The following is a 238,238-nucleotide window of genomic DNA, read 5'->3' as shown; positions in this document are numbered from 1 at the left end:
CAAACACTGGAACAGGTTGTCATGGGAGAACGTTAATGTCCGTCATTGCAGGTTGTTAAAGACAAATTAGATGGACTTTGGCCAACTAAGCTGATTCTTGCAGGGCTGAGAGTTGAGAGTGGCTTTTACTGGGCCTGCCCTGGCACCAACGGCTTTGCTAGATGTGTAACAGGGAACTTACTCCGAGCAGGCTGGGGGTGCTGCAGGGGCTGTATGACCCCTGACTGCTTCTCCTGCAGCCAGCCAGCTTCGCTAGGCTAGTTTTCTGGTTGTCACTGGTGGCCGTGATGGCACATTTGTCTATGTTTGCAGATACCTGCTGGTGAGCCAGGCCTGGGGAGGTTTTTAGGCATCACTTCTTTCCTGCTGTGATGCTTGTTTGACCAGACTGGAAACAGTGACTGTGTTGCAGCAAAACACTATCTGGTTGCCCCAGTCCTGCACATGGGGCATTTTAATCACAGTACTATTTCCCAGATAAATGTTACATATAAAACTGAGATGTAACAGCTATCAGATCACACACGAAGGACCTGATTTTGTGTTTACATTATTAATATTAATATTTCCTATTAATAATATACAAAGATTATATATAAACGTGTATATATATTTATACAACATTATTAATATTAATATTTAATATATTGTGGGATCAGGATCAAATTAATTTGCTCGCTTGTGTTCCCCCGCGCCTTCCCTCGGTTCCGCCGTTTATCTTGCGGTGAGCACCGCCCCCGCTGCCATCGCGCTCCACCCGCTGCCGCCTCCACTCGCGGGCCACGCCGAGAGCCTCCGGCCCCCGCCGGTGACCCCACGGCCACCCCGGTGACATCACCGGAAAGGCGGGTGCGGCCCTGTGCCGCCGCCCAATGGGGAGCCTGACGGCAGCTGACGGCAAGGGGCAGCGGGGAGAACCCGGAAGGTTTGGCAGAGGGAGCGTCGCTGCCCGGAGCAGAGCCCCCCCGCTGCTGTTGCTGCGCCGCCGCCCGCCATTGCATGCGCAGATGGACTCGGTCGGAGTCGCCGCCGCTCCCGACGCCGGGCCGGGCCCCGCCTGGCAGAGCAAGGTGAGCGCGGGCAGGGCGGAGGGCGCGGGCGCAGGCCCGCCGGGCCTTAACGGCGGCGGCCGGGCGCTGCTAGGCCCTGGCCCTGGCGCGGGCCGCGGTGTCCGGCACCCCGTGGCCTCCCGCGGCACCTCGACTTGCCGGGGCCGTCCAGTTACGGCCGCCGCGGGCCTGGCTCCCGGGAGGTGGGGGAGGACAAAGGCATGTCGGTGCACGGGCACCGTCTCTGGGCGCCCGTCGCTGACGGCAGGGGGCAGGCACGGCGGTAGCTCCGGCCCGTCTGCCCCTGAGCGGGCTGAGGCCGTCGAGAGCACGCTGTGAAGTGGTGTCAGCAAAACAAGGGTCAGTTATTCCGTGAGGAGTGAGCTGCGTTAAGGCAGGGTATGGCACGGTTTGCTGCTGCCGGCAGTTATCTTGGTGAAGGGAGCTGCTGTTGGACCCTGATAAATGAGTTCCTCCTCTCCAAGCACTGTTGCTGAGCAGGGAATTGGGTCTAAGTGAGTTTAGTTATCAAGGAGGTAGGCAGTGAGTCACAACTTGGTTGGATTTGTCATTTCCCAGCCCCCGCCTCCCCAGGCAAAGTTGTGTGCATGCCTCTGCGTTTTCCAGAGGCTGTTTGTGTTCGCTGCCCTTTTAGGGTTCTAGAAATGGGCGAGCAAGCTGTGCATAAACTATTACTGTTGTGTTATTCCAAGAGAAATTTTACATAGACTGTGTATGCTCGTAAGCAGACTCTCCTGGAAGGCCCTGCCCCTGTCTTCAGAGGGTACTGACAATAACAAGCCAATGCTTTTTTTTCCCCCATTAGTAAGTGAACATCAACATCCTTTCAATCACAGTTCTCCCGATTGAGTTTATGAAACTACTCTTTGAGATATTTTCTGTACTTTAGTTCATCATAATTCCCTAAGTATGGAAGACAAGCTCTTATAAGATTACATGAGCTTATTTTAGAGCCAGTGATAGCTAATTACCCTATTGTGTTGCCACTGAATAAAATGTTTATTTACAGTGTCCATGGGGAGCCCCTAACACAGCATCAATATCCTGTTCCCTTGCTGAGGTAATGAGTGAACAGCTGGCGAAAGAGCTGCAGCTGGAAGAAGAAAATGCTGCTTTTCCTGAAGTGGTTGCGTAAGTTTAAGTCCTGGATTAGTTCACAACTCTCCAGAGTTGTGAAGCCATCCTTCTGTCTCTTGTGTATTTCTTACAGTGTGCTTAATAAATCATGATACAGTAAACGCTTTGCCTAACTCTGCTTCTTCAGGCCTTTTTCAGTGACGATGGTTTCCCCAGTTAAAACTTTTCCTTAGTTTCTCTCCTCTGTCACCCTTCCTTCTTGATATTTTCTTTGCATTGTTTTGAGTGCTCTAAAACAGTCCGTAAGCTGTGTTTTGAGAAATATCAGAAACACTTTTTTTTCTTCCTTTTTCAAGACTTTTGTTAATAGTGTACAATGTTCTTTCAAGAACTGTCGGGTGTATCACCTGTATCTTCCTAATACTTGGAAGCTCTAAACATAGACCAAGAGCTTACTAGTTCTAAATTTATACAGATTTTGCCTACAGTCTTTTCTGTGAAGCAGAGCAAAGCAGCACTCTTTGGTTGTTGGGGATTTTCTAAGTTTTTATTAGTTTGTTTATAAACATATTTAAATATATATATATATATATAGCTACACACATACACTTGTATGCCGCCTTTCGCTTTCATAAAGGGCATCTTAAAAACAGGGCTTATTACAGAATGGAAGGTGAGTAAAAGTTTAGCATTTGCATGGTAAAGAAGTGGCAAAGAGAAATGAAGTCATGCTCTATTAATATTTAGTGTTGTCTGGGAGGGGGGCGAACAGTGTAGATCCACTAGTTTCCATGCAGCTCTGCATGAAATCTTTTCTATGAGTAATGAAATGTTACAAAGAAACATTTCTGTTTAGGTTACTGTATTTAATTTTTTAAGTTTCTGTTTTCATTTTGCATAGTGTTGCTGAAGGACCATTTATTACAGGAGAAAATATTGATACTTCTAGTGACCTAATGCTAGCTCAGATGCTGCAGATGGAATTTGACAGGGAATATGATGCACAGCTTCGGCGTGAAGAGAGGAAGATCAATGGAGATAGCAAAGGTACCCTTATCAGAAGAAGTATTTTTTTGCTTTGGAGATATTCCTGGCACTCTGAGTAGGGTGACAGAGCTGTGAGGAAGTAGCAAACTGCTGATAATCGCGGACATTCTTATTTGTTTTGTTTCTCCAGTCTCTATATCCTTTGAAAATTATCGGAAGGTGCATCCCTATGACAGTGACAGCTCTGAGGATGAGGTTGATTGGCAGGATACCCGTCATGATCCTTATAGAGCAGGTGTGTGGCAGTTCTAAACAATACAGTTTCTTCAGTTAATAGACCTAAGAATATGACATAGTTAAATTAATTGTATTTAACTTAAGGAGACATGCCAGTTGTATGTAAAGTCAGGTCACCCAGTTGGGAGGTGTTCTGCAGGAAGCTGGGCGGGTAACTTCAGGATAATGGTTTGGCGGCTGAATCTAGCAAAATAACTATTATAAGTGGAAAGTATTGTGGGATTTCTGTGTCTGTCATCTACATTTGGCTAGGGGCACCTGCACATGATAATTGAATTCCTGTCTTTAACACATCAAAAACATGTCAGACACCCCAGAGAAGATGTAGAAGTCAGTCATAACATAGCAAAAGCTAAGCTGTCACCTTTAGGGTAAGAGAAGACTGCATTAAGATCATAAAATTTGAAGCATTTTATTCTGTTTAATAAATAAAATTGTTACTTTTGTGGCATTATGGAACCTCCATGAGCATTAATTAATGCTTGTTTAGATATAAAGTGACTTATTTTTCTCACTGCTGGCAGATAAACCTACTACTACACCAAGAAAGGGCTTCATAGGAAAAGGAAAAGACATTACTACTAAACATGATGAAGTGGTATGTGGAAGAAAGAACACTGCTCGTATGGAAAATGTAAGTGAAGACTTAGGGAAACTTACTTTGTGTGTAAAACTTGAATGCTGTAATTCAACCAAGGAACTAATGCACGTCCATCTGTGCTACTGTATACAGTGCTGATTATTTTCTTTTTCCTTTTTTTCCATTGGATGAAAGCAATGCAGTGTTTGGATTAGTTATTCAAATTGGCAGTTTGAATTCTGCAGGTTTTTATTTAATAATAATTTGTTGATGACCATGATTCAAGAATCTGCACAGAACTGTTTTGGCAAAACATAACTATCAGCAAGTTTGGTACACAGGCAAATAAAATACCAAGACTGTTTTTGAAAAGCATAGCTATTGTGTAACCTAATTTTTTTTTTTTTTAGGTCATTTTGCCTGATGAGCCAAGTAACTTATTGTCAGTCAATTGTTTGACTTGCAGATTTTCAGTCTGTTTATACCTTCTGTTTTCTTTCATGTAAGTGGTGCAACTTCTGCTGATAAGGAAATGCTGCAAGTGCTATTTTTACAGGATGTTAGGTAATCTCATATCAGTTTGGGAAGAACTTCAAGTTCTGTGTTTAGAGCAATATGTTTTTTAACATAGTGACAACAATATACAAAGTAGCTTTCACATAGGTCCTAATTGATCCTAGGTTTTTCCAAATCAGAACGAGAAATTTCTGCTTGTGCCAACTTCTGGTGTCTGCTCGTAGCAATACTTAAAGTTCTGTTACTTCTACTTGTAGTTCGCACCTGAATTCCAAGTTGGGGATGGAATCGGGATGGACTTAAAGTTGTCAAATCAAGTCTTCAATGCCTTAAAGCAACATGCCTATTCTGAGGAGCGTCGTAGTGCAAGGCTCCATGAAAAGAAGGAGCACTCCACTGCTGTATGTTTTTAATAAAATCTCTCTGTATACTTTTCATCTTGTGTAACAACTAACACTGTTTTGGTAATTTTTTGAAAAGTTCCATTTTTAGTAAAACAGTTAAGCAATACCATGTTATCATTGCTGAAGGGGATGGTATCAGCCAGCTCCTACTAGAAAAAGGCTGTCTGTATTTGATCTGCATTACTGTGAGAGCTGTATCAAAATAAGAGCAAGCAGTTGTCATTTTTTTCTCTTTATCTTTCTAAATTTGGCTCTTAATCAGCTACAGTGAATTAACTGTCTAGAAATTATTTATAGAAACCATCCAGAGGACTAGTTCTCTGCAGCTGAACCATGTGGCTCCAAATATCTGTCTTCAAAGCAGGTTTCAGGAAGATGAAATGACCAAGTAAACTCTTAATTTAATAATGTAAGAAGTCAGTTGATAAGCTTTATGGGTGAGTTCAGAGCAGGGCCTCTGGTAATTCTTGCTATGGGCTTCTTTAAATTCGGGTATTTATTGTTACTGATATAAAAGGAGTATAATATTTGGGATATTGTGATTCATGATTTGTAAAGACTTCTTAAAAGCACTGTAGAAAGTGCTCTTGAGCCACAGTCTGTACTTTGTGGAACTGGTAAAATACTGTATGTTCTACACAGCTGATAAGGTACCTGAGAGTATTAAAAATCAAGATGATGGTGCTGGAGCACTTCGGCTTTGCTTTATCTGTTCTTTTGGTTTGTTTTGTTTTTTCCTTCTCTCTGTCAATTGAGAGAATGCTTTTAATACATTATTCTTTCCACCTAGTTGAACGCTTGGGAGATATAAATACTCTAAACTTACTGTAAAGCAAATAATTATTTTAACAAATTGAGTATTGATTTCTTGGCTGTAGGAGAAAGCAGTGGATCCTAAAACGCGTTTACTTCTGTACAAGATGGTCAATGCTGGGATGCTGGAGACCATCACAGGCTGCATCAGCACAGGAAAAGAATCTGTTGTTTTTCATGCATATGGAGGAAAGTAAGTATATTGTTTGTTACTGATGGTAGCTTTAAGTACCAGAGATGGTTTAAAAAAGCAGAAACTACAACTGTTTGCACTTTTTTCATTCTCGAGGCATACAAAAAAAGTTTGTATTTGTGTATATGCAGATAATAATAAAATTTGAAAACCAAATGGTACCAACCATAAACTGAAAAAAAAAAAAAAAAAAATCCACACTTTCCTCCTTGGAGACCATTTAATGAACACTAATATATCCACTATAGCTTTCTGTGGAAAAATATGTACTACTTTTTATAAAAGTCCTGAGATTTTGAGGAACTCTTTCCACTGACTTGCCCTAGGCTACAGAGCTATCATGATGATCATAGGCTACCTGAAGATGGTCTTTCCATACAGATAACTGTGTTATCAGCTCCGTGTGTACAGGTCAGCGGAGGTGCTGCTTGTTACTTTTGGGTTACCTTGAGATTAGTGTTGGGGTGCTGTTTGCTTTGCAAGTCATGCAGGAGTCCAGTTTTAAAGATCACCGTGCTGGAAGGGTTGTAGTACGTTAGTAGTGATTGTAGTGCATTTAATTCACTTTCCACTAGTGGTGTTTCAAAAGGAACAAATAAAACCCAAATACAGTTAGTCTATTTGGAGATGTTGAGAGAGATGTAAGCTGGGGCGGGAGGGGGGAAAAAAGATGCACTCTTTTTTTTGTTGTTTTTTTTAAATTGACCTTTGCTTGAGCGATATTCAGGAGTGTTCTTTTGCTCAGTATCATTCAATGGGCAACATCTTTGTGGTGCTTAACAAAACATCGATGCTACCATTATTGTTCTAATGTGAGACCTTTTCCACTTGTAATTTCTTGAAGCAGGTACATCTATTAACGGGCAGGGCTGTTATTAACTATGACATTTAAGTAAAATATTAACAAATTGGCAGATGGAACCTATTTGATAAGCAACATACAATGAAAATGCCAAAAGCCAATCATTCATATATAAGCTTAATCATATAATCTTATACTCAACTTTAATTGGTTTCCTAGTTTGATAAGAGAATCGGTTCTTTTATATTAAAAATTGCTGTATTTTGCAATAGTTAAGAACAAAACCACCATGCATTTGCTTGTAAAGATGAGAATAGTTAACTTTGTTATATATTTGACTTTTTCTATGAGAAGTGCATCTGAAGATAAAGTTATACCTCCAGAATGTGCCATCAAAGTGTTTAAAACAACTCTTAATGAATTCAAGAACCGTGACAAATACATTAAGGATGACTACAGATTTAAAGATCGCTTCAGTAAATTGAATCCACGGAAGATTATTCGTATGTGGGCTGAGAAAGAAATGCATAACTTAACAAGGTAAAATAATAAAAAAGTGTAGTTGCCAAATGCCTGTCAGTTTCTTATTCTCTGTTTAAGGAAGATACACTACATCTGGGTAAAAGTTTAAATTGATGTTTAGGCAAACTGGCACGGATTGAATAGCACTCTGGTTTCTTACCGTGTAATGAATGGTCAGCATCTTCAGTGATTCAGTGACAGAATTTACAAACCCATGAAGTTAACACGCTCTAGCTACAAAAGTGATCAGTTTTCAGTGAGTGTTTTTAGATCCACTTACAGCTTTGATCTGAATTTTCCTTTGCGAAATACATATATTTATTCGGTTTCCAGCTCTGACTCTTTGACTCTGGATCAGGTTTCTTACACACAGCTCTCTAAGATTGGAAATGAAAAAGCAGGAACTAGAACCATAGGTGTTTTGGCATTTTTGTTTTGGTTTTCTTAATCAGTATCTATTTTCTGATCCACAGAATGCAAAATGCAGGAATTCCTTGTCCTGAAGTGGTTATCCTTAAGAAACACGTCTTGGTTATGTCTTTTATTGGCCAGGATCAAATCCCAGCTCCTAAACTAAAGGATGTAACACTTAATAGTGAAGATATGAAAAAGGCCTACTATCAGGTTCTTAATGTAAGACAATGCTGATTTCTCCTCCAATTCTTGGTTATATTTTCTTTTAGGCAAAAAACTTGAAGGACAAATCACAATTTATTTACTTTTCAGGATGCTTGCATTGCTTTCAAGATACAGAGTCCAAAGGCTTATTGCTGCTGTTTAATGTGTGACTTAGAATATATAAAAATTATGCACTAAAAAAAATTTTAAAAATTTGAATCTTAATCTGAATGGAAAACATGCTGGAATTTGATAACATATTTAGCAGCAGAGGAATTATGAGCAAGTAGTCCTTTTATAGAAGCAGTATGTGGTTTGGAAAATTCTCTGAAGTCTTCAGGGTTTACTGACTACTTAATTTACAATGCTTAAGCACTCTCCAGTGGATAGCCCCCTCTACACCCTCCCTTATAGCAAATCTAGATATCAGAGAATAAATTATAATATAGCATAATGGATACTTTACTTTCCTGTTATCTGCTGTAATTGGTTCAGATGATACATACCTGCGAACTGTCCACTCACTATTACATTATAGATATTAAAAAAAACCCCAACCATCCAAAAATCCAGCTCGATAATATGAATGGTCTGTGTCTCAAATCTTGAGACCAGTAGACCAGTGCAACTGTGTTTCAAGTGTATGTGCATACTAGTTAGGATTAAGTATTTAAAACTGGGAGACTCATTTCCTGTGTGACGGGTGAGAATGACAGGTATATCTAGAGAACATGTTTATCTGTCTCATGCACTTGGACTGGTTGGCAGAGCTGACAGGAGTTTACCAAACTGATTCTTCTGACTTGCCAAAGCTAAGCTCAGTGATAAAAGCTTAGTTTCCTGGCAGTTTTCCAAAATTGTGATGCTCTGTATGGAACTTCATTGAAAAATTTGAAAGAAATGCTGTAAATGGGGTGGGTGACTAGGGAAGGGTGGGGGTTTTTTGGGTGTCGTTTGGTTTTGTGTGTTGCGTTTTTTTGTTACGGTTGTGCAAATGACAGTTACTTGGGGTGTAGCATACTTCATTAATTTGTTTCCTTGCAGATGATGCAACAGTTGTATAAGGAGTGCAACCTAGTCCATGCAGATCTGAGTGAATACAACATGCTTTGGCATGATGGGAAGGTGAGCTTACTCTTGGTGTGGGAAGGAAAGGTTTAATCTAATATGAAATGTTAATACCCAGTGAATTGCTATCTCTCTGTGACTACAGGTCTGGCTTATTGATGTTAGTCAGTCTGTGGAGCCAACCCATCCTCATGGACTTGAGTTTTTGTTCAGAGACTGTAGGAATGTTTCACAGGTAGGACCTCTGCATTTGACAGTCTTCTGTTACACTGAATATTTTCCAAGATAGTTAATTCAGAGCTAACTGAAAGTCAACCAATATGTCTGTAAAAAATGATCACCACCACATATATATGATTACTCTTGAGTATTGCCGATACTGATGGTGTTCTTCTTCGAAAGGGATAGTGTGGGAGAAGAAACCAGTACCACTAGAATTTAAAACTTTCAGTTACTTTTATCTGTAAGTCAACAAAAGCAAAAATGTCATTTTGACTAAATACTGTAATTGTAACTTGGGGAAGGAAAAGGAATATTTTGTTTCATGTAGTAGGTGTTTAATGTATGCTTTTTGTATTGACCAGTTCTTCCAGAAAGGAGGTGTGGCAGAAGCGCTTAATGAGCGTGAACTCTTCAATGCTGTCTCCAGTTTAAATATTACAGCTGATAATGAAGTAGACTTCCAAGCAGAGGTATAGCTTTTTCTGTTGTCTTAACATTTTAATTTGGTTAGCCATTGTAATACCTTAATTTTCAATGTTTAGTCTGTATGATTAGCATTTGTGAGTATAATTTCAGCAATCATTCTGCATCTCTTTTTCAGAACTTGATTATTTCAACCTAGTACAAGTATTTTTAGAAACTGAGGTTGACAGACTTCTCCACTCCCTTTCCTGATCCCCCTTCTCCCAAGTATAAAAGGCTTCATGTTGCACGTAATTGCTTTTTTCGCTGTTAAGGAAAATTTAGTGACCTGTTTTAGTTTAAAAGCTAGTTTTGTTGTCTTTCCTTACATAGGTTAAAGGTTGTGCAGAGAAACGAAAGCTGGGTTAAAAATAATAATTGTTCTACTGCTTATTTTTCATGTTTTAGATTTTAACTGACTTTGAATTTAAAGTTTAAGCTAACATTTTCAACTTTCAAGCCTAAAATCTTGCTAATATGGACTAGGAATCTTCAGTCACCTTTGGCTTTTAATTTTAAAATTTTGGCTGTAACTCTTCAAGGTGTGTGTCGTGATATCAGACACTTATAAAAATTGTGTTGTCAAACATGCCACATTTACTAACTAAAGTAAAGGCAACATGGCAGTTCTACTCTACTTGATTCCTAGTGACAATGTAGGTTTATGCTCATCCAGCACGTAGTAGGTGGGAGCTTTAAGCTAATTAACTCCTGGGGCAGGTCCTCAGAAAGAGATAAAGAGAATGCAGTGTCACTGTTCCGTAATCCTTATGTATCAATTAATCAAACAAAACCCAACTCCCTCACTGACTGTGGTGTGAGCATTGGGGTGGGGGTTTGTTGTTGTTTTATGTCATCTTTCGTGCTTATAAATTTTATGGGAAAGACTTACATGGCTGTTTACATAGAGGTGAATTTGAGCAGCCCATCCTTAAATTTCAAGACTTTAGTCACTAGTAGCTAAAATTAATCTCCCCTAGAATACAAGAGGAAGTAATCCAAACATCACAATCTGAAATCAAAATAAGCTACTATACTGTGTTACTTTGCGTAAAACATTGAGGTGTAACTGTCTTCAGCTTTCACTGTTAAAAAAGGTTGCAATGGATTTGTAATCTTAGTATTACCTGGAATTTCTCTAGTGCTGATGGATTGGCAGAGTTACAGCAGGGGTGTTTAGAGCTGGGGAGGGGGACGCTTCTATACTTTGAGGAATACAGCTGAAGTCTTAGAATCATCCAGGGAGTCCTCCCTGCAACTTGTGCGTTTCAGTTACACAGCATGAAACTACAGAGAGCTGCTCCTTTTACTTTTGAGAACAGATGTTTCAAGCTGTGCTTCCAAAGTATGTTGCTCCACACATGTGACTGAACCATTGAAATAGCATATTGTATATACCCGGTCAGTCATCTAAAGCTACCTTTTAACACTGTTCAGAAACATTCTGGTGCAGGTATGGTTTTATGATTCAGCATGGGTTTATTTTTGGCTCTCTAGATCGAAGCTTTGGAGAAGATGAATGAAGATCACGTGCAGAATCACGGAAAGAAACTCTCAATGTTTTCAAGCGATGGAGACCCACCTATATATGATGAATAGCACAGAGTGTATAGCTGCTAATGAAACTAAAAACAAATTTGCTGCTTCTAACTATGTTGGTGCAGTGGTAAATGACAACTACTGATGTCAAGAGAGAGTGGTTGACTCTGAATACCAAAATGGAAAACACCGTGAGCATACAGTGATGCCTCAGTGTTTGTTTTTTTTTTAACTTATCCCACCCATCAGGCTGGCACTGTGAGAATGGACTGTCACTATTGCTTTGGATGGTCTGACAACTTACCAGTTGCCCAGTTACATTAGACTAATGTAACTGAGGTGGTCATATTTTGCATGATTCAGAGCTTATATGTTTCAGTTAAAAAAAAAAGATAGATTCTAAAGTATTTAGTGGGAAAGCACAGTAGGAGAGTTCCTTTTTTTCTTCTTCCCCCTGATACTTGAAAAACTAATTAGAAATTGTGTGTGGACACAATGTCAGTGAACTTTCCATCCTTCACCACAGGCAAAATGAAAAGTCAAACTATGTGCTGCCATCACATGACAATTTAACAAACCAGTGTCTTTATATATGCAAAAGTCTGAACCTTTTCATTTGAAGTACATGGAAGGTGGCTCTTAACTATCTCTGTAAATACAATTGGGTGTTACATGAGAAACAGATCTGAATCTAGCCCGCAGAGGACTTCCTTGGTGATGTGCCAGGCAATCCTGTTGGCTGCATCCAAGCAGTGTAACAAAAGAGTAAGCTCAGTTAGCTTCACTTTGTATATACAAATGGCTCCAAGAACTCAGTGCAAGGAAAAAAAACCAAGCAAAAAATTCTGTCATAATCCTGTATCTAAATGAAATTCTGGGTAGAGCATCAAACACCTCAAAGTAATCATAGACTATGAAAACTAAATATTGATTGTCATTATTTTTAGATTAAGCTTTTTGCTTTAAGTGCAAAAAGAGTGCTCACATTTGTCTTTCTCATGCTTTTATTCTTAATGTCAGTTGTCTTTATTTTAGCAAGTTCTAAAAATCTAGCAATTTTTCTCTCCAAAACAAGACATTTAAAGGTGAACTGATGTAGTTTGGTTTAGAGTTAAGAAATTCTGATCAACTTTTTTAACTGATTGCTGTTTCTGATGCTGCTCTTTATCAAGCAGAATACAGTGTTGCTACATATGGCATTCTCACAGTGTGCTGTGAAAGTGATTTTTAAATATTTTTTTGGTTGGAAAACTGGTGGTGAAGTAAAAACTTAAGATCTTGTTGCGGTGTTCATGTATGGTTCTTTGCATTATACAGGCCTTCATTGATCCTCAGTGCTGCACTAAAGCAGTGTAGGGGTAGGACTCTGCTACTTCATTATAACAATAGAAAAATGACTGTTTTGGTGGGTACTGCATTGACAGTAGACAACGACCTTTTTGCCAGTTTCATCGCAGTACTTGAATTCTCTTCCCTTTTCTAAATTGGACAACTGTCTTGCATTTACCCCTTCTGAAATAAGTCTCCAAAAGATGCAAGTTCCTTTAAGTTTATTCCGAATTGCTCCGTGAAATAATCACCCAAAATGATGATGTCGGGAAAAGAACAGACTAGGTACTGAGATGGAGGTGCTACAGTTACCTAACCCCTTCAGGAAGACTAAAAGCTTTTGTTGTAAAATACAGCCAAATCTCCTTCAGAGGTGGTGGCTTTTAAAAAGGATAGTCCTATTCTAGGCTTATTACAAGTTTCAATACTCTAACATTTCTTAGAGGAAAAAAATGTCTCAAATGAGTTGCTTGTACCTTACACTGTGCTTGTCTAAGAAAGATGCAGATTGTTAAGGGTATTTGCATCAAGTGAGAGGAAGAGAGCAGAAATGAGGGGAAGTGAGGGGAGGAAGTTTTGTGAACTGTCATTTGAAACAGAGGCACTTGCTTGTATTGTTGTGCTTGGACTAAAGTCTCAGCTATAAATTTCTTCTAAAAACTGTCTAGCACAGATTTTTTTTTTTTTTTTTTTTAAAAAAGACACCTCACCCCCATCCCCCCACCCAATAAATGAAGCTGTGGTCGTCAAGTCTGTCATTTAAAGCTACTGGGCTCCATTATGTCATCTAAACATCTTTTTCACTTCCAGCAGAAAAACTGGCTCAGGAATTTGCTTTGAGATTTTAAGGCATCTGGGCATGTTGTGAAGTAATTGAAAATGAGGAAGAAGTTGCTTAAACAAGCATTTTCCTGGACTCCTTTGAAATAGGATGTTCTAGGATCATTATTAAGCAAATAGAATCTTACAAGTAAATGACAATTTTTCATTTTTAAGCCATTGGCATTATTAACTTTTCTGATGTTATGACTATTGTAATGACCAATTACTATCACAGTAGTTTCAAATTGTGTGTTTATGTATGTGTCTGCTGATTTTCCCCCCCCCCCCATGTACCTCAGTTTCTACTGTCTTAATATTCCTGTTGCAGTGGTAGAAAATGCTTGGTGTCACTTAGGGAAGTAGGAGAACATTGAATGTCAGTAACCTTTCTTAAATTTTGACCTTGGATTAACGGAACTTCTGAAACATGCAATGAATTTTGTATTTTGCAAAAAACGATAAACTTTTAACGTACTTTAAATACTCTGGGAGTCCTTGTCCTGTATAGTTAATATAGAATTGTTTGGTGACACAGGAGGGTTCCACAGAATGAATAGCTTGTTGTAATTCCTAGTTGTGACTTCAGTTTCTCTAGTCTGATGTGCAGCTAGACCAACTGGGTAACAAGTCAGCAAGCAGTCGTTTGCGTGATACTGGGTTAGTATTTGGTACTGAAACTCCTATTTCTCCTCTATTCAGTTGTGCCATTCCAGTCTAATCAGAAAACTTGTAAATGGGTGTGGTCTCAGTATACCCCCACCCCCTTTTTTAATATATATTTTATTTCCATTCCTAAACTAATAAGCAAATATATAAATGATGTTCTCACACAATTTCTAATTTATACTGTAGGCTTTACAACTAGCAAGCTAAGGCGTTAGCCAGTTCTTCAACCAAAAAAACCCTGTTGCAAATTTGTTTTCCGAGCAGATATGCATAAATGCTGAGGAAAAACCTGGACTTTAACTTCAATAATGCTTTATTGATATTGTTCCTGAAATCAGACTCTTTTCAGAGTATGGTTTCCCATTCTGATCTCTTGTACTACTAGCCACTAGAAAGCAGTTTCATGGCCCAAAGCAGGATCAGTAGTGAATGCTTTCAACGTTGCTGAAAGTGTGGACAGATTACGGCAGAGCTCTGAAGCAGTTGGTTCTTTTTCCCCCACCTAAAAGTCTTAGGTTTTGTTTATGTTTGAGCAAGCCCAGTAGAACATTGGGCCAAATGTATTTCTCTTCTGTGTGCCCGGGCTCGGCGTGCCGCCCCCCCAGGCTGGCGAAGCCACCGGTGTCGGAGAGGCCCGGGCCGCACCGCACCGCGGCTGAAGCGCGGCCCGTCCGCGGGTAGGGGCCGGCCGCAGGGCGAGCTCGGGGCTGTCGCCACCGCCTCTGGTGCGTTGCGGCGTCCCTCCGGGCAGGCTCCGGCTCCCGACACTCGCCCGCGGGCAGCCCCCCGGTGCCGCCGTCCCGCGGCCTGAGAGGCGGGGCGGGAGCGGCGAGGCGCGGGCAGGCCCCGCGGGGCGGGCGGCTGGGCGCCTGTGGCCGTGGCGGGCCCCGAGCTGGGCACCTCTTCCCAGGGGGGCCGCCCTGCCCGCGGGCGGTACGCGGAGGAGGCGGGAGGCCCGGCCGCGCCGAACGGGGGTACTGCGGGGGCGGGGGCTGCCCTGCCGCGGCCCGTGCCTCGCTCGGCGGCCGGCGCCTTTAAGGCAGCCGGTTCCCGCGTCACGTGTGAGGGGAGTGTAAACAGGAAGCGGCCGGCCGGGAGCGGGGGCGGGTTCGTTGGGGACCGTTTGAGCCGGGCGACCTGTGCCGTGAGCCGCCGCCATGAGCCGCGAGCCGCCGCCGGGGGAGGAAGAGGCGCCGGCAGGAGAAGGAGAAGAAGGAGAACGAGGGAGGGCGAGAGCCGGGGACGGCGGCTGCTACCTGGCGCTGTGCGCGCGGCCCGTGCACTTCGAGAAGGCCAACCCCGTCAACTGCGTCTTCTTCGATGAGGCCAACAAGCAGGTGGGGGCGGCGGCGGGCGCTGCCCTCCTGACAGGCCGCCGGGCGGTGCTTGGTGACCCGCGGATCGTCCCCTGGGAGCTGTGGCCCACCCCCCGCCCCGGGGCTGGGAGGGGACAGCCGCTGCCTTCTGTCAGCGCCGAGCACCCCCCCACCCCGATGCCGTCGTGGGTGCTGGGGGAGAGGCAGCGGCCGCTGGGCTCCTCAGCGCTCCCCCCTCAGCGTCCCCCCCCGCCCCCCTTCAGCGCCCCCTCAGCGCCGCGCCGCGGGCCGGGGTGGCGGCTCCGGGCCTGCTGCCGCCGCCCTTCCCGCCGCTGCTCGGCTGCCCTCCGAGGCGAGGGGTCTGGGGGCGCCCGTGCCTGGGCTTGGCTCCCCCTCGGTTGCTGAGCGCCAGCCTGGCCGTGCCCCTCCTGCGGGATCTCGGTGGGGCGGGGGCTGGCAGCGGGGCGCTGCCTCAGCACCGGCCCTGTGCTACAGACCGTGGAGAATTTTTTTCTCAAGTGCATCAGCATAAATTTATGAGGTTGAAACACCTGCCTTTACTCTCACTGCTGTAAGGTCTTCCTAGAGTTCTTCGGAGTCAGTACTCTTTCTTTCTGTTCCAAATGTCCCAGCATTAGTGGCAAACTTTGTCCCTTCACTGTTAGTTTCATTTCACCAATTATTTGTTCCCTTTTCAATTTATAAACTCAATATATTCATAAAAAATAATATTTGTATCTTTACTTGTGGCTTGGACCTGAGTGGATGCAAAGCCTTTCATTTCTTGGCCTTCGTTCTTTTAAGTGTTTCTCCTTAATATCCCTATGGGCCTCCGAGTATTCAACCTAATATAGCTAAAGGATCCAGAGTCTGTCATGAGGCTTATATAGATGTGGATACATTCCGCTCTCTAATTCTTGTAGCCATTCAGGGACCTCGGCATTCACGGAATTGAAACATTCAAGCTTTCTTGCCTGTGTATATGGCAGGTTTACCATGTGTGGTGTGGACATGATCAGTGGCATATTTGGAGAGGGGTCAGTATTACTGGGTTGTGTTTCTTACTGTTGCACTTTGTTCAGAATTATTGGTGTCCTTTCTTTTTATAAACCATAACCCTATACTTATTTAAGATTACTTAAACATGCCTGTCAGGGGACACTATATCATAATCTGGATTTGATATAACTTCCCAGAAACTGGTTGTTAAGAGCTCAGTTGAAAGAAACTTAATTTCAACTGTAAATTTAATTCTCCGTGTTTTCTTGCTACTCTAAAATTGTTTAGATTCTGATATGTCTCTAAATCATTTGTAACCAGCATTTCAATGACAGTTTGCCACGTGAATGGTCTTCCGAGAGATCTGTCCTTGCTATCTTCTCATCTTGCAAATATTAAGAGAGTGTTGCCTTAATTTTCTATCTACATCAACATTAAAAGTAGTTAAACTAAGTATTCACCATTCTAGTAAGCCTGTGGACTTGTTTGCAATTTATAGTCCTGACATGTATTCCTGCATAAGCACGCTGCGCCAGTAGCATGGCTAATACTACAAAACAGTATATCTGTTATTCTGAGACCCGATCTGTGTGCCTAGTGCTTCTACACATACAACTACAAATAAGGCATCTGCCTGACTTTATTTTTCTAAGCCAGTTAATTTGTAACAGTATGGCAGTATGCTTTTTTTTTTAATGTTGTCTTATTCCAGCTCAATAAATGGTATAGCTCTAGCGGGTTTTATACCTATCTATGTGCAGTTGTGCTAAAGGAGTTCTTTAAGTTGTTAGTGCAAGCTGGCTGAAACTTTTTAGGTACATGCAAAACTGCAGATTACTATTAAACTATTCCTATCTAATAACATGTTCTGACTTCAAGCTTCTGGATCACTGAGTTGCATCTCTTCCCAATCCCCAGACTTATTTCCTTTTTGTTTTAAACCATGCCCTGATGTCTCAGATACTTACAGTAGTACGTGACTTGGGAAAATATGAACGTATTTTTTAAAAAAAGAAAAGCGAGAGGGAAAAGCTTATACACACTTTGACTCTTTTGACTTGCCCAGTAGTTCAGAATATGCCTATGAGACTGTTACAGTACCATTGGAAACCTGTCGACTCTAAGTAAACTTGGAACTCCAGGGGAAGGAATTGATTATTTACTGAATCTCAGTATGAGCTAACTGGCAGACCTGTGTAAGAACAAAAACTGTGTTTAGCAAAAAAGTAAAAGGTATGGCTTATAGAAAAGACAGCACGTTAAGGTTATGATTTTGGAATAAGCGACAGGTATGTTAAAAACTTTCTTCATAGGTTTTTGCTGTTAGATCTGGTGGAGCTACAGGAGTTGTCGTTAAAGGCTTGGAGGATAGAAATCCCATTTCCTTCAGGTAAGACACCTGTGTTGTCTTGGGATAGAATTCTGCAATCTTAACATTATGTGGGACTTAGTCCTGATCTGCTGTAATTCAGGCATAAAACTTATAAGTAGTTGTGGTCATCTTCTGATTTTGTTCTTAGACATAATCTTGCAATTAAGATGGCATGCTTTGCCCTCATGAATTTATAGTACTCGGGGGGTGGGGAGTTGCTAGGCTGTGTGTTGGTTTTTTAACTGCAATGTTTTATTAAAACATGGTATATATATGAGAGAGTGTGGGGATTCAAATTTGTGATTACTACAGCAGCAGTGACTTCCAAGGATGGAATTTAGCAAGTTAAACAAAATGCAGTAAACTTAAATGTGTAGAGAACTGTAATTTCTGAATTTCATGCCTGTGATTCAAGCACAGCATTTTCTACAGGTTTTTGCGTTCTGTTTCTTGTTTAATCTAAATTGGCTTCTTTTATGCCTTCTGTTCCTTGAAGAAACATCTTTTTGCAGACTCTGATAACTGTACTTTGAATGAAACTACATTGTGTTTAGAATACCATGTTATATGTGCCTCTGTTAAAGAGTGATGGCTCTTTGAACTCTACTGTCCATATGTAAGGAAGTAGTCTTTTACTCAAAATCTTTTACTTCAATCCAGATATGGATGAAGCAGTTTGTAGTTGAGGGGTGTTTTCTGTGATCTGTCAGGTATTGCATAGGACTTGTCCTGAAAGTTGCTATTTTTATTTGACTTTCTTACTACCCTTGTCACAAATCCTGAGTGACCTGAAAATACCCAGTGAACTTCAGAGGTTCTGCAGTTTTCCTGCTTGAGTATCTGGCCCTTTCTTTGTCTGGACTGAACGATGCGTACTTGAAGTAGAGCTGCCTTATTCTTGCCAGTTGTACTGATGCTTGTTTGGCAAGAATACATGTATTGTGTTTTGTTTTGTTTTTTTTTAAGTGGAGTGAAAACAGCCTCACTCTCCCTTTGACATCAGAAATTCTTCCAGAGGATGCCTCCTAATGGGGAAGTGGGTTATGTTTGTGTCCATTAGCAGCAGTTCTGGAAGTAAAGGAGCTGACTGGAGGATGTTGGTGAACTCCAGACTCACTCGGACAGAACTGAGAACACAGGTTTGGATAGTCCCACAGTCTTCCAGTTTCACACCATAGGCCAACAGAGCTGAGCATTTGCAATAACTTCAGGTGCCAATTTGTGCGACCTTACCCATGTTTTGGTAATGGATGTGTTCAGGACTTCTGAAGAGTGAACTGCTAGTATCTTCCAGTATGAGTTTTGAATCCTGTGCGTGACAGACACAGTCATAAGTATAAAAGCATTTGCATTACTCTTTTTTTTTTTTTTTTTTTCTTTTTTCTTCTTTCATTGTCTTTTTGAGGGTATATTACAAAGTTCTGTAATAAATTATTTCAGACAATATTTTCATAGCTTTTTCTTTCTGTATAGGATGGAAGACAAAGGAGAAGTGAAGTGCATCAAATTTTCCTTGGGGAACAAGATACTGGCTGTGCAGAGAACTTTGAAGAGTGTGGTAAGAAACCTACACCCTGCAGACAGGGAATTGGAGCTGGAGATCTACTACAGTACCAGAGTAGAAGCCTCTGAGACAAATGTTCAAGAGGTCTGGTGGCTAACAAGAGCTGTAGTGAAAGTTCCTCTATCATCCAGAGAGGCTGAGCAGGCAACATTGTTGTCTTGCTAGTGTCATGGTTTTAGAAAAAGTAGAGGGGGGGGGAGCCAACTTCAATAAAGAATTCCCTGGCAGGGAATTCCAGGAAGTGGAATATAGTAAGTCAAGTTTTTCGTCTATAGATCTCATCCAAAATAATTTTATAAACTAATATCTATTCTTTTGTATTTATGTACATATCTCATCTGTGCTCTGTAATTGCTAATACCCTTCCTGGACATTTTTGCAGGATTTTTTGAATTTTATTCCAGATAGCCCTCAGCTAGAATATACACAGGAATGTAAGGTAAGTTAAATGTCCCAAGCTTATATGCTTAAGTGAAACTCTAATGTTAGTTACACTACTTACAAGAGAACTAATTGAGATGCCTTCCAAAAGTAAATGAGATACGTAGTCACTGTAACCTGTCTGAATCGAGGTGAACAAACAGGTATTAACGATACTATAAAAAAACCTTCCTGGTCCAGTCCTGTAATCCTTTCCTAGAAAGGACTGGAAATGCTGGGGAGTCAACAAATGTCCAGGTTTAGAAAGGAGAAGAGACAAAGTGCTGATGATGCAGAAACAGTGAACAGTAATTATAGTAATGCCAGATATGTTAATGTGGATGTTTTACCCTAATGTCACTGGTCAGTGATAGTAAGCTATTACTAGTTTGCAAACTATGTTTGGTATTTTTAAACAAACCTTCTAATTTTTTGATGATTATTTTACCAGAAAAAAAATACTGTTGTCATTGTTTGGTGCTTTCCAGCTTTTAACTAATATAAATTACATTTTGGAGTAGTAGCATGCTAAAGTAAATTTTAAGCATCTGATTCACAGATCCCTTTATTGCTGTAGACTTTAAAGCTGAAGTACTCTGCTTTATTATTTAGGATTATGTGTCTGAGTACACCGTTCTAGCAAAGCATTTATGGTAGTGTTCTGAGTGAAGTTGTGGCAAATATTTCCACTTAGCTCTTAATTTCTGTCAACAAAAGGAACCTGCTTTTCATGTCAGGAATTGGTTGAATTTGCAGTATGGTTTGAACCAGAAGAACTTGGTTGTATTTAGGGTGAAAAGAAAATTTGACTGTGTAATAAACTTGTATATCTTACATGCTGCCAAAAATTCAGGTCATACAGTAGTTGTATTCATACATAGTTTTGGAAATCTTTACAAAGTAGCTGATATGTGCTGGGTGTCTAGTTGACCAAAAGTATTAATTCCACGGGTTGGGTAACTAAATTGCCTTTGGTCTTGCGTTCTTTGTTTAGTAATTTTATCTTATCTGAATAGTTAATTTTTCCAAGTAAAAGAGTGTTTGTTTGCTTGTTTGTTAAAAGACAAAGAATGCCAATATTCTAGGATTCTGCTGGACAAGTTCTACAGAAATAGTCTTCATCACAGATCAAGGAATTGAATTCTACCAGGTAATATGAGTAACTCCTATAGGACATATTTAGAGATTTGAAAATGTTAATTTATGACAGTATTTTTAAATTTCTTTTTTCTAGCTCTCTAATTGAGAAAGTGCACTACTAAAAAATGAAGTTCTGCTGCTTTGTTTGCAGACTATGATTTTTATTTTTTGAGAGGAATACCTTTTTTAGGGCAGAGGGAATGTATCATTAACAGGTTATTTAGCACAGCTAACAAAGGGCCTATATAAATGAGTAATGAATTAAGCCTTGACAACTCTAGATTAATAGATGCTCCTGGCTTGTATGGAATGAGTATTTACATCTAATGTGAAACAGCACTTCGTGCAAAACAAATCAGCATTGGTGATGATGTGTGCGTGCTTAAAACATAGCAAAGAACAAAGAATTGACCAGATAGCTGCCAATTTGTAGAAGCGTATTGCTTTCTCCTGTGTTGATCTCGTTGTCTGAGTTCCTTTGTGTTATGTGTGATTACATTTGCATACAGTTTTTCAAGAAGTCTAATAGCCCTTTCTGACCTTTGTGATGAGAAATATAGACTTCCTCCAAAGTTGTGCACTTCCTAATAGTTCCAGTCCTGGAGCTAAGACCCACTGTTTCACATTATTATTATTACTAATAACTAATACTAAAGAAAGGAAATGAAAAAGCAGCATTACTTTCTGCTCATTGAAGGGGAAAAATATATTTGGCACATAATGGGATTATGAATGTCAACTCTGCAGGTAAAAGGATGAAATCAAATAAGTGTGGTTTTTGAAGAGAATTTATTTAAGCCCTTAAAATGGAGAGAATCACTTTCTATACTCTTAGTTCTTAAAGTAAAAGATGAAGGAAGCTGGGGAGTGAAGGCAGCAAAGATACTGTAATAACTTTTTATTAAAACATCACTAGTTTTGTCAGGCTGGGTGGTTTTTTCCATTATGGAAAGAACTTATACCCAGACCTGCACGAGCAGGAAGACACAGCACTTTTCAGTTCATTAGAATTAGAGGAGGATTTGATGTACATTTCCTTAGCTACGGTAAATTGGGGCCTAAGCTGTAGTTGCCAGGTTTCTGATTTTTAATTCTAGCACTGTAAATGCCCTTGTACTTAACTGTTTCTCACTTAACGTTTCTACCTACTGTGTAGTACCACTTATGCTGTTGGAATCCTGATGGTAATATAATGCTAATATTCTGTGTTTCCAGGTATTACCAGAGAAGCGAAGTTTAAAACTTCTGAAAAATCAGAGTATTAATGTCAACTGGTACATGTATTGTCCAGAGAGCTCTGTTATTCTTCTTTCGACCACTGTCCTTGGCAATGTCCTGCAGCCATTCTATTTCAAGGTAAAGGGATGCATTCCCAACTTTTTATTTTGTGTGTTTCCTCTTGTTAGGCTGCTGCTTTACTTAAATATTCTACAACTTTCTCTGGATTTCTTCCAAGAGGTGCATGTGTTCACATCCTTGTATGACAATAAGCAAAGCACAAAGTAGAAATCTGTAAGGCAATTCCTGGGTGATGGCTTAAAGTTATTTGCTCTTTCTTGTGTCCTCTTTGGAACGAGGTATGCTGGACACTTGACCTTGAGAAAGGAAAATAAATTAGCGACCCAGTATTTGACAACTTAAGTATGTATTATTTACTTTGAATATGGGCATTTGTACTCTGTAGTATGATAATAAAGCAAAAATAAGGGCCTTGTAATTATAATCACAACCTTCCAAATGTGAGTGGATGAATTTGAAAAAGAAAGAAAAAGGTAGTACTTAAGAAACAACTGTTACCCTAAGCATGAGAGGGCTTTGTTTACAGTATTTATTTTTCTTGGTGTTCTTCCCTGTGGACAACACTTCAGGTTACTGGGAAAAAAAAATTTCTTTTGTCTTGGAAAAAGCGTGTAGTGAGAACAGTTTCTAGTTTTAAGTTAATCATGCAGTAAGATGATATAGAAAATGAGGAAAAAAACCTGAAGCATTTATCTTGGTTCTATCAAAGGATTACAAAGATTTCTGTGGTAATCTAAGGGAAGAGATTAAAAAGAAGCTTATTCAAATGGGTTTCCTGGTTTGCATTGCTTGTGTGTAGGGTCTGTACTGGATCCTGAAATGATGTTCTTGGGTGTTCTTAGGTGGCTGGGTGGAACTTAGTAGCCTCTTGGAGTTTTATTTTTAAGGACTTAGGTCATCCTTCCCTCTCCTTAACATTTTGTGTCAAGTTGTAGCTTGAAGCTAAATAATTTTTATTTTGTGTTCAGAAGGGAATTTTAAGATTTCCTGAGAGCGGTACTGTTCTAAATAATCTTTGAAAACAGAGCTCTAGCAAAGGAGATATTTCTGTAGTGTTCACACTTCATACTCAAGAATGCATTAATGAGAATGGGAAGTGAAGTTCAGAAGCAGCTTTGGAAACTGAAAACTTGCTTAAACATAAATTCCATAGGATAAGAGGAAGAGGAGAGAGGAAACCTTGGGCAGGAGCAGGGATATGCTCTGAGCATCAGGCAGATTCTAGAGTTAGCAGGGACAAAAGGAAACCGACTGGTAGGTGGTACTGATATTTTCTGCTTCCCAATAAACAGTTATTTAAGAGTTGGAGCATATACTTTGCTGGAAGAGAGTAAGGAAGTTAAAGAGAACTGCTGTTTGAGATCTTCAGGCCAGTTGTAAATGGGACTTGCATACAAACTTCTCTAAACTTAATTAAAATTAAAATGTTTTTCTCGTTGAAGCTGATGTTATAAAATCAAGATGATAAAGCTGCTAAAATTATAACAGCAGAAGTATGTGTTTAGAATGAGACACTTCTTAGGGAAGTGTTGAAACCTTTCTTCTTTTCTGCTGTCACCATTCATGGCCTCATGAGGGTGCTGGTGATACAGCATTTGATTAAAGGTTACTCCAGCCCTTTCTGTTTTACGTTTTCACAATTACTATTTTTTTTTCTGCTGTTTAACAGAGTGGAACAATGTCAAAACTATCAAAATTTGAAATCGAGTTACCTGCAGCACCCAAGTCGTCCAAGCTCAGCCTTTCTGAAAGAGACATTGCTATGGCTACAATGTATGTAACTAACTAAGCCTTTCGTGGAAAAGTATGACAGTTAGGGGATGGTGAGCGAAGACAAGAACATTAACATGGTTACACTTGTTTCTTGTTTTAGCAGTACTACTGCTTTAAAATGTGTCAGTTTCTGCCTTGAACAAAGCATCTAAGCAAGTGTTGGGGCAAGGTGGGGAGGGGAAATAAACTGAGAAGTCTTACCTGAAGTTCTTCATTAGTACAGAAATGTTGACGATGTTTCATTTGTGAACTGATATGTTAGTAGACTTGTTCATAGATGCCTAACTTGCATGAGTATAGGCTGTGTGTTGTGATTTATCAAGTACTGTTTTAGCCTTTTGCTTTTAATTAATTGATTACCTGACTTAGGTAGTCTCCCATCTTCTTTTAGTATAAAGTGTATGGCTCTAACAGACTAGTAGAGGAGCTCTTATCTGAAAATAATGCTTTAATTCTGTTATCTTGTTAGATATGGGCAGCTTTATGTTCTCTATTTGAGGCATCACTCGAGGACTTCCAACAGTACAGGAGCAGAAGTAGTCCTCTATCACTTACCCAGGTAAGAGCAGAATGAAGAGCACTAGTGACAATTTACATGCATGTAAGAGACATGTTTCAACAAGACTTACTGACCAGTTCTCATCTCTTGTTTCCCTAGAGAGGGCTCCTGTAAGAAGACACATATTTTAAAGCTGAACAGAACTGGAAAGTTTGCACTAAATGTTGTGGATAACTTGGTGGTAGTACATCATCAGGATACTGAGGTCTGATTGAGTTATATTGTTATATATATATATATAACTGATTTAGTTATATATTTAGTGGTAAAACACACTTGTGAATACTGATTTCTTCTCATTGCAGACTTCAGTTATATTTGACATCAAGCTAAAAGGAGAATTTGATGGGTCCACTACCATCCATCAATTTGTACTTCCACCTCGATCAATACAACCCTATCAAATACCTGTAGCAGGTAGAACTACTACTAACAAATATCCTAACCCTGTTACCAAGATTATGTAAACGTAACAGCTGGCATACAAGAGTGATTCAGTTTTTAGGATGCTGGTTGCTAACATTTCTCTTACACGTATTTAGGAGAGGGTGAGGGAGGAAAGAAGGTAAGAAGGAATTTAAACAAACCTGTATTCCAAGCTTGTGCCTACCACAGAAATGTAAGAGTTGCTGACTAGAGTGCCAACTTCCCCTTGGTCTTTGCTTTTACACTTCAGAGTTGGTTATTTTCTGGTGTAGGTGGCCACAGCTGTAAAAGCTTGTATGTGCTAAAAAGCACTTCATGATTTTCTGGCTTAAAAGTCATGACTATTTAACTTCCCGAGTCACATAAACTTGATTCTAAGCTTGAATTGTCTTTAAGACCAGCTTTGAAGCAGTGCTAATTAGAAGCAGTGCTAAGCTCAACATTAAGACTTCAGTACTTTGATGCTTCTTGGATTATCTTTCTGTTCTCCCATCCTAGAAGAGTAGCAGATAATTACCCTCAGTCTGGAAGTAGCTAGAAATAGCCTGTGCATAGTTCCACTAGCATTTGGCAGAGCAGTGTTGTTATCTTCATAGAAAATAAAGATGCTTCTATAGAAATGATTGTACCTTAGAACCCTAACATCTGAATTTCAAACTCACTAACAGTAAGCATCAACCTGTAGGCAGAGGTTTATATTAAACCTAAAATTATATTAATCCTAAAAATTAGGATCAGAAAGTACAAACACATCTTCCCTTTTAAAGAAACTAAAGTAATTACATACACAGTAATGGAGTCTTATATGTACAGTGTGTAGAATTATAGTACTAGAGATGGAATACTTCTGCATGCATGATAGCACTTGGCTGAAAAAGAAGCCAATCATGTTTTGAAGAATGTTTGCTTTCTCAGTGTCAGACTTTCTTTGATGATGTGGCTACATAAATGAGTATATCCCTTCTGCCTGTGTGCTGTAGGACTGCTAGATGTGTTACAATCCATACTTGCCTTTTCAGTATAAGACTGTAGTTCATATCTTGTTTGGCAGCTTTGCTACACCGAGTAGTACTATTCTTCACCTCATGTTATTTTTTCTGCAGGGCCAGCCTCTGTGACAAGTCAGTCTCCTGTTCCATGCAAACTCTGTATCCTTTAAATACTCCACAAGCGTAAGAACCTTAGAATGAGGCTTCACCATGTACCAAGCATGGAAGAAGCTAGCATTTGTTCCCTTGACCCATTAAATCCAGCTTTAGCTGATCATGCATATTTAGACAAAATAGTATGCTTTGTAAGAGACTGTAAGGCTTTCATAGTTGTAAATATGGAAATCTACTACAAGACCACATTTCTCTGTCATTTGAGAGACATGTATGAAGTTACTGAATAGGTATACCACGAAATTGAAGACAATTTCAAAAATATAATTCAAGACCTTACAATAAAAGGTGAAAGTAAATGAAAGTATGGTAATGAGATCCACCTCCACACAGTACTATGAATTCAGTAGCAACAGTTTAGAATCAATGTTAATATGGATGTTTAACTTTAACATTTAGATTCTTCTTCTTGGATTGTCTTTCAACCTGATATTATCATCAGTGCAAGTGAAGGTAAGTGGTGAGCTGTTTGACTGCTGTAATTAGTGTCAAAGGGTGCTAGTTTATACCTTCGGTGCACGAAGCAGCTTAAAACAGAGTGACTAAGCAGATGTACCTAGTAAGATGACTATTCTCAGCAGTGATAACTGAGGATGACCATATCTTTACTACAACTTTTCAGCCATAATGCTGCTCTAAGATAAGTCATAATCTAGATGTGTTCGCATTGAAAGGTGGAAGGAAGAGTTGGATGTCTGGGCCATACCGTATCAGGCAATTCACTTTTTGTTTTACCCCAACTCAAGGTTACCTCTGGAGTCTTCAGGTGAAACTTGAACCTGTAGTTAACCTCTTGCTAGATAAAGGAAAACTAATGGATTTCCTTCTCCAAAGGAAAGAATGCAAAATGGTTATCCTATCTGTGTGCTCTCAAAGTAAGTCCAAATGCTTTGTCTGTATCTTGCTTATTTGTAAATACTCATAGAAGTTAGCTGGACTGTTCTTAGGTTTGAGATGACCTCTGAAGCTAGCCTGGTCCTCGAAGATGTCATTTGCCTAGACTACCCTCAGTCCCCATTCTAAAGGAATTATTTAACAGCATGAAAGAATTCAAGCTTCCCCTCATTTAGTTAAAACACATCTGACATGACTGAAAGTGTTTCTTAGAGTAGAAATCACCTGGGCAACATTAAAGCCCCTGGTTATTTCTCTTCATAGTTCTTTTTTTCTTCTTATCTTTTCAGTGCTCAGTGAGCCAGAAAGGGGATCACTGTCTGTGATTGCAACTGTTTTTGACAAACTGAATCATGAATATAAGAAGTACTTGGAAGCTGAGCAAAGCTATACTATGGTAAACCACATTAGCTACAGCAGCTTACAAAGATAGGATAATGCTATTTGCATTTCATGTTGCATCATGAAGGCATGCTCTTTTGACTTAGGAAATTCAGGCCTATCCCCAGGTCCTGGCTGCCTCAGGCTCACAGTAGGGAGTCTGCTGTGCAAGGTGCACAAAGACCTTAGCGCTCTGTTGTGACAGGTGCTGCACAGCTTATCTCCAGTGTGATAAGTAACATACCCCAGTGCTTGAAAGCAGAATGGGGGTAGAAAGTCAAAGCAACTCAGCATCCCTAACTATCAAAGTAGTTCCCAAACCACTGATTTCATGGCACACTATACCACTGTACAACATATGCAGCCCTGACGCACCTCAATTACTTCTGTTAATGTCTCAAGTTCAAGCACTAACTCCTAGTACAGCCACATACTAAAAATCCTTGTAAAGCTGAGGGCCTGTGTCGACATACTGAGTCAGCTCCTGGCTTTAATGTATTATAGCACCTATGTAAAATTTTAAAAGCAGTTTTAAATTTAACACAAAAGCCCAAGCTGAACAGCATGCATCCAGTGTAACACAGCCAGAGAGCTGACTTTGCTCAGTAAAACATGCTTATAGTGATATTGCCAGTGAAAAGTCTCTGTAGGTGAGACTTACTAAAACTGTTACAACGCTAGTTTTCTTTTAAAAAGGCTTTTCTCCTTGTAGGTGGTAGAAGCAGGCCTGAGTAGAAGTAATCCACTCCTGAAACGTCCAGTCCGCACTCAAGCGGTCATTGACCAGTCTGACATGTACACACACGTTTTATCTGTATTTACAGAGAAGAAGGTAAGTTAAAGTACTAGTTTGGCAGCAGTCTCAGAGTAGCAAACCTGACTGCTTGAAATACCCTAATCCTGACAAAGCCTTCTGCAGGCTATTTTGGTGCCCATTCTCACAGGTTTGCATTAACAGGAAAAGATACACAAGTTCTACCTAATGCTTTTTTCTTGTCCAGGAAGCACCTCACAAGTTCACTATAGCAGTCTTAATGGAATACATTCGCTCTCTTAACCAGTTCCAGATTGCAGTTCAGGTAAAGTACTTGCACACCAAGTATATTGCCTCACTCCGTGAGGTCTTGGTCATGCGTCTTAAGTCCTATACAATGTTACCTTCTAGATTATAAAGACTGGTATTGAGACATACCTTTGACGGTTGTCTTTCTGCATTCACAGCACTACTTGTATGAGCTGGTCATCAAAACCCTTGTTCAACACAACTTGTTCTACATGCTTCATCAGTTCCTGCAGTACCACGTACTCAGTGACTCAAAGCCTTTGGTATGTAAGACAAGTAAGTTCCTACAATAAGCTCGTGCTGGAGGTGGGAAACATCAGAATTTTAAGATTATTTCTACTTTTGCCCTAGGCTTGTCTGTTACTCTCCCTGGAAAGTATTTATCCTCCTGCACATCAGCTCTCTCTGGACATGTTAAAAGTAAGCATTTCAGACTATAGTAACTCCATGTTTACATGTCGGTTAGACTTGTCAAACAGCTTACCTGACCAGTCATTTGTTACAAGCACAGTCTTACAGCTGTGATTGACTTCACAGAGACTTTCCACAGCAAATGATGAAATAGTGGAAGTTCTGTTGTCCAAACACCAAGTTTTGGCTGCCTTGAGATTCATCAGGGGTATTGGAGGACACGACAGCATTTCAGCCCGAAAATTCCTTGATGCAGCAAAACAAGCAGAAGATGACATGCTTTTCTACACTATATTCCGATTCTTTGAACAAAGAAATCAGCGGTTGCGAGGAAACCCTAGTTTCACACCAGGTAAGCAATAAGGAGTTGGATTAAGATACCCGGTTGTACAAACACAACTAAGTCTTGTTTCACTTCCAGTCCAGTTGAGCCTATACAAGATAAAACTCCTCGTGTATTTTAGCCTCTCTCCAAAGTTAACTTGTCTTACCCCTTTGTATACCACGCCCAGGAGTAAAGAGACCAAGGCAAACAGGAACTTGCAGATTAAGCTAACCTGTTTGGCTTGCAGTTGCTTGCACTGCTTAGCTTAGTAGAGCCATTATCACCAATTAGTGCTTTCTCCTGAGGCCAGAAACTGGGTCAAGAAACCTTTGAGTTCAGTCGTTCATTTCCAGAGACTGAAAAAATTCAAGGCCTGTTTTATACTACACTTCCTCTTACTTTAAAAATGAAGCGGAACTGCTTGCACGGGCAACATGTTCATAATCACCGGACAGTCTGTAGGCACAGAATCCTACTCCAGGATCTTATGTCTTGACAGTACAAGAACTCTCACGGATACGAATCTGCTCGTTAGACACAGGAACTAGTTGAAGCATCTGCTTTACCACAAAAGAATACTTGTCACCAGACTGGAGATACCTCAATATTCCACTGCTTTAAAGTTATTAAAATCCTTTAATGCCTTTGAGTAAAGATCTAAGAATTAGTACTTACAGATTAAGTTAAGTGAAACTATACAATCTTGCTTCTCAGTTGGAGTTTTAAAGTTAACTTTTTATTTTGTTCCCCCTCCCCCGGCCCTTAGGTGAGCACTGTGAAGAACATGTCACCTTCTTCAGACAAGTTTTTGGAGAACAAGCTCTCATGAAGCCTACAACATTCTGAAAGACTCTTCCACTGAAATGTATAAACTTAATTTATTGCATTTAAGTAGATTTTTGAACTACAAAATTACTATTTTATAATAAAGTATATACAAGACAGTTTGGCAAATAGTACTAAAAATATTACAACTTGTGATGGCTTCCCCTAAAAAGACAAAAATTGCATTGACCTGCATTTAAAATTAGTGTCAGTGGTGTAGCAGTCCATTCTCATACATGTCACCTCTGTTTCATTGACCAAAAAAAGCTATTCAACTCACAATACAGCTGCTTTAGGTTTCTAGAAGAAAAAGATGCAACCTCTTGAAAACAGAAGTGTTTTAGTAATCTTGTTACCACATCTAGTTTTAGTAATACTGTTACATGAGCCACACTTAGCATTTCCTGAGTTTAAAGCTATGTCCAAAGCTGCAGCTGATATCTTCCAGTTGAATCTGTGCAGGAGTCAAGTCAGTGGTGGTTACAGTGTGACAGTCATAAAACATTGCTGCTCTTCAGTTCTTAGGAAGAGTCAAGCTAAGCCACAGTTCAGAGTCCACTGAACACTGTTAAAAACTAGAAGTAGAGGAGTCTCTCCCGTTCCGTACCTCTGGTCCTCTCCTGTGCAGCACGCGTTTTAGCTTTATTTACTGATGGGCCTGAGAGACAAGACAGTTATTCTAAGTATGAACATTACAGCAGATCAGTCAGACAAGAAGCACACGTAATCTTAATTGTCTAGGTCCAGCTTAACATTGACGAACTTCAGAGACATGCTTCTGCTCAGCTGCGAATAAGTGTCCGCAGCACAGCGGGCAGTAGATGGATCCCCATCAGTCTTAACCCCCCCGCCCTGCCCCATGAGGCTGCGTGAATCTCCAAACAAGAGGCAGCATTTGGACCATCCTTGCTGCAAAGGAAGATTGCTTCTGCAAGTGCAGAAACAGTGCCCCACAGCAGGTTTTTTGCTTCCACCCACCATCCTGTCCCTAGTTCTAGAGACAATCACGCTGCTGCCCGTTGGGCTGCACAGGTCTAGGCAGCCACCTCTGAAGGACAGCACAGTGCAACCACACTAGACAGGCTATGGTTGCTTCAGTTCAGTACACCTGTAACAGTGAGCTTGCACTGCCACCAGTTAACCCTTGCTTTCCCACAGACTGGCTACTGAATGAGGCACATGCAAGTACTGCTTATGTTTGCAATCCTTTCCATTTGATGGAGAGGAAGTGTCCACAGGTAGCTAGCTATTTTTCTCTGAGGTGTGTTTTAGAGCAGACTGTCAGGTCTTACCTATGTAACTTAGCAGAACTGGAAGAAATATTAGTCCATGTGCTGCTCCCAGCAGAACCATAGCTAGGTACATCCTGAAGTAGAATATCTTGAAGATCTGAGATTTGGAAAAAGCCAGTACTACAATTCCTCCAAATTTGGTCAGTGTGATACCACTGAAAACCTGTCAAGAAAAAGTGTTGAAGTGATAATTACATAAAGCCCTACTTATTTGCTTAAAGTTTTTAACATTTGCTAAAGTTCTTTTGCGATTTGAGGTTCCTATATGCAGTATACATCCTTCTCTCGTTAGTTCTTAGAACCAAATCTAAGACCCACTCAGGAGAAGAGTTCAACTTCTTGGTACCACTAGAAACTGACACCACAGGACAGCATCTAATCAGTATGACTAGAAGTTCATTTTAATACGTACAGCCACCTAGGTGTTTTTTTTTAACTTTATGAATTTTTACTTCAGGCAGACACAGATAACTCTTACCTGAAGTAACTTGTGTTCCAGTGAATTCCTTACCCGACTTCAGTACCTGCATCACCTGCACAGTCTATTCCAACCCCACCCTGGTCACTTATCTTAGGCTTACACAACAGTACTGCCTAAATACTGAGCCCTGCCTTATGTTCCCAAAGCTCCAGAACAGCCTTTCCTAGCCACTTCTGAGTAACTGGAAGAGAGAAGCACTTAACCTTGAATTGTCCCAGTAAAGTTTAATCCAAACTACCAGTTCAGCTAAAGCTTTTAGCTTTGTTCTCTATTAGGCAGTAGTAACATCAGACTAAAAATAGACATATTGATCACCCCTGTTATTAGTAGAAGCTTAATTTGACCTTTTAAGAGTTTTAAGTACTCCAAAAAAAAAAGGGAAGGCTATCCTTGTGACTTAAGGATATTGGTATAGTCTGTAAAGTTGTGACAGCCACTCACTTCCCTGCTGTACAGTAGATACTTACCGAACTGCCCATGTGAGACAGAGCTTCTTCTGCACGCTCTACTCTACTGCCCTTAGTACTAATGGTGAATGCCCTTGTCACATGACTGCAGAATTCCACAGCAATACCACAACTCTGGAGAATGAGGAGAAACACACATGAATCATTTAAATGAGCACTTTGATGGTTCTAGTAGCTGTGATCAGTCCCCAGGATTAAAATGTCATTCGCAGTTACAAGCTCAGCATTTACTTGCTTTCTAGAGGCCACCACAGGTACTGTACAGCATTTTACCATTAGTAACAGACAATGTGATTAAACAGGAATCACAGTGCAAGATTGTTTTGGAGGACAAGTTTCTTGATGTTTAAGCAAGCTGGCTTCCGTATATAGTGCATGCAGTAAACATCGAGATCAGTTTACAGGTATTAGCTGCAATAGCCCTGCTTTAGAACAACACTGAACACACATGCTGATTTGATACTATAGAAGTTCTGCTGATTAAACAGCTGGCAAACCTTAGATTTATCTAGCAGTTAGACTTGCATGAATGTACTCCTAGATTTAACATGAAGAAAGAATTTACTCTCGTAACTTCCTCAGATCTGCCACAAATCTCTGGAGAGCAAGGTAAACCAGAGCACCAGCACCCAGCTGTTACTTACCAAGTTTTGGAGCATTTCACCAAGGCACTCTGCACAGCTGGTTCCACCCTTTTGTGCAGGAACAATACTGGTGCTAGCACAACACAGATCTACTTTGCAGAAGCGCAGAAGCCATGACACTAACTTATGTCATTACCCTAGGCACAAACAACCCTCTGTTGATATGCAACAGCACCTGGCCTACACAGCAGCAATCTAACTGTTGCTGCAGAACAGGAGACCACCACCAGATGCAGTATCACTTACAGTTCTTGCTCTATCAGTATTAGGACTGATCGTCAAAGTAAACCTGTTTTCTACAACTATCTAGATGTATCAATATAGCTCCACTACTGTTGCAATGCCTGTCAAAGTTCAGTAGAAAATACTACTCTGTATCACTTATAAGACACACAGAACTGTTCAAAACTTGGAAACAGGTAGAAGGATGTCTTGTTAACTTACCATGACAAGATTTACTAATGAAACTGCATTCAAGCTGATGCCCCAGAGCCACATCACTCCAAACATGTTGATGATTATCATAGCAATAGTTATTGAAACTACAACAGCAGCCCATACTTCAAAACCAAGCAGCACAGTTGTCACCAGAAATATTGATCCCAAGGAGATGCAGAGGTTAAAGATAGCATCATGCACAATTGTCAGGTATTGTTCGTAGAAGACATAAAACACACTGTGGAAAGAAGAGACATTGTAGTTAACCACTTTCCTTGTTATATTAGCTTCTGTACCAAGAATAAAGCAGTTTCCTCCTTACAGAAGTCCCCAACAGGAACTGGCTTCCTAGCATCAGTGGAATGACTCCTATGGAACACTGGCTGTTACACAAGTCTTCGCTAAAACTTCAAATAAAGGTTGTATCTGGAAGTCAAGGCAACTCCCACACTTCAATATGGGCAGCTACAGTAGTTGCCAGAAGGCAAATAGGTGCTCAGATAGATTGTGGTATCTGCAGGAACTACCGCAGAGGGTCTGAACTGATCAATTGCACAGTGGCACCAGGACAGATAGGATCCTTTCAAGGAAAGGCATCAGTAGTTCAGCTGTACAGATACCAATTGCAACTCAATTTCATTGTGTTACTCTTACAGAGTCTCCAGTATGTTAATCATGCAAGCTTTAGATAATGAGTACTTCACATCACTGCTGCCTTGGTTTAAATAAGTTATGTTTGAAGTAAATACATTCACATTACTGCTTGCAACTATTCAGGTCAACATATCTGCTTAAGTCAGAACAACTAAACCCTACTATGAAAGCTAGGAAGTGCCCAAGCTGAAGCCAGAGCTAAATGGCTAGTTCACCAACTTTGTAGTGAAGGTCTGGTTTCTTGATTTAAGTTAGATGTCGACCACAGTAAAGAAAAGTTAGTCCTGTGGATGTAGGTTGTCTGTCTGTGGTTTTATAGACGTTCCAGAATCTCTGCATTACCTTCTGTTAGACAAAGCTCAAGACTCAAGTCTAAGATGTTACTAGCCAGTGCCTCTTCTCAGTTGCTTAAGTTGAGTATTTGTCACTAAGGCAAGAAAGATCTAGGCATACCTGTAAGGAAACACTCGGTAGCTCTTCTCTTTGATGCCCATGGTTTCAGTAATGTTATCTGCTATAAGCCGAGCTTTCTTCATAGCATCAATAAAATCAGATGATTTTTTCAGTACAGTATGGTAAGTCATAAAATAAGTAGCTCCAACATCAGATTTGTTGTTTATGAAGTTGACAGCAGAGCTGTATGCAGCATGCCCTCTATATAAACATAGTAGCATTTTAGACGTTAATGTCAGTGAGCACCATTCAAATTTATTAGCTTTTCAAACTTATAATCTTGTTTCTAATGACTTGCAAAACCAATAAAAGTTTCAGAGCACATTTCACAACTACACAGGATATACTAGAACAGACTGACTATAGAACTTTCTCTTTGTATAGGGGGAAGCTGCTGTTCCATTTAGTTGATTATGCATTTGTTTTACCAGTTTTGTTTCAGAAAATGCTATAGAACAGGCGAGATGTCAATGTTTGCATGCCTTTTAGAAGGACAACAGATACCCAACCTTGCAGGCATGAAAATCACACTTCCAGAGCAAGTATCTTTCACATACTGGTCTAAGCAAAATATATAGAATACGGTTCTTACCCTTTGCCACATTTAGGATTAGGGTTGTCCGATAGGAACATTGGCAAAAATGCCATGAAGTCTTTGCCCTGTGGTCTCTGCTTGCCTTCCTGAGTCAGTGGTCGACAATGAATACAGGATGGATCAGTGACTGAAGAAATACAGGAAAAAGGTCAGCTACAGGTTCAAGTATTCTTTATCACAACACTAGTAACTTCTGACCTGCAATACTACAAGATGCAATTCCTTAAAAAGCATTTTCACTGATGAAATAACTCATCAGCCCTGAAATTCCATGTAAAATTTGTAGTCCTTTGTTTATTACTACTACAACAAGTGTTACCAGAGAACTCCGTTACTTGTGCATTATCTACACTAGGTCTAATGAGAATTATACCAAACCGAAGGATCCAAACAAAAATAAAGCATTATGTTTGCGTGCTTTAATGAAACAAGCAGAAGGATAGAAGTTTTTGTAACAAGTTACCTTTTGAGTAGTCATGACATTGACTGCCTAGGTAGGCTGTCTTCAACCTGCAGCATTCTAATAGAATATTCAAGTTCATTCAAACAAATTAGAAGGCAACCAGGAGGTGCCTGCTCACAGTAGAAAAAGCTGTTCACCTGACTCATACCATGATAAAATATTTCAGCTGTGAAACTCATAAACCAAGCTAATCTTCTAGCAACAAAGTGGATGCCAATACCTGAAGCATTGCAGAACCGTCCAGTGGTATTGTAGACTCTGCAACAGGATGACTGCGGCTTCACCCAGTCAAAGTAGTCGTCAATCCAAGATGATGGGGCATAGCCTATCCTTGTGCTAATGAAATAATGTAACATACCCATCATCAGTACTTTTATGTTTCATCATGAAACAGATGGAACACATCCCTTGATCTCTCCAGTGCTAATTTACAACCATGTCATCTCATTCTGGTCCAAGCTACTTGCTCTCCACATAGTCCCCTGCTCCAGCACCCCATTCAAGGGCCAATCTTGCTCCTAACACTGCAGCTTGCAAACAGCAGGAGCTTCTTCCCTGCCTTCAAGTTCTACCACCAAGCTCAGCTTTCCATGCCCCTGTCCATTCTATGCCACATTCTATTCCAGATATTGCTGCCTCAATTTTCAGCCTTCAATTAGGCTGAAGTAAAGCCACTGAATTACAGTGGAAGGAATCAAGAAGAGACTTCCTTCATTTGTTAGCTACTGAACTCCAGGTGCAATTCCTGCTTAGCCTTGCTAGGCTAGTTTAGCCACCGAGTTTAGACGCTGAGCATGCAAGCTGTTTTCCAGGAGAGCCACACAGAGGTTTTCATGAGTTCTCCTTCCTACCATTCCCAGATTCCTGGAAGGATCAAGCCCCTGTTGCAAACACAAGTACGTCAATATATCCCACCACTCCAGACAGATTTTTTATCCTCATTCTAGGATATCACCACAGCTTCTTTCCTTCCCCTGGCTCCCAAACCCACAGTACAAAACAAGTACAACAGAGTTAGTTGTACAATCAACAGCTGAGTCTGAAATAAAAGGACACACTAGTGAGCTACATCTATTCCATGTGACTATGCAGAGAAAAGCATGAAAGACTTACTAGCTACCAATTTCAGCAGCGTTGAAGACTTGCTGGACAAGTGAATCGTTATTACATCCCATTCCACCACACACCATGTTCTGCCCTTCCAAAGAGGTGTAGTTGTGCCCTTCTTCTAGGACAAAGTAGACAGGAGGACCTGCATGCAGGTACTTGCCAAGCTGGCTGAAGTAATCTATTACATAGGAGTCCTTAAAGGGAAAGTTTTGAGTTGCTATTACATAATGTCGAGGTAGTACAAGATGATATCAAGATTTCAATTCAGCCACAAATTGCTGAAGAGCAACAGTATCTTAAGACTTACATCTGGCATTGAGAGAGACTGATCCAGTCCAATTTCTACATTGTGTATAACTGCTGTACTGAATGACAGAACACCCACAAACACTGCTATCTGCAAAAAGCAAATTCATGGAAGTGAGTACTGAACAGAAACAGCAAGCAATAGGAGTAATTTCTTAAGTTAACAGGAACCATGCAAAGAGGCTCTAGTTTAAGTACGCTACTCAGGTCTTAGTACAACAGAGTTCCCTTTGGAGCCATAAGGGAAAATTTATACTTAGAAGGTACCTGTGAAAGATATGCCAAACGCCTTCTGTAAATAAGTACAGTAACCTCTAATAGAATCACAGATTCAGCAACAACTCTAGATTAATGGAGTGTAGGAGCCAACGTGTGCCAATTTTTTTTTTTTACATACATCTAAAGTGATCTGATAGTCAGTAATGCAAGTCTGTGTCTGGGCTTTGGACAATCCAAGGTCAAGCCTCTATTTACCAGAGATACTCTTGCAGTTACAAAAGCTTATTCCAATACTCATGCTGAAAGCAAAAATATTAGAAGCTTCATTTGTTTCATTGTTGAAGATTTTTCTTCAGTATTTAGACCTCCAGGCTCACTACACTTTGGCTCAAGTTTAGATGCCTGCCTACTTTAAACAGAGCATACATACTACTATTGGTCTCATCCAATCCTTAAGCAGATATGGAGAATACAGGTTCTTGAAGAACAGAAATAAGATGCTCTCAGAACGCTGGACCCCACTCGTTTCTTCATTGCTTTTGATGCAACACAGAATATCCAGTCTATTCCTCTGAAAATGGACAAGATGCCAGATTTAGTATGGCTCTGCAGAAGATGCCACCCCTGTTACATGGCAGTTACAGATGCATTTATACCTACCTCTTGACGCTTAATATCCAAGCCCAGGAGACTTACAAAGCAAGTGACTTGAAGAATAAAGTCTATGAGCACAGCCATTCCAGCAAAAAGGGAGAATGTGCGAACTGCTGGCATCGTAGACAGTGTCCCTGAAGAAAGTGACCCAGTTTGTTAAGCAAGCTCCCTTCTCTTAAAAAGGCATGAGTATTTTCTAGACATACACAATTTAAGTGCTAGCCTTAAAGCAGGACAAAGAATCATTCTCCTCAGAGTAAAGCAAGCAGACGATGTAAGCCTGGCTATGGCCGCTGTCTTTGACCTCTTTGCACAGACAATGTTGGTCAAACAAGTGACTAGCTTTAAGACATTTCTCAGTTTCAAAGTCTTGTGCAGTCTAAGTAGGAGTAGTTAAGGACTGCTGTCAAGCAAGATCTTACTTCAACGTTAAGCCACTCAGTGCAAACTGAACCAATGGCAAATTGCATTCCAGGTAAACACTGCTATCTGCAAGAAAAGCAAATTCACAGAAGCAAGAACTGCGCAGAAACAAGTAATGGAAGTAATTTACTAAGTTCAAAGGAACCATGCAAAGAGGCTCTAGTTTAACTATGTTACCAAGGTTTAGTACACTAAAAAAATATTATGAAAGAATGCCAATTCATACTTGAAGGACAGCAGCATAAGATCCATCTCTAACACGCTGTTAGAGTGAACCTCAAACAGATCTGTTTTAGGGGCATTTTTCCAGGCAGTGGCAAGACGACTGAACGCAATATAGGAGTTGGTAATATACCAAATGTCAGGGTGCACCAAGGTCAAATTTAGACTGGTCGGTTACGACAAAAATCAGTAAAAAGCTCCAGCCGTTCAAGCTGAGAATCTTGACATATTCAGAACTAGATCTTTTTAACTGCCGGTTTTTTAAAGCACTACAGTGCCTATCCCTAGCAAAGGTCAAGTTAAACTTGATTATAGCAGTGAACAAGTAAACAAAGCTTCCTTGCTTTAATTTTACATTTTAGTCTTGCACTTGTTCTTGCAACATGCAGATATGATAAAGCCTTTATCTTCAAATATTGAAGAAGTCTTACCAAGAAAGAATGCCACAGTCTCCGAAAAAGATGAGAGAAACATACTGGGTGCCACATCTCCCAAGACTCTACCAATCTGTTTATCCAGAGTTTCACCCTGAAGGCGCTCATCTCTCTGTTTTAAGGCAATAATTTATTGGAATTAGGAATCACACAATTTAGGAAGTTATTTCATATGGCGTAAAACCCCCAAAACCTTTTAAACATCTTTGTTTTCACTGTATTAATGTGAGCTAGATAAAAAGCAGATTATCCAATACAAAAGCAGCATGAACATCCCCTGCTGCCTTGCTTCAAACTGGACTTGGAATACAGTATTAAGTGCAGTAATTCAGCCAAAACTACACACTTGCCAGAGGCAGAGCCAGTTTCAGTGGGTTATTGAGCCTGTCAAATTAGAAAGCTAATTATCCATCAAGGCTTATGACACCAAGTCCCTGGTCTGAAGCATGTAGTTTAGTCCATGATTACTGCTCACAATACACTAAAACTACAAGTGATCAGAGAAGGACATTAAAAATATTATTTGTTTGTACATCATCAGTATGTGGACCACAAACTATGTTAAATGAACTTGATTTCAACCAGCAGTAACAAACAGCAGAGACTGTCAATTTTTTTGTGGAGGTGGAATGTATATAATCTCTGTTCTAAGACCACTAGGTGCCCTGTGAGGGTCCAGAGCTGTTCAGACTGGGCTGAGCACTGGAATGCAGGAGACTGACATTTGAAGCCCGTTAACTTGGAGAAGACAGGCATGTTTAGAAGAATCCGTGTGAAAGAATAGATACCTGAAGTGTCTGGACTATAATGAAAATGTTGTCCACCCCAATAGCCAGCACCAAGAAGGGAATTACTTCTATCACAATCAGTGTCACCGGGATTCCAAAGTAGCTGAAAATGCCTATAGAACATGCCACTGAGCTCAGTACAATCAGGATGCCTGCCATGCCCAGGGAGATCTTTGAATCCACCTAAAAAAAAGTTGTAACGACTGTCAACCAAACCGGCATCATCACATAGAAGATAACAGCAAAGGTAACAAGCCATATTCTCACATTTACTGTAGTTACTAGAAAGTTTACTTTTTCTGGTTCTTTTGAAGATCCAGACTTTTAAAAAAACCCACCATGAAGCTACAAGCCTTAAAGCTGAAGTTAACTGCACATCAAGTGAAAACACTTATTTGAGGCTATGAAGCACACATGAATTGTCAAGTATGACAAGGCTAACACTCCCCCTCCAGCTCCTGCCCAACGAGGACTCAATGCTTTAAGATTGAATATCTTTCCAGAAGGCTGATATTCAAGTCACTTAAAGCTAAGAAAAACTAGTTAGCAAGCTGTAGCTTCAGCGTTTATAGATATGAGAACTACATACATACCAGCAGTCTTCGACAGCTCTGGATATGTCCCAAAGCTATGGAGATGTACATAAACATTACAATATAGCTTATCAACACAATGCCAATATCACTTTTGCTTTCGCGATTGATTTCATCTTCAATACTCCGTTCAGCAGAAAATGATATAGTTAAATTTGGATTATCATAGTTCTTCAAAAAGTTAATAAACCTAGGGGGGGGAAAAAAAAGTCAGTCACACTTTAAAGGATAAAGCATCTTGTATTAGAAATAACATAAAATTGCCTTAACCAACTTCCAGGTATCTGTGCGGTACAAAACTGCGCTGCAGCCAGACTACTATTGAGGGACCTTCCTTGTTTTTAAAAGGGGTGCTAGCTACATACCCCTAGAACTCTTAAGTACTAAAAATACACTATACTGAAGTAATTTCCATGTTCTGTCCAGAATTTGAGGACAACCAGGTATCTTGCATAAGCTATTTCAAAGCCTAAGTGCAATTTTCCTCAAAGCTAGACCTAGAAGTACATGCATGAAATACGACTGTGGTTTGCTTGCAGACCTGAAAAATTTATTAGCCCTTACTTCAGCTCTCCTAACTGAAGGGATGTATTTGTGACACAGGTAGACACTAGTTGTACTTAATCTCAGACTTCCCGGTACAGTAGTTTCTATCCAAACTGTTAACCAGAGTAGTTGGCCTGTGCAAGCCAACATCAGCTCTTCAAGACAAAGCGGATTAAAGATTTAGGTCCTCATCTGGAAGGAAGAGGTCTTTGAAGTTTAAAGTTTGAGAGTTACAGGATAATGTTAGATCTTTCCATTGGCGGTTATCAGTCCGGTAGATTGAAAAGTCTACCTTTGTAATTCTAACCAAAGTAAAATATTTCAGAGCTACTTATCAGCAAGTACTACCGGACTAGATGGCCACTAACAAGACTAGAACTTATGGCCTACAAAGCAGATGTAGTATGCCAGATAAAGTGAACGTCTTGGGACTGGCATAGTCCACCCTTAACCTGTTTTGCTGCCTCAAAACACATGTACTGAGAAACTAATAGTACAGGTGTTTCATGTATCCACATTCAAAGCTGCCCTAAGTAACGTATGCATCTCAGAATACAGGAAGCCTACTTACTCTTTTTCCCATGCCAAGGCTTTCATTAGCTTTCTTGAGTCATTATAGTAGTTGTTGACGGGAAAAGTAATAACAAGAGCTGTAGCATTATTATAGTTATCATCTGTATAACAGAAAAAAAGAATTGACAGGCATTATGAAATGATAGAGCTTATGTTCTAGTATAGGCTGATACAATTGAGTTTAAAATTAGTATTGTCCACAGCAATCCCATCCCTACAACTCCATTAAATGGAAGGTTTAACACCACCAAGTCCTGCAACACACTACTGAAATAATAGAAACCGATAAGCACTCCGAATTGTATTCACTGTTTACCATGCTCATGGTACTCCAACATTAAGTTGTTGCATGGTTAGACAAGGGGCTACTCTATGCTTATGGCTTTCTATCTAGTAAGAAACAGGATGTGGCTTCCCTAATCACTGTGCCTCTCTTACATACTTAGGTTTTGTTTTACTCAATGCAAGTAAAACCCTACAGTTTTATCAAGAAGGGCTTGCCTTCAAAGGCTGGTTTAGTACATTTATGTTTGATGTATCTGTCAAGTTATGTTTAATTGGATAAACTGCTTGAATAAAATTCTGGCTTTAGAGTAATTATGGAAGGATTTCCTCTTGAACACCTTACTCTTTACTGTTTTGTCAGATCAGTGACAAACCTTTATTCTAAATCAAAAGAGCAAAATACATGCACATCCTAGCAGGTCAATTTGAGATACTTCAGGTCTTTACCTAGTCCCCCAAAACTAGGGATCCTTTAGCTGGCCCAAAGCAGACTGAACATTTGCATACTTGTCAACAGGACAAGTATGTTCCAGTAATAGGCTGCTTGTATTTTGCACTGCCAGAGTAGTCTGCCTCCAGTCTCTGAAGAGTTATTTAAAATATCCTTACTTACTGAAATTTAAAAGAACTCCAGTTTCTCTGGAGTACCTTTAAACGCATGCGTTAAATGAGAATGCACCTTTAGGGCCAAAGATGGCACACAAGTATGTACTCTCAAGACTTGAACTGCAATACTGTGTTGCCACCTACCATCATATCCTCCCAACACCAGCCATGGGAATACAGGTCCACCAAATGTTCCTAAGCAGGGATCGTGAAGCAAACTTGTGTCGTTCAGTGATGCTGGAGCCCTAAAGAGATCAGCAGCCATAACCGTTAGCTTCTGCTTAAAACAGAGGCACAGCACCACAGGACATAAAAGTAAAAAGCTGTTGTAACTGACTATCAAGACAGAAATTAAGACTGCTAGTGATACATAGCACAAGGGCAATGTTTGCTCTGAATTTAGATACAGTCTTAAAGGTCTCTTCCTTATAGCTTTTAAGACAAGAAGTACCTTCTACCCAACTGAACTAGAAACTGAAGTGAAAGCTTCGCAACCACCTTCTGTTACAGAACTTACTCCTCAGAACAATCTGAAACATGTTTAAGGTAAACCAGAGCCAGTGTCTGCACCAAACCAAGTGTAACTGGAAGTCCAATTAAAACATAATTCCTGCTAAAGTACTAGAACACAGAAACACAGGCAATTGATACTAACCTGCAGTTCCATGTAGTATTGAGAGTTTAAGAAGGGGTAAGAAAAGGTTCAAGGGAGTAGTGAGAACTAGCTAGTTTTGTTTGCCAGCCAGATCTAGTTGGCCAACAGTTTGGAAAAGCATGTGATCATACTACGTACCGAACACAGTATAAGAAGTGAGTGTGGTAGTCTGCATAGACAAAGAACTCGTCTCCAATAACATGATCTAGAACAGAATGACTGTTCTGAAAGTAGTTGAGTACACTCAGTATAGTGCAGTTGTTGTTGTAGGGAGCAAGAGGAGCCAGGCAAATGTCTTTCAGCATTACAGTCTCATTGTCAAAAGAAGCAGTTATGTTGACAATAGCATCCTGCAAATCCAAAACCTTGGGGGGGGGAAAAAAAGTATAGTTTAAAAGCAGCACAAGAAAGTATTTATGTTGCAAGACAGGACTTAAGTGCATATACTATATTCCAGTTTCCAGAGACAGTGGCACATGTCAACAGAAGCACATTGCTAGACCTATTATTTCTACAGTCACACTAAGAATACTTACAGGGACTTAGCTTGCAAGTCTACTCTAACAAAGATTTTCAGCAAAAAGCTTTTATGGCAAGACTAGGATTTTGAATATGAATATCTAGTGATTGCTTTGATGGACACATGGCGTTACAGATGGAAGCCAACTCCATATGGTTATACCTGTTAGGTAGGTTTAGGTCTTTGCTCTTGAAAGTCCCAGTTACCTGATGGAGAATCTCTTTGGTGAGCGGGGGCCCAAAAGGTGTATCTGCTCCTGAAGGGTAAGGTGAATAGGTGTCTGGATGGCTCTTTGGTGCTTGAATAATAAGTTGCTCGGTACGAAAGAAAGGCCCAAAGTGTGTGTCAAAGTACTCCTTTTCCTTGCGAGCTTGGCTGCTTGGGGCTGACCAGAGGTCTACAGGGTTTGTAGTTGCTTTAATATATACAAAGCCTGAGCAGCACATTGCTATGAAGACCACAGAGAAGAGGATAACAGGACGTGGATTTCTGACACAGAAAGCCCCCCATGACGTGAATGTCATCCTTAGACCATTTTCAAACCTTTCACCAAGCCTTTCACCACAGGTAATTTTCCCTGTAAGAGAAAGAAGTCAATGTTTGAGAAGTCAGTTAAGCAGCTTTTGTGACACTAGGAAAGATAAAATTTTATTCTAGCTGTGTTTGTAGTAAGCACCAGAAGCTATGCCTACACTGATGGTCAGACCCAGAGACCAAGCCTTGACTGAGGTCAAGGGGGCAGAAACCAGCTTGTACCTAACACTGCCTCACCTAATGTAAGACCATCTTTTGACAGCAGTAGGCACCGCAAATAAAGGCAGGAAGCAGCTAAAAGATAGGTAAGATTAAGATGAACTGCCTCAGCTGCTACACAAAGTCAACTACAGTTCTTTCATGGCATGCTTTGAATGAATACATAGATGGTTAGAACACGATCAAATCATTTTGGATTCATGTTGTCCTCCCTCTGCCCCAGCTACAAAGCACTCCAGAACTTTCTCTAATAGAAAGTAGGTCCATAAACCATGCACCCAGGGCTTCCAGCAAAATAGGGTTAAGTATGATTCCATAAAGAGAGACAATTACTAGAAGAAATAGAGTCCTGTAAGAATGGATAAGGTCTAACAAAGCTAAAGCTTCAGAGTCCATCCACAGGAAGGCACCGAAGCCAGCTTTCTCTTATTCAAGACATACCATTGTCACGATGGGAATTCACAGAAAAGGCTATATTGCTGTCAATTGGTGTGTACTCTGAGACAAAGTGCCGCCTCCTGCAAGACAGAGAGAAAGCTATGTTACTGTAGAAAGGGGAGCAGGGTAAGAGTAGAGCCCACTGCTAGTAATAAATTTGATATTTTACTCCTCCAGAATCTAGAGGTGCTGTGTTCCCCTTGCATCTATTCACTCAAGAGCAGCAATCTCCAGCTTTATGATCCTTTGGAACAACTTGCAGCCATGTTAACAGTCTTAAACTTTTCCAGCTTGGATCAAGCATATGTTCTTTATGCATATTTAGAAGATCAGTAGCATTAACAGCTCAGAATTTTTAAATTGATCATAAGAATGATAATATTTGCAAGAGATTTCTAGATTAGAAATATTTTATTTCAGTCAAACTGCTTGAGCTACACCTACTTAGCCTGAAGAAGTGGCGAAGCAAAGGAAAAGGGCAGTAAGGTACATTTTCTGTCCTGAAAGACAGGCAAGTTATAGCACAGAACACTCATGATAGACCTATATTGCTTATACTCATTCCCAATACCCAGGGCAGGAGAAATTCAATAGCCTCCTCACAGTAATCTAATCGGATCACGGCAACTGTCAACCACATCGCAAACACCCCTACCATTTAATGTAGTTTACTATGCATGTTGCCCAGTACCATAAGGCTATAAGCATGTAGTAAGCATGTTGTACTCACTATCCCTTTCCATGCAGGTTTAATTCTTATTATACAGCAATTTCAGATTACTGGTCATAACTGACTAATATTGAAGTTACACCAAAAAATACTGCCATACTTAAGGCTATTAGGGAGTGGAAGCATCTGGAAAGTGTTATTAAGAAATAATATGTTGTCACTGCTCTGGATTGCTAGCACACCCACACCCAAGCATTTATAGCTACAGCTACTAGTGCACTTCACTAGCAAGTATCACATAGCACAGAAGCTGGCTTGCTGTCCCTTACTTTTCCTTAGCTTCCTATTCTGGAAAAAACTAAACAAAAGCTGACCTTCCAGTAACTATAGCATTTTGTAAATTATTCATGACTTAGTTTGCAATAGGGCAGTGATTGTTTTGTTCAATTATTAGTCCACAGAAACTGCTATGAATTGCATGTGGCTGCTAATACTAGACCTTGCTCTTGCAGCGGTCTTGAATTGACTTGTTACAATCCCATTACCTTCAAGTCAAACTTTTAGTGATTCTTTGCCCTCAGCCACATTTCCTGGCAAACTGAAGTGTTAAAACACTTTGCTGTACATGTAACAGCCAGAAGTAACAGAGATTTTACTGAAACACTGCATGGGGTAAACGGGCCTCTCCACTGTTGGCATTTTCCAGCTCATTCCAACTGCAACTTAAGGAACAAGCTATTTCAAGAAAATAACATGATTGCATTTTTAGTCATATGGGTTCTCCAAGACATTAGTTTATTACTGTACTGACCTAGTCTTAAGCATTGTAAAACCCCACAGCTTCCAAAGAAGTTTGACATTTGAGTATGAAGGCAGTTCACCGCTCCTAGAAAGCAGTACTTTGAGGTTACCTTAATGCACACCAGCCAAGAACAGACACAGCTGAACTGAGACTTTACTCTTTACCACAAAGGCTTAACATCTATCAGATGAAGCAGATACATTCCCCAGACTTCTACATACTCAAGTTCTTGCTTATGAAAGTTGTAGGTTTGTGTATTTGACCCTGTAACTGGGGATGTTATGAGTTACACATCAACTAAACTGTCTTCTTTACTCTCCACCACATTGTTTTAGGGCGTGTCCCAACACCTACAAGTATAAGCATCTGCTATAGAACACAATTTTCGGCTGGGTGAAGAAGTAGAGGAAAAGCAAGTGACTTTCAGAGCTGAGCATTTTGATTTTACCTGTAACACCAGACTCCAAAAACTAGTGCAAAAAATACAAGTAGAAATCCCATGTAGGAGATCCACATTATGACATATACAGCATCCAAACCAAACAGAAGCCAAGGAGCAGGCAATGGAGGGGGTTGAGGTTTTGGACCGCAAACAATTGAACAGTCCTGACAGCTGCATGGTCCTGTCAAATCATCCACAGACTCATTACAGCCTTTGGTAGCATTGTTCATAGGTTTCATTCCATGGACAGGAACATCTGTGACAAACCACAAGTTACAAAGCCAGTTTACTACCAAGTAAAAATTCAGATCTTCAACAAAACATTCTCAGTTAAATGAGTTAACCCTTTATATGAAAGCTCCTAGCCTCTATATAGGGCAGCTTTTCTTTGCCTTACAGCTGAAGCCACCGCTACCTTTTCCATAGCAGGTACCAACTACTTACGGTTGTCTACTGACTGGTCATGTTTTAGAACACTTCAGTCTGTAAAACCAACAAGCAAATACTTTTATCATCCCAGCAATGATTTGTTACCCCCCTCATCTGTTCAGATCATGATTATGTGCAAAAGTTTCCTTACAAAGAAATCCTAAAGAATCAGGGTACCACCCTAGTTTCCCCAAGGAATACAAGCTATCTAGTTGCCTAAACTCAGTCCATTGCTTAATGAGTTTTGAGATCTATACAGCAATAAGCTGTAGACAAAGTAAGCATGAAGTACAACTTCCATGCAGAAACAGATTTTTTTTTTTTTAAACTTACATTGCTTTGAAAGTCTCTGACTGCAGATATTTATAGCTGGGCAGCTGTTCAGCAGACCAGTACACTAGCTATAGTACGCAGCCTTTAACAGAAGCTTCAGAGGCAAGGAGTGTTCAGTTTCTTACCTGAAAAGACAGGAATAATGCTGAAAGGAGTTTGTCCATTGTCTTTGCTAAACATGTACTCAATCCAGTTGGTTGCATTGCAGTCCTTGACATCCTTCCCACAGAGCAGCCCCAGTGCTTTAACATTACTTGATGGAGCCTCCACATCTTTGCAGGCATTATACATTGCTAGGAAGAGTAAACAAAGACAAGAGTCATAAACCAATGTTACTGTTGAGTGAGCACTACAAGCACTTCCAACAATTACAGACACACCAAGTTCAAAGAACATGCTTATAGCTTTCAAGAGGAAACATCCTAACAATAGTGGAATAATGTTTTCAGTTGTATTTAGAGTATGTAAGGTTGCAGTGCTGTGTAACAGAGTAGGCCTTACTCTTAGTCCGAGTAAGTCACCTGAAGCTGCGTTACCCTAGAACCTACTTTACTGTTTGAGAGGGAACAGCACTTAATATAAGGTTCCATTCAGGGGAAGTCATGACAAATATTTAAGGTACTTTTGACCTCTAGGCCATATATGACTTTCAAGTGTCTCATAACTTGACTAAATATCACTGCACAAAGTAAACAAAGACCGAATTAATGCTTCAAGCTTGCTATAAAACAAAAACACAACCCAAATTTGTTCGTTTTTTTAAAAAAATCTTTGGGTTTGACATAGGACTACAACAGTCCATTCAAGAGCAATGAGTGCCTCTTAGAAAACCACTGTAGTGCACTGTGTACAAACTTTACTATCATATACTTGCCAGACAGTTTCAGTATCAGGTAGGCTTTGGACATTCAGTATTTGGCAACAACTTTGTTTTTCTGAAGTTAACGTCCAGTACGAGCTGTGTCTTCAAAAACACTGTTATTAACAGTGTCAGTGTAATGTCTCCTACCCAAGCAGACGTTAGTGTTGAAATTTCAAGGGGGACCTACTGGTACCTATTTGATGCCTCAAACTTTGAAAGACAGTCAAAGAGATGTTTCCCCCCCTCTCAGTTCTTCCTGAGAAAGCATTGGTCTTGTTACCTTGACAAAAGCCTAGGTAAGTTAACACACTTTACTCACCATTTGCAAAGCGTTCTCCAATAAAGTACTGCAGCTCTGTAATGCTACTTTTGTTCTCTTTTGAAATTGGATCATCATAAGGTATGGTGCTTGTAACATTCAAAAAGTCAGACTGATTTGGACTGCAAGTCAGTTCACAGAAGAGGTTTATCAAGTTGTAAAAACATGATGGACATCTGGGTGGGAAAGTCAACGAACAGCAATCAGATTAAGAGATAAAGATGGAAGGCATATTGATCTAATGTACAGAGCAAGCATAAACATTCTGTTCAGACTGACAGAACAAAGTATTTAAATTCTGCAAGTTTTTATCAGCAATACAACATTAGTTGGCACTTAAAATTCCTCAATACTCCATCAGTAGCATCAGCTTCATTCACTAGCAGAACTGCCTACCTCAAACAGCAGACACAAGTAGAATCTGAAGGAAAACACAACTGCTGCTAGCAAGAAGACTTCTGTTAGAACAAAAAACTGAACAGTACTTTATGTCACTCTGAAGGCTTCATTAAAAATACAGTAGCTTGAGACTAAGGTAATGTTGATTCTACCAGCAAACTGAACCCAGACTGCAAGTAGTTGTTTCATGAAATTAAAGGATAAGAAAGTCACTCCAAGAGCTTGCTCCAATAAGCCTTTAAATGAAGTTACCGTCTTTTCTACAGTCTGCTTAAACAGAGTCTTATGTTTTCTTATTGCATTACAAAGCTATAGTTGCTTTGCTATTCATTAGCATACCTGGAGAGAAACTGCAGAGGCAGCTGCAAGTTGTTTTTCAAAGTCTGAAGCTGATGAACATCACAGCAAGTGCTAACATTGCCAAAGAACAAACCTGGACAGAGTTCCTTAAATGAAAACAATAGTGAGATTGGGAGTGGAGGAAGGAAAAGCATGTTTAAGACTTCAGAACTTGTTATAGGTATGGGTTCTGCTTCATATTTCAAAGACAGTAGCTGTTGCTGTGGGAGATGCACAGAAAAAAAATAAATCAGTCTAGCCAATGAGATTTTTTAAAGAACAGGAAAAACCACCACATTTGGTTCAAGGCATCACTTCCTTTTAAAAAGCTCCTTCAGATGATCTTTAGTCACCAAGTTCTATATATAGAATGATAATGGAAGGTTATGTTTGTGAAAGCCTGTAATCACATGCTAGAGACCTCTCATTTCTGAACAGTAACTGAGGTGTACTACTCTCACACAGCTGGGGCTATGAGCTACACTTGAGAAAACAGATTATCTGTTCTTTCATCAAGTTAAGACAAAAAAGCTAAAGGTCATAGCACAGGTCCAACAGAACACAATAAAGAACTCCAAAGTGTAGAATTATTTTCAGCTCCCAAAGAAGCTCACCTGCATTAAGTCATAGCCATCCTCTGGTAGTGCTATTGGTGGTCCATCATAAGCACAGTTGTATCTCTTGTCTCCAGAAGCAAGTCCACATTCTCCATACCAGACACACGATTGTGGAAGTACCTAATCAACATGAGATAACCAATTAACTGCAAGAAATAGTTGCCATATTCCTCTGCTACTGTAGAGTTTATGTGCTACCATTCCAAAAGTAATTTGCAGTCCAGATTAGGTAACTTCCTGCTAATTTAAACATCAGCATGTACTACATAAAACACCCATTAACAAAAGCATGGATTTTTTGACAGGTTGCACATCACCACCGATCTCCGGCTCACCTCCCCACCTTTCCTTGCCCAGTCTACAAACATGCAGTACACTTTCTATAGTTAAGACCAAGTGTAAGAGTTAAGAAAAGCCTAAATCAATACTTGAAAAGCATCTCAAATATTCAAATATAAGGTGATGTAGAAAATGTGTTCATGCAAGACAATGCATATGATTAGCAGGTTAAATTGTCACTTTAGAGCACGAGTCTGTATGTGGAGAGAAGTATATTGTTTATATGCATTGTATCAGTTCTTCCTGCCACCTTTTAATCCTTCTTGCAAACTCAGTCACAGTGACAGACTGAGGAAGTAGCAGCATAAAGAGGATTTTGAAACATGACTTCACAGCTCTGCACTCACCATAGAATGCCATATATTGTCACAATCTTAAAGGATGCTCTCCACCACTTTCAAACTTAAGCATACAACATTTAAATGGGCTTACAGTGCCAAGTAAATAAAAGCTTCAAGACTGATTTTGAAGATATTTCAATTTAAGGGACTATGGAAAAAAATCAGAAATCTCTTCATATGTATAAAATAAACTGAAAAAGGCTAAGAGCCTCTTGCAAACCTTGTTTTTTGTCCAGTGATACCAACCCCAAGACATCTGAAATGCTAAACCAAAATATTTATTCTGAAAATTAAAACATTTAATACAATAACAAGTTATTTACAGCAAAATCTTTAAGACAGCTTCAAGGTTTTCCTGTGCACCTGGGCTACAAGTAGAAAGCAGACTGCACAAACATCTACTACACTTCTGCCAGCTCTGATCAGAAGTTTGCATGGTACAGGCAGAGAGATAACCCACCTGTTTTTATCTCCTGAACAACTTTGACCTAACATTTTCAGAGAAACACCATATGCTTACACTGCAGGGACAGACTGCCATGCTTTGTGCTTGACCATGAATAGCACTGTTTACTGACTGGTGAAGCCCCTGAAAAGCTGTATTCAAAATACTCAAGAGCTACCCAGAATTATGCCTCCACAACATCCATTTTGTTCTGAACACCACTAACAGTTCTTCAAAGTACATCAGTAATTTTTTATTTTTTTTTTTAAATCAGGGACAGTAACCATCAACAGTTTACCTGACCCTGTTTGAATTGTTTCCCCATTAACTTAACCTAGACAACATGGCCCAATTCAAAGTTACTCACTATAAGCCAGGTCCATAAGTCAGTTAAGTACCACCCATCCAGATCACAATCTCTTTTGTCTACTCTTGCATTTCTTTGAACTAAACCTATAACCATCTGCTAAGTATCACCATAATCTTACAAATTAGAAAGCACCCCTTAAGGTGCAAAACACTGAGTGTTTAACACCAGCACAAGCCAAAAAGTTAGTCTCCAGGTTATGGGAATTTATTTACAGAAACTACATTGTAAATTTGTTCATGTATCAAATTAATCTACAGACATTAACACTTTTTGATGCAAATTTAGAAGTCACTGTCTTCACCTCTGCTTCCTCATACCTGTATACCTCAGTGCTACTAGCAAACAATCTATAGTGGGAAAAGAAAATTGTCTGTATGCACAAGTGTCAGAAGAGACTTAGTCATCTCCTCAAGCAGAGCAGATTCACTGTTATTCCTGCAAAAAGGCAAAGAATTTTTAACTGCTTACTACTGCCTGTGAGAAGAGAATTAGGTATTTCTTCAATATCAGGCTGGCTTCCATGTTTAGTCTAGAATAGGTTATAATCATACTTTCCAGGAACACTTTCCAAACAAGACTTTCTGTGCTTCATGAAATCTTGTTATTGAACACTTCATTTTTAAGTCCCACAAAGTTATCAGCCTACTCCTTTCAGAAAGATTTAGCTTCCTCCAAAGTAGAAAGTGTGGGAAAATAATGCAGTTACCAGTTACAAAAACAAAAACAAACACAAACCAGAAACCTCACACTTATCAGGGTACTTCTAACACAGAAAAACTTCAAAAATGTTACTGCCTGATTGGGTAGCTGAACTTTACTTCAAAAAACCAGAACTATCTGTATTTCAAGGTAACACTTCCTTGGTTATAAATGTGCAGATACAAAATAAAATACAAGCTGTATTGGCAAAAAACCTTTGTAGGTAAACTTATAGACATCATTTTCAGGACAGAACATAAAGCAACTTACTTGTGTATGACACTTGGTCAGGCACCAAAAAGCATTCAGCTAAACACACAACAAAATAAAGCATGATGAGGCATTTTGGACCAGTGTTAGTTTACACCTGTAATGTGAATAAAGAACTTGGAACCATATTAGCGAGGTTCCACATCAATAAAACCTATAAAGGAAAAAGTAACATGTTTATCACTCAGGATTTCAGCTTGTTTAGAAAAGCTGAGCAAGCAAGTTACTTTTAACTGCTAGAACACTTACACCTAGAAGTGCAAGTCTGAAAGCTCCATTTCAGTATTAACACCAAGAATGCAGATTCAGAGACAATCTAAGATTGGGTATTTATGCCATGACCTAGCAGGATCTCACTAATAAAATTCTGAATTTGTTTTCTGAACTGGTAAGCTTTGCTGATCTTTGATTTATAGTGGTTGAATCAAGTCAATAAGCCTAAAGACACCAAATCAGTCAAAGACAGCAGCCTAAAGTCACCAACATAGCTCTCGGACATTAACAAGTCAATAGCATGTTCATCAGTGAGTCAGCCATAAAATATGGGAGAGGGCTGGTCTCCTAGGGTTCAGACGCTATTCAGGGATACTACAAGTAACTAAGTAACTACCCCATTACCCCTGATAAGATATAGCTAGAAGTTCTCCCCCCCAAAAAAAGTCTAGTAAAAGCTAGCTTTACAGAGTAAGACAAGTACTTTGCTCTTTCCATTCTTTCAGAAGAACATTCTTGCACTGGTAGGAAAAGAGGGGGGGATGAGGTAGGTGTAGTTTTAAATAAGTCCTAGTTAACAAAGCTACTGCTTGCAGAGTCAGATTTTTCAAGTCACTTAAGATTTGGGTGAACAATCATCTTTCTTAGACAGGCGAGAGCCCTTGTAGCCCCAAGATTAACAGAGAAATGCTGTGTTGAACTCAACTGCTGTCTGAATAAGACAAGATACTCCATAAGACTAACACAGGGTTGAGTTTGGGTTTGTGATTAAAAAAAAAAACATTAGTAAGTGTTCCACATTTTAAAATGGCTCTTTCCTAAGTACTTCACAGAGCAATAGCAATATAACTTTAGGCTAAGGCTGCCCCCAGCGCAATTTATGAACCATATGGCAGTACACTAACATTAGCCTTCAATACATCCCCAGAGTTCAGAAAAGTATATTTCTCCTTCTGGTAAACTCACTCTGAAGAGATATTTCACCTCAGGTCAGAGCTCCAGGAGCCCTAATAACAAATTTGCACACAAACAAGTATGGACATTTCACAACTACTAACATTCTACAAAGGTTCTGTTACAGCTTTCTGGTTCTCAGGCATTATAATTTGTTTGCAATAAAATTAGCATTCCAACAGATCATAAACACATTTACTTCAGTCGAAGTTTATTTCAACATGCAGTTGAAGAAATCAACCTTCCATGCTTCCACCAACATTAGCCATCACCAACAACGAATATGTAGCTGTCAAACAGACAAAGAACAATGATGATGTTGTATACAGAAACAGCAACTATTTGTAGTCTTGCAAATACCAGATGACAAGTGAACATTGTTCGGCTCTCCAAATTAAAATTAGTAATACATGGAAGAGGCAACAGCATCAGATACAGCTGTTTCTCCTTCCTTCATCTAGAATGGTACATCTGGAATCTTGCAGGGCAAGAAGACACCAGGAAACAGCATACTTGCCTGCTTGCCTCCCCACACCCACCCCCCCATGCCCCCACTATCTAGTCCACAACCCACTTAATAGCTGGTATTGCCCACTGGATTGAGAAACTGAGTTTGGGGAAACAACACCATGTTACCCTTAACAAAGGTAACACTAGTTTCTGGAAACAGGTGACCAGGTCAAGTTTGCAACCTGCCCCTGAAGTTACATGTTAACTCACAGTCCTCCCTATGACAGGAGGTCCATGGACTACAGGAAACTTCACAAGCTTAATTCTTATTCCATCTCTTTCAGTGATTTGTTCAGAGGCAGCCAATTCAGAGACAAGCTTTGCCTGCCAAACCCCTCCTGTTCCTTTGCTCATAGGTAAAAGGGACTGTTGCCTTTCAGACAAAAAACCATCAGTAGCTGCTTCTGGTCAGACAAAGCCAGCCCCAGTTTTGGAGCTACCCAAGCACACTCCACATATCACAGGAAGGCCAAGTAGGAAGGGAAAGTTTCAATAACAGCAATAGTTCAGTATCTGTGGGAGTAAGCTGGTGTTAGCTGACAATGACTTATTGGAAAAAATACAGACCTACTGCATGCATGATCAGAAAGCTCAGGGCTCCTAGCTAGCAGCTGTCTGCAGCTAAGGCCATCTGCACAAAAATCTCTGATGCCTTGCAGGGGAACAGTAATACTGCACAACACTTGTTTTGTCTACTGCCCAGCAAAATACTATGCAGTTCTACCAGTCATTCCCTTCAGTCACCTCTCCCCTTCTAAGACAGCTTCCTCACTTTCCATCCAGAGAGACTACAAACAAGTCACTCCTGATTTTCCAGGAAGTAACTTAGTGAAGTGGTTACTGTCTTGTTCTGAAGCTACATTGTCATCCCTGCCAAGCAAGCTGCTCCACACAGGCATTTCAAAACTCTGTGTCCAAGGTCATGAAACTGCACACTGCAGGCCACTTGGCAAGTCAGAGAGCAGCACCTGCCATTAACATCCTCCCGTAGGATTTCAGAAACTCAAATACATCGTACAGCTTGGGAACCCAGCTTTCTTGTAGATAAGAAATCTGTGTCCAGCCTTGCTTACCCACTAACTTGACAGCTTGTGGTTTATACAAGGATCAATGAAATAGCTGCCATTAAGCACAAGAGACCCCACAGTGGGACATTCACAGAACAAGAGAAGTTACAAGACTTCATCCTCCTGTAAGTTCATATTTAGAACAGGACTAAGGAAGCCAAGATTTTCAATGTAATTCTTGGATGGCATTAATGGGTAGTTAACCATCAATTAGTAATGGGTTAGCTGGCACAAACCTTGCATCATACACTGTTTGGTGTTAAAGGTACATGCTATACAGACTGAAGACTTCAAGTTCATTGTGAAAGTGTACCTAACAGAAGGATTGCAAACTGAAACGTGACTCTACTCCACTGACTTCAGGTTCACCTCCACAATGCTTCTCTTCTGCAAGCATCTAATACTATATAGGCTCAGCCCAACTGAAAGACCAGCATCTCTTTGAAAGATAAAGGTCCACTTTGTGTAGTGTTAGTCTGAACAAGAGTTAACACCAAAACCCCTCAAATTTTGCCTTTACTTTTGTAAAGCTGAAACCTGCATGGTTAAAGTAATTTTACAATATTTACTTCTTATGAACCACAAAGCCACATCCTCTGCAAGGATCCCCTAAATCTTAGGGGAACTTGTTTCAAGCTCCTCTAGCTCAGCATTCTTCTGTCATCTAAAGGAAAGCATTTTGTCATTTCCTTACCAGCCTAGGACACACCTCATTGCTACAAGATGGTATCTCCCTCCAAAAACCTTACAGAAAGGAGTGTTGTTAAGCTGTGAAGTCCAGTGCCTACCCACCTGAAGATCATGAGTCATTACTAAGCAATCAGCTTCTCCAGTGGTAACAGAGGAATGAATTCCTAGTTCAAGCTCTTCAGAGGTTGTTTGAGGAGGACAGGAGAACATCAGCACACACACAGGATGACAAACTTGTGAGTTTAAAAAGGGTTAAGCATAGAGCTTGACCTAGAAAGTATGTTTCCAAGTCTGTTAGAAGGAAGCGGGGAAAAAACAAACCACCAAGGCTTACAAGACACTCCTGGTTTCTCCAGAGGAGTGTGGAGGCATTTCACTCCTATTGGACTACAGCACAAACAGCACACGACTGACAAGAGTGAAGCTTTTACAGTACTTTTTTCCTGGAGTATCAAGAAGTCCAACTTACTCTAGTCATTAGTTTTAAAGGAAACATGTAGTCTTCATACTGACACATCGATAAACAGCAGATACTACTACACACAGATTATTACTTCCAAGAAGCTGTCACCCAGCATAATAAACACTCTAAGCAAACCGAACCAGACAGCGAGGACATATGGGAGCCTCTGCACGAACATGTGACTGTGCGGCCACTCACATGCCCAGGGCATTGCATAACCAGGGTACACCACAGGAACGCGGCATCCCGGGCAGCTGCTGCGTGCAATAGCGGGGCACTAGGGCCGGCCAGAAGTTGGAGCTCGCTAAGCCCGAGCACGCCCGCTTTGGCGCCCAGGTGCTCCCGGGCGGGCCTGCTGTGTCACCGGGCTGTCCCGCACCCCCGCCTCACCCCGGCCCTCGCCCCCAGCCCGCCCGGCGCCAGCGCGAGGAGCGAGGGAAGGGGAGGGAGCGCCCCACCGGGGACGACGGGGAGCGCCCCGGGACCACTCGCCCCCTCCGCGCCAGCCCCGCGGCCGGGCCCACACCTGGCGGCGGACGGGACAGCCCGCCCCTCAAGCCGGTTTCCCCGCCCGGGAGACACCCGGCTTCAGGCTGCGCGGAGAGCCGCCGCGGCTCCCCCCAGCCCTGAAGCACCACGCGGGGGGATGCCGCCCCCCACGGCGGGCACCCGCTGCTCCCTCTCCTGCCGACGGTGCCAGGAGGCCCGGCGCCCCCCACCGCAGGCACAGCCGCCCCGCGGGGGACTCACCCGCGCCGGCGACAGAAGCAGGAGGACGAGGACGAGCAGGCCGAGGCCGCCCCGCCCAGGGCTGCCTTGCGGGCTCCCCATGGCGGCGCGGGCAGGAGCGCGGGGGGCCGGCAGAGCTCTCGGCCACAGCACCGAGAGGAGGCGAAGAGACAGCTGAGGAGGCGGCGGCGGGCAGACGCGGCGGCGCAGGTCCGGAAGGGCCGCTCTCGCCAGGCCGGGCGGTGCTGCCAGCCCCGCCGCCGGCCCCTTCGAGGAGCGGCAGGGGGGACGCGCCCGCCCGCCGCCGCCAACCGCCGCCGCCGCCCCGCCCCCGGGCACCGCCTCCCCCCGGCGGCGGGGCGGGACCGCGCCTCACGCCACGGCCGGGCCGCGCCTCGCCTCAGGGGGCGGCGGGGGCGCTGCGGGCGCGGGGGGGGGGGCCCGGGCGGGTGTCGGTGCTGGAGCGGAGCTGCGCCTTTGCGGAAGGGAGGCTCCCGCCTGGGCTGCGCCGGCAGCCGAGCAGCGGCTTTGGACGGGCGCGGAAAAGTTCATCAGCGTGTTAATTTTGCTTCAGAGTTACTAATTGAAAAGTTCATCAGCGTGTTAATTTTGCTTCAGAGTTACTAATTGCTGATTTCCACGCGTTGGGCTCCGATCCCGCGCGCTGTGGCCGTGCAGCTGCCATGCACGCCGGCTCCCCAGCGCGGCACGTCGGGCTGCCCCCGGGCCCCGCCGGCGCGGCCGCTGCCTCGGGCGGGCGTCAGGTGGCCGGGCCGCTGTGGCGGCCAGCAGGTTCGGGAGCGCTGGTTGCAGTCCGCCGCTCTGTTTGGGGTCTGTTTGTGTGGAATCTGTTCGGGATCAGTTTGGGATCCGGTGGGGAGGAAGCGTAGCACAAGCTGGGTGCGCCGCAGCCTCCCTGTGGTTTCGCCGCCGCTTTATCGCCTTCACGGCCCGGTACCTGACAGCGCGCTGCTGGTATGAAGTATGTAATTTAGCTGATACTGCCGTCTGCTGAGAAAAATGCAGGCTAGTCTTGGTGTCACAGCTTCAGGGGCTAACACGTTGGCCCGGGATCTCTAGAGGGTCGCGTAGTCCGACTTTCTGCTGAAATCGGAATCCGGGTAGACCAGGTGGCTCAGGGTTCTTGCACTGAAGCTCTTCAGAGATGGAGTTTACACAGCCTCTTTGAACAAACCGTTCCACTCTTTGACCGCACTTACAGTAAAATTTTTTGCCTGTATCTAAAGAGATTTTCCCATGTTCCGGCTTGAGCCTGTCGCCTCCCCTGCTGCCGTGGTGGCCGCCTGAGAAGCGTGTGGCTCCCCCTTCTCTGCATCCTCCTGTGTGGTAGCTGCGGGGAGCGGGAAGATGCCCCAGGAGCCAGCTTTCAGCTTAGGGCTGAGCAAACACAGCTCATGTACTCCAGCAGCCCCAGCCATCGTGGTAACAGTAAACTGGACTTGCTCCTGTATGTCGGTGTCTTTTTCTTTTTTTCTTTTTTTTTTATTCTGGGGATCCCCCACCTGGGCACAGCACTCCAAGTCCCAAAGACAGGGGAATGACCCCCAGCCCTTGGCCTGCTGGGTTACCCCCTCGCTGATACAGCCCGTTGACTCATGTTCAGCATCTTGCCCTACCCAGCCACCCCGTTCTTTTCTGCCAAACTGCTTTCCATTCAGTCACTGCCTAGCTTGTACTTTTCATGGGATTATTCCATCCCAGGTGCAGGACTGTCATTTGGCAAGTGCTAAACAAAGGTAGAGTACCTGAAGTTATATTGTGTTTTAATGTTCATGTCATAAATAAATAACTTATGCGGCACTATGCAGCATGATCCTAAAAACAGGGAACCGAGTTGCCACATTTTCTAGACACTCCACGTAAGCAGAGAATGCATGCAGTGGGCATAGCTCGCATAGCTACATGTTAAAAAAATGCAAGAACCTTGTTTCAGTGCGTGCGAAAAAGGTGAAAGATAGCAAAACTGACTGAAGAGAAATGGCATTTTCTTCCTGAATGAAGTACATGAAGAAGGAGTGATTTAAGAATCAGGGCTGAAGAACCAATTTATAATCTTGCAGCGACAAATTCTGCCATAAACTAATTAAGTCCATAACCTCACACTTTACCACCTACAGTATGAACAGAGAGAAGAGGTGGTATTTTAGGATTTATCTGAATCTCTATTGAATATCTGTATTTAGATGGCTATCGAAAGTCACACTGTTATTCCAGTGCAGTCCCCCAGAGAGTGCTGCCTGTTTGCACTCACAAGCTAAAGTGGAGTGGTATAGGTGTGAAGACTAACAAACACTAATCAGACCAACCCTATCTTTGGTCATAGAGACTTCTGAAATCTCGTTAATGGCAGGTGTGGAAACTCAAAACACGTATCTGTTTTTATGTTGCCTCTGTACACTGGTAGCCAGCAGACCAGAGCAGGGTAATCCTTCAGTTCTGCTTCAGCCTTTGGTCTTCGTCGTGGCTGCATGCCTTATTGAGGGGGTGGGGATGCAGAGCCGTCTCTAGCAGCTCCTGGGAATTTAAGTGTAGTTGCATGAGCGTTATTGATGATAAAGTTGGCACCGTTGACTATGTCATCTTGAAGTTCTCTCTTTCCTTCTGGGTAGGGAAAAAGTAGCCCTGAAGAGTTAACCCAGATCGATGCTGCCAATAGCTCGTTGCCTTGTCTGTGTTACACATGGCCCAAAAGAGACCACCCCCACTCCCAACTGCTCTTATTGAAGGACATTTATCCAGTTATGTCTTATAAGGTTCTCTTTTAAACCCAGGATTATGCACAACTGTTAGGGACCACCTGCTTGGAAGGCTAATGGGGAATACTTATGGCAGTTCTCAGCAGCATATTCAAAACTGAATTTTGCTGCCCGAGAGACCAATATTAATTCATCATGTAGGGTGTTGCTTGGTGCCTCCATCACACCAAACAAGTCCTTTAATTGTCCATTAGGATCAAATCAGCTTGCTCCCTCACCGGCTACCCTGAATGGTGTAAAGGTGCCTATCAGGAAATGGGTGAAATAGCTGCCTGCTATGTTCTGTTCTATGTCTTTGATGGAAAGCTCTGAGCATTGTCTTCAGAGGTGTAGGCCTTACTGTGTATCCATCGCTTTACTCAATGCTGAAATGAAACCTGTGTTGCCACTTCTAGAAACTCAGGCACCTAGTGGTAATGACCTGGAAATTTTTAGGTGGCAATCTGTCTGAAGAATTACTTCTACATACAAATGGAAACACAGTATGCGATTGCTTTGCAGAAAAATCAGTTAAAATGTCCATTGCTCTTTATTCTCCATAATTTATTATGAGCCTGTATTATTTCTATTGCGATAGCGCTCAGAGGCACTTGCAAGAAGTGGGAGCTACGTTAAGCAATGCCCTGCACCAGCACATGGGAAAGCGGGACATTCTCTGTGGATGTCTTGCAATCTGTGAAGACAAGCTGCAACAGGTGGGTGAGAAGTTTCATCCAGTTTCTCACACTTTTTTTTTTTTTTTTTTCAGTAGAGCCTGTCCAAACCACTATAGCTTGCTCCAAGACTGTTTTTCCAGCTAAACCGGAATAATACTTGTACCAAACAAAGCTGGTGTTTCCTATTTGGTGTTGTAAGCAAAACATATTCTTTTCATCAGCTCATTTGTCAGCCTTCCTCACCTGTGGAGGCCTGCTTGCCTTTTAATTATACACGCTCCAATGTACCTGTTACTTTGGTCAGATGTTCTTGGCTTCAGACTTCCCATGTGGGGTCAAATCAGGCAGAGGGGGCTGACAGCAATCTGCCTAATGCTGCCAGTACTCAAATAAACATGTAGTATGTCAGGTGATGCTGAATCAGGTCTTTTTATCTTTTCATCTTTGTATCTGCCCTAGTGTATTTTGATGGCTGCTTTACCAACCTGTGTCCCTATCTAACCTTAAAAGTCGTATAGTCACTCTTTAAGATCACATCCTTTCTGCATTTATTTTTGAAGTCATTGAAACTTGTTCATTTTTATTACAATTCCGTGATGTTTTTTATTGCCTAGCAGCAAAAGCTTGGGACTTGAATTCAAACAATTGAAAGTTTGTTCCAGTTTAGCTACAAACTTGCTGGACGATCTGGGCAGGTCCCAGCCTCTCCAGTGCAATTTCTTCTTCTGTAAAGTGGTGCCAGTTGCATGGCAAGATGTGGCCCAAGAGCTCCACACCCAGGTGTCAACCAGTGAACTGTTGAAGGAAAACACTATAGAAATGCAGCTTACTGTAGCAGTCTGGAGACAGGCTGCACTTGTTGCTGTGAGCAAAGAGGTGCAGTGTGTACCTGTGCCAGATACTGTACGTAAGCACTGATATGCTAACACATTCAAGGTCTGACCTATTAATGGCTGTGTACGGCTCCTGGTTTGCATTAACGTTGGTTGACTGAATCCCTGTGAGCACCATGCTGCCACTTGGTGAGTAACTCTGGGTTTGCTGTCGAATTGGAGAATATGAGCAGAACTGTCATAGGGTCCCTGACAGTACTACCAAAACCTGACTTGGCAGGAGGAACAGGAGGTAGGTTTACCAGCTGCAATTCACCTGAGGAACAGCCTGTTCATGGCTGAACTTGAAGACTTTTTGTCAGTTTTATAACAGTTTTCCCAAGTGAGTAGGGTCTGATGCAGTAATATGGCCAAGGGAGCACCTGCAGAAGCTGTTCTTGGGGTCTCCAGAAAGCGGAATAGTTTTTCTTCCCCTTCATGCAGTCCAGATAAGAAGACCACGAGGTTATGGTATCACTTTTCCAAGGGGATTACATGAGCCCATCCTCATATGCTGGATACAAAGTACATATGCATACATATATACATATATCCCACACAAGAAAATATCTGTGCAGTACATATAAAATTGCAGTCTGTTCCATGCCTGTGTGGTAGGTTAGTGTCATATTCCATCTGTGCATCCAAGCCAGCGAAACATCTGCCATAGCAAAGAGTTGCGTCCCTTATTCCTTCCTGACTTAGTTGTGTTCACCACTGGCACATCCCTGACTGCTCTGCTAATCTCTGCTGCCTGGCAAGGTGCAGCACTATGTAGCCCTTGTGCCAGCTGTGAATGAACTGACTTGACATTAAAAGCTGGACATTAAAGCGTTAGTCCATTTTAAATGCCTTGTCAACATTGTGAGAGCAAAATGGATTATTCAGAGACGACTTAGGTATGTGCCTCAGATTTCGATTTGCTGTTCAGCTACAGCCACAGTTGCTAGGCATATGGTCTTGTTATTGATCCCATGAGAGCCAGCATCTCTTTAAATCACTGTGGAGATAAAGCAAAAGTTGCATTGATTCATATATTTTAAAATTAAGGAGGCTATTATGATCATATAATGTTGGTTCCTGCATATTGTAAAATTTCATCCAGTAATTCCTGCATCAAACACAAAATGTTTCAGGTGAAACACATCTTGCAGACTGAAAAGTAATTTATTTTTTTTCCAAAACTCAAATGATGAAGGAATCATCTCAGCAATTTGTTTCAGTAGATAATTATCCTTACTCTTGAAAATCCACAGCTTGAAGTTTGAATTTGTCTTGTTTCCAGCACCTTGACATTCTTTTGTTACGCTTTCATGTGCAAAATTAAGGAGCCTTCCACTACCAGAAATTATCCTTTGTAGTGATTTAGGCCATGAACAAGTCACAGCACTTTCTCTTGATATTCTCTGAATAGATGGAGATGTATTACTGAGTTGTGGCTGTAGGAATTTTTGACAATGACTGAAAATGTAGCTCATCACAATAGAAAATTGTAGGAATAAGGCAAAAAGTGTGGGACATCAAACACAAGATCAAAAATACAATTTTCAGTGTAGACTCTTTCCCCCATTATGACGCATAATCCACTGCATACCATAATAAGCATATCAGCAGGGTGTTGACTTTTTTTTAACTGAAGTAGGTCAGATCAGTGTAAAGATCAGTTTTACATTTAGGAATATAACAAACCAAGACATGTTTGACTAACTGAATAAAAGTATAGTCTTATTCCTTTGGTTCCTAAGTTGCTTTTTATAATCTTCCCTTCAGATCTGACCTAATGGATGTTAATGTCAAGGGGAATCTCTCAGTGATGTCTGTATCTTTGAAACAAACCTTGTTATGTCATGCTAAATTACATTTTCCTGTTCCTCAAGCCTGTGCATTGGCTTTATTTGTTTTGTGAATGTTACCTCATCTGTAAAGACCTGGAAAATAATAAAAGTATAACCAATCAAGCGGAATAGAGCAAAGTTATCTTTACATAAATAGGAAATTAATTATGGTATTCTACAAAGAGAAAGAGTAGACTGCACAAAAGGAAAGAAATATTGAAGTATGCAGAAAAGATAATCTGAGTAGTATATTAATTTTTATTGAAATGATAGTATGGGAAAAGGTGTTTTAGCAAAGCAACATTCCTGTTGCAGAATATTAGTCTTACACAGAGTTACATAAATTCATATAAGTGTTATCAAATGCATAAAAGGGCAGGTCAAAAGAAACTGTGGAATTCAGAAAATTATGAAACTATCATATTTCCAAGGACCAAATGCAGAGCCACTGTGAGAAGGCACAACTCCATTTAGTCCTGTGTGTGTAATACAATATTCTGTTGCTGGAAAAAAGAGCTTTGTGTATAATCTTTGGACTCATAGCAAACGTTAGCATTTTAACACTGCTGACTCAAGGGTTCCAGACAAAGGCAGTATTTTTATGTCTGTTCAGTGTTCATATTAAGTGAAGTACAAATGGGCCGGGATTTGTGCTACCTCATTCTCTGTACAATTCTGAAATTTCTGAGACAACATGAAATTTGGTTTACTTATGCATTTCCCAATAGTCACCATAACTGTCTGAAATAAAAGCATGAATTTTCTTGCAGTTAGGCTCTGACTCTGAGGCAAATCACCATCGTTGTTAAAGTGCATTAAATATGACTTGCAGCTGTTTTGATCTGGTGCTCTCGTCCTTTCAGCTGTTTCAAACTAAACAAACGTGCATGGGTCATTAGTGAGATGGTTTTGCTCCAAGTGAAGAACAGCATGTGCAAGTCAGGAGGTACAACATTGCCTTTTGTATCACTACTAAATAGATGTTCCTGCACGCTGCACTGCAGCGATCAGCTTAAATGAAGAGCTCTGTATATTTGGGACCTCTGAGGCTATGATGCTGCCATATCACTTATGGGATGCCACTTCTCTCTGCACCCCACAGGCCTCTCCTTGTGTTCATCCCCATCACACAATGGCTTGATACTAGTGAAAGAAAAATGCTGTATACTTTTCCTTGACTCATTAGTGTAGCCTGTTCTTGGTTGCACATCCTTTGTACTCACTTGCAGCTGAGGGGAAGTCACCAGGCTATAGCACCTGAATAAATCCCAGGTGGAGAGGACAGCAAGCTGGGCCCCTGGATTGGCATGTGCAGAGAGGCAAGCCTAAAAGCAGCGTGCTAGTGGAGCTGCTCTTTTGAGGGGTGCAAGATGGATATATACACATATATGGCACTTTTAGGGGAAAAGAAACCCCAAAACCCAGTTTGGCCTGTTATCTTGTCCCAGTTCTATTTCACATCATTATATGATACCTACCTTCATCTTGTAGTCTGCGAAATGGATTTGGTGCCCCTTAATTTCTAATCTAAATTTACTCTTGTCTATTGACATGAGCTGATGAACAGCTGCTTCATTTCACTGGTGTGTGAATGAAATAATCTATTTCTCTGCCTCCTCCAGCAATGTACCTTAGAACTTACAAAGGTAATGGTGTCTGCAGAGCACTTTGAAAGCCTTACACAAAAGGCACGACAACTATGCAAAGAACTACTGTCAATATTAGTGAATCACTTCAGCCAGGAAAGGAAAGCAAGTTTCCGTTTTAGAACAACAAACCATAGATTATTTACTGAGCACTTTAAAGATAACAGCAGCTACCTAAATATTGAGCGTTAATAAGGTTCCTTTGTGGAAAGTTAAATTCATGGTAGAGAAATGGTATTGCAATCTTCAAGTCCACCTACAGGCAGAATAAGCACCTTTTAGTTACAGGGAACCCAAAGCTAAGACCAAACCCAGCCCTCTCCCCAAAGGCTCTGAGGTGAAAGATGTGCTCCCAATGGGAAGGTTTCCATGCCTAGAAATCCTGTGTTGGCCTTTGCTGAAGCTAGATTCAACTTCAGTCTGAATGGGGCAGAGAAAGACTTTGCTGCCAGTTCTCCACCATGGAGCCCCCACCTCCAGCCTGTGTGCTGTATCAGCCTGTACTAATGAGAGCAAGGAGGGAGCTACAAGCCTCTCCCTTCGACCTGTGCTAGCCTCACATCTCAAATTTTGTTCAGAAATAAGAAAAGCCAGTTATAGCCCAATATGCTCTGTAAGGGACACAGCATCCCAGGTGTTCTTCGCTTGTTGCATGAGAGCCCCAGCTACGGTGGCCAGTCATGGAGGCAGCTGGACACAAGACTTGGAAATTCCTGCTCTAAATGGTGGGGAGCAGATATACATCTTGCCATGGACAGGCATAGTTTAAGCAGCAGCTCTTTGCTGAGTAGCTGCCCCTTTGGGGTGAGACCACTCACAAGAAAATACACCTGACAGAAAGGAAAGCCCACCTGCAGATACACAACACCTGCATGTTTTTGTCTCAGCTTGCTTTACTTCTGCTGTCACAGGACCACTGCTGGCTTGCTCTGCTATCAGGGAAATATAGGAGACCCTCATCAACAGTGGATGCTTCTGCATTTTTTAGGAAGATTGCTTGATGTTTACAGCCTGTCTGATATAAAGCGTATTTATGGCTCACCCAGCATGACTACTGAAGATCCTCTAGTGTTTATCCTCCTTCTTTACAACCGTGAAAGTTTTTTTCATCTTAAGAGTGTGGTGGTTCCCAGCTGTTGATCTGAAGAAACTTGAGGGAAAAACGATTAATATTGAGGCCAGGTTGCCTAGAGTCCCTCTAGCATTCTCCAAAACAGTATGTTCATCCTCAACCCACTGGGGACTCCAAACAAACCTATCCTCTCCAGAGTTGCTTGTTAAAGAAGTTACGAGTCCAGTCCCATGCAATGCTGTGAAACATAAGTTCCCAATAAAGCTCTTGAGATTTCTGCACGTTCAGTATTTTTCAGTCTTTTGCAGAACTTAACCCTGGATACAATCATCCACTAAGCATCTTGCATAATTATTTGGTTCTGTAGCAGTTTGTCTGCAAGTTTCTGTTAGGCACAATATTATTTTAATTTAAAAATATAGCAGCATGAATTACCTAAACAAATAGATTTTTCTGGTGCCTCCTTATATTGTTGGAAAACTTAAAGCTTTCCTTTCTAATGCTGACTAGAAATTGAATAGCAATGCCAGCTTGCAAGCAAAGGTACACTCACTTCTGTTCTCTTCATCAGAACCCTGACTTACTACCTAACTTACTCACAAAAAGAATAATTTTATGATTTGGTAATATATATGGCTAATTTGCACTAAGTAAACGACATTCATTTGTGCTAGCTCACTAAGAGATTTTTTTTAAACTCACCGAAGCAAAAGTGCAACATTTCAGTTGAATCCTAGACTGACATTTCTTAAGCAGGTAATATTTTATTTCCTTATGATCTTCTCTGTCTTCAACTTCTAAAGCAATTTTTCAGTAATTTGCCAAGGTTTGAAGACGGGTGAAGTGCCTGGATTCATGTACTGAACTAACTTTATATGTTAACTCACTGGAAAACATTGTTTGATGTTTTTTTGTCTAACAGGACATAGTATATAGTGTTTATACTGCAAAAATTGCTGTGTTTTAATGGGGTGCCTTACAGCAACATGGTTAAAACATAGCTCTTCACCAATCATCTACAATTTGTACTGCCTTCCCCAGACAGGCACTAGTAGCATGTCTAAGCATCTCAACCACAACAAAGGCCAAAATTGTTGTTGAGAGTTCATTTTCCATGCCTGCATTAATTGGTGGACCTGTTGGAGTATAGCTACGTGTAACCCTCTCACCAGCTGTTGAAACACCTGTACATTGAACACTTCTCCATTAACTCCTGTCACAGACCTGGAGAACAAGTGCATTGCATAGTAGCTGTGGGTACCTATCCACAGTGTCACACGTATGCGTATGCAGAACATACATATACCACTTGTACAGCATCCTTGCTGTTGTGCCTGACAGCTAACTTTCTATTGTACTTGTGCCAGTGAATGATATGCCCTGGTTGGTTTGCTCAGTAACCAGTCCTCCCCTATCCACAAAAATGCAGGTATGTAGACTGTAGGGTTGGGGATGGATTCCCATAGCACTGCATACACATTGCAAAATGTTATCAACTGTGTTTCTGTGGCTGAACGGATTGACAGATCAAGATGCTACAACTGACAAGGACATCTTGCTTATTGTTTGGTTGTAGCTTTTGGCATAATTTTTAACACTCCGGATCATTTTTATGGAGCTTCATGCAGTAGCCAAAACATTACCAAAGCCCTGGGCTGGCAGGAGGACTTTTCCTGTTGGATGTTGCAGGTGAGATCTCACTTCTAGCCCCACGTGGCACCTGGAGGTAGAGAGGAATGGTCTGAGCTAGCAGTGTCAGCAAAGGGAGGGCAGTGGCACCATGGGGCTGCTCCAGGACCAACTGCATCCAAACAGCTGTGAGATCTGGGCGTCCTTTTGGCACAAGGGCTGAGTGCTCCCAACCCACACATGCGCCCTGAGGTACCCGTCACAGGTGTGCAGCCACGCCAGTATGGGGACACGTGTCTGAAACGGCAGGACCACTTGCACATGTGGGGATGTGTACACTGCAGGCATGGAGGAGCAGACATCGGTGCTGGCCTGGAGCACAGGCAGAGCTGCAGCGCAAACGCAGCTCCCAGGCCAAACCCTGCTCTCAGTCCTGTGTTCAGTGATGCCAGGCAGAGGCCCCAGCCCATGGGAGGACCTTGTGCATTCAGGGAGCGTGTGCTGGAGAGGATAATCAGTTCTACAAACTGTTCCAACAAGACCTTCTTGGGCAACCTAGGTTAACTGTCATGCTACTGTGGTCAGGGTGCTTCTCTGTCAAATGGCATTTGCTACAGGGCTGCATTAGCTTTTTCTTTGCTTTTCCTTTGTGCGAAGCAGGCGGAGGATGCGTTCATTTTTTGTTAGTTCTGCTGGCAGTTCATTTGCCTGGAACAAAAAAACCTGAAGGTTAGCAGAAATGAATTATTATTTCCAAAATATGGTTTAAAAGCATTAAAATCTAAAGAAGATTGTACTGGGCATTATAATGATGTGTTTTTTCCAGTGTTGTCTCCACCACTGCTGGAGGTATCTTAGAAATCACCTTTCAGTGTGCAAGTCTCACTTAAGTCTTCAAAATAATCTCAGCCTGGGGTTTGAATGGACAGTTTATCCTGTGATGACTGTTCAGGCTAGATGGTATCTCTTGGGCTCCCTATACTTCTACCCCAGAAGTAATACAGAGCATAGCTGCTGATTTTTTGGGGGAGATGAGGCAGGTTTTTAAGTACTGAAGTCCATAAAAATCCAAGGAAAGACTTCAATTGCTGTGAAATAGTCAGCGCTGTTCTGTAGGATTCATAATAAAACATCAGAGTTTGGTCTTCTGTATGTTTTGAATATAATTTTGGTAACATGAATATATTTATAATGAAGCTCCTTCTGAAAATTGGTAATTCTGTCCTGCAAATGTACTCTGTTGTGCCAAATTGCATGTTATTAAAAAAAAAACAACACAGTAGAAGAGGTTACAGCCACAGGCTTTCTGATACTGCACACCCTTCTGCTGCAAATCACTATCAGTAGCAGAAAAATCTCGCACGTTGCCGTCGACAACAATCAAAACAAAATGCCTGTTAACACGAACCACTGTGTAAGAGGCTTTATCTCTGCTGCCATCAAGTGGAATGACACAGAAATAACAGGCACAGGTTTCACATTAAATGACGAAAACTTTTAGAAGGGATGTGCTGGATTACTTGTATTATAAACTTCCATTCACGCAGTCATAAACCAGAAGTAAATACCAGACCACCCATTCACCAGACCAAACCCAGCTAGACATCAAATACTAGTGGCAAGTAGTTTATAAACACAAGCCAGTGGAAGACATTTTCATGGAAATTATCGAACATGTAATGTTATAACACTTTATAGAGTAATACCACGACAAGTTTTCTGCAGAAAAGTTGCTGGTATAAAAGAGTATTCAACTATTTCAAGAAACTAACAGATTTACTGTAAGATAGGGAGAAGATGCATGTAACATGGGATATTTTTTTGCCTTACCAATGTGCTGAATTCTAACCAAGTTTTCTTATCAAAGGCACCCCCACACACATTTCTCTTGCTGCAAAAATATCCTCCTTACACATCTGTATGGAGATATGAATATAATTTATGGCTTATCAAAACAGCAACAAGATCACCCTTTCCCCAAAATGCAACCTAGCTAGCCCATTGCTAGGTACAGTTAACTGTGGTGCTCGGGTGTGAGTGCATGGTTTGGTTATCCTCAGACTGGTGTAACTTCACAGGAACCAGCATCACCAGTGGCACTGCCAAGCATCCTTATAGATGCTTGTATATGGAAATGAGTAGACCAAACAGTGGTGCTTCTGGAAAGGATCAAGAGACAACCATGGACCAGCACAGAAACGTGGGCTGCCACCACCTCTGTGGCACAAATGGTTCCACCGCTCGGTGCTCCCCACCTGCTCCTTGCCCGGGATTCCGTGCCAGGGCATACCTTGTTCCTCAGGCATGGGTCCGCTCCTGCTTCGAGGAGCAGTGCCACTGTCCTCGCATTGCCGCTCAGGACAGCCGCATGGAGAGCAGAGGTCCCATTCTAGAAAATACCAATGGAGATGTTTGTACTGTGCATGGGAAGAAGGCAAAAGGCAGTGAAACACAAATGTTTGCAAAGAACAAAACTATGAACAAGAAAGAAGTAACACAGAAGAGATTAGGTCATCAAAGGTATAGGGTCTGATTTAGACAGGGTGCTGGCAGGCTAGTGGGCTATGAAGGAGATGATTTTAAATGCTTTAATAAAAATTAGAGTCAAGTTCACTTTACCACAGCAATATTTCCTTTTAAAAAATACCCTTGTCAATAGATCAGAGGTAAAATGAACACAGCACTTGCTTCTGCCTGGCAAAACCAGCCATTAGGAAGTGAAACAGAAGTGCAAGCAGTAATGAACCATCTGTGCATTTTATCTTCTTTCTCTGATGATTAATGGTCTCAGTGTCAGACAGCTGAATAGTGATTTTTTATGGCTGGCCTTTTGCTTGTGGCTGCAAACTGACAGTTCAAATAAGTGTGGAAGCTATTTCATGGAATTAACAACGAAGTTAATGCCACCTGGATTTTCACGTACATCAAAATTGCCAAGTAGTTGCATGCACAGAGGCTATCAAAGAATGTGATTTATAGGCACATAAAATTAGATGAGCTATTAAAAAGCAGCTTCCAAATATCTATTATTTTTCAATTAACTTTTTGAATTCAGGGGAAAACAACATCAAGTAGATAATCTGCTCACAAAAGATCTCTTAGGATACTATTTTGCTGACTAAATGTAATAGAGGGCAGGTTATAATGCTAAAAACGGCACTGTCGAGGGCAATCCATTTACAGTAGAAATAAAATCAGATGACGAAAAGCAGGATGATTCCTTCTATGACACAATGGGCTTCCTCATTCCAAATATCAAATTCACAATTTTGTTTAGAAAGATTAATTTGTGTGTGGCATTAAAGGCTAAATAAGATAATTTCATATTTCTCTTGACTTTTTTGGGCTCAAGCTCCTTATTGTCTTGCACTAGCACAGTCATAAGTGTCAGGTCTTTCATCAGACCCTTTGCCTTCTTGTGTTTCTGCCTAAAAATCTGTGTTACACTACTAACCTTCAGCAGGCCAAGTGTGGGAGAGAATTTCAGCAACTCTTCTATCACATTGTTGTACCCTTTAATGGCAGCCTTCAGTAAAGCAGTGGTACCATCCTTTAAAAGAGAGAGGAAGGTCAGTTCAGTTGCTACCAACAGTTTATCTGCATTCCCCTTGGCTGGAGGGCAATGCCAGCTCTTCCCCACACCTCTGAGAGGAGAGTCCTCTCTGCTCATCATCTTTGAGGAAGCACCTCCAGAGCATATGCTGCCGGTTTTGGGGCACCTGGAGGATCGTTTCTCCAGCAGGTGAGAACGTCAGGGTAAAATGAACTAGTTACACCATATATCATCTTTGTCTCTCATTTATACAGACATTTCCATTCCCTTGTTCCAGAAGTTCCCTCCTGAAAACTGGCCCAGACACAATGGCAAAAAGGGACCCAGTGTGGGACTTCAGAGCCTGGCAAACAGGACAGACTCCAGGGACACCAGGCCTCCATTCAGGCAGACTTGCGGCCTCAGGGAAAGCTAGGCGGCATTCAGCTGCAGACAGAGAGCAGGAAGAAGCACTACTCACGTCCCGCGCGGCGTCTCGCTCAGCTCCCCGGAGCAGCATTACTCGCACCACTTCACTGTGACCCATCTGCGATGCAATCCACAAGGGAGCCGTCCCATCCTGCAAGCAAAATAAGACTGCTAATGGTTTCACTTGGAGACCCTGTGCTCCCTGGTATCTTACTGCCCAAGTCTGCCTACTGGAATGGACATACTTCAATTCCTTTTTAAATTTTTTTTTGTAATTGAATCCTGCATCACAGACATATGCAGAATTGCTTCCAAAAGCACATGGGAGCTCAGTGTATCAAGTCAGAACTGCTCCGGTTGTGGAGTAGAGGCACCCTTGGCTGCTTTGTTGGCCAAACCCAGCACATGTGCGTGGCTGTGTGGATAGTTGAAGCCCTTTGGCTTACCAGCTGTGCCTGAATTACATGGGGAACTTTGAAATATAAAGGCCAAAGTTATCCTGTGTGCTTTGAACTCTAGGTGACTAGATGTGACAGAAGATACAGGCAAATCTCAGCATGCATGGGGAGTTTCTGCAGCTGGGTCCCTGTACATATGGAGTGGAAGTTGTCTATGAAAGCTAAGTAGCAACGCAAGATGCTCATCAGCTTTCAATATTAAGTAACATTATCCGCCCTCAGGGAATCTGGTAAAAATGTCCTGCCTTCCAGTGATGGTGAGTATTTCACAAATTTTATCTCCAAGAACTCCAATAGAAAACAAGGTAATTAACAAGGACTCCAGCATGGAACAATCTGGTTTGGAAAAATTGTCCTATGCAATCATTATTTGAGCAGAAAACCTCAGAAAATAAAATGCATATTCAGAATAAAGTAAACTTTGTGATGGATTTCCATCTCAAAGGCAAAGGTGAGTTAAAGCACTAGAATAGTTTCTCCCCACGATTAGAATTTAGTTTTGTGTCTTTTCCTCCTTTTGCTTCTAAATGGCCTGATTCTCCAGACGACAGGAGGACTCCAGCGGTTTTGTGGTGCCAAACTGACTCTCGTGGGCCTTTAACAAAAGGCTCTGCCTGTACGGACTTTAACATAAAAGCGAGGCCTCACGTAGCAGGGTGCTGGCTTCTGCCTTCGGCGCTTGCCAGCTCCCCTCACCACCCTCAGCAGCCCGAAGACTTGGCAGGAAAAAGGAAGACAAAATATACTGGGGCTTTCAAAAGAGCCTTAATGAGAAGTTTCAGAAGAAAACAGCTTTTTACTTTAAATAAGACATTTACACTTTGATCAAAGAAGCAATCTCTCTCCTCAATGCCAGCTGAAGATTCATATGACTTGCTCATGCAAACCGAAAAACTGTTGTTGAACCAGTTCTCTGCTTTCTATGGGCTAGTGACTTAATCCTTTGGAAGAAACAGAAAAGTTATTTCCCCCTTTGATATAATATTCTGATCTTCCTTTTTTTTTCTGATACTGAGAAAGAGCAAATGCACATCCTGAGATCTTTAGTCTTCTCAAATGGTGAAGAACAGGATCTTTGCCCACTCTTGTATCATTTCTCTATAAATTAACCCATTGAAATTAGTGACTGACCTCATTCTAGTATATGTCCTGTTAAAACAATGAGTGTTCTTTGTGATTAAAAAATAACAAAGGCTTTCTTGTATATAGCATATGTGATGTTAGCGTCATGGCAAAAACTGTCCTGCTCCAATTTATAATGTTTTCCCTACCAGTAAGCTGACACTTCACATTTTTTCTAATCTCCCCCCACCAGAGGGCTCTAGAAAACAGCAATAGGGGCGCTGAAACAGCTGATAAAATTTGGAAAACATCTGAGAGCAGCCTACGCAATTTAATCTGCATGAAGAACCAATGCTGCACAAATCCACACTTCTATTTATGCAAGAAATGCAAGCGCAAGCACAGCCCACAGAATAGAACATCTTTCTTTCATGAAAAGGAGCAGAAGGAAATGCAAGTGTTAGGTAACATCACTGTTACCATTAACTCTTCTTAATAGTATTGCTGTTCGACATCATCCTCAGTATCTCAGTTACAGGCTAGATGCAAAAATACATTGTGGGAAAGAATGACTGCCTTGGAGGACTTAGCCTGAAGAGAAGAAAGATGATGAAGTGGATGGTGGGCTCACTTTGACTGTTGTCAGCTTCTCTCTCTGAAGCAAGCAGCATCCAACATGCAGCTTTATGCAAACGCAGGTAGTAGTTATGTGGAGTAGATGAGATTTCTGTCCATTTTCATGTTGGTATATAGTGCAAAAGAGGTATTACATTGTACTAAGAGGCCACATGAGAAGTCCTGTGTAAATAGATACTAGGGCTTGGAGATGAGTCAGGAAGAAAGTGAGAACAGAGAAAGACACAGTTCAAAAACTGCTTTCCTTTCCTTGTCCGTCTGCCCACTCAGCAGACTGCAGACCATTACATTCCTAGAACAATGTTAAATAGCCCATATGTTTTTAAGCTATGTTTATTTCCATATTCAATTACAAGATATTATATATGGACTACATCATCTTATATCCAGCAGCCAGCAGTTCCAAACATACTCTGACCAAAACTTCTGATGCTCTTTCTCTTACCCATTAACTAATGACTGCTTTGTAGCTTTGAATCTCAACATTTACTTGACTTGGAGTTTTAGAAAGGGCTAGACTAGGGTGAGAGGTGAAACACCCCTGGAATTCCCAGTAAGGGTTTCCAGGAACAGGAAGCCCCTACTCTCAGGCTACGCAGTCATCTCCTCCACTGTTCTGCCCATTAGTCTGCTCACCACCACTACACCAGCTGAATTCTAGCTAGGAGCAAATTGCTTGCTTGTCTGAAGTCTACACTCTTTATGGGTTTACGGGCTTATATATATACGTATAATTGCATATCATGTGTTAAGAAAAAAAGCATGAATTTTCAGAGTGTTTTGAATCTGCTTAGCCAGTCAGACTAAAGTCTGCTGGGACACAGGTTGCCAAAACAGTGTAAAAATAATCAGCAAGTAATCTTCTCGCTTAGCTTTTGAGTTGGAAAGGCAAAGAAACATCTCCCACACCAGGCTTCAGACACTGCCCCCAGCTCTGTCTAGACAAAAGGATGACAAAAGAATTCCTGCCTGGCTCCGCAATGTCAGAAAGAACAGCAGGTGGCTAAAATCCAAGAGAAATTACATTGCCAGGGAAGAAACTCTCCAGGAAGCTTCACTATTCAGTCTTGCAAGAACTGAGCTGAAGGGCCTTCACACGGACAGCTAGAACCATCTGAGATGCTCTACAGTGTCAGGAGCACTCCCGTGGAAATGGGAGATGGGACACAAGACAGAAGGTGAACTGGTACCCACTGCAGCAGCAGGAAGAGACATACAAGGCAGATGCACATGCCCAGACACATGAATTAAGCCCCCAAATTCACAAGATAGAAAGGAAAACATGGACACCATGAGGAAGGAGAAGCATGAACTCACACCTGGCACTCTGCAGCCCTGCAGTCAGTGTTATGTTACTTAGAAAAGTTTCCTACAGGAGTGAGAGCAGTGCAGTTTGTAACTGACAGCAAGAGTCATTTGGCATCGAAACTGCCCCATCTAGAGCTACATTCCTCATGACCAACATGCCACCTTCGAACAAAGTACAAATTTGTTTGTTAGTAGGAAAGAGACTGAAGTCCATCCAACCATTACTTTACTAATTAAACAGTAAAAATGTTCCATTTGTTAAGGAAATGTTTCAGATTACACTGCACCCAAATACAAATGCCACGGATTTATCCAGGCATAATCTTAGCAGGGATCGGAGGTACCCTGAAGCAAAGTAAGCCCATCCTGCCGGAGATGAAACAGAGCCAGAAGGAACATTCACAGTCAAGTCTTTGCCTCAACTAAGATTTTTAAATGCTTCATGAAACATTATGTTGTAGAAATTGGATTAGAGTGCTAAAAAAATATTGTCAGAAAGAATTAGCTGGTGCATTAGAATTGTGGTTAGCAGAATGCCGTTTTAATGGCAACATAAATCTAAATTTAGTTTAGATTAAAAAAGTTAAATCTAAGGCTCCCCAACTTTATTTTGACTGACTCAAAAGGCATTAAAACACACCTTGGTCTGTCCTACATTGATCTTCTAGCCTGCGTCAATTAACAGGTTGTAACATTTCTTAATTTTGATGTTGGGAGACAGTGTGGAGGCAGCCTAGGAGCAGCTAAAGCATCAGTCCAGTGAGCAGCTGTCAGCACAGCTCTGGTGATGGAGAGGTGGGGGGAAAGGCAGCAGGAAAATTACTTTAGTTTGGCCACATAAAATCCTAATACAGTTTCTTTACATTACAAGAGCAGCAAGGAGGCTACACAGACCTACAGATGCAGCAGAAGTCATATAGATCAATCTGTGCTGCCAGGCTATGATTTGTCAGGCTTTTAGTGTAGGTGAAAGGAAATACTGCAAATACGTGGCAAAGCTCATCACATGCCACGTTGTCCACTGTTATTAGAGCTTTCACATTAATTTGCTCTTGCCTGCTGATTTTTTACTCGGTGCAGTCGGTGATCACAGCCACCTGGCAGACATACATGACTGATTGCAAGGACAAGACCTTATCCCATCAATTTAAAATGTGCAGTGAAGACCCAGGACAGCTACCTTGCCTGCAGGGTTTCAGCAGGCCACAGAAGAGGCTCTCTTAAAGCAGGCAGATTCCTGGGAATCCCTGTCTCTAACCAGACATTTCTATGTGTTGGGAGTAAAGCTTGCTGTGCAACTCCCACATCTGGCCACTCAAAGCAGCTTCTAAACGTGCTGTTTAAGCACTGATTTTAGAGTCAAGAATCAGCTAAACAATTAAGGAATCCTTTCTTGGGAACCGAGAGAGCTTTTTTATACATCTCTGTGCACCGTGTATGCTTATGTACCCCATAGTTAGTTTAACACCTAGGAAGTCTCTTGCAGCCTTATCTAACACTATAAAGTGATGCAATGTGGATCTAGCCCTTAACCCCCTAGCAGGGACCTCTGAACCAGCCACAAATCTAGCTCACACATATCATTTAATGATCAAACAGCAGTCCCACTGCCTACAGAGGAGCTAATTTCATGCTTACAATTGCCGCTGGTAGTATGTGTTTGCAGGATCAGGCCCACTGAAGTGACTAGCTGTAAATGGGGACAGCAAGGCTTTCCACATCTATCAAGAACTTCCAGAGATGAAGGTAACAGCCAGGCTTGAGTTTCAGAGTGCACAGGGATAACACAAAGTAAAACTAAAAAAAGTAAAACTAAAAGTAAAAACTCTTGTCAAAGATCAGCTTTGACACCGAAGCCACAGTACTGAAGGCCTGGTGATTTCAATATACCAAACCTAGTACTGTCTCCCACTAGACTTCCCAGATTTTCTAAAGCTTTTCCCAGGATTTTCAGAAGAACGCAGGGATGTGGTAGGCTATGTAGACCCTCACAAGCAACTTGGTGCAACAGAAGCAGCCCAGTAGTTACAAGTGATAGTGCAACGCCCTTACATCAACATTATATACAGCTGGAGGGTTTTATTTTGATTTTGTTTGCTCCCTGGCCCAAACGTGCATGTAGTTAAAACTCATTCAGAGGACTGGTGAGTGGTTTGATCTGCCTTCATGTGTAAGCTCAACTGGTGCAGACCTAGAACAGAGCTTCCAGTTTCACTTCTTCAGAAACAATCTGGTCTGCACGCAAAAAGAAATGACTGGGGTACTCGCATCGAAACTGCATTTCCAATCTGAACTAAAACATGAATGCAGGCACAGGCACAACCTGCCTTCCAGTGAAACACCTCCATGGGAACCTGATGCCCGGAGAAAATTCCAGTGTTAAATTTTCTTAACTGCAAAAAATTAGACCCCAGCTCTGTTCTGAAGTGTTGAGCTCACCTGCCGTGGCTGGTTAACCTTTGCTCCTGAAGAAAGCAGCAATCGGATGACATCCAGATAGCCTCCTTGTGCTGCCAGGAAAATTGCAGAAGCTCCGTCCTAAGAACAGATACATCCAGCTTACGCTGTGTTGAAATGATGCCATTATTCCACACAAAACCAAACCAAACTGAATCAGGTTCTTATTTTTAAGCCATTATACCATGTAACAGCAGATATACAGTCACGTTCAAGAAATAATCACCAAAAGGCAAAGTCTGGTTCATAACAAACTATGGTAACATTTTCATTCAGATGCACAAGTGCTGTCTTCCATCATACATCAAAGCCAAGCATCAAGCCACCTGGGTCTGGAATACTAAGAGTCCAGTTCACTGAAGCACTGATCTACATAACTAGAAATTCATTCCTGTATAGCAATATAGGTTCAGTTAGCTTTTATATGTTCATGCAGAAGTGTTCTGCTACATACACACGGTGAAAACACATTCAAAGACTGAAGATTCCAGCACTGAAGTTTGCCCTTGAGGCTCAAGTAGTAAGTACTGTGCCATACTGCTGTGCCACCCCAGCAACTACCATGCCATTGCTCTGGCACATCTTGTAGAAAAGACTTTACCTGTAATACGATAATGTAAAAGTAGCACATGCTAGACAAAATATCTCATAGCCCTATCAGAAACCAGCATTTTCCTGCAAAAAGCTTGTTAAAGAACAAATTGTGAACAAACAAGGGATTTCGTTTTTCCTCAACATTTCTCGTGTAGACGGACTTCATAAAAACTTGTTCCTTTAAACAACAATGTAAAAAAGCATTTTTTCTATGCTTTCATGAAGGTTTTTTGATGAAAAATTTTCAAACAGCATTATAATCCATCCAGCCAACTGGAAGTGGAAATCTGCATTGATGGTGGGACAGGTGTTTACCCATCCTATACCCACAACACTCAGCACAGAGCGTGCTAGGGCAAGTTTTCCCGGGAGGTGAGACTTTTCCAGTGTAAATAGAGACGTGAATGAACCCCTTCATTGCATCTCAGATGAGCAAGTATGCATCTCATACCATCTCATGGATATATTTATCACAAAATACAGGGCATTTTAGTGGAAGCCTGTTGTTGACCCTGTTGGCACATCGCTATGTTGGGACCAAATGCTGCTGTCTGCTGAGAGATACTGCTTACCTGCTCCTCTTCCTGCAAAACTCAGCACAGACTTAGTGAAGCATGAGCTGAATATAGTGCCCCTGGGACTGAATTCAGAATGTTTGACCTTGATTTCAAGAAAAATGTCCTGGTAAACAAGAGAGGTGTCTGCTGGCACTACAAATGCACACCTCTGGGCCCTCTGAGGGGCTCTTTTCTCCAGTTGCTATGCAGGTATACAAAACAGGGTGATTGTATCACATCCTTTGCAGGCTTACTTCAGAGACAGGTATAGTGATAACACTTCCATTTAGAAAGTAGACAAGGTCGTGCAATATTAAAAGAGCTCTTTATTGTAGCATCAATCAAGATGGCAAACCTTGGGTTCCCAATCACCCACTTGATTTGAATTGATGCTGTAATGAGAAAGCTATTTTGAGGCTGTAACATATTTTCATAATATTTCACAATATGTAACATATTTCACAATAAATACCATTTAGTTAGGGTATTCTCTCGTCTTCCTTTCTACCCCTCATGTGACTCAATTTAACACATCTGTCTTGATGGTTTTGAGAGGACTACCCAAACACATGCTCAAAATCCCTCTCATTTAGCCACCTGCTAGTGAAACTGCCAGTCAGATACCACTTTGCAAATGCAGCTTGGCTATGTCCCACTAAAGGACCCACGCTAACACTCATTTTCAAGAGATTTTTTTTTTTGTTTTATTAAGCAGCTGTTTCTGACTGGTATTGCCCAGTCGCTGTGAGCAATAAAAATATGTCTCTAAATCCAATTGCAAATATTGCTCGTTTCCAGGAGTGAAAACAAGGAAGTTATTTTACTGCCTTCACTTCTAGGTAAATGTCTGTAGGTGTGGCAGGATGGCTATTTTTAAACCAAGTGGCAGGTAACCCCTGGGATTACGGTGCAGAGGTATGAATCACTGCCCTCAGATTAGAAAGGCAATTACTATTTGCAGAGCAGCAAGGGTGGAACACCCTGCTTCAGAAATACCGAGTGAGGGCAGCACAGAAGTGGGGATCCCCTGTGTGACCAGTGCACAGCCTCCAGTGCACTGGTGGCTTCTGCAGTCACCAGCCCTCAGCTGCCATGCACACTTGGAGGAGCTCTGAGTGCAACAGCATCCTGCAGATCCAAAGCCCATGGAAATGGCTGAAGAAGCTTGTCCCTGGGGAACAACTTTCCCTTTGTCAGTCTTGAGTGCCCTGGGGTAGGAAAGAGTGGTGGGAAGTGAAGGGAAAATCTGCCACTGGTTTCTGTTGAATGCTGAAAAGCTCAGCTTATTTGCGTCTCTGTTGGAGTAAATTAAACCCAGTGCTTCATTGGCTCAGTCCAGCTTTCTGAAAAGTCAACTAAACAACATCAGTTGAGCTATTTTAACCATTCCTTGCCCCAAACATTGGCAAGCTAGAGATACACAAATAACATAATTTTAACTGATTTTTTTTGTAAAAAAATAAATATATTTAAATATTTTAACTTTTACTACTCTTTCTGGCAGAAAACTGGTGAACTGATTCTCTAGTACCTCAGGGGCTTTATAGGTACGCACCCCTCTGTCCGCAATGCAAATCATGGTAGAACATGACATGGTCTTTTGTTCAAGGCTAATGGATAGCACTCACCTAACCCAGATTTGGTACATATTCTTCATACAGAAAACGAACCAAAAGGCAGAAAAAATTCTTTTCTGATTTTGTGCTGCTTCTCCCAGGATCACGAAAAACAGACAGTTAAAAAAATTCACATCTTAGGAGAGTAGAGTACTATAAAACCACAACGTTTGGCAAATGCTTCTTTGTGCTGGAGCCAGAGTATCTGCTGTTGTCCAAACAACAGCACATTTGTTCCACTACTAGTGTTGTCAATATTATCTGTGTCAAATAACTCACGTAAAGTTGATCGTGAATGTTGGCACCATGCTTCAACAGGGTTTCCACTACTTTTGCATGCCCATACTGACAAGCAGCTAGAAGAGCAGTACCTCCATCCTGTGAAAAAGCAAAGAATAGGTACACTCAGGCAAAAGGGCAGGTGCTGGACTGAGTATCACCATGAAAAAAATCAAATTTTAAGGCTTTTCAGAATTTGGCTCACAGCAGTTCTCTAGTGACCACCTACTGAATCTTTCATAATTTTAGTTCCAAGTCTTGCCACAGGAATCTTTAAACTTGGCTCTGTCACTATAAACATTTTTCTCCTGAGGTTTTTTTAGTGAGGGACAGGAATTAAGAAAATTCTGCCTTTTGTTTCTCGTCTTCTGCTTTCCCACTAGTAGCTTTGTCCCCTTCACAACTCCAAGCTTCTCCATGTTTCTTCCCTTTACAGCCAAATCCCCCACTCCTGCCAAGCTCTTCCTGCTGCTAAAGGACAGCACACCTTTCCCCTGCTCCAAAGCCTACTGATCATCTATTCTTCTTTGGTCAGAACCTCATGCCCTGTCATGTCCTGCCTCCCACCTGTTGACTGTTGGCCTGAAAAAGAGTAGGGAGGATGCATTTGAAAGCATGGTACCTAACTGTGGAAATGTGTATCAGACTAAACCCATGACCTTCAGTGAAAGCCCCATTACTTCTGCTGAAGAAGTGATCCCTGCAGGCAGGATCAACCCCAGGCAGTTATAGTTGCTGCACTCCACCACTAAAGGGAGACCTAGGCACATGCATCAAATCCTGCTTGTAGAGATGCTCCCTTCGGACACATCTGAGAAGAAAAATTGCTCAGTGTCACCGGCAATTGACTCCAAGCCAGCTGAAACCACTGAAATAGCAAATGTGGGTCTTGCCATCTTAAGTGCACTGTGCCCCACTTAAAAATTACCAGTATTTCTGACACTGACATGGAGAGGGAGTTCTTATCTATTCTCTGGGATGGCACCGTGCCATCATGCAAGGATGACAGAGACCCCAAGTCACCCACACCAGAGGTCTTCTTTCTCCTTCCCTGCCTTCTCCCAGTCTCAAGTCCTCCCACCACAAGATAAGGTACCTAAAGTATTTCAGATAAATGGTTTCTAGAGCTGTTATTAATGTGTGCAAAAGATTGTGTTTACCCTCACCTTTGTTCTCTGAAACAGCTCCAAAGTTTTGTCTGAAATTTTCCACACAGACAGATATCCATAAGAGAAGTTACAGCTTGAACGGTCAAATGGTTCTTTTATAATGGGAAGTGCCAATCAAATTTATTAATTCGTGGTGCTATTTCATGCCTATAACAACCTCATGAAAACTCAGGCTCTGACATGACTGAGCTAACCTGCAGGGACTGTCTATAGCTACTCTCAAAACATCATGTTCACCTTTCCTCCCCATGACATTGAAAAGCAAACAAGGCTTGAGTGCCAGCAAAGTCACAGATGTGAAGCTGTTATGTGACAGTCTAAGAATTGCATATTAATTCTGGATTGTTTGATTAAAAATAGTGTGTGAACAGGTCAGTGGAGTTGTTACTCTATAGCTACAATGAGTCATTAGAATTTCCTGTTAAATTAAACTACCCTAACTTAATAGGAACTGCCGGAACAAACCACAAAAGCAATCACAATGGTTCCTGGATTAAAAAACACCTTATACACACTTAAGACAATGGCAAAAGCTAATTGCTTGGTGAAACTTATTTCCTGTCTCCAACCAGCTGAAAGCCATTTTGCTCGAGTAGTGTAACCAGAGAGTACCAGACCAAAGGGCTACAAACAAAACCCAGATATTTTTAAAGACTCTTTCCCTGAAGGAAATGGAGAGAGAAAGGTTAATGAGGTAAAACCAGCAAGTGCGGTATCTGGATGGGAGGTCCTCTGTGGAGAGGCAGGGAAGAACAAGTTTTAGGAAGCTTAAAAATACTGAGATTCCCTGTATAGAGTGTAAATACACATGCTCAGTTAGCTGCATATGGGAATAGTTTGTTTAATGCTTTATGGCCTGGTTTTTGTTTTCTAAAATTCTTGTGTTCTCAACAAACTGCTGTTATTTTAAGAATATTGTTTGGTTATTAACATAATTTCTGGAGGGAACCAAATGACTCATCCCCATTAAAAGGCAGGCCTGCAAAGCTAACCACAGTTTGCACAGCAGAGCTGAAGCCCAATGCTTGGAGTCCAACCGTGTGATCCCACCTTGGGAGATGCCACAGCCTGAGGTTTAAGGAGGGAGACACTTTTCTCAGGATATGTCCAAGTGTCTCGAAATGGGGTTCCTGACCAAGTGTTTGGTTAATTCCAGTGAACAGTTTTAGACAGATACATTTCCAAAATATACCATTTAGATCTTTCAGACTAGAGTGACCAAGATTCCCAGACCACTCTGGTCAGAGTCCAGGGATCAGAAAAAAGCGTTGAGTCGTCCCCCATTCCAGCTGTCCATCCTGAATCAGGTATTTACTGGGTCAAAAAAAATTTGGGTAACAACTCCTTGTTGGACTCAAAGATCTGTCCCTGATCTGGAAGACAAATGGGCTCCAAGGCCTGCTCTACTGTGTGTCTCCAATGAAGCTGAATACATTTAACAGAAGAGTCTGGGATTCATTTGCACTCTCTGGGTAGGGGTACCACTGTGACAAACAGAGATAGGTCCTACTGCAAGAAAGGGAAGTTGGGGGCAGGAATCTTTTCCACTGACCATGTGGTAAGACAGCATTCAGTTAAATCAAGGAATTGTCAAACATTGTGAAAGTCCATGGTTTCTTGGGAGGAGAAAAACTCAGCACCCTCTCGCCCCTATTGAGCTTCCATCTTGCTTTTTCTTATACTTTGTTCCAGCAAGCTCTAGCTGGAGACCCTAATGTTTTACAGGCCGTAGGGAAGGCAGATGAATCATGGCAGGGGTGGGGGGAAATGTAGTAAATGGCAGAGTTTTAACATCCCTTTCAGCCATGTGATTCCCTCTTTCCTTTTTGGCTTCAGCTGAGATGAGTAAAAAGCTGAAGCAGCATCTTTGGTACTGGCAAGCCTCTTGGAAAGTCTGAGCAGGGCAGCAAGTGGGAGCAGGGACACATGAGCAACCACAGAGGCACTTCTGGGGCGATCGCCCTTCTGCAGTGGTCAGAGTGCTGGTGGTGCAGCTGAGAGGAGGCCACATCACCTTGGGTGTTTATTGCTCGGATGCTCTTTCCCTATCACAATGTAGCTTTGATTAACCCTTCACTGCAAACCCTTACAGCTCAGACAGGAGCCAGTTCTCTCAACTACCTCCACAAATCATCTCTGAAACCATTTTTCCCACCCCGCACAGCCTGCCCTCCCTACTGGCGGCACGCACAGCAGCTGCCAATCTCCCGTGTAAGCACTTGGAACAGCAGCACCCGGTAAGACCGCGCTGCCTGGCGCAGACTTCCCTGCTTCTTTGCCTACCTCCTCCTTCACCTCTGCCATCATCACCTGAAAGTAGTTTTGAATTATTTGGTGTTTTATCATCTCTGAAATATGCTACAAGGGAGGGGAACTGATCTTCTGCAATCACTGCCTGCTGAAAAATAGGCTCTGACATACTGTTCAGCCTGCAGTATTGCTCAGAAAGTGTGGCACCATGCAAACCCTTTTAAGAACCCACATGCTTGTAACATGTCTCATAGTAAGAAACAAGAACATGTTTCAACTTGTGATGCATACTTCTAGGACTGTCAGACTGGAACAATGGAGAAGAATATTATTGAATCCTATGCATTTTATAATAGATAGATAGATAGATAGATAAGATATAAAATAACCTTCAATGGTACTATTTATTCTCTTTACAATATCAGCTATTATTGCTAATTACTTTATTATGCTATGTCAGAACAGGTTTGCTTTGACTGCTATAGTGTATATCAACTCTAATAAGGGGTAACAACAATTGAGTGCCTATATTAAAATAGTTCTCCAGCATTTTCATATATAAGTAACAAATGTAGTAATTACAATTTACAGGAAAAAGAAGATGTTGTGCTTTTCATTTCCTTGTTTTAAAGTCTCTGTTTCCTAGGACACATTCTATTTGCCATGTCTTCATTTATAATAGAAAGTGTTTTGCCAATTGATTAATTTTGCAGTGCCCTTTAAAAACAGACAGGATCAGCCATATCTTTTCCAGCATTGCTCCCAGCTGAGTGCCTTAATTGGAAAGTGCCTTATTTCTGACCTGAAAATTGTGTCTGACCTGGCATATTGTGTCAACTATATTGTTTCTGGGGTTTGGGGGAGGTGGAGGAGCCTGCTATCTTAGTCCCCTGTTACCAGAATGGTGGTTTGATGGAATAATTCCGAGCTATGAAAGCCACATCATTAAATCAGAAAATTGAACTGATACAAAAACATACTAGAAGGCCAATGGAAGATGCATACTGTCAATGCAGTAAGTTCTCAGTGGTGCCTACTGCTCAGGCACACACTGCTGCACCAAGTACAAGTTAGTTTCCCACCTAGCCTGAGTCTAAGACTTCAGGAGGTTACCAAATCCCAGTCTGGAAGCTGTAAGCACTTGGACTCCTGTGTCTATATCCTTGTTTCAGAAGAAAAGCTGCAGTCCCCATGCAAGGAATGAAAGAATGAACGTGGCAAGTTCCAGGATAGGTCCCAACATTGATGATGAATCTAGAAAAGCCCTCATACTCCTGTTCGGAGAGAGCAGGCCTTTTCAGCAAAGAGGACATGGGCTTGAAAGCAAACTTCAACTTATTAAACCAGTGTCACTTGGATCTTGCACAGATTAATTTTAACGCAACAATCCTTCGTTCAGATTCCAGGAGCCTTTTCAGGCTCTATAGCTTGTGTCGTACTATGAGTGCTGAAGTGGCTGATGCACCTTCTGAAGATGTGATGAAAAGGAGGGAGTTCTTGGACAGGGATATTTGATGCTACTGGAAAATAGCCTCACATACACACTATGTATCAGTTTTTCATGCTATGTCCCTTGTGAGTTGGTGTTGTTGGATGGCCATCTCAACTGGAAGTGGCAGAAAACTGGCCTGGAGAGGAAGAGCAACCTGCAGCTTAAAATATACTTAGGACTAGCACATGGGCCAAGGCAGGTTTAAATTCAGAGGAAGAGGCAGACAGGAGCATGAGGACTGGGAGCAAAGTTTCAAGGTGAGCAATAGTAGTCCCCAAACCTCCATTTGTCCAAAGACGGGAGCCATCAGGAGTGGCTGAATAAAGAAGTATTTTCTTATCATTTAGATCTTTACGCCCTTTTATCTGCCCTAATGACTCACATCAAGATATTTTGCATGCTTGATAAAGGATCATATATTGTCATGAAGGATCAGACAATTTCAAGCCTTCTTGGATTGGTTCACCTTCTGGGCCAAGTCTTGGCCTCTTCACAAACTCCTAGTTCTCAGGCTGTGGAAAGGTTTGGTGAAAACATACTTGCTCCCCTAGACAGAATAAGGTACTCAGGCTCTGTCTTCCCTCCTCACCAAGTTTCCTCCCTTGACCGCTTTCCTTCCCTCTGCAAAAACACTTGCCCAATTGCCTGCTGAGCTGCAGTGAGTAGTCCGGGCTCTTCCTACGCCTGGGACACCTCTCCTCCTTCAGCATGGCTTTGGGGCCTTTTTATAGACCAGATGACTCAAAGGACAGTGTAAGTTCACTCGCTGAATGCAAGAGAAGATAATCCTTCTGAATCTTGCTCTCACCCATACCCTGAAACAAAAGGCTGAGAAGCAACCCTTATTTTAACGTGCAGCTTCTCCCAATAACTCTGTCCTACATGAGATTATTCAGCACTTTAAAATCCAGCTGTTGTATTTAACATTGCAACCTCCTGTGTTGCCAGGTTCCACGGCTGCACTTCATGTTGTGTTAAACAGCCACAATTTCATTCATATTTTTGAATTTACTGATTGCTGCTGTGGTCAGAATTGCTTACCACAAGCATAGCTCCGTGGGGTACCCGAATCCTACTGTATGGGCATGTGTTGACTCTGGCCACAAAACCTCAGGATTTTTAGTCCCAGGAGCATCATGAGTTGAGTCTCTGATGTTCTGTCAATTCTCTTAGTATTTAAAGCCTATATTTCCAGGAACTCTGGAAAGCAGGTAAGAGTTGAGGAAATCATTTGAATCACAGACTATATAACATCTTCAAAAACTGGTTACTGTGTGGTAAAGAACTATTCCTTCTTCTTCAAATACATCACTATCGCTCCCAGGGTAAGTGACTGGCAAGTGTCCTTCCCAGATTATGGGAATGCTCCAGAATATGGCCAGCACGTCAAGGACAAGAATATTTAATGGATATACACTGCTTTTGGTTCTGTTTGCTGAAGGTAGAGGTGCTAGTACTGCCTTGGGCAAAGAAATGGAGTCAATATACTGCTGTAAGTGATGCATTGCTGTTCTTGATGCTGTTTGCCCCATAAGGGGTGATGAACCAGACCAAGGCTCTGCTGTTTGTGCTTTTGGCTATTCTAAGAAGATTTTGAAAAAGGACCTGTCTGAACAAAGATACAGAAGCTCTGACATGCATTTCACCTTCTTGTCACAGATGGGTAAAGGGGAATTTGGGGAGGACTGAAGCCATTGTACTCTATGTATCTTATGGTGGTATGCAAAGACATCCTAATGTAGGCAAAAATTTCAGTCTATGCAAGTGAAGTACAAACACACCTAAAATGGGTTCCTACCTAACATATACAAAAAGACCCTTTGTTCTTATGTTGGAGGATGGTTTAAGAAGAAAGACTGGTATCACTGTCAAGGGAATGAACTTTGATCAAGTTATGCCATTAAGTTTAGTAGTAAAAGCTAGTCCCAAGTTAATATTTTTACAATATATAACATTACTGATATTACTCAGAAAACGTTCAAGTGAGGAAATTCTTTTATCATCTTCCTGCTGCCATGTCATGTTTCATGTGAATAGGAAGAGATAGCCTTGATTTTCAGAATGTATCAGCATGCAAAACCAGACCCATCATCTTACTTTATTCTTAAATTCAGTGGAGGCTCCAAATTCAAATAGAAACTTCACTACATCGTTGTGGCCTTGCTGTGCAGCAAAGAACAGAGAAGTTGCACCTGACTGTAATGAAAAAATGGATTAAAAAAAAACCCAAACACATAACACAGTTGACTGAAGTATACACATTTCAAATGAAAAAGTATTGAGCATAATCATTTGAATATCAGCTGAAAAGACATGACGGTTTTGAGGACCGCAGAGGACACCTGGTACCTCAGGTCAGTTTTCTTCCCATTATACCAAGAAATCTGTTCAGCATCATACATTTGAGTAAAATCCAAGTTTCACAAGGGGCTTCTGCACAGAGTTTCTAATACACATCTCTTAGGATTCACTCACTTCTAGCCAGTCACCAGATAGGGAAAGCAAGCCCAGAGCAAGAAAAGAACAGTCTTGCACAACAGAGGAACAGCCAATTTGAAACCAACCCCTACTCCATCTGCTACTACAACCTGAGAGAAATAGGAGCATGCGATCATTTTGGATCAAGGTGTGGAAAGACCAGGGAGGTGGTTATTTAGTACAGCAGAGTTCCAGCTGGCTTGGCTCTCCACTGACAAAATGTGACTGTTGTTGGTGTAGTCTCATCCTCATCTCTTGCAGCAGTATCTCCCCATCCAGCCAATCCCTGCAACCATGACCAGCCCTGCAACTCGGGCTTTTCTGTGACCTCACCGAAGAACTGAAATCTCACATTTTATACTAGTTGTATAAAATACTGTCATTAACATGTGAGTAAATCAGGACCCAAAAAATGAATGTCTAAGCTTCTAAAGGCTGGACAGAAGGAAAATGGGAAGGGAAGGGAAGGGAAGGGAAGGGAAGGGAAGGGAAGGGAAGGGAAGGGAAGGGAAGGGAAGGGAAGGGAAGGGAAGGGAAGGGAAGGGAAGGGAAGGGAAGGGAAGGGAAGGGAAGGGAAGGGAAGGGAAGGGAAGGGAAGGGGAAAAAGACAACAAGCAGGCTTTCTTGATCTCTCATCCCATATAAAAAGTGTAGGAAAGGGGGGCTACACATTAAATTCACTCCAGTGCCAAAAGCCTTTACAATATCATGCAGCACCATGAGGCCATTTCAAAACCCCCTCTCCCAGAAACATTTATGGGGCTCTCACTTCCCCAACCTTCACAACAACTTCAAAGAATGAAAGCAATGGTTTGAGTATGTGGATTTAGTTTCAGAACAATGCCATTGGTCTTTAGGGCTTAAACTTCATCTGCTTTGCTTCCCGTCTGCAACAGAGTGATTTTGGATGATTTCAGTCTTTCTTTTTTTGTTGGCTTGCTGAATCAGTATGTCCTGAGTGATACTCAAGAGCAGCTCCATAAAACTGTTCTCAACATTTCCTTTTGTTGCTGCTTTTCAAGCAATATTTACCTAAGGGAAGGGACATGTTTAAATGCATGTTTTGTTGGAACAGGACCCCATTGAAAGACACTGACAATCATGGTTAGAGCAAGTTTAGACCAGTAAGTGCAAAGACACTTATATCATCGAACATGGCATTCACTGACTCAGTAACTTGCAGATGTCAGCATGAGATTAATGCCTGAGTTCCAGGTAACCAAGGATGAGAAACATTGGCTTGTATTGTTAAAGCAACAAGCATACAGCTGTCCTGTACTGCCTGCTGCCATCCTGTGTTACTGCATAGCCTCCTTAAACTGCTCTGCTCTGAAGACCAGTACAACTGTCACTGTCCTGAAGCAATTCTGCCCTCTGTGTAGCCAGCGCACAGACCAGAGTGGCTGCAGGTACTCCTTACAACCATTTGGGTGGAGTATGAGGGGAAGGAACTTTCCCAAAACCTGCTGCTGATACTCCTTCCACAAGCAAGCATGTCATGGTGTGAGAGATGCCCTGAATGCAAAGCAGAGATGCAGGGAAGGGTACAGGTGGTTAAGGTGTGTGATTGTTGAGATGAACTGGCTCACACTAGGAGGCAGAAACTCCACGGCATAATAATCCCTGGTCTAGCAATGGCATCCACTCCATTTTAATGACCAGACCTTGCAAATCAAAAGGCAAAGGACTTCTCCTTATCATTTATCCCATCCAGAGAGCTGTAAATTACTGTGCTAATAAGTAAACTGCAGCTGCATAAATGGTGTAACCCTGGAGGGTTAAACCTTAGATATGACTGCCCCTCACCAACCAGGTGTACTGGAAATATTTGATGAATTACTTATAAGCATACCTCCGGCATCTCCTTTTCTATTATAATCTCCAGACATCCGGTTCCTTGATGTCCTCAGAACAGACCCTGTTTACACAAGTACTGCACAGCAAATGACAAAGAAGCAACTGGCAAAAAACAGCACACTCTTTTATTATTTGTAATAAACCACTTAATCCATCCCTGTTTGAATGCAGAACTTCTCCTACCTCTCTCTGCAGATTGATATCTGCTCCTTGCAACACCAGTTCCCGTACACAATCTATGTGGCCATAGTAAGATGCCACCATCAGAGCTGTTGTGCCAAGCTGGGAGTAAGGAAAAACAAGTCAGTACCTTCAACAGACACCTCTAGCAACAAATCAGGCTGTCTGGAAGAGAGCACCTATTTTGAAAAGCTGAAGGAAGCTTGTAATCACTGAAAAACTTGCTATAATTTAAAACTTACTATCAAGAATACTTTGAAAATGAGCAGTCATAAAGTAAAAAGTTACAGACTTGCCTGCATTGCTAAGGCCTGACCATTCAATAAATGGGTATGCAATGACTTCACCTTATTGTCCCAAAATAAGTACCGCAAGAATAACAAGATTAGTTTGCATTTATACACAGCATTTTTATCACAGAATCCCAAGGATCTTTGCATCATTTTCAGAAGAATAACTTTAAACACAGGAGCTGAGTGACTCAGCTGAGTCATTTAATTCTGAGTCATAGTCAGGAGTAAGGTCTGGGTGATTTGAATACTAATTCCCTATCCAAATAACAAGAGTAAACTCACTCTGTGACTCTTCACATTATATGAAAGAACTTTCCATACTAGAACCATGCATTCAAGTTTCCTCAGTACACCATAAGGTCACTGCTCCAGCAAACCAAGTAAGACAGGTGTACGGACAATACATGGAAACCACATGCATAAAGATGAAACCCATCCTTCTAAAACATTCACACACACACCAGTTCAAATTAAAGAAGGAATGTGTGACATTGCAAAAAAGAAGCATGCAGCCTTAATCGTATGAAAATATTGTAGTCTAGAAAATCTGTATGCTTGATATAATTAATAAGTCAGGATATTTTACAGTGCATTGCAGAAATTCTTGACCACAGTTAGCCTTCTTTTGAGAAAAAACAAGCAATAGTGGACCGTATTTCTTTACTCTGATCTCTGTCCTTCATGCCCCCACCTGAACATCCCTCCCTCCCTGTCAGAATGACAGTCATAGCAGCAGCTCCAGAAGTACTGCAGGACACATACTTGCCTACAGGGCAAAAATGAAATGAAAATTAAAAGATAGGTTAAAGTCAATGGGCTCTTGCACTTTGAAGGTATTCAAACTGAGAGAAACTGTGGCTGGTCCATGTTTCAGGCTGGCCTGTACAACTCCTAGTAAGTCAGTTCCAATGCCAAACAAAAACCTGGGAACTTCTTGACCTCAGTTTTCCCCTCCTATTTGCCACAGCTTAGTACTATCAAGTATCTCTCCATATGCTGTAGCAGAATAGGAAAACATCCCCATTATCTGTGTTTTCAACCCTTTTCTAATCTCAAAACTAATTTCAACCCGTGCCAATTACAGTAAGGAATCCCCATGGAATCTAACTGTCATGTGTCTGGGCTCCTCTTTGCTTGGCAAGCTTACTGTGCCTTCATGTTAGTGCCAAGTCCAGGAGACACTGGGGTGGGGGAAGAAGAAGTTAGGAGGCCAGCAGTTCTTGTAATTATGAGGAGCTCTGCTAGCTGACAGAATCATTGCTACCTGGGCTTGGTTGAGTCGACTCTTCACCGTGATCTATTACTACAATGACATTTCCTTGCAAAGAGAAGCCCGAGGTGCTAGGATCAGTGTTTTAAATGTCAGCACCACAACTAACTAGTACACATTTTTGAGTGCTGGCAAATTCCTAACCCCTTGCCACTGATGTAAATCATCACTCTATTTTACCTTGAGTTTCAAACTTGCTTTCTGACAAGAGAAAGTTTTAAATCATCCCTAAGTGCCATAAGACCCTCAAATGTCTCATGTTAGATCCCTGCCGCACCCTGTGCACAGTGGTCTATGGAAAGTGATGTAAAATCAGTGCCGTGGGTGTAGGTGCATTGTGTGCATACGCTGTCTTTGCAGTCCACATCTACTCGCCCACTGTTCAGCAGCAGCTGGAGGAGAGCCAGGTTTCCTTTTCTCGCAGCCCAGAATGCAGCATTGGCAAGTGGTGTTTCCTTCTGGTGGGGGGGAAAAAAAAAAAAAAAAAAAAAAAAAAAAGCAGAATTAAAATACTTTGGAAGATATCTTGCACAAACACATACATGCAAATTCTGCATTCAAGCCAGGCAAGTTTCAGCTTAGAGTGCTGTTCTTTCAAAACCAGAGCATGGAAGGGAAGCTAATTTAATTTCTTTGTGCAATTAAAGAGACCAGTCTTCCTGTGCCACCTCTTGTTGTTTCAGGTCTTGCCTGTGTCCATGGCAGCCTATGTCTCTTAGCTTGCTCTGCAACAAGAGACGACGATGCCAGTCCGGATCCACAGGGAAACATCACAAAAAACAACGTGCTGACTGGTACCTCTAACGTCTGATTCTGTAGTGGGGCTGGGCACAGTTAGAGAGGCTGAATCATCCTGCTGACATATCCTGCTGCAGGACATCCTCCTGGGTTTCAGGTTAGCTCTCTGCCATCTCCTTCTTTTCTGCATATGAAGTCCCAATACAGGAAAAGTATTCCTCACGCATCTCCCATACTGTTTGGTCTGCCTCCTCCATGAAATTAACACCCTGTAACTGTGGGCATATAAGATATCTCCTGGGTGATGCTAGGAAAAAAAGGTTAAAATCTTGCTGTCTATAGACTTACAGATTCATTTACTAGGTATGCAAGGCAATATGTAAGGCAAAATTAGGAAACTCTGAAATCTAGATAACACAGGCCACTGTTAAACAAATTGGTAGTAATATAATACTCTCTTGAGGCTTTCTTAGTCCTAGAAACAATGCCACCGTGTGACTTCTCCTAGGTAGGAGCAAATTATCCCTGCCCCAGCATAGGAGGAGGGCAGCAGAAAAAGATGCGGACTTTGCTACTGACTCCTTACGCAGTCCATGCAGGCAGCTGCCAGAATGCTGCCTTGCCAGGTAAGCACCGTGATGGGTAAGTGCAGAGGGGAAACAACACTGTGATGGCAACGGTACGTATCCTAGAGCAGGCTCATGCCACTGATTTTTTAATAAGGTCCAAACCCACCAACAGTTCAGCAAAGCCTTGTTTCACTTATAGTCATCTTGGACCAAAACAGTGTCAAAAACACCCGGGGGCCTTGCTCTCTGGTGAATCCTGCCTTCAGGATAACCCAAAGACTGCAGAGTGGACGTAAAAGTCAATCATTCCGCTTCAGAAAATGTAGTATACACTTCTCTGTCTTTAAATGTCAATGCACACTTGTGATAGAAAACCAGGACTGAATGTTTTTATGGTTGATACTTAAAATGCACACATAGAGCAGAATCTAAATTATTTCCTTGACAGACATGCAGGTAATAAACTTCGCAGAAACCAGCAGACACAAGATCAATCCTGTACGAATCTCTCGCAGATCTGTTGCACTGAGCACTTTCCATGGGTTGCATTTTTAGTATTCTTAGGTTGGAAAACTGGCAGCTGTTAGAGACGAGAGAAGTTTCAACCAGTCAATAAATTATAAGGCACCTCCTTATAATTATAATAAACTGGTAGTGGTATTTCTCGTACCAGCACACACAGGGGCAGGAGTCTGAAAATTTTAGCAAGCACAATAAGCTAAAATTTTGATCTTCCTTTTACAGCTAATACATTTCACCTGATGAATCTGCAGATAATGTTGATCAAAGTCAAGCTAGCAGTTTATACCCTTCTTGCTGGCAATGCAGTAGAGTTTTCCTATCTTTACCCTTACAACCACTAAAATTTTATGTAAAAGCAAACAATTGACCAAAACACACAGTGGCCCACGTTGCCCTTTTTGCTCTGATTTATTAGGCAGATATTTATTTTTAGAGCTGGTAGTTAGGAACATTGTCTTATTGTCTTTATTATTATGATATTCTGTGGCAAGCTATTGCCAAAGAATTATATTTAGATGTTACAGAATGGGAAATCAAATTCCTTACCTTTATTGTCTCACTCTCTGCCTTAAAGTTTTAGAAAGCTTTGGGGTATGGCAATATATTCATACAGGGAAAGATTTATTTCATTTAGCCCAGTTTTCACTACAAGGGTACAGTAGCAATGTGACTGCATTTTATTATGTCTATCAGGCAACAGCTTTATTGATCAGGTAGGCAGGAAGTAGAATCAATGTTCAGGAACTCTTTACAGGCTTTCATCAATTTACACGAGGAGAGAACTAAGTTGCTGGTGTTACTCTAGTCTGGAAGTAGAAGTCCAAAGTCTTTAGCTTTACCAGTCATAAATTCCTATCTCTTCCCTCCCCCGCACCCCCCCCCCCCCCCCCCCCCCCGTTAATTCCTACAGTAACCCTCCAGCAAATTTGTCCTCATACCTTGGATCAGACCCAAGGAATAGCAGAATGCTCCATTGCATCAAAGCCATGAAATCAGATTTTTCCCAGTGGTGCTTTTTACCCAATCTGGAATGACTACTGTCAGTGCTGGCACTTTCCCCTTGTGCCCCTGCATCGCTGGGCATTCCTTGTATGAAAGTACAGTATACAGCACACTCAGACCACCAACCACGTAGTGATTAGATTAAAAAAGCAAACACAGATCTGAGCTATTTTACTTGCTAAGATGAATGGAATGGGCAAAATCATTCAAATGACCTGGGCACCCTACAAGGACAGCCTCAAGGAGTACCACGTGGCAATTTCTCTTCTGCTTTCAAACCTAGAATTTACACATCTGTGCTCTTCATTTTCAGGTGATATCAGCAATGCTGACATCACTGGTAGGCAAAATGTAAGATGCTATTTTAGGAGTAATAATATGATTAACTGAACAATTTTTGAGCGATAAGTGAGTTTTAAACCACAGGATGTGACATAAGCCTTGACTGCTGTTGTTCAGTTATGAACTCAAACCTCTCTCATCAGATACTTCTTAGGGAGAGGTAACGTGCAATTTCAAGAGATTAACTGCATATAATTTTAATGTAATTCTTATTATAAAGCTAGCCTGCTCCTAAAGCCTCCTTAAAGTAAACAATTGATCCTCAGCATTGATAGTCTGGGAACACAACGTAATAAATGTTTGAAAAAGTGATTAGCTAATAGCTGTGGTGAAAATTACATGTTTCATTATGTCATTTGCTCCAGCATCAGTAGCTTTCAGGATACAATTTCCTCTACTTCATCAAGATCTCTAAAGCATTATTTCAAACTCTGGCTGTGCTATTAATTTCATTTGTTTATATACTTTTACAAGTGCCCAAAGATGGAAAGCTGGCATTATATTCATGCTATATTCACACCAAGCAAAAATACTTACTTAAAAAATGGCCTAAAGGAAAATCTATGTTACAAATCTGGCAAGACCATTTCTATGCAGGAATGCAGAAAAAATAAAATGTGATAACATATTTATGAGTGTCATCTTAGGAATATTGAGGGGGAAAGTATCAGTTAAATGCTGTGGTCAGTAGCTCCTGCTCCCTGCTTTACCTGTGACGAGCTGTTTGCAGAGAAGTGGGTCACTGGGGTAAAAGCTGAGGTGCAAGAGTGCAGTTCTTAAACAGCGATCTTGAAGATGAAAGGAAAGAGGCAATAGGCAAAGAGAAAGAGAGGAGAAAGGGAACACTACCCTAACAGCTTGTTCCTTTCACTGTCAAAATGCAAGAAAATTCCCTTTACTTTCTGTTTCTAAGTAAGTCTTAATGGAAAGGAGGAATTGGGTAAAAAGTTTAAGAAAAAGAACTGGAAATCAGGATCAAGCATGATATGATGGAAAATGTTAGTGGGACTTAGAAGGAAAGAGAGAGGACTTTATTAGATAGCAATATATCTCATATATAGGATCCTGGTAAAATAGAAAGGCTGTTCAAGATATAAATGTAAGTTGGACAGGCAAAAGCTGGTAGAATAAGAGAGGATATTTGTGTGTATAGACAGTGAGAAAGAAAGATAAATGCTACCTCATGGGTAAGTAGGATAATAAGATGGAAAACATGAATAGACAGTGGCAAACAGAGACTGTAGGAATCCAAGGTAAGTACACAGTCTTCTGAGTGAAAGAGAAAACGCCAAGCAAAAAGACACGGAAAAGAGAGAGAAAGCAGAGGGAGGTGGGGGCTGCAGTTCTCCAGAGCGAGCTGCCTTGAAGGGGGAGTACTTGAGGGAACAGAAAGTAAGAAATAGGGCACAAAAAAGGAGCTGAAAGTAATAGAACAGAAAAGAAGACCTGAAGGACAAGGTAAAAAATCAAGGAGGCCAAAAAAGGAGAAGGGGGCAAGAAGAAGGGGCTGGCATCACCAGGAACATGGGGTTAGCATCCATTAGGGTGGATCCTTGTAAGGGATGAAGGGGGGAAAAAACTCACTGAGGCAGAATGGAGGGACAGAAGACACTAAGAATGGGGGCGGGGATGGGTGAGTGGAAAAGAAAAAAAAAAAAAAAAAAGCAGGTATGAGACCAATGCAGGACCAAAAAGGGGATGTCCACAGAGATTTCACCACCCATTGTAAGGCTGAGCTGCACTGTGAGCAAAGGTACCCTGCTTCGGTGAAAATTACATGCTTCATTATGCCATTTGCTCCAGCAATGGCAACTTTCAAGATACAATTTCTTCTACTTCATCATGATCTCTAAAGCATCATTTCAAACTCTGGCTGTGCTATTTATTTCGATTGTTTATATACTTCTACAAGAGCCCAGAGATGAAAAGCTGGCATTAGGTACATCGGGGCTTTAAGTGCAGGTGGAAACCACCTGCTGTACCACCATTGAACTAACATGGTGCCACCCCAGCACCAGTACTCCTGGAGGGGAAGTTCCTTGACAGGATTGAGAGGCAAGTAAATGAAATAATCCATCAGAGAAAGCAATGCAATGCAAGCAACACAGCAAAGGGCTGGCACAGAGCTGGTGATCAATAAGAGAAGGGCAAGCACAGCATCCAGAAAGCGCATAACTGGGAAGATGTACATCTAGCATAAATATTAGCATCAGCAAATTGCTCACTGCTCTCCTTGCCAATTCATTTTACTAATCCTGTCCTTAGATCAAAAAAAAAAAAAAAATTCAGGCGATCTTTTAAAAATGACTGCTCTTGCATGGGTTTGGACGAAAAAAGTACAAAAAGTGACAGGAAGTGCAGGGAGAGAAGGGAACGAACCAGGCTGACTTCAGTTGCCACCACAGCCTGAAACGGAGAGCACGGACAAACGATACCTCCTAACTATTACACAACCAGCACCAGCAGAGATGATCAGAAAAGTGGAGAGAGGAGGCTCCCGACTGCACCAAAACCCACAGCACTGAGCCTGGCCACCCTAAAGCCGGCGTAAAGCTTCATGGAGGCTCCCGGTTTATGTAACACTATCCATCCATCCATCCATCCATCCATCCTTTGGGGGATGCCAGCTGGGGAAAGCACCCGCTCCATCAGCTGCCACCGCAGCGCACCCGGGGCACCCCACAGCCCGAGAGGGAGGCATGCTTCTCTTTGCTTTCCTCCTGCCCTAAACCGCCCTCGTTTTTCCTACAAAAAATAATACATCGATCCCCAACTCCAAGAACACGACGGAGCATTTCGCGGGCTGCCGGCACAGCGAGCACAAAGCGGGAGGCCAAACGCGCGTCCCCCCGCCCCTCTCCCCACGCCCGGCTCACCTTGAACGACATCCTGCACATCGCAGCGCCCCGCCCCGCCCCGCGCAGCCCCGCCCCGCGCAGCCCCGCCCCGCGCAGCCCCGCCCCGCGCAGCCCCGCGCCGGTCCCACCCGCGCCCACCGGCGCCCCGTGCAGCGCGGGGCCGGGGCGGGGCCGGCGCCTCCCACCCGCATGACTTTATGCTCATGGGTTTCTGGCTGCTATTCCCCTTAAAAGTTTTTTTGGAGGAGGGGAGTGTTCTTGTTGTTCTTGTTGTTCTTGTTGTTCTTGTTATTATTTTCACTATTATATTAATTATTATTATTAATTATTATTTATTATGTATTATTATTGTTGTTGTTGTTATTACTATTAATTATCAGTACTATTATTATTACAATTACTATTACCATTCCTATTACTATTATTAATGACATATAATATCTGTTATTATAATCATCATTGCTATTATTGTTATTAATGTTATTATCATTATTAAACATTGGCAGCCACGACTCCCCCGCAGCCACCCGTACCCCCTGCTCCAGCAGCAGCATCCTGAGAAGCAAAGACTCCCAGCAGGGACTCGCACCGCTCAGCCACTGGTTCAGACCTGTAGGTCAGGCCTCCGCCGCTCAGGAATAGCACCCAAATGGTCCAAACCCCAGGCACACCCACCGCAGCCCGAGCTAAGGCCACCTCCATGGCACCTCTTTTGTGTTTCACAGCCTTTGCCCTTCATATCTAGGAAAAAACTGCTAAAAGGCATCGCTGGGAGGATACCCAGGCTGTAGCTGCACAGGCACGTGGGGGCAAGTGTTCCTTTACCTCAGGTGTATCTAGCTATCACCAATGCTATCTCCCATGGGTGATGTGCTCTGATTAGGAAGACAGTAAAAGTTCTTAAGGGATTAATTTTGATCCTTTAGAAACGAACGACCATAAAGCTAATAATGCATGTCCTGTTTTGCCTGGCTGCCGCAGGTTTCATTCGAAGTCTGCGTGATTATCAAGCAGGCGAAACAGGGCATGCTCTGGTGGGAGATTCCTGAGTTTCTTTGCTCTTGTTGGTTTAGACTGAGCCCTTAGGGATTTTCTTCTTTTGATGTGCACGCATAAATCCTATTCACGAGAAAATTATGTGTGTGCATTGAAAGTACTTGCACTAAGATCCAAATAGTTTATTCTACAAATCTGTGAGTGGAGGATTTTCTGCAGATTTTTCCCCTGAGGCAATATTCATCTGTGCATGCAGTAAAACAAACTGTAGGCAAGCAGATGAAAGCTGCTAATGGCGTAAACTAATCTCAATATATGGCCTAGTGTGAACTTCATCTTAATTACTGAGAAGATCAAACAAATGTGGATGATCACTCTGATTTTTTCCTTAAATTTAAAAATACTGAATAAACTCAGTAGATTGCATAGTTACAAGTGATCCTTGCTCTGATCCAGTTGCACAGTGATGTTTGCTCACTGACAGGAAAATATTACTAATCTGCACACACTCCCTGCCTCACCCCTGGAAAATCCCTGTATTTATTCAATCTATTGGTAATAACATGCCAAACATTTCACATTCATCAGCCAAAACATTAAATTTTCTGACAAAGAGAAAACAAAGAATTCTCTGGATGAACAACAAAAAAGGAGACTAGCGCAGTACAGGTTTTTTTGGGTCTGTTTGTATTTTAGATTTCAAGGGACAAATTTGAAGTGCCTTTCTCAATTTGCCCACAAAATCTGAAAACCTATGTTCAACTGCACATAGTCTCCTGTGATTTTGCTGTTTTCATATTCAGGTCCAATAATCTGTCAGAACTGTTGAATACAGAAATACGTATATAAGGTATATTCTTTTTTGGTGACCATTTGGAAGTTCATGCCAAATGTTTTCATTTAGAAAGTATCTTTTTTGGTGTATATCTGTATCTATTGTCACACTCAAAATCTTGTTTAAATGCAAAGGGGAAACACACCTCATATATATATATATATATAAACAGAAGAATTTATAATTAGTATAACTGAACCTTAGCAGTCTATTATAATCACTATAATTATTACTAGAGCAGATACGCAGCAGAAAAAAAGTATGCAGAAAAAAATGCAGAATTAGTAATACTAGAGGTAAAACTTATACACACTTCCTAGTTTTTACTCCTTTTCCTGATGCTGTCCTCACCTTTCCCCTCCTCTGCCTGGTCCTAAAGTCGGTGGTTTCATTCTGGTGGTGGTGGTTTGGGATGTTATGGTGAGCTGTCAGCAGCTGGAGCTGGCTGCTGCAGGGAATACGACGTTCACGTTGAGAGCTTGTTCTTCCCCCCTCTAGGATCTGCATAGGGTCGTTTTATACATTTGCTAACATGTTTTTACCTCTTGCTCTTTCTTCACTGGTCTGCAGCTCCCCATTACAACCAAACTGACTACACATGGTGGCTTTTATGTTTGTTAGATACTATTTATTAGTTCATTTTGGTACCCCTAAATCCAGTTTTGTCCAGCTCTAGGTCTGCATTTGTGTACCTGACTATCGGTGAGTTGTTTATAGCTGTAGGGTCACCAGTGCCAAGCTCGTGTTCCGCCTCTTATCATCCCAGGCCACACTCAGGTTCCCTGCATCCTGCACCACCACTTCTCAGTCACACCAGGTCTGCATTTGTCTGCACTGAGGCAAACAGAAGTAAACCAAATTACTCATAGACAGAAGGGCAATTAGAAAAACTGCTCTTAGGGCTAAACCATGTAAAACAAAGTTGTGGGGAGGTCAAGAAAAGTTTGGAGAGAGCAAGCCTGACAAGCCTCACTCCTGAGGCCTTGCAAACTCAGTGCCTGTTACTGGAAGTGGTAATACTGTATTTCAGGGCCACACGGTTACGCTGCCCACATCTTCCCTATTCTTGATCCTTGGCAGGATATTTAAGATTGTGAGATATTTAAACTGGTTGGGATTTGTTACCTGTTTGACAGAACTCATCTGCAGGGCAGAAGGCTGTGTTCCTATCGCCTAGTATTTCATCACAGTGATTATTTCAAATACCCTGAGTCATGGTGTTTTGTACAAATCTGAAGGCTACCTAAAATAAATTGCTTTTAAAAGCTAATATGGCCATTCTGTGTAAGTCACAGAGAAATCTCATCTAAGCCAGAACATTTCAGGCACAGCTATATAGAGAGAATTAAAAGAAGTGGCACAAATTTTGTGTTAGTCAAAACGTTCATTTGGAGATCTCCATGCAAACATCTACAAGTTTTTATGCAAACACTACATTCATTTACATTTGCTTTAAAAAGTAGCAATCAACAAGCAAATACATGTTTAGAAATGTCAACGAAGAGCAATAGAAGTTTGCTTGCTGTGTATGTAAATAACATACACTGTAACTATATTTTAGCCAATTATGGTGGTCAGCATATGGTTGTAACTTCAGTGAGCTCTTCTGCCCCCATCTCAAGAACCTATTGCTAAATTTGACCCATCTTCTAGACTCCAGAGCTCTTTACTGCAGGGTGTATCACACACTGCATCAGCGTAACTGAGGAGATACTGCACTGACAAATATTTCTGCACTAACTTCTCATTCCCTGTATGGCTGCATGTCCGTAGTGTTGATGCATTTGCTTCTAGTATCACCTGTATAAAGACTACTGATGGGAGCCTGTGACATTTATTGTCTGATTATAACTTATTATTTACTAGTGTCTTACAGAAGGTGGAGATCTTACTATAATGTTATTGATTTCAGCTGTATCTGCATTGTTTTCTTTCCTGGGACATTTGCTTCCATCAATATTTAGTTCTTCAAATATTCAAAAAATGTAAATAGGTTTGTATGCTTTCCCAGAAATAAACTGTTTTATACAATGATTAAAAAGAAAACATAATTTAAAATGTAAATTGGAGCAATCTTCAGCAGTTTCAGTTACAAATTTTGAAGCCTGGTTTTCCCCAGACAACAACAGGAATATATGCCTGGCTACTGTGAAGAGCAAATTCTATTCCTATTTTACTAAAGGTATAAATCCTTTTTGCTTCTCCAGTTCCCTCTGCATAATTTAAAAATCCTGAATCACTGCCTCTTAGAGGACTGTTGTGTGTTTCTGCCTATGACCTCCTGTGCAGGGTTGGGCAAGACTTTGTGCCAAAATCTTAAAAAAAGGTTTCTCACTTTGCCTTCCTTACATTCTCTTGCCTTATAACTCAAAATGCAGACACCCAGGACAAAGGTTATTTTTGAAAGTATCAGCAAAGGCTTTTGCACATCAGTTTTTGTCAGCAAGATTCAGTATCAGCATGCAGTAAGAGAGGAGCTCTAAAACTTCTTTGTCTTTCCTTGTTCTCCAGACCCTTTACGTTGCTAAAATCACTCTTGATCTTGGCTGCACTGCACCGTGGCATCAACCAAGTTGGCCAGCTTGGACACCACCAGCAGTTCAGCTGTGCCAGCACGGACATCCGAGTAGACCAACAAATCCATCCACTTGGCTAGCTAAATCAGTTCATGCTGATCTCTCTGGAGATGTCTACATTAATGTTTTAGCCTGGATGAGGAGTACACTTCTGAACTGAATCTCCTGATTGTCTCCCCCTTACTGTGCTGTTGTTCTTATTGTGGAGGGATCTTGTACTATGCAAACTGGATCCATTTTGAACAGAACTCGAAGAATTTCTCCAGGAGCAGACTTGGTGGACTGCAGCTGCAAATGGGTATTCATGTCCTGGGATTGAATAACTGCTAATCTGAATTAAAGCAGACACACAAATCCAACCTGAAATGGGAACAATGTAGATTTCAGGTCCTCAGCACCAACTATTTGCTCTACAGATCCACTCCTGTTAGTCTGCACTACTTGCAAATGCAGACAGCCTGTGTTGTCCAAAGTAGATTGCTACTACTGCCATAGCTAGTTTAAATACCTCTACATTGCAATGCAGTCTTCGGTGTAGAAAAAAATGCCTTATAAACTGTCTGGTACAGCCATTTTGGCCCCCTCTCCTGCCTGAAAAGTAGCCAAAGTCTTGTGCCACTGCTCCTTCCCCTTCCCCTGTGTGTGTTCTCTCATCCAGTAAGAATCTGGGAACTTTCAATATTTGCCCAGTACTTATAGATGTCCTGCAGTACCTACAAATGAGCCACAAAACACCTGGAAATCCTAAGCCTGCCCACTGTGATTTACTGTAGACTTCATGTACGTGTGCTCTATCAACCCTCTATCAGGACACAATGAAACCAGCCTTTTCAGGGTGCATTATGCATAGGCAAATGCATGGTACAGAGCATGCACAATAAATGTGATACTTTCCAAGCATGCTGTATTTGCTGAGCACAGCTTGTGTCATCAGCTTGTACCTGTGCAACAAGAGCGATACACCCTGGAGTGCCTGGGCATGCCCATGCCCTGTATTAACCATTCCTAATCCAGCATGCTATACCACCTGGGAGTATTCCTATGCCCAAAGGGAATCCTCAGCTGCTTCTTGGTTGCAACTTTAAATGCCCTTTGGCTCCTTCACAGGCATTTAAGGTTGAATATATGGGGTTTCTTCTTTAAATGAGAATAGCACTGCTCATGTCATCTGAAACACTTGAACAAGCGGATAAAACCTGCCATGTGTCTCAGGTGGATTGTAATTTATGTAATTAGCTAACCCTGGTTTGCAAAATTCTAGGACATTATGAGGTGAATATTAATTTGAGTCCCATCTATTATTGTTATTCCAACTGTCTTTTAACATATTTTTAGATAATTACTTTCAAAAGGAGGAATGGTGACAGATCAGAGAGGTGTTTCTAAATTAGTTTGGCGAACTGATGTTTTACTTCCAGCATTCTCTTGTGTGTACAAGGACTCTTAAATCATGAAAATGCCAGTACACATCCATCAATGTGTCACTGTGAAAATGCATAGGCACTCACACACACTAGGTGCCATGCAGTCTTTGCTGCTGAGGTGGTATGTAGTCCCCTAACTTCATCTATTTATGAACAAAAAGGATGCTGTTCATTTTAAGCCAAAATGTTATTCTTTCTAGCACGCTACAGACAAAGATTTCAATAACATTACTCCAGGAAGATCTGACACTTGAGACGCTGAAATCAAAAAGTCCTACCATACAGTGACAACTCCTAGGATTAATTCATAGGTTTGCATCATGTTAATTTGTGCTGTGATGTCTTTCCAGTATATTTGCACCCTCTTTTATGAGACCTGTTTCAGGCTCTGGGGAGCACTTATGTGTGACTCTTTAAGGACTTCGACCTAGATGTGTTGATTTCTTTGTTGTAGAACCTATTTTAATTTGGCAATGGAATATTGCAAAATTCAGAGAAAATTAAGCTATTAATTGAGTGACCGTCAATTTTGCATTACCAGGAACACTACAGTCTTCAACTTGTATATTGCACTTTTTGTGTTAGGATCTTAATTATTTTATTTGATTTTTTAAGTCATACTGGTATCTCTGTTATACAGGTGGTAATGCCTAGGTAAAGGAAATTGAACAATTTTTTCCAAGATCACATAGCAAGCTCATAGAAGGATCGGGACTAGATTCTTTATTTGGTTGAAACATAAACCTCTGAAAAATATCATCTGCCTATATTCCATGTAATATGTTGGAATTTTACTACTAATTCAGTCCCAAAGCCAAAGCACTAGTTGTACAGTGCTCTCTACATGCTACTTCCACTAAGTATACTTCAGGCTTCTTAACTAGAGTGCTTTTTTTTGTGTCAGAGAAACAAATGACTATGCTGTGTACCCTTAAGAAAGTTGTATACTGTAAAGAAACCACAAATTCACATTACAGCTGCTCTGCTAACATCCATCATTATCTCCATAACCAGGCAGTGCAAGGTCTCTTGTGCACCTAGCACAAGACATACATTTCATTCCCAGTACTTCATGGGAAAGGTGAAACAGCTAGAAGTTCCTATCCCTTAAACAGCACTGCCCTTGGAAAAGAAGTGTGCTACTTCTACCTTGCTGCAAGAGTTGCAGCAGAGATCTGCTTTGCTTAATAATAATTTGAGTTCCAGCTGCTTCAAGCTGTGTAACACAAACCTCTGTGGGAAACAGCAATCCATTCTGACCACCTTTCATCAGATCCGTTCAAAGGCAGAGCTTCCCATGAGAGCTTTTCCTATGACACTTGACTGCTCTGCCTTCATTGCTGTCCTTAAACAACTTCCATATAATAGCTGAGAACAGATTTAGCAATCCAGAAAGTAAGTCTGTGAAGTGCTGGCAAAAAGAAGTTCCTCCCAATGGCTGGCCCACGCTATCCATTCCTTTCATGCAGGTGATGGAGCTTGGGGCTGAAGCTTCAAGGGTTCATACTGAGTTCAGGCTCTGACGAGTGCCTGTGCAGAGAACGATGTTTTAAAGAGTGGAAGAAATGAATGGTTGGTCTGTCTTTTCCAGAGTTATAGCAAGTCAGTATATCTTTAAACAGTTTGTTTTTATGCATTTATTTCATTATGAAAGAAGCAGAGCAGTCATTTAAGAAATGCCCGAGTTTAAATAATGTAAACAACAGGAATATTGTAGCAAGTACCCTTCCAGTTAATGCTGAAAAGATGGGGTATTTCCAGCATGTTATTAGCTTTCTAAAATACATTGTATTTTTTGCATTACCTGAAGTTGATCCTTTTACTAGACTGAGAAGTCTTGAAGTTTGCATTATGACTGTACTGGTGAAATTTGTGAAATACTGAAATTTTAGAACAATTTAACTAAAACTTAGCTTCTGACATATAAGATCATAATTAATCTAATTATTTCCAAAAAAAGAAAGAAATGATAAATGTCCTGCAAATAAATTGTTATGATCATGCACTGTTAGTTAATTTAATTTTTTCTTGTTCAAGAAAATGTATTTAAATCATCAGCAATAACTTCAATAAAGCAGTATATAAACTAAAAGATTTTCCATCTGGCCTATCATTTACATTTATCTTTCCCTTGCTAAACTGTAGCATAACCAGCTACATGGCCTGTTCCTTCTTTTTATAATATTTTTAAAAATACAAGCCTATGTTACTAAAACTACTAGATAATTTACCAAAACTACTAGATACTGTATAAAGAATGTACTTTGAGTTACCCTGTATTTTGTGAGGTATTCTTAGAAATATCTTAATATGATAATAAGGGGAACAGTAAAAATTACTTTAGAAACAAATCCTGCAGACTTCTTAGAAAAACTGTACCAAATATTTTTGTATCCCATAAACCTTTTAAAAACAGAACGGAGGATTTACAAAATTGGACCTCAAAAAGAAGAAGTTCATTTAATAATAGAAATAGTCTACACAGCGCGTTCATAACTGTATGGATTCATCCTTCTAGGGAGCTGTTACCTTGAATCTCTCTTTTCACTCCATGTTTCTTTTGCTGAGGCCTCCCACGATAGGAAATTTCACACCAGATTTGCTGGTATAAGCTGGTGTAAGGACACCTAGCTGCTAGGGACCCTGCAAGTGTTATTAACGTCCTTCACATGGACCTTTGAACTGACGCCTGGGCTAGTGACCCAGGAATCAGAGAGACATTAGCATTGTACTTGGATAAGTAATACAGTGTAATTTCTGCAAATTGTCATTTGAGTGTTTCAACGAATTTGCTCTCCTGTTTCCTCTTTCCCATTTGTTCCCAGCAAATTAACGCTTTTAGCCACAGAGACTAAGTGATGTGTCAAGGAAGTCAATGAAAGGACTACAGCTACCATCTAAGACTAATTTCCAGTCCAGTGTAAGCACCACCACGCCATCTTTACTTCAGTGTAAATGCCTTTTACTGCTGAACTTAAACATCTCTGTGTTAGCATCCGTACAGGTACATCAGCCTTTAAAATTTTTCATCCTTCCCCTCTCAGTCTTGGAATTTTGGTCTCCTGAAGTTTTATTACTTCAAGACAGCATGTGCAGATTGTGAATCTGTTTTCTTCATCTGTCATTTCCTTTCCCTGCTTATCATCTATATATATTGATTTTATGACTCAGCCTGAAGTTAACTGTTTACCCATTTTCCATCTACTCAGCCAGAGAGCAGCCAGTGAACCTGCATTCAGGTGCTTCAGGTTTGCATGTTTTCTGATTCTATGAATGGCAAGTAACTACTGGCTGATGCTGGTGCAGATAATGAAAACGGCTGTTTGAGTCCATGGAGAATCTAAAGTTGATGGGCAGTGAAGCTCTTGAAATATAAAGGCATATTGAAATGGAATCATATCGTGGCCATTTTTTCTGGGCACTGCTTGTAGATTATTGTATATAACTCTACTATGGGAGATGATGTGAGCCTAAGAACATGCATGATCTATCCCATATGCTACTACGGGTAGGAAAACCGACTTATTATCTAGGGCAGGGGTTCTCAAACTTTTTAACCAGGGGGCCGGCGCGCGGATGCAGTGGCAGGCAGCCATCTGCGGCTGCTTGGTTTCCCCCCCAACCCCCGGCGGGGTGTGTGTGTGTGTGTCTGTAAATACCGGGGGCCGGATTGAGGACCCTGGGGGGCCGTATCCGGCCCGTGGGCCGTAGTTTGAGGACCCCTGATCTAGGGTTTGCTATTTTTTTCCCACAGTATACAATTGACTCCTATTCTTGTAAGTGGAAGTTTTGCATATGTTCACTAACAAAGAGAAAAAAACCTCAATATAAGAAAACGGGCCAAATTCTAGTTATCTTCCTAAGCCTAAGTAAACAGATTCATTAAAGGGGACACACCTCATTAGTGCTGCACAAGAACCACAAAACTGTTCTGTCTTTAGCACATAAGCTTAAGATTCGCACCATCTCATTCCTGCAAGACATTCTGAACAGCAGAACCATATGGATTTGGTTATTTATTGTCTGTCCCAAAAGCCTTGCCAGAGGACAACAGAAGCCATTGAAGAGCATAACCTCCAGGGTCCAGACACTCTGAGATGTCTCCCGAGGAGCTTACCCTGCTCAGTAAAACTCATCTAGTAGACTGTTTTCATCCTCACTTGTAGAGAGTGGAGGTCCTCAAAAGAAAGGACCTCAGACCTTGGGCTTAGGGTAAGGATGATAGGACATAAGCAAGTTTGATAAGAGTCATCTCTGTACATGCAAGACGGAAACTACTTACGTTGCCAGGTACAAAATTTGAGTTACTGGCTACAGGTCAGTCAGTTCAATTTCTCTGTCTTATGCCTTGCTGGTCAGAAGATCAGTCCCCTCACTGAAAAGAACAAACTTGGCTAAAGAACATAGGGGTACAACTGTATGATAAAATACCCAAACGACAAAATAATATTATAGCAGCACTAAGAAGCTAGCACTATCACATCTCCGAACAAAGTGTCTGATAATTAACATGGCTGAAACCAATTGTTATTAACAACAACAACAAAGTCTTTGTAAGAGTTACAACTTAGAATTATAAATCTCTCTTCCATAGAGAATTTTGATAGTGTATTATACCTGTGTTAGGGAAATCTATAATTGTGCTTAAAATAGCATAGCAAAGGTATTCTCCAATAAATTTTGTGAACTTTCACGAGGGATTTGTTTAAGTTTACTATCTTTTCCAACTTCCAAAACCAAAACCAAGTAAATCTTAATGTTCTTGAACTGCAACTGCTTTAAATCTTAAGTCACATTTGTCACCTGATCCGAAGCTGGAATAAACCAATTTAACACTGGAGTCTCCTCAGTTTACACTGCTGAAGGTCTGGCTTCCTACCACATTTAAATGTAGCATTCTATTTAAAACTTAAGAACTTGATGAGACTATGGTCAGGCTAGAGCTGAGGTTGAAGTAAATCTGAGGCAGTGTCTAAATCTGTGACAGCAACACTGCCTAAAAATACAAAAACCTTGCTGAAAACAGATCCCAGAAAAAGTACTGCCTTATTAATACAGATCAGATCATAGAAAACGCTTACAGAGAAAACTATGAAATTCAGATGTCAATCTAATGTAACTAACAGTTTCAAAATCTGTTAAGAGCAGTTTACAAATAAGTGGTTTCCATGAGAAGCTGCTCGGTGTGCTGTGGCAGTGAGTCTGTTTATATCTGCTTTCCCCCGTTATGACGGACAAAGTAGCAGTAATAGCACTGATGTCACTGATGTCAGCAAATAAAAAAAACAGGATGTGAAAAAGAGTATAGTGAGTAGACATTTTATTTTTCCCCAGATGTTTGACCAACAAGTCATTGGGTACTGACCAAAGGGAGCACATGCCTCTTCACAAATAATCAGGCATTATATGACCAAGACTTGTTTTCTTCTTTTTGAACTTTAAGTCCATGAGTGACTCTATAAAAAAGTACAGAAAACCAAGAATAAAAAGGAAATCCATTAAGAAGCAAAACAATAAAGTGGGTGGATTTTAATGTTACCTATTAGGAAGTTTATTCAAGTAAAAAATCCCCAAACAAAAAGATACATCAGGCTCTATAGTCAATATAGTGGAGAAAAGTCAAGTGTAACTTGCCTAGGGAATCTTAAGTTAGCTGTAGCTTTAGCTGCATTCCCCAGAGTGTTCCTCTTGACTTATTCTTTGGAACTGGATGCCAAAGAAGTTGTGTCTCACTTCCAGGGTTTCCTTAGCCCCTAGGACACTCGTGAGTAAACATACAAAGATCAAGACTGAGAGGGACTGGCATGGCTTCTACACACTGATGAGGACTCATGTTTTTGCCTTGAAAATGCAATTTGCCTCCTCCCAAATGGGGAAAGTGTTGCAAACTACCAAATATTCACCTTTCCTCCTCTTTTGGATTCGTGCTTCTCAGCAATATAAAGCTAAGTCCTGCATCAGCCACCCAGGCATTTTTAATTTTTTTGTCCACAATCCCATCAAGTCACGAGTACTCACTAGTAAGATGTTTGTAGCTAGAACATTTCGAGAGAGACCTAAAAATCTAAAAAAATTGCATCTAACATGTCATGGACATGGAAAAGCCTCTAATGAAATTTGTTACTAGTTGTGCAGTCTGCCAAAGGTATGCATTCAGACATCAGGCACTAGAGGAGCACAGCAGTACTGTGAGGCAGTTCAGTGAGCAAGTCCCCTCTTACATCAAGGATCACAACTTAGCCTATCTCTAGTCAAAACATTTTTATTATTACTATTTATTTATTTACTTTTTTTTTTTTTTAAATGTAATGACTGGCCTGATGCAGCGGGTTAAGGAAAAGTCTTTCATTAACTTTTCTTATTATGTTACGCAGCAAAGACAAACATGAAGTATCTAGGACAATCAAGAGCTACTTTAGAAGATGGCCGTTTGAGTCAGCCAAAAACGAGATGCTTCACTCTCGTGAGTGAAATGATCTTGTGATGAGAAATACCGTGAGAAACCAGCCAAATTAGATGGCACTATTTTAAGCCTATACAAGAGTGTATTGGTTCAGGGTTGAGCTATGACGAGAATGTGGCTACAGATGTTGCATAAATATTTTGAGAGCCCTTGGAAGGTGAGAGAATTCATAGTGGTTTTTTATTATAAGAATAATTTTTATTAGAAGAATAAACTCAGGAAGCAGAATGTGCGGGAAAATCTTGGTATATGAGGTTCGTGGCTGACTGAAGAAAAGACAGACTTGATATTAGGCTGTAGAGGGATGCTAAGTAAAATGGTAACTACTAAACCACTATGCAACAAGCACAGTTGCATAGTACTGCAACATTATGGAGACAACCAATCATGAAAAAGCTGGAAGAGCATCAACTCAGATACCTGAATCCTGTGAGATGGTAGGACAGAGAATAAGAGAGGCTCCAATTGTATGGATAATAAGATCTAGCAGGCACAGTACAAGGACATTCAGAAATAGATGGCCTGTGAAGAAGGATGGCATCATCCTAGGGTGTACATCCAGAAAGAAACAAGAGAAAAGAAATCAACAAAAGGACAAGACAAAAGTGCAGTTCTGGATAATTGAGTTCTGGATTACACTAAGCGCTGTAGGCATCTAAACTGTTTCTGCTGGCAGAACTGCATTTTAGACCTTGGTCTTAGCTTCTGTGTGCCTCTATTTCAACTATAAAGAGGATAATTTCTCTTTTGCAAAAAGTGATGTGGTAGGGTCCTGAAATACTGTGGTACAAGAAACTCTGCAAGATGCAGAAGATATTGTCATCAGAAGAGCAGACCAAAATGATCTTAACAATGCATCCTTCTTGATGAAATACAGTGAAGACATAGGGCCTGCCAGCACATAAATGTACACTGCAGCATTTTGCCGTTAAACCAGAGCATGTGTGAGTAGCCTTATTTTAGTCTAGGTGTACTGCAAAGATCTGTTAGTAAAACTAATGAAAGTTTACTTATAGACACAAACTGAATAACAATCATGGATCAGCATTTATGACAGGAGATGATAAATGCCTTATTTCCTTGATAAAAACACGGAGCCTAAGCTGAGCTTGAAATGTTCTGGTTGAGTAGTAACGCTCTAAGCTACAGATGTGCCTAACTGATCACAGTTTTGAAGGTGAGTTCCAGTACTTTGCAGAAAGACTCTTCCACACACTAAATCTTTAGGATTGGCTCCAACATAAATGCCAGATATGGAACTTTTATGGGAGGGCAAGATGGTCAATTTAATCTTTAATGATCACCAAGTAGAGACTCAGATCTATCTAACCTGAGAGACTTTCTAGATACCTGCTAGCATACTGGTTTTCAAAGAAAGAGCAAACTCCCCCATCACCTGGTATGGCAATGTGGAAAGGTGAATGTGGTGCCTGCACAGGAATCATAGGTTTTGTTCCTACCTGCTGTGCAGCTCATGTGGTGCAGTTCACAAGTCCTCATACGTGCTAGTTTTGCTGCTCTTAAGTTCTGGGGTGCTTGGTGCCACTTTCCCCTTCCTTTGGTAAATTATATTAAGTAGGATCTAAATATTACCACTAGTATTACTGAGACTATTTTTTCATGTTCTCATTTTCACTGCAGGTTTCTGGTTGGTGAAGTGGATATACCAAGTCCTAAACATGTTATGAAATGGCAGGATGAGATGAGATGAGATGAGATGTGCAATACCGCACATATCAGTAAGATAACAAAACAGAGAAATGATATCAGCAAGGCTATTTTGAAGCAAACATTCTCGACCTGAAATTTTAAATCCATTCTTAAATTAACATCTTTCAAACCAGAAAGTGCAAACACAAGAATGATCTGTAACCACAGTAGTGTAAATGCCTACTAATGTAACATAATGTTTATGTTAAAATAATACATATCCAGAAACACTTTCAGTTACCTGCATTTATTCACTAAAGTGCTCAAGCAAGAAACATGGAAAGCAAACCTTATAAAGGCTGAAGGAAAAAAGGAGAGGATTTACTGGGTGGAAAAAAGGGTCGGTTACCTGGAGAAGAGTGTTTTCTGCAGAGGGTCACTGTCGTGCAAATGCTGATTGCTAAGAGCTGCCAGCTAATAAATTCTTATCTGTGTTTCCGGAACCTGTAATTACAACAAAAGATGACATGAGGGTAAGATGAAGTATTATCCCATGAATTATTGATACTGACCTTTTTACAGGATGGAGTTCTACATTAGATAGGGTGAGCTGAAGCTCAGTGAAGTAAGTACTTTTCTGTGGGTGTCTGCTGGCTTTGGATTTGGCCTAAAATAGATTAAAAAAAGGGTACAGTTTGGAGATTTGCATTCAAGAAAAAATTTCTCACACCTTTGAGGGGGGGGAACAGAAGAATTTCTTCCTCTCTTTTTTTTACCTGATAGGCTAATTTTCTTAATCTTTGCAAAGTTTCATCCCTGTTTTTAACTTTTAGGAAACCAGATCCAAGAACATGTCATTATTTTACTGAAGTGTTAGATTCTTGCTCATATAAGCCATATTTTCTCATGTGATACTTCCCAGCATATTCACTGATACTTTTGTTTGAGGAAGGACATGTGTTTGTGAGCAAGGGGTACACTTTTTGCTGTGCAACCTACCAAATAGCTCACAAGAATCTTTTCTTTAAAGTGAGATCGCAAAGGATCTACTGAGGCTGGATTCCTTACCTGAACTATCCATAAAAGTAAGCCAGAAAAAATTGTCAGCTATTACTCTACACAAGAGCAGTCAAAGAAAATTTGGAGCAGATTCTAGTAGACACAGGATTTAGCTCTCCATCTCAAATTCTTAGTTTAGGCACTTATTTTCTATACTTTCACAGTACATTCTGTGATTTTTTTAAAGCTTCATCAAATGTATTTGAATAACCTGGTTTATGTTCTGCTTATTCTCCTAGGCTCACGCTTCTCAGAAAACCCTTCCCAAGTGCTTATTGTGGAGACCAGGGACAGAGGTGCAGAAGAAGAGTTCAAAACTCAAAACACAGAAGTGCTGCTTACAATACCCACACATGCAGAGGCAAGGGAGCGCAAGATGTGTATCTAAACCAACTAAAGGTTATTTCTTTTGCATTTGAAGCACTCACAGCAAAAGATGTCTTGGCAGTAAAATTGACAATCCCACCATCCTGAGTCCAATTTGTAGGAATGTACAGGATAACTGGAGTAAACTAATTTCCCCAAACGTTGTGCAAGACAGTAAGTTTCTTTCTGGTTGAAGAGGAGAAAATCTTTCACGGCTTGTTGGATATGTACAGGAGAAACATCTTTCAGAGCTTGCTAAATGAATGTCCAGCCTGGAGATACTCTGACTACTCTGAAAGAGATTGTGCATGATTTTATAATCTTCATAATAGTAATCTTCATCAGTTCCTCTTAATATTGTGCTTTATAATGAATTTCCCTTACCCAAGCATTTCTTTTCTACCAGGAACATGCTCTGCTCAGCTTTTATTCAATATGATTTAATTCCTCTAACAATAAAGAGGACAAGGATGGCAATTTAATGGATGTCAGGCCTTTGTAAGAGCTTGCTTGACCTGGACTTAAAGGCCACTTATGTTAGATACTTCCAGATATCCATTGGTAAAAAGTTATATAATCCAGGATATACTTAGGATTTAACAGGTTTTCAAGAAATAGGTTGAAAAAGACCAGTGGATATCCTATCTGATAGTGTGGCATTTTGTTTAATGGAACATTTGAAGATGGTGTTGCTTGCTTTTATTCAAACCTCTCACAGTTTTTACGAAGTAGAAGCTATTGTAGGAAGGGACACGATGGACACATGCAATAAGATAATGTCCTTTCCACAATGTCACTGTTGGAAAAGGAGAGTATTTTTAAGTTGCTCTAGAAACTGAAAGCATTTATGGATATAAAAGCCAAATCTGATATATTTGAATTTGCAGCATGCTACATTTATGACAGCCAACTTTTATTATGGAGGACTCAAAAATTGTCTCCCACAGATATGTCTTGATGGTGTGCTAAATCCACAGTGGCACAAACCCAAGGATGCCAATATTTTCTTGTAGACAGAATCAATAGCTTGTGGCTGGCACTTCCTGAAACAGTACACCAGGGATCTCCCTTGCTAGTGCTGTGTAGCAAAGCCCTCATAAAGTTATGAAGTACTTTGCTGCTAACATGAATCACTCTTAAAATATTATAGGTCTGTGTATCTAACCACATTTTTGAGTCTGAATCCCGCAGATTTTATCAAGAGGACTGAACACGATGTGTGAGAGCGTGTGGTGGTAGAAATGTGAACGAGTATGAAACCTACGATAGCAATGCCCTTAAGCAGTGCAACTCCTGATACAGGTGACATGCTTCTGTGTTATCCAAAGCCCGTGCCAAATCCCTTCAAAAAGACAGGAGCTTCATTGTCTGCCCTGGATGAGCAGGAACACCCACCTCACCAGGAGCCAAGAACACTGGCTGTGCATTGCAGGGGGTGGCCTGGGCTGCCTGGTTTCCAGCAGCCCAGAGCACTGAAAATCGCAAGAGGAGCAGCGACCGCTGCAGCGCATTTGCGCGGGGTGTCATCCCAAAGACCTGCAGGCAGCAGCGGGGTTTACCTGGCGTGCAGATACCCCTGCTGGAGGAGAAAGCTGGGAAACCTTGACTTACCTGCCCGTGTGTGACGTGACAGGTCGCGGCTCACGATGCCCTGAGGCTTGTTCAAAGTACGAACCCGCGCACCTGCCGAGGAAGGGCAGCATCAGACATCAGTTACCTGGAAGGCGCGCACAAGGGGGGCGGCCCCCCCCTCCCGCGTCCCGTCCCGCTCCCCGCACCCCGCACGCCCGGGGGGCGCGGCCCGCTCCGCACGGCGCCCCGCTCCGGGTCTGCCCTGGCCCCGCCCCGCGGCAGCGCGCGGGCAGCCCCCCGCCTCCTCCCGCCGCCTGCCCGCCCGGGCCGCCCGCCCACCGCAGCTATAGGGCCGCCCCGGGGGCGGCGAGGGCAGAGCCCGGCGCAGGATGGCTGCGCCGCCGGGCTCCCCGCTCCTCTGGGTCCTCCTGGCCCTCTGCGCCGCGCAGCCGGAGACCCCCGGCTCCCGTGGGACGGGGCTCAGCCTGCACCCGCCGTACTTCAACCTGGCCGCAGCGGCCAGCATCTGGGCGACGGCCACCTGCGGGGAGGCGGCGGGCGGCGGCGGGCGGCCGGAGCTGTACTGCAAGCTGGTGGGGGGGCCGGCCGCCGCCCCCCTGGGGCGCGCCATCCAGGTAACCGGCCGGGGCCGGACAGGGGTCGCGGCGCCGGGGCGCCCTTCGCCTCGCACCCTGCTCCTGGCGCTGCGGCGCGGCGGGGGGCGTCGGCGTGTCCTCCGGGGGCGTCCCGGCCCCTCCGGGGGTGCTGGCGGCACCGCGGGGTGCGCCGTGGCGTTTTCTCCTGCTGGGCGTTGCCGCAGCCGCTGAGGGAGCCGGCGCGGGGCGGCGCTGGGCCGGGCCGGGCTGAGGCTGCCCGCGCTTCACCTGCCCGCAGGTGTCCGGCACCTTCTGGAGGCGCTCGCAGCGGCGGCCTCGCCTCGGCCCCCGCCGGTGCCCACGCTGCTCCCGGGGGTGCGGGGGCCGCTCGTCCCGGCGGCGGCTCGGGGAGCAGCCGGGCGGTGCTTCGTGGCCTCGGCGCTCGGCCCGCGGTGCGCTGCGCGGTGCTGCTGCCAAGTAAAGCCGTGAGCCGCGGGCGAGGGCGGGGGGCTGCGCCGGTAACCGCTCGCTGACAGCGGGCATCGCTCCGGGGCGGCGGGAGAAGCGGGGTCCGGCCGTAGTCGGGCGGCTTTGAGGTGTTTTACAGGCACTAAACGTGGGGCTCGGCGTCCGTGCTGTGCGTTGCTCGTGAGAGGGATGCAGAGGTGCCTTGGGGCTCTGACAGGGAGCCCGAGCACGCAGGGCAGCGAGGGTGATGTTCTTTCTTAGCGTGGTGTGAGATGATTTCACACGTTTTACTGTCGTCTTTCTCGTGACTGGCGCAAAAGATAAAACTCCTGGCAAAGGGTTAATGGAAATATATTATTTTTTTTTCCTTTGGTAGAAACTTGTATAAACATGCCCATTAGAGGGTATGGAAGGAGTAACAGATGCACCGAGCTCTGTGATGTACTGCAGTGGGTGTTCAGTATCTGTTTGATCAGAACTTCGTCAAAGGGGGGGACTTTCCTAAAGCCTCAGACCTTCCAAAGTTATTTCATTTGTATTCTCTCTTGGTGGGAGGAGAAGAGAGCCAGAATGAAGCTGCAATTTGAAAGGGATTTCAAAAGCTTGCAGTCTGCTTCCTGACTTCAGGCAGTACAGAAGGAAGGCAAGTAAGTTTTTAGCCTCTTGGAGGAAGGGTTAGAGTTTCAAAGTCTTATGAGATGTTTGTATGTTTTAATGGTGGCATAACTCTTAATATCTGGGTTCAGAAGAGATTGCAATGGATAAGAGAGGTTTTTCTTACCATTTTGTAATGGGGACAGATGTTCAAGAGAGGGAAAGAGGTCTGAGAAGGTACCGCATACTCCTTGTCATGAGCCAGAAGTGAGCCTGCAGCATCACGCAGCCTGCCCTCACAGTTCATTAGGCAGCCACAGCCAGCAGCGTGCTTTGCTCTGAACTTCTCTCTGCCATGCCTCCCCATGAAGTTTCAGTTTACCTTACATTTGTGCAGTGCCCTCTGTCATAAAAATCTCGAAGTGCTTTGGAGATGCTTACAGGCAGAGTAACGGACAGTTTTACTAATAGGAAGACTGAGTCACGCAGGGGGTATTCCTCTTGTTAAATATTTGCCTCACAGGTCCTAGGTCAGAGGGCAGTTGTGGTTCATGCCTGATTTGAGTTCCGAGAAGGACTACTGATAGCTCAGCCCTGGCACAAGGAAGCGTGTTGTGCCTTTTATAGCATTTGTGTAAGCACAGATACAGCAGCGTCTCTCTCCAGTTTTAACAAAGCCCCGTTGAGATACATAACATGAATACTTCTGTGGTTTACCAGTAGCTGTTGTGTTTCAAGAAGAGTTGAAAAGCCTTTCAAAAGTCCAGGGAAATCCCACCACAGAAAATGCGATAGCAGCACAATGTACATGTTATCAAGCTACTCCACCTCACAAATTCAAAGACACTATAAATAACAGAATCTCTCCTTTCGTGGAAGATTGGAGAGAAGTGCGTTAAATTCTTGCAGAAGCTGAACTTACATGGAATGATTTAAAATCAGCGTAAGTATTCACATGTTGTTTCTTAAGAGTGTGAGGGAAGGTTGTGCAGCTTTTATGTAAAGTGATAGGTGTAATAGCCACCTTGTCAGGCCAGTTCAAGTTAAAGAAATGCCATGCACTCAAGACTCTCACTTTTGGGGTCTCTACAAGGCTGGATTGCAGCTATTGCTCTATGAATTAGGGAAACTGGAAAGAAGGTGCGGAGGGTGATCGTCATTCTGTCTGACAAAAGGAACAGACAGCTCTGTTGCCAGTGCTACCCCAAGCACTGAAAATAAGGCAAAGAGAGGAAAGCAGCACCCGTTTCATTTCCACTGCTTTGTCATTGGCCTCTCTTTTTCAGCTTGTCATTTGGTGATGTGTCTTTCAATGAAGCTTGTAGTACCTGGCAAATCCAGAAGGAGCATTTGGAGGTTGTTTAAAGTTCTTCTGCAAGGTGATGGGTGGGGCAGTTCCTTCGTGGGTGGCTCAACTGCAGCTCTTAAGGCAATGCTGGACATACACTGTGGAAAGCTGTATGTTTCCCTTATTTAACACACTGGCAAGTGGGGCAATGACTTAGTAAGAACAGTATTGAGTGAAGAGATGCATGGCAGCATAAAATATTTCAGCGACTGGTAGATAAATGGTGTGCTTCATTTTGTCTGCCAATCTGCTCTTAGTGATGTGCAGGTGTGAACTAAATTTTAACAGTATACCTGCCCTGCTCTGCCAGTGGGCGCAGAACTGCTAGGTGTTAAAAAGCAAACAAATCCTTCATTGTTGTCATTCCTATAACTTACAGGTGAGACATTTTCATCCCTGAGTGTCTCCAGTCCACACTGGTGTATTTCAGCGAACTTATTCGCGTAGTTCAGTTTTCTCCTTCACTCAGGAGAACCAGAGGAAAGGAGGGTAACAAGGTCACCAGCAAATGCACACCTGCCTGCCTGATGAACTGCAGCCAAAATCAAGTCTCCGAGGCCAAGTCTGCTGGAATGGAGATGTATCCTGTAGCAGAAAGGCTGAGCGTGGTGTGCCTGAGATACTGCCAGTGGGAAACTGGGAAGGCTGCTCTGTCCAATAATTTATTTTCTTTCATTTTTTGTTTTGCTGCCTTGTTGGCAGGGTTGCTGGAATGTACTTTAACTGAAACTCCAGATGTTGCAATGAAATTCTTTGAATTACGTGCTCAAGAAGGAAAAATATGGTATCTTGAGTTCAGATCAAGTACTCTGTTACACTGAAATCGCATAGGTGTGTGTAAATGTAACACGTTTAATACTCAGTTCTGCTGCTGCAGCTTTTCTTTGAGGCTGTTTCCAGATCGGAGCTGGAAATGCTATAGCAGCAACTCTGTATTTCCAGTCTGATCATTGTTGACATGAATTTAGATCTAAAGACCATGTTTCATGCACATCATAAAACTATTTGGGGAATAGTTACACATATGTACTGTTGTAACATATTTATGTCAGAACTCCAAGTATGCATTTGTCAGGAAAGATGTTCTGATGCGGTGGTAACTGCAGTTGCTGGTGCATGGATTGAATTTTCAGTGTATTGATTTTGGAGATAGTGACACAATGTGCTTTGTTGTCACTGCAGAAACTGGCAATGTTGCCTGTAGCTAGCATAGGCTGATGTGGCTGCTGCAGAAAACCGTATCTGAACTTAGTTAGTGTCCTGGCATATTGTAGTTTGTACAAAAATCAGCCAAACCATCTTCTCTAAGAGAGCTGGAGGAGAATCATGTTATAACATGATCCCAGATGTAGTTAACCAGCCTATGTATGTGATGATTTAGTAAGTCTCTAAACAGTTCTTTGCATTCTTAAGAGTTAACCCTCAGCCAGATTGACACCTTCAGTGCTGAATCAGAACAGCTAATGGTAGCCATGTCTTCTGGAAAGAACATCATATTCTGGTCTTTCTAGAAAAGCAGGGTGAGGATGGAGCCATCGCTACATGCAGATACTGAAATAATTTCTACTGATGCAGAAATATTCAGTGAACATCTATGTTTTGTATTTGAAGGACACAAGATGGTGTATTTGTATCACATGAGAATGATGGAGTAGTTTCCAGTCCATTAGTAACTATAGCAGATGTTAAACAAATTCTGCTAGAGATAAACATCTTAAATTCACCAAGCTTGCAAGATTGCACCCAGCAAGAATGGGAGAGTCCTAATGTTATTCCTCTGTTAAAAGTGGACAAGTATGATTGCTCCAGTTACTTTACACTGGTTAGTCTGGCAGCAGTGACAAACAATATAACCATTAAGGGGGGTTATTCAATGAAAATGGCATGTTTCTGCTGGGGTTCTACAAAGATCTAAGCCTGGCACAGTTTAGCATTTTCGTTGATCATCACCACCCGGTGACTGGGTAAGAAGTGAAAGGGACACTATAAAGGTCCCTTAATAACTAATGACAATGCTTCAACACTAATATTAGTGGACTGTAAAAATGCAGTTTCTTGAAGATAGTAATGCTGCTTTTGGGGCAAGCCAAGATGCCAAGTTAAGACACAATTAAGTTTCCTAAAGTTTATGCATCATTATTGTACAGAAGAGTACAGAGAGCTTTAGAAACTATTAAAGAGAGATTATCGGGGCATCTCCAGAGTGTGGCTTTAGTTGTGGACTAGGAATTGGGTGGTAACTTCTGCAAATGAAAATACAATGGGATTCTTTAAAGGGAAACCTAGAGGGAACAGTCTGTAGAATCCACTGCATTTTCCATGAGTACATATTGTTCAGAAGTCTCCGATTCACCATGTATTGTAATAGCAGGAAAAAAATGAAAGCAGTATTTTAAAATTGTAACACCAAGCATAAAGGCAAGTAACAGAGTATTTTTAATGGTTTTATTAATACCAGGCTATGTGCATATGTGGATATTTCACAGTCTTTTAGGAGAATTGAGGATTATTTGTTTGTTGATCTTAATTCAGTTTTAAGAATCTTTGTTTCATTAATTTCCTGCAGACACAATATAGGTAATTTCACCAAAGTATCAATACATTCATTAATAAAGAAAGACTGACTTACTGCAGTTTCCTTAAGGAGGTTTCTGAAATTTTGATTTGTAACAAATTTAGTGTGTTTCAGGGTATAAGTGTGTAATTTAATCACCAGGGGAATAATATACATTAAAAATTACACTATATAAGGAGAGAAACAAAATTAAACCCAATTTTTGATCAGCACTCTAGTTCAGAATCTCAGGTAACATGCTGTTAAGATTTCAGCTGAGACTGCCTTTTTAATATATTGTGTTTCAGGGACAGTTTTGTGATTATTGCAATGCTGCTGATCCCAGTAAAGCTCACCCGGTAACCAATGCAATTGATGGCACAGAGCGCTGGTGGCAAAGTCCTCCTCTTTCTATGGGCTTGAAGTACAACGAGGTCAATGTTACTTTAGAGCTGGGACAGGTAAGTGCATGAGCTATTGAATGAGATTTGATAATTTCTTGCATTTATTTTTTGCAGGCTTTGCAGTTGAGAGAGGTGTTTGAACAGATGATTTTAACTTCCAGCGTCACAGCTTGTCTGGTTTATGTCCTGTACTTTTTACAAAGTTAACTTCATTAAAGTTGTTGTTTTCCTTCAGGAATTTTGATGATGTGGGTTCTTGCCATTGGCGTCACACAGATTTAATGCCTGTGCTTTCTTGTACAGACACTAACTCGTTAACGTGAGGTTACAGGGGGGACCGCTCAGTTGAAACTGGGGCTCTAGCTTCCATTTCATATTATCCTTTTCTGTGGCCACAGGGAGAGATAGAGATTTCATGATCTCTTACCACACACACGTTTTGAGAATAATGTTTGGAGTCTGCTTTTGCCTTAGGGGTCCTTCTGGTTTCTCTATCATCCAGCAAGATCTTAAAGATAGACAGAAAGATACTGATGACATGGTCTAAAAGGGAAGGGACAGCAAAACCAGCGTAATATGAATTAGTAATATGACAGTAACATGAACACCCATATTTCCTCTACAGGCGATGGGCAAATAGCTGACAGTACAGCCTCTGTATCTGTATTTAAGTCATAGGGATGGATTCTCAGCTGCTGTAATTGGGCACTGATCCAGTGAAATTAGTTACGCTCTGCAAGTTCACACCAGCTGTAAATATGTGACTATAAATATATGTTGGGGGCTGCAAAATATACATATGCATATATATTTTGGACAGTGGTAACTGTTTTTTGACTGATTTAAATAGCACAGGATTTTCTGAATAGGCATTCAATTTAGTGGACAGTAAGAGGAGGAATGACAAAGGAAAAATGTTTCTTTTGAGGCTTATCTGCCATTTTATTGGGGATTCAGGTGCAAATTATTTTACATCTTCTGTTATGTGCGCTTTTAATGCTCCTGTCCCTCACATGACTGGAATGGCGCTCATTTTGAGGATATCTTCTTTCAGTGTTTACTTTGGTACCAGTTGGAAAGCGACTCTGGACTCTCTCAGGGAATCCCAAGACAAAAGGTCAAAATGACTTCAGGTCTTGTGATCAGGAAGGAATCATTTTAGTTGGTGGATGGTTGAGGGTTTAGTGAGATTAATGTGATTATTTTTTTTATTATTATTTTTTACTTCATGAACATTATCTCAGATCTGCATTCAGCTAGTTAAACCTTAATCTCAGGATTTATTTGAGCTTGAGATTCACTTTTGACATTTTGCGTAGTACTCTCACACCCCAGATTCATGATACTAATAATGAAGAAGAAAATTAAATACTATGACAGTTACTGTGCCTGCTCAAGGAAACAGGTAAACACTGAGACCCCAATGCACCTTACCTTATTTCAGTGTCCTAAAAATTAAGAGCTTAGCGTGTGTTAGTTATGCAGACTTTCTCAGCAGTTGACAGAGACAGAAGTTTTCAGAGTGCAATTCTCCCTCCAGTGAGCTGAAATGAAGGTTTTGGTTTTTAAGGAAAAATAAATGTTCTTGAAGTTAGATGTGTACCTAAATACCTTGCAGAACTACAGGCTATAATACTGAAAACATAGTAGGGATGTAGTTTTTCTCACTGAGTAGTTGTCCTTTATTTTGACACAAGGCATCTTTTTCTGCAAACAAAATATAGAATGTTTTTGCATGTGCAAAACACGACAAAGAGTAAGGTACATAAGTGTGCAGGGAAGCAATGGATGAGTTGTAAGTTGGTCATCAAATATTCACAATTAGAGGAAGCAGAACTCAGTGCAATGTCAAAAGCTTTTAATTTACAGTGTTCCTGCGATTATATCTTTACGACTGAGGACGGAGTCCCAGTGGAGCCTTTTGCCATGGTCTGATGACAATACTTAATTGAATAGTTGCACCATGGTGGAAGTTTGAGTGCACACTGCCACAGAGTTGGAACAGAACACGCACCTGCTGCTGCTTCTCTTTCATAAGGCTAGGGGTGATTTTGATGTCAGAATCCTTTCAGGATGTTAAGTCTTTCTGCTAGAAAAAAAGCTCTTTTTGCTGTATTTGTAATATGAGAAAAAGCAAAAAACCTTAAAGCAAAAGCCCTGCTTTACTTCTCTTTCTGACTTTCTGTACTATAGTTACATTTCTAATCAATCACAGTCCTTCTGAATAATAATTATAATGTTGATCCCTGAGGCAGTCTCTCCATCCTGTTAACATACTGTGGCTATTCCTAACTTGTTTAAAATACTTGGATCAAATGAAGTCTCATTTATTCCTTTAATTGGTCCTGATTTTCCCAGCGTGGTTTTCAACATATTTTAAACTTCTGAATCCAGAATGTCTGTCTGAAGTTCATTGCCCTTCCCCTGACTCTTTAGATTGCCTAATTTTAGCAGGTGTGCCCTCATCTTTGGCTTGCTAAATGCTCAGCAGATATTACAGTAATACTCCCCCAGGTATTTTCCTGAACTCTGCCTTCAAAAGGAGATGAAGGTTAAGGATAGTGTGATATGAAAAAGAAATGTCTAACTGTTGTACGTAAAAAAGCATAGTCAACAAATTTTATTGTTGCTTTTAGTTACACATGATTTTTTTTTTAAACTGTGTTTTTATGGCAATAATATAGTGCTGAAACACTGAGGCTCAGTGAAGTCTTGTGCACTAAAATGTTGAGTAGTTTTTATGTAGTGATACTATTAGTCACTGTTGTAAACTAAAGGCACACAGTGGAATGTAATGTCCAAATTAGTAATTTTGTTAGGGAGGGAGGGAAACAACCATAAATTTAAGATAAGTGGTATGGCCTGTGGATGACTTTATGCTTTTATGTTATCTGCCAATTAAAGCATGTAAATATTCTGTAAAAAAGCCTCACAGTTTGGTAGGTCTTCTGAATTGCTTTTATATGGTAGGTATTGCTTATGGGATTAATTTTTTTTATTTGGTAGCAGTCCTCTATGTCCATAGCTTTACAAACAACATTGTTGTTGAGAACATTAACCAGTTTTGGCTAATTATTACGAAAAACATTTGTTCTTAACTTACAAAAGATTGACATAATTTCTTAAAATGTGTCTGAAGTTACAGTTACTTTATATTTTACAGAAAAAGTTAAATTATCCTGTAGGCCCTTCTCCCGTAGGGAGATACTATCAAGGTGATGGGAGATTTATCATAAGCTGCATTGAACTGGGCTTCCAAGACTAGTCATTGCATTCATTGTGCTTGACTACTGAAGACTTTATATTACCAATGACCTTGAAATTAGACCCAGCTCTGGGGTGGAATTGCATAATCTCAATAATAACACTGAGAAGCCCTACGAATTAGGGCACAAGAACCACGCGTAGAGCTTCTGCACTCCTGCAGAACTGCCTCCAGCAGTGAGACAGCCTTTCCCCTGGAACCCCTGCACAGCTCTGCCCCCGCAGCAGCCCCAACCCCTGCTTGGCTTCACACTGTGGAGAACAGGGTCTTTTAGGCCTGGGGAAGGTACAACATTGTCCCTGCAGTACCCAAAAAAGGGGATCCTAACAGCACAATCTTGCGTTACTTTGTATTAGAGAACTCTGGTTCTGAGTATTTCAGTTTTTGCAGGAAACTTGATTTGGGATCACACCACAAATCATGCCACCAAAAAAAAAAGAAGTCAGTTGATTTTTGGCTCATACCACAGTAAGGTGAATCTACTTGTGAACTCTAGATTAACACAACTTCAGCTGATCAAGTAGCAGCTGCCTTATAGGAGTTTCTAGAAGTTGTTACCAGGTAATCACACTCCATTTATTTCTCAGTCACACCACGAGCAGCTCTTTCTGAGCTGAGCTGCTAGCCTTTGTCAAGGAAATATTTTAAATACATCCTTTCATGCTCATACATTATTCTTTAAGATGTAGTCAATGTATTAAAGCTTTAATTAAAAGTAAAAGTTTTAATTAAAGACCTTTTGAATGGCTTAGCATTTTTTCTGATGTTTGCGTCATTTGCTTTAAAATGTGTTTTTGATGTTAATTTGGTATTTTCCTCAAAATATACAGAAAAAACCTTGCAAGTCTTACTCTCCTTTGCTTTGCTGGCTCTGTCTTTCTCTGGTTCTTCTTCTGCATCCTTTTAGGAAGGTCTTTGTGCCCACTCATCGATCTTGCTTCCTTCCAATGTCTGTGCTTATGCCTTTTCCACCTTCCTTCCCATGCTCGTTCCTGCACATTACTTTCATTTTTCGATATGTTCTCCTAAACACCTCACTTTGCACTCGGTATAGTAAAAGCAGAATCTCTGCTGATAGCCTCCAACCCTTTGCACTTCCTTGTGTTTCCTTCCAGCGCTGACAGTACTGCTGTGTTCTTTTTCCTTCGGGCTGCAACGCTCATAAGGGGACATCTCTCTCTTGGGCAGCTGAGGTCTGAATCGTACAAACTTTTTCCCATATGAATAGCTTCAGTGTTCTGTGAAGAAATAGGCCATATGTAAGAGATAATTATGAGCACTGAGCTGGTCTTTGTCCAAATCCCAGTGGAAAAGTGGCTGCATGAGAAATTTTAGGATAATAACTGACAATCATTGATGTATTTGCCTTCAGCTTTAAAAAAAAAAAAATAAAATCAAGGACTGATTGAATCTTGATAATGGACTACCTTCCTTCCAGAATACTGCCTGTGAAGTGTGGAGAGCATCTCCCTTCTGGTCCTGCCCATTGACTGATAGAGAAAAGACTGAACGCCTCCAGATGTGTCAATGAGGCATATTCACAGGCACTGACTTAACTAAATACAGTTTTTAGCATCAGTAGGTAGTTGTATTCATATCCTTTGTTCATTTAACTTGTATGGTACTAACTGAACGATGTTGGAAGTCCTGTGCTTATTCCTGGCTTCTGCACTGCAGTCTGTGAAGCTGGCATGCAAGGAATGACTCTGGCACGCTGTGCAGTGGGAGCCTCTCCCGTCACTGTTGATGCGTTGTTAGTGTTGCTGTGTATACCTGTACGCAGTTAAACTGGATGGAATACATGCAGTGTTCTCAGATACTACCCACATGGGATTTTCCCCTGTACCTCTGCTATAGCTACTTTTCCAGGTACCCAGAAGAGTAATTGGCAAATGCCAGAAAGGCTGGATCAGCTCTCTCTGGTTGGCATTTTTTAATATTACAGTTTCATCTGCAAAATACTGTTAGGAGTGTTTTAAGTCTTTGGATCTGCAAGGCTGCCTCAGGTCCTGCTGAGATGCTATTGAAGAAAGAGGGTGCTGACTTCTTTGCGACCTCAATAAATCAAAGCCTTTAATTTTAACCAAAGTACATGGGATTTTTATTTCATTGAAATAGATTGTTACTTTTATGGTTTAGTCTTTGATAAAAAACAATGCTCAAGACCTTAAGGCTTCATGACATTAAGAAGCTAATGGGCACGCACATGCCAACACTGTGCAATCCATTGCATTAAGGTGTGTTCTGGAGCTGGTGCCAAGCTCAGTTCACACTTCCTTCAATCCCTTTGCTTCAACCCACATCTGAGAATTTTAGTTTATGTACTGAATGGTCATCAGATTTCTGCCTCTTTCTCACTTTCTTTGCTAACATGTTAATCAAGTAGAGAAAGTTTGCATGTCTGCTAATGCTGGGCAACCTTTGCAGAGGTCCTTCAGTGCAGAGACTTCACTGTCTTCTGCGTAATGTACAGTGCCTTGCCACAGTGTCATTATTCAAGAAAATGTCAGAAGCCTAGAAGAACTGTCATATGTGGAGGGAATTTTTGATGGTGCAGATATATCTGCAAGTACAATGCTGGAAACAGCTGTTGTCTGTACTTCTGCAATTCAGATTACATGAAGGAGGATTCTTGTGGTACCTTTTTGAACACATCTATAGAGATCTATAGAATGCCTCGGATAGATAGTCTGCCTGACTTTAGTTGTGTTCTTGTTATTGCCACACTCCGGGACTTTTTATTCTTCAGGAGCAAAAAAGGGAGAACAATCCTTTCGTACCTACAAGGGTAGCACACAGCATGGTGGTTGTTTGCAACAGTGTGTGTTTTTCTGTTGTCCTGGTTTATGCGCAGCACTTAATTGTCATTTCAGTGTTTTAGTATTCAGTTTTGAATTTATGGTGGTAGGAATGCAGCAAAATATGTTATACTTCTGTATATGCATATCTAACTTTCTTCTTTTTGCTTATGTATTTTAGGATTCAAAGAAATCTTGTAAATTCCTCCATATAAAAATTGCTTAAACTTCTAAGGAGAAAATATAGAAAATATTTTAAAGTAGTCTTATTGCAATTTTTAGATTTCTCATGAGGATGCAATGGGTCATAGGAAGTTTTCTTTCTGTTGGGTTAAAATAAGTAGTGTGCGGGCCATTAGATATCATGAATATTGTATCATCATCAATAATGGTACAATGTGATTCTCAATCAATTTAAATGAATTCTGTTAATACAATCTTAAATTCGCCTGTAAGGGCTTCTATAGAAATGTTTCTGTCTTTGTAGTGTAATATTGGTAATTTCTAGCTCTGTATTACAGTTTCCATTTTTAGATGAGAAAGACAATTTGCTGATTCTGCTGGATGATTTTAAAAATCTTTATCTTATTTTTTGTGAATCTTCCAGGCCACTTCTTACAAGAATATTTCAAATCTGAACAAGCTTGAGTGAACAGGAAAAAGTCACGTCAATAAGAAACTGGTTAAATTCCAGCTGTTGACAATCCATCAGGTTTGATCCATGCTGCTAGATTGCAGCAGGGTATGGGGTGAGGACATTTACAGGAGTACATCCTCTTTCACGTCTGCATTTCCAGAGTGGATTGGTTTAATTGCTGGAAACAAAATGCTGTTTCTACTTGTAAACTTATTTCTTTATTCATGTAAGGGAATGGTCAGAATCTTGATTAAGCCATATTTAAGATTTTTTTATTGATTTTTTTTTTTACTATTATAGAATTGCACCAAAAGAACAGTTATTTTTAATGCTTACTTACATTTTTAACACTCCTTTTGAAATATTTTTTTTAATGAAAGGAACTTGACTTAAAAGCAGCCAAATAAATATTTTTTTCCAAAAATGAAGAAACTCCCTTTTTTTTCAAAACTGAAGAAGAAAAACACTGCTTTGAGTTTATTATGCCTTTTTTTCAGGCTAGGTCTTACTTCTGTCAATGCAATGGGATCAAGATTTAAATTAGTCAAATGCCAGCTTAGAAGATGTGATTAAAATTGCTTTTAATGATTGCTTTTCTAGGTCTTATGTCAGCAAGGTTACTCTTTTATCTTTAGTTCAGATTTATTTGCGAAGCCAAGGATTATTTTTCTTCTGTTGTTCCCTCATCAGATCTGGAGACAGATGGTTCATCAGCCTGGTCAGTATTCAGTCATAGTGGAAATCTGGATTTTCAGGTGGTATTCAGCATCCTTGATCCAGGTCAAAACCAAATAAATCATTGGCACCCAAATGAAGCCAGAAACAGAACAGATGAATAGATGATAGGATTAGTGACTAAGTTTTGGTGAGGTATTGTTATTAACTAACACTAATTTATTTTTATCAAGACCTATCCCTTTCCCCTTTCTGAATGTGACTGTACAAACCTGAGAAGTATTTCAAACTACGAGATGTAAGGAGAGCTGCATGTGAATTGAAGCTTTTCATATGCAGCAGTAGTTCAAAGTTGCCATGCATTTTTTTCTTCCATTTTGTGGTTTGAGTGGAAGCATGCAATGTGTGGTGCTGGGGAGACAGTTCTTTAAGCGTTGGCAGACTTGCAGAGTTCCTGATATAATACACATATTGGACAGTACTTCAGCTTCACGTGCATTGAGTAGTCATAGGCTTAAACAAATTCCACAGCTGCATAGCCAACGTGGCATACAGGTGTTTGATGGGTGCCACATGCTGATTCAGCTGTGTTACTATGGTGTGCTCTCATTTTGGCCACTTTTTTCTTTAGATGCTTATGAAAGGTTATAGTCCAGGGTGACACTGGTGTGTAAGTGAGCTTGTCTCATATTTCTTCAGCACTGTGGAAATGGAATTCACTGCTACTATTTTGCTCACACTTATGAGAAGGTATCACCTGTTGCGATAGATGAGACGAGACTGGCTGTGTCAGCACTTTGAGTAGCATCTGAGTAAAAGAATATAATAACTGTATGACAAGCTGAAGCAGGTGTCATCTGCTTTTTTGGGGAGTAGATATAAGTCATTGTAATGATTCCACAACGTGACTACAAGCAGTGGTGCCCTGGAGAAGGCAAGGCCTTTTCTATATGCTTCTTTTGTTTTCTCTTGAGCTTTCTAAACAGTTTGGCTTGATTAACTCTGTATCAGCCAACACACAGTGTTATCCACGCTTGTTAACATGCAAGTAAGGATGGGACTCCCAAAGGCCCTAAAACACAGGCTATTGCCTGCCCAGTGCAAACCTGAACAGGACAATACCCCTTGAGAGATTCAGCTGGCCAAAAGCAAGGACATGAAGCACTATTTTTTTAGGAATTTCAGAACTGTTGTGCTTTCCTGGGAGGATACCAGTCTTTGCACTGAATGGCCATACCGGATGACATGGAACACCTGTATGGCCAATATCCCTACTCTGAAACTTGCCAGTCAAGTAGCGGGAGTTACTTAGGCAAAGAGTATCAGAAACTCAGTAAGGGCAACTCTTGCCCCAGTCCCCAAAATATTCACCTATTTCTGACAATCAGTGTAAAGACTTTCCGTTAGTAATTTAAAGGCATTACTCCACCTGTGCAGTCATTGTGCATAGTTGTGGGTTCTGTCATGGTTCTGTCAACAGAATGGCTGCCACTACTTTGCTTGATACTGTTGTCTAGTTAGTCAGTTTCCACATGTAGATACTGTCTGGCTATTTAGATACCTAATTTAGTATCACAGGAGGTGAAGTTGGTGGTTGTTGTGCTGTGTTAAGCGAGCAGGATAAATTCCAACACTAACATGAAAGGAGTTTTTTTCCCCAATTTTTTCTCCGCTGACCTAGGTAACCAACATTCAGCAAATCAACAGTTTCTGAAATATGTTTTAAGGTACAACGACACTTGCTGCAGCGATGACTTGGTGTGTATAGAACAAGCAGTTGCCCTGGGTAGTTGTACATACTGCACTAAATGAATGCCCGATGAAAAAGCTTCATTTTTTTTCTTCTGGGATGTGAGGTATTATCATGAGAGCATGCTCCATGAAGTGCCTGAACTCCTCCAGTTTCTCTGTGAGAAGGGTTTACTTTCTTATGTGAATATTTTTGATATCTGAAATGGATGTGTGAAGATTGAGGCTGCTTGTAGGTGTATGATTGCAATGTGCATGTAGCCATGGGATAGGCATGTGCAGTACTGGTTAGGGACAAATATTTCTAGGTATCTGCTCCACTGTGTTGTTCACCATTTGAATCTGGCTCTTGGTGGCCCCAGCTGGCAGCTGAATGGGCCAGTCATGGCAACAGTTGCAGTTCCCAGTTTGTGGTTGGGAGCTTGTATGCACTTGTGGTTTGGAGTCTAATAACCTGTGCAAAGTATTAGCTTCAGTGTTACAGCATTTGTGATGTTTGGGCAAAGATAAACTACGTGGGTGTATTTGATGTGAGGGCTCTGGCAGCAGTTACTTGACAGAGCGGGGACTGTAACTCACTGCCATCCCCATCAAAGTGAGAATATCTTGCAAGCAGATGATTCTGGGTTGAAGTTGTTGAGTGGGAAATTCTAGTGCAGGTTCACTTGAATATTGACTGTACTTCAGTATTGGATCACTTTTATTGCCAGTTTATATCCATGTTGTGGTTGTTTAAACTCTAAATGACCCTTAGAATCAATCTGTGTTCAGTCTTTTGTGTGGAGGTAATTTTACTATCTGATTTTTATGACTATGGGCTATCCCAAGAGGCTTACAGTAAGATTTCCTTTCTTGTCAAATCCTTTTTTTGCTGTAGTGTTTGGGAGCTTTCTGTCTCTGTGGTCTATTGCTGTGACACATAATGAGCACCTAAAGAAGCCAGATGGGACTCTTGGCCTTGGGAACCTTGAGCTGATGAAGCTCTTTGAGCTGTTTCAGACGATGAATGAGCTACAGTCATAAGCATCTTTCCTGTGTTATTTGATATCCACAAAACTCTGGTGTGGCTTGCTTCTGCCACTTGAGAAGTCTGTTAAGTGGCAAAATTATCTAGAAATATTCTTAAAGTGAGGGAACAGATGGCTATAGAATACTGTCAAATGCAACCAGAGGATTCCCAGTGTAAATGGTGTGTGCGTTTTCTCTTACATCACTGTGATTTTCCTTGACTACAAGAACAATTATGTGATTGGAATGCAACACAAATGTATGAGGATGCTGCAAAAGTATCTTAGTTCAATGATGTGTTGAGATGCTGACTTTTCAAAGTTAATACCCGTAACCCACCCAAGCAATTAGTCATGTGCAAAACAGAGCTGTTCTGAAATGTAAGAGATGGCATTTAACACATCCCTCTTGCAGCTTCCTTAATATGTTGGAGCACGTTGCCAGGTAAGATAGCCAGCTGAGAATCTGGCCTATTATTTTAATGGGAATGAAACTGCAGAGGATAATCTTCTCACTTTACACCAAAGAAAAGGTGTTTATTGGCATTAGTTTTGGTATTGCAGTACTTTACTAGAGTTCAAAAAGTTCCTGATAAGATCTATGTATTTCTTTTACCAGCTCTTCCATGTTGCCTATATTCTTATCAAGTTTGCAAATTCTCCTCGTCCGGATCTCTGGATCTTAGAAAGATCAGTGGATTTTGGAAGAACTTACACTCCCTGGCAATATTTTGCTCGTGAGTATCAATTTTGTGTCACTTCTCTTTGGTGGACAGGTTTCTTTAACCTTTCACCTAGTAGCAGCAAAATCAGACTGTGGGGCTCACTGAAGATTTCAACTGCAGTGAAGACAGTGAATGTTGAATACATTTCTCTTGTCTTAGCTATCCACAATAAATTAGTTGCAAGAGTGTAACTAAAAATGAGTAAGATATTTTGAAAGTATAATTCAATACATAAATATTTTTGAGTCTGTTGGAAATTTTTGATTTGTTTGTCTTGGGTTTTGGGTATGTCAGAACTACAGTGTCCTTCATCCCATGGAACCCCCAAGTTCCTTGCAGAAATCAAAGTGAAATATAAATGCAAAACCTTGGGGTACGTCCATAGCGCTTTTTTGTGATGGTATGATAAATATTGTGCCATGTCTTGTCAGTCACAGGGGAGAATTGACCTGGAAGCACAGGGGATACTTCTTTGTTAGTTTAAATTTGAACAGTAATGTTTATTTTCGCATATAAAAATGATTTTGTTCTTACTTGACTAGACTCCAAAGCAGATTGCTTGGAACGCTTTGGAAAGGAAGCTAATCTTCCAGTGAGGAGGGATAGCGATGTCCTTTGCACCACAGAGTATTCTCGCATTCTGCCTCTTGAAAATGGAGAGGTAAGTGCTTTTAGAAGTAATGTGTAATGCTGGAAGCAAGCAGCATTGGTTTCAGAAATTTGCTGTTTCAATAAAAACCTAGAACTGGAAGTAATTTTTCAGCTATGACTGCTTGAACCTACATTAGTAAGTCCATAACCAAGCACTTAAGTTGCTTGTGAGATTTTTGGAGGGTGAGGCTCCTCCTAACTTTTACCCTTTGGGGGTGAGGGCTGCTCAGAGCCAACTGTGTTGATTTTTATCATAATTTAGGTACCTCACTTCAACCATATGCATTTGAAGCTGTTGACCGCATTTTCTGAACACTTCCAATGTATATAGCAGAGCTTACTGCATCAGAATTGCTCATGGGATTAAAGGCTGTAGAAACCACTCAAGAATAAGTAGCTATTTAAGAAAAGAATATATAAAATGCTACATGTTTGTAATATAATACATGTGTTTTGAAAATGTTGCTTTGATTTTAGCCATTATTACTTGCTAGGCAGAAGCGTGGCTTGTGTTATCTGTATGAATGTTAAACTCCTGGCTATGCTGGTGGTTCTGCTGACATTCTCCTTTTACACCTGATGTGGTTAGAATTGAGATCTGAACTCCTCAAGAGTTATCCAGAGTTTTGAGCATATGGATCTGGAGCTGTAGTTTCGTATTAAAGTAGAGTTTGGTTTATTAACATATCTGTAAAATTTTACTAATAAAATGTTGTAAAGAATAATTCCCATGAAAGAACACTGCTGGTGCCATCACCTATTATGTTCCTAAAGGAATTCTGCTGCTATCAGAGCTGTCACCATTCCCTTATGTGCTTTGGATTATAGCAGCCATTTGAAAATAGAAATCTATTATCTGGTCAGTTATAAATAAATGAAATTCTCATACTCAGTCCTGTATACACACGCTGGATTGTTAATAGAGATTCATGAATGCTAAGCTACTGGCATCTGTTTCTTTAAAAAAAATTAAAAAAAATTACTGGAGCCCCTGTTTTGAAAGCCAGATAAACCTGCTTTCATGTGAGGGGATTTTCTAAAGCAACACTGTGTACTTTCTTCCATTAATATGCTCCCAGGCACTGGACGTGGTAACAATAATATTTTCCAGGAATGTTTGTGCCTTAACCCAAAAATAAATGTGCTTTGGGAAAGAGCCAAGACCTGATGTTTTTACTCAGGCAAAGCTCCCATTGACACTATCAACTGTTAATATAACTACTTGCAACTATTCCTGTTATTTTTTTAATATTAAAAAATGTACATTTTGTGTGTTATACCTACTGTTTTCAAAACAGATAGAAGCACTTTTGTTTCCCAATGTGCCATATGAGTAATGAGAATTCAGGAGGGTCCAAGACTAACAACACTATTTTTCCTGATGTCCTGGCTTCAGTATGAAATGTGTAGTTGTTACTGCAAACATGCTTAGAAACAGTAGCAAGTTTTTGGTTTCTCTTATTAGTTTTGCTCTGTGTTGCTACTGACACTTGCAGTTGAAATATTTTAACAAAAATGTGCTTACTTCTTTGTTAGATTGTAGTATCTTTGGTAAATGGTCGCCCAGGAGCAAAAAACTTCACTTACTCCCCTAGTCTTCGAGAATTCACAAAAGCAACAAATATCCGCCTTCATTTTCTCAGAACTAATACGCTTCTTGGACACTTGATATCAAAAGCTCAACGAGACCCCACTGTAACCCGTAGAGTAAGTACTGTTTTTGCTGAGATATACTCAACAATCTTACTCAGCGTGTTAAGAGACCAAAAAAAGTGATCTAGATGTTTTCCCTTTGCAACGTACTAACAATTGAAACTTAGTGACCCACCTTTAAATTTGCATATTTTCTCCAGGTTTGTTTGAGACAAGAACTTAATTGGGTCAGCGTAGAGGGCAAGTAAAGATTAATAATTTTGTAATAGACAGTCTTCTTTCCCTGTTTTCAAATACGGAAGGAAGTTGGGTGCCTCATAGGGAGCTATAAGGAGCCAAAGCGGAAATCTTCTAAACTATCTTACACAGAACTGAGGAACTGAATATCCTCAGCTTTATTTGACACTACTTTCCCTTATTTACTCAAAGAAAGATTTTCAGGAAACAGCACCTGAATTTCTGAAGGAACAGAAATCAAAGGGCATACTTAAAAGTTACTGTCTTACCACAAATTGTTTGAGATGCCTAGGTGGTTTCAGTGGATTTTGGGCTATTCAGGAGCTTAGAAGCCAAAGTCCCACTCCCATTCAGTGGGGGAATGTAAGGAAATACAGCTCCCTCAAGGGAACACTGCATAGAAATTCATATACTTAGAGAGATTGCAGACTTCATATTGTATTGTTATTTTTAACCTTTTCAGTTAAAATGAAGATTCAGTAACAATTGGAGGAAACCCTGGGGTGAGGCACCACACAAATGTTTATGAGGGTTTCAGCATTGAAAAACATAAAATTATTCCAGTTACTTGATAGCACTCCTATTAAGTACCTTTATTGTCTTATGTAAATTTTAAGATGTTGCTCACAGGCAGATGTAAAAGCAGTATTTAGTTTTCTTGGCAAGCAGCACAGATTTAATGTAAGAATCTTCTGATGTTATCATAGCCATGGGATGTAGGCTAAATGAATGAAATGTCCAGTGTTTTATTAAACTGTTAAAAGATAGCGCAAGTTTTTATTGTGGAGACCTTCAAAGTCTAGGAAATAGTTAATATTCTTAAGGAAAATCTTTGTGTTAAACTTCCTACAGAAACAGATGAAAACCAGACCAGTTCTGTTCTACTGTCCAAGTAACTGCCTGGCTTCTCCTGTTAATGGTTTAAGTTCACAACACACTAAATCATATCAAGTATATTTTATGTCTACACTGTGGCAGTTTGGCCTGTTAATTGTTTTGGCCTATTAATTGTTTTGGCCTATTGCTAATTGCTGTTTTGACTTATTACTGAGCAGTGACAGTACAGCTGCTGTTGGTACTAAGCATGGCTCTGCAAAGCTCTATGAAACCATAGACCAGGTTGTGAAGACTCTTACACCTAAAACTACTGTTAAATATGTTGGCAAGAGTCACAGTGATAATTTCTAGCTGTGCCGACAACACTGGAAGCTTTTACTTTTAAGTTTTACTTACAGTATGAAAATGATATGCACAGTTGGAAATGAACGTGTATATCTGAATAGAGAAGGCAAAAAACATTTCCTCGTCTGTATATCCCACCTACTGTTCTTCACCTGCCTAGAGCAAAGAGAGCTAGTTGGAAAAGCTCTCTGCCTTGGGGAAGCATCTTGTCTGTGCCGGCCAGCTCCACCTACGTAAAAGGAGAGAGTGTATATGCAACTGAAATTAATCACAGAATGGTTGTTGAGGTTGGAAGGGACCTCTGGAGGTCCTTAGGTCCAACTCCCACTGCTCAGGCAGGGCTACCTAAAGCCAGTCGGCCAAGACAATGTCCAGGCAGCTTTTGAGTATCTCCGAGGAGGGCGACTCCATAACCTCCCTGGGCAATCTGTGTCAGTGCTCAGCCACCCTCCCAGTGAAAAAGTGTTTCCTAATGTTCAGAGGGAACCTCCTGCCTTTCAGTTGATGCCAGTTGTCTCTGGTCCTGTCACTGGGCACCACTGACAAGAGTGCAGCTCCGCCCTCTCAACACCCTCCCTTCAAGTGTTTATACACATTGATAAGTTCTCCCCTGAGCCTTCTTTTCTCCAGGCTGAACAGTCCCAGCTCTCTCAGCCTTTCCTCATAGGAGAGATGCTTCAGTCCATTCATCATCTTTGTGGGCCTTTGTTGAACTCTCCCCAGTATGTTCATGTTTCTCTTGTACTGGAGAGCCCAGAACTGAACACAGCACTCCAGGTGTGGCCTCACCAGTGCTGAGTAGAGGGGAAAGATTGCCATCGGATGAGTCCTACCACCTACATACCACCTAGAAGGGATGTATTGTGAATGGATTGAGCACAGGACATATATCTGCAGGATGTTCTGACCATTTTTCTCTTCATCCTCCAGTGGCATTAAATATCCCTCTTTAATTTTTCTGGGGCTGCGTAGAGACCAAAGTTTACAGCCATCCCTTTGTTCTGCCTGGTGCTCTAAGTGAGACGAGGAAACAACTGAACTACAAAAATATATGCAGAAGTTACTATTGCTATGTATACAGTAATTATATTTTCATTGAGTTGAACCAATTAAATTTTATCTTCTGTTGCCTGGGTGCCTGCAAGGCATGTGGATGAGATACAGAGTGGTTCAGTTTTGGGTCAGAATTTCAAATCCAGCTTCAGTCATGAGTGATTTTGACCAGGCTGGTGATTTCCATCTTTTTCTAGTGTTAGTGATCATGTCTGACTGAATGGGGAGACTGCACTGCCCAAACCAACATGTCCTGTTTGTTGACCAGACCACAGTCTCACAAATTGATGCTTTGACTGTACTTTACATCTCCATCCTCAACCTGGCTTTGAACAAGCTTTGGGCTTGGGTACTGGCAGCTGCGTAGCTGCTGGGGAATTGAGAACTAGAGCGATATGCCTTTGGTGCGAGCTGCACAACCCTGTTACTATCAGGCACCCCATGGGTATTGGCTGTGATTTGCTGGTACTCATACTGAGACACAGGCATCAACAGAGTTTTGACCATTGGCTGCCTGACTTTGACCCTTTGTAAAGTCATGTCTTTAAAATTCTGATAAGCAAGATTTAACAATCTGATGTTGATATTTCTGACATAATACAAGTAAGTAAAGACCTATACATACTTATTTTGCTTGTTCCGTAGTATTACTACAGTATAAAGGACATCAGTATTGGTGGTCGATGTGTTTGCCATGGTCATGCTGAAGTATGTAATGCAAAGAGAGGTGAAAACCAATACCAGTAAGTAAGCTGAATGTAACATTAATTTAATAAGAGGAAAACAATACATGCATGTTTTCAAAAGACCTTTTTTATTATAAAATTTTATAGTATTACAGGGATTTTTCATTATGTTTAAAAAAACATAGAATCTGCTAATGATTGACAAGAAAACATTTCAAGAGATATTGTATGTGAAATATAATAATAATAAAGTCTTTACTTAGATTTTTTAATTTTTAATTGAAATAAGAGTTTGGCAGATGGAATAATTTCTTAGAAACTCGAGTCTTTTTGGAAAACATGGGTTGATATCACCTTCCCACAGCAGGAATTAGAAGCCCATCTCAAGAACAAAGTGAACTTCCTGGAGATACTGGCCATTATAACTGAGCTCAGCCAAGATCCAATGACTTTTGATCATTACTAGAAAAAATAAAAACAAACCTGAACTAACTGTTTCTTTTCCCTGTTAAGTTTGTGATTTCCATATTGATTTCACAAGGAGTTAGATCAGGGTCCTTGGCTTATCTGCTATAAGGAAGTGACTGTGAGTAATTAGGCTGTCTAAAATGTATTTTAAAAGCCTGGTTTTAAACCAGCTGTTGCTCTTATCCACAGTGGCATTGAAGCAAACTTTTATCAGGACAATGCAATATTTTCAGTTGTGGTCTAATGAGAGTAAGTGGGGAGATGGGTGGTTCCTTTCCAGATGTCTATGCTAGAGAAAATTACAGAATGTGTGAAATCTACAGGAATAGGATGGTTATATTAAAAAAAAAAAAAAAAGTTATTGCCCCTTGGTTATTAGACTATACAAATAAGAGAGGAACATTGGAAAAGGCCTCTCCAGTCTCAAGGTCTTTTTCTTCCTGGGATTCAGTTACTATGCATGATAGTAAGACATAGCCCATAATGAAAGCTTGCCCTTCAGTAGGGTATTCAGCTAAATAAAAAAAATGAACTACATTTTCTTGATGAATAGTGTGCACTATTTTAAAAATAATAAGATAAAGTTATGATCTTGGTTTATTAAAAACACGAATAAAATTATTGTAAACAAAGCAAAATGAAAAAGTTATGAAGGCATGCATATAAAGGTGATAAATATTTTGATTTACTGTACATCAACAAGCTTGAGCCTTGGAATGAAACTAAATTAGGATACATCCTAAACTGTTATCTATCATCTTGATTTAATATTCTAGAATAAAGTTTCATAATCCAGTCTATTGAATCCAATTATAAATGTTCTCTATAAGTAATCTGTGCTAATAAACTCACAATCACATGATTAAAGTAATCAACCATGAAGAATTTTAGGAAAGTTCCAAAATGTTATAGTATTACTATTTGACCTCTTTACGTGTGAGCTTAGGTCCTGTCCTTTTCACGCTAGGTGTATGTCTTGGACTGTAATAAAATTAAGAAAAAAACCTTTAAATCCAGCTTCAGTAGAATAAGAGACTTTCATTTCCTTAGGTTTCAGTGCAAATGTCAGCATAACACTTGTGGGGAAACCTGTGATCACTGCTGCCCTGGATATAATCAGAAACAGTGGCAACCTGCAACAGCTGGGAGCACAAACATATGTGAACGTGAGTAGCCTAAAAGATGCTAGGTTAAAAGGGACATTGACAAGAGGGTGGGAGTTAGCCATAGCACACGTGTCCATGGAACGTAACTAGCACACTACATGTTTTAACACCTTTTTTCTGTACTGAGAAAATTCTTCCCATACAGAAATGAGGAATAGATGATGCAGTGAGTATTATTTATGTTCTTCTCTCATACTAAACAATGAAAATAGTCATTTGTGTGAGAATATTACATGAGGAAGCCTTCTTGTACTGCGTTGAGTCAACATCTGTCCCCAGTCATAGCTGTCTGCTGACAGATTGTGGATCCCCCCAGCAGAGCAGAGGCTATAGGCATCCTGTACAACTTCAGAATTTGCTTTCCCATCACCCAGCCTCTCGGTGCTCAGATTGCAAAGAGATTGCTCAAGGCTGCCACAGCTTACAGGCACTTGAGCTGCCCTCCATTCTGCTGACCATGTGTAAATGGGCACAAAGGTATACCTGATGGGAAGCCCTGGCAATTCCACACTTGCACCCCTTCCTGTGCTTGCAGTTGGAAATTTGGAGTGCTTTAGCCCCACAGACTGAGTAGTCAAGCTGGAGAAATCCACTGACCTTTCCCCCACTTCCACTGTTGTATTAGGTCTGGCTGAGCCCCACAGCAGCCCTCGCGGTGCTGCGCTTGTATGGGTAGCTGGACTGGCGGTGATAACACACCGGTGTTCTGACTAGTGCTGAGCAGTGCTCGCACAGCATCAAGGCTGTCTGTCCAGCCTTCCTCCATCTCCCCCCACCACTAGGCTGGGGGTGGGCAAGATCTTAGGAGGGGACGTCACCGGCACAGCTATCCCAAAGTGACCAACGGGATGTTCCATATCATATGGCATCTGCTCAGATAGAAAAGCTAAGAAAAAGGAGGAGGAAGGGGGGACGTTCATTATTTACAACATTTGTCTTCTGGAGCAATCACTACGTGAACTGAAGCCCTGCTTTCTGGGAAGTAGCCAAACATGGCCTGGTGATGGGAAGTAGAGAATAACATCTTTTGTTTCCTTTGCTTCCACAAATGTGATTTCTGCTATAGCTTCATCAAACTGCCTTTATCTTGACCCATGAGTGCTTTTTCCCCCTTATTTTCTTACCCCCTATTCCACCGAGGAGGGGAGTGATAGAGTGGCTGGGTGGGCACCTGGCATCCAGCCAAGGTCAACCCACCACACCTGTGTTTCATTTTTTTGTTATACAAAATAATGGCATGGACCCTCTTTTGGTGGAGGGGTACATACTGTCACACATGGATGTTTTGCATCCTTCTAGCAAGAAACCAAGAGTGTGGTACAGATATCTGTTGCCATCTCTGTACACATCCTGTTCTGAGCAAATGTGTTGCCAGCCTGCAGCTTTCTTTGTCTGGCCTTATTTATTTTCCTTGTCTGCCTTTCCTGAGAGCAGCATAGCCAGTGGGTACAAACCGTTAACAGGGAAACTTTATTTGAAAGCCAGAGTGATGCACCTATATAATCAGTTTGAGGAATAAAGAGGTGGCTTGTTTAACCAAAACTGCAGTACTAAGAGTGAGTATTGGGGGTGGGGGAGGAAGCTGATTAAAATGTTTGATAGAAGATAAGCATGTTGGGACACAAATTTTGGACAATATTTGAAACCTCATTTAAATTCCCCTCTTTGAAAGGAAAGCATTTTCTGCCAGGAAAGAGATAGACAAAGAGCATAAATAATGTCATGGTTTTAGAAGATCATCTACAAGATTCTGAGCCAAAACAACTTCGCTTCTAACTACCTCTGAAGAAATACCCTTTTTAGTATGGATTGCTCCTAGCAGTTTGAGGTGATTTGTTGAGAGCGTTTGCCAGGTGCAGACCTCTTTTCCTGGCAGCAGGTAGTGAAGGAATTAAAGCAACCTCGTTAAGCTTCCTGGAAGCTTTAACTGAGGTTCCTTGAGAGAAACTGATTGAAAGAGATTGGTGGAAGCTTGTAGGGATAAACCCAACCTTTTGCTTTGAGTTTCCCAGTACTGTATGCGTCAGCAGATGGCCCAGGGTGGTGAGAAGATGCTTGATGAGGTAGAAGGGGGTTCTGTTTCCCTGTGAGAGAAAATGCTATTACTGTAATCAGAGCAAATAATTTCCCACGGCTGTTAGAAGACATACTTGCAAGCTGTAGCTTACAGATGCTTTGGCCCTAGAGGAGAGGAGCTTTTATTTACATCATAAATACTTTCTTTTTCTTTTCTTTTTTTATTAATGTTCTCTTCTTTCCTTTTCTGACTTGGTATCTTGAACCAGCATCTTATATGTGCAATGTTTTATTTTCTTGGAGAGTTATATGCATAAAAAGAACAAAAGATCTTCACAGGCTATCAAACCTGGTCAGGGAACCTAGTCTCAACCTGTCTGGTTCCTGTCAGCAGACCGTAAGGGAACCTGATATCAGGCCAGCACCCCAGCTGTGTTGTTGGTAGTGTCTAGGAAAAGGTTTCCTTGCCCAAAGCTGTTGAGACACAAAGACATAGAGGAGACACAGCAAATGATCCAATTTCCCTTCTCTTGCCTGAATGATTGTGTAGCAAGGCATGGAGAATCAGTTGTCCCTGAGTTGTGCTCCCAGTTATGCCCCATACTTGGAAGAGAGTTTGGAAGGATTATCTCCCATACACTTCCCTTGTTGTAAAGAAAGGGTCAGGACCCTTAGCTTCTGTTTTGAAGTGCTTTCAGGAACCCGTTGATAAGGGTTCCTGATACTTCCAGAGTATCTTATCCCATGGTCAAGATGAAGGGAGGATTTCAGGATTTCCCTAAACATGAAGTCATATCTTTATAAAGTCAAAACTTCAGGAATTTCGTGGGAAGGTTTCCCTGGAGTGCTGGAATATCTATCATTAAAAGCTCACTTAGCACCCAGATGCTTGGGGAAGCCTTTTTTGCTTCCTGCATTCTTTAAAAAAATTTTCCCGTTGTTCCTTTCCAGCGAGGAAAGATGGATCAGATAAAAAAGGACAATAAGGTAACTTTATGGCAAACCCATGGCCCTGTCGTTTGATTTATTCTGTTTGCTTGCTGTTATGGTTGACTTCTACTCAGAATTATGTTATAGTTCTGGAAGATTTCAGTGAAGACAGGCAGAGCTTTGCATGACCAATGGAAGGAGATTAGTTTTAACTAAGATGAGATATACACCTCCATCACCCTTTACTCAAACTGTATTTGCAGGAACTAAAAAAGTGTGGAGCTATTTTTCAGATCCATCCTCTTCTGCAAGCAAAGCATTATTGGGCTGGCTCTAGGATTTATATTGCTAGACCTTTTTTGCCAAAGGTAAAACAGCAAAGGGTTTTGGGGATTTAGGTCTCCCACCTTGATGTAAGGAGGTTGATGAAGCCAGCTGGTGCCTGTATAAGGCCACAAGTGGATATATCAGTGGATGTATCTCAGATGTTTTTGAGAGATGAATTTCCTAAGCTGAGGCATCTGTGAGGCTGATGTGCCTGCAAGCAAAGCCTCATAGATACTTCTCAATCTCTTCTGAGCACTGCAATGTTAACAGCTGTTCGAAGGAGTTAAAAGTGTAGCAGAACGTGTGTGTAGAGATGGATTCAGAGCCACTGTGAGTTCAGCTGTTACTTTTATTTGGCTTAACAGAAGGCAAAAGTAAAGGAAAGGAGCTAACCACAAACTACCTAAAGTAAAATGTATCACAGCTGAGACTTTAAACAACCATATACTGGGGAAATGAGTTATCTCAGTCACCTAATTCTATCCTTTTCTAGGTAATAATAGTATATTATTATTGGTGGTGGTATTATTGTTACTCATACCATACTTTTTGAATTCACAATTCTCAAGAAGTAGGATGAACTCGTGCTTAAAACTTCTCCGTTCAGAAGACAGCAGCTGGGTAAATGTATAGCCAAGTTTGCTGGTATATCTGTATCTAAGCTGAGTATGAGTTCTTTGATGTAGGTCTTTTTATTCAAATGTGTATATCTTATCTATAATTGTTTATTTTAAATAAAGATTTAGTGCACATGCTTGAGCCAAGATGTATTTTGAGGCATGGAAAAACAGAATAAGCATTTGAACATGTTTTTAGTAATTCTAAAAAACTGCTGAGACCATTCTTCTGGAGCTTCCTTGTTCTGCATTTATGCATAAATATGTAGTTTTGAGATGGTACAACTGTTTCCTCCTCTGACAAGCCTAGCAACACGTTTTCTTCATGTCTACGTGATCTTACCATGTTTCTGGTATGGAAATCCAGTTATTGACAGGTAAATATGTGCGTTTGAGCATACTCCAACATACCTGAGTATATGTATACATTAAAAAAATCTAAGTTTCTTTTTCACCTCTGCTACATTACTAAAATTCTAGCATAATAAAGAAAGCTGACTTGGGATATTACTTTTTCAGCCTGCAATTGCCATGGACATGCCACTGATTGCTACTATGATGCTGATGTTGATCAGCACCGAGAAAGCTTAAACATCCATGGGTATTATGAAGGTGGAGGAGTCTGCATTAACTGCCAGGTAAAAAGGTCGTTTTGGTCAGTTTAAATAAATTACATTTGAAGAAGGGCTATTGAAGTGGGACTGTGTCTACACCAGCAGTTTAGAGGCTGACCAGTCTCAATAGCTCAATTTCTCTGGTGGTGTCACTGATGCTCAAAGCAGGGAAACAGGTGTCTGAAAATAATTTACATTATACAACATTGCTTATTACTATATAAATTACACATATAAATTGTATTTGTGCTTAGTCCTGAGTGATTCAAATAAAGCCACACAATGCAACAGTTAAATCAACTACAAAAGTTCCCCTTCCTGTTATTACAAAGCCTGCCATTTCCCTACTTAACCAAAGGAAAAAAAATTAACCAAATAAAATTCCAGCTCAGGCCAGCTGGTTCTTTACTGCAGCAAAAGACAGAGGGCTGTCCCTCATCAGCAGAAATAAAGGAGGCTATAGGCTATACCAAGAAGGAAGCTTATAGATATTGAAGAAGCACAGAGTCATAGAAGGGACCTCTGGAAGTCATCTAGACTAGTGCTCCCCTCAAACCAAGGCCACATGCAAAGTTCTATCAGGTTGCATTGAGAAACATCTGGTGGAGTTCTGAAAACTTCCAAGGATACAGATTACACAGACTCTGGGTAATCTTTTACAGCACTTAATTGCTCTCATGGTAAAGAGATTTTTGTTACTGTTCAGTAGGAATTTCTCCAGTTGCAACTTGTGACAGTTAGCTTTTGTCCTTTTGCTGTGCATCTCTGAGAAGAGTTGGCTCTGTCTTCTGTGTGACATCCTCTTAGGTAGAGAAAAACTACCATTAGACACCTCTAATTAGACATCTCCTTGAACATCTCTTCTCCAAGCCAACCAAAGCCATTCCCTCAGTTTCTCCTTACATGTCATGTGCTCCAGCCCCATAACTATCTTAGAGGCATGGTTGGATTGAATCAACAAATGTAAATTTGGAATCAGAGACTTTATACTGTATCTGTCATTAATGGATAACATATTCTCGGAAGGAGAAAGAATGTCTGTTATCCTGAGTAACTTTTGTTCTGATCTGGCTAATTACTATCAGGAAAGATCATACAAGGCTCTGATCAACTTCGTCTAATCTTGGACTTACCTCTGCTTTGAGTGGGATTGAACTACCTGACCTCCTGAGGTCCTTTACCATCTGAATTATTCATTGGCTTAGTGATCTCAGGGTTAAATACACCCAGACTTATTTGGAAATTTGTCTTCCTTTTGTTGTCAAGTCATCTGAAGTATGACAAACAACTGACCAGAATGTAATTCAAGGGGAAAATTATCACCAAGCCTATGTTCCTATGAAACCTATGCATCATGATTTATGTATTGCCATGTTGTGTATTTAAAAATACAGCTGCATTTAAGCAACAAAAGAAAGGAAATATCCAGTAAAATTTATAGGGTATGTTTTCCATTTTATAGCCACAATATAATCAGATATTGTCCAAAAGGCAGTCAGAAGACAGTAGAGTTATTTTTATTAGCATGAGAAGAAGAAATGTTCTTTGTCTTCTAATTGACTTTTCTGTGCAGAACTTTATTCATGCAGTCTGGTAAGACTTATCATGTTGGTCTTTCCTGTCAGCTCTTTGTTCATGTAAGAACATTTCTCTTATATTGCTTCCAGGATAGAAAAGAGCAAAATTAATCTAAATCTGTGAGTCTCGGTTAGATGACTGATACTAATTGTTTGTAACCTAATTTTGTGGAAGTTACACGCTGATTAAATAAGTTTACCATGAATCTAATTATAGCTCCCCACCCCGGATAAAGCACATGGATTTTAATTTACTTTTTCTGCCTGTGTCAGGGAAAAAAGTGTTGGGAATGGATGCTTAAATGAAGAAGAGATAGAATTGAAATGTTGCATACAAAGATACATTCAATTTTTTTAGCATCTGGTAAGAAGGGAGGTCTGAAAATCACAGTCAGACCCCCTACTCAGAGCAGGTCTAATTAGATCAGGTTGCTCAGGGACTTGTTCAGTCAAGCCTTGAACATCTCCAAGGATGGAGATGCCACAGTCACTCATGGCAACTTGTTCCAGTGTTTGACTGCCCTCATGATAAATTTTTTTCCCTAATACCTAATTGGAGTTTTTCATGTTCCAATCTGTGCCTGTTGCCTCTCATCCTATTGCTGTGTACCTCTGAGAAGAGTCTGGCTTCATCCCTTCTGTATCCTCCGATCAGATAGCTGTAGGTAGCAGTAAGTTCTCCCTTCTCTTCTTAATGCTGAAGAGACCCAGCTGTCTCAGCCTCTTCTTGGATGTCATGTGCTTTGGTCCCTCACCATCTTGGTGGCTCTGCCCACCCCTTGTCCACAGCACCAGGTCATCTTATCACAGAGATCAATGAAGTTGATTGGCATACTTTGCCCTAGGTAAATTTATGTTGAATACGTCCAATCACCGTCCTCTCCTTTATGTGGTCTAAGATCACTTGTTCACTGGATCTCCTTCTCCACCAAGCAATGGGCCTAGCTTTTCTTTTGCTGCTGCTGTACTCCTGGAAACCTTTCTTTTTGCACTTCACCTCCCTTGCTAGTTTTAACTCCAGCTAAGCTTTGGCTTTCCTAACTCCACTCCTGCATGTATGGGCAGACTTTGTATTGCCACCAAGTAGCCTGTGCCTGCTTCCACCTTCCATGTACTTCTTTTTTGAGTTTGAGATCAATCAGGAGCTCTGTATTTATCTGTGCTGGCCTTCTACCATACTTGCATGATTTTCTGCACATTGGAAAGAACTGTTGTTGTCCTAAGGAGGCTGTCCATGAGAATCAACTAGCTCTCCTGTTCTTTTTTCCTCTCTAGGCCAGTTTTAGGTAAGCAGATACCTGAACAAGCCAAAATCTACTTTTCTGAAGACCCAGGACTGTATTTCTGCTGTTGGTCTTGCTTACTTGTCTCAGGATCTTGAAATCCACAGTCTTGGGGTCACTGCAGCTGAGACTGCCCTCAACCGTCACATGTTCTTCCTTGTTAGTGGGTCTCAATTTGGATGGAACATCTCCCCTAACTGGTTCATGAACCTCTATATCCAGAAATTGTCTTTGATACTTTTGAAATAACTTCTGGATTGCTTGCACCCAGCTGCATTGCCCTTCTGGCAGATACTGAGGTTGTTAGTCATCCACGAGTACCGAAGCTTTCCCTAGTTCCCAAAAGAAGGCTTCATTTGCCGCCTTGTTCAAGCAGTCTGTAACAGACACCTATTGCAGTATCAGCTGTGCTGGTCTGTTCTCTGATCCCCGCCCTCAAGCTCTGCACAAGTTCATCCCCTGCCCTAAGCTCCAGGGAGAGGCCCAGGCACTCTACAGCCCACACTGGGAGAGCGGCATCCACCTCTGGGAGCTCTGTCTGGGGTGGGGCCTCTGACGTGCTGTGGGAGTTAGCACTGGTAGTCTCCAAAGAACGTGCCCTGCAATGTGTTGAGACCGTTGCTGCACAATCTCCAAGTAGCCCTACACAGTCTTGAGCAGAGATGGTGGTCCCCTCTGTGCTCCTGCCATGCTAAGTGCTGCAGCAACCACTGTTGTTGTCTGCTGTGTGATGCGAGCATCATCTTCCCTGATCTCGTGTCAGCCTTTCCTAGCAGCTCAGATCTGAAGGTGCTAGAGGAGGCTCCTGGCAGAGCTGGAGACGGAACCCAAAACTGCTGTGCAAACTGAGAACCCCAACCATGAGCAGCAGCCAGCCCCAGCAGCATCCTGGGTGCCCTGCTCATGAACTGCCCCACCAGCCCCAAGTGCTGGGTCCCTGCTCAGCCCTGAATTGCAACATTTCCTAAGGAGGAACTAAACAGTGGGTGGGAGCTGCTTTGCTTGCTCCAGGGCAAAGCTTCCCCCTCCAGTTCCCTACTCACGAGACTATGAGCTCTCCAGGATGCCTTGTGACCATGATTTACTCAACCAGTGCATACCATCGGAGCTGCATGCTGCTGCTGCCCCACCGCAGGGGAGAGCTTTGCTGCAGGAGTTGAAACACACTCAGGACTGTGTTCAGAGGGGTGTTACATGGTTTTGCTGTAGTTCAAATTACGGTATGTTTTCTGTGTGCCTGAAACACATGTTTAGAGACATATACTTTTCTAATGGAAGATCTGCTTTGTGCTGACCTGACTGATCAGGTTTTGGTTTATTTTGATGTTGCTGATCTTAGGCACAGAATATTCAAAAAAGTAATATATAGTATGAGGGCTAATTTATGATGCAGTTCCCTGAATGATATATGCGTTATGATAAGAAAATACCATAAAAAGAGAGATGTGACAGGGAAAAGAGATTTTTTTCCCCTATATTTTTTTTTTAATAGCTCTTTTTTATAATGGTTTAAAGATAAAATTCAGCTGCTTTATGTGAGAACACCATGCTACAGAAATCTGTAGAGGACAGGTGGATAAAGAACACCAAATGATGAGCGCGGTCTTTATTGCACCCATATTCCATTTTTCTCCTGTGCTGATCCTTTCTCAGTTGTATATAGAAACAGGGTAAAGGATGTTATTGTTTCTTAATTCTTCCAAATTTCCCCTTATATCTCATATTCTCCTTTTGTTTTATATTACACAGCATAACACAGCTGGTATTAACTGTGAGAAGTGTGCAAAGGGTTACTATCGTCCTTACGGTGTTTCAGCAGGAGCTCCTGATGGCTGTATACGTGAGTCCTTCTCTGTTAAGTATCTTCTCATGGTGGTGGCGTGGGGAGGGGTTGGCTGTAATCAAGGCATGGGACGCATCCTTTGGGGAGGAAAAATGGTAGAGTGACCAAAAGATGTTGCAGAGCAACTGCAAATGATTTTTTGTGTTCCTTTAGACCCTTTTAAATGTATTTGTATTAACTTATGTGTCATATGAGCCTAAAGCTTCAGACTAGCAGCAGGACAATAAGAGGAAGTAAGCCACAAAAGTCTTCTGAGGAGATAGGATCATGTAAGCCTGGGGTGCTGCTACACACACCACAGCGAGGAGGCCTGACCTCTAGGAAGCTACTCTCATTTCCTACCCTCATGACCTTGCTTCTCTTTGCTCTTTGATGTAGATGTGAGGTATCCTTTGGCTCTTGGTCACTTGAAAAATTTATTCTATAGCTCAAATGGTCACAAGGATCACTACTGTTTTATGCAGTGCTGAACCTAACAACTAATAAATGATGCAAGAGGATAATTACTAATGTAACATTTGAAAAAGAAGACCTGAGTATAGGTGAGAGATAAGGGTTGAATTACAAACAGGCTGAAGGATCCTTGTGACAGGTAGGAGGAAGCTATGGTTTGTTGTGTTTGGGTATTGAAATGAACAAGAAGTCAACAGCTGTGACGTGCTGCTAGAATGTTGGACATGGTATATAAGGAAAGGTGGATGGAGCATGGTGCTTAGCCTAGACCATGAAGTGAAATGAGTGGATGCCACAGAAAAGGTAGTGGCTGCAGTGCTGTGGAGTAATAACATGCAGCTTTCTGAATTAAAAAAACCTAAACAGTCTAAGAAAATAACATGGGTCTTACTTCCAAGGGGTATCACAAAGACTGGTGATATAAAGTACTTGGAAAATATGTAACAGCGTGCAAATGTTAATTCTCCAAATAATGAGGCATTCACATCTGCAAATCTACTATTATAATTCCATGGTGCACTGCTGTAAAAGGCAAATTAATTCTTTTCAAAGGAGTGCCTAATTGCTGATACTTACTTAGCCTGCAGTTGTAACTCGGAGCGTGCAGAGGGCTGTGAGGAAGGGTCTGGCCGCTGCTTCTGTAAGCAGAATTTCCAGGGAGAAAGCTGTGAACGCTGTGCCGCTGGATTCTATGGTTATCCATTTTGTGTGCGTAAGTATTCAAATAAAAATGCCTCTTTCCTGTGTTTTAAATTTCCATTAAAGAATTAACAGTTTCTGGCATTTCAGCTTCATACGTTTACATTTGCTGATAAAGCAGTTGTCATGATACTGAAGAGTCTGATTTATTTTACAAAACAACAGTTACTTGAAAATCAAATAGATCATGCTGCATTCTTACAATTCTGAGTTCATTTTAGACATCTTCATCATGGCTACAGCCTCTCTCTCAGTAAGTCATGAACTCTAGTCCTATAGCCCTAGACAAATTGTTTAAACGTGTCTCAGGGCCTTTAGGTATAAAGAGCACTTGGACTAGGAAGTGGAACATGACCGTAGTGAGAGAGAGGGGAGAAAATGGTTATGTGTTCTCCTTAATTTGGGTGGATTTGGAACTTGCATCCCTGATAAACAAAGCTTGTGGGCTTTCAGAGGATTCTAAAATAAATAATTCTAAAATAGTGCCTGTTTAATGTTGGAAGGGCTCTCCTGGCAGAGCATAAGGCTCTCAGCTGTGCTCTCTTACTTCTACTGGACTGCAGATAGGTGTAGATATGTGATTGAAGGAAGGATTCCAGTTTGTTTCAGATTTTTTTAAAAGTGGTTGAAGGAAAGGTGTTTGTAAATCCAAAGGAAACAAACGTATTAGAAAAAACGATGCGATGTAGAACTGCTGAGTGGTTCCATTTATTGAAAATGGTAATAGATGCTATCTAATGCTATTGACTAATTGAAAATCAGATTCTTACTTTAAAACAAGGAGATTAAATTTAAGTGTTGGGAATTCAGAAATTTAAATGGTTTCCCCATAAACAAATTATATATAAAATAACTGAGAAGAAAATGTAATACCAGGATTGTGTTGGCTGCATAAAAGCTTGTGACTCCATGAACAAATTCTAAAAATGCACCAGTGGAATGTTTTGTGCCTTCAGGAGAAGAGAGTTTCTGACAGTTGAGAAACAAGGTATTGTTCTGGAGCAAGAACTGAGGTCTGACTAAAAGAGAGGTACTATGATGCAAATGGAAGAAGAGGGAAATCAATGCAAAACAAAGGGGGAAAAAACAGTGTAAAAAGTTGAATGTTGTTTGAATTCAATGGGTGTGATAGAATAAATCCTCTCTGTACAGTGCATTCTAGATTATCATATCTCATGTATCCTCTTGTTTGTAGTCTAACATTTTTTATTAAGTTCAGCTCAGGTAGATCCTGATCTAGGTGCCACTGATGTTTGTAGCTCATCAACTTTGGATCCCATCTTGGTGGAGGAATGTTTGTTAGGATGTCTTTCCCATTCCTAATATGGAGGATTCTCAAATAAAAAGCACCCAACATGTCATGAATTCTGGCAGTTCAGGTAGTGAGTGATAATGCCACATAGCAGGAGACGGACCTTCAGCTGGAAGCAGAAAATGTGCAATAAATATGGAGCTCCCTAGATAGGTCTCATAATACTGTCTAACGTAAGAAAACTTTCTGCACAAAAGGGTGGGGAGCCAGAAAGCAACCTGGTAGCATTTCCAAATGGTGTCTGGTCTTTCATACTGTTCTTTTGAGATGTCTGTACCTGAATTGGAGATTAAAAATAAAGTGTTGTTCGTAACTGAAAGAAAACTAAGCTAAAGTTGGTTACTAGAGTCATGTGAATATCATTCTCTTTATATTGACAGGAGGTGACTTCGTTGTTTGTCATTGAAATGAATGTGTCTGCTTCAAATACACCTCATTGTTTCTTTTGTTTTAAAGATACTCCTGTATATCCTTTTACTTCTCCAAATCCAAGAGATGCTATGGCTGGTGACATAATAGGCAAGTTCTTGGTGGTTTTTTTTCCCCATATCACTGTTTTATCCCATGTTGCTATTTTTCGTTGTTTCAGTGGTGCCTGCTCTTTCATGGAGATTTATGTAGTAATTTTGCCACTGTTGGTATTTATCTTTCAGAGAGCCTTTGTTCTTGCCAGAAGTTCATCATAGTGTCATGTTCATATTAAACAGTTTAGTGGGCCAGTTCCAGAAAGAATTATGGATCAAAATAATTTTTCCCAGCCTCTGGCAAACATCTGCAAAGGCTGACCGTCTTGTTTGGTGCTCTTATGAACAGATCCATCAAGACTTTCTGACATGTACAGCTTTCTGACACAACAACTGCTGCTTTGTGGTGTAAATCTCTTTCTTAAGGCTAACTAGCCTCTGCCTCTGGACTGTCCTCTTGCACCTGGCAAATTGTACGTTGCCCTTGGCAGTGAAGGACTTTGATTTCTAAGAGAGCTACACATTTCTTATTTAGCCCACTGCAAAGCTGCCTGAAATCCATACGATTCCCTCAGTGGGCTTATATTTTTTAGTATATGTTATTATACTGCAGTACAGAGACATCATCACAGCTAGCACTTAATCACATACATTCTTGTAACACACTTCAGAATTAAAAAGCCTCAAAATCTTCTTCATATCCTAAAATCAACATTCTTCCCCTTTATTTCTACTAGCTTTACTAGAACTGGAGTTTATGTTGGGAAATGAAAAAGTGTTTTCTTCTGTGAATGTAGCAGACACTGATATCTAAGCAGACAGTACAAATCCATGTATTACAAGTCTCAGTTGTTTTCTTGAAAGTGTCTGCAGTTGCCATCACAGCCCACAAAGACTCAGTCTCCTGTACCACTTATCTCCTTCGTATGGCATCCAAAATAATTGCCCTGGTAGGCCTCTGGGTATGCTGTGTCGCACATCCCCTTCTTTCACATATTTTTAAAAGGAAGAAGAAAGAAAACTCCAAAGAAAAATGAGTAAATATAAACAGGAGAAAACAGAATTTGAGCTTTTTACATTTGCAACAAGTATCATCTGAGTCTGAAGGCATAAGAAAGGCAGCTGCCTCTAAGTGGAAGCATCTGTGTCTGTGGAAATTGTAAATCTGTGCTGGCAGGCTAAGCACAATTACAGATTATTAATTTTTTAAATGAGATTTCCATGTGAGGGTCATACAAATAGTTTTGTTGGTTCAAGAATAATAATTACTTAGCACTGATCTGTTTTTCTCTGCAAAAATACAAGGAGTTGCATGATTTTTCTGCACTAACTTTGTTCCTTTCTCTGTTTTCTTTTGTAACTAGAAGGTGGCTGCAAACCAGGGTATTTTGGCCCCCAGTGTCTGCGTAAGTGCCGTAGTTTCTTTAATGTTTGGAGCCTGCTTCCTGGTGTAAACGCCAGCCATTGGCTTCCAAGTGTAATAGGAACTTTAAGATCGTAACGCTGCAAATGTTTTCTTTACAAATGTGCTCCTCAGCGTGCCAGTGCCACGGCACAGGAGTGCTGGGTGGTGACTGCGATGGAAATACCGGACAGTGCAGATGTCGAACTGGATTTTGGGGTTTTTCCTGCGATGCCTGTGCAGCTGGGTATTTTCATTACCCCTTCTGCCAGGGTAAGCCAAATGTTCCCTATCAGTAAGCGTATTCACAAAATACAGACCCAAGTTTTATGCTGAAGGATGAAGTTCTTTTGCCACAGAGATTTCATAAGGGGCTCTCCCAAAACTCACAGAAGTTAAAGAAGGGATGATGTGATGAGGAGAGATTTCTATCTAAAAATTCCCCTATCTCCTTGATTTCTGTCTGTGATGCAACTGTCAGACTCCAGTCTGGAGCTTCATTTAGTAACATTAATGAAATTTAGAATGCCTTTGGGAACATTTCTATTACTTACCCTTATTTAAAAAAAAACAAAACAAATTTGTGTTTAATTTGGGTTTACAAACTTACTTTGATGCACCATGCTGCTCTTTCTAATCAATAGTAGAAAACTGACTGTTTTAAAACTTTATTAAGTATTTCTGTATTGTCTTTTTAGGCATTTTATTAATGCCTCCCAGATGAGATTGTAAATCCAAACCATAAATTGTTTCATTTTAGTCTTAAAAAGGACGGAACTACTTTCAATAGCTAGCATACTACTTGGGGTTGATAATCAGACTCTGAGTGAAGACAGACCAAGTGCAACACTGATATTGAACCCAGTAGTTACTTCAAGCCAGATTCTTTTGCTCTTTCATTAAGCTCTCCCTCAATGCTGAATTATTACTGATGTGGGCAATCAATAAAAGCTGTTGTGAATCAAAATAAATCTGAAGGGAAGATTTTGGTCCCGTTGCGCATGAGGGGATTGCTTTTTGGTTTTTGTTTTTTTTCTAATTTCAAGAAGGATAAGAGAGCCTGTGAAGAGGCTGCCCCTGAAATGTCTTTTCTCATTTGTAGTGTGCGAATGTAACTTGGCGGGTACCCAGCCCGAAGTCTGCGATTTTCTTGGGAGATGCCTTTGTCGCTCAGGGGTGGCTGGACTTCAGTGTGACAGCTGTCAGCCAGGCCACCACTCATTCCCTGCCTGTCCAGGTAAGGCTGCCAATTGCATGTACAGCATCAAACAAGCCCTTGAAAAGGCAGACAGGAGTGTTTTTCAGATAATGTCTTTGCGGTGGGTGAAGCATTGTTCACAGCAGTAAATGGGCAAGGGATTCTTGTGCCCTACAGTGAAATCTTCATATATTCTAATTCTCTAATTCCAGGGATGTTTCCATAGTAAGGGAGAATTATATAGTCTGTATAGTCTGTTTTCTCACAGCTTGGGTGGTTTTTTTTCATGGTCAGACTGATATAGCCTCAGTCAGCACAGCTGTCTTACTAATAACCAAAGGATTTGAAAGCTGTTTTCACATGGAGGCTTACAGCAAAAGAGCATGCTTGACTACTAAAGAACTGGCATAGCAGAGCTGTGAAGCGCTAATCTACTTTTGCAGAGGCTCTTTGTTTGGTACCTTGTAAAATGTGTGTTCTGTAAATCTGAAAATTAGAAGCTCCCATTTTGTCCTTCATGGTGATTTCTCGCTCATCTTAAGATCGTCCGACAGACACCAAGCCAACCTGTGTCCATGTGATCATGAAATATGAAAGATCTCCATGGGATTTCACCAGTGTACCTGCCACCAAGCTCTAGGCTGCTTTTTACAAGAGAGGGAAACCAATGAAATAAGCCATGAATACCATAATGGTCTTATGTGTGTATGAGGAATGCAGTAAGTCCTACCTGGCCCCTAAGTTTTGTCTGCCTTTGCAGAGAGAGGCCCTTAATCCTTAGTGAATTTTACATTGAGAAAGAATACAGAATATTGCTGAGTTCTGTTATGTGCTTTCCTGTGCAGCTTAACAAGATTTATGTAGAATATTATGATTTACTTTCTTCTATCTCATGATTTTTGATTGTTGACTATGGTAGACTCCTTCCTTTTGGACTAATGTACTTGTTTATCTCCTGTGAAAGGACAACAGAATTCTTTATGCCCTTGCAAAGATTTTGTGGTACCAAACACAATGGGTGGAATGAAGAAATACCACATGATGGTGTCTTTATGGTCTGGAATAGATTAATGTTTTCTAATGAAAAACATAAAATCAGGATTCTGCATTGGTACACACTGTTCAGTGGTTTTAAAATACTCTAACCATTTCTTTTTTTGTTAGAACTGAATCAGGTAGCAGCCTTAAGGTAAATCAAACCTGTACTGAATACGTTTGAACTTTTAATGCCGAAAGCTGAAGAGAGACATGAAAGCTTAAAAGGCGATGCAGAAATAAATTGTGAAAGACAGATAAAAATAGTTGAAAACACAGTCAGTGGGATTACTCAAAACTGCTGCCGTTTATAGCTTTTTCTGTTAAAATAAGCTGCCATGGGTTTAAACTTAAACTAACGCAGCATGCTGCAAGCTGTGGTGGAAAGTGAACAGCCCAGCCTGCTACTCCAGTTTGGAGCTGTCATCTTCAGGGGGGAAGTAGATCTATAACTTTTTGGCTGCTTCAGCTAGAACTGATATCTCTGTTCTTACCTTGTTGAACCCAATAGAAGCTTTACTCAATAGGAGTGATATCAAAATAAAGGCTTTAAATTAATCAGTATTACTAAAATGAGGAGAGAATACAATATAATGTTCATCTAGGGGTGGCCTCTAGTTTAGGTGATGTTTTTGTAAGCTTCAGTCTCCGTATTTCTCTTATACTAACTTCCTAGGAAGCCCAGTGTCTTTACAGGCGTCTTTGAAGTAAACACAGCAAAGTCAGATGTCCTTGACTACAGCAGAAAGAGGAACCAAAAGGGGGAACCAGGAACATGAACACGGAACAGAAAGACAGTGTGTGTTTTGTATTTCTGTCAGTCAGCCATTTCTGTCAGTCATAAAATCCTTAACTGCAACACTTTGGTTTGTACCTGGGGGCAGCTGGGATTCCCAGCTGGGTTCCCATTCATGTACCTATAAAGTGTGACCCTGTGTAATGTCCAGCATCGTTTCAATAAAATAGCACATCTTATCTTATGTGATAGAGCTGTTAGCCTAAATTAGTGGTAACTCCAAGAGAAGTTTGTTGTTATAGTCTGACAACATGCCTTGTGTATTACATGCAAATTGCTGCAATACACTAGCCTGCTTGTAGAATTAAGGTGTCAGTAGTTCTTACTTTGTGCATCATGAACTTGTGCTTGTGAATCGTTACAAATAAGCTTCTTGTTAGCCATTAGATTTAGCCTAGCTTTGTGGCTGACGTTTCTCAGAGGTTATTTTTTAAAGATGTTAAGTACTTCTCTCATGTGGTGTTCTTTCCATTGTAAGATGGATTTCTGTCCCTTACACTGTTTTTTTGCAAGGCATCAAACTAAATCTCTGAACTGTACATTATAGAATTGCAGTAAGAGCCTGATTATAAGTGGTTGAGGAGGCAATTGCAGTGTAAGCATCTACTTCAGGATGTTTATTTTTGGTGGTAAATTTATGGTTCATCTGGTTTCCTCATGATTGCTTTACATTCAAAGGTAACTTTTTTGGCAATTTCTGGTTTAAGTAACTGCTGGTTTAGATAGGTACCTGTCAGGCTAGTTATTGGGGTTTTTTTTCTGTGTAGAATGTAACTGTGATGCTGTTGGCTCAGTGGAGAATACATGTGGTCCTGGAGGTCAGTGTCTGTGCCATAGTAACTACGCCGGACTTAGATGCGACCAGTGCGCTCCAGGTTATTACAGCTATCCCAGCTGCTTGCGTGAGTAAAAGCCTTTCCTCCTTTAATGGGGTTTGCCTTCTTATTTCTGCAATACAGAAGAAAACAAATTTTCTCAAATATATTTCCATCTAAAACTACTTATGTTACCATGATAGTTTTGTTCCATCCAAAGCCGGCAACAGTAGCACTGCAGATGGCTTCCTGGCAGGCACACACTCTGGTAGTCCTCCCTGGCACACCGTGGCTGTTCCTGTGCTGATTGGGTTAACGTGAGCATGGCATGTGAGTTTGGCCTTGGTGGAGTTGTATCTCTTTTTTAAAATATGAAATCTACAGCTTAGGGTGGACAATGGGCATTTACCTTTATGAGTTCTGGCTCACTTAACTTATAGAACATAAGCTGTGTTTCAGCTGGTTTGGGCTTCTGTATGATACACTGTCCTGTAAACTTTTAAGTACATTAGTGTGTGCTCTTGACATGTGCCAACATTGCACCATAAATTCTAGTCTAGAAGGGCTTAACTCTATTAATCTTCCATCACATCAACAATTTTTACTGCCTATGGGAATCTGTTGATCAGGCACAGAGTGTGAGTATAGGTTTTTCACATCAAGCAGAGGGAAACATGCAGGCTCTGTCCTTAAAATCAGCAAGTTACTTGATCATTATCAACAGGACTGCTCTTTCCTAGAAGTCAAAAGATTAGTGCTAACTAAGGAATATATCCTCAGAGTTCTGCAATTACTGGTCACCACAACCACAGCAAAAAAATAATCTGACATGTTTGTTCTCTTTCTTTGGGAGACTGTCTACTACTTTACAAAAATAATTGTCATTAATCTTTTCACCCTTAGACTCTATATGAGCAAGGATTAGTTCCCTAGGCTGTAGCAACATTGTTTTGTTTTTTTTTTTTTTTGTGTGGCATTATTCTTATTTACCCTATGTGTATAAATCATTGCACAAGTGTGACCTTACATAGGAGTCTGAAACAATAGGACTGTTGCATGGTGTATTTCCAAGCTTGCTTCTGGCCTCCTCTGCCCTCAGATCCAAAGGTGTGATGGGCATATTTTGCAACCATATTTTTAAGTGCAGGTCTAATTACAGCATTTGCCTTGTGCTTTTTGTTACCATAAGAAGATCAAGAAAGCAGGAAGCCAAACCCAAGCCTGCTCTTAGGATGGGACAAAGAAGTTGAGGAAGATAGATTTATTACAGTTCCAGATAATCCTACCTGTTTCTGTCAAGAACAGGGGAAGAAAACAATGGCAAGATGGTACAGATCACCTCAAACTCATAGGTTCCAAGCAGGGGTGAGGACCCTGTGAGTTATAGCAGGACTTTGTGAGTTATTTATTGGAAAGAAAAATGAAGAACACTTTATAGACAAATAATATTCAAAACCACTACAGTACTAAAGTTTTGGAAGGGGGTTGCTTGGTACCTACAGGGTGAACTCTCCCACCCCGTCTATGTTTGTTGTTGTGTAGCCTGTCAGTGCTCTCCTGACGGTTCCCAGCATGGCACGTGCAATTCCTCGTCAGGGCAGTGCAAGTGTCAAACGGGCATCATGGGGCGATGGTGTGACAGATGCCTTTCTGCAGCTGACAGTTTCCCCTACTGTGAAGGTAACACTTCCGAGGGAAAATCCTGTTTTGGGTCGCCCCTGTTTTTGTTGCAAGGTTCTCCAGGGCAGTCTGCTGCATGCAAAGTTTTACAGAAACCCAATGAAGCATGGGGAGAGAGGAAGGGAGGGACACACCAGGAGCACATATTAGATGAGCTTGTTTGTCATTCTGTATGCTATTTCATGAAGTGAACTATAAGAGTAAAGCCTTTTTTAGATGATGGCACAGGAGCGTTAAGAAAATGTCTCTCAATTCTGTAGGTTAATGCTATATTTTTCCAAGTGACTACTTTGCATACCAAACCAAAATAGTCTAAATCAGGCTAAATACACATTTGAAAAATCATTATTAAAGGCTTCTGCTGGTCTTGAAGTTTAAAATTCTTGAGTCCCTCCAAGGTAATCATACTAAAAATCTCTTTCAAACTCACACCTGTTACATTGTACTTCTGCACCACTACATTCCACAGCTCTGTTTTCAAAAGATCTTTCAATGTGTTTGTTTTTTTTAATTTCATAAGGTGTCAACAGTGAATGTGACCCTTCAGGCAGCATTGGCTCTCATTCTGTAAGTATTCTACCACTGCAGCTAACAATACATGTTAATAATTCATGTGCCTTTGCTGAAAGCATTCACTTCATTGCTCAAGTCCTGAAGCCTGCTCTTAGACCATGAAAGAATTGCATGAACTTATTTGCAGAGTAAGAGTGGCAATAAACTTTGTGTTTTGTTCTGTGACCATACAAGTGCAATTAACTGTTGAGGGTGGGAGGTTTTTTAATCTTTATATATGGAATATACGTACTGTTTATATCTTCTTGGTATGATAGAACACGAACATATACATCATGTATGCATATAAACCTATCCAAGACCGTCTGGTTCTGGGTTGCAACAGGCCATTTCAGCATCAAATTATTCTTGAAAAAAATATTATTTCTTTGTAACTGTTGCTATTCCACTATTATTGTTATTAATACAGTGATAGTTGTAATTGGTAGTATATTACCAGAAATCACAGTCATTGCCAAATGTGTGGCAAAGACCTAGATGGTAAATCAGACCGATGGAAGAAGTATCTATATAGGCTCATGTATACTGTTATGTGTACCTTCCACCAATAATGGAAGGAGTAAATATGAAAATTAATTATTATTTTAAAGTAAATTTGTTTTTTAAACTTTCTGCAAAACAGTTAATATTTTAGAGCAATTCTAATAAGGCTATAAAAGAATTGGAAAGTACATCCATTGAGGCATTTAGAATAAATTAGATACAGAAAAAATATGTAGGGTGGAACAATCCTGTGCTGATAGTATGAGACAAAAATCTAAGAAGTCTGAATCAGCCTCAGTTTCCACGCATCTGTAAAGGTCGGTAAACAGCCTGAGCTGTTAATAATAATAGGTTTTTCTTAGTACTAAAGAGCAGTATGTTTTTTTATGAAACAGATGAACCCATATTAACTCCTTTCTGTCATTAGGGCTATTGTCAATGCCTTCAGCATGTTGAAGGTCCTACCTGTAGTAAATGCAAACGACTGTACTGGAACCTGGCCAAAGAAAACCCTGAGGGATGTACAGGTATGGCTTCATGACATATTTCTTCAAGTTACAGAATGTGTTACATTCCTTTGAAAGTCATCTTTTTTTGCTGTCACCATCTTTGGTGCTCAGTGACTTTCACAACTCTGGTTAACAGCGTGGGTTTTGTGCTCCTTAATTGTAACACCAAATCACCCATGATACCAGCAGTTACTTTTAGAAATTAGACCATAATGTAATGAGTGCTTGCTAGTGCTGGACCAAGGTGTGCTCTGAGTTACAATGATGTGTACTTCATCCAGCCCTATGGCAGTTTTACTGGAGTGAGACGGGATTTCAGCCCTTAACACCAAAAGCAGAATTTGGCTCATTGTTTTGAGAAAAAGACGCTTTTTCGTTTATTGTCATCTCCTAGCTTGTAGAGGAATGAAAGGCCTTCTTGTGGCCTCAGTGTGACATGTTATAGATTATGTTTATAATAATACTGATCTGTTTGCAATTTTTAGTGTTTGCTAACAGCGAGTGTGTGTTTTTCAGGCAGATGATAATAATAATCTTAAAGATTAGAAAGGATTAAGATAAAACTCTTTAAAGATTTTTTTTCTTCCCAACTATTTCCTTTCTGACAGGTTCTACCACAACAGCCACCTAGATAGGATGAGTAGCCTTAGAGCTGATACCAATATCATTGAGTCTGACTCTAAATCTCTAAATAATACACAGTCTAAACATCTCCTCAGAGATTAATTACCGCACCCTTTATGTAATTAATCTTTTCTGCCTTCAGTCACAGAATCAATACAGGGTTTCACCAAACCTCTAAGTCACTGTAGCTCCTTCCCACAATATTTACTTCATTTATAATTCATATGGAGAGTTGAACTGGTCCCAAAGTAGCACTGCGGAATAGAAGGGTGCAGTCAGGCTGGAAAATGCTGTTTTGTATCAATTATGTGAATGTTGCTAAGAAAGAAAAGAAATGTAAATCCAAACTCAAGACTGTTTTTGTTAAACACAAGTTAGAACACTTTAAAGGACACCAGTAAATTACACATACATGGAAGTCCTCATTCTTTCTTTGCTTTTTCTTCTCACCTTGTGCCAGTATCCTTCTGCTGGTCTGAACCTTCCAGAGTAAAATCTGTCTTGTGGCACTATGACTCAAAATTGCAGATTCAGGGTGGTGGGTTTTTTTCCTGCAAAGTATCTTGGAAAGGTGAAATGCAGATTGTCTGTTTTTTCATCTGTGCAGCATGTCAGTGCGATGTGAGTGGAACACTAAGTGGAGTCGGAGAATGTCAGCAGGTAAAGTGAAATTAAAAGACAGACATTAATTAAATTGATTTTTGTAGAGATAAATTGTTGTAACATTTGGTAAGGTAGAAATGTTAGTCCTGACTATTGCTTTTGCACTTGAAGTGTTTGGTTTTATACAGCAAAGAAACAGTTTTATACATAAATTTTATATATCCTAGGAATGTATAAAAGATGTATACATTCTAAGGATGTATGACATTTCTGAAAATTTTTCATCATCTTGAATTTATATATTTTCTAATCTGTTCATTGCAGATGATAAATGACTGAAGTTATGTCCAGATAATATTTTTTGTTGAGATTTGAATGTTTTTCCTCTTTAGAATTAGAGGGAATTCAAAGTATTGAGAGATTAAAGTTCTGAAAAAGGTGCTGAAACATTTTTTATGAAATTGTTTTCTTCACAGGAAAATGGCCATTGTTACTGCAAACCTAATGTTTGTGGAGATTCCTGTGACACTTGTGAAGCTGGCTATTATGCTCTTGAAAACAAGAATTATTTTGGCTGCCAAGGTAAAATGAATAAAGGGCATCTCTAGTAGCACATTTGTACTTATAACAAAATTTGGTAGGCTGTATTTTAAAATGTGGATGTATCTGTTGAGTCACTTGTGTGCACAGCATTTTGCACTACTGCTTGTAATTGCTTGTAATCCATGTAACTACTCCTTTGCCTTCCAGAGGGAGAAACTACCAACTGTAGTTCCCAGTGGGGGTTTTGTTTTGCTTTGTTTTTTTGTGGCTCACTCATGAAGAAAAGTGTTCCCCTGAGTTCATTGTCCTTCACCTGCCTTCCAAGGTGCCTTATTTAACACCACTTAGTGCCTGAGGCTCCTCTGCCAAAGCCTGCAGTGAGGTCACACAAGGTGCTGCTGAAACTGCTATCTTATCAAACAAGATAACCGGGAGTCATTCCTCCTCTCGCTCCTCCCAAGTTGTGGGGCCAGGGATGATTGATTTTCCTGCAAGCATTACCTGTAAGAGTGGTAACTGTCTGTTCTGCTTAGCAGTTCTCTTAAGGCCTGCTGCTGCAATAAAACCCCTAAGATGTTATAACAGATACTAGCTTGATTTTTTTTTTTTTCAGGTATATTCGTGTACTGCTTTGACCCAGGGCTAAATGTGTTTTCAAGCAGAGGCAGATATAGCTGCGGAGAAAGTGGTCCTTCTTCTGAAGGATACTTGCTCTGCCATGTGTTTTGAGTGGCCCGGCTGCTTCAGCAGTTCCCTTCCCTCCTTGTCCCCTCACTGTTTAGGTTTGTTAAAATTATCGAAAGCACTTTCACTGACTTCAGTGTGCTTTACAGCTCTTCAGGGCCGGTGCAGAGATTTATTTTTAAAGCACTGAAGTATGTTGAACAATCATTTAATATGTACAAAGTTAAAAATAATGGCCACTGTATCAAACGAAGCTTTCATACTGATGTGTCAACCAAGGAGCTAATGAAAGGGATCTGGTTTCACAAAGGTGTCAAGTACTTTAATTATCCTTGATTTTAGTGAGATTACTGGTGTTTAAAGTCTTAGAAAACAGGATGCTTTTATGCTATGATGTAAATATGTGATTAGGAGCTTTCAACCTTTCAATTCAGCTTGAAATTTTAAACCTAGGCATACTTGTTCCTTAGTATGATGTATTATACCTCGTTACTAGAGGTGTCCTTTAGTTTGTGTCACAAGTCCTGTCTCCTGTAGAAAGTCATTAAATATTGTCGTCTAGTATTGGTTAAAAATATGCATAAGCTATTATATGAATATGTATGTTCTTGTTGTGTGCAATTTTTGTAACATAAATTAAATATTGGGGTACCAGACTCTGAAAGACTAACATTTTACAATTTTGCTGTTAGATTTTTGTTTTGGTTTTGGTTGTTGTTGTTTTTTGCAATAATTATTCATCATGATATTGCTGTAGGAATTCTGACTTACTAGCAAAACATTTCAATGAGTGTTCCACAGAAATGTAGTCCTGCATTTAGTAATGTGGCATGGCTTATTACTTGTGATTTTTTTTTAAAGTGGCTTTTGTCACATTCCAAGGAGAAATAAAGAAAACAACCGTGAACATGGGAGGCCAGAAATAATTGCAGCTTATACATGTGTGTTATCATGTGTTTGAAAGTGAGGGGAGTTGAGCCTGAAGGGCTCCAGAAGGAGGAAACAAGTCATTAATGGTATTTAATTAGTGGAAGCGAGGTATGTTTTCTGATAACTTTTATCACTTTTTTTCTGATGGGTTATTTGATTTCTGCTCTTTGCCTGACAGGCTGCCAGTGTGATGTTGGGGGATCCCTCAGCTCGATGTGTGCCGGGCCCTTGGGTGGCTGCCAGTGCAGGGTGCACGTCGTAGGGACGGCCTGTCAGGAGTGAGTTCATTTGAAACTGCCCACAAGTCCCTTGCTATACTTCCGCGTGAGATTCTGGATGTGTTGATAAATAAGCTGGTAAATTGTATTAGCTATTGATAATAATTTTTCTGTGCAGTTTTCTTCTTTTACTTTAATAAGATTTTTTAATTTGTTTCCTTAAATAACCAGTATCTGTTTTGCAATAGTATTGCATATGTATCTATACATCTATCAAGAGTTATATAGGAAAACATGTAAGCTGGAAAACCTTCTGGAAAGAGAATTCTTATTACATCCATCTTATTAGCTGCTATCAGGATTCCTCAGTAGTCAGTAGGTCACCTCCCTTCCACTAATTTATGCTCTTAGATGTAGACCATACGGTGACGGGTAATTCTTTGTTGTTTTTTTTTCTCCTTGAAAGGCCTGAAAAAAACTACTTTTTCCCTGATCTGCACCACATGAAGTTTGAGATTGAAGATGGTATTACTGTCAATGGAAAGGAAATTCGGTTTGGCTATGATCCTCAGGAATTTCCTAGCTTCAGTTGGAGAGGGTATGCGCAGATGTCCTCTATACAAGTAAGCTGGTATTTTGCTCAAGGCTTTGAGGAGAAAACATAGGTGTGTGGTATTTATGTCTCTACGGTACTGCTATGTGTGTGCAAGGTCATGTAGGAGCCAGGAGAAAGGGTGGGATCTCACTAATCTGAACCCTTTGGTGCTGTATCGCTGTTTGAATTAGTGAGTGTTGGTATTATTGTAAGATAATTGCTTGTGCAAACATGTGTTCTGTGAGAAATACACATTTTGTTATCTATTTAAAGAACAGAACTAATAGCTTTAAAGTCTATAATACTAAGTGCAGAATTTCTTGTCAGGCCAAGGACAGCAGAAACATAAGAAAATTGATGCTTGGCTAAATAATTTGAATTAAACAATTCTGTGGCAGACTGTGTCCTTAAGATTTTCATGTACTATCACAGTACTGTCACTAAAGTCCTCTTACACTTGCAACTTACATTGGGCGAGGAAGAGAAAGACAACTTTTATTAGGAATGATACCTTCACATTAAAGCAAACAGGAGAATGTGTAATTCAGTAAGGGAAGCTGTGAGCAGGAGCATATTGGCAACATTTATTTTAGCCTTATGACAGTCTACAAATAAACTAAACAACAGCAGAGGGAATAAGTAAATCACAGGGAGAAAATCACCATAATTTAATTGTGTGAGAAGGCACCTCTCTGACTTTGGACTGACAAGTGAACGAGGATTTAAAACAGTATGTTTGAGCAATAAATGGGATTTCCTTACGCTTCTAAAAGTAGTGTTCTGGTATTGTTGTGGCCAGCCTCTGTAAGTTGTCCAAGGACTAATGAATCACTATAGACTGAGGCACAAGCACATAACCATTGCATAAGCATAGTGATTTCCTTTCTGTTCTTCATTTTCACTCTTTCCTATTTGTTCTTTTGGTTGTTTTGGTTTTTTTTTTATCCCAGAGCTCATATTTGTTGTATCTTCAGAACTACGCCACATTCATAAATGAAGGCAACTCTCCACTAGCTCAGATTTCTTAACTTCTGATTTCTAACTCACTGCTTTTTGCATTTCATATCCAGTGACATTTTATGAAGAGGTAGTGAAAGGTTTTAGTCTCTAATCTTGCTAAAAGTGCGGATTATTTTGCTTACCTGAATAAAGCTTTTCACTCAGGTAAGAAAGCCAGCTCCAGCCCTCCTTAGTTAGATCCTTGCATAACTGAGATAGATAGTCTCACACTTTTCATTTCAAGGAACTTTTCTAATTTTGACCTAGCTTTTATGTGTCTTCAGGACCCTGAAAAAAGCCTCCTGACCTTTATGTTGCAGAAGACAAACAGTGTTAACCATGTCTACCACACACAAGGCTAGTGTAACAACTTTTTGTTAAAAGAAACCATTTCAATACAATTAAAAATTTTCAAGGTGAAATGAATAAGCTCTGTGTGACCTCAGCCCTGTAATGCTACCGACATAAGTGTTTCATTATAGACTGAGAAGCTGACAGTCGGGCTCAGATTTTAAAGCAGTGGCCAGAGTGGCCTAAGTTTGTGACAGAGGTCAAAGAACAATTTCTCCCCACTCCCTGCCTTTGCTTGAATCCAGACACCAACATCCCTTCCTCCCTCACTTCTCACATCCCTCTTTCTCTGCCTTCACTGTGTCTTCTAGATGCTCCATAAAATCTTAGGAACCATTTTGATAAATCTCCTGAAGCATGTTTATTTCTTTTGCCTTTTCTTTTTTGTTCATATCTATTTTTCAAGTGTTCCCTCAGTGCCTGTCTTACCCATGTGGTATCCTTCAGAAGCTGTCCTCCATTTAAAGCAACACTTGTAAAATGTTGCCTGCTTGTCTGTATTTTCCATTCTGGTCCACTGCCCTTCTGCAGTTACCTAGATTTTAGCTATGCAGTCTCTCAGCTATGTAGATCGCTCGGCTGGGCCATATGTCTATCTTTGCTTTCTGCTTTGCATTTCTATTAAGAAGGCAGATGTCTCTGTGATGATGATGACAAGATTGAGGAATACACATTCAGAGAAGCATATGGGAGCTGGCAGTCTTGCATTTATTGTAGCTTCTAGGAGTAAGAGAAAATGAGGCTTTGTGCTCCTTTCTCAAGTATATGGAACAGAGAAAACCTTTGTGCATTTGGGGAAACAGAATGGACCACAGCGGTGGGGAGGTCACCACACAACAGGCATCTTTGAAAGGGCCAGTCAGTTGATTGTGTTGGGTGAACTGGTGGGAGTGGGAGCTTTAGTATTTAGGATGAAAAGAAGGAAGCCAAACCCTTGAGGTTGCACCATTTCTTATTTTTCCTGGTCCGCCACCAACCGCTGAACATGTCTCTGCCAGTTCTGTGGCTCTGCAAACTAAATAATGGGGTCTGTGTGAATGCAGCCTCCTGTGGGCTCAAGAACTGCATGGCTCCAGAGGTTCAGCTCTAGGGCAAAGACGCATGCATGTTATCACATCTCTAAGAAACTACAGGATGTGGTGGAGGAGCAGAAGTTTCAGTGATGGTCTGAGATGTCTGCACGCTGTGGAGCGTTGTGTATGATCTCAGACTAGGATCTATGGTTCTGGCCTGTTCCTTTGGAATCCAGGAATAGGAATGACTCGATACCATATGCCTTCTTCATGGCACGGGAGAGGAGGGTAAAATACTGTCCATGTGTCAAGGTGCAACATCAACACATTAGTTCAGCTGCTCTGTGCCTTTATGGATAAGCTATTATTCAGTAACAGTTTTATTTCACAGGAGGTTTTGTTCTATATTCTTTTGTAAGCTGCCTGAGGCTTTCTTTTCTGTTATGGAGTTTGTCTTTGCCGAATGGTTTTTCTTTCTCTGGGTGCTAATAACAAATAATATACTTTCCTTTCCTCCTTTTCCCTTTCTTTTTATTTTTCCCAGCCAGAGGTGGTTGTGCCTATCACTGTGGCTTCCCCTAAGCTCTTCCACCTAGTCCTCCGCTATGTCAGCCTGGGCTCAAAAAGCTCTAAAGGGAAGATCTCAGTTGCTGAGGGAAAACATTTTGGCACTAATTATACTTGTAAGTGAATTAATTTTCTCACTAGGCTTGCCTGTCTTCTGTCGTATACCAACATTGCCATTCCACTATATACTTGTTTGCATGTGCATTTTTCTTGTAGGACTTTAGTATGGTGCTTGCATGGCTTCTAACTGTTCCTCTGTTCAGCACTTTATGGCTGTCTTTGTTTATTAACTTCCATTTTTCAGAATGAAGTGAGGATAACTTTGAATGTGGAAAAATCAAACCACTACTTATTTCGCATTATCCTGAGGTATATTAACCCTGGAGGTGAAATATTATCTGGTCGCATATCTGCTTGTCAATCTCAGCCTGAAACAGGTAGGTGCAACTCAACAGTGCAACAGATCAGATGGATGGTAGGACAGAGGAGCCTTTTCAAGATGCACCTAAGTCCAATTTGTAATGTCGCTTAAAGTGCATCACTTTTAACAAGTGTCGATGCTTTTGTGCTTTCCTAATATACATTGGAGTGTAATTGATGTGGCTGTGTTTGCATGAAACCCCTGCTTACAGTATTTGTTTTTTCAAATGTTTGCCAAACTCTGTACTTTCAGTTCTGCACTTGGAAGCTCTGAACTGTGTGTTTTATGAAGCTTTTAAAGAAGGCTAACAGCACTTATTTTGGTTTAGTTGCCTTTAATATTTCAGTTTAAAGGTGGCTTCTGCCTTCATTCCATGAATAACATTTATTTAATGATGAATCCAACCTACCAAGTTAGCTCTGATTACAGACCTCAACAGCATGTGATGCCTTTTGGGCCCTGATAAAAGATAAGTACTCCATATCCTTTGAATGGTAGAGGCATACCAAGCCTATATGCAGAATTATCTTTTATTATGCCTAACCTCAACATACTGATGGGAGATAATGGAGTTTAGTCATAGATCCTTTTAGTAATTATGAGGAGACAAAACTGAAGACTTCACAGATACCACTCAGCAGAGTGGCAGTTGTTTGTGGTCATGCCTGGCTTATATTGCCTGGCAGGCAGGGAACCAGCTTTTGCCTGGGTCCAGGGGCTTCAAAGCGGAAACCTTTAATATTCATAACAATTGATCCTTATGACTTTTCTTTGATAAAACATACCGCAGCTACATTTCTGTTCTACATCATCTCTGCCCAGAAGTTACTGTCAGTTGCTATGTGTAACTAAACATCTTAGATGCTACTGAGAACCTCCAGTATCTGAAATATTTGGCTGAAAGTTGCATGAGAACAGGCCCTGTGTGAGCTGAACACATTGTGAGTCAGTGCAGAGACAGGTTGAATGGAAAATAATGGAAGGGGAAAGTGAAGAAGTGAGCATTTCAGAATATTGCAAAACTGGCCGTTACAGGGGCAGAACTCTGCTTTTCTGAACCAATTTCCCCAAGACTAGCAAGAACAAAGACAACAACCACTGCATTGCTCTGTAGCTTACTGTGTGTGCTCAAATGCACTGTTAATATATACTGACAGAAAAGCCTTGATCAACTTCTCTTAGACCAAGTTTAATGGATGAAGTGATTACTACAGCATACTAAGCAAGTAGGGACATTTTACACAGTCCCTTATTTCATTATTTGTTTTTTTTTCTTGCTGGCAGGGGCTGCTCAGAGCAAAGAGTTTGTCTTCTCACCCAGTAAGGAGCCAGCTTTTGTCACAGTCCCAGGAAAAAGCTCCACAGAGCCTTTCTCACTGGTTCCAGGCACATGGACCATCAGTATAATGGCAGAGGGGGTCTTTTTGGTAAGAAAACAATTGAGGAAAACAAGTGCTTGAAGGCTGTCATGATAGTATTGCTCTGGAGTAACTTGCTGGGAAGAACCCTGCAAGCAATTGAAATTCAGCACCAGTGAAAAGAGTACAGCAGCAGAATAATGTTATGAAAATTTACAGTTCTGCCTCTGATTTAATTTTTTGTCTTCTCTGACTTTCACCTGCTTTAGTTTTCCTGTGCTTACAGACTTTAAGTCTATCTGGAATCTGTACATTCAAAGGATAAAGTAATACTAACTTACAGCACAATTTGTTGAGCATAAATGCTCACAGAATTTCGTAATGCTTATACATATCTTTATGTCATATCTAAAGTTTGACTCATCCACAGGTGACCAAGGCCTTAGTTTCTTAACAAAGATTCTTCAGAAAAGTATTACAAGATGGGCTGTGTGATTAGAAGGTCATTTTCTAAATGTTTTTATCCTCTCATCACTACTCTCAGTCACTGAAAACCAAAAATTTTCTGACAGCAGTTCTGAGAATTTGCTATAAAAAGACAAATTGTTTGAGGTGATCATGTATGAAAAACCTTAAACATGTATGGTCACAAAGACAGCATATTGAAACTCATATATATCTTGTATAGGGTTAATAAGTAGCCAGTATCTTTAGTCATTCAGCCTGGGGCTCTGTTAAATTTATGGAATACCACATAAAATGTTACTAAAGAGCTTGCAACCATATTTCTTGCTGACAGTGACAGTACTTATTGTGCCTGGGTTTTTATTTTTACTAATACCTCTGAAAAGGAATTTATTCATGATCTTAGCCCAACATATTCTCACAATACCAGTTTTTATAAGTAAGCTCTAATATGTTAATTTAAGTAGGCGAGACAGAGCAAAAATACACCAGCTTTTGAAGCACAGCTTAATAGATTACATGGAATATTTTTATAGTCATCTGGGATTTGTGAATCTCCCCTGTGGAGTCACAAACAGTTGAGTTGTGTGCAATGGGGATTGCACTCATAGGTGAAAATCACGCTCAGCTGGCTGTGTGTGACCAAGTTGTGGGGAGGCTCTTTTATGAACGCTGTCTTGTACAACACGTGATGGGAGAGTGCCTTCAGAGTTACCCTGCTTACAGGGCAGCTGCCTTCGTCCCATCCCTATGAAGATATAAATAGAGTGAGGGGGACACATTCTGATGTTACTGGCCCATGTAACAACAAAAAAATTCCATGTCTTGCAGATATCCTCTGTAAAAATTATTTATGTGGTTGGTTTTGTTCATTGCTGCATTGTGAAAGGCTAGAGATGTTCCTTTTGTAATTTTCTATATGATTTTGCATTTGTTTCATTCTTTGTTCTTAGGATTATATGGTGCTGTTACCTCGTGATTACTACGAAGCATCCATCTTGCAGATACAAGTTACAGAGCCTTGCACCTACTCAGGATATGCTTCAACAGAACAGTCAGTATATATGCTACAGAATAAACTAGCGCCTAGCAGTATTGTATTATTATCCGGCTGCACTTGAAAACAATAATAATCCTGTGTTTTGTTTGTTGTTTTTTTTGTGCATGTAAGCTGCTTGCTTTATCAGCATTTGCCATTGGGCACATTTTCCTGTGTCCTTGGTTCAGAGGCAGTGTATTTGAGACATGGGGGAGAATACAGAAGAATACCTGTGCGACAGCCAACTCCTGATCAACCGCTGATGACCCATATCAGTGGAAGAGAGGTCAGATTCCTGCCTGCTAATTATGGTCCCGTCTGTACTGTTGACTATAAACCTACGGGACTAAAATGGTTGCAGATTTACAGCTCAGGATTTGCAGATCTGTAACACATCCCTAAAACAGACTCTGTGCCAAGTTCTGCATTTTATACAGAACTGTAAATGGATCAGTGGAGGCCAATTTATAACTGACTAGAGTAGACATTTCGCTCTGACAAAAGTATTTTATTAAATAAAAATCCCGCTGCTTTAGGCATACTGGCTTGTTAAGCATACTGTTTAATTGCAGCAGAAATGACATAATGGTTTGTCAGCAGAAGTGGTGTACGTACATCACTCTAAATCTCTAAGCTCTTTTTTTTTTTTTCTTAAATAGCTATACTTATGTAAAATATTTGCTTTACTAAAAAAAGAAGCAGAAGCAATTATGCCACTGCTGTAGGTCCATTGAGAGAGAAAAGTATGTTTTATGAGATGAAAAATTATGCTAGAAACGTGTTTGGTAAAAAGAAGGTATTTTATCAAGTACATGATAATTACATGTAAAGTGATTATGCCCTCTATTGGGGGTGCTTGGATATTGCTTTTAGAAATATAAAATGTAACAAGAATATTTACAGGCCACAGGCCCTGGTGCTTCATCACTGATGCATGTGCAAAACTTGACTGCTATGAATAATTACAGTGAAGTCAAGAGGGGTGTTGACAGAATTACTTACATGTTTAAGTGTTCATAGCCAAAGGAAATATTGAGAAAAACAGTTTAAATTTGAAAATAATTATATAGCCAACTGTAGCAAAAGCATGTATAACCATGTAGCTTTTCATGCAACTGCTTCGAAGTATCTTGCATCCAATATTGTGTTGAACAATTTGTGCAGGTAAATTAAAATTCGATGCTTCAGAAAGTGGCATAGGCTGTTTGTTGTTTGCTGGAGAAGGTGCTTTCATTTTTTGTAGGGAATCGATATACAGCGCTGCTGTAGTCTGGAAATATTTTTTCAGTGGAGAAGTAGATTCAATTTTTATATGTTATTAAAGATAGCTTAGAGATGAGAGTGGCAGTTTTGTTGTACCATTAAAGTTTCCTTGCTGGTACATTCTGCTGGGGAGAAGAGAGAGAATAACATACGCATTTCCTAGGCTTATTTTAGAGCCTTCCTAGAACTGTTATAATGGCAACCGTTTCTTGAACTTGGTTGACTCTTATTAGTGGATGAAGTGATATTTCTAAGCATTGCTTCCATTCTGCTGGATGTCATTTGCTGAGACATTACAGGATTAGCCCTGGACTAATGCTGAATGGCTGGCTTGCAGGGCAGGAAGAGGGAGCTTCCTGCAAGAAAGAGAAAGAAATCTAACAGCTTTTCTCTATTTCAATGATCTTGACCTAGGTCAATTTACAGATGATCATAAATGTTTCTCAAGTCGGTCGCTATGTTCTGATTTTTGAATATGCCAATGAAGAGGATCAGTTATATACTGCTGAGGTAACGGTACATAGCCCTGGACCTGTCACTGAAGGCAGAGTAAGAATATATAGTTGTAAATACAGGTAAGAATTCCTGAAGTAACCATTAAATGATTAAATAAGCGTTTGGGATTTAATTATACTTCTAATGTTTTGGAATCCGTTCTGTAGATTGTTTGAATTTTAGTGTGATTTAAAAGCGAGTGCATGATTCTGTGAGTATTGTACAGATTTTTAATTCTCTCTGTGCAATCAGCTCAGTGAATACTGCTACTGCTTCAGTGAACTGTGTTTCTGTACAAAGGTTACTTTTTTATATGCATTTATAAATCCTTATAAACTATTAATCTCCAAGTCCAGTGGGAGAGCATCACTGTTGTTGGCTGCAGATGCCTGCACTGTTTTTATTTAGTTAAAATCGTGTCCAAGGGTTTTGGCTATAAAAAATGTAACAGCCAGCTTTACAACATATTCCCACCGTTTCTAACAAGATCTGCTGAAGAAGTATAAAGCCGTCTGGCATTCTGAGTGTAGCCATCTTCTGGCTGTTAGGCTGTAGGCAAGGTCTTCAGCCAAATGCTTCTTTGACCTTGTTGTCTACTGAGGTTACTGCAGATGTTGCTGCTCGAGAGATTTTGTCTGCCCTGAGGGAGATTGTCTTGACACTTGAGCATTTCAGCTTATGATTCAAATTAGGATTGTGAACATGCAGATGCTTGTACCCTTGGGAGAGCCTACCCAGTGCCAGGGGACTGCAGATGTCTGTCCTTCTTTCCCGTGAGCCAAGTGTTTGGCAGACTCGAGGCTTAGGGATATTCAGGATGAAATTGCCCAGTAAGAAAAATCATTCTCATCAGCACGTTTGTGATACAGAGCAAAGCTATGTGGAACAGTGACTGTCAGGTTATTGCTGGGGAAAGCTCTTATTTTAGCCTGTTAACACTTTGAGCCCCATACTACTTGCTATAAATCTTCCATTTTATTGCCTTTTTTTCCCCAAAAACACATTTTATGGGCCAATGTTGAACATACTTGTTTGTTCATGTGATACACTAAGAACTTGCTCATGAAGATACAAAGAAAGCCTGTGCTACTTCAATGTAGCAATGCAGAAAATCCCTTTTGTGGCCATTCTGCATGCAGCTAATGGTCACGTTGCAAGTAAGTTGTGTGACACCTAGCCTAAGCTGGAAGCTACAAGTCTCTTCTGTTAAAAATTGCATCAAGAATTACATAGTGAGGTACATGCAGGTAAGAGTCACTTATATAATCAGGAATATATTGTTCCAGGCCTTCTGACAGCTCTGTAAGTTTGATTATTCCCAATAAAACATCGTAAGAGCATAAAACATTGCAAGCTTCCAATGAATCACAAATAAGGGACTTACATTTCTCCAGTCTTAAATGTCCTTAGCCCTGAGCTGACCTTATTTCTGAGCTGCGCTGTAAACAAGAGTGAAAATTCCACATTCTCTGGTTCATAGCGGAGAAACAGAGAAACAGTTGTGTAGTGGTTACAGCTTCTCACCCATGGCATGCTGGCTGGCACAGCTGAGCAGAAGTGCAGAAGAAAGAAAAGAAATTTTTCAAATTAAGAAATTATTCAAAGACTTTAGCGAGAACTTCCTCCTAGCATGTATTTGCCTTTACCAAAAATGCACAGCCCATCTAAGGTAGTCAGTAAGAGGCAAACCAACATTTTTTTCACTTGTACTGAGGAGTCTCTCAGTGTACGGAATAGCTTCCTAAAATCAAGGCTGGCCCAACTGCCATTGTGTGGTGGGAGCTGCTGATCCACACCATCAGTGGCACGTGGCAGTAGTGGAAAGCAGCAGCCGGTGTGTGCTGGCACCTCAAGGAGCATGGCCCAGGCACAGATGTAACACACCATGTTACACAGCATGGAAACCTCTACAGTTGGCATGTATGTGTATCTTTGTTCACATCCTACTTAAAACAGTAGCTCAAATGGATATCAGAGCTGAAGGTCTGGAGGTCTGGGTAGGTCAACCTACAAAGGACAAGTAGTATTTTGTACGTGGTACATCCTTTGTCTCACTAGCGAGGATACTGCATGTTCATCAGTGGCCAAAGGTAGTTACTGACGAACCAGCAGGGTGGATAGGCACCAGTGGTGAGGCTAGCCGGAAGCTAGGCAGCTGAGCTAGGCAATAGCCTCAACACAGGGCAATGCCAACACGCTCATTTTTAAACCTGCTTTCTGTCTTAGTTTCCTTTGTCGCAGTGTTGTAGTTGATGACAGGAATCGCATTGCAGCCTATGACCTTCTGTCAGATACAACGATACATATTAAGGCATCATCAATTAATTTTCTTCTGGTAAGTTTCTATTTTATTTTCCCCTTTTGTAATACTCATTCCCTGAGTGGGTAAAGAGACACTGTATGGTAATGTATGAAATGATGTATATTAGATGCTTGAAGATGTTTCTTTATATATACTCAGAGAATACTGAGGCAAACTTGATCAGTTCCAAAGACAAACAGAAATGTGGCTTTCCTGGAAAGAGTTTGTACAACTGTCTTGTGCTTTATTTCAGTTCCCCTCTTTCTTTTCTACATGTAATCTTTAAATGAAAAATCTTCTGGTAGCTTTTATACTTCATGATTTTTATAATTTTTTTTCCTTAGCTTTCACTTTTTTTAATCCTCAAAACCCACGTGGGTTTCTTACTAAATTTGGCTAATAAATGCATTCATTTCAAGTATCAAATGCATTCATTAGCTATGTAACTTTTAAATATTTTGAATTAAAAGCCTTCGCTGACCTCTTTTGGCCACACTAGGAATACATTTTTCTGTATACAGTTTTCTTCTGTTTTGTTTGTTTTCCATTTTAGAAACACAAGGTGAATTACAGAGTCGATTAAAACCTAGAGTTGAAACCCTGCTATAAACGAACAGTAGTTTCATGGAAGTGTTAGGATTAACAACCAATATGCTTTTTCCATGTCATGAGGCAGTGTTCAGTGTGAACAAATACCATTCAAATTGTTAGCTCCCTGCAGTGATTGCTGTGCTAGCAAGATGTGTATCCAAAAAACGTTGGTTGATATTGTTAGTTTGTATCTCCATATGTGGAAGTCTCTTGTGCTAAAAAACTCTTTGTTTTTTGTTTCTAAATTCCAGTTTTCATTCTCTGAAAAACTTGCTGCAAGGTAAATGTCAGTATTCTCTTGAGATACAGGAACTATTTCCCCCATGTTGAATGTAGAGACTGTACTTAGCAAAAGATAGAAAGAAGGGAGGAAAGAGCTACTAGTAGTTAGACACTAATCATGGAGTCATTGGCACCAGCTTTGGGGTTAAAGACCCTTGTGTGACCCCCTGTTATGTAGAGGAGAGAGGCAAAGGGGAACCACCTGCGATGCTGGAGTTCAGGAATCTGGTCTAAATAAAGGGGAAATGGGGTTCTTGAGGTCAGCTTTCAAGAGAGGCTCTTACAACTTCATAGTCTTTATTGCACGCTGATGCATACAAGCTCTCTAAACCCAGACCATGTTTCAGACTAAATTTTTGGCACTCATATAATGCAGTTCAAAGCTTCAGAGACTACCTTGTTCTGCAGGAGCCCTGTGGGTCCTAACATGCAGGACAGGCACAATGTTTGCTGCTCATGAAAAGGAACTTTTAGCACTCTGCCTTCTAGCTTATAAAGGGTTTCTAGTCCCTGCTTGCTACTGCTAAAACACAAGCTCAGATCCCTTAGGACCTGCTTCTAAGCTGAGTCACTTTGTACATTAGTGAGTTCTCCCTATGCAATTGTTATTTATATTAATACACGGTGCTAGTTATTTTATACTTATCAGGCATCTTTATCTCCTTTTCAGATAGTTCATGCACAAATTTTGTGACCTGCACTTATGTATTTTATAAATGTAGGTAGTATGTTTTATTAGTGCAGACTGTTGTGTCTACCCATAAGCACTCCAGTATGTCCTTACCACCATGGCTACAGCAGGACTACCACAGCTTCATTTGCTCATGTCTAGTTTTAGTTTAAAAAAAAATAAATTAAAAATCATATGCAGTCTTTTTTGGCTTTTAAAATGAGCTCTGAATCTACTGGGAGAAATCCTGGTGTCACTGAAACTCACTCCTATGGACTTTGTGCAAGCGTTTGTGCCTGCATTTCAGAAGGTCTGGGAATTTCCCCAGTCCAAAAGTCTCTAACACCACAGGTGAGGGCTTTTCCCTTCCACCTCTGTATGCTCCTTGCCTAGCTTCTGACCCCATGAGATGGTCTTCTGTCATTCCCATTGCCATACATATACTTAAGTTTTAATTTATTTAACTTCTGAACAGCCAGCGCTCACCTGAGAAGGACAGAGAAAGGCAATTCAACATGGAGGCATTCAGGTGCAGGCAGGTAAAGGGATCCAAAACCTTGTAGGAAGTGCATGATAAAACATGGCTTTGAGCTCAGGTCTCTCCATGCTAAAATTAGGCTTCATCTGTCCCGTTCAGGCCTGGCCGTATTATTTACAGTATTAATTATTAATTGTGGCTTGTGCTTATTTTTCAGCACAAGGTTTGCATTGTATCAGCTGAAGAATTTTCTCCAGAATATGTGGATCCTAAAGTACAGTGCATAGCTGCTTACAAGAGTACCCGTGATGGAAGGTAACTTGCTTGGTTTTATCCTTCATATTTTCTGAAGAACCTGAAAGGCAGAGTAAATGGGATTTTAATTCTTTGCTGAGTTGATTTGTAGGCCACTTTTGCAAAGTAGTATTTGTAAAAAAGCTGAAGTGTTAGTGTTAATCTAGACAATATTTGTGCAGGATTTTGTTAATACTAGCCTCTTCCTGGCCATTCTGAACTACTGAGTGCTGATGTATTAGAAAACACACATCTTTCACTTGCTGTCTGGTACGATAGGTGGAGATACATTGCTGCTTTGGTGGCCTGAAATGCTTACTGCTCCATCTGGAGTTTCATTCTACTGTTACTGCTTCAGCTGTTCAAAAATGGCTTTAATTTATCATTAGGTAGGGGATGTGACTGCCCTTTCAGACACAAATCCACCAACTCAACTTGGCAGTATCAAACTACTCAACATGTAACCCCCCACTTCACAAATAAGCCATTCCCTTGGGCCCGTATAATAGGTGTGCCCTCAGCATTCATCCCACACAGGAGCGCCAGGTGATCCTTCTCCTCCCTTCTACTTGTATAGGACCAGTAATTAGAGCACTCATATCCAGCTTGGTTGACCCATGGCTCTTCTCTTGTTGTGGAGATCTGAACTTGAACTTCCACTTCCCCCAAGTGGTCAGGTTTGGGTTCTGCAGAGCACTTGCTGTGTCCTGTTGAAGCTGTTCCCCTCTCCGTGTATTTTATTCTTTGGGCCAGACAGGAACAAATTAGCTTCCAAATTAGGGAGCCCGCATTTCAGTTCTTGTTGCAGTCCCCAGGATGTCCCTTGTGATGCTGCTCCTAAGGCGTTCTTCCTACTGATCTGGCAATGGGAAGGGCCTCAAAATAAAAGTAAACATCATTTATAGGACTTTGGAGGCAGAAAGAGTTGGTGACTAGCTCTAATAGTTATCCAGACAGTAGCTTCTAATATAATGGGTGAATTGAAATAGAAACAGAAAAATCTGGATAGTAAATTGGATAAAAGCATGTGACTCTACTTGGCTTCCAAGCATGCATAGCATTGAATCTCAGCTTTAATTCTCCTACTCAGAGTATTACAACTGAGAGCAGCTTTCTAAGACTGAAGGTAGTTGTCCTTTACTGCATTCCTGGGCATTTATATTCTGAGTAAAATGGGAGAAAGAGGCTGGGTGGAAAACATGATTTAAAGTAAAACTAATGTAGAAATGTGTACCCTTTACTTTGGTTTTGTGTTTTGGGGGGGGTTTAATCTCTTGTTTTATTTGCATGGTTTACTGTATGTTTATGTGCTGTTATTAAGACCATTATCTGGCAGCATTTTTGCTTTCCTGAAGGTGTTTAGTGTTCACCAAGATGAAAGATGCGGAGTCTTGGCTCAGTTTAACAGTATTACAAGTGGAAGCTGCATGTGATTTCCCACACAGGCCTGGCAAATACGTCTCAGTCCTGGCCCTGAAATGTACTTGCCGTTCCAGTTCTGGGCCTGTCTTGAGCAAAAATTAATCATCGTCTGTTGAGTACTTACAAACAGTGAACAAATACTTGCAGGAGACCCCCAAAAATATTTTTTCCTGCAGTCTTAGAAAATACTTCTCTCAATCAACTTCTTCAGAATTAAATATACCAAGGAAGAAATAGTTAAGCACAGCAGTGCAGGAATAAGGATGCTTTCAAAGGAGCACTGTTACTTATTTTGGCACCAATTCTACAAATATTTGAGTGTATACTTAACTAAGTACTTAAGTAGTTCCATTGACTTCAGTGGGAAAACTTGCATGCTTAAAGGATACACCTATGTAAATATTTGTAGAACTGAGAATTCAGTATTAGTAGAGATTCTGGTGAATGTAACTAACTGGATTAACTAAAATTTAATTTTTTAACAGTCTAAGTTCCCTTATGTTTCATCTTCCTTAGCAAATCCTTTTCATTGAAACTGTTCAGATTATGGAAATTTTGAGTGAATAAAATCAGTTAATGTACATTTTCCCCTTTGTGAATTAAATCCATACCTCTTGTTTTCATTTACTTTCTGATCATTTCCATAGAATCCAAAGAGTAACAGGGGTTACTGTAGCATTATTAATTGTAATACAGTCTAGTATATTGACTTGTGTGAATCAACTGCTTTTCCTTTTATGATGCTTAAGAAATTCTCCTGGCCCCAAGAGTACTTACTATAATTCTGTGTTTAGTGCAACATGCATTCCTTCAGTGTACGAAACTCCACCAGCAGCTTTGGTTTTGGATGCATTCAAGGATGGGAAAATTTCTGAAGTACCGAGAAATATACTCTATGATCCACTGAGTGTCCCTTTACCTTCTGACTCAATTAATGGAGTCACCTTGACGCCATTACAGGTATCTCATATTTTGAAAACTTTGTTTCCTAAGTCACAAAGTATGTTCTTGGTAAAGCTAAATAGGTGAAACCCTTTAAGAGAACCAAAACCGAGTGATGTCATATGATCAAAGTGTTGCAGACTGAATAAGCCACAAAGACAATATACAGAAAGAGAAACAAAAATGCCAGCTTCTTTCTAAACTACGCAGTAGTCTGTCACAGACTGCAGAAGAACATTGCTTGGCATGCAGACAGATAGAAGCATGCAGTTGTAATGCCATATTCTTTGAAGATATTTAACTTGCTGAGAGATGCTAAGCCCCCTCTCTTTCATTGCAGGTAGGTGGCACAGAGCAGAGCTCATAAACCCAAGAATATCACGAAGCAAATACACTATCAGAGCTGTTCTTGTTTCTGCAGAACCAGATTACCTTGAGTGGCAGAGTGCCCCACTTGGGCAGATATGTATTTGTGGTACATTTTTATCAGCCAGCATACCCAGTGTTCCCTGTGCAAGTGCGTGTGGATGCGGGACGTGTGTGGTCAGGTAAGCATCTGAATTTTATCTAACTCCTTTCCTTTCTCAGCATTTTGGCATATGGAGTTGTGGTGGGTTGACCCTGACTGGATGCCAGGTGCCCACCAAAGCCACTCTTTATCACTCCGCTCCTCAGCTGGACAGGGGAGAGAAAAATACAATGAAAGGCTCCTGGGTTGAGATGGGGACAAGGAGGTCATTCACCAAGTACTGTCCCGGGCAAAACAGACTGGACTTGGGGAAATTAGTGTAATTTATTACCAACCAAATCAGAGTAGAACAATGAGAAATAAAACCAAATCTTAAAACCTCTTTCCTTTCACCCCTCCCTTCTTCCTGGGCTTAACTTCACTCCCGATTTCTCTCCCTCCTCCCCCTCCAGCAGCACAGGGGGACGGGGAATGGGTGCTTCAGCCAGTCCATCACACGCTGTCTCTGCCGCACCTTCCCTGTCACACTGCCCTGCTCCAGCCTGGGGTCCCTCCCACGGGAGACAGTCCTTCACGCGTCCTTCCCCCAGGCTGCAGCCCTTCCCAGCCTGCCCCAGCCGGGTCCCCCCCCGGGCGCAGCCCCTCAGGCACAGCCGGCTCCAGCCCGGGTCCCCCGTGGGGTTACAAGCCCGGCCAGCAAACCTGCCCCAGCCTGGGCTCCTCTCTCCATGGGTCCGCAGACCCTGCCAGCAAACCCGTTTCAGCACGGGCTTCCCACGGGGTCACAGCCTCCTTTGGGCACCCACCTGCTCTGGTGTGGGGTCCTCCACGGGCTGCAGGTGGGGATCTGCTCCACCATGGACCCCCACGGGCTGAGGGGCACAGCCTGCCCCACCGTGGGCTTCACCGCGGGCTGCCGGGGAATCTCTGCTCCGGCGCCTGGAGCCCCCCCTGCCCCTCCTGCACTGACCCGGGGAGCTGCAGGGATGTTGCTCTCACATAGTCTCACTGCTTTCTTCTGCTGCAGGTGCCCAGTCTTTTTTACCCCCCTGCTGCCTTAGAAATGTTATCCCAGAGGGCTACCACTGTTGCTGATGGGCTCAACCTTGGCCAGTTGCAGGTTCATCTTAGAGCCAGCTGGCACTGGCTCTATTGGACACAGGGGATGCTTCTAGCAGCTTCTTACAGAAGCCACCTCTGTAACCCCTGCTACCAAAACCTTGCCACACAAACCCAGTATTTTTTTTCTTCTAGGTTCCTTCAGTGCTTCGTTCTGTCCTCATATATCTGGCTGTCGGGAGCAGGTGATTGCAGAAAACCAAATTGAGCTTGAAATTTCTGAACCCAAAGTCTCTGTTACAGTGACGATACCTGATGGAAGAATGCTGGTTCTGGTATGTTTATTGCATAAATACACTTGGAAATGTTATTCTCAGTTTCACCATTCATTTAGAGATAGATGCAGAGATGAAAGCCAAACAGAATTTTTGCAATGTTGTGTTTCAGATTTTTAGGATCTTGTGCACTGCTTCTGCTTTATTTTAAATTTTTAAGATACTATACACCGGTTTTATTGTATACTGCTTGTAGCATCACAGCTCTGGGGGGAAAGATAAGGAATATATTTTCCTGGGTTTTTTCAGTTAAAATGTTAGGGGTTTTGAGAAAATCCAGAACACATAATGAAGCAACATTTAAATATATAAATGCCTTAGCTTGTGTCTTTTGCCTTTCTCTGAAATGTACAATTTAGCTTTCTTATTGTTTTAAGGAAAATGTCTTAGTTGTTCCAGCAGACATCTACAGTTATAAAATTCTTGACAAAAAGACAGTGGACAAGTCATTTGATTTTATCAGCCAATGTGGAGGAAACAGTTTCTATATTGAGTAAGCATCGCCTTCTAAAAAACTGAATGTTGATAACAAGCTGGGAATTAATATTACTTTTACTCAATGTTAAAGACAGATGTATAAAATCCCCATCATTGTGCTACATTAAAATGCTTTTTATGGCTTATGCTGGCCCATTAAATTCCCATGAGTCATTTTTCCATGACTTTCTATTGTAAATGAAATTTAAGGTTCGAGCTTTATTGCTCATAGTACAAAAGAAGACAATCTACGTCATCTTTCTGTCTTTGGTATTTCCATCTTTGGTGGTTGGTATTTTGCTTGGCATGTCTGAACTCATATGACTAATATACACACTTTCTTTGAAAAAAATCCCTTACCTGCATGTTCAGAGCCATTCACCACTAATTTAATTAAAGTATATCCTTGAATGTGTACTGATGCCATCCTTATGTCAAAGAACTGCTTGAAAAACAGGAACAGTGATTTATTGAACCACTGCAAAGCATGCTTTTGGGAAATAACATGTTACGGGAAACACGTTGTTATTCCCACGTAATGGGAAATAACAATTCCCAAGTGCCAGTACTTACATGATTTATATTTCAATTTAAATAGCCCAGAAGAATCGTCGGCCTTCTGTAAGGACTCTGTAAGGTCGCTAGTGGCTTTCTACAACAATGGAGCCCTGCCATGTAATTGCCATAGTGCAGGTGCCACGAGCCCTACTTGCAGCCCCCTGGGAGGACAGTGTATTTGCAGACCTAATGTCATCGGTCGTCAGTGCAGCCGATGCCAAACTGGCTATTATGGATTCCCATTCTGCAAGTGTAAGTACATGCTCAGACTTATTCAGCACCTGACCCAACCTTTTAATTCTCTGATTTTACTGCATAGGTACCTCAGCCTCAATTTTCTTTATAGGGCTTGATCATATGAGAGGCTGGTTGAGCCATCTTAGATTTAGCATAGCATAGCTTTCAATTTAAGGCAGAAGTAACTCAATCCCCTTAAAGCACACATAGTTCACGATGAAGTGTGCCTTCACATGTGTTAGTCTGATCAGCCGTAGTAGTCTTACAGCAAAACTGGTTAAAATCCATATTGCCACTCTTTCGGTCAAGTGGATTTTTCTGCGCTGACTGCACACATCATTTCCATGTTAATACTGTTGTATCCCAGTTTACACCTTCCAAGATTTTCCACAGATAATCAGAGACACAGCATTCCTAGTTTCTCATATTCTGTTGTTACTCTTTTTAACATCAGCAGATTTATAGATTATACCAGCAGTCCTCAGCTGCCTTCCCAGATACTATACTTGATGTTTATAAACATTGCTTTGTACAAGTGGTGCCCTTAACACCAGAACTATTTGTTGCTTAATCCTTGGCAGTTTTGGGAAGTGATTAATAATGCTTGTGGGGAAGTTAACCAACCTGTGAAAAGAGCCAGGCACTACAGCTACTCTTTGAAACTACTGTTAGAGTCATATGGTTGGTTTCCATGACCCTGAGCTTAAAACTAGTGACAGAGAGAAAAGAATTATGTCCTTTATACATAAAGGTTGTGCGTGTTTTTTTCATATGCAAGTTTAGTAGTTGATCATTGTCAGTTGAGAAGTGATTGATTTGTAGAACATTTTCTTTGACCTAGTATGCAACTGCGGGCAGCGTCTTTGTGATGACGTGACTGGGAAATGTATTTGCCCTCCGCGAACTGTGAAACCAAAATGTGAAGTGTGTGAGAAACATTACTTCAGCTATCACCCTCTTGCTGGCTGCGAGAGCTGCAACTGTTCAGAAAGAGGAGTTGTTAATGTGGCAAACCCAGAATGTGAAAAAGCTAACGGGCAATGCAAGTAAGTTTGGGTTATCTGCGTTATGATGCACGAGTGGCTTGCCTCGCCATTCTTTTCAGGTATTTGGAGGGGATGTGGGAAACTTATGATGATGGTCAATGCGGATTTAAGCAGCGCTTGGTGATAGTGAGGACTCGGCTGTTTCAGGGATAACACCTGCAATATTTTAGTGGAAACTTGGTTTATGCAGGTAGCTAATGGTGGTATTTAGGACTCCTGGGCTTGCATTCTGTTTGCTGGTGACTTGACGTGTCAGTCATGGTAAGTCACCAAATCTCTGTCCAGCTTATGTGACTTATCTGATGTCGGTTAGTAGCAGACCTCAGATCAGAGCTCCTGACTTCTGGACACATACATCATTTGTGATGGTGTACATGATTTCCCACATTCTTAAAACTTTGCGGCTGACCTTTCACAATCTGATGTCTGGATTTAAGTCCAGTTTTCAAGTATTGTAAAGCTTGAATGTTTGCAATGGATTTTGAGAAACTTTGATGATCTGTGCTGTGTTTATGGAAAATACGGTTCAATTGGAGCCATAGGTGGTAAATGCTCTTAAAATTTTGCTTTCTGTACGACATATGCTTATTTTTCTGTGGCTCGTCATGCTGAGATGAGAATAAATTCTTTAGTTTTAGTCTCTTATTTATATCCTCTAAAACAGGTATAGTATACTCCCGCAACCATAGGGAATGATCTTAATTCAAATGCTATCATATTAGTGTAGTTGAACATTTCTGTTATTTCCTTGGGGAGATCAAGTCCTTAAATAGCAAGTACGAATACTTGATAGCCAGTAGGTTGTGTAAGGCCAGGATTAGTTCAGTTTGATTGGTTTGGCTACATTAGGGTCCTAACAAAGAGAAGTTTGTCCTTCCTGCTCTGACATTAAGCCTGTGAATATGATAGAGAACACTAATTTTCAGAGAATGCTTATATTATTTCCCAAATTTAAATTATTTTCCTAAGTCTGTCCTTTTCATATGAAGTGAATAATTGTCTTATCCCAAGAGCAAAACAGGAATCTGTTTATATTTCAGAGTTGGGGTTCAGGTTTAAAGTGTAGCATATTCTGTAGCTCTCAGTCTGATTAATCTCCACTTTCATTTTCCCCATACAATACAAAATAAAATCAAAATAATTACTATACAAAATTAAAGCAAATAAATAATTGTCAGATGAGATCTAGTACTTCAAAGAAAGGACTTAGCACATTTCTACTTGAGTAAAACTGAGAATAATTTTTACAGAAATAGTCACATTTTTCCATTTCAGTGAAAATCTGTATTGCCTGATTATAATGGTGATATTTTTCATGTGCAGCCTGATTGGAAATATCAAAGAAATGATAGCTTTTTGGTAAAAAAATTCGGAAGCAAAATTTGGCATTCAGCACATACTTTTGGACTGATTGCTGAAGTATATAGCTAACTACTACATTCTGATTAATACTTTTCTTTCTGTGGATTACACGAAGTTTGAAGTCTCCATCCAGCGCCAGTTATCTGTGTATGTAGGGTAATGTATTCAGAGATACTCTGAGAAACCTCACCCATTGCTTGGTGACTTGAGTAATTGCTTTCATATATGATATGAAGTGCTGTCTTTGTCCTCATACTTCGACTGTTCGTTTCCATTAAATTCATAGTGTTAGTTCACATATGAATTTGGTGCTGAGATCCAAAGGAGACTCCACCACCAGTTTGCTAAGATTTTTAAAAATTATGTTATCACAACTAAAATGTAAAGATGTGGATGGTGGTGGTGGCAGACATTCTTCATCAATGGATCCTTACTCTCTTGAAAACTGCTTTGGGCTGGTACAGACAGTTTACCAGCATAGACAGGAGGAAGAGGCAACATCAAATCTACATTTTCACTAGTTTTATCAGAACTGTGCAAGTTTGTTGTAAAGGTGGGATGAGGTAGCTGCTGCCATAGAAAGCTGTTCTCTTATCTCAAGCCTTGTTCATAGTTTGGTATTGTTTTTTGTACCTGCTGTACTTCAACTAAACAAATTCAAGGTATTCGGCCTTCACTGTGAGCAAAGTGGATTTTATCCTTTGTGAACAGTTGTAAACTAACCCAAGCCTTGTGGCAGGTTGAAGTCCCCATAATTATTCATATGCCTGGGATTCTCCACCTTTTTGTTAGCAGGTGAGTGCCTTGAGTAATGCCCAGTCACATCCTCCAGCTATAAATCTTCCAGCTCTGCTTACCTATGTTCAACATCCATGTTCCACACCTTGGTGTATAGAGAGAGTAGTTCTGTGCTGCAAGCACTGCATAGCTGCAGAAGTCTAATTCTGTTGTGAGCATTTATATCCTTCAAAATCAAATTAATCTGTAATCACTTCCATGCCTATTTAAAATGTCTCACTATTCAAATCTGAGAACAAACTAACCTGCTGGTCTTTCTCCATGGAAATCATAAAGTTGTGTCATAGCCATGCAATCACTTCAAAGATCCACCTGCCTTTTGTTTTAATCTTCCCTTCCTTGCTCCATTCGTGCTTCCTCTATTGACTCCCTCCTCTGTGTGTGTTTATTGATAAAGATGCAAACCGGGAATAAAAGGACGACAGTGTGATCAGTGTGCTCCTGGTACTTACGGTTTCCCACACTGTGTGCCGTGTAACTGTAACAGAGCTGGAACAGAACCAGATGTTTGCGATCCCCAGACAGGAATTTGTCACTGCAAGGTCAGAGAAATTACTTCTGCGTTCATAAGCATCTTTTTGCACATCAGTGACTATTTTGTATTTAATGGGGTGAATGTAGTGAGCTTATCATAAAGTTTTCACTATAAATTAAATGCAACTGTACAAAACCATTACTCTTGCAGTATGTGCAGAGTTTATCATGGTAGCAGTTAAATGGCATTTTTGAATATGTAATTACGTTGGTTGTACAGGTGGTCTTAGGCTTTGCAAGGTGTTACAGAGCTGCAGAGTAGATGTCCATCGATTCACTGCAGCAGTCTGTTCCCTGCACAGATCCACTTTATGCATCTGCATCTTGGCTTTTGGATGTTAACGAGGTCCCACGGTTTTTTTAGCCATATTATGTCAGTTGACATTTCACCACATCATTATATCCAGGAAATATTCTGTTCTGATATGCATAATTAAATGTGATAAACGTGAACTTTCAGAAGTGACCTTTTATATTGTAGGTTTGGAAAAGCCAGCAGGAGGGTTTTGGTAGGGAAGTTGCCAGCTGTCTCTGACTAATGGTTATTACTCAGTGGTTCACTTTATAAACTAGGAAGACAGGTCGTAAGATAGTCTCCAAGAAGTTACTTTTATTTGCATTTGGAATATGGTGTATCCAGACAATCACACATTTCCATTCATGTTTCTGTACATTTAAATAAATATTCTTTCAGAAGATTTGTTTTATGTGCAGGAGATTTTGGGAGCCTCACCAAAATCAAAAGAAAAGCGCTGAGATTTCTTTCAACTATGCCTTAACAGGAGAATACTGAAGGTGCAGAATGTGACACTTGTCGACCAGGATCCTTTTATCTGGACCCTTCTAATCCCAGGGGATGCACCTCTTGCTTTTGTTTTGGGGCAACCAGCAGCTGTCGCAGCACAAATCGTCGTAGAACCAAGGTGTATCCGATAGGTTTTTTCTTTGCTATTATGAACCTACATCTATTCTATTAAGGAAATGCCAGATTTCTCCCAAAATTAACAATGTATTTTATTAGTTTCTAAGGATGAGAAATATCCTGCAAGCAATAGTGCAGATTTAGTTCAGCCTTTCAGCAGAAATGGTCCTTTTCACCTGTTTGTTTACAAATTACTAGTTGGACTGAAGTTGAGCTGGCCTTCCATTGCTTTATCTTCAGACACTATTTCAACATTAAAGGCAATGATCTCCTTCAAGATGCTTTGATAAGCATGTGTTTCATTTTACATGTCTATATAATAGATGCATTTTGAAACCTAAGAAATGTGTGACAGATTCTACAGAGATTGTAATAATTGTAAAAATTATTTTTCTTCCCTCCCTATAAAAGAGACATGACATCAAGTGTGAGAGAAGAGGGAGAAGCTAGATTTTTAGTAGCATAAATGAATGGTAAGACGGTTGAAGACCAAAAAAACCCCCAAAAAACCAACAACTGCCTGAAACAATGAAAGAGAAAGAAAAAAGAGAAGCAGAGTCCTAGAGTGATGGGTGAGGAGTTTAGTTTAGGCTTGGACTTAGACTAGTTGCAATCCAGATTGTGGCACTTTACTGTCTACAAGCAAAGGATGAAATCTGGCATCAGTGAAGTTAATAGCAAACTTCCATTTGCTTTAGGAAGATTTCCTCTAGTGGCCATTTGTCCTCACCAAAGACTGTTTTTGAAAACATGTCTATCTTTTCGTTTTATTGCTCTGGCCAGCCAAGGGCAACCTACCACAGAACCATTCTGGTACATATGCATTACCCTTTCTTTCCCCCAGCGTAATGATAAATAACAGGATGTATGGTCTTTCATGAAATAGCAGCCACGAACATAAAACATATATTAATGAGCCAAAATATTAGGCTACATTGCCTGCCTCTTCAAAGTATCTTGCCATGTCCCTTCCCTCCCAGTTAACCTACCACAACAGATCCACACTCTGTCTTTTATGTTGGTGTCCTCGATTTGATTTTGGAATGGACTTTAAAAAGCACCTTAAAATTACATCCTTGGGTTTGTGTACACAGTTCATATTCACCTCCAGAAGGGTTATGTCTTCACATGGCTGAAGATAGAATTTAGTTTGCAGGTGACAAACCACATTGCTGCATTCCAAATAGCTTTGGCACCTCTGTCCCACTTACACTGTCTTTTGAGATCCTTGCAATATCCATCCTGCAAAGACTTTAGGCTGGCTCTGAAGGGGTTGCTAAGGGAATTATAGAGGATAAACAATTTATCCTCATTACTTGGTGCTGGTAAAGTTTAATAAAGGATGAGACAAGCTTCTATTTCCTTTTTGTATTTTCATTAGTTTGTGGACATGAGGAACTGGCGCTTGGAGGCAGTGGATGAAAATATTGACATTCCAGTCACGTTCAATCCAGTCAGTAATAGTGTAGTGGCTGATGTTCAAGAGTTGCCTGCTTCAGTGCATAGTTTGTACTGGAAAGCACCACCGGCTTACCTGGGAGAGAAGGTAAATGACACCTAACTCACCTATTCTAATAACATTTATTCATTTTTTGTCAGCATCATTGATAAAAGAGTCTCATTGTTTTTCTTTCATACATTTCTTTCTCTTCCCTCACAAGATTTTTGTCTCTTTCAGCTGTCATGTCAGGAATCACAATATTTTACTTCTGAGTACAATGTTAAAATTATATCCAGTAACACATTATTAATCATCTTGCTTGGTGCCAGGGAGGTCTTTATGTGAACAGCATGGTCAGGACCTATGGTTCAGGGAGCTGATACCTTCAGCTGCTTTTCTGAAACCCAGAACATGCAGAGCTTCCCAATATGCCTGAGTATCCTTTAGACTCCCTATAGTATCTCCTGGGCAGATTTCCAAACAAATAAAAAGTGCTCAGTGGCACACAAAACCCCCACCTTTTGCTTTTGATATGTTGCTTGGGAAGAGCAACACCTGGTTTTCTAAACATCGTGTTCTTTGAACTGCTTGCTGCTCTTTCTACTCGTGCATAGGAGCAGTCTTTTGCTCACATTAATACCTTCGCACTGACCAGGGGGACTTTGCTAGCGGTGGCTTGCAGGCCAGACCCCCAGGTTCTCCCTGTTTGGAGCTCTGACAGTGTCCATAGTTGCCAGCCAGCTGTAGGACACAGGTGTTTCAGATGCAATCTTACTGTCAGACAAGTGAAAACAAATGGGATAGACACCAGAGCATTAAAGATAGTACTTTTGTAATTTTTGAAGTTCCTCTTAGTCCTCATTTTAAAAAGTAGAGAAATGTTTGTCATCCTTCTTTCTTATGCTCAGAGGTACTAAACTTGATGTTTAGTTAGGATGCTTTTTGTTGATGTTAGAGAGGTTCTTGTTTCAATGTCTACAAATTATTTTCCAAAGAAATTTGATGTTTAAGCGTGTTATCTACTACAGTGTCATACCAAAAGGACTTTTGTTGTCCACATAACAAAACATAGGCAACAACCCTTTTTAAACATAGCTATTAAGAGCAGTGCTCTGAGTTTTATGTTCCATGTCACAGTATCTAACTAGGCATGACTTGCTTTTATTTACAACGACAACACTGTCACTGGAAAATAAATCCTGTACATATAGAATACAGAGGATAGTTTATAACACCAATATTTTCCCATTTAAAGAAAAAAAAAAGAAAAAGCAGTAACATAACAGCCTGTCATATGGTGCAGTCCTATAATGTGCATTTAACAGGAAATTAGCTCTAGTTTGAGTTTTCTTGCATTTGTAGGCAAAAAATAGCCAATGTTCCAAATGATGCTTTTGAAAATGCAGTTGGCTGAAGGTAATAGCATTAGTTATGAATCTGTGATCCAAGGAAAAAATTTAGTACTGAGATGTCTGTGTTTTCTTACATCAAAGTATATGGAAAGGAGTAGATTGAAGGCTGGTGCTTACCTGCAGAACACCAAAACCTGACAAAGCAGTTTTTCCTCCCATGTCAAAACCAAGTATAAGCTATAAGGGCAAACAGCAAGGGGTGCAAAGCAAAGTACTCTATCTTTGGCAAAACATCTGATTTCACCTAGTACCCACAAACCTTCTTTCTAGACTCTTCTTGGAACAAAAACTGTGTAGGCTGTTCCTGGAGCTCCCTTTCCTTTCAACATGTTTTGAGCTGAGTCACGCATACAGAACCCAGGGAAGCTATTTGTCAGATGATTCAAGCATACTTGCCGAAGTCTATTCTGGGCAGCAGCGTGTATATTTGGTTGGGTTTGAGACTGCATGTAGTCTCCTGTAGTTGAGCCAAAAGAAGTGTGGTTTCAGCTCAGCCTACAGCAGAGGTCTGTTTACAACAGAGCTGGTATCAGCTGATAGCAGTAGGAGTCCCGTCCTCCAGAAGGTGGAGCAGAGCTTTCCAGATTAGATTAATTTTGTAGTAAATTTAGAAAATGCTGGCCTATGAAAGCCACCTTTACACATGTGTTATCTGACTGCTCCTTTTTACCTATGGCTGTCCATAGGGTTCACTACCACTTCCGTTGTTAGTCTGACATCGGCTCTTGAGGAGCCAAAGCTATTCTGTAGGGTCAGGGGAAAAACAACATTCGTGTGACTATGTAACTTCTCCATGACACAGACGGCATGATCCCAAGTATGGGAAAAACCCCCTGATGCAGGTAACCTTCCAGAGAACAGTAATTGCTCAAAAAGTGATGTCAGATACACAAAGTAAACAAAATAGAAATTAATTTATTCCAAGCAATACATTTTTTCAATTTTGTCTAAAGAACAAGGAATAGATATATTACAGTGCTGGAAGATGGGGTAAACTTGAATACAAAGATTATTATCAAGTAGTAGCGCAGTAAAGCATCTCTGGTCTTGTGCGTTTTGTTACAGCTTTCTTCATATGGTGGCTTCCTAAGTTACCAAGTGAAATCTTTTGGCTTACCTAGTGAGGGCATGGTTCTTCTGGATAAGAGACCTGATATACAGCTAACAGTAAGTTTTGAAGTATTATTTTTTCTTTAGAGCAATATCAATACCATGATTTCTTATGTTACCTGGCAATGATGGCAAATTTTGCTCCTGTAATGTGCTTAACTTTTATAGCAACTTGCTACATTTCTATAATAGTGATTTTACTGCATTTTGCTCAAAGCCATCAACAAACCTATCTCTGTTGCCAAAGTAACATATTATTAAGCTTAACTGGCTTGAGAGCAAATAAACCAGGATTTTCTCTGTAAAATGCGCCTGTGAAAAAAAATAATAATGCATTGCACACTTGTCAACAAGTATGACCTCAGCTCAGCAAAATATGCCTTGGATTCCATGTGTAATTAATTTCATTTTCTGTGAGAATTTTCTTCAGCATTAAATTAAGCATAATTATAAGGCTTCGAGGGACTGAAATAAAAGAGCATTTTGCTTTCACATATTTTTAATTCAGCCACTTTAGGGCCAAAATTGTAATCTTTTACTGTTTGTTGAAATTCCCAAGGTGGTAGTTTTGTTCCTTCAGACCATCAGAAATATTAATTTGGTATTCTAGGATTCTTGTTGGGAAACACGCCTCATAAAGTACTACAGTAGTATCTGAAGTTGTTTGTGCACTAGCATACAAGGGAGAGTGTTTGAAAATGCAAAAGCATATTTACTTGAAAATAATAACTAGTTCCTGTGAAAATTGGTCAGCATTAATTTAGTTCTTTGGTGGTTTTTTTGGAAAGTAATAGGCAAAAGCAGTGAAAACCCCGCTGACACGGGAACGCAGTGCTTGCCATGCCACTTTGCTGATAAAAGGACATTGTTTTCCTAGTATTACTTGGTTTTTATCCCCCAAAGAACAGGATTAATGTGCTTCACCCAATTTTATGGCAACTGAACACTTCACCATAAAAAGTAGTGAAATGGCAATGTTATATCCTCCTTCTCACACAGGGCCAGCAAATGAAAGTTGTTTATATGGATCCCAACAACCCACTGCCTGACCGTCAATATTATGGCCGTGTGCAGCTAGTTGAGGTAAGAAATGAAAATGGAATGGCCTTCCCTTTGCTTCACAGTGGACATAAAAAGTACACAGCTAATATGTGCAGAAATTCCAAATGTTTGATATAATGAGTATAAACTTAAGTACTGTAGTCCTCAAATACAAACAACATTTTTGTTCTCTCTTCACTGACACATTGAACCTAGGTTCTGGTTCATGCCACCTAATTTTATCACCTCTAAGTTAGCCATCTTGTCCAATTTAGCCCTTAGCAGTCCCTGCAGGGCCAGTGGAGTAATACTGAACCAGTCATCAATGGAAGATGATTCATTGCAGCTCCAGACTGTACTTAATAGGAATGAAATGAACTGTTACTTGTTTTCCTTGGTGTTTAGCTACCCAGTTTTGAATGGGCGTCCAACATTCAGACAGGTGAGCTTAGCAGGTATTATTCCTACCTTAAATCTGTGCTCAGAAGGTCAGACTGGGTTATTTATTTCTGTATCATGTACAGGTCAAAAAGATGTTTCTTTAACATTGTCTATTAGCAGCAAGAAAGCATGTGAAGGCAGCCCACAAAGGCTGGATTTCTAGGACTTTGCTTACTCTTAATAATAAAAGCATTTTCCTCCACCCTTTTATGATTTGATGGGTGATACCTCAAAGAAATTTGTTTGACTGAAGAACCTATATACTGCTTCATTTTTCAATACCTCAAAGCTATAGGTACCTTGCAAAGCAAAGGGTCCATCCCTTTTTACACTCGTTATTTCTTTTTCCACCTGTTCCGTGTTTATGTTCATTATTTTCCTGACCTCTGTTTCACCCCACAGCAATTGGCACTATAGGGGTCTGTTCCATAGAGTTTTTCCTCCCTTTTCCTGTCATCCTGTCTTCTTTGCAGATACTCTTTTTAAGAAGCTGAAGGGCTGTGCTTATTTTGTACCCTTAACATGCAGGGAAACTTCAGGCATGCCAGCAGCAATAACCTTGTGTCCAGAGAAGAACTGATGATAATCCTGTCTAGACTGGATGGCTTACACATCAGAGGCCTTTACTTCACGGAGACTCAGCGATTAACCCTTGGTGAGGTTGGGCTGGAAGAAGCCACCAGTACAGGAAGCGGCAGCATTGCCTACAGTGTAGAGACATGCTCCTGCCCTCCGGAGTATGCTGGTGACTCATGTCAGGTAGGAAGCAGCTGCCTGCATACTGTACCATTACCTTCTGTCTTGCCTACAGCTATACATACTGGTTTAGTTAGAGGAACAAGCTAGTTATTAATTAAATGTGCTTCTTGTAAGCATGTGCGCTTTTGATGGCTCAGGTACTTTCACTAAGAAGCACTGTAGGATTATTCAACTCGTGATGGCTTTTGTGGAGCTGTGAATGCCATTTTACGTGTGTGAGGCACTATAATGCGGGTTTCTTCTGTGATGCCCTATGAGAGGCTGAATAATCTCATTAGATGCATACTTTAATGGAAGGAAGGTCAGAATTGACTTGATGAAAATTTGTGAGACCCCAACACTGGAGAAAATTCCTGGTGTTCCTTATTTTAGCAGGGTCCAAGGCAAGTAGCCTGAACCTAGATAATTCTGGATACTTTACTGGTTTTATAGGAAAATGTTTGAAAGATGAAGTTAACGTGTTTGCAAAAAAAAAAAATGGAGTTATTTTTATGAAAGATAATGTAAACATTGCAAAGTAACACTGTTACCTGAAGAATGGTGGAATCCTAGCCTCAGTTGTATATCCTGTCGCTGATGCTGTTCCTGTAGCTGTAATTCTTTTGGTTGTTTCCCTGCTTAGCTTAAAGCTTGACTATCTGTTCCCATGGATAAGCACCCAAGGCAGCAGAATAAAGTACTGGAGAGATAAGCAGAGTACAAAGTGCACAGAATATGAGGAATTATTCTCTCAGAAAGTGGTTGAGGGTTACCATAAAGCAGCAATTGCTGCACTAACCTTGCAAATATTTTTGAAATGAGAATGAAAGAATAATACCTAGACTGGAGCAGCTGCAGAGAGGCTGAACAAAACATTTACGGCTGGCTTATGTCTCATGTGTGCATCCTCTACTCAGGGCAGCTATTTATCATCTGTCGAATACCATTTTGGAAATATTTCTAAAAGCTTATTTTTTCACACATTTGATGTTCTGTGCCACACACAAATTGACAAGCACTGACTGAAATTCCTACTGCCACCCCATTGCTTTCAACATACTGCTTTGATAAATGAAGCCGCTGGGTTTTTTATATAACCTGGTGGAAATACATAGCCAAAGGAAGTGATCAAGACGCTCACCTGGGTAGTTTGTAATGTTTATGCAGCATTACTCAGGCAGTGATTTACTGCTGTAATCACCTAGCTTTGTCTGGCTGCCTTAGGTGGGGAGGAGGTGATACCTGCCACACCTCGACTTAGGTATATATTGAGCTACAGGAACTGCGGGGTTATTTGTTAACCTGAAGAACAGTAGTATGTGCTGTACAACTTGACTCACATATAAAGTTTAAAGGTGGGGCCCGTCACAGCAGAGCCTCATTAATCTGAGTCAGAAGCTGGAGAAGAAGGGAGAGTATAAGAGAACCAAACACCTAAAGGACAGCGGCATATGTTCACACTGGAGCTAAGGTAAAAGGATGGCCCAGGTGAAGAGGCCAAGGAATGCAGGATGGCTGGTTGTCACGTTACTAGCCTTGGGGCATTGTTTAGCACAAGATATGCAACAGAGGCTATGGTATCCTAACCTTCAGGAGGGGAGTCAGCAGCAACAAGTTCAAAGGGATTTTCACCTGAGACAGGTAATTTGTTTTTTTCCCTTGCTTGCTTCCTTCTTTTTCTTTGTTTTTAAATGAACTAATTTGATAACAAATTATACATTACTTAATATAAAAGTAATAAGGTTACTCTTATGTCTCAAAGTACTTTGCTAACAAAAGCGTGTGCCAGAAGTTTCTTTTAAATTGCTGTTTACTTAAAAACAATCAGCCTGAACTCCTGAGCACTTGAAAGTGCACAGTTTTATCTTTGCATGGAATCGGTTTTTCAGGATCACAAGTGCTGTTTCAGAAACAAAGTGCCCACCTACTCCAAATGTGTTGTTTTAAAGACAGCGTAAATAGAAAACCAAAAAGATGTACAGATTTTTTCCAAATGCATTTGGATGCATCTTTAAAATGAGTGATACATCTTGCTCTTCAAAAAGAGACTTTCAGTAAATAAAAGTTATATGCATTAGAGCCTATATTTTACTTAGTCATGCTGTTTAATGTATTTCAGGCACTGGTTTCTTCAGAAGTTGTGTGTATTGGCTCCCTGTTGTTCAGGGAACATATTCACCCTTTTAAAAATGTATCTGAAAAGTTTTAAATGCCTTTTCTAAATTCAGTCCTTGCTCACACTGGAATCAGTATTAAAAGCTATGGATTATATTTGTATTCTGAATTTATTTATTTATCCCACATGTAAAGAAGGCAAAGGTGCCACTAGCAACGGTTGTTTAAACAGCAATAACTGAATATTCCTTTTGGGATCAGCTCTGGAAGAGTGAATTTTTTTTCTCTGGCAGTTACGTGCTTGATAAATTCACTGGTTAATCCTGCCCCTGCATAAATACTTGAACCTCAGACCACTGGAACATGGTTTGAGACACCATCCCATAAACCCTTTGCACTTCAGATTTGTCCCATCTGTCTTGGTGGTGCAATTGCTGTAAGAAAAGATTTATGGCTTTAAAGTTCAACTGTCACTTATTTTCTGAATGTTGTCAGGGCCAGCCCCTGACCGTGAGGTAGACTTGAGGTATAGGTACTGTGCAGAAGTACGTTGCCAGAGGCAGGAACCTGGGAGATGCTGGCTTCGTGGGGAGCACAGCTTTCTCCCCACTTCTATGCAGCCTCTGATCTTCCTTGCACCACACCAGCTTAGTTACTAGTGAAAAGGAGCTGGGAAATAGGAGGGATAGACTGATGTCCGGTCATTTTGGACGTGGTTAGTGTTCCAGGAGTACGCTGAGCAGAGAACGTGGACATGAATTTTTTAATTGGTCTGTGTACGGGAAGGCTCCATGCCCAGGAGGAATTCCTCGTATTTTCCCTACCCTTGTGCTTTCCCTGCCCATTCCAAGGAAGAACCTGATTTTAACATATTAGTTACTACCTTCCTGGTGTAGGATAACAAACTCCATTTCTCTTGCTTCATTCATAATGTTCTTCTGGTTCAGCTCCCTATTTAAACCCAACTTTGATCTGACAGGCTGTGCTCCTGCACCTGTGCCCTCAATAGCTGAACATTCTTCTCATGCTTCCCAGGTCTCCATGGCAAGTCTGTACTTAGAAATTAGACTGCTTTATGTTTTGTTGTATCACCTGGCTGTGTCTAAGCATGGCTTTGTATAGCTCTAGGTAGACTTATTGCAGACGTCATGATGAATTAATGTAAAAGGTGTCTTGCTAGAAGTATTTCCAAGGAATACACCATAGTTAAATTGATATCAATATTTAATGTAACCACTAGCTATACGTGAGATTTCCATATGTTCTTCTTTGAGAACACTGTAGTGTGAATTTATATTCAAATCTTTTTCTGTCATGTTAAAATTTTGTCATGTTAAAATAAAAGTAATGTTCTACATCTTTGTACATAGCCACAGAAAATGTGGTTTGCTCAGAGGTTAGAGTCAAAACGATGAAATCTCCACTACCACAAAGTGTAGAGCACGGGGGTGGGATGAAACTTCATCATCTCCATTAATTTCTATTCACTGCATTAAAATACTTATAATTTAAACAATATGGGCTTAGAAGAGCTTGCAAGGAAATGTACACGTCCACTACTCCTTGGAAATGGCAATCAATTTCAAAATACTCTTCCCATAACCTGTAAAACATACTTTCTGCACTCACTCACTATTTTTTTTTTCTCTCTGCTTACCATCAAGGAATGTGGCCTTGGATTTTACCGTGAAAATAAAGGATTATTTACTGGACGCTGTGTTCCCTGCAACTGCAACGGAAATTCAAATAGGTGTCAAGATGGTACTGGAAAATGCATTGTAAGTAACTACTAATGTTCAAGAAATGAATTGGAAAAAAAAGGAGAAAAAACATTTAGCTTACTGCAGTATGGACTATATAGCACTGTTAAAGTCCAAGCAACTAAACATAATCCTTGTATGTCTCATTCTCTATATCTTGTATTGTAATGAGCCCAAGTTGCATGCACTTACATGTATGTTAAACATAACTGTGAGTGATGAGAATAATTTCTGATCTTTTTTTTGTTTTCTTCTTTCCCTTATGATTTATATTAGCTCATGGTATAAAATGTCATGAAATTAGTACATATGTAAGTGTTTGCAGTTATTTTTAATAAATATGGGTCTTACACTGGCATATGCAGTCCTTAGTTGTACACATATATACTAGGGTTTGCCAATGCTGGCAAATAGCACGTTCATGCATAGCATGGCCTTTGCAGAATCCCTTCTTTAATCAACATCAGTAAATCTCCACGAGTCTTAATTTACATCTAGATGGATTAAAAAATATTGGAAGAAACAAGACGAGATAAAGGGGATAGAAGTTAGATTAATTAGAAAATTTCCACTGTTACAGAAGATAGTGGGACAGATTTTGCTCCCTGGCCCAGCAAAGCAGCCTCATGGGAGTGGATCAGCCCTCATAGCAATGGAAGTGCGACATTTGGCCGACCGTGCTTCTCCAGCTTATACCCATTGATGGTTTGAATAGTTTGTTCTGAAAAATTCCTGCTTAAAAACTTTTCACTAATTTTTCACTTACTGTGTAAACAAGAACCTTGTCAACACCTTTCATGGTCTTTCTTCTCTGTTATTTCTTCCTTGTTCACGCTGCATCCGTTCTGCCTGCGGTGCATTCCTGCACGTTATGTCATTCCCCCCCTCCCCCCCGACTTCGTCTCAGCCAACGCTCTCACTTTAATGGAAACTGTAAAGCAATTCAGCACATTCCGGGGGATGACTTACAGGCTACTGCTTTGGAGAGGCAGGGCAGGCCATGACAAGAAAGAGCTGCAGCAGAGCTGTAAAGATGAGGAGATTTTACTTCATTTCCAGATGAAAATTATAAAGGACAAAAATTGCAAATTTCACCTTTACCTCATGAAGTATGTGATTTAGGTTTCTCTTTATCCCTTCCTTCTCACAGCTGGATTAACTTTCAGATAGATAGAGCTAAATCAATGCTTGGCCCTGGGACAAAATTCAGGATAAGCAAAGTCACCCAGGATAACGTGGTGGAAAATGAAAGCCCAGAGGGCCTGTATTTCCATCATGAGCCTCTGCCTAATATGGAGCAAGTTTGTCTCTGTAGAGGAGCCGTGGGACAAAGTCCTGTTGTGGTGCAGAGAAGACGAGGAGGCTTCCCTGTCCAAAGTGCAGTGCTCACTCGCTTGCCCTCCTTCTCCCTGCTCCTCACCTGAGCACGGGCCCAGTGCCTCAGCATGTCAGCATCGCTGCCATGACAGCCTCCAGAGAGGGCTTTGTGAGCCGAAGCCCAGGCTGACTCCTTTCTCTGTGGCAGCAGTGCTGTGCTCCCCAGCTCAGGCGGTAGCCATCCCACTGACTGCTGGTGGGAGGAGAGGGGTGCAGTGCTATACTGCTGAAAGAGGAGAACAGTGAGGGAGGAGGTGGAGAAGACAGAAAGACTGGTTCTCATGTGTAGGGAAAAGCCAGCCCTCTGCCATTAATCAGGCTTTGTGTCCTTGTGGTCCCTGCCTTTCCTCCTGAAAGGTGCGTTCCCTCAGCAGCAGCATGGTGCTGAGACTTGCTCATCCCTTGACAGGTTGTTTCATGTCACATAAGCCTATGTACATAGGTGTTTCTGTTGTGGCCCTGGCACGCTCTGCTATGGCGTCCTGATGCCATATGGGTGCGTATGGAGTCAGCTGAGAGTTTTCCTTTCAGAGTTTGCAGTGCTGGATGGTTTGGAGATGCTGTGACCCCAGGGGTGTCTCTGGTCCTGTGAAGGCTGAAGGAAGAGCCCCGAGGGGGCTGCTGCTCTGGCTGCGTTCCACTGTGCCTTGGGAACTCCCATCCTTATATGCCACGTAGTTAAAGGAAACTTTCTTTGCAGTTATGGAGTTGCTTCAGTTTCTATAGACAGAGTGAGCAAAACAAAAAGCCAGGAACTAAACTTGGGGGGGGGGGGGGGGGGGGAGGTTGCTCCAAGATGAAACCAACACAAATATTTTTAAATACATCTCTTTTACTCTTTTTGTAGTTTAATTTGTTTTTCAGGATTATAAAAGCTGACAGTAATTATTCAGAAACAGTCTGAAGTTTTCCACAAGACTTTTGCAGGAATATATGCACCAGCTTTTGTAGAGGCTGCCTTTTAAAATGGTTCCTTTCATAAACGTAGTGTCTTCATGTTACTTTCACTTCTCTAGTTCAATGTCCCGTATGTGAACTAGAGCTTTTCCTGCTTTCCCAGAACCTTTCACAAGTGAGCCACAAATTTAGTTCTTCAACCAAAATGAAAACTAATTGGAGGTTACTACGTGCAGAGGCTGAAGGAAGGGCTGTTGACGTGGTTGAGGGACTCTGGGTGTGAAGAAATGTAGAGAATGGAGTATACAAGGAGATGGGAGAGACAGAACTGTTTCTCATTTGTAGGGAAAAATGCCCCTCTGCTGCAAGTCATGGTAGTAGGGCCTTCAACCATAGCCCTAAGCTGTCAAGGTCCCTGAAATGCAAGTGTTACTTGCTCAGTGACTGCTTCCAGCCAATTTCCCACTTTCTTTTATCATCTTTCACTTTATTAGTACACCCTCAGCTCTGTGGGATGTTGGATCAGTCTGTTGCACACGGAAGGAAACAGCTGTAGAACTTGGGAATGTGAATACCTCTTGAGTGTTGGTCACATGGAATTTTTATGGCTGCTCAAGATTGTATTTGAACAATTTCTACTTTAAATTAGTATTGCTTTAGGTAATGCAAAAGCAACTTCTTTATTCTCTCCCTGTAATATATAAATTTGTGTGACAATTAGACAGCACCAGGAATAAGAATGTTTCTAAAATAAGATATGATTCCCAACAATTTTACAATGGAAAAAGTGGCTCAGTTATACTGGTTTTAATTGTCTTCCTAGCCTTTGTTTTCATTATTTACTCCATAAATACAAATAACACATACACTGGAGAAAGTACATGAAATGAAATTCTTATCTGAATCTACTAACAGAAATATTTTACATTAATTTAGTGGGATTCTTTTAAGAATGTACTTGGGTTCAATTGATTGCGTGCTTTTAAATGATATCTGCCTTATAATTAATGTTAAGATGCAAAATTTAAAGTTTAATTTAAACATATTGATTTTTAATTGAAATATCAAGACAGAGAGAGTGCATTAGTAATTCCTTAACAAACTATGCGTCTGATTGAATTTCTTTAAAACTATGTTTAATGCTGCTTGTTTATTGATGCTTTTCCACAATAATGACCAAATTGTGGTTTCTACAATTGCAGAATGACTGGAACCAATTTATCCTGGTTGGGAAGGCAGTTTGGCCATAAATGTTTGATTATGTGGAAGGGAAAGAACGTATCCTCTGAGTAGATTAGCTACTTTTTTTTTTTTTTTTTAATAATCATAAAGCCGTATTGAGTGGTAAAGAACTGTTAACTCTCTTGCTTGTCTCTCTCTTCCTTTTGAAGAACTGTCAGTATAATACTGCTGGGGAGAAATGTGAGCGCTGTGAAGATGGTTATTTTGGAGATGCCACTGAAGGCTCCTGCCGGGTGTGTCCTTGCCCCTATACAAACAGGTACAGTAAAAAGTAATAAAAAGTCAAGCAGGGGAGGGGAAAAAGAAAAAAAAGAAAGAAAGAAAGAAAAAACCTGCAACCAAACACCAATCCCTACTACCATAGGAAGATAATGATCTTTTCCTGTATTCTGATATTGCTCAGCATAGTGGGGCATCAGACCCATTTGAGGTGTGTTAGACCAGCAGTAACTTGGTAGTCTGTCTCACAGCACTGCCTTTTTTAATAAGTTGAGTATTCCCATTCTCACTCAGTTTCTGAACCACAAAGGCACACTGCTCATCACCTGGGGGAGCCCCAGGCAGTCGCAATGGGCTTATGTATAAAATCATGTTGAGAAATATAGCGTGGAAGCCTTTTCCCTTACTGGACATATCCAGAATCTTTCTTGTTTACTGAAATGCAAGATGTAAGTTATCTTTAGTCTCACATTTAACACCATTACTCTGGGTAGGAGATAAGTGACAATGATGAAACAAGCCCTTTATATGAATTCAGAAAATTTAGTAAGATGCAAAAATAATATAAAAACGTTAAAGCTTTTCAGCATGTATCTAGATTTCTGAAAGTATGGTTGCTCTTCAGGTGGAAGCTCTGTTTGAAGTACAAACATACTGAGCTAAAAAAAATTAATTTCCTTGGATCTAATGAGGTTGCCAGGCTTAAAATTGGGCAGTAAATTGCATTTTGAATGTGTGGTATGTTTAGCCACATTGTCATCATTGGTCAGTTCTGAAACCTGAAGTCTGTTAAAAAAAATGAAGCTAGAAATTGCTAAAGGCACCACATAATATTTGCCAGGTGCATTACCAAACACCAAGTAGCCTTAAGTAGGAGATTTGCACCATCAGAAAATGGACAGGTTTTTCATTTATCAGAGAACTCTGTGACAGATCAGTTTTTGACAGCATTGGTCTTTTCTGCAGGTGCTTGCCTGAGGCTGACTGAATATATTTTTAGTCATCTTTTGCTTTAAGAATGCTGAAATATCTAGGGAGACCATAAAACTGCGGTTTCATAGCTGCACATTAGGGTGGTAAATACCATTCCTGACATAGGAAATGCACCCCACCTGGCATTGTTGGAGTTGACAATTTTCCTCCTAGTCAAATTATATGTAATTCTTATTGCAGACATCTTTGATGCACAGACTTGCTTTATCCTGCTGTTCATAAATTAAAAAATGGAAATAGCAAACATGCCCTATCCCTGCTTCACCTCCTGCCTTCTCCTTCCCAGACATTGGCCAAAAAATTTTTCTCCCAGAGAAATTTGAATCTAGATGGGTCTGCTAGAAAGAGCAGACAAAAATGTTCATTGTGTTAACCAGATATACTCTAAAGCTCCCCAAAATGGTGTACAACTCTATTCTGCCTTGGTTAAAAAAAAACAAAACAAAACAAAAAAACCCCCAAAAACAAAACAAACACCAAACAATAGCTACATTAAAATATCGTTTAATGTTTACATCCATAAAAAAGAAAAAAAGCTATCTAAGCAGGAGAACATATTGTCTAGCACAGGCTATTGATTCTTGCCTAGTAAGATAAAATAGCTACCTAGACTTGTTTTATTTTACAACATCACTATTAAGGTTTATTTTAGGTATTCCTTTGCATAGTGAACTCTTATAGTCGGTCAGTCCAGAGGGTCAGGAAATTATTATTTTTTAGTCTAAGGAAAGAATTTAGACAAAATATATAAAACTTCAAAGAATTAGTCACAGCAGTTTGTCTAGAGGCAAATTAACTGAGAAGTAATTTGGTGGTATAAAAACTTTTAAATCTGAAAGTCATTTAACTGAGCTTAGCCTCTAGAGAGCAAAACCTATTTTATGATCTGTTCACAATAATATTTTTGCTTCTTCTCAAAGATTTGCAACTGGTTGTGTCACAAACGGTGAAGAAATACAGTGTCTCTGCAAAGAAGGCTATACTGGAATTCGTTGTGAACGGTAAGTGACTTGTTTCTCAAGACCACGGCTTTTGAGGGACACCATAGAAGGAGGTGTGTGCCAATATATGGATGTACACATATGCATAGTATGCACACACTTAAGGAGTATCTATTTATATGAACAGCTGCTATAGTGTGGTGCTATAGTGTAATTCTAGAAGTAAACCCAACACTCCCTGGAGAAATGTAAACAATTATTCACAGACTATTTAGTGACTACACAGTTTTTACCAAAAAGAGAAATGTCAGCCTCTTAGCCTAAGTGCCCTGTGCCTTGCCAGGATAATCCTGTACCCTTTCTGGTAATAATGACTCCAACTTGTTTTGTCCCTTTTCGAGTTAAAAACGTTTTTCCGTTTTCTGCAAGGTACCTGATGATGCTTCAGTGTTCCTAGTTATCCAACAGCAACCATATAATAAACATTATACACCATACCCTTCATGCCAAATCATTCTGATGTGTTCCACACGTGGAGCATACAAAAATACAATGCCAAAGCCATCGCTTTTGCTGGAACATTGCAGCTGTTTGGCAAAGGACAAGAGGAACAGCATGGCAGTTTCAGGCAGACAGAGGAAGCTATTTCACTGAGTTTCAATTTCCGGGAGAATTTAAGCACAGTGGAGTGGTGTTGTCTGGTTTGGAAACCTGAGGCTAATAAGTCATAGCTCACCTGAAGACAGCACCTCCAGTAGGACGTTGTCTTGTGCTTTGAAACTGTTACCTTTGACATCTAAGCTGCAGGTTAGACGGATTTTTCTCTTCCAGATCTAGCTGTACCTCAGCTGCTCATCATGGCCCTTTGATCCTGCATTGCCACTCCTACAGATCTCACAACAGGGTGACTTCTAGGAATATTAGCTAGCCAGTCTGGACAATATATTTTATCTATAAAATATTCAGAGTTCACTCACACAGAATACTTTGCTGGCAGATGGCAAGAGGAGGTATCACCCAGCAGAAGGGTGATAATGTCATTCAGTGCTATTGCTGTTTGAAATCTCAACATGTGCTTGCAGTATGATCCTCCTTAATAGGTGTTTTCTGGTGAGATCACAGACCAGAATGGTGTGGATTAAGCCTTGTCAGGGTCTCTGTGTATGTATGTATCTGTGTATATTGTATTTTTTCAGATTAAGTGAATTATTCCTATATGAGCATTGTGGGAGTTCTTTTATTTTGAGAAAAAAATTCTGCAGTACTTGGAAGGATATTTTTAGCATAGTGCAGAGGATACTTTAGGCCAAAAATATACTCTTTTTGTCTAATTCAAGACATGAACTCAAAACTTCTTGAAAATTTCTTCTGGAGAATAACTAGGGGGTTTTGTATTTTACAAGGGAAAGTATTTTTCACAAAAGTAGCTTCAAATGTTTAATAAAAATTACTTCTATCTCTTTATCTAGATGTGCTCCAGGATATTTCGGAAATCCACAGAAATATGGAGGCTACTGTCAGAAATGTAATTGTAATAATAATGGACAGCTGGCTAGCTGTGACCACCTGACTGGAGGTACGTGAGGGCCTATGAACATGAAAGGGGGTGTTATCTTCTCTCTGGGAAGCAGAAAAGGATGGTACTCTAGATAAATTGAACAGAGGGAAAGATCTAGACTTATAAGAAATGTAGATAATTTTTAACAAAATGTAAGTTTTCCTAAAACACAACATGATGGTAATAGAAGGGCTGTCCTGAGTCATCAAGTTTGCTCCTCTAAGCCATTTTATCATGTATTTCCCTTCATAAATACTACCAATTTTATTCTGGTTTTCTGTTTCACTGGTATATTTTTAAATGCATTATGGTTCCTCTGATTATATGGTTAAGTCATATCTTACCAGTCTGTGTCACAGACTTAGGAAACTGAGAAGCCTCAATATGCCTTTTTTAAATGTATTTGGGACAGATTAGTGACACCTTCAGAGTCTGCATCAGGCAGTGCCTTCGTAGGTATCCATGCTAACTGTGTTTACAGTGGAAGTTAGGACCTGAGTCATGGGGCTGGTTTATAAACCCTGCTACATACCATTCTGCCATCTAAGGCGTCCCTGATTTTCCCAGAATCAGTCACACATGTACTCCACTACTAGTAAGCTCTTATAAGAATATTATACCACTGGCATGTATTTGTTGTATCTATTATAATCCTGAAGTAAAGGGCCTGATCCAACATTCCTCAGACCATCTTTACCTTGATTCACCTCAGTCCCTTGGGATACTCATTTCTATTCAGAAACACATAGGCCACTGCTCCTGAAAAGGATCTTGATTTTCATTCCCCAGTAAAATTACACTTTTCTCTCCCCATAGACAGCTTTTCCTCCTCAGATATTAGTAAAGTGTCAAACTAACAACTGACATTCTCATGTTACTCATTTCTCTGCACTGCTGTTCATACTGCATTCAAGGAGCTGCAAGGATCACCTTTGTCACAGAAATGAGAAAAACAGCAAGTGATGTGAACTGCTGTTGGCAGCTGGTGCAATTTTTCAATAGCTAGTTCTCATTTCATATTTCATCATTGAAGTAATGCATCTTTATTATATTTATACCTTGTGTGGAATAGATCCAAGCAGTGTTTGATGTTTTATCCTTTCTTTTTGAAGCAAACGTTTGCTAGGACAAGCTAATCCATAAGGCAAAATTCAAAAGCCAGTTTGTTGACAGTTTGTCTCCAACTATATATTCTGATCAGCTGTCTCTTTTCTCTGCATTAAGAATAAAACCTTCTGTGATCATCAGCACAGCATGTTCTATCAGGTTTCTTGTGCGTGATGTCTGGCATTTGGCCAGACTTTTTCATTTCACCATTTCTTGGCTGACGTTGTTTGTGCACAAGTTGTAGCAATAGTTGCATTTAATTGGTACTTCACAGTGACAGCTGAAATGTGTCTGGCGTTAGCTGATTACACAACAGCAGAACTGCATGGGTATTTGAATTACAGAATAATTTCCTTAGTTGTCTTACAAATATATGTTTTGTGACTTGTCTCCTTTTGGCAGCAGCGCTCACTACCAATCCCATTTAACTTCCTGATGACTTAATGTGCAAGTGCCAAAGGAAATGGCACAGCTAGGCAGTTTGTTCCAGGCTGTTTCATGCTGCTGTTAAAGCTCAGGTCTAATTTTATCACTGTAACATCTCACAGTTGCAGGCTGTTGTTGACTCTTGACAGCAACAGCTTATACCCGGAGTGCATCCTTTTCCTTCAGAGTAAAAGACATGCACAGCCCTTTTCATTTTCCAGAGGAGAGGAGGGTGACAGTAGGGCCAAGCCTGTAAAAGGGAGTTGGGCATCAAGATGGGGCGATTCCTGTCCTATATGGTGGCATTTTTAGGAGCCGGTTCCTTTCCTGCCTCCTAGAAGTTAGGATCCCAGGATATTACAATACCATGTGCACCAGGAAAGCGTTAAGCTTCTTATAACAGGGTTTGTAAAACAAACCAGCACACTGGACAGGCAATCACTTGTGCTAGCTTGTTGTAAAGTCTGAGGGCAATGTTTGTTGTACACCACCTGCAGTCCAAGCTCCATGCCTTGGAACACATACAGTGCCTCCTTCCATGCATACACTATGGATTTCTCTCAAGCTTGATTAATCTCTTAATCTTGCGAGCTGTGACAGGTATGAAGAAAAGCCATAAACATTTCTCAGTTCCTTGTGGGTAAGGCATCCTTTGGGGAATCAGAAGCTGTGGTTTGAACATGGATACTGAAGTAGATAAAGGGGTTTGAACCTATGTCCTGGGTAAAATGCTTTAACAGTGTAGCCTTGGCTCCAATCCTGGTGGTGTTATTCTAGGCAAATTCTAGTAATACATTCAGCATATTTGATGTGAGAGAGCCTTCTGCTGCTACCCAAGTAGCATATATTGGTAGGGGAGAGCAGTTTACAGTCAGTTTCCTTCGAGGGATGAAAAAGGTGTTGATCGCAGCAAGGCATAAATGGGAGCTGAATGTTTTGGCATGCTCAAGCTTTCTGGGCCTTTCAGCTTGTTCATGGTGGGTATGGATTTATGAAAGGGCATCACCATGTTTTAATGGCTGGTATCCTTGAAAAGTGAGGGCAAGAAAGTCAATAATACTATTTCTATAAGAAAACTTTGGTTACTAATGACAGTCTTGTGATTTCAGAATGTTTCAATAATGAACCAAAAGATGTGGATCCCAATGAAGATTGTGACTGTAAGTAATAAAATAGAACTGCACTTACATTGCCTTCTGCTGGTTTTGGATACATACTGATGACTCTTGTAGGGGTGGCAGAGTTTGAAAAGGACTGAAGGTGTCTTGTAATTAATCTTTTAAAAGCAAGCATTCAGCCAAACACTCAGAAAAATGATAAAAGAGGTGGTCAGCTAGCCAGATATGAATGAGGCCTCCTCCTAATTTCTGGCTTTGGTCACTCTCCTTAATACTGTAGCCTTTGTTGTTGCCTTTATTCTTCAGGTGGCACCAGGTGACAACTGTCAAAGTGTTTCCATTGCATCTTGTTTATTAATGTACTCAGCGAAATATTCTCTGCACCAAATATCAATAATACGTATTGTTTTCCTTTGCTCATGTTCCTTCCAGCTTGTGATAGCTGTGTAATTACACTGCTGAAGGATTTGAGCACAATAGGTGACGAGCTTCAGCTGATTAAGTCTCAACTGCAAAATGTCCATGCGGGTACCCACACACTGGAGCAGATGAGACGTCTCGAAACACGCATCAAAGACTTAAAGGTAGGCATACAGAAACAGAAGAGTGGATTTCAGATTAAGCAGGTAAGAGCTGAACCTAGGAACTTATGCCATCTTTTTGTCAGCTTGCAAGGAAACATACATCAACTTTTGATTTCAAATACCAGGTGCTGACAGCACGGGGCTTCACCTGTTAGAAGACAGAAGTTTTTATGTCATGCTCTGAAAGAGAATCAGTATCTCTGCTTTTTCTGAGGCCTACTTACCCTGAAAGCCATCTCCTTGATTTTTCCCTATAGCTCTGCCTTTTTCCAGCACTTCATGTCTCTGCATTACCAAAAACCGCCAACATTCCAATTTCCAATACCAAAATTGATCCTAAAAAATGTTCTGTGGTTGGAATAGCAGTTGCTATATACACAGATAAAAAAGCCCAGGTTTTGGGCAGCAATTGGTCAGCCTTCATGTCAGTAATGCTGCTTTTATTTACCTTGGGTAAAGATCTAACCCCATGATTTTTTGCTTTTTGTCTCCTCTGTGTGAGTGATGTATTGGAAATATTGTTTTCCTTTCTTTTCAGGTCTTATTGAAGAATTACCATTCTGTTGTTCGTAATCAAGGTTCAAAGGTAGATGAGTTGGAGACAGAATTCATTAACCTAAATCATGAAGTAAATACTCTCCAGGAAAAGGTGACTTACTAAATCAATTTCAAAATACACATCTCTTGATAATATGCATGCTGTATCAAGATATTTTTAATCTAATCTGTTTTTTCCCTTGGTAGGCTGAAATGAACTACAAAGCAGCAGAGATATTATTTAATAATTTCGGCCAAACTCATCAGAAAGGAAAGAATTTGGTTTCACACATACAAATAGTTGTCAACAATATACAAGGTAAAAATAGTTTCTAACTCTATAACATGTTTTGGTTTATGGAATCTTTTCAGTTTATTTACAATATTCTTAATTAAGCATGAGAGGTTTCATTAGAAAACTTTATAAATCAGAATTTAGACATAGCTGTGGAATTCACTCTTCCTATTAGAAATCTAATATATAATGCTAGTTTAGGAGCCTGCCTTCCCGATGTAGTGAATAGGGACAGAGAAGCTTTACCACAGGGACATTTAGAGCAACAAATTTACTTTCGTCTGGGTTGCTATCATAGGCTCTTTAAAGTTAGAATCTTAAAATTATCGCTGTGAACTTGGTCATTTGGGACAAATTTCAAGCCCAGTGCCATCTTACTAGCTCTGATTGTGTGACATGGGATGCTTTTCAGCTTAATACATTTAATTAAAAATGGATCTGCTTCATTAAGGAATTCAGGAATAGGCATGGGGTTTTGGGGAAAAAACCAGGCCCTGTCACTTGTGTATTTTGCATACTCTTGAGCACATCTTCTCTCTTGACTTTGACAATACATTTTTCAGTGCTCTTGGAACAAATAGCTGGTACAAATGTAGAAGGTAACAACTTGCCCTTGGGAGATGCTGCCAAAGAACTGGCTGAAGCTCAACGCATGATGACAGAGATGCGAAACCGCAATTTTGGCCAACTTCAAGCAGAGGCAGAGAAGGAGCGAACAGAAGCTCAGCTGTGTAAGGGCTTGTTATTTCAGCTTCTTACTCTCAAGATCGACCTTAAATCTGAAGCATTATTGGTTGATTGGGATGGAGTGCAGGGAGGGGTATTTTGCAATGTATCCCTGGGATCTGTAGCAGTCAATAGTCAACAGGAAAGTGATAGTTTTGGAGTGGATTTAAAGGCATTTTTAGTTTGTTACTGAAGAAACAGAATTGAGCTGGGGGAGAAACCCAGTAGAACTTTCATAACAAGATCAGTCTCAGTAAAATAAAGATGTAACTGATCCTAATACACTTACGCAGTGCTTCTGTGTATTGTAATCTATAGGCTATGGTACATACAGCTATTTTAGAGAAATTACAGGTGTAATTTAACAACAAATTTTCAAAAGCTGCTGGAATATTCCAAGGGTCAGATCATACAAAGATTAAGTTTAGAAGTTCTAGTTGCACTAGTTGTACTTCTTTTTATGTTCTCTGCAAGTGTTTGACTGGGGCATTCAGAAACCTGATTCCAGACGAGACAGCAAGAACAGCAAAGTCACAGGCTTATCTCCTAACCAGGGGCATAGCTGTGGAATGTGAAAGACCTTACAAGTGATAGTAATTTCCCCTAACTTTGGACTTTGATAGCTATGTCTAGAAAGTAACCCTTCTGTATCCTATTTTGTAGGCAGTGAAATGGGCACTCTTAAGAGTGTGATTCATTTGACCTGTTTTGTTTCTACCTTCTTCGAGATTAAATGTGCCCCTCTCTCTCTATTGATTACAGAGGAAGCTCTGGTGACTAGCACAGATGTAGATGTCCACATTGTAGATGAAATTTTTGGTGAAATTGTGTTTGTCCCATATAAGAAAAGAAAATGATTCAGTGTTTGCAGATTGACTTCATCCTTACTTAATTTAGAAATAGCCATATAAATGTTTATTTGTGCTCTGTGTCTGCAGCAGCAAACCAGTGAGCAGATTTGATCCAGTGAGATGCTGAATAACATCTCTGCTATAGTATCACTGAAATTAGCACTGCAAAGGATGCTCAGTATTTCAGATAACCACAGCTTTCTAATACTAAATGTCAAGCCCTTTTGAAGTAAGTTTGTTCTGGTTCCCTTCTTCTCTGAACAAAACTTTTATTTCTGGTCCTGATACTGCAGTACTGGCACGTATTAAGAATGAACTACAAAAGTACCACCAGGAAAATCATGGGCTTATTAAAAGTGTGAGGGATTCATTGAATGAATATGAATCCAAAATCACTGACCTTCGTGAAGCTCTGAATGAGGCGACGGGACAAATCAAGCAGGCTGAAAACTTAAACAGAGATAATGGAGTCCTGTTGGAAGACATCAAGGTACTGTTGGGGTTCAGGAGAAGAAAGTTAAACCTCAGGGCAGAAGTACTTTTGATTGCTGCTTTTTACCTTGCAAAACCAAGTAGCAGTAATTCTTCAGACTTTCTCCAAGGTGTCTTTCCATCTTTTGATATATGTATGGACAGGTATAAATGTAGTCTATGCCCACTTGTGAACTGTTTGTGTGACCAGGACAGTATGACCCAGACATAGCTCTGATGAGAGCAGGGAAGGAGCGTCTCTGCCTGGTACTTCTCTTCAGCTGCCACTGGCCTTTTTGTTTCCTATTCTAGATCAAATTCCTGATGCTGGTGTATTTTTCGTAGTGAGTTGCTTAAAGTATTTGTTTTTAACAGCCGTGAAAGACTGGAGCAATAATGTGGGCAAGACTGTTAAATTATTTGGGATTAATATTTTATGGAAGTGCTTCTGTGGTCCTATCAGAAAGGTGGCAAGAAATAGCTGTCATTTCTGAGCAGTGCTTAATTTTTAGAGCTGCTGAAATAGTACAAGAAATAATAAATAATAATTTATTTATAAATGATTATTTAATATATATATAAAATAATAGTTTGCTGCAGGACCCATTCTTTTAAATTAATTGTGGGTTTGCTGAAATACATCACTGTTTTAGCACACTTACGTCTATCCAGTTTGCTAACACTGCTCGAACAAAAGAATTTCTACATTTAACTGTCCTTTTCAGTATTTAATTATACCTTTATGTGCATGGACTGTACAATATGTGTGGCACATATCTATGCATGGTTGTTTTAAAAGATGGACTCATCTGTACAAGTCATAAATCTCCTGATACACTTCTCTGGTAGAGAGAGATTTGACAGATTACAACGATAGAAACCCAACTGAAGAGACCTAACGCATCCTTACCTGCAACACCACTTGTCTGGCTGTGTTTGTGGTGTGCCATTGCCCTAGGGCTACACTGTGGATTGTCACAGGGCTGCTCTAGACCAAGGAGCTTCATTCCCCTCAGAGCTTTCAAGAGGATAAGGTGGTGAGAATTCACCCCCCCCTTTCTGGTAAGATCCCCAGATGAAGGGATAGCGTAATCATTTTATTTCTGCCTTTGAAAGAATGCAAAGATCAGGGTAGTCACCAGGGATCTGTTTTTAGTTTCCAGGTTTGAGAGATCAGACACTTAGATGGCCTGCCCTGACGGTTCATCTCAGCTGACCTGTACTACTTTTGCTTTGAGTGCTAATTACTGAGCCACTGTAGGCTGCTGCCAGCTGTATGCTATGCTACTGCAGACTCCCAAGTTTTCTCACCCTTCTAATCAGTAGCATAGCATTAGTTCCTAAACAGTATAGGCATCTGATTAACAAAGTGATAGCACCTTTCATAAATCCTACTGCAAACTAGATTTTAGGTAGATACGGTTTTCCCTGCGTCTCATTTTTAACTCAATCACATGGTATTCAACCTTTTATTTTTCCTCAGAAACAGATTGAGGAGACAAATGTACAACAGAACGGTATCTTGGATATTCTGAACTCTGCCCGGTCTTCCCTGACACAAGCTAATAGTGTACTTGGATTATTGCAAAAGAGCAAAGAGGTATAACTGACATTCTTAAATTAGGGTTTAAAATCCCACTATCTTGCTGTCACTGTAATGGGTAGCATAGCTCAGTGGCTAGGACAACAGGCGTATCTGGGCCTCACCAAAAGGGAAGGGTCTCACAGCCCATCCTGGGTGCGAGAGGAGCCTGCCTACACAGGTTTCTGTAAGAGCAGCTTGTTGAGGGTTGTGGTGTCTGAGCTGCAGATATCAGAGTTTGGGAGAATATCTGTGAGACATACCATAAGTGATTGTGCTATTCTTGTATTTCTTTCTGGGCGATTGCTTTAGCCACTGGCAGAGACAGGATACCGGGGTAGAATGGTCTTTGGTCTGACTCGATTTTTACCTAATGGGTCTGGAAGCATAATGTAATGACTTAGCAGTTGTTTCCAGTAACTTGCAGGGTAAGTTGGAAGGGAACTTTTTTCCCCTTGATCTCCTCTGATGCAAAGTATATGCAGTACTGAAGGAGACAAGAACAAAATCATGCGTGTATATATAAATACACTTTTTTCTTTATAAACCCATAGGAATATGAAAGCCTGGCTGCTCAGCTGGATGGAGCAAGGAAAGATATGAATGAAAAGCTGACAAATCACTCCTTATCAGCAAGCAAAGAACCGTTGGTGGTGAGGGCTGAAGAACACGCCAAATCTTTGCAAGACTTGGCAAAACAGCTGGAAGAGTACGTTGCCATTCCTGTAAATGAGCAATTTTTGTACATAACATCCATGGTTGCAATGCTCTGTCTGTAACTTCACTTGATTTAATGGCCATTTGCAAAGTTAGAAAGAAAATCAGTTTGTTTTTTTCTGCTTCTTCATGATGTACAGATGTTTTCTTTTCTTTTTTCCCCAGAAACCAGGTCTTCCTGTATTTTTCTTGGGGTTTTTTTCCCCCGGAAGTGAGGACTCCCATAATACACTTTTGCATTACTGCACTAACACTTCATTAACTTCTTACTAACAAGAAAAAGCCCTCATGTATAGAGTGGGAAGATGTTTAGAATATGTCTGTCTTAGTATTATTTCCTGTACTCGTACTCAGGGATACTTTTATGGTGTCAATGAATTAGGGCAAATAATTGGAAGAAATGCTATCTTGGCAGTCTTCAGACACAACTGTTTAGCATTAGTGAGGAAAAGACTTCCTATAGTTTTCTCATCTTTCAAGGAATCTTCTAGAAAGGCAAAAATATTATAAACTTCATTTGAATTAAGTGTTTCCATGGTAAAGTAAAAGTAATGGAGAGGGAATTATGAATGAGGTTTTGGAGGCCTTCTACAGTACATCAGAACAAAATTTAAAAAGCGAAATGCTGATTTTTATTTTTCTTTGCTATGTAAATTGTTTCCATTTTGTCAGTACACCAACTAGAAACTCTCAAAAAGTTAGATTAAAAAATACCTAACTCAGCTGGAAAATTCTTTGCTAAAAAAAAAAAATCATCTATTTTTTGTTAGTTTTCAGAGTGATTTTTTTTTCAGTTAACAAGACACTGTTCTCATAAATACAAGGCGGCTACTACTGGGCAGTTGCGTAGCTCACAAGGAGTAAGTAGAAGAGATTTTGTGTGTTGTTTCTGATTCCAGAGCTCCTGTACTGGTTCTTGGGGAAAACACAAGAGGTCTTGTAGTTGTTCCATCTTGTGCCCCGTGTGCCACTCCTGCAGGATGTTGAAACAGCCAGAGGCGATCTGGAAGCTGCAGTTCTCTGAACTCCCTGAACTGAAGTGTATCTGGGGGGCTGTGATCGAGGTGGCTTACTGACCTTGTGTCTTGGTGCATTCTCCCTATCTTAATCATGTAAAGACTGCTTTGGAGACCCACAGTTGTGCTTTTCCGCATGCCTGAACTTATCCCATCTTCTGAAGAATTTTTTCATATTGGTCTGCCTCCCAGTGTGATTTTTTTTGGAATGAAATTACAGATCTAACTGAAAAACATTTTCTGTACTGGTGTTACTTAGAAAATACTGAGTTCAGGTCTGTTCAGAATACTTCTCAAAGTCTTTGCAGAACGCTGCATTTTTCACCCTGTTTCCCACAGAATAAAGAACAGTGCCAGGAAGGACGAGTTGGTAGGCTGTGCTGTGGAAGCTTCTACTGCCTATGACAATATTATTAACGCCATGAAAGCGGCAGAGGAAGCAGCCAGCAAAGCTGGGAATGCAGCTGACTCAGCTTTATCGGTAAGTACCCATAAGTGGCCAAATGATAGTAAATTTGCTACAGCTAGATTTATTTTATTTTTTTAACTGTCAGAGAGGCACCCAAATCAAAGAGCTCTGTGTCTTCGCATGCCTTATTTGTCTGTGGCCATTATATGAGTTCCTATTCTTCATGTTCATGAATTAGTCTTGTTCAGTACTAAATAGGCTGGGTACCGCCTCTCTGATGAGGCTGTCCCTATGAATACTAACTGTTCCTTTCAGTGCAAAATAAATAGATCTGCATAAGGCAAGCCCAGTAATCACTGAAGGTGATTTCAGGTATTCTTTTTTACTTTGCACTAGTCATACCCACAAGCTCTTCAGCAGAGGAGTAGCATCCAACAGCTGTGTGCTAATAATTTCTTCCTAATGCCCCAAAAATTTCTCTGAAGTTTGCTGAAGACCAAGGCTGTGTTATGCTCAAGTTAATCTTGCTAACTGTTGCTAAAGATTATCTTCACATGAAATCTCTGCCCTTGTAGAGTTGTTTTTTTAAACTGGATTGGGCTATCTCTTTTACTCTTTAAATTTTAATATTATTAAAGCAATCTTACAGTACCATGCTTCTGTTACCAGACTGTGAAGAGAGAAGATCTATCAGGAAAAGCTGCAAGGTTAAAAACTGAGAGCAGTACTCTCTTGAATCAAGCACAGGAGACTGAAAAGACATTGCAAGGTACCAAGAAAATGATAGTAGACGTGTTGGCCCAGCATGAGAAGCTTTCATTGAACCAAAAATTTTCACAGTTCAGCAAAGCTCTGCAGAACATATTTAACCAGAAGAGGCTAGTTCTATTATAATGGGACCTCTTGTGATGGTTTTTTCCAATGGCAAAAAGGCAAGAAAGTAGATTCCCTACTTCTGCTATGCTATACACCTTTGCAGTAGCCCTGTCCAGCAAATCCTCTGCCTTGTACTTGTTTTGCAGTGCACTCAATGCTCAGCGGCAACACGAGCTGTGCAAGAGTGCAGGCTGGTGCTGTGACACCACCTGTCCAACAGGAAGGTGGTATTTTGTTTAAAATTCACACAGGGCATTCACTGTTTTGCAGCTATTGGTCCAACCCTTGGAGACATAAAGCAAAGACTTGATGTCACTGATGGAAAGAAGAATACACTGCAAATTGATCTTGTCACTCTTCAGAATAATCTCAATGGGATAAACAGAGGTTAGTTACTTACTGATCACTTCAGTTTTGCCTCTTTCATCTATGACTATAAGAATCTGCATATGCATTTGTGTGTGTTTCAGATGATATCGACAGCATCATTACCAATGCAAAGGACATGGTAAAAAATGCCAAGGATGTCACAACTAATGTATTGGATGAACTGCTCCCAATGCAAGCAGATGTGGAAAAAATGAAGAGTACCTATGGAAGCGTACAGAGTGCTGGCTTCAGTAAAGCACTGATGGAGGCAAACAATTCAGGTATTGCAGGAGCTATCTGAGGCTTGCCAAGTCACTGTTAAGTGAACATTGTCAGTTTTGCAGCAGAAATATTAGTCATCCAGAAGTTAAGCACCTAGCCTAAGCTAGTGTTCTGAGCTTCCTTTATTGCCAGTAGAAAGGGACTGGTACAGCAGAAGATGACTCAGGCCATCCTGTAGTATGTGTTAAAAGGTGATACCATGGCTGGTGTCTAAAGACTTGGAGGCCAGTGACTAGCAGGGTACCCCAGCGTTCAGTGCTGGGTCCAATCCCATTTAACATCTTCAGTAATGATCTGGATGAAGGGACAGAGCATACCCTCAGCAAACTTGCTAATGACACAAAACTGGGAGGAGTAGCTGATACAGCAGAGGGTCATGCTGCCATTCAGACAGACTTCAACAGGCTGCAGAAATGGCCTGATGGGAACCTCATGAGGGTTCAAGGAGAAGTCCTGCTCCTAAGGAGAAACAGTCCCAGGCACCAGTGTATGCTGGGGGGCGGGCAAGCTTGAAAGCAGCTTTGCAGAAGAGGAAGGTCCTGGTAGACAGCAAGTTATACATGAGCCAGCAATGTGCCCTTGAGGCAAAGGCTGAAATGCAGAAGGTTCCCTCTGAACATCAAGAAACACTTTTTGATACTGTGAGGGTGACCGAGCACTGGCACAGGTTTCCCAGGCAGGGTGTGGAGTCTCCATCCTTGGAGATATTCAGAAGCCATCTAGACATGATTCTGGGCAACTGGCTCTAGGTGGCTGTGCTTGAGCACAGGTGTAGAACAATATGACCTCCAGAGGTCCCTGCCAACCTCAGCCACTCTGTGGTTCTGTGATCGTCTACTGCACTGTCTAGAAAGGGACCTAGACAGTTAGCTTAGGCTAGATGTCTGTTAGCTGAAAGTAAAATGCATTGCATAAAGCATGCATTGAATACAAAACAAGCGACAATCACAATCCCAAGAAGCGTCTTTTTTATCTTTTCGGCAACTTTGTCTGATAGTCAAGTGAGAGAAAACATTTTGAGTAAGATAAATACAAGAGCTAGCCCTGCATGTTATTGCAGAGGCATAAGTCATCCCTGCAGTTACAAGACCAGCTTAGAAGTCATATTTAGAAAAATAATAGCTCTGGATTTCTTTTTATCTGCTTTCCGTATCATAGGATTTCAGTCTGCTAATACTTTCAGGCTATTATTTTGCAATCAGTGGAGACGAAAAATTGTTTCCTGTTTTAATGAAAGTTGAAATTCTCATAGTATCTCCTTTTCTCCTGAAATAAGCCTGCCCAGATACTATAAGGCTCACTACTGAATTGTGCTGGCTAGCAACCCTGACACAAGAATACAAGACATGCCCTACTTGCTCAGGCCAGTGGTCTGCCTGCTGCAGTATTTACTCTCCAGCTGTGGCAGCCGGAGACGCTACTCAGGGAATGCACATAAGCCTGACCCTTGTCTGTTGTACATTATCCTCATCCTCTCCTAGCATCCACAGTCACTGAATAATAATGTTAGAGAGCATATCCCTGTCTGTTCTATTTAATTTTTTCTTCTGGACCTTCATTTATCTAACACATTTTTGGAAGTGCTGACTCTGTCTGCTTCTGCAAATACCTTTGGCCAGAAATTCCAGGAGTACAACATCCTCTGTATAAACTGCTAGTATCAGTGAGGGCTTCCTAATAATGTAGCACTAATGAAAACAGTTCCATTGTCACCCTGCTCACTGCTTTTCTGATAATCGTGTAGTGATACCTGTTTTCCTCCTCCTTTCTATCAATGATATTTTTTCTTTCATTGCAGTAAAAAAATTGACAAACAAACTTCCAGATCTGTTCAGCAAGATCGAAAGTATCAACCAACAGCTGATGCCACTAAGCAACATCTCTGAGAATGTAAATCGCATAAGAGAGCTGATTCAGCAGGCAAGAGATGCTGCAAATAAGGTCTGTACTGAACATTGCAATCATGCTTGACCTCGGTGGTCTGGACACACAGCAGTACTTTTGTTCCTCTTTCTCTTTCTAAATAATTTTGTCAAAATATGTGTGAAAGACCAGACATACATGTCATTCAACAGCACCACCCAGCACTTCAAGTAACTGTCATGATGGGAAGCATAATAATTTATACACAAAAATGAGTGGATGCAGCAGCATCCTGCTCCATCCTCCTCCCACAGGGCTTTTTTCCCAGGGCATCTCTGCAATACTTACCTGTACAATAGCCTTTTGCCTTCCAAAGTACGTTGTGGTGGCTTTGGCAGCAGTGGCAGAGTCAGCTCTGCAGCTTAGCGGCAGGGCTGTTCACCCACACATGGCCAGTTGGACGCTGACACTGCAAAAGAAGTTGTGTAGCCATAGCTGCCCCAAGATGTTATGAGTTGGCTACTAGCACCTCCTTATTAGACTGTGCTTTCTCCATTTAAGCAACTGCTGTAGTTGGTGAAGGGGTAGCGTGGTCCCTGAGAAGCATCTCTGAGATCATCACAAATAACCTGCAGTTAAAATGGATAAGAGAAATCTGTGACAGTGATGTAAGTAGCTGTAATAGGATGTGTCTTTGTTAATATCAGAGATGCATTATAATTTCCAACAGATAGTCAAGTCCAGCTAAGTGAAGCATCAGGATGTGTATGCTGACATCTAAATAATGCATAGGCTTGCTCTTTAGAGCTGCAGGGCACATCTTTCCCTGTCCATGTATTGAAGGTAACAATTACTTGACAGAGGCATGGCCAGGGTTGATTAATTGATGTCTGGACTGAAAAAGTGCTGTGTTAAGTGATAAGTATTGATAATACAGAATGCGGTATTATCCAGTCTGTTTCCTAATTATATTGTTTGGTAGCGTCAGAGCCTGTAGTAACTAATGGCTATAACATGACTAGGATATGTAATAGGATACTTTGCAACTAAAGACAACAGTGAAATAAATAGGAGTAGTAGCAAGAGATAGTTATAATGGACTGAATTTTGTTTTTCTTAACAGGTTGCTATTCCTATGAGGTTCAATGGCAGCTCTGGTGTAGAGGTTCGACCTCCAAGCAACCTTGAAGATCTGAAAGGCTATACTTCACTTTCTTTCTTGCTCCAAAGACCTCAGAGAAGATTAGACACCCCCCAGAGGGCATCAAATAAGTTTGTACTGTACCTGGGTAACAAAGATGTAGGTATATTTTGATATTTAATCTGATTTTTAGAACAGACGATATGCTTTGAGAAACAGATGGGAGATGGTTTATTTTAACTGAAGGTTATAGCTACTGTTTGGCCCATTTATTTGTAATTGCCATTATGTAGTGCCAGAAGTGTTTTGTTCATTTCTCCACCAGCAAAGTAACTTGTTGGCTAACTGACTGCTTTGCCCTTTGATGCTTTGCTGTTTGGTCCTTTGGAAGTTACTTCTCTGGCATAGATACCATCACACAGTCTTGTCAGAACTGATAGTTTCTGCAGCAGTCAGCACAAACTCAGAGCTTTGACTCTTCCCACAATATAAGTCACTGTGAGTTTCTCTGTCGATTAAAAAAAAAGTGATCATTTCAGTTTTAAAATTCAGTCCCTCAGCTCTTAATTTCTTTCTCTTCTGAATATGCAGAATAATACAGACCTGCTTGTGCATTAAGGCTTGCTCAAGCACAGTCACTCTAAAAATTTCCTGAATGTGGTCAAACTATGTATTTTTAAGTCTTCTTACTTGACAGCAGCACGGTATCTGTAGTGAGTCTTGTGGATACACAGAAAGCTGTTTAAAGGTAGTTGTTCTACACTGGATTTCAGCTTTTTATCTCCTGAATATCTGCCTGGGATATCAGTTGTCAGCATTTTAATTGTTAGTTGTGCAATATGGTATGTTGGAGAAATAAAATGTGAATTGTTTGGGAAAATTACTGCTTCCAGTCACCTCAGCAGAAACTATTGTCCTTGACTGAGTGCTGTTCCAAACATGTTTTTTATTTCATAGATGTTGAGTCTAATTTTTAGTAAAGGTGTCATGTTTTCATGGCTTTAGTTGGGAGATGTTACAAATGTGAAAATTATTTTAGCTACTGTTGTTATAAAAATAAATAGCCACACCAGTTTTCAATTAATTTATAGCTATATTCACTGAATCAGTGCAACATACAAGATTACAATTTTTTCTTCCCAGAACTGATAAACTTAATAACAATTCTCATCATTAGGTGAGTAGATTTTTTTATGACTCATGCACAGTATGATGGTGTCTCTAAGGAAGTGCTGCTGTATTATACCCTCATTAACATTAATCATTTATTAATGATTATTTGCTTTGCTATTCTTAGGCTTCCAAGGACTATATTGGTATGGCTGTGAAAGATGGTCACCTTACTTGTGTTTATAACCTGGGAGATGGCGATGTAGAAATAGATGTGCAGTCATTAGTGACTCAAAGCGAAACTGAGGAAGCTGTTATGGATCAAGTTAAGTTTGAAAGGTATATGACCCACAGTGCACAACAATCTTTTACAAAACCTGCTAAGAACATCTTTTATTAGTGTGATGTGACATTTTGCCTGTCTGTTTTGGTTTTAGGATTTACCAGTATGTAAAGCTGAATTACATCAAAGCAGCAACATCAACTTCTCCAGAGTATGAAAGCCCTTTGACTGCAAGCAGTGGAGGCAGTGACACTCTCTTAAACCTTGATCCCAGCACTGTTGTCTTTTATGTTGGAGGATACCCACCAGATTTTAGGGTACAAAGAGTTGTTTAGTCTTTTAAAGAGATTTCCATGTTAATCATTCTGTTGTTCTTACAAGTAAACGTTGGAACTAGCAGTCTTTCAAAAGCTGTGTAAAAGTTTATCCATGTCAGTAGGAATAGACAGTATGCAAGGAGATGCTGCTTCCTACAGAATCTGTATAGCTTGTAGAATGCTAAAACTCAAAGCAGGGAGTATGATGGTATTTCATCTGCCGAGGACAGCGTGAAACCTGTCCAGCCCAGCTAAGTGCTATTCCTAATCCATCCATATGACTCCAATTTAAATCATGCTGCAGTACCCCTGGAGTGGTATCAGATGGTTTGGATATTATATAGAAAGATATAATAGTTTTGTGATATTTAGAATGTCATGTTCTGTGTCATTATTATTTGCAGTAAGTTTTAGCAGTTATATGTCAATGTAAAATTTTGTTGGCTGATGTTGACGGAGTGTTTTTGATGACACTATTTTGCAGCCTCCACGTAAGCTAGACTATCCTCATTATGAAGGCTGCATTGAATTAGACAACCTAAATGAGCATATTATCAGCCTTTACAACTTCAAGAGGACTTTTAATCTCAATACCACTGAAGTGCAACCCTGCAGAAGGTATGATATAAACACAGAAGTGTTTCACAATTCTGTAATTTTATCATTATAAAATTATAATGACAGTAAGTCCATGAAGTAATAGTTTTTGCTCTCATATATTCACATCTGTGACATTCAATTATTACAGGTATAAAGAAGAGACTGACCAAAGCTATTTTGAAGGCACTGGTTATGCCAGTGTCACACTGAAAGAACCAAATACCCTCAGCCGGGTACGCTATGAGCAGACAATTGAGACTACTGCAGATGAAGGCATCGTGTTTTTTGCAGCAAATGGGGTAATTCATGGAATGCTTCTGTCTGTTTTGTTGTCCAAGAACCTTTTTTAAAACTTTGCCTACTTGAGAACATGTTAGATTTACTAATAACTGTGAGGAAGTTTCTTAAAAGTGTTATTTTCATGTGTGTGGCAGTTTAGTAGATTCTGCTGCATGTTTAATGTCATACAGTTTAGTTTTAGGTAGTCCTGCAAGGAGCTGGGAGTTGGACTCCATGGTCCTTATGGGTCCCTTCCAACTTGAGATATTCTGTGATTCTGTAATGGCTACTGAATATTCACATTATGGAGGCTGAGAAAAAAATCCTTCCAAGTAGTTCCTCCATTAGGCCATGCAGAGAATTCAGAACTGAGGGTGGGCAAGGAGGATGTAATTTGAATTGAACCAATTTTGAAATATTGCAGTCCTCCAAAAGTGGAAGTGCACTCTTCCCAAATCTAGATACGGGTGGTAACAGAGTAAGGAAGAATCTAGAAAATGACATGGTGCCTTATACCTGCAAAGGTGCTCCAAACAGCAGTGATGCTACTTATCTAATAATATTATAGGCATGTTTGCAATCACTGTGACACGTTCAGGATAATTTCTCAATGCTATAAAAAGTCAGTAGACGTCTTGAAATGACAAAAAGTCCTCTAGAGATTTGGAGAATACATTTGGAGCTGCTGCCAGATCTGTTTATAACATTTTAAAGTAATTATGGTTGATTATTGTAAGTTTTAGTCTGCTTTGTGTTATCTTTCCCCTTCAAAAGCTTTACTGAAGCAACTAGATAGCTTCATTGCAATTAGTCACATGACAGTGAAATATATATGAAACGTTGGCAGTTTAATTGGGTTGGTGTTTGGTCTTTTTCTTGCAGGATCAGTTCATCAGCGTGCTCATTAAAGATGGTCATACTGTTTTTAGATACAAAGTTGGCTCTGAGCCTCCAAAAGAAATAGAAACCAATACAACTGTAAATGATGGAACATATAAACAGGTATGTCATCTTAAACAATCAAGTGATCATTATTTGTAAAAATACATGTTAGCTGAAACTAAACCCCCTGTTGTAAAGTTTAGTTGTGAAGTTTTCCTTTTGTGTTGAGGACATCAAGCTGCTGGAGATTAGTTTGGACATGTGAAAATTAATCTTTCTACCGTGCATTCCTGTGAATAAGTTCAGTTTTAACAGAGAAACCACCAAAGAAAAAACACTTTGACAAAGCAATGCTTTATTTAAAGAGAGCTGTGTACCTTGCAATTGTTAACGTTAGTTTAATATTTAGATAAAGTTTTTTAACCAGCTGAGAGTTTATTTCTTCAGGCCAGGCTGATCTTTGCAGACATCATTTTCTGTTGTTGCTTGTCTGCTTAGCTTCAGTCCGGCTGTTTTGAATCACTACCAGAGTGAAATCATAGACATTGTTAAAACCTTTGGCTGCCATGTTGATTCTCCCTTTTCCCCTTACTGCATCTCCAACTAAATAGTATAGGTCACAGGGTCTGCTGGAGGGAATCTTTATGCCATACTGGGTGAAGTTCCCTCCAGCCAGCTGATCGACCTAGTCTTTGTATCAGGCAGCAGCTCCGGAATCTTCAATTGCAAATAGAAGGCAATATTTGAGTCCTAGGTAAGGTGTATTTGTAGGGCAATCTTCCTGAGGAAAATAAAACCTCACCTTGTATTTGGATAGTAGAGTGTTTTCCTTAGGCATTTACTCTGGCTAAATGCCCAGATTTTGCAAAGTGCCTTTAAACTACTGCAGTTGTTCTGGATTTAAGTCATTAGTAAATAAAAGGAGAGGAAAAAACCCTCCATTGTGTCCTACTCTGTGGGAGTACATTTAATCTGCTAAATTCTGGGGTTTCCTCAGTGAAGTAATTCTTATTATTCACCTGTTTCAGATTCATTTGGTGCTTGCCCGAAGTAAGAATACTGTTCACGTTAGTCCTGATATTAAAGCCAACATAAAAGTCTTCCTTTTCACTAAGTACTACTTAGGTGGAATTCCACCTACTCTACGGGAACGGTAAGTAACTATAAAAAGACTTTTTATACACAGGGTTTGTATGGAAACTCCATCTAAACTCTTTCATTAGGCACTTTTTTTCACACTTTGTTCTGGGTGTCTTATGTAATATGAAAATAACCAGCATATAATGCATGATCATAATCTGTGATTTTTGGCTAACAGTGGGACCTCTGTTGGAGTGTATCCTGAAGATTGGGTTTGATCAGCCTGAAGTATGTGTGTGCAAGAAAGATTGCTTTTGTTCTGTTTTTCTATTTCTTATATTGTCAGCATTTACAGGCTATTGTAATAGTGTGTGCTTTGAAATACCAGGCTACTAAACTCTTTTTCCTTGTACTCTCTGAAACCAGCTTTAATATATCCACACTTCCATTCCGGGGCTGCATGAAGAATGTGAAAAACCCTAACACTGCATCTGTTATTTTTGACGAGACTGTTGGTGTCAGCAAGAAATGTTCAGATGACTGGAAGGTAACTAACAAAACCCCTTAAAAACTTCTGCTGGATTTCACGGAGTCTGGTCTGTCTATAAATCCTGGACCATTATGTTTTATTTAGATCAAAAATTGTATTTGGTTAACATGTGACGGTAATAAAAGAAGCTGGGCTTGATATAAATATATGGAAGAAAGGAGACTCCACCCCTATTGTGATAGCTTGCTCCAGCACATAGTCCACCTTCTTAATCAATACTGTGTACAATTAAGAATTCATATTTACCATGTAAACTTGTTGGCTTCCAGTTGCTGTTATTGATTAGGCCGGAATACTAAGTTACTTAATACTATTCGGGATCTTTCCTCTCTCCAAGGTGCTTATGCTTCCTAATTAAATGACCTCTCAACCTTTTTTCTTGAAAGAGCTAAAAGACACTACTACCACTGAAGTCTCTCATTCTAAGGCTATTGCTCCACTCATCTGATTGTTTTATAATTATTTTCTGTGCATTCTTGAGTTTTGCCACATTCTTTTTAAAATGGGACAAGGTGACATTTCAGTGTTGGCTTAACCAATGCTGCATGCAGAGATGAAAATTATCCTGCTTCTACTTACTGCTACTTACATGGTGCATGATTCCATTTCCCTTTTTCCTATGGCACTGCACTGAATGCTTGTGCTCGCTTGCTTTCCCTTTGTGGTATCTAAACCTTTCACAGATCAATTTCTTTGCAGGTCATTTCCCTCCACAAAGGATCTGACCTTCATTCTTCATCTGTATCTGTATAACTTCTCATGTATTAAAATGTGTTTTGTTCAAAAGGGCTCAGGTGTATTCTGTCCTATGACTTACACTGTTTCAGTTATGTAGCTCATCTGCACAGCTCTGTACTTATGAGCCATTCCTCCAGCTGCTTACTTTTACGTCCTCAAATGTGAAAAGTTTCAAAGCCATCATGCCGATGTGAAGAGTAGCTAGAGACGAACAGCTGATTGTACTCGGCAAGCCTCACCTCCCTTTGGAGTTTCTCAGATCATAATTAATGCTGGTGAAGCCAATTCAGTCAATCTGTTCTGTACTGAAATAATTGTACTTGCAGTTTGCCTTGTGCTTGGTTTTGGCTGGAGACAGTCACAATTATGTTGAGTAGGGCAGTTGTCCCATGTTGCCATTTCTTCTGATTAAAAGGAGAATCATTGAAAGCATTATTATCTCTTTTTCAGCTCGTTAGATCTGCAGCTTTCTCCAAGAAGGGAACACTGAGTCTGAGTGCGGCAGGTTTCCCATTTCCCAAGGATTTCCAAGTTGGCTTTGGCTTTCAGACCATGGCATCGACTGGAACACTCTTAAATTACAATCTATGGGTATGAAACATGTTCCACTTAGAATATGTGATTGGTTTGATTTCTGAGTCAGTCATGCCTGTTTGTGACTCTGTCAGTTTGGCATCAGTTTGTGTCCTAAGTCTCAGGTAGATTCCTGTCTTTTAAGCCAAGAAATAGCTATTAGAATCATCTTTTGAGCATGGCATCTTGCACATCATAAGCCAGAGAAACGCATCCTGGCAATTTCTTCACTGGACCAAGAAGCAGTTTGACAAGTAACTGAACTTTGAACTTGAGCCTTCTGCAGAGTAGCACATGCACACTTAACACCACCATCCCAGTAAGATAACTGTTGCCTAATACATTTGGCCGAAAATTTTCCCAGCAAATACTGGCATTCTGCCCACACAGAAATGTTACCACCCGTGATGAAATATGCAGAGGAAACCGGTTGATTTTGGTTATGTTCCCTCAGAAAGCAGGGAAGTTCAAGCAGAATCCCATTCTTGCTGGCTGGAGGAGTTAAGAAATGAGCACACACCAGGCATTTGAGAAGTGGAGAACTGAATCCTCTGCTTTTTGTAAAAATAACTTAAGTATTTAAAAAAACAGTTTAGTATTCAGAGTGCAGAGGTATTTTAAAACAGGAACTGGGCTAATCATTCAGAATTTGGTTTAATACCTGGTACTAAATGACTGAGAAATGCAGTTTTAGTGTAAGAAAATTTCTTTGCCAGAAGAGACCACTAAGAACTGTATTAATGGCAATATCAAGGCGAACTAAAGGCATTTGCAATTACCTGATCGTTTTGTGGGATTCTTTTATAGCCTAATATTCTTACCATCTTTCTGAGACCTGGCTCTGTAGTTGCAAAGATGATAGAGAAGGAAATCGAACTGAAAAAGAAATACGAAGATGGGTCAATGCATTATGTGACAGTAATAAAAACAGACAACACGTGAGTTCAGTTCTTTATCTGATTGTTTTATGTTTTGGTTGGAGAAAGAAGATTAAAATTTTTTGTGACTTGTTCTTTTGGTACACTGCTAAAAATGGCCTCTGTTAGCAAAGGATACTGAAATAACGAATCAAATGGAGATTTTTTGGTCTATGAATGTCTATGTCAGTCCCTGTGATGTTTCAGCCGTACACCTGCATGTCTTTTATAGATTTTTATAGTCACTATGCATGTCTTTTATAGATAGTGTGAGTTTTGACTGTTGCTCAAAGCTGGAGCTTTGGAGCTCTTCCCCTTCCCATAGTTTTTACACATGTTACTGTAACATAGGTGGCTAAAGGCCCAGGGAAGAAGCTAATATTGTGTCTCCTTTTTCAATAATGATCTGTTATGCAGATATTGGAAAAGACAATATACTGAAAGATTTTGAAATCATATTGATTTCTTTGGAACACATAAAATGACATAAATGTTAGTTGAAGTGGAAAGCTTTGAATAATTTGCTATAACTTTGGGTTATATATAACTTAATATTATCTGTACTAGTTGTTGCTAACATGTTAAGTGCACCATTTTGACACAAAGGATGAAATCCTGTCCCATATTTGTCAATGAGAGTTTTTTCATGAATTTCACTTGGATCAGGATTTCACTGTAGGATTGAAGTACTAGTTTCAACTCTGGCTTAGTATCTACTGCTGAAAAGCAGAGCAGTTTCCTGGCAGTCAAAAGAGTACATACTAAAAAAAATCCCAGAAGTAAGCTAATGAAACTGTACCATAATTACAATGTAACAAAAAAACACATCTGTCAAATGCTTCTCTCTTTTTGTGTATATTTCATTTAGGTTCATAACTATTTCTTTAGATCTCATGCTTATTTTTATTCATGTTGTTTCAGAGTACATCTACTGGTTGATGATGAGTCGGTAACAGCATCAGTTGACCCTCTCAGAGCACAGGCATTAAATGAACCTATAAAATTTGGTGGAGATAATTTTGAAGGCTGCATTTCAAACATCTTTATAAAAAGGTATTTGGCCTACAAAAATTTCTGTTGCATGCATTTTATCCTGTTTGCTTTCTTTAATCATATTAAAATAACTTTTTGCTAAATTGCTTTTCTTCTACATGTGCAAAGCTTTCAAGAACGTGTAACCTTGCTGCCCCCAAATATTCTTTCATTGAGGTAGACTATACATGGTATCAAGTTGTAATTAAATCTGCTGTTCAGATGTAATGGGATTTTAGTCTGAATCATACCTGTTTAGTAGTCTTTTAATCAAAGAATGAACTCAACATGGTGAATTGCAGTGTCCCAACAAGGCATCCAAAAAGATCTGCTAGGTTGTATCTTCATAGCTGCACAGGGAGTCAGACAATGAAATGAGGAAAGCTTACTGATAGAACCAAAATGGGTAAACAAATGAGAGCATATGTATAGAAACCATGTGCCTGATTTATGTTGTCTGGTTTTTTTTTTCACGTTTATCTGGTTAATAGAGACATCTTACAGGCAAAATTTACAAGCAAAATCAGGCATAAATATGTTCTTTAAAGGAAAGCATTCCTCAAGTCACAAGTGGTGTCCTAGTGGGGCTTTGTTTTAGCTAAGTTTTGACAAATATTTATACATGTGTAGAGTTTACAAAAAATTGTGTATTTTGATTATCATAGACTCACAGTATGGTTTGGGTTGGAAGGGACCTTTAAAGATCATCTAGTCCAACCCCCCTGCCATGGGTAGGGACATCTTCCACTACATCAGGTTGCTCAAATTATATCTTCATTTAAAGCACTGCAAGACAATTAAGTAACCAGTGTATTAACTTTCCCATAAAAAAAAAATTGGAAAATTGCTTTTAGTACAAAAATAGATGGAGAATTAATATTGTGGCTAGTGTGATTGAGTGAATGGAGAACTGGAACAGAACTGAAGAAGTTCAGGTTCTGCTACCACTCTTCTCATAGAAAACCAGGGGCAAGGAGCTTCATTGCTTTTTCTACTTGTAAAGTGTTCTGTAATTTACTGATTAGCAGTGCTGCATACAACTTATGAAATTATAGTATTACTTAACATTATTCTTTATACACACAGGATGTTGGTTTTGACAGTCTTTCTGATAATGTGGTTATAATACTAAAGCTATATATTAAGTTGTGATGGGCTTTGCCCCTTGACAAATCTCATTAAAACATCTTATTTAAGGAGAGGGTGAATCACTGAGTTAGCAGGACTTGATGTTGCCATTTTTTCTTGATCTGCCACTGGTTATGCATAATTAACCAGCAAAGTTTTGTAGTCTGATCCAGAAATCTTCCTCAGGCAAGGCTGCTGACATTTTTTGCCCTTTTTTTTCAATGGAATATTGGTTTATTTTGAATAGATAGCTTTCAGCAAAAGATACTTTGTTTAGAAGAAATGCAAATAAAACATCAGAGTTTTTCCATAGCCAAAAAGAAATGGGCAGAACCAGGACAAATACGAACTTTTTACAGTATCGAACATATATTTTTCATCAAAAAATAAAAATCGATACTTTAATGTCAGGTCACTGGGAAATCTATTTTGTACAGAACATAGTTTTACAATATGTTGTTGATTAGGCTAAAGAAAAGGAATGCTGTGTCACAGCACTTACTGCTTTCATCACTCTAGGTCAGGACAGCTCCCTGAGGTTCAAAATCTTGTTAATTATACTGCAAAGACTGGTGTATCCCTTGGAGTGTGCCGCAAATACAAGAACCTGGAACCAATGCTGCTGAAGGAATTTAAAAATCCTCTCAGGCTTAAGGTGCTCAAGGTATGCTTATTTTTACTGTCATCTTCACTCCATATTGTCTGTACAGCCATGGTTTATAGAACTGAGATTCAGATGTTATTATTTTCCTTCCATCTCACATCTGAAGCAAGTTCTTCCTGTGTTGAAGTTGCATGCTAAACCCATACCTGTCCAGAATGACAACAACTTCTCTGCCATTTAGAGAAGTCTGTTGACTGCCTCAGGTGGGGACTCTTAAATGTGTAGATTGAAATGTTTTTCATGTGCATGCATAGTAAATGTTTTGGTTCTGTCTTACAGGTACAGAATGAAAAATACCTTGAGTATTTGAAAACCACTAATGTGCAAAACCAGCAAAAACACAACTTACCAACCCAGCTAAATGTCAGCAGTGAAGCGTATCTCCTTGGAAACATCCCCAACAGTTTCATATCCTATATGTTTTCTCCACCGTCATCTACAGACAGGTAATACAAATGTTATATGTTCTCCTAATACTTGAATTGTCAAAACTGCTGGAATCTTTGGGTACTAAAGAGTTAGGATTTTCATCTTGCTTATAGGGTGTTGTGACCCAACAGACTTCCCACCTCCTACTCAGAGCGGGGAATCCACTTCATCACTTACGGGCCTGGGTGGTAATCACTAGGACTCACAGTGTGATTAATATGATTACTTTAATGAACACCATAAATCAATGCCCATGAGCAAACTGCTATCCCTTGATAATATTATAATAAGCAACACACAGGAAAGTAAAGAAATAGCTACAGAGTTGATCAAAACATTATAGTAAGCTACAAGCGAAAGAAAGTAAATAGACACAATGACCTGCTCAGAGGGAAAGCGCAGTGTGGCAATGATAGGGAATTTCAGGCCAGCTAAGAGGGAGCTCCATAGAGCGCTCTCTGAGTTGTGAGATTTTATACCCTTGCAGTCACGTAGGCTTCTTGTAGAGACAACTTCGATAAGCAAGCCTTTTTTATCAGTTTAGACACAACACAAAGGTGTTACAACACTGGCTGTGTGTTCCCCCTTAGCTGATAGATAGTTTTATCTTTTGGGTTTTGTTCCCATTGAGATGCAGGGTGTGAGCAAGGCATTGTTATCACATATGCACAGTAGGGATCAAGGGACTCAGAAAGGGAGAAACTTACCCGGCCTATGCCCTGTCCTGCTCCTCTCTTATGGCTTCAATGGCAGTTTCCCTTCTTCAGCACACTTCTTTGTTGTTTTTTCCAAACAGCAGCCTGAACCTCACATGGAGCATAACAGAACAGTGCTTCTAAAGGTTCAGGCATATTTTTTTCTCTGCTAGTATTTACCCAAACTGAGTAGATTGACTTGGATATGGTGGAAAATTACAGTGCATATTGATGTCAAGTTCTAAGCCTGAATACGTCAACTTTCATTCACGTTCAGAAATGCAGGCGTTGTAGAACCCTGTGATTCCACCCAAAAGCTATTCTGTGTTTCACAAATCAAGTTTCACTGGCATTTTTCTGGAGTACAGAAAGAATACAAGAATTAACAAAATAGACCTGTATTTGAATATGCTTACTTTCCTCTACAGGTTACTTTTTTCTGTAGATGTACGGACTCGATCATCAAGAGGATTAATAGTTTACATGGAGGAAAGATCTGAGGGCTCTTATATGGCTCTCCACATTTCTAAAGGACGTTTTGTCTTTTCACTTGGCTCTGGAGGAAAACGAATCAAAATCAAAACCAGTATTAAATACAACGATGGGCAATGGCACACTGTAAGTAATATGGCATGGGACCATGATGAAACCACAACTAGCATTCAGCCGGCACAGCCTATTGAATTTTTAAGGCATTAGAAATCTGATTTTGGTCATCTGAAGTTAATGCCGATGCCTGAAATTTCATGTGGTTGACAGGCCTCTGTTATGACGCAACTTATAGAGACTGATGGTCCCAGCATGTTATTTTCAGTTTAAATATTTCAGCAAAATGTGGTGTTTAAGTTAAAGTAAAAAAGGCTCTAGTGGCTTTCATTGGCTTTGGGGTTTTTCATTCTGTTATGTTTGTACCCTGCAAAGGTGGTCTTCAGCGTAGATGGGAAGGATGTCCGCCTTGTTGTTGATGGTCTAAGGGCCCAGCACGGAAGATTAGCAACAAATTCTGCCATCAACATTAAGCCACCAATCTACGCGGGAGGGCTGCCATCACTGAAAAGACAGGTAAGTAACTGACACATACACACACACACTCCTTGTGCTGCACTAATTACATGTGAAAGTGTTAATATGCAGGATCTCCATGCTGAAAAGGTTTGGGGGATATTTCCAAGCACCAAGTGAGCACCATCTGTGACTGGTGTTTGCAGTTGTTCAGATCTTTTCCTCACTTGTTCATACAGATCTCAGCTGGATCCATATTTTCAGCGTGTGTTGCTGAGACACTGATGACAACTATGTACTTTTTTCATTTCTATTCTTTAAAAAATAGAAAAGACCGAAGTCACATTTGTAATTCCACTAATACCCTTTTCCCACAGAATATTCACCTCAGTGGACTAAGTGATAATCTGTAAAGAAGCAAAGGAATCCTTCTCATTAAGGAATTATGAATGTAGAAGTGGATTTCAATCTGAAATATGTCTGGTTCATATTACTTTAAAAATTGGACACTTAATCATGCAGGGCATTTTATAAACCCAAATGTAAATAAACAGCCTTTTAGGAAGGGAAGGACATACTTGAGGTTTCACAAATCCTGCTGTGTTGTTGTTTTGACACATCATTGGGAAGTATCTGTTCTGCAAGCAGGAGTTATGTTAACTCAAAATCAACTGTTACTTTCCTGTTTTAAATTCTTTTTAAAAAAATTTTGGAATACCTTTTCACTGCATCAGATACGGGGTTTAGGTGCCTTTAGTGCCAGCTGGCTTTCTACAGTCCAACAGTAAAAAAGAACTAATGGGTATTCTTGCTAAAAAAATTGCCGTCATGCTTCAGCATTCATGTTTTGAAATATGCTTTCAGAATATACCAATGAACAGTTTCAAGGGTTGCCTGAGGAATTTGAAAATGAATGGAAAAGTCATGAATGCACTTCAGCAAAAATATGGTGCACTTCCATGTCTGGATGTTCCCATGGATACAGGGATTTACTTCTTTAATGAAGGGGGCTATATCACCATTGGTAAGCTGTGTAGAGATTATGGTATATGGAATTATGAAATATGTGCATGTATAAAGATTATTTTTTTTTTTATATGGTTTTCCAGTTACCTCCTCCTATGGTCATTGTTTAATTCTCCACAGGTAATTTGCTGACAGGCCTGGATTTTAGGATTGTATTTACCATTCAGCCAAGGAGTCCAACAGGTGTACTCCTCCATGCTGGAAGCAAGCAAGACAGCTACTTGACTATTTACATGGAAGGAGAAAAGGTAAGTACAATCTGTGTTTCCATTTCAGCTGTATTGACCTCACGCAGCAGGGGGAATTCTGATCTTAAACTCTGGACTTATATATGTTACAACATTTGCCTGTAGGTATAACGTTAAACAACTTCCTCAGAGTTGTTTAAAATGGTCACATGGAAAATTGAGCATTTAACCTGTCTCTGTGCCTCCATTAGCAGCTTCCATTGTTTGCACACTACTTTGCACATGCTTTCTTCACAGTGGTCAGCAGTAGGGCTCAGTCGCAATTTTTTCAGGCTTCTGAGCCTTTGCAAAAACCCGCTGGGGTTTTGGCCAAAGACTACAGAACTCTGTGGCTTATTCCCACTCCCGTGTCGGTCATCATGTGGCTGTACTGATGCTGCTCCATAACCATGTCTGTTATACAACTTGAACAGTCTTGTCTTGTGTTAGCACCTTCTCTAGTTGATGGGTGTGCCATAGTGGTGATTATTATCGCTGTTGCTTTTTCATAATGTAACAGCTTCAGAATGAGAGTCTTGGACTACAAAACTATTGTGGTTGCTGCTGAAGAGACAAATAGAAAGATACCAGTGCTCCACAGAACCTGCTATCTCACAAAAAGGTTTGAACTCGCATGAGTCTAAGCTTCAGAAAGCTCAGCTTTGACCTTCTCTTCCCAGATTAGGGAACTTGGTGTTATTATTTATCTTGTTGTCATCAGTTAATTTCCCCCAGGTCACTAATTCCCATTAGCACATGGAAGCAGGGGCAGCACCAGCTGGGGACTCCTTAAGGGCAAGACTGACCACTTTTTTCAGCGGTAACTGAGATTAATGCTGTCTGTCAGTGTGGACAGGATGAACCAGGAAGCAATAAAAGGCCAATGGCACACTGTCAATCAGGCTGATGGGAAGCAGACTCAGTATATCAGTTACCTAACCATTACCAAGTTTGTCATAACCATCACACCAAACAAGAGTTTGAGCGGAAGATGTTGAAGAAAAAAAAATTCACTTACAAGGAATGAGAAGCAAGATGTGAGAAAGCACAAGTAGATGCTTGTTCAAAATGTCATCATAAATAGTCAGGCTGCAGGCTTCATGAGTGAATTATGAGTAGTCCAAAAGTGTGAAAGGCCAGAGATTTGTGTATTACAGAGATTCTCTGAGGAGATGCCAAACATGTAGATGACTACTTTGGGAAAGGAAGGTGTAGTAGGAAAGACCTTGTCTGAGAGATTATGTTGAAAGAATTAACCTAATTTTTTAAGATTGAGAGGGAGAAACAAAGGTATGGTTTTATGCTTGTAAAATTTGTCAAATATCCTCTGCTTGGATTCTATTAGGGAAATTTACTTTCCTCTTGGAGAGGATAATTTCTGAAATACATATACAATGACTGTGACTCTTAAAACCAGGGGAACCCCAGCCATTACAAGTTCAGTAAATGACTTAAAGTTCTGTATTTTTCTGTTGCTCTTTGCTTGGCCATGGTAACTTAAAAGATAACCTTTTTTAGGTCATTGCTGCTGGAAATAGTGGTGCTGGAGAATTCCAGACATCAGTCACACTTAAGCAACCTCTGTCTGATGGACAGTGGCATACTATTGCAGGTACGTTGTACATACCAGTTCTTCTGAAACTTTGAAAGAATGGTGGGCACAGAGCACTGCAGCTCCAGATTTTCATTAATCATTTCACTTCTGTTTATTCTCAGAATACTTTTTAGAACAATAGAAGTGTCTTGTGTTAATCCAAGGCTTTACATAAGACAGTTTTTCTGGGCTGTATTTGGCCCCAGAGTACCTAGATATGTTGATCCGACTTCAAAATAAAATAAAATCTGTTTTTCCTAAGAGTTAAATTTCAAGGCAGATGCTATCTAAAAATACTGCCATATCTAGCTGATTCTTTAATGGGGTGAGAAAGAGTACTCATTTACCTGCTGCTTTGCAGTCTCTCGGAAGGAGAACATGGTGCAGCTAGAGGTGGGCACACAGAGTAACTATACCAGTGGACTTCCACCCTCTCCTCCTAGACGTCTGCATCAGCCACTCTACTTTGGCAAAATTCCAGGTAATATTATCGCTTCTTATTTTTTCATGTACCTACTGGGTTTTTTTCCTTCCCAAAACAAAGGTCCTTTTCATGCACGTAGTCCTATACCATTCCTCCTCTTTCAAAAGCCTTGCAATAATTAATGCTTTTTAAAACCATTCTTCTTTTATTAACTTGATCTTTACCTTGTTTTTTGTAGCAAATTTGGATGCACTGTGGCTTCCAGTTAAAGACCCATTTTTTGGCTGTCTTCGGAATATTAACATCAATGACAAACATGTGTCCACCAGAAGAATTTCAGAAGTTCATGGTGTAGTGAGTTTGCATGGGTGCCCAGCAAAGTAACTTTGCTGTTCCAGTAGTTTACACACATCAGGCTGGGTCTGCTGAAGTACTGTGTGAATTTGTGCAACATGGATTCCCTTTTTGCTGATCACTGTGTCACTACAATCAGACTGGTTATTCAGAACAGCTGGTGAGCAAATGCATCCTCTGGATGTGGACTGTGCCAAAGCAAATTAAAAGTATTTGCTTTGATAAACTCCCTTTTAAATGTTATTGATTTCCAAGGTAATCCATTGTGCCTTTTGAAATATATGCAGAAAATATTGTATATACCCTACTGGGCCAAATTCTGCTCTCACCTACAACAGCATAGACTTGAGTAACTCCAGGGTCTTAATTTTGGAAATTTGCTTTAATGCTGGTCATCTTGAGAGCAAATTTGATCCACTAATATAAATAATTTTATAAAAATATAAATCTCTGTGGATTGATGTTTATACAGAAATGTACATTAAAGTTAAAAGTAATAATAATAATATAAATGGAGTTTGAAGCACTTTAAGGAATGAAACTCTGGAAGTTTGTTACAATGCTAGGAATTCTGGGGCCAAATAAATGCAGTACACTCTTAAAACCTCTCATTTTCTTGTTTGGTTATTTTAACCTGGTGTTTCTTTTATGTGCTTTTTACAGGCTGCTAAATCCTGCTTGCTTTATGCAGATACTTCTGTAGCTTTAAGAAGATGATTTGCCTGAATAAGCAGGAGTCTGTGATCTCTGCTTATTAGAATCTTGTTGTGGTTGGTTGACCTTGGCTGGATGCCAACCCACTCAGCCACTCTATCACTCCCTTCAGCAGAGCAGGGGGGAGAAAAGAAGATGGAAAAAAAATTGTGGGTCAAGATAAAGGCAGTTTAATGAAGCAGTAGCAAAAGTCGCACGTGTGGAAGCGAAGGAAAACAAAAGATGTTACTCTCTACTTCCAATCAGCAGGCGATGTTTGGCTACTTCCCGGGAAGCAGGGCTTCAGTATGCATAGCGGTTGCTCTGGAAGACAAACATTGTAAACAACAAATGTCCCCCCCTTCCTCCTCCTTTTTCTTAGCTTTTCTATCTGAGCAGATGCCATATGATATGGAACATCCCGTTGGTCACTTTGGGATAGCTGTGCTGGTGACGTCCCCTCCTAAGATCTTGCCCACCCCCAGCCTAGTGGTGGGGGGAGATGGAGGAAGGCTGGACAGACAGCCTTGATGCTGTGCGAGCACTGCTCAGCACTAGTCAGAACACCGGTGTGTTATCACCGCCAGTCCAGCTACCCATACAAGCGCAGCACCGCGAGGGCTGCTGTGGGGCTCAGCCAGACCCGATGCACTGGTTATATAAAAACCTCAGAAAGAGAGTATTTTTTCTTGTGATCTTCAGAGCCAGAAAGCTTTTTCTGTAGGCTTTGGGTTTTTTTCTGATTAAACGAAGAGAAGTTATATTAGGAACAGCAGTTGCACCTGCTACAGTTACATAGTGTAAATTGCAGGACGAAACCAGCAAAACTGTCACCTTTGACATTCAGATCTTTAATTTGTACCCGATCATGACCCGTGGTGGTGGGCAGGGTACCATTTGCTTTATTCTTCTGAATACAGGGCTGAACTGAATAGACTTAACATAGCTGCTTCTACCACTACCATTCAGAAGCTGGGTTTTTTAATATAATAGTTGGGGTTTTTTCCATTTCCCATATGACAACACTCTTTTGCAAAATTAAAACATTTTCTAAGGCGGGTCCTAGGTGGGAGTAGACAGTGTTGCGAACAAACCTTCCTTCCCACTTAATGCAATGTTTGCTCCCACCTTCTGCTGCCTTCTCGCTCAAGGTGTAGCAGCATGTCCTCTGTGGGTTTGGAATGAGGTGTAGCTGGATTAATAGAAGAAGCCAGATTAATAGCCCATATGGCTTTGGTCATTAACCCCTTATTCAAATATTGGCAGCTTTGCAGGATGGCAAAAGTGTCAGAAAGGCATTCACACCAAATTTTCTGTTGCTTTTTCTTCATGGCAATTCTGCTACAGACAAATCTATGTCCATGCAGAGTTTTTTCATCTGTAGAGCTCTTTTTGGAGGGAATGGGATGAAAGCATACTGGGGTTGAGGCCTCTGAGGGGGCAGAGGATTGGCACATAATGGCAGAGCCCTCCCTCTCCAGGTGCTCTGCAGAAAAAGCTTCTCCTGTATGGCTGCCTACCACGTGGGACAGAAACACCCATCAGCCCTGAGGTGATGGAGTGAGGAAATCATCTTTTCAGATAGCAACAACTGAATCTTTTCCATGCGTAAAGCCCCCTGCCTTTGAGGTAGGTTGTCAAATATTCAGGTGACCAAAACTGTAGAAATACTCAGCTGATTTACTGGCCCTAGTAGGCACTGAAAATTTCCACATGGAGAGGAAGAACAGTTAAACTTTATCAAGCAATTCTCTAGTAACATTTCATATCTCATGGCCACCAGACTGCTCTCTGAAGATGTTCCCTAGTCACAAAAAAGCCTTTTCCTTCTTCCCTTTCCCCCTCAGAAAAAGCAGACATGGCAAAGATTTTTACATCACAGCCTGGAGCCGGTCCTGGATTTCAATTCCCTTCCATCTGATTTGATTTTATCAGAAGTAGTTTTAATGCTGACAAGAAGAAATGAAAAATGCATAAAGACTTGAGTAAATCTAGCTATAATGATTATAAAGTATTCATTCCAGTACAATCCTACGGCATAACAAAAAGGTAGAAAAGTCTCTCTGGTTTTAGGGATCCTGGTGGTTATTTCTCCCTAGTTTCTGCAGTTGTATTGCTTCCATAGAGTCAGGCTGTCACGCATTGTTGGGACGATCAATGAAAGCCAACTAGAGTTTCAGGTTTTGTACTTTAACATAGATAAATCTATATCAGGCTGATAAACACTTAGTAAAAGGGGTTTTGATCCTGAAGAGCCAGTGGATAATCTTTACATGACAAAATAAGTTGTCCTGTTTAGATTATTCTGATGAAGAATCTTATTACTGAAGAAATCCACAGGGACACTGAACTGTATTTCATGTATTATCTGTTCTGTGCTTAGAATATTCTGAATTTTCTCACATGGGAAACAACTGCTGGAAAACAAGAGCCTGAATTTTCAAGTGTTACAAGTTATGAATGGTAGACGTAATCTCAATTGTAAAGATTCCTTCTCTTCAGGTTCACAAGGAAAGATCTTTGTTATATATAATAAATAATTCCCCCAATATATTTTTAGCAGACCAGAAGTGACTAAATCTTGGAGTAAGATTAAAAGTTATGAGAATAAACAGCGATGTGAGCCTTGGGTAAACACCATGTCATGGGGTCTTTCTGTTGTTACAAGTAGTAGTTCCAAGGGTTTCACCACCCAAACGTTGCCATTTGACAGTAACTTCCATCAATTATTTACCTCTTTCGGCTATAGTATTTCAGGTGGACCCCCAAATCTATCAGATCCTGTGTTAGAATAAAAGTAACTCCCACAGAAGAAACTTGCCTTGTAATTTTTTATTCTCTAGTCATCTTTACGATTTGCTATTCAAGCCTTTATGTAATACTAATATTTTCAATGGTAAAAACCTCTCAATTCCACTCATCCTTTCTGAGCCTGCTTTATTACTCATTGCTTGTGTTCAAGGCTACAATGGTATTACAGCGTAGATTTTGCTTCATTCACCTTAAGATTAGAAGCAATAACCAAAGAAATGCACATGTTAATGTCTGCTGGCAAGATTTTGCTATATGGTTTGTACCTCTTGAAATTCAAGCTTCTGAGGAAAGTTTTGAGAAGTTTAATGAAAAAGGATCAAATACAGTGTTCGATACACTGAGAGTGCATGGCTAAAAAACTCGTGCTCTTTAACAGTGTGTTTAGATTGCTGTAACGGCTCATCAGAGTCCCAAATCAATTACATAAGGAGAGCAGAAGATTTCCTCTCTAGACTAAACCACATTGGTATTGCCAGTGCCAAGTCTGTCTCTTGTCTATATTATAAATATCAAGGGCAAAGGGTTCTCCTCCAGTTAATTTGGATTAGATTTAATAGGATCATGTTATCTGAGGTGGATGACACCAAGGTCTGTGAGTTCCCATTTATTATAATTACAAAACGCAGCCAGATTAATGGGAGCTGAAAGACAGTTGGGCAGCCTAACACTGAGAACTGCAGGCAAGTAAGTGAAATAGATCACAGGGCACTGTAGAAAAAAGCAAATATACACACACACACACGAGGAAAACATTCTTCCCTTTAACTGCTTATGAATGCTACTGTAACTTCAGTATCTAATAATAAGAGCTTCCAATTAAAATGTCTTAACAGTCTTCCCATACCTGAGCTTGAAGGGTCTGTGCTTTTGCTACTGTAGAGCTCTTGTGTACAACAGAGCCATTGACCTTTCACTCTGTCAGCAGCCAAATTAATTGGGTGAGTTAACTTTCTCCAGTTTTGTAACCACTTCTGCGGAGTCATCTATGAGCCATTTCATTTTCGCTCTTCCTCATGCTAGTAGCTTTGTCCCTTCTGGATTCCTCTATTTGGGTACTTTTCTCCCCTCTGCTTCCTTGCTGACCTTCATAAAAGAGCCTGGAAAATGTGGTCGTACTGAAAACACTATAAATGCATTATGGCTTGGTAATGAACTCTTGCCTCACTTTTTGCCTCTTACCATTCTCTTTGTGGTTTCCTCTTTTTTTAAAAAAAGTCTTGCATCTATCTCTAATGATACAAGACAATTTAAGGCACAATGGTCCAGTCTTCTGTAAATCTGTCTGTATTTTCTAAAAATATATGGATGTCCTTGGCAAAAGGAACTACTTTACATTAAAGGGGATAGTGCCATAATACAATGTTACAGCTTCACTGAAGGCATTAAGAGTGCAAGGCATAAGCATAAACCTTGTTTGTGCAGCTGGCCCAGACAGCTCAAAACTGCAAGAGGCTGGTCATTGTCAGAGCTGCAATGA

General features: G+C 40.6%; 5 protein-coding genes across 9 annotated transcripts; 3 read left to right on the top strand and 2 right to left on the bottom strand.

The window, feature by feature from the left end:
* Positions 1-758: 758 nt before the first annotated feature.
* Positions 759-12,451, top strand: RIOK3 (RIO kinase 3). 2 transcript variants are annotated; one of them, XM_037379765.1, is made up of 13 exons: positions 759-1,070; positions 2,080-2,201; positions 3,049-3,194; positions 3,325-3,429; positions 3,956-4,065; positions 4,785-4,928; positions 5,810-5,937; positions 7,091-7,279; positions 7,735-7,894; positions 8,924-9,004; positions 9,093-9,182; positions 9,532-9,639; positions 11,129-12,451. In XM_037379765.1, exons 1-13 carry the CDS (start codon positions 873-875, stop codon positions 11,228-11,230), a joined length of 1,683 nt encoding a protein of 560 aa, XP_037235662.1. In that variant the 5' UTR covers positions 759-872; the 3' UTR covers positions 11,231-12,451. The 2 variants fall into 2 exon arrangements, with proteins under 2 accessions (XP_037235662.1, XP_037235663.1); XM_037379766.1 differs by having other exon boundaries at positions 761-1,070; positions 7,094-7,279.
* A 2,597-nt stretch (positions 12,452-15,048) lies between these two features.
* Positions 15,049-30,051, top strand: RMC1 (regulator of MON1-CCZ1). 3 transcript variants are annotated; one of them, XM_037379762.1, is made up of 20 exons: positions 15,052-15,324; positions 17,616-17,692; positions 19,148-19,232; positions 19,621-19,677; positions 20,722-20,808; positions 22,014-22,154; positions 23,767-23,870; positions 24,340-24,429; positions 24,529-24,634; positions 24,735-24,846; positions 25,959-26,003; positions 26,418-26,471; positions 26,765-26,893; positions 27,203-27,309; positions 28,006-28,125; positions 28,295-28,372; positions 28,515-28,619; positions 28,708-28,776; positions 28,894-29,119; positions 29,859-30,051. In XM_037379762.1, the coding sequence occupies exons 1-20, from the start codon at positions 15,145-15,147 to the stop codon at positions 29,936-29,938; spliced, it is 2,052 nt and encodes a 683-aa protein (XP_037235659.1). In that variant the 5' UTR covers positions 15,052-15,144; the 3' UTR covers positions 29,939-30,051. The 3 variants fall into 3 exon arrangements, with proteins under 3 accessions (XP_037235661.1, XP_037235659.1, XP_037235660.1); XM_037379764.1 differs by lacking the exon at positions 29,859-30,051 and having other exon boundaries at positions 15,049-15,324; positions 28,876-28,959; XM_037379763.1 differs by lacking the exons at positions 15,052-15,324; positions 17,616-17,692 and adding an exon at positions 17,701-18,813.
* NPC1 (NPC intracellular cholesterol transporter 1) lies at positions 29,952-57,110 on the bottom strand. Its single transcript, XM_037379761.1, has 25 exons — positions 56,853-57,110; positions 49,739-49,861; positions 49,125-49,231; positions 48,387-48,562; positions 47,331-47,498; positions 46,450-46,699; positions 44,533-44,609; positions 43,545-43,915; positions 42,957-43,183; positions 42,308-42,408; positions 41,271-41,373; positions 40,154-40,343; positions 39,561-39,743; positions 38,770-38,884; positions 37,700-37,827; positions 37,470-37,610; positions 36,822-36,911; positions 36,518-36,708; positions 35,625-35,740; positions 34,939-35,068; positions 34,347-34,547; positions 33,246-33,477; positions 32,158-32,271; positions 31,210-31,372; positions 29,952-30,575 (listed from the first exon to the last, which is right to left on the bottom strand). Exons 1-25 carry the CDS (start codon positions 56,931-56,933, stop codon positions 30,493-30,495), a joined length of 3,861 nt encoding a protein of 1,286 aa, XP_037235658.1. The 5' UTR covers positions 56,934-57,110; the 3' UTR covers positions 29,952-30,492.
* Positions 57,111-63,220: 6,110 nt separating this feature from the next.
* Positions 63,221-114,432, bottom strand: ANKRD29 (ankyrin repeat domain 29). 2 transcript variants are annotated; one of them, XM_037382031.1, is made up of 13 exons: positions 114,247-114,432; positions 111,620-111,714; positions 104,329-104,627; positions 99,790-99,931; positions 91,583-91,693; positions 89,676-89,774; positions 87,255-87,353; positions 80,247-80,345; positions 77,183-77,281; positions 71,332-71,430; positions 70,773-70,868; positions 69,609-69,707; positions 63,221-68,026 (listed from the first exon to the last, which is right to left on the bottom strand). In XM_037382031.1, the coding sequence occupies exons 6-13, from the start codon at positions 89,754-89,756 to the stop codon at positions 67,943-67,945; spliced, it is 756 nt and encodes a 251-aa protein (XP_037237928.1). In that variant the 5' UTR covers positions 89,757-89,774; positions 91,583-91,693; positions 99,790-99,931; positions 104,329-104,627; positions 111,620-111,714; positions 114,247-114,432; the 3' UTR covers positions 63,221-67,942. The 2 variants fall into 2 exon arrangements, with proteins under 2 accessions (XP_037237928.1, XP_037237927.1); XM_037382030.1 differs by lacking the exons at positions 99,790-99,931; positions 104,329-104,627; positions 111,620-111,714; positions 114,247-114,432 and adding an exon at positions 97,285-97,331.
* Positions 114,433-114,596: 164 nt separating this feature from the next.
* On the top strand, positions 114,597-233,861 carry LAMA3 (laminin subunit alpha 3). The gene is made up of 78 exons (XM_037381515.1): positions 114,597-114,842; positions 120,076-120,228; positions 130,922-131,039; positions 131,570-131,688; positions 133,215-133,385; positions 136,449-136,546; positions 138,008-138,123; positions 142,533-142,651; positions 147,237-147,327; positions 148,364-148,495; positions 150,251-150,313; positions 151,623-151,664; positions 151,796-151,933; positions 152,763-152,897; positions 155,457-155,591; positions 157,047-157,184; positions 157,705-157,751; positions 158,668-158,767; positions 159,981-160,033; positions 160,453-160,558; positions 162,312-162,411; positions 162,818-162,974; positions 165,854-165,992; positions 167,582-167,724; positions 169,074-169,174; positions 169,292-169,445; positions 170,837-170,997; positions 173,144-173,252; positions 175,458-175,555; positions 177,751-177,916; positions 178,320-178,446; positions 179,622-179,761; positions 180,139-180,254; positions 180,837-181,048; positions 181,875-182,079; positions 184,637-184,781; positions 185,556-185,696; positions 187,077-187,241; positions 189,614-189,715; positions 190,658-190,741; positions 191,669-191,899; positions 195,658-195,771; positions 199,419-199,528; positions 201,402-201,482; positions 202,892-202,998; positions 205,623-205,673; positions 206,064-206,215; positions 206,754-206,864; positions 206,960-207,071; positions 207,611-207,778; positions 208,918-209,114; positions 210,579-210,695; positions 211,232-211,386; positions 212,750-212,891; positions 213,489-213,588; positions 213,966-214,082; positions 214,166-214,345; positions 216,145-216,287; positions 217,333-217,509; positions 218,648-218,799; positions 218,898-219,060; positions 219,545-219,678; positions 219,809-219,959; positions 220,822-220,941; positions 221,850-221,974; positions 222,328-222,448; positions 223,640-223,780; positions 224,570-224,700; positions 225,601-225,732; positions 227,359-227,503; positions 227,783-227,949; positions 229,056-229,245; positions 229,549-229,689; positions 230,494-230,653; positions 230,776-230,903; positions 232,401-232,494; positions 232,838-232,957; positions 233,139-233,861. Exons 1-78 carry the CDS (start codon positions 114,597-114,599, stop codon positions 233,282-233,284), a joined length of 10,311 nt encoding a protein of 3,436 aa, XP_037237412.1. The 3' UTR covers positions 233,285-233,861.
* Positions 233,862-238,238: the final 4,377 nt, after the last annotated feature.

Source organism: Falco rusticolus, chromosome 3 (assembly GCF_015220075.1).
Source record: "Falco rusticolus isolate bFalRus1 chromosome 3, bFalRus1.pri, whole genome shotgun sequence".
In the NCBI taxonomy this organism is placed as follows: Eukaryota; Metazoa; Chordata; class Aves; order Falconiformes; family Falconidae; genus Falco; species Falco rusticolus.
Note: the sequence above shows the minus strand (reverse complement) of the source record. Positions and strands in the feature narration are given on the sequence as shown.

Excerpts from the sequence above, each read along its gene's own strand:
- RIOK3 (XM_037379765.1), top strand. The coding sequence starts at position 873 with ATGGGGAGCCTGACGGCAGCTGACGGCAAGGGGCAGCGGGGAGAACCC. Across the intron at positions 7,280-7,734 it reads GAAATGCATAACTTAACAAG|AATGCAAAATGCAGGAATTC; the intron begins GTAAAATAATAA and ends TCTGATCCACAG. Across the intron at positions 9,183-9,531 it reads ACTGTAGGAATGTTTCACAG|TTCTTCCAGAAAGGAGGTGT; the intron begins GTAGGACCTCTG and ends TGTATTGACCAG.
- RMC1 (XM_037379762.1), top strand. The coding sequence starts at position 15,145 with ATGAGCCGCGAGCCGCCGCCGGGGGAGGAAGAGGCGCCGGCAGGAGAA. Across the intron at positions 24,635-24,734 it reads TACATCATCAGGATACTGAG|ACTTCAGTTATATTTGACAT; the intron begins GTCTGATTGAGT and ends TTCTCATTGCAG. Across the intron at positions 26,004-26,417 it reads TCCTGTTCCATGCAAACTCT|ATTCTTCTTCTTGGATTGTC; the intron begins GTATCCTTTAAA and ends TTTAACATTTAG.
- NPC1 (XM_037379761.1), bottom strand. The coding sequence starts at position 56,933 with ATGGGGAGCCCGCAAGGCAGCCCTGGGCGGGGCGGCCTCGGCCTGCTC. Across the intron at positions 36,912-37,469 it reads ATTGGATGAGACCAATAGTA|ATAGCAGTGTTTGTGGGTGT; the intron begins GTATGTATGCTC and ends TGCTTTTTGCAG. Across the intron at positions 31,373-32,157 it reads TGTCTCACATGGGCAGTTCG|GTTTTCAGTGGTATCACACT; the intron begins GTAAGTATCTAC and ends TTTTCTTGACAG.
- ANKRD29 (XM_037382030.1), bottom strand. The coding sequence starts at position 97,305 with ATGTGCAGGATGTCGTTCAAG. Across the intron at positions 80,346-87,254 it reads CCACTGAATTTAAGAATAAA|GATGGAGGTACTGCTCTTCT; the intron begins GTAAGATGATGG and ends GCTTTTTCACAG. Across the intron at positions 77,282-80,246 it reads ACATTCACGATCAACTTTAC|GACGGAGCTTCTGCAATTTT; the intron begins GTGAGTTATTTG and ends ATCTGTTCTTAG.
- LAMA3 (XM_037381515.1), top strand. The coding sequence starts at position 114,597 with ATGGCTGCGCCGCCGGGCTCCCCGCTCCTCTGGGTCCTCCTGGCCCTC. Across the intron at positions 138,124-142,532 it reads GAGCACAAACATATGTGAAC|CCTGCAATTGCCATGGACAT; the intron begins GTGAGTAGCCTA and ends TTACTTTTTCAG. Across the intron at positions 219,679-219,808 it reads GAAGTGCAACCCTGCAGAAG|GTATAAAGAAGAGACTGACC; the intron begins GTATGATATAAA and ends CAATTATTACAG.